Genomic DNA, 246,060 nt, shown 5'->3' on the forward strand with positions numbered 1-246,060 from the left:
TCGTTAATGGTGTATCAAAAGAGGAGCAGTCACATCATCAGAACGTTGATATTAAGGACAAAATATAAAAAGTTACTTTTAACATCACATTATCACTGGTTCTTGTTAAATCATTAATAATACATTCAACGATCACGGAATTCCGTCAGCTAGATATTGGTATGACCTCCGTGACAATCCGTAACAAGTAACAAAGGTGTGGAATTCCAATATAGGGGTACTCGTTCACCTATTAATAACGATGAATAATCATTACAAATGCTTACCAGATATCTGAACTTTTGAAACATATAAATAGCATGAATTTCCCGTCCAGATGCTTTTAAAAAATCCACACCCATATCCAGATCATTAATATCGTCGGTGACCTTAACACTAAATCATTATCATAAAACACATATAATTAGCTTGGATAACTCTGAAACAACATCAATATGGGTAAAGTTTATTTTCTTACTGGTTCAAATCGTGGTATTGGTCTGGAAACTTTGAAGATTTTATCATCTGATTCTACAAACACAGTCATTGGTACAGCTCGTGATTTATCAAACGCTAAAGAACTGGCTCAATTAGCTCAAGAGCGTGATAATATCAAAATTGTCGAACTCGATGTATCTTCTCAAGAATCAATAAATCAATTAAATTCTCAATTAGAATCTGTGGCCCCAGAAGGTATTGATACTTTCATTTCAAATGCTGCTATTGCTCAAACTCATCAGCCAGCATTAAGTGTTGAAAGAGATGTTTACTTGAAGCATTATATCACTAATGTTGTTGGTCCAATAGAACTAACCAAAGTTTTGAAACCATACTTAGATAAAAGAGAGACAAAGCAAATCATATTCATCTCTTCAATCGTTGGATCATTATCGAATTTTGTTCAAATCTCAACGGCAGCTTATGGTCAATCTAAATCTGCTTTAAATCATGCTGTTTTAACATTAAGTTTTGAATTGAAAGATGATGGCTATACAATTGTTGCAGTCCATCCTGGTGTTGTTTCAAGTGATATGTTGAATCAAGCTAAAATTGATTTCAGTGAATTTCAACCAGAAGCTGCAAAATTCCTGAAAGACAACTCCATTACTACTGAGCAAAGTGCATCCTATCAAATCAACAATGTTTATCACAAATTGACTAAGGAAGACAATGGTAAGTTTTTCAGTTATGATGGTTCAGAAATTCCATATTAAGCACCTAGAATCGAGTATTATCAGCCATAAATAACATATGTATATCGAATATTCAATTATCATATATTTTATATATATATATATATTGATTGATGTAGCTTTTGAGGTAAATTGAATTATCCCAACTGACTTCTGCGCCAATCTTTCTTGAATCTCTTCAAATTAAGTATTTTAACCATAATTTATAATTTCCAGGATGCTTATAATTTTCGTTGATTTTTGGGCCTTGAATTTGGATAGCATGAGCGCAATCTATTGTGTTCCATATTCATTTAATTAGTTGTATAATTTGATGTACCCGAAACCAAGTAAATAAGGCGCACTTACAACGTCGTTATTAATTATAAATCCACGCATGTGCAGGTCAATATTGTATAATATATAGATACTCATATTAAATTACCTAGATGCTAATGATCATATTATAATATTAACATTAACATTAACTTATAATAATAATTATAATATATGATCTGATCTGGAATTGACAAATATTATTAATATTAATATATTAACAATAAGCAATATTGTTATATATAGTTGCGGCTAGTATTTGTCATATACGCACAAACTCTATGTAATTGCGGATAAAGAGATTAAAATGCATATTAGAAACAACATATGTGGCTTTTATATTTATTACTTTGTACTCTAATTTCTTCTGCTTATAAATTGAATTTTTACATCTCGGATTTAAACTTTATCCCCATAAAAACCGAGAACAAAACAAGGTTATAATAGATCTATAGTAGCATCTACGCTTATAAATTAAACCATTGATTTAAAATGTATATAGATCATCCATTTTCTTCAATCTCTCATTTATTTTTTTTAAGGTTGAATTGATCACTATCAATCAACCAACAATTAAATTACAATTATACTAGCAATGTCCGGAAAAGTTTATTTCATCTCAGGTGCCAATCGTGGTATTGGTTATGAATTCGCCAAACAATTATCATCAATTTCTTCAAATACTGTTATAGCAACAGCTCGTGATCCTTCGTCATCTTCTGAGTTACAACAACTATCTGGATCCAACTCTAACGTTCATGCCATCAAACTTGATGTTTCTGATGAAAAATCATTTGAACAATTAGATGATCAATTAAAAGATATTGCACAAAATGGTATCGATGTCTTGATTTCAAATGCTGGTATTGCACAATCTTATAAATCTTTGTTAGAAACACCAAAAGAAAAGTTCATCAATCACTTTAATGTCAATGCTGTTGGTCCAATTCTTTTGGTTAAAGCTCTTTACAAATATTTACAAAAATCTCAAACAAAACATATCGCTTTCGTTTCCAGTTTAGCAGGTTCTATTAATGAATTTATCCCATTTAGCACATCCGCTTATGGTCAGTCAAAAGCAGCTTTGAATTACGCTGTGAAAGAATTTAGTTTTGAGTTAGAATCTGAAGGTTTCACTGTCATTGCTTTGCATCCAGGTGTTGTTTCTACTGATATGTTCAATACGGCATTTTCTTACTATGAAGAGAATGTACCAGCTGTTGTTGAAGTTTTAAAAGACTACGAAACTTTAACTTCTGAAGAAAGTGCAAAGAGACAGTTAAAAACTATCACTAACTTGTCAAAAGAGCAAAACGGTAAATTTTATGATGAAAACGGTAAAGAGGTTTCCTACTAGATTATTATATAGTCTTACATAACAATATTGAAATTTGGCTGATTATTTTTATATATTGGTACTGAAACCCTAGAATATAATATACAATGAATGATTTTATAATCACATACTTTGAAGTCTTTTTCCATGTCTACCGTATTTGGCCGTATAAAAGGTTCTTGAAAACAAATCAAAAGTGATCTTATTCTCTCTAAATAGAATATCATTTATCAATTTATCCAGGTCAAAATCACCCAACTCTTCAATATGACGAGACCTATATCTGTTAATTGCATTCAAGACACTAAAGCTCTCCATTGTATTTTCCTAGTTATCAGGGTCAAATAATTTAACTTTTTCATAAAAACTGACCATATCCATTAAAAAGTTATGGTAAAACCTTGGTGTAGTTTCCAGGTGGTTTATTCGCTTGTAAAAAGTCATTATCGGATGTGGTGCCATAGGTGCTCTGCAGCTGAACAGTATTTTCATTAACTCTCTTGGTGTTCTTGGTGAAGGTAATGGCTTATTTTTCATACCTTTTTTTGATAATTCTACTGATTTTACCTCTAAGCATATTCTCCATAAATTCAAGCGGGAAGCCAAATAAAGTAACCATTGATATTGCATTTCTTGATAAATTCCATTAATTAACGTTTGTAAAGGCTCTAAGTTCTTACCAAGATAAGAAGCAAACTTTGGTACTGGCTCTCCCGTTACTGAAGAATTTAAAGGTATGATTCCCTCTGACAAAAATGCATAAATCATAGCTTTATCTGTAAAATGACAACCTTCATCATTCGCAATATAATTGTTAAGCTCAAATGCATAAACTTTCAGATCTGTTTTGAAAATTTCTTCATCTTTTAGTTTGAACCTTTCAAGTACCTGTCCATCTGAGAAGAATTGCTCAAGTGCATTTATGGTATCATTTAAGGCTCTATTTTTCAGCTTTGTTTCAAGTTCAAGTGCTAAATTATCTTGGTCCTTTCTCATACCCTTATTTAATGAAATATTTTGAATACCATTAATAAAGAGTTTTTAGTTAGTTAATTTAGAACTTTTATAAATTTTTTCTGTTTTATGTTCATATCAGAATTCAAGAATGAAATGATGTCTTACTTTCACACCACCTTGGGACAATTTCCTAAACTCGGACAACCAAATGCTTTGAGCAACTCTAATCTGTGATTTTCCTAAAGCTATAGAAGCTGAAACTTGGATATTGGTAGCTATAGTATTACTAGTAATTACTTGTAATATACTCATATATTATAATATACTCAGCGTTCGATATTAGAAAACTTGTAAAGCTTGCCAATAATTCATGATAACGCACATAATTTTTCTTATAACAGCGTAATTTATATCCGAGAATCACCGAAGGCCTCCAGACAATAATCTTCTATTAATTGGTTTACATTGAGATCATCCCGTCAAATATATAGCTGAAAACACATTTTAAAAAGGATTTGATCTCTCTCTCTCATATGACATTACTTTTAACCAAAAATAATGAAGTTTGAAAATTAGTGATTTTAGAAATTTGTATTTTTGAAATGAATATAAAATTTTTGAGATTGACACTATTCAAAAACTGAAAAAATTATAACAAAATATATATATTTTTTCCTTGAAATATAGATATTTTACATCATCATGAGTATAGCTAAATAGGTATATTAAATATTTTAGTAATATATTATTCGTTACTTGTGCATTTTTATGCTGATATTTCGCTTATAAAAACTTTTATAGATAGATTACATAATCAATATCCTGATAATATAATCAAATTTAGTATATTAATTGATCGCCTACAAGTATTCATAGGATAAGCATAACAATTTTTGCGGAAGACATTAACATTTAGTAATGATTGAACTAAATTCCTATATACTGTACATATTGTATATAATACATTTCTCATCAAGAGGTTTTCTAATAATACTCAAAATAAAATAATCTAGATATTCAAAGAAGCATATATTTTAAATAAATAAATCTTGCCCTTTTATAACCTTTCCTGATCTCGTAAATATATCAACTCTTATTTTATCTCCTCTTTTTAGTTTCCAAACAGAGCTATGCGCAACTCCTAAAAACTTAGCGTTCACGTAAATTAACCAATATAATACATTTTCATCATCTTTCCATTCAACTAATACTTTCTTTTCACCAAGATCAATTTTCTTAACGCTTATGATACTTTCTACCTTCACTTCATGCTTTATACCTTCTATAAGGATATCACCAATGAGTAATTCATGGAAAATATTAGGGTCTGAACTTTGAGGTATCATTACCCATGATCTACTGGACTCATCACCTTCAAAATCAATTTCAGAATTTGCGTCATCTGTACTGTCAACCCAACGAGCTTGGACAGACTCCAAAACAAAGTGTTCTCTAGCTTGTAATCTTGGTAATGCAAATCCTGTCTCAATATATTTCCAATTCTGGTTTGTGTACGTCAAAGGTAATCTGAAAAACCCTTCTCTTGATCTTGTGACACTTCTATATCTTCTTTCGATGTAGTACTTAATGTCTATTTGGAAACGTGAATTCTGTGGGACTTCTTTCAAATGTTTGAAGCTCACAGAAACATTTAAATTATTGGAGTCTATATCATTTCTGAAATGAAATAATGTAAATATGTCAGAGCTATAATCATTCAATATTGAGTTCCTATGTGTCAATTTTAAACTGGAGCCACCATTAAATGTATCTTTGTAATACAATTTAAAACGATTTGAATTTTCAATAACTGGAACAGCAGACTGTATGTTACCGTTAACCCAGTTGTTATTAAATACTGTTTGTGCAAACACTCTAAACTTTGACCCTTCTCCAGTACTAAAATTGGTATAAAAAATGGCATTTCCATTTTTAGTATAAACTGGGGCAGTATAATGCTTGACATAAGTAGATACCGATCCACCAGTAAAATCACTGGAATCATTACCAAGCCAAAATTTCTTATCATTATGATAAAAGTCTTCTTTATCAAAATTCTCATAGGTCCAAGCAGGTGCAAATAAAGCAACATTACTTTGAGACTTTTTCAATGCATTGATTGCAATTGAACTTTCAAAACCACCACCACCAACTTTTGAGCCTCTACCCCATATATCAATACCAACAAAAAGTTTCTTTTCAGCTCCCAATAAACCTATATTTTTGATATTTTCACTAAGCTTCTCTTGTGTCCACCAATAATTTGTGAAGAATAAATCAGAAGCATTGAAATGATCATAGTTCCATTCATTAACACTATTTTGGTAAAATACTCTATTCTTCTCTGTTACCAGAGAATCATACCATATAAGCTTTGAATCACTAACCAATTGATGCAATCTAGTCTTTAACGCTTCTTCGAATGCAGGAACTTCAAATGATTTACCAAAACTCGTGAGCCTAGATTCAATATTTAAAAACCATCCATCAAATTTATAATAACGAGCAATCTGAGCTAATATTTCAACAAATTTAAAATTACCATTCTCATCTTTACTCAATAATCTATCCGATTCAGCAAAATCCATTCCTTCAACAATTATTGTACCTAATACTTGAATTCCTTGCTTATGTAAAGAGTTTATCCATGATACAGGCGGTACAGAAACTCTATTATGTGAGAAATAAACAAAAATATCAACTAAAGATGGATATTGAATGTAATAATGTTGACCAGAAGAATGTGGGAAATATCCCAAAGGATTTTGATCTTCTTCATCTTGGTAATTACCTTTATAATCATGACAAACTAAGACTTTTGGATCATATTCATCACTATTGTTCTTTTCAGGCTCTTTGAAACGTTGGTAATCTTCAAGAGATTCTCTAGGTATTCTGAAGGCGTCAATTATATCTCTTTTGGATAAATACCAATATTCAAGATCATAAAAAGAGCCAAATTTTATACTTGATACAGTGTCATTCTCAATGGAAATATTTGCACTATCTTGTGACATGTATTTAGGTTTTTTCAACGTTTTAGATGTATTATGATGGATTAATTGTTTACTTGTTTTGCTTTGATAAGGGGTGGTTGAAGTGATGTTTTGGAAAGGAGACAACTGTAGTTGGGACAGTAATTTATATCAAGCAACACTTTCAACAGATGTATTCAAATTCTTTATAGATGTTTCTTTGCAAACAAACTAAAGTTTCATCAACAATCTTTGAATTAAAATGGTTTAAAAGTAATTTGTTAATTATATTGTTAATTTGACACCTACATAAAAATGTCACTTCAAATGTTGACAGATACATGTTGCCCTTACTACAAATGAAGAAACTACAGAATTGAAATCAATAATCAATAATAATAATAATGAATTGTGATGATATTATACACCATTTAATAAAATGGTTTCTTTTGATTTTTTTAAATTATTTTCTTTACCACTTCACGTGTTGAATCAATTTGATTGAGAATATATTAATATATGATAACCTTTATATCAAATTGATGACTATTATACAATTATTTTCAATTTTAATTAAAATTTAAATAATGCTGTTTTTTTGTTTATTTCTGTTTTTTTTATTATTTATGTTGTGTTGTCTGATTTTTCATTTTCAAAATATTTTACTTAGTTTTTAAATTGATAATTTTTCAACTTAGAAAGCTTCAGAGAAACCAGAAACAACATTTTGTTGGAAACCACCTTCTTTAGCGAAAATTTCGTAATAACTGTAGATAGTTGTAACAGCTAATAAGATGGAAGTACCAGAACCTAAAGTACCTAATAAATCACAAGCAACTGATAAGGCACCAATTGAAGCACCACCGAAAGCGGCAGCAGTTGGAATGATTCTTTTCAATTCTTTGTAGACTGAAGTTTCACGATGACCAGCGATAACTAAACCTTGATCTTTGAATTGTTTAGCAATATCTCTTGGAGCGGTACCAGAAATTTCGATCCAAGTTTTAGAGAACAGAGCACAAACACCTAGGACAAAAGCAACATAAATTGTAGTTTTAATTGGGTCTAAAAAAGCTTCAGTTAATGAAAATGGTGGTTGAATATAGTAAGCAATACCATTGGTAGCAAATAATTGAGCAGAACCTGGTCTAGCATCCCAAACACCGAATAAACGAATAATTGGGTTTAATGGGAATTTTTGATACAGCATTTGTGAAATGATGAAATAATTTGAAGTTAAAGCGGATTGTAACATAATTGGAGTGTTTGAAGTGTAGAATAATTTGATTGGGTATAAACCATATGGACCTCTTTGTCTAGTTGATCTAACTGGGATTTCATAACGGAAACCTTGTAAGAAAACAACAAGGAAAAAGACAATAAATGTAGCCAATAATTGGAACAAGTTTGGTAAGTTTTGTCTATAAAAAGCTTCAACAATAGCTCTTTTTTTATCTTTTCTGATGGCTAATAAATGGAATAAAGCAACAACAGCACCTTCAAATTCATCACCACGACCATTGTTAACAGTAGTTGGAGCAAAAGCTTTCCAGAAAATTTGTTCACAAATGTTGGTAGCCATGAATAATGAAATACCTGAACCTAAACCGTAACCTTTTTGTAATAATTCATCTAAAAGAATAACAATGATACCGGCAAAGACCAATTGTAAGATTAATAATAAACAAACACCAACACCTAAATCACTTGGTCTACCATAAATACCAGTTAAAACATAAACAGTAGCTTGACCAATTGATAATAAGATTGCGAATAATTTTTGAGCAGTTTGGAAAGTTTCACGATCAGATTTACTTTCTAAATTAACATCTAATAATTGAGTACCTTGTAATAATTGGAAAACCATACCAGATGAGACAATTGGAGAGACACCTAATTCCATTAAGGTACCTCTGTTGGAGGCCAACATCATTCTTAACCAGAATAAAGGATCTGAAGAATCTGATGAAACAATACCATATAATGGGATTTCACTCATAACTAAAAAGATTAATAAGGTAACCCCGGTCCACATTAATTTTTGATTGAAAGGGACCTTTCTTTCTGGTGCAACAACTTCTGGTAAGAAACCAGTGAAAGGTTTCACTAGATCTAAGACACGAACTATTGACATCAATGTTAGTATATTCTCTTTATAACTTTTGAATTTATGATAATAATCTTTTGACTTTAAGCGAAATTTCAATCACCAAAACTAACCACCCTGGTCAATTCAATAAAATTTCACAAACGCCTAAAGATCCTCTTCTCTATAGTATAATGCTTCCCAGTCAATACGTACAACTACTCATATTTTCCCACTGATTCGAGTCAACTATTCACACTTGATGAGAAAGATATAGAACTTGTTATCAATTGTTGATTTTTCGTGTTGATGATGTCGAAAGTTTGGAAAATCCAAATCGTACACCTAAACAAGTTTCGCTTTTTTGACAAAAGATGCCAACGCGACAGATCAGAAGAAAATTCAAGTGCGGTTCGCGCCACGAGTTGAAACTTGAAAATTGGTGCGCTGGGAATTCCGACTATTACAAAAGGGTAACGGGTCACCTGAGACAAGTGCACTTCCGAGGGGAGAATAAGTATAAGTATAGACATTTCTGAGACATTTGGGGCTTTTCACTCTACAATTTTGGCTTTAAAAACACAATGAAAACCTTTATTAAAACATGCAATGACTTATGACTTATGATAATGGGAGTCCTCTCTTCTCCCAGACTCCCTTCCATGCAATAATCAACAGTAAGGCACTGAAACCAAATGCTAAACTATTGATCCAGAAAACAAGACTGATACAGTTTGTGGATCCAACAAGCGACTCTGTACTGATTTGACAACTTTTGTCATAAAATAACCCATAGATCATACCAAATGATGTTGAACCAATAGCTGGTGCAATCATGAAGGAACCCCATGCTGAACCAAATATTTCTGAACCCCAAATAGAAAAAATAACTGTTGGGTATAATGTAAATAACCCACCATATGAAAACCCTGATAATGCACTAATAATATAATACTGATCTTTTATAAATATAGAGTTTGCAATGCAAAATTGAGTGAGTAAACCTAATAAAATAATAAATAATAATAACCAGCTTCTTGCAATATGATATTTACTAACTAAGAAATCTGATAATGCACCTAATGATAACCTTGACAAGGTTGAAAATACTGCATGAATTGAAACTTGATTAGGAATCAATGATTTTGGACTAATAGCATTAACTAATGAACCCATATTTGTAATATACATTTCTGATGGGCCAATACTTAACAGAACTGAAAATAATAAAATATAAGTTGAAATATCTTTTAAAAATTTCATAAATTTTGATTTATGATTTGCAACCAAATCATCACCATCTTCATATGAATCTAAATCTTCATTTGAACCTGATAGTAAAGGACGTTCTTCATTATCTTCTTGACTAGTTTCATGTTTACGCAGCAGAAGATCTCTTTCAATTGAGACAACACTAGCACTAACCCAATTAAAAATACCCAAGAATAGATATAATATACTGAAAAATTTAAAAGTTTTGTATAAATCTAATTCAAATTCTTCACCAACTTTAACTTGAAGAACTTTTAATTTTAAAATTTGTGATCCAATTAATGAACTAAGACCATAACATGTAACTGGTGCACTAATAGTCAAACCTTTACTTTTTGGATAAATTTTAGCACAAGTTAACAATGATGTGAAATATAGGGCACTTGTAGCACATCCAATAAACCCAAAAGTGATAGCTAACAACCAAAAATTCAAATCTTGTTCCACAATATATGAAGCATATTGATATGCAGGACCAAACATCACTAATGTGATAACTGATAGTATAACAGGACCATGACAATCAGCTAAATATCCTAAAACTGGTAAAGGTAGATACATCCCTATGGAAGTCAAACTCCCCACAATATTGATTTGAAACTGTGTATAACCAAAGCGATGTGATAGTACTGGTGTGAATAATGGGAATAATAGCACAGATCCAGCACATAAACATGATAATAATGATACCGTACAAGCAAATATTTTTAATGTATTTGTGGAGTAATTTTTAGTTAAAAAGGAGCGAATATGCTTTGTAAGTGATGTTTCTATGCTTGAGAGACCCATGATGGAAAAACTAGCCAGTTGTATTAGCGTTCTATAAAGAAGCAAATGTTAGTCCTATGTCCTATGGTATTGTGGTGATGAGTGGAAGTAGATGTTGATGGCCTGATGGTGTGAGTAATAATTCATAATTGTGTCTCTGAGATTTGACTTCTTTTTGATCCGTAAACTAACTATTTCCCAAAACAGATATTTTCCTGATCTGGGCATTTGTAATCTTTTTCTGGTTTCGAGGGCAAAAAAATTTAAATTTTGTATAGCGCTTAATTGATTTATAAACATGGACTTTATCATTGAAGGCAATATTGAATCATAGGAGAAGTTTCCAATAGTATGACCACTCCTGCTATCACAAAGAGAAAGCTCACGGACGGATTGACCGTGACTTCCAAGGTTTTCGTCAGATCAAGAAACGGTAATGCTTCTAAAGTCGTTAGAGAACACTATCTAAGAAATGATATACCATGTCTTTCTAAATCATGTTCAAAATGTTTTGAAATATTGACACCAGATGCTCAAGGTCAACTTCCAAAATTTGTGCTTAGTGAAGATCCATTGAATATTAAAAAACTTGGTGGTGCTCATTATGTCATTGTTGATACAAATATTATATTACAATCTATTGATTTATTGGAAAATAATCAAATCTTTTATGATGTTATTATACCACAAACTGTTTTAGATGAAGTTAGAAATAAGAGTTTCCCAATATATTCAAGACTAAGATCACTTTGTAAAAGTGATGAAAAAAGATTTATTGTATTCCATAATGACTTTAATGAAGAAACTTTTGTCAAAAGATTAGATAATGAAACTATTAATGATAGAAATGATAGAGCCATTAGAGAATTGGCAAAATGGTATCAAAAACATTTAGATGGTAAAATCAACATTGTTTTAGTTACAAATGACAGATTAAATAGAGAAGCTGCTTCAAAAGATGGTATAATATCGAAATCATTACTAGAATACGTTGGTCTTTATCCAAATGGTGAAGAATTGAAAGATTTAATACCAGAAGAAAATACATTCAAGACAAGAGATTCCAAAAATGGTACTACTGCTTATTTCAAAGATTACTATCCAACTTCAAGATTAATGGGTGGATTGAAAAATGGTACTTTATATCAAGGTAATATTAACATATCGTCATATAATTTCTTAGAAGGTGAAATTTCAGTTGCAACTTTACCAAAACCATTATTAATTCTCGGAAGTGAAAATTTGAATAGATCTTTCAATGGTGATTCAGTTGTTGTGGAAATTTTACCAAAATCTCAATGGAAAAAACCATCATCAATGATTGTTGATGAAGATCAATTGAATTCAAATGAAGATCCAGAAAATGATCAATCTCAATTAGAAATAAATGACAAAGAAAGAAGATTATTAACACAAGATGCCATCAATACACAATCAAGTACCACTGATGAATTACAACCAACTGGTAGAGTTGTTGGTATTGTTAAAAGATCATGGAGATCATATGTTGGTCAAATTGTGGAAAACTCTGTTTCTAAACAAACTACAAATTCTGCTAAATCATGTTTTGTTAAATTAATGGATAGATCATTACCAAGAATTAGAATTAAAACAAGAAGAGCTCAAGAATTATTAGGTCAAAAAATTGTTATTGCAATTGATTCATGGAATATTACATCAAAAAATCCAGAAGGTCATTTTGTTAAAAGTCTTGGTGCCGCTGATACTGTTGGTGCTGAAACTGAAGCATTATTATTAGAACATGATGTTGAGTATCGTCCATTCAGTAAAAATGTTTTGGATTGTTTACCAAAAGAAGGTCATGATTGGAAAGTTCCAGAAGATTTGACAGATGAAACTGTATTAAAAGCTGATCCTTTATTACCAAAGAGAAAAGATTTTAGAGATAAATTAATTTGTTCAATTGATCCACCTGGTTGTGTTGATATTGATGATGCCTTACATGCTAAAAAATTACCAAATGGTAATTGGGAAGTTGGTGTTCATATTGCAGATGTTACACATTTTGTTAAAGCAGGTTCTGCATTAGATGCTGAAGGTGCTTCAAGAGGTACTTCTGTGTATCTTGTTGATAAGAGAATTGATATGTTACCAATGTTATTAGGTACAGATTTATGTTCATTAAAACCTTATGTTGAAAGATTTGCATTCAGTGTTATCTGGGAATTAGATGATGATGCTAATATTATTAATGTTGATTATAATAAATCTATTATTAAATCAAGAGAAGCATTTTCTTATGAACAAGCACAATTAAGAATTGATGATAAATCAAATCAAGATGAATTAACAGTTGGTATGAGAGCATTATTACATTTATCTAAAAAATTAAAACAACAAAGATTAGATGCTGGTGCTTTAAATTTAGCAAGTCCTGAAGTTAAAGTTCATATGGATAGTGAAACTTCAGATCCTGGTGAAGTTGAAATTAAAAAATTATTAGAAACAAATTCTTTAGTTGAAGAATTTATGTTATTAGCAAATATTAGTGTTGCAAGAAAAATTTTTAATGAATTCCCACAAACTGCAATGTTAAGACGTCATGCTGCTCCACCTTCAACAAATTTTGAAAAATTAAATGATATGTTAAGAATTAAGAAAAATATGTCAGTTTCATTAGAATCTTCAAAAGCTTTAGCTGATTCTCTTGATAGATGTATTGATCCAAAAGATGAATATTTTAATACTTTAGTTAGAATCATGTCAACACGTTGTATGATGGCTGCTGAATATTTTAGTTCAGGTTCATATGGATATCCAGAATTTCGTCATTATGGGTTAGCTGTTGATATTTATACACATTTTACATCACCAATTCGTCGTTATTGTGATGTTGTTGCCCATCGTCAATTAGCCGCTGCTATAAGTTATGAACCTCTTGATCTAACACATAGAGATAAGACCAAGATGGAATTAATTTGTAAAAATATAAATAAAAGACATAGAAATGCACAATTTGCAGGAAGAGCATCAATTGAATATTATGTTGGTCAAGTTATGAAAAATAATGAATCAACTGAAACTGGTTATGTTATTAGAGTTTTCAGTAATGGTATTGTTGTTTTAGTTCCTAAATTTGGTGTTGAAAGTTTAATTAAATTAGAAGATATTACATCACATGTTAATGATGCTATTTTCAAAGAAGATGAATATTCATTAGATTTTAAATTAGATAATGGTGAAAGAAGACTTGTTTCTGTATTTGACAAGGTTAAAGTTGATGTTAAATCAGTTCTTGACTCTAGTATAGGTAAAAGAAAAGCTCAATTAGTTTTAGTTGATTAAGTTCAATAAAATGTTTATAGTTAATGATTCAACTTTTTTTGTATGTAATTGTAAATTCACAGCGATCTCTACAGATTATTATAATAAAAATCATCAAATAGTCATGACATAAATTCATAAATAATTAGTTTAAAAAATGCAATATAACTTTAAAATTCTATAATGTACACTAATTTTTGGATAAAATCACTTTAAAGATTTTTATTTAGCACCACCAGTTGCTTCTAAATATCTAGCAATTTCAGCTTTACTACCTAACCAAATACCAGATCTATCATGAATAGCTTTTGGAGTTAATTCTAAAATTCTTTTACCATCATCAGTAATAGCTCTACCACCAGCTTGTTCAAAAAGGAAAGCCATTGGGAAACATTCATATAAGATTCTTAATTTACCATTTTTAGATTTTGAATCAGATGGATAAGCAAATAATCCACCATATAATAAAGTTCTATGAACATCAGCAACCATTGAACCAATATATCTTGCACTATAAGGTTTACCATTAAATTTTGGTTCTTTTAAACTTGCAATGAAATCTTGAGTTTCTTTAGTCCAATAAGGAGTATTACCTTCATTAACAGAATAAATATGTTTTTCATCACTAATTTTTAAATTTGGATGAGTCAAGATAAATTCACCTAATGAAGTATCTAAAGTGAAACCATTAACACCTTGACCAGTAGTTAACATTAAATGTGAAGAAGCACCATACATGGTATAACCAGCGGCAACCATTTCAGTACCTGGTCTTAAGACATCTTTAATTGAACCTTTTGAACCTGGTAATAATTTATAAATACCGAAAATTGTACCAACTGAAACACCTGCATCAATATTTGAAGAACCATCAATTGGATCACAAACAACGGCATAATTACCTGGACCTTCAAAAACAATTAAATCTTCTTGTTCTTCAGATACTAAAACTTTAACATTACCAGAAGCTTTCATTGCATTAATGAAAATTTCATCACCAATAACATCCAATTTTTTTTGAGCATCACCAGTAGAATTTGAAGCACCAGCAAGACCAATTAAATTAACCAATTCAGCTTTTCTAATATTATGAGCAATGAATTTAAAAGCAAATTGTAAAGAATTTAATAATAAAGTTAATTCACCAGTTGCTTGAGTTGCAACTTTTTGTTGAGAAGTTAAGATAAATCTTGATAAAGTGATTAAATCAGTTTCCACTTCAAAATCATCTTGAGCGTGATGTGAATGTGACATTTTGTATATATGTGTAAAATATGAATATGAATGAGAATAAAAATATAAATCTATAATCAATTGTGATTGTAAAAAAGAAGGATAGAATCTAGGGAATCGGGATGTTTATATACTTGTTCTCGTTCAAAATCGGGATGGCCAATCCATCTCAGCCTGTATAAATTTCTGTGGGGTGGTAAAGTCCTCAGTAAATCCATTTTAAACCAGCGCAATTGTTGAACAGAATTTGATCCTACAAAGAACGAAAGGAACTCACAATTACACAATACACGCAATAATTTATCCGATATCAGCATAGTTAAAGTGATACTAATCATCGCAATCTACGCGTAAACATTGTTCATGTTGTTCCTTTGCGTCTTTTGCGACTTTCCAATTGCTAGTATTGTTGTTATTGTTGCGATTTATATATAGCCCCGGTAGTTTGAGGATCCTAATTTCCCTGCCTAATTTCTCATCCGGATATAAGTTTTCCCCAGATTTATCAGCAACTCATAGGCTAGACGGGAATTGAAATTTGACATAGGCTATTTAAAATTGATCTGTTTAGATATCTGGCAATTGCTTATTGTTACTATTGTTCCTGGATTCTTAGGAGTTCAAACTGGTGGAGTCCTGTTGTTAGTTCTCCCTAAGTTTAGTCTCAATTTGTTGGAATTACTATTATGGTCATACACAGTGTACCCCGGAGTTTACGTGAGCGTGGTTAAATAACCAGCTTAATTAGTTGATTAACTATAACAGTGTGGAATATCCCAATAGTAATTTATTTGGAATAAAATGACCATGAAATCAATTTCATTTAGTACATTCTTACCATCAAAGGTCTATCAAGATCACAATGTATTCATTACAACATATCTTCGATTGATGTTATTAGCAACTGAGAATAGAATCGCAATGCATTCAAATACTTTGATTTACTGAAGTGACGTTTTCCTCAGCAGGAGCCTGGAGCTAGAACAATTGTTGGTTCCAGGTGGGCCAGGTGCCAGGTGGGCATTGTTGGGAACTTTGTTGAAGAGATTTTTAAATTCACTGTCTAGACGGAAAGAATCTCTGCCTAACTCCTGCCTAACTCCTGCCTAAGGTCTGCCTAAATTTTAGTTTAAGGTTTAGTTTTTCTACCGCGAAATCATTTTTTTTAAAAGTTCATGAAATTTTAAAGCTCAAAATTTGATTCAACAACCAGTAAAGTCAAAATCTTTTAATCAAAACAATCAACTTATTTTTAAAACTTTTTTCAGACATAGAATAGAGCGCTTCAAGCAATTGATCCATTCCAAATCATTTTTCAATTCTACAATCTCATAAACCAAATATAGATAATATTTTTCATAATTTATACAATCATATTTTTTTTCAATCATCATGGCATCAAATTCAAAATCAAACAATACAAAGAAGGATCAAAATCAACAAAAACAACATAATAAACAACATCAACAAAACAAGAACCATCAAAATAACAACCAACAACAAACCCCTTCATCTCAAACATCTCAAACATCTACTCCAAGCTTAGTACCGGCTTCAAGTCTTCCTTCAAAACCTTCATTTACTAAAAAAACATCAGGTTGGGCTGCTATAGCCGCCTCTAAAAGTACAACACCTGAAACTTCAACTTCAACATCAACACCATCAACAAATACAAATCAATCATCATCTATCCCATCAAATCAACAACCAAAAAAACAACCATCAAATAATAATCAACAGCGCCCTTCAACAAATAAAAAATCAACTTCACCATCATCTGATTCCAAATCAACAAAACAACAACAACAATCTCAACAACAACAGCCGTCAAAACCTAAAACAACAACAACAACTAACAAAAGTCATAAATCAATCAATGATTTCAATTCAAATGATATTTTTGAATTCTTAACTAAAAGAACTGAAGAATTAAATTCAAATTCATTTTTAAAACATTATAAATCAAATGGTCAAGAATGGTCAAAACTGAGTTCAAAATCAAATAAAAAAAATGAAAAAAATAATGATTTAGTTGCTTTAGAATTATCAAAATATATAAATAATTAAATAAGCTTTGAACTAAATATATAGCTAATAAAATAAATATCTCAATAAATATTGAAGTATTTTACTTTACTATGCTTAGTAACACACCGCCTTCTGATTATGTAATATAAAATCATCCGCGAATATATTAAATTATCAACACTTTTATAGATCTGTAGGTTAAGGAAAGTTAGAGATATCAAAACATTTAAAATACAAAACCACAAAGATAAATTGATAATTGCATAATGAGCTGGTATAAAGATCTTACAAACCCTACAATAGTGTATGTTACAAAACCTTCAAAAAATGGAATAATAAAGATATACTAACTTTCACCAAAGACAACCATTATCCGGTTCAATTGAATCACCAAATGGATTCCAAGAATCTTCTAAAATCAAAAAGGCACCAGTGATCAAACAACCACATCAAATAGATGCACTAAGAATAAAAGTATGTATTCAATTTCCCTGTTATATATCTATACTATGAATCGTTTCAACGGCTAACAAAAACTTTTTTCTTATTAGAAAGCATGGGATATTGCATTAGGACCTGGTAAACAAATTCCAATGAATGCATTCATGTCATATATGTCTGGTAATTCATTACAATTGATCCCAATAACGATGACTTTGATGTTATTTACTGGTCCATTAACAGCTATAATTGGTGTTAATAATCAATTTAAAGGTTTAGAAAGTGAAGGTACAAAACATGATTTGTTTTTAGCAAAATTAACATTTATCTTCTTACAATTATGTGTCGTGGCAATTGGGGTTTATAAATTGAATAGTATGGGATTGATTCCTAATAAAACTGGTGATTGGTTATCATGGGAAGAACCAACAAGAGTAAGTTAACATGAAATTTTATTTATTATAAAGAAGAAATAAAAAAACTAACATTTATATAGTATTTGGAAAGTGTGTTATCATTAAATTAAATCATTTTTTTGAGTGGGAAATAATAACATTTGTATCATACGTCAACTTGGATAGATTGAGTTTTTGTAGGTTCAGTAGTTGATTCTTTTGGTGTTTCATCTTTTGATTCTTTTTGTTCATTTTTTTGCTCATCTTTTGATTCTTTTGATTCTTTTGATTCTTCTTTAACTTCATCATTCTTTATAATTTTTGGAGTAGCAGATCTTGATAAAGTATTATCTTCTTTTAATTGTTTTTCAAAAATTTGTTGTAAATTATATTTTTGATATTTTTCATAATTATTAACAACACTCATACCAATATTATTTTTAAAACATTCAACTAAAATTAATTTATCAAATTTTTTTAAATCAACTTTATGTCCATGATCTCTACCAACACATTCAGCAATTTTGGTAATTATATCCATTTTTTCAATTGTATTAAAATTTCTTGAACTTACTTTAACTGCAAATGATAAAGGTTTTTGAATTTCTTTATCTTGATGGAAATGAGGTGCTAAAACATGCTTAGCTAATTTAGTTAATTCTTCAATACTAGCTGATGATGACCATGTTATTGGTGTTAATTTTTGTGTATATCTTGTATTTTTAATTTTAGATTCAAAAGCTTCTTCACAAATTTTCTCCACCAAAAAAGTTGGATCAACTGGTTTTCTAGTCTTAACGAAAACAACACATTCACATCCTAAATCAATGAATTGGAAAGGTTCTTTCTTTGTTGGATCTTTTTCTTTTGGTTGTTGTAAACCTTCTAATTCTCTTTTAATAGATTCTTCTATAGAAAGTTCTTCTTCTTCACCTTTTGAATCTTCATCCTCTTCAACTCCAACATCTTTATAAAATTGTTCAAATTTATCATCAAATAATAATTTTAATTCTTTTTCACATTGTTTTTCATGATGTCTATTACAAGTTGCATAAATTCCTGAAGTTTGTGGATCAATTATACCCGTTGCAACTTTATACTATCATCATCATAATTAGTACTCAAGATCCAGATCATTGATTACCATGAAACACATACCTTCTTCTTACGGTCTTGACCTCTACCACCGTTGTTTCTTCTCTTTTCACCCATAGTTATTATATAGCAAAGTTAACTTAGCTAATAAAGCTTAGGATTTGTAGTCTTTTGACACTTTAGTTAATTTTTTGTTTTTCTTTAGTATTTTTTTTTCTTTTACTGTGCAGAAAAGCTCATCTCCAAATTTTTAAGAAATTACATCAAAATTGAATCTTCCGGAATCCACAAAGATATCGGTACTAAATTCTAATACATTTTAATTCTATTTTACAAAACGTTAATTCATATAAAAGGTAAACAATATAGTCTCTAAGCATTTGATCTAAATTTATAAAACTTTGCATATTTGGAACCACCAGATGGATCAGGACTATCAATTGGTGTATTTGGAGTTGATAATTCATTTGAAACTTTTTTAATTAATTGAACTGCATCATCAGGTTTAATTTGATCATATTTTCTCATTCTTGTAGTTTGATCTTTATATTCTTCTAAATGACCAACTTTTAAAAGATTAATACATTGTCTTAATTGTAAAAACATTGATTGTAATGATTCTCTACTAGTACCATTAATTGCTGCATCTCTTGATGGATTCAATTCTCTTGAAACTGTTTCAATATATTCAATATCAATATCAAAATTTTGAACAGATTGTTTTGAAATTTTTGATTGATCATTTAAATTTTCTAAAAATCTAATTGCTAATAAATCAAAAACTCTATAAAGTAACAGAGTTTTAACTGATAATGGTAAATTTGAAAATGTTGATGTAAACATATTTTTTAAGAAATCTCCAACATCTTTCATAAAATAATTTGGTTCTTTATTTAATTCAGTTGTTTGCCAATCCCAATCAATGAAATCCATTAAATCTTCCACTTTACCATCAACCATAACAAATAATTCCCTTTCTGTGATTTTTCTTGTATCAGAAATTGCATTAATTGCCTTTAAATTAACATCTGTATGGAATGTACGACTTAATAATTTATTAACTTCTTTTGACATTATTAAGAAATATTCTAAATTAATTAAATTTTGTGATAATTCTTCTCTAGTTATTAATTTTAATTTTTCTTTAAAATAACTATTTATAACTGAAATTAATAAATTATCAACATTTTCAATAACTAATTTATTTAATGATTCAACATCATATTTATAATAATCTTTAAGAAATCCAGTTTGATGTGTAATATAAGCTCTAACTTGTGCACAAGTCATTGGATAAATTGTACTAAATGGTAAAACTTGTGGGAATTTAATTTCATTTTCTGATCTTGAATCTTCATACCAACTAATATTTGAAATTTTTCTATATAATCCAATATCATAAATTGCCATTGGCATTGAATCATCTTCTTCAGTTAATTTTTGGAAATCAATTTTAAAATTATGTGTAGATATTTGTGAAAATTTCTTAAATGTCATAATTAATAAATTATAAAAATGATCACCACTAAGATTAAAATGTTCCAGTATTAAATAAAAATTTCCTATTATACTTTTAAAATCTAGGATTTTTTGAGTTTCTATTAATCCATTAGCAACTAATTCTTTTAGGAAAGGGTATATTTTAGCAGATAAATTTTCCCATATATCAGTTGTTTTTTGATTTATAATATTTGGTAATTTTGTTGACATTAGATCATGAAATATCAAAAATCCAATTAATTTAGATAGGAAATTTTTCAAATTATCATTTGAAATGATATATTTTTTAAATTGTTCATTATGTAAATCATTTGTTAAAAAAGGATGTAAAATTTTATCTCTTCTTAAATTTAATTCTTTATTAAATTCATTTTTAAGAAATGGTAATTGATCTAAAGATTTAAAAATTAAGAAAGAATCATAAATGAAACCAAAATCAATAAATTTATAAACTTGAGGTAAATGATCATCTTTATTTAAATAATCATCTCTTAAACTAATTTCCACTGATGAATTTAATTTATATTTATCAAAATCTCTATTTTTTTGTCTAAATTGATCCCATTTCAACAAAATTTGTGTAAATTTATCATAATATGCTAATGAAATTTTATCATATTTTGTATCTAAAGTATTTAAATTTCTCTTTACCAAACTTATAGATTCATCTCTAACAAGATTTTTCATAATTGGTATTGAATCATTAATATTTTGTAAGAATTGGAAATCTTTATCAAAATCTTTATTTAAAGCATCTAAATCATTTAAATTTTTCAATGCATTAAAGAATTTATCATTTTTAATTAATTCATGTGTACGATCTGTTAATTCTAAAATTTGTAAAATCTTATTGATTAAAATAATTGATTCATTAATTTTATTTATATTTTTCTTTAATGCAAGCATTTGAAATTTTTTTTGTATTGTCAGACTTGAAGTTTTACTTAAATGATCATTTATATCCAAAACCTGTTCATTTATAGTTGATGCATTTTTCGATATTGATGCAATTTCAGTTGTTGTAGTTCTAATATTGACTTCATTTGAATTGATATTATTTGTTAATTCATCATCTTTCTTCAATCCTTCATTATTCAATGTCTCTAGAAGTTCAGGTATTGTGTTTGATTTGATATTTGATTTGATTATAGGTACCAATTGATCCAAATAGTTATTTGAGTTCAACAATGTTACCGGATCACTTTCATTCAAGAAGCTCAATTGCTTGAACGACGAACCACCACCACCACCACCATTTTCATTGGGTTTAGACATCTTGGTTGATCTAATATAGTACAATGATACGCCTAAATGAGCGCTATTGGAACCCCCTTCTTTTAAATCTGTTGAATGATCTCTGATCTGAATCCACCACCTTGTCATAATGAACAGATTGTTGATGTTTAGGAATATGGTAATAAAGGGCTATGACGAAATCCGGTCAGATTATGCGAAATCAACACATGACATTCACGTGATTTGAATTTTGCCCTCGTATCTGATATTGATTACATAATTTTGCGTGCAATCATTACATAATCCAGCGGATTTAGGATTTTTTAACCAATTTGAAATGCTTTTTGGTGATGATTTGAAAGATTTGTTATTGAATTTAACACTCTGTGGTATGAGAAATGGGTATAGGAGCTGGTATTCAAAGAGATGGTTTGGTATTGAAGAAAACTATATAAGTGGTGATTTATCACTTGTTGAAGATGGCATTCTTTCTCATTGTGATCCTCATTAAACAATTAGGAACTAGATTTATATTATTAATATGACAAAAAACTACGTGATTACAGGTGCTAATAGAGGTATTGGTCTTGCTTTGGTCAAAGAATTGGCTAAAGATTCAAACAATAGAGTCTTTGCTACTGCTCGTGATCCTTCAAATGCTAAAGATTTATCTGATTTTGCTAAAGAACATTCTAATGTCGAAGTTATTCAATTGAAAGATACAACTTCTGTTGAAGCTACTGATGAAGCTGTTGCTGCTGTTGAAGCTAAATTAGGTAAAGATGAAGGTATTGATGTTTTAATTCCAAATGCTGGTGTCTCTTACTCGTTTGAAACTACATTAAATACATCACCAGAAGTTTATAAGGATACTTATAACATTAATGTTATTGGTAATTTGATTACATTCCAAAAATTTTATAAATTATTACTTAAATCAAATAATAGAGAAGTTTTTTTTACTTCAAGTGTTGGTGGATCTATCACAGGTTTCATTCCACATCCAATTTCTCCTTATGCTTCAACTAAATCAGTTATTAACTATTTGGTTAGAGCTTTCAATGTTGATTTGAAAAATGAAGGTTTTAAAGTTGTTGCATTCCATCCAGGTTTAGTTGGTACAGATTTAGGTAATGTTGCAATTGAAAAAGCTGTTAATGGTGATTTTGAATTAGCAAAAAAATTATATGGATTAATTACACCAGAAGAAAGTGCTCATGGAATTGTGGAAAATATCATTAAAGGTTTAAGTCAAGGTAAAATTGATGTTGATCATTTATGGTCTTATGATGGAACTCAATTACAATGGTAGTTATCTATGAGTCTTACAAATTTGAATTAGAGTAACTTTTGAAAAACATTTATAAACATCATTAAAAACAACACTTTATACAAAATTATTATACACATGACTTCTTCATTAAATAAATATATTATTAAAATCATTCATAAACTTTTTTTTTCTGTCTTTTATGACTTTTGTAGGGATATGTAAAAAACTTAAGGGTATGCAATTGTATTATAATAAAACTTCAAATTTATTTTTTAAAATCAGCAGCAATTAAAGTTCCATCAACTTCACTTTGTGCTTTAATTCTATTTTCTTCCATACTTATTTTTTGATCAACAATTTCTTCAACTTTTTCTTCAAGATCTGGTGAAGCATTTGAATCTGTAGTCTTCATAGCATTATGATTACCACTCATTTCTAAATATTCTTGTTTTAATTTAGCTTCTTTTTCAATTCTTTCATTATTCATAACAACATGTAAATTTCTATAAATCCATAAAAATGCAAAAGCACTAATAAATCCAGCAATTGCAGTAGCAACAAATGGCCAAACTAAATATGGATCAATTAAAGCACCTGTACAAGCTTCAGAAACAGCAGCTGCAAGAGATTGCATAAATAAGAAAATAGCCATAACTAAACCTTTCATACTATCTGGAGCTCTTGTATAAGCAATTTCATATGCGGCAGTATTAGCAAAACATTCTGATGAAGCAGCTAAAACATAAAGAGAAACTTCAGCCCAAACTGAAATTGGTGAAACACCAGTACCTATATCACATTCTGTAGCGTAATAACCACATGGTGAAGTTTCATAAACTTTCCATTGAATAATAGCACCTGCAACTGATGAAAATGAACAAATAATAAAACCTGTGAAAATTCTATAAACTGGTCTAAATTCAATTTTATATTTTCTTAAAATTGGATAAATAATATAATCCAAGATTGGAATTGTAATAATAATAGTTAAAGGATTAAAATTATTAATTAAATCATTTGGAACACCATTTGTTGTCATTGAATTAGCTTGAGAATTTTGAATACCACCAATACCAACATCATTAATATTATAAATAACAAAGAATAAGAAAATTTTACAAGCATCAATTGTAGTCCAAACATCTTGAACAAATTGATCATTCCATGAAATCTTCTTTTTACCCTTTTTGTTAACAGCTTCTAAAGCTTGAATATCACCTCTTGCTTCAATATTTGATGGTTTAGCATATTCCCAAAATTGATTTTTTCTAAATCTTTTAATCCAACCACCTGATAAACAATATTTCCAAACTCTTAAAGAATCTTCTAAAATTGAAATACCACTTGGAATTTCTTGTTTTAATCTTGGAACTAAAACCATTAAAACTGGAATCATAATAGCATATAAAATACCTGGAATTAAATAAGCTAACCAAAAACCAACTCTTTTAGCAGCATAAGAAGTAGCTAAAGATAAAAACCCACCAGCATTAACAGACCAATAAAAGAATAAAGTCATTCTTTCTAATGTGGCTTCTCTACTAATAATAACTCTTTTACCATGTTTATCAGTAACAACAACATCACGGTGATGTTCATATTGATCAAATAATAAAGGTAATAAATTTGGTTTAATTAAACCTGAACCAAAAGCTAATGTAATAATTGAGATAATAGTTGGAGCTAAAGCTTTACCACCAGTAATAACTGAAGGAATAGCTGCAATAATTAAGATAATATGAGAAATAGCACCAACCCAAACACCATACCAGATGGTTTTAACTCTACCTAATTTTTTATCAGAGATATAACCACCATATAAAGGAGTTAAATAAGCTAAAAAGGTTAACAACAAGGTAATTGCAGATGCAACTTGTAAACCAAGACCTAAAGCACCAGAATTTTGTTGATCACCTAAAGGAGGAGCACCAGCACCATTACCACCTTTTGGTAAAGGTAATTGAATAAAATTATTTAAACGATCTTTAACACCATAATAAGAAGCTCTTTCAGAAAATTCAATAAGACAAACTAAATAAGTAGCATATGGAGCACGACCTAATTTTTTTGGTAAAGTAGCATAATCTTCAGCAGTAGGTTCTGGATATTTAGCATTATATTCAGTTAATTCTTCATATCTATCAACTTGTTCCACAGTTGAATTTGAAGCTATTTCAACATCTTGAGATTCAACAGCCTGTGTTGGACGTATTTTTTCCACTAATTTTCCCTTAAGGTTGAAACCTGTCAATGGTTAATAATAAACTCTATAAAGTGACATATCATGAGATCTAAACTTACCCATTATGAGATATGTATTGAGTAATTTGTATTTCACAAACAAACAATGAAAACGTCCAATTACATTCTTGGGGAAATGAACATTTATATACAAAAATCGATTGAATTCTGATAACAGTGATCATCACCCAATTTTTGGTGCATCATCGTTTTAAAAGAAAGGGCTCTTTTTATGTTGAAATTGATGTCTTTGGTTCACGAGATAACGCTTTTCTTTTTATTTTTTCTCCTAGTGCTTCAAAGTTCTGCCTATTCCGGGCAGGAAGACACATCACGGGCAGACCGTTGGGATTGAAAGCTAGGCAGACTGGGCAGAGACTGGGCAAGCACTGGGCAAGCTAGGCAGAGGGATACAATAAACAATTACGAGAAAGCATCAGGTGAATATTCAAAGAAGAATTGACTAGTGTTTAACTTGAATTGCTTGTTGCTGAAGTCTTATTTTCTTTTTAAAATCCCTGTATTTCTGGTTCTCCATTGAATATTCAACGATTGTTCGTAGTACTGAGGGGTTACAAATTACAATCTTTAGTTCCTGTTCAATGTTCAATGTTCAAGGTCTATATAGTACGTTTATCCACTCTAAAAAAAGCGGTATTCGCTTGAATACTTCCGGAACAAGCCATGAACCAATCATATTGCAAGATCTTTAATCTCAGCTGTCCGAAATATAACGTTTTCATTAAAGTACAGCTGTTTTTAGGTACAAATTCATGCTTATTTTGTTCATTTTTACATCTTGTTCAGCTTATGATGGTTTTTTTTTTCTATAACTGCCGTGCGTGAAAAGCAAGTTGATGCAGAATTTTGTTAACAACTATTGAAATCTTGAATCAATAAACTATAGAAACTTGTCTTAAGAAGCCGGTATTGGACTTATAAAACAATAATTATATACGTATATGGTTCGATGTATAGTATTGTTCTCTATGAGTCATATAGTTGTCTCAATGCTGTTGAAGTAGTTAGGGGTTTGGTACTTTACGTTAAGTTTTGATATTCTTATACCATGTGTCAAAGGTTCAACAGTTATATATAATTTATAAGCACGATAGGTTAATTCGTTAAAGTTTGAACGTCATCAATCCAATTATACTCGATCATTCAATTACCGAGTCCTAAATATCCATTTACTTACATTATGTTCGACATTGATCGCCATTAAGTTCCCTTTCCATATTGAACCCTTTAATCAGTATACCCCATATCTCCATTCCATACATGAAGATAGGCCTAAAGGCTAGGAACTAGGAATACATTTACATTCTCTATGCTGGATTTAAGTTTAAACAGACTCAGTACGTATATATATAAGACGTTATAGTGTTCTTTAAACTACATTTTGGTGACAAAGCGTGTAATTCAAGAGTTTTTGTGACAGCCAAGAACACTCAAGAAAAGTGTCTCGAGACTTTTCAAAAAACTTAAATATGCTAAGTGCCAATCAGATCTTTAAATGGTATAACCTATAACTGATAATGATTAGAATGGATAGGTTGTTTCAGGACTTATCAACTGATCAACTTATCATCAAAGCAAATATTTGTAGATCTATTTTCAAAACAATAGCTGATGTATTTTTGATAAGAAATATTTTCACGGCATCAATCATGCAAAATTTAAAACGGTTAATTTTTTCAAGCGAATCGCGAAAGAACAACTGAGGCATTCGGCCGTAAATATTCCATTAGAATTTACATACATCTGGGGAATCACGTCAAGTCACGTGTATGAGTTAAAAGAATTATATAAACTTTACATTAGGGTATAACAAAATCAATTTTTTAAACTTAAATCTAAACAACAAAACAAGTACACTGTAATAATGTTCATTTCTTAGTACTTAATGAACTTTCAACTGCATCAACTTCAATTTTTTCATCTTTTAAAGAAATTTGATCTGTAACAACTCTTGAAATAACTTGATTATTCTTTTTTCCTTCATTATCAAAAGTTCCATCATGACTATTTGCAGATCCATCTTCAATAACAACATCACCTTTAGAATTAATATAATCTTCATATTCTAATCTTAATCTATTTTCTTTATCAATTCTTTCTTGATCCATGACTTTATGTAAATCTTTATATAACCATAAGAAATAAATTGCTGAAATAAATCCAACAATTGCACATGCAACAAATGGCCAAATTAAATAAGGATCTAATAAACCTGGTGTAGCTGCACTTGAAATAGCAGCTGAAAGTGATTGCATAAATAAAAATAATGCCATAACTAAACCTTTCATATTTTCTGGTGCTCTTGTATAAGCAATTTCATAAGCTGCTGTATTAGCAAAACATTCAGATGATGCACCCAAGATATATAATACAACTTCAACCCAAACAGTTATTGGTGAAACTCTTGTACCAATTTCACATTCTGTTGCATAATAACCACATGGTGAAGTTTCATAAACTCTCCATTGAATAATAGCACCAATAACTTGAGAAATTGCTGCAAGGATAAAACCAAAAAAAATTCTATGAACTGGTCTAAAATCAATTTTATATTTTCTTAAAGTTGGATATACTAAATGATCCAAAATTGGAATTAAAATAATAATTGTTAATGGATTAAAATTATCAATTAAATCATTTGGAACACCATTTGTTGTAAGAGAATTTGCTTGAGAATTTTGAATACCACCAATACCACCATTTGTAATATTATAAATAACGAAAAATAAAAAAATTTTACAAGCTTCAAAAGTTGTTTTAACATCTTGAACAAATTGATCATTCCATGAAATTTTTTTATGACCTTTCTTATTGACAGCTTCTAAAGCTTGAACATCACCTCTATTTAAAATATTTGATGGTTTAGCATATTCCCAATATTGATTAATTTTAATTCTTTTAATCCAACCACCTTTTAAAGTATATCTAATAACTTTGAAAGATTCTTCAATAATTGAGATTCCATTTGGTTTTTCTTTTCTTAATTTTGGTGCTAATGCTAATAAAACTGGAACCATAATGAAATAAACAACACCTGGAATCAAATAAGCTAACCAAAACCCAACTAATTTAGCACAATAAGCAGTAGCTAATGACATAAAAGCCCCAATATTAATAGACCAATAGAAAACTAAAGTCATTCTTTCCAAAGTTTGTTCTCTTGCAACGATAACACGTTCACCCTTTTCAGTAGTTTTCACAATATCTCTTTTATGAGGATATTGATCATATAATAAAGGTAATAAATTTGGTTTAATTAACCCAGTACCAATGGCTAATGTCAAGATTGAAATAATAGTTGGAGCTAAAGCAGCACCACCAGTAATAACTGATGGAATAGCAGCAATGATTAAAATAATATGAGATGCAGCACCAATCCAAAGACCATACCAAATAGTCTTCATTCTACCTAATTTTTTATCAGAAATATAACCACCATATAATGGAGTTAAATAAGCTAAGAATGTTAATAATAAAGTAACCGCTGAAGCGGTTTGTAAACCAAGACCTAAAGCACCAGCATTTTGTTGATCACCTTTTGGAGGAGCACCAGCACCATTACCACCAGCTGGTAATTTTAATTGAACAAAGTTATTCAATCTGTTTTTAACACCATAATAAGAAGCTCTTTCAGCAAATTCAACAAGACAAATTAAATAAGTAATAAAAGGAGCTGAACCAAGAGTTCTTTTCAAAGTTGAATAATCTTCAGTGGTAGGTTCTGGATATTGTTCATTATATTCAGTTAATTCATCAAATTTCTCAGCAATGTTTTCTTCTTCAGTTGAAGATGTATCTGAATCTTTTTTTGAAGAGATTCTCTCTTTAATAAATGTTGAAAATCCCATTATGAAACGTAAATACAATGTGAATCAAAGTGAATCAAATCAAAAGATCAACAACATATCCAGAACAATGAAATGATTTAGTAAAATGGGAAACACATTATATATATATATATATATTCTCTCGTTGGATCCATATGAGAATGGCATTTTTGATAAGACAATTTACTCATATCAATGAAATCAACTCATATAATTCTCAAAAATCTTGGTAAAACAACCAAACTAACTGATACGGTGATCAATCGTAAAACTTTAAGTGAAGCAACATTATTTGTCCATCCTAGAATCGATTCCAAACCCTATTAGGAGTTTAATCCCTTTGTAGCCTTTCTTTTTCCCACAGTAGTACATCATTTGTACATGATTGTTCAAGTTTTAGGCAGCTGGTTCTTTTTTTTTTTTGCTTGACCGATCTTGAGAAGACAAAGTCTTGGAAAATTTCAAACTGGAGAGAAGCCATACCAGACAATGAAAAGTGAACAATGAAGAGCTGGTACACTTGGTAAGGATTTGGGGTTATTCTGTCTCTTTCCTGATAGAGTATAATCCTAGCTTATAGTATTTTGTAGGGTGTTATTTGTAGTTAGAGATCTTTTATTGATTCGAGTGAACGTTTCATGTCACATTTGACATTTAAAGGACCCTTTAAAAAACCTACATAATCAAGTGACGAATGCTCTCAAAATTAGCACTGATACATGTACAAGGTGACTCGACATGTGATTCATAGCTCTTCATACGGCACGAGATAGTCATATCAACCACAGTTCTCAATGTTCAATGCAAATACTACACTGTGTGTGAAGGCTCGAGAGCTGTGAAGATAGCGGTTTTGTTCTTGGTATCTTGGTATCGTAATTGTGTAAAATTGAAGTTTGAACTTTCTTGAAACTTGATCGACATTCCACGAGATATGATAAGCAACCAAATAGTAATCTACAGCTTGGATAAGTATCTGATGATCCAATCAACGATCTGTGAGGCATCAATCTGAATACATAATCAATTTTGATCAATATTGTTGAATAACGTTAACACCAATGCAAGATATTTTACTGCATAGTATTGGAAAGCCGGAATATTATTAGGATGATTTTTGAATTGTTCCTGTTTATTATTTATCTATTGCAAAGTCGAGACTGTGGGGAACTTATCAATGTTATTGTTTCGGTATAAAGAAGTATCTTCTGTCTATTGTACCCCAAATTTCCAACTTACTCCTGGTCATTATCCTGACTCGTATTGGACATATTGGAGATGTATTTTCAACGCCTTAATTGACTTATAATGTAATATAATTCTACCTAAAAATAACTTCCTGTTATTTCCACTTACTAATAAATATACTTTAATTAAAATTTTGCTATATACTATTATAAATCACTAAATCATTATTTCTTGGTTTCTAGATTACTTTCAACTGCTTTTGTTTCAATTAAATGATCTTCAACTGAAAGATCTTTACTCACAACTTTTTCAATGGTTTTATCCTTATCCCCTTCAACTTCATCAAATTCTTTGGCATTCAAATATTCTTCATATTCTTTCTTTAATAAATTTTCCTTTTCAATTCTTTCACGTTCCATAATAATATGTAAATCTTTATATAACCATAAGAAATAAACTGCAGAGACAAATCCAACAATAGCACAAGCAACAAATGGCCAAATTAAATGAGGATCAATTAATGCTGATGTAGCAGCTTCAGAGATTGCAGCTGAAATAGATTGCATGAATAAGAATAAAGCCATAACTAAACCTTTCATATGTTCTGGTGCTCTTGTATAAGCAATTTCATAAGCTGCTGTATTGGCAAAACATTCAGAAGCAGCACCTAAAACGTATAAAACAACTTCAACCCAAACAGAAATTGGTGAAACACCAGTACCAACATCACAGTCTGTAGCGTAATAACCACATGGTGAACTTTCATAAACTTTCCATTGAATAATTGCACCTGCAACTTGTGAAATTGCAGCAAGTATAAATCCAAAAAACATTCTATGAACTGGTCTAAATTCAATATTATATTTTCTTAAAATTGGATAAAGAACATAATCTAAGAATGGAATGAAAACAATAATAGTTAAAGGATTAAAATTATCAATCAAATCATTTGGAACACCATTTGTAGTCATTGAATTGGCTTGAGAATTTTCAATACCACCAATACCACCATCTGTAATGTTATAAATAATGAAAAATAAAAAGATCTTACAAGCATCAATTGTAATCCAAACATCATTAACAAATTGATCATTCCATGAAACTTTCTTTTTACCCTTTTTATTAACAGCTTCAACAGCTTGAACATCACCTCTTGATACAATATTTGATGGTTTAGCATATTCCCAAAATTCACCAGATCTTAATCTTTTAATCCATCCACCTTTCAATGCATATTTAATAACTTTAAAAGTTTCTTCCACAATTGATAATCCATTTGGTGTTTCTTTCTTTAATTTTGGAGCTAAAATTAATAAAACAGGAACCATAATGAAATAAATAATACCTGGAATCAAATAAGCTAACCAAAATCCAATTAATTTGGCACAATAAGCTGTAGCAAGACTTAAAAATGCACCAACATTAATTGACCAGTAGAAGACTAATGTCATTCTTTCTAATGTTGGTTCTCTAAGTTCAATGACTCTTTCACCATTTTCTTTGGTCTTAACAATATCTCTTTTATGTTCATATTGGTCATATAATAAAGGTAATAAATTTGGTTTAATAAAACCAGTACCAAGAGCCAATGTTAGAATAGCAATAATTGTTGGAGCTAAAGCAGCACCACCTTTGATAACTGATGGAATAGCTGCAATAATCAAGATAATATGAGAAATAGCACCAACCCAAACACCAAGCCAAATGGTTTTAACTCTACCATATTTCTTATCAGAGATATAACCACCATATAAAGGAGTTAAATAAGCTAAAAAGGTTAATAACAAAGTGACAGCTGAAGCGGTTCTTAAACCAAGACCTAAAGCACCAGCATTCTTTTGTGTACCTTTTGGAGGAGCACCAGCACCATTACCATCTTTTGGTAAAGGTAATTGAATAAAATTATTTAAACGACCTTTAACACCATAATATGAAGCTCTTTCAGCAAATTCAATAAGACAAATCAAATAAGTCTTGTAAGGAGCATGACCTAATTTCTTTGGTAAAGTTGCATAGTCTTCAGTGGTAGGTTCTGGATATTGTTCATTATATTCAGTTAATTCATCAAATTTATGTACAATTTCACCATCTGATGAGCTATTATCCAAATGTTGATTAGCTGGCTTTATCCTATTTGTAATGTTAGAAACAAACCCCATTGTTGTATTGATTGTTTCTTGGTATTATTGACAAGACTTTCTTTCAAATGGTTGGCAAGAGAAAAGTATTGGCAAGATGTACTTATTGTTTTAATCAAACTGATAAGAATTGGAAATTGACTGATTTATATCTGCTGGAAACCATCGTAATTTAAGAGTTGGAGATTTACCATTCAACGTTCACAATAAAAAGAAACATACAGTGGAAGGTATAATAGGCTGCCTTTTACCTGTGGTCTGGTCCTGTGGTATCTTGTGATATCACTGATTAGTCAAAACGGATGATCCTCAACTAATGTGGTACAATATTGCAACGAAATGTGTGGTAACAATTAACCGATCAAAATAAAAAGTAAGCCCCATCAAGATTTGAATAAATGAACTGTAATCGTACTTGATTACTAGGTACTATTTTGCTTAGAAAATGTAGTTTAAAGAGAATTGTGATGTGATTTGCCTTATGGATTTGGAAAACTGTGCATAGATTGCAACAGGCGCCATACTTCAGGAATACCTATCACCTATCAGTTCAAAATTCAAATACTGGAAATAAGTTGAAAGGTAACAACGGAAATTGGGCCCAGGATGTCAATGATTTTCTATCTCGTCTTTCCACATATTAAACCAAAAACTGTCATCTAGTCAATTTAGCGATTAATGATCTATCAACTTGCAAGTGGCGCCCCAGTTTTTCTTTGACGTTATGATAATTTATCACAAAACCATCATGGGGATAATGGATTAAAGCATCAAAACGGGTACTACGTCTTGAAAGTTCATACAGTAGTACAGCAATTCTTGTAATTTCCACAAATATCAGCTGTTTAATTAAATACGTTACAGCCTATCGGATAAATGTGTGTCTATGGTTCTAGTTATATATATCATTCTCAATCTGACAGCTTATCATGAACTTATCTTTTTTTGAAAATCTTATCAAAACAAGTATCGGCCCCTTTAAAAGAGAAAAGCGATGCTATTCTGATAAGTTGTAACCAACGTTTAAATGAAATTAACTACTGAACAGTGAACAATAGGTTAAACTCTCAGATCTTTCAACCACCCTGTTAATGTATTTCTGTTTGAATTTGCCCAAGCCAAGTTCTTCGAGGGTCCTCTGGTGGTTAATAACGCCACAATGATAATTTTAGCACAAAATCTCCTAATCTGCAACCATAAAATAGATCATAGGCTCTGATCCCTGGAAACTTGAGCGTTGATTTGGGGAATCAATTATCATACTTGTAGTCACATATCTAGATATCTAGTGGCATGAATAATAAAACTATGAATTATGAAACCAGTGTAAAGATACCTAGTTAAGCTGGTGTTCTGAATCCTGATAAAAGCATAGTTATTTTTTTGTTTCTCGGGGTTTCAAATTAGGACACCGAATTGAAATCAAAACTCAAGGTTCAATTGTGTCAAGTTCAAGCTTCATACCTACACTATGTAGCTGGTGATTGGGGTCTAAACAGTTTAGCTTGGAGGTCTACGAATCTATAGAGTTCACCAGAGAACTTACCCACCACTGAAGCAGAATCTGAAGATTGAACATATTATACTTTACCACCATTAATTTTTTGGAACTTCATTCACTTTATACCTTAAAGAAATCTTGTACAAAATGTGGAAATTTTGATTCAAATTTCAAGATCTTTTTCTATCAACTATAAAGTAGCCTGGAGACTTTAGATTATGAATCCTAATTGACTCCTCAGTATCAGATTTATGTTTGAAGTTACTTCTATTTGGCTAAGAGGGTTTATGATTATTTCTGCAGCTGATGATGGAAGATGTACACTTTACTATCATGGTAGTTACAAATTAGAGCCCAAGACTTACAAGTAGCTGGGTCAGATTGTACTGAAACCCTTTAGCTATACACCGCTGAAATAACCACCATTGCAATTGGAATGTCGTAACTGCAATATAAACTAGATATATATTCTAGAGTAATGTAAGCTTTTTATTGTCAAAGGTATGAGTTCTTCCTCAAAAAGCAAGGGAGTTACCACTTAGGTACACTACTTCAACCGCTCAAAATATTTGAATCGACCTAGCTCTCTCTCTGGGCAATAATCCATCAGCTCAATATAGGCGCTAGATCCTTATTGATCTATAATATTGGTTCATAAAGTATACCTCTATTATAAACTATGTGTCAGGTTCAACTTAAGCGGGAAACTAGCTTTGAAAAGCAACAATAGGGAAAATAGGGAAATGAGCCTCCACCAATTTGAAATCCATGGTTTCAATAATAAAGTCTGATATCAATTTGATACAAGAAAGTTCAACTGGCGTCTGATCGTACATTAAATTAATCCTAAAGCTTTAATACCGATTACTGCCGAAAGTATGTATTTGAAGAACATTCTGATATAATGTATGCCTAATTGCATCAACATGATCGTATTGTAAACTTAATAATTGATATTGTATATATTTTCAAATTTATTTCTGAATTACTAACATACTTTAATTTTATCAAGATATTCTCGTAATAGTACAATTAATTAATATTTTTAACAGCTGCTGATGATTATGTAATCGTCATTTTCGAAATTCTGTCAGAGATTAAAGTTTTGAAAAGGAACATACGCTAACAAACAGTCAGGATATTCTTTTTGCATTTTGTTGTATATGATCATGGTGATTAATTATTGAAAACTAGAAAAAATTTTGGGCTTTTGAAAATTTCAATAATATTATACACCTCAATAATTTTAATTCAACTTTGAAAAAAAAATTAAATTTTTTTTAATTATTTTTTTTTTAAAACAAAACTGCCGAAATTAATATAACTTACACTCCAGCTGAAAGTATAAAGCTTAAAGCTTCGAATAAAGCTTCAAAATTAGTTTTCTATTTGGGTCATTTAAGCCGCTAAAATCAAAATTTTTGGAAGGCGCAAAAGTCCGGGAAAATCATGACGTGAGAGCCGGAAAAATTTTAAAACTCAACAAGTGGTTTCGTGGTCTAGTAGGTTATGGCATCTGCTTAACACGCAGAACGTCCCCAGTTCGATCCTGGGCGAAATCATCTTTTTGCCATTTTGGCACAAAAATCGCTTTTTTTTGCTTTTATGAGTGTTAATTTTGAATATAAGAATGTTACCTGATATATGAAGTAAATAGTTATAACTTAGGAAGTCTTGAATAAAATAAGCGGTTTTTGATGTTTCAGAAAGCATATAAATTTTTTACTGATTATACTTAAAGTTTGATCCAGGTAATTTTTGCTGAAATACCATAGCACTTTAATCTCATGAAACTGTATTAAATTCTATTCTTGATGAACAAAGGTTCTTTATTTCGTTATTTGGAAAATCTTTGCATCATCATAGATGCTGAAGGTTAATTTGTCTCTAGTAGTTGATGCTTTGATGACTCTAATATGTGAAGGTATTTTTAATTTTGACTTAGATAGTTCAAAATTTTTCATATAATTAGATTTCGATCTAGATTGAATCAGAAGATGATCTACAATAATTTAATTAAAACGGGTCATTAGACATTAGGCATTAAAAAATTATAAATAAATCAACACAAAGTACTGATCTTATATATAAGATCAAATTATAAAAATGTGATGGGACTTCAAATGAAACATAATTTAATAATTTACTTCATAAGCAAAAAAGAGGATTGATTCAAAAGGTTGATTAATTTATTAAATATCAATTGGATTATTGTGATTGAGATGTAAATGCTTTCTAGTCCAGCTAGACAAGTCAATTAAAAATTAAAAAGTTGATTCTCAATGTATGCAAAATTTTTGACAAGCTCATTTTTTGGAGATATTAAATTTGATGTAATGATATGATGAAATTTGAATTAAATAAATTAAAATTATGAAATCACGAGTTCAACCATCTAATGCAATTAAAAATTGTTGATATTCTCACATAGCATATGTGAAAGCTCTTGACAGCTTCTTTTTTTGAGCTGGGATTGGGGTGTCTTCATTCAATGAATTTGTAGTTGGAACTGCTGGTGTTGATGAATGTTGTAATGCTTCAAGTGGTTTTGAAATTGGAAATTTGAAACCAAAATTCATTCTTTCAGGAGGTTTAATATCATCAGATGATAAATCAATTTCATTTTCCTTTTCTGATTCATCTGTAACTAAATCTAATGAAGATCTTGAAAAATCTAAAGAAGTGGTTTTCAAACTTGGTCTTCTTTGAAAATTTATTGAAGTCATTGTTCTTCTATGTGGTAATCTTGTATGTGTTGGTGCACCTGTAGATGAAGATGATAATGAAGAAGATGATAATGATCCTGATGAACTGAAACTTAAACTTCCATGAGAACTTGCTCTTTTTAAATCTCTTCTAAATCTTGTTAAATTAACTTCACAAGCATTTTTATGATTATTATCATTCATCTCAACATATTTTTGTGGATAACATCTATGACTTTGTAAGTCAAAAAATGATTTATAACCACCTTCTAAGACTAAAATATCTGGATAATCTAAATGTGGATAGTTATCTTGATTTTTATTACGATCACATGTTCTTAAATGACTAGCCATTAATGGACCTCTATAGGAACTAAATTCACAATGGAAAACAATTAAAGTATTTTTATTGTTATCAGTTTCCAAAAAGTTATTTGATTTTCTTCTTTCGTTTAAAAATTTTTCTTCCAATTCTTGTTGAGATGAAACATTAACAGCACCATTGATATGACCACCTTGATATTCATATTGGAATCTACAATCCACAATCAGAACTTCATCAAATGAATCTTTGTAATGTCCATCTAAAATTTTACATAAAGTTTCAACTTTAATTCTTGGAATCAAATCATTTTTAACATTAAATGTTTCAATTTTTGATTTTTCTAAATTAGAATTGGATAAAACAGAACCATCAAATTGATCATTGCTTAGTTTATTGATTGGTGATTTTGTAGTCATCAGATTACCAAACATATTTGTTGTATCAGTGATTTCCTTCTTGGAGTAAAACATAGAATGTGTACGACGAACTTTTGATTTAATGGGTCTTTTTTGCAGAGGTGAACCAATTTCTCTTTTATTTAATCCAGCATTAAGAAAGTTTTCATGAGCTGTATTATTGGTATCATCTTCCAAGTCATCTAAATTCAATGATCTTTCTGCAATTGGTGATGGAACACATAAGAAATCCAGATTACTTGAGTTATTGTTCATCATCATTGTGTCATTTTCCAATTCATTTGTAATTGTTAAGTCTTGTTCATCATCATCAACATTGAAATTTGATTTTGGTAAGTTGATATTCGAAGCGCTGTATGAGTGTAATAATCTTGTTGTGTTTGATATACTTGTTTTAGCTCTTCTTAGTTGTTTTCTTGGTTTGGTCAATTGTTGTGAATTTGATGATATGGTATCTGAACTAGAGACAGAAGAAATAGAGTTGATGGAGGAAATTGAAAGGTTTGAGGTGGTTCTTGAAGAGTTATTTGAATCATTGTGTAGTTTTGGTCTGGCGCTTGGAGGTTTTGATAATTTGGTGACACTTGGTGAATAATCCATATCTGGGTCAACTTCGAAACTGAATTGGCCTATGCTGGAGTCATCGTCAAACAGAAGCGATCTCTTAGGGGTAGGTATTTGTCTCAATTGTGACCTGTTGGTTAACATTGTTAGTATATTTTCTCTCCATTGTTGGATACTGATTTAAATTTTTTTTTTGCCATCAAAAGTTTTATATGTCACAAAAAAAAACAAACTATCAGAATTCAAATTAAAACTTACTCTTGAATATGGAAGTTCTCACTTAAATCAGCAGCTAATGTTGATGTAGGAGAATCAAATTTAGATTCTTTTTGCAGATCGAACAATGTATTCAGGTTCTTTGTAGCCAATGGTTTTGGTTTGGATGATTTCTTTTTGAATAGATTCTTAGTTAATGATGGGGAATCTGGTGAATTGCCAAAGTAAGATTCAATATTCTTTAAAAGAGAGTTATTATTACTCTGCACTGGTGAATCAATATCCATAATGAAAGCGAATGTATTGTATAATTATTCGTGTAATGATCTTGATCTTGAAAATATTAATGAATGGATGTTCAGGGGTATAAATTTTCCTTTCGATATGTTCTCCTGATTTTGTGTTGAATTATTATAATGTAAAAGAATGAAAGTGAAAATTGAATTTTGTAAAAAGATTAAAATCTTTAAAATAATTAAATTTAGAACAAAACCTAAAATATTTGAATTGATTCAGAATATAATGTGAATACTAAAAACCCTAAGTTGATATAAAGTTGAGTTTTCTTTTCCTTTGCTGTATTTGCGGAACTGCCTTTTTCAATTTTTTTTGACCTGGAAAGATGTTCAAGGGCAATAGAAAAAATCAATCTGTTCCTAATAAAAATGTATGTGTTATGCGGTGTATAATTAATTGGAAATTGGAAATGGTTTATTTCTCCAGAGTAACACAAAACTGCTAGTATGAGTTCAATTTTTTTTTGAATAGGGTATGTAGATCAACAGCGAACGACGAGTAAATGCGTACTTGAAATGTATTGCAGTTAAGTGGGCCGAGAGTCGAGACTCAATAGGGTTTGGGTATCCTTAGATGTATATGAAATAATAGTCAAAGTATTAAAAGAGCTTCAGCTTTTGTGAAAGAATTGATGATAATTGAAATTAAAGGAAAGTCTTTATTTAAAAAGGACCATCGATTTCAAATTTGAAATGTTTACTACTCGATATTGCTTTTTGCATCTCTGTTTCATCTACTACATTGGAAAAGTACACACACACACCTCAATTAAAACATGAAAAACGCCAAATTTGTAAAAAATTAAATCAGCGCAAACACGGTACCCACAGCTCAGCTTCTTAACGGGTTTCATGTACTTGATGTTTTAATGTTGCCTCAAAGTTTTACTAATTTGTTTAACCAATTTTTTAAAATCCTATACCAAAATTTGGCAATTTGTAAATTGCAGATTTATACATTTAGTTTCCATGGTTTTATGCAGAATTTATGTGAGCAAGTTGTCCTAAAACAGTAATCAATCTTATTGATGTTTTACCGGATTAAGCAATGGGGAAGATGCGAGTGAACTTTTCAGGAAACAATTCTGATCCATTTTAAAAGATTTTAGCCAAATCTTGCATACAGTTTTAACTTTCGTAGTTGTTCGTGATGGTTTAGGAAACCTTATTTCCAATTCGATAATTCAAGAGATGATTTTTAGAGCTTGACAAGCTTAAATAGGATATACGGTTTTTTAAATCCTAGTAACGTATTAATAAACAATTATGGGTGCTTCTTCTAGAAGATATGATCAATGGTAACAAGGTTTAAATGCTTGATCTTATCAGGTTCTTTACTCATACCCTTACAGCCCAAGATCTATAAGAGTTCTATATTTTAGGGCGATATAAATTTACATGGCTTATCAAGCTTTGTGTAAGTTTAGTGCTACTGTTCCAAGCCCCTGGTGATCTTTCTGACATCTCCGGCAGTACTGTAATACTAAGCCCTAGGCAGAGTTTAGGCAGAGTTTAGGCAAAGTTTAGGCATAGCACTAGGCATAGCACTAGGCAGAGCGCTAAGCAGAACTGGCTTGGGGGATAAGGCTAGGTAGTAGGCAGAGAGTAGGAAGATCTGAGCTAGGGTAGTACTAGGCAGGGTTTTGGACTGGCACCCATAATAGAATAGGCTCAGATTTAAGCCTTCAGGCGTGTAGTTTCTGCCTAGAACTCTATAGGAAATTTGTAAACATCACCAAAATATTTAGAAACTTATCGAATATGTCAAATAAAGCTTGCGATTAGATCAACATCTAACCAAATGGTGTCACTCTTCAATTTAGAGTACTATGACTTAATTTTAGACTGAAGGTTTAGCAACTTATGATCATATAAGTCTATAAAACTTTATCAATGGAACGTTATTTTGTATATTTTAGGTAACGATACCTACCAAAAATAATCAAAACCACAACAAATTGTACGTAGTACTAGTACAGCTAGTCTAAACTTTAAAGTACGAACTATGAAATTAATTAGCAATGAATCTACTCAACTAGTTTACCACTGCACACAGGCCTATACTATGTTCTCCACCATTTAATTCACCAAATTTAGATTAAATTATTTTGAACGCGCTTAACAATAGACATACAACATCACCATATGAGCATATGCTAAAGATCAACCCCACGGAATCGGTTAAACCATTATGATTTATAACTTGATCTTGGTAAAGATCCTCAAGGTTGTTTGATCTTATAACATATCTATATTTAAACAATTGAACACTATATATGGAGCCTTAGGCACAAATTCTGATCATCGAGTAGAATTAACCTCTAGCTCAGGTTTGTTTTACATGATTTTGAGCGTAAATAGGTTGATCAGGTACAGTTTTAAACCTTTATCAAGCTTTGTAGAGAAATAATTTGGTTACAGATGATCAATAATTAAGGCTTAACAAATTGTACTCTGAGTTTGAATGTTAGTGTAAACTACAGATTGACGCTGGTACTTATATTGTACATAGTGTAAGGACCTTTTCTAGAATGTGGAGATAAACTTGATTTAGTAAATGCTCAGATTGATATTATTTAGAAAACTTATGGATCAATTTGTGACATTTAATTAGACCTGTAATTTTGATCTTTATCAGATATATGATGTCACAATATATGATTCAACTTTCCAGTTTCCAGTATACTTTATAGATCGGAAACATCATTCCAATAGTTTTTGACGATTAGTGCACTAGTTCATTAAAATTATGACTTACATTGCAAATGAGAACAAAGAGGAGATACATACACTAAAAATGATGATCTTATCTTTTGTTTGTCATGTCATGTTGTTGAATTGACATAAGATAGATACAGGTATAAGGTATATAAGTTAGAATGATAACGCCTGTCATGAAAGTGCGCACTGTGGGCTAGCTGCTGAAGTGAAGGAAGATAAAATTGTAGGTAGGTAGGTAGGTGGAGAATTTGAATACAGATCAACTATAATTTTTCATATACAGCTTACAAGTTTCAGAGCCTGTAAACAATTTCATGATTTAGATACTTTAGATCAGCACGTAAAGTTTGTTTCAAATTCTATTGCATATCTTTGAACTTGAAGAATTGATACAGAGGCGAAGAAGAGCATTTGATGAGAATTCCCTTCGTATCTTTACTTCGATAACTTCGGTTCTCCAAGTTCCTACTTCCAAACAGTGGCTGTTTACCTGTGTAGTGTGTACACTGTACAGCGTTGGGTGTCTTTGAGTAGCTCTATCCACGGCCCACGAGCTCTTTATACCTTGAAAGTTGAAACAAAAACAAACATATGAAAAACACCAACAATTATAAACAATAGATCAAACACTACAAGTCTTGAGACTTGAGACAATCAATTAGAGTAGACACAAGATGAAGATGGTTGAATCTTGATTGATGTCTATTAACTTAAAGCACCTGATCTAGCCGTTGATGTTTCATCTCATAAAAGTAAAGGTTTATGAATGCTCAAACAGGGTTCAGTAATTTATAAGACACCACGGTATTTGAAAAGCATCGATATGCAATCAACATCGAAGGTATGAGTTAACCAAGATGGCCATGTTGAACAGGTACTTATCAACTTTCAAACCATACACAACTTCCTAGTCTACTGTTATAGATCCTTGATTAGGTAGATGTTTCTTTCCTAATCCGGTGCATCTTTGTTTACCTTCTATTGCATCAACAGATCAACAAAATTTCAAACTGCATGAAAATTTCACGAAGGAACCTGGAAGAATAAACAAACCTGCTTGATAATTGATTTGAAAGTGAAGACATGAGCCAATGGGAGCATGGGTCTAATCGGCTTCACAGGATGATGATATGCTCCACAACTAAGTACGCATATTTTAAGTTAATGTGCAACTTACGAAGTAATTTAAACAGACCACTAGCTATGCGCGTGATGCTTTAAAAGTTGATGAGATCAAGGTTTAAAGTTGAAAGTTGAACAACAACAACAACGAGTAACCAGTAAAATGCAATCAAAGTAAGATTGATGGATTAGTTCAAGCTTACCTGTGCATACGATATTTAACACCAGATACAGATCTGTGAATTTTGTATGATATCGGTTTTACCTTAAATTTGAGGCTTGATATTGAAACGTTAGATCAGATCACGGGCATTATTATATAGTAGACCGTAGCGGTTAAACTACTGATATTGCGTGTTAAATTGAAATGTACCAGTTTGAAAGAACTAGAATTTATGAATCTTGATTGTAGTATAAGCTGTGGTAGAAATATATAGAAACTTTTAAATAATTTTCAGAAATTGTTATTGTTTTCGCGCAAATTAAATATTTAGCGACGTATAAATTCAGCGCTGGAAATTTCTTTAAGAAAGCCTATCTTGTATCTTTTATATACATAATACAACCACACACTAATCGTCAGATGGATAATAACATCGATTTTAATTTCAATCCATAGATTATTTGGGACATTTGGCCAAAAAGAGTTTGGCTTCAATTTGCATCATAAATCTTCACAACATCTAACATTGACGCTGGCAGAATCTCCATTTTTTTATTTTTGAGCATAAATTGATACCAGTATACAAAACAGAACGCTTGATCACTGTTTTCAATTATATTGACTCAAATGACTGATTATTCATTATAATTAGTCATTTTGTCATGTTTAATATAACTCATTATCTGTGTAAATTTGTTTTTACATTACTTTATCGATATTGATTTAATATTACATTCATTTTTCTTCCATCGGCTTAATGTATCGTAGACAAAGTTGAATATAGTGAATTCAAATTATACAAGATAAACAAATGTCATACTAGGTTATCAATCATGATCGGTTTAATTGTATATTCTATCATCATCTTAGATTCTTGTTTATTAGAACATAATTCCAATCATGAGCTTATACACGTATATAAAGAATTTTCAATATTAATTGATCAAAAAGTTGTATTTATAAACGTCAATATTATACCGCCAATATACAAATAGATCAACTATACAGATATAACATATCTAGCGCTTACAAATATAGAACAATTGCGGATGATACTCAAAAAGTTAGATTCATTAATACGTATATAAGTTTACTCCAGATTATCATAACAAAGATCTACAACGTCCAAAGTTTAAACCCACTTAAATCCATTCAATCAAATTGTTAAGACCTTCTTTAAAGCTTGAAACCAATCATATGGTCTTTCAATCAAATTACTAAATGGTTTTTAACATTCCATTGGAATTTTTAATCTTCAAAGCTTATTCTTTATTATCATTCCCAATGTAAGTATAGGTTTATGATTTGGAATGCCGATATGGAAACTTACTTAACATAACATTTTATTAAGTACAAGTATAAAACCATGACTACTATTTCTGATCGACTTCATATAGTATATACATCCTACTGTAATTATAATCAACTTATATCATGATCATATGTGAGCTTTACATTTTGGAATTGTAGCATGATTCAATTAATTGATGGTCATATTCGGGATTCATATACGCTACATATACCTTTTTAATCTAATATCTAGATATATTCTAAATTGTTAAGTATTCTCTATATATCCAAAAAAAAAAATTAAATCCAACTCCCTACCATAATATATAACAACTATATTATTATCCAAAAAAAAAAAACCAATGCAAAAAAAAGTATTAAAAAATTAAATAAGAAAAAACAAGAAACATAGCAAAAAAGGTAGGTAAGTATTTATCACAGACCTAAATATTCATTAACACTTTTAACTTGTAAAGAACTAGCTTGTCTTTTTGGACCAATTCTTATACTTAAAGTATCTTCAACATCATTATAAATTAATTTATCATCATCATCATCATTACTTTCAGAATCTTCACTTGAATAATCACTATCAACACTTTGAAAAAATGTAGAATCATCTAAATAATTCGGGACATCTTTTTTAGATTTTAATAAAGAATTTAAATTTAATGAATTTGTTGATGATGCAATTTGAGAATTTGAAGATTTTATTGGTGGTCTTGTTAATAAAAATGGGTTTGTTTTTGTTGGTTGATTTATTGATGGTGGGAATGGTGTTGAAGATTCTTTTGTTGATGTTGATGAATTAGGTACTGAATTTGATGATGTTTGTAAGTTTGAAGAAGTTGTAGGCTGTTGATGATGAGGTTGTAATTGAATTGGGACTTCTTTTTCTACTGTATTATCAACAGGTAATGAACTTGTTGATGATGTATTATTGTTATTTTTGGAAATTGAAGATTTTCTTGTAAATATTGATTTAAATTTATTTAAAGTTGTATTTGATGAAGAATTTTTTGATGAAGATTTTGCAAAATTTGAAACATTTGATTCTCTTTTAAATAGATAATATTCATTAAATTTCATAAATTGCAGTTTAGATTCATGATCTAAATTTGAATTTAAAAATTCATGAGATTTAACATCATGAATTGAATATCTCTTGCCAGGATTTTTGTTCAACATTTTTAATAATAAATCATTCAACACAAGAGATTCAGGATCACTATTTTCCGGAAATTTCAAATCATTATTAATAATTTCATTAAATAATTCATATTCATTATTCCCATTAAATGGTAATTTTTGATAATAAAGACAATAAATTGTAATCCCTAAGGACCAAATATCACATTTTGAATCAATTTTATTAAAATTTGAACCATTACATAATTCTGGTGGTGAAAAAGCTGGAGTACCAAAATTTTCATTTGATTTCAAGTCACTAGTGTCATTAATTTGAAATTTATTTAAACTTATACCAAAATCACTAATTTTAATAAAATTATCATGATTTATTAATAAATTTGAAGGTTTTATATCACGATGTATTATACCTATCCCATTTAAATATTCTAAACCAAGAACAATATCTCTCATTATATCTTTAATTGAATTAATTGAATATTTATGATTTATACCAAATTTTAATTCACCCTTGGAACAATATTCTAATATAAGGAAAATTTTATTAAATTTATCATCATTTAAAATTTCATATAATTTCATAATTTTGGGATGTTTAATAATTAATTTCATTATATTTATTTCATTATTAATTTTTTTAATTTGATTATTTGGATTTTTATTTAATATTGTAACTTTTGAAATTTTTGAAATTTCCTTTATAGCATAATATTTATCATTTTCAATATTTAAACCTAAGTAAACTTTACCATTATGACCATTACCTAATTTTGATAATAATTTATATTGATTAAGGAATTTTTCACCTGTATTTATATCTTTTGTTAAATTAACTTCATTTGTTGTTGGTATATTTGAATTATCAATAGTCATGGTGGGAATGACGTGTATATGTACCCTTAATATCTGTGTATTGTATGTTATATCTTTGTATTGTATGTTGTATCACAGGACAAATATGCCCCTTTTGTTATTGAAAACAATATTCAACCCTTATTTTCTATAAAAATTTATTATTATATGATAAAAACACCAATAATATAAAATCACCAAAATCTCAATTTTTTTATTTTTATTTTTTTAAAAGTGTCTTGTGAAAATTCAAAAATTCAAAAATTCAATTTTTTTATTGTTTGGTTGAATTTTTTTCTTTTTGATTATGTAAACATATAAACATTTGAAATTTATATTGAAATATATGATTTATATATTAATTTATGGTTATTTATTGAAATTATGAAGGTATTGATAGCTCTAATGAATTTTAGGTGGTTGGTTCACCTATTTTCCTAGTTTTCCATATAATCATAGCCTAAATTTCCAATTAAAACCACCGATCCTACCGAAATATCCATATATTGAACTACAATTTCATTTATTCAATAATATTTTGATTTATATTAACAATTTAAAACCAAAAAAAATATACATAGCAATTATTATTATTAATAGCCATTTGAAGAAGTGAAAATAAATAGTAACCAATTTGGTTTCCTAGCAAGTAATAATTCATAGCATCATATTGAATTGAATTGTGATATTCATTTATATTCAATTCCAATTCCAAGGAATTGTATTTTGTAATTTATCTTATGTCAATTTCATTTAATATTAATCCCTGGCGGGATTGAATTCAATTCAATTCCAATTCTATTCAGAATTGAGCTTTGTAATTCATCTCATAGCAATATTCAATTCAATCCCTGGCGGGATTGATCTACTCAATTCCAATTTAAATTCCTTTCAGAAATTCAAATTATAATTTGTCATTCATCTTATAGTTTATAGCAATTCAATTGTAATTTCAATCCCTATACGGGATTGTAATTTGTTATTTATTAACGAAATTTAAATTGTAATTTGTTATTTATCTTATAGTAATTTAGGGATTGATATAATTGTGAATTTAATTCCGCTAGGAATTAAATTCTTAATGTTTATGAGTCCTCAAATGTTGAGCTAAATTATCACTTCTACTAAATTTTTTTTCACAAAATTTACAAGGAAATGGTCTAATATTTGAATGAACTGATCTAAAATGTCTTTTTAAATGTTCAGATCTTCTAAAAGCTTTAGGACATTCTTCACATTTAAAAGGTTTTGCATCTTCATCTAATTCATTAAATTCTTGGTTTATTGATATGATTGATGAAGTTTCAGGAATTAATGAAGATGATGATGAAGGAGTTGATGATGATGATGATGATGAAGTTGTTGGGAATTGTGGTATGATTGAATCTGATTTTCTTCTTTTTGTTATTGAAGTTTTTTGATAATTTAGAGAAGGATATGATATTGAATTTGATTTTGATTTTTTAGTAGTGGTGGTATTTGATTTTTCATTTTGATTTATCCAAGTTGCAATTGCATTTTTAAATTCTTCATTCATTAACCAATTTGACTTGTTATTATCATTTTGATCTAATGGACCTTCATCATTTAAATTTAAATTAAAATTTATATCAATTGAATTTGTTCTTGAATTTAATTTTTTTGGATTAATTGTGGTGGTTGTATTGTTATTTGGAATGATTGATGAAACACTTGAATTTGGGAAAGAATATTTATAATTATCAAAATTCATTGAATTGATTGAAGATTGATCATCTTGATCATTGTTATTATTATTTTGTAATAATAATTCATACATATTATCAATTTGATTAATTGATTGATTTGATTGATTAATTAATGGATTAAAAGAATCAATTGATTCAGGTTCATAATCAAATTCATGTAGAGTGGACATTATGATCTTTTGTAGGTACTAGGTGATGGATGGATGCAATGGGTAGTAGCCAGTGTAATGTAATAAGTGATTGTAGTGATTGTATAGTTGATAATGGTGTAATGTAATGGTTGTGTTATTCAAAGTGGTTTGATTTTCGGGTTTTCCAATCGGATAATGGATAATGCACAATGGAGAAATGAAACTACGAAGGTGGGAAAACCTGCCAATAAGAAGAAATAAAGAAGTAATTGAGAGGAAAGAGATACTATATAGTGTAGAATAGAGTTCATAGTATTGTATTATATATTATATATTATATTGTATTGTATTATGTATTGTATTCTATTCTATTAAGTATTCCATGTATTGTATCACTATTTGTTATGAGTTATTTCTTATCACCCACACAGTGCACCCACAATGACAAGAAAGTACAACACAATTACACAACAACAATACAACAGAGTTCTAACACAAGTAGTATCTAATACAATATACACTACACTGCACTAACACTATACTACTACACCAATAACAATACAACCATGTCTACTATTCTATTAGTTCATCTGTTTATTCATGTGTATCCAATTGTCATTACTTTACCCAATTAGGAACACAACCACAATTACCGCATTGGGAACACCACTCCCACACTTAGTGACTAATCGCTTATGTAATAATATGAAATTAATATTCATTTTAAATTTAACCGCTGAAATTGAAATTGATGAGCTTTTTTAGCAATATATTCAAACCATTGACTATTGACTATAATTGAATATCAACTATTAGTTATTGGATAGACTAATCAACCATGTCTTTTGCTAATTCCCAACTATCATCCAAATCTAAAACATCCTCAGTATATCAAACTGATGGAAAACCCCTTTCTCCTGAAGCTTTATACAAGGCTAAATTAAAATATGGTATTTATAATAATCCAACCACAAATTCAATTGGTGTTCCATCATCAAATGGGGCAAGTGATACTGCTGCTTTATTAGCCACAAACTCAGATTTATCAATTCATCCTTATAAGAGAGAAATTCATACTGATGCTCAAACTGCTGCTTTATTTGCTAGAAAAGATACTGCTCCAAAAAGATGGACCAAGGATCAAGTTGATAATGAAGCTACAAGTGCTGCCCTGAATGCTAAATCTCTGAAACATGAATTACAGAAAACTGATTTTACAAATTCTAATGCTGCTGCTTCAAGTGTCCTTTCAAAAGGTTCAAAATCAATTGCTTCTTCAAATTTATCTTCATTATATGAATTTGATGCTATAAGAAATGGTACTTCCAACTCACATACTTCATTAAATATTGATAAATTATCAACAGTCTCCAAAACTAGAGCTCAATCTTTAATTAATTCAAGAATTAATCCAGAAAGAGATTCTTCAAGATTAGGTCTTGATTCTTCAAAAAATCATTCTTCAAATTTACAATCTTTTGCCGCTGTTGGTGCTTTAGCTTCTCAAAATAAACCTGTTCAAGTTGATCCAAATTTAGAAGCTACTGCAGTTTATCGTAATTCTTTAGTTGATCCAAAAGTTTTAGCTCAGGCAAGATTAAATGCTGATCATACATTATCTGGTATTGATAAAAACTTGGGTGAAAAAGATTTATTCCTTAACCCGGAATTCAATGCAAAAGCTATTGAATTAGCTAAACAAAAATATGAAAATAGATCAACCACCCTGGGTAAAGTTGATTTAGGTGGTGGTTTATTCATGTCTCAAGAAGAATTAGATGCAATTGCTTCCAAGATTGTTAATCCTGTTTTAGAAGATATTAATTCCAAAGCAAAATTACAAAGAGATCGTGATGCTGAATTAAATAAACAAAAACAAGAACAATTAAACAAGGAACGTCGTTTCAAAATTGAACAACAAACTAAAAAAATGGATGAAAAAAGATTAAAAAATGAGGCAAAATTACAAAGAAAACAAGAATTAGCTGAAGAAAAACAAAAATTAAAAGATGCTAAATTAGCATTAGAAAAAGCTAAAAAAGATGAATTAACTAAACATCAATCAATATTAGATTCTAAAAAATCTGAAGAAGATTCTAAAAAACAACAATTATTAGCTGAACAACAATTTGAACAAGATCGTATTGATAAAGAAACAAATGAAGCTAAAAAACAAAGAGATCAAGAATTGAAAGCTGCTCAAGAAGAAAGAGATTTAAAATTAGCTCCAATTTTAGAAAAATTAAAAATTGAGAAAGATAAATTAACTTTATTAAATGAAGAAAAGTTAGCAATTGAAACTATAACAAATTCTCAAATTTCAAATACAGAAAATGCTAAAAATCTTTTAAAAAATTCTCAATTAGAATTAGAATCTTCAATTAAAAAATTAGAATCCCTTAAGCTAGAAATTGAGGAATCATCAACAGAACAAGAAAAATTAATTAAAGAATCTGAATTAAAAAAAATTGAAGCTGATATTGCTTTGCAAAAAACAAATGAATTTGAAGCTCAAGCTCTTGTAAAACAAGCTGAATTAGAAAAAGAAAAAGCGATTTATGAAAATGAAAAATTAAAATTAGAATTGGAATTGGAAAATACTAAAATTGAAGTTTTGGAACAAGAAAGGGAAATTAATGAAATTTTACCAATTGAAGTTGAACAAACTGGTACAGTTGGTGAGAAATCAGTTGAGCCAGCTGGAACAGCTGGTGAAAAGTCAGTTACAACTGGTGAAACTAAATCAGAATTGCCAAAAACTAGTACAATCACTGAAACTAAGTCAGAATTACCAAAAGGTACCACCACAGGTTCAACTGAATTACCAAAAACTATAATCACCGGAACAGGTGAAGTTTCAATCCCAACAGAATTAAATCAATCATCAATCGATAAACCTGAATTAAAAAAGACATTTTCAGGGTTTTCTCAAGGTTCAAATGATAAAGAAGTTGAAGCTGATGAAGGTACTGCTACTGGAACTGCTACTGGAACTGCTACAGGAACTGCAACTGGTACAAATGTTAGTGATTCAACTCAAGATTTAAGTGTTGATGATAAACATAAAAGTTTTTTTAAAGAAGAGTTTTAATTAATCACAGAACCTCAAATAAAGACTTTTATTATAATTTGATTTCTTTGATTTTCTGATTTCTACTTTTTTTAAAGTTTGTTTTATTTTGTTTTATTATATCTGTTTTTTTATATGTGTTATTACATTCATTTAAAATCTTTAAAGATTAATCATGTGTGTTTTTTATAAGTTTATTGTATAATTATATGAATTAAATTAAATATTGAATATTTTGAGTAAGGCCATGTATGATTGATGTAGCTAATTATTATAATAGTTAATTAATTGTCGATATGAATTAGAAATTATATTATAGATTGATATGATGAGGAAGATGTCATGATCAATGATTAGCTAGACCATTAATATAATGAGTGAATGATCTCATCGATATAGTTGTACATATGACTACAACTTAACATTAAATTGCAAAAAATTAAATCAATATATATTAAAGATGATCAACACTAAGGTCTTTTCAAACCATATTGAATACATCTCCTATAATTTTGATTCTTCCTTGTATTAATTAATCATGACTTGATAATTATATCTGCAGTATACTTGGGTCGTTAATAATTCTGATCTTATATATTATAAGTTGTCATACTTACCCACATATAACCTCTGTAAAGAAGCAATATATAATATCAGTCCATGTTAATATATAACAGTCTGAATATATACAATATTCCATCTCTATTAACAAATCAAATCTGAAGTAGAATATCAATACCATGACATTAAATACTTAACACCAGTCCACTAAAAAAATTAAGATTAAGTACCAACAATAACATCTTTATATGAATGATCAAGTGTACGTGATATTATCTTAAAATTCATTAATTGTTTACCTTTTTATATAAATTTGGAGCTTTCGGTTTATACCACATTTGTTTTGATTTTGTTTGTTTATCTTTACACATTTGTATTTGTATAGATAAGCAAATGTGTGGAGATTAAGCGTGTTTTTTGAAGAAAATTACGTGTTTTATAACTCTTGACTCTTGAGCTGGCTTGAATATTATATAATAGTTTATGGATTGTATTGTTCTCATGGGTTGGATTGTACGTAATTAGACTCGAATAGTTATGAATTGAACTAACTACATTGTTCTTCAATTATCAAAATTATTTAACGCATAATTAATTCAACTAGATGATCAATAATAAGACCTTTTATAAAGATCATATTGAATACACCTAATTCAAAATTATGTTTTGTTCTTTGTATTTAAAATCAACTATATTCTTGATATTCATTAATCAAAACAGGTTGATTGATTTTAGTACTTTTCAATAATTGGTAATGAGAGTCCAGAGTAATTCATCATGAACGATAAAATTTTGTCCAATAATTAATCATGAAACATTCATCATCGATACAGGTGCTAATATGTGCATCTCCAACAATAAAGCAATACTGAAAAATTACCACAAGATTAAGACAAAAAACATGCTTAAGAGTGTAGGTTGTAGAAGTTATTATATTTTTTTTTATAATTCGAGATTCTGTCGTCGAAATCGCAAAAATATAATATTTGCAGGGTAAATAATGAAATAATCATGATGATGATGATGATGATGATGATGATGATGATGATGATGATGATGATGATGATGATGATGATGATGATGATGATGATGATGATGATGATCATGTAAGTGCATTTTGACACAATAAATATACCAACTTATAGCCATTGATAATATATATATATATATATACATTGCGCTTATTTTAACTAATTTAGCTGCAAGTCAATCATGTGCAATATTATATACAATCGTTTATAACTGATACGCCCATATATTACTTATATCAGATATAATTGCTTCTGTGATCACTATAGGTGATAAAATTACTATATATTATATAAGTATAAGGATTATATCACTTGAAATTATTAAAGTACATTAATCAACCACTATCAATCCTATAGTGTATTTATGATTTTAAAGTTTAAAATATAAAGCCCAAATTGAACAGGACATTAATTAATATGATAAATGATTTCATGAACTGCATTCAAATCATCATTGAAAACACTCAAGAAGTAGATTAGAACATTGTACTTGAAGTTAGAAGCTGTTATCACACCCAATTTAACATCATATTGAAGCAACCCCCAATATGAAGAAGAAACAATTGAAGGTAGTACAAGATACAATGACCAGTCAACCTTAAAGCTTAAAACTGAGTACACAGTCTGATTCTCCAGATTTCTTTATTCAAAGGTCACGAGATCTCTCATTACTCTTGAATTATACGTACCAAGTGCAATTAAGCTTGACGGTTCTTAACTTCAAGTCTGTTGGGTTTAACCATGAAGATCCAGAATAATCTGGAACAAATGCACTCAATTAACTCCAATTCTCATTTAATGAACACCGAATGACAGTGACCACTGACTTGCATGGTACCTTTTTTTGATTGAACTTCAGCACAAAAAAGATTGTTAGATAGATACCTCCAGTATTCTATTCGGAGTTTCACTGGTAGTATTTCAAATACCGGAGTCCCATTAATTCATAGCAATTTCCTTTGTCAACACTCAACAGCTAGTGGAATCCGATGAATTAAAATGCATGCACTGATAATAAAAAACCTGTTTGTTTATCTAAAAATATGTCAAAACTAGAACCATTAACCGACTATTATTCAGGAACGTTGAGGATCTAGATATGGAAAGGCTGAAATCTAGTCTTGTTAGATTGGAATTATGAGCTGTTGTGAATTCAATGGTAGAACATCAGATGGTATCTTGATTTAAAATTCACACCAGCTGTAATTGGATATAATGAGATCAAATTGATTTAGGGTTACCACCTCCATAACATAAATCATTCCTTGGTTTAAATGAGTGTTCTAACTGGGTGTTTACTGTTGAATATTATGGGGGTGTTGAAATGTTGAAATATACTAGCGCCTCAATGAATACCAATATCTAAAACTTTCAGCTCCGAATCTTCATTCATGTAGATCGAATATTCTAGCATTGATAAAACCTGATAATTCACCTGTATAAACTTAATCATTCCTATTGTCATCAACAGATCAAAGAACTCCCTATTCTTCTATAGGAAAATTAGCTGGGATTTTTCAAAAATCACCAGATTCTGCTGCGCATACCGAGAAATGATCCAACTTGACTGCAGACTTCACCAATGAACATCCCACAATTCATTGATCCTTCTGGTGGTACCATTGGCACTAGCCATGTAATTGATTGAATGTGTGTTGATAAAGTACTCTGCTAATCAGGCGAATGGCTTACGTGCTTGCATCAGTGTGGACTCCGAATACCATGTGTACTAAAAGCTATATACGTGTACTTGATTAATAGACACTGAACAAAAAGACCAATATGATCACTCAAAGTTTGTGGAGACAAGAAGGTCAAGTGGAAACCTATAATATAGTAAAGGCTTCTCGGAGTCTAACCTTAATTGAAATCTGGCAGTTTATTCTTCCATTGTACCTTTGGAAATTGATCTTTTAATTTGGAGTTTGTAGTGCAAAAGAAAGAAAAAACATCACCAGTTGTTGATGTCAGTTACTGCACTCCATTTTTTACGAAAGTGTCATTTACTGAATAACGTATTAAACTACCTCAAAATTGAGATTCCACGGATCTGGTATTCATATGAAAGACGGATCAATCTGTATGATCCTTTCCCAATTGGCTTTAATGGTATTCAACTTATACTCTCATTGAGCCTCTAGTGTATTGTTAAATTGTTAATCCGCGTTGATTCAAACTTCATCCTTCATCCTTCATCCCCTATAATATACCCTGCCAATGTCTAACAACAATTGAAAGTTCCAACAACAATAACTTTGTATGAATGAAATTAGCTGCAAGTTACAATCCATTTTGGTCTAATCATGTAGAAATTGATTTTGAACTCCGACGTGAATTGTTGTACCACCTGATTCGTATGTGTCTTAGTTTTCTCAACAATTTCTGTTTTCCATAATCAAACTTTATTCCTCCGAGATGGGTATAAAAGAAAGTTTAAACCCCCCTTGAATACAACAATTGATCATTAGCTTATAGTTTTTTCTTCATCAAGTTCTTTGAACAAGATTAATACAAATCAATTATAATTACAATGTCTATCCCAGAAACCCAAAAAGGTGTCGTTTTCTACGAAAATGGTGGTGAATTACAATACAAAGATATCCCAGTCCCAACCCCAAAACCAAATGAAATTTTAATCAATGTTAAATACTCTGGTGTTTGTCATACTGATTTACACGCTTGGAAAGGTGATTGGCCATTACCAACCAAATTACCATTAGTTGGTGGTCATGAAGGTGCCGGTGTTGTTGTTGCTAAAGGTGCTAACGTTACCAATTTTGAAATTGGTGATTATGCTGGTATTAAATGGTTAAATGGTTCATGTCAATCATTGTGAATACTGTGAAAAATCATTTGAATCAAACTGTCAAAAGGCTGATTTATCAGGTTATACTCATGATGGTTCATTCCAACAATATGCTACCGCTGATGCTGTTCAAGCTGCTAAAATTCCAGCTGGTACTGATTTATCAGAAGTTGCTCCAATCTTATGTGCTGGTGTTACTGTTTACAAAGCTTTAAAAACTGCTGATTTAGAAGCTGGTCAATTTGTTGCCATCTCAGGTGCTGGTGGTGGTTTAGGTACTTTGGCTATCCAATATGCTAGAGCTTTAGGTTTAAGAGTTTTAGCTATTGATGGTGGTGATGATAAAGGTGAATTAGTTAAATCTTTAGGTGCTGAAATTTACATTGATTTCACTAAAACTAAAGATATTGTTGCTGATATCATTAAAGCTACTGATGGTGGTCCACATGGTGTTATTAACGTTTCAGTTTCTGAAAAAGCTATTGAACAATCAACTGAATATGTTAGACCAACTGGTACTATTGTTTTAGTTGGTTTACCAGCTGGTGCCGTTGCTAAAGCTCAAGTCTTTGGTGCTGTTGTTAAATCAGTTTCTATTAAAGGTTCATATGTTGGTAACAGAGCTGATACTAGAGAAGCTATTGATTTCTTCACCAGAGGTTTAGTTAAAGCTCCAATTAAAGTTGTTGGTTTATCTGAATTACCAAAAATTTATGATTTGATGCAACAAGGCAAAATCTTGGGTCGTTATGTTGTTGATACCTCTAAATAGGTTCATTCACCGTTCATACTTCTCATTCCTGCTTTTATTAAAACGTGTTTACGATAATTTATGTCTTGGTTATTTATTTTGAAACTCCGAATTGTAGCTTGATGTACTAGCTGATATAATTAATAACATCTCAGATTGATATCGATCGTATTTAACCAAGGATGTAGATAAGATGAAAACGGTTTGTATTGCACAATGCATAGAATAAGAAGTTCAACTTGAATTCAGCCCTACAATCAAAAGTTAAATTAGCCAAAAGTATAGATCTTATAATCCGTTGTGCGCTGAGTCAGCTCCGACATAAGCGACTCTAACTCCGATGTTGGATTTAAACTCCGAATTGAAAATCTTCCACAGCTCCGAATTTCCAAAGAGTGCCAAAAATTAAAGTGCTGTGAAAAAACTGAACGTCACTGAAAAATTAAAATATTCAACCCGCAAAAATTCTGAAGCGAAGGACTCCTGTTAGTTCGTAGTCCGATAGATCCTGATTCCCATGAGATATGGTTATTTAAAACTACATAGTAATACTATTTAACGTATCAAGTTGAAGTCAATTGAACTGGTTCTGTTACAATCGATTTGGAAAAACAAAGCTGGAAAAACCAAGGCATTAGACTAGCTCTTAACTCCAGAAGTGGTTCATCCTATTTAAAGAGGGTTGGATGGCCTTTAAAATTGCCCCTCTGTGTAATTATCCAGGCTAGAAAGGAGATTTTCTGCCCCACAATTGCCCCTAATTTAGCGAAGGTGCAACAATTCAAGCTAACAATTTGTAAAGTTTAAGGAAAAACCACAAGGCTGAATCAAAAGAAGATGCTAAAATGCGCATACAACAAACAACTGGACAGCTTTAACTTCCAAGAACCGAGATCGAAGTTTGAGATGTGTCTTTAAAATTGTATGAGATGTCACGGTAAAACAGGATCGAACGGTATCAATTGATCCTGAGGAAGCTGATTACTAGCTGTCAAACATATATGGTTTATAATTAGTAATTACACAACTTCTATTATACACCTTCAATTGATATCATAGATCAATCTAACCTAGGTCCTACACCTTCCAATTCTGTAATACAATTGATTCTCTAGTGCCAATTTTCAAATGCTAATTATCAACCTGCATCTGCAAAAAGAATTACCAGCTTCCACTCGAACTCCGTCAACTGCAAACCAACAACTTCAACTGGCCTATAACAATCCTCACAAACTTGATCATTCATCTAATTAACAACATCTGCTCTCAACTCCGAACAATTTGTACCTAGTTCACCCACATCATATCCACTACGACGTATCTTGTTCAAGCTCTAAAGTACCATAGTTTTCAGCCCTACGTAATACCTCAATCATGTTTTCTGATCCTAAAACTCACTGCAAAAAGTAAAAAAAACTAACGAGAATGACAACGATCCATCACCTAAAATAATTGGTTTATTTTTTACCATCTAACCTTGAAAATAGTTCAAACTTCAAAGTATTTATCTGCAGATCATCATTGGCTTTTAAGGACTCCTACACATTTTCACTTATGGATATCATGCACTTTGTGTATAGACTCCGAGAATTTTGAAATTTCCCCCAGAATTTTAGATACATATGCTTGTATTCAATTGACCAACCAGATAAACTCCAGAATCCAGGAGTGTTGATGGAAATTATATATAAAGAGCCTTGATTCCCATGATTTGAGATTTATGTGAATTGTTTAATTTGACATCAAGTCTTGAAGACATTCAAATCATTCATTCATAATGCTTAGAACATTAAACAGATCAATTGCTCCAATCAACAGAAGATCTTTCATTAGAACTTTAGCCACTACAACCATTCCAGAAACTCAAAAGGGTGTTATTTTCTACGAAAATGGTGGTGAATTACAATATAAAGATATCCCAGTTCCAAAACCAAAACCAACTGAAATTTTAGTCAATGTTAAATATTCAGGTGTTTGTCATACTGATTTACACGCTTGGAAAGGTGATTGGCCATTACCAGTTAAATTACCATTAGTTGGTGGTCATGAAGGTGCTGGTATTGTTGTTGCCAAAGGTGAAGAAGTTAAAAACTTTGAAATTGGTGATTACGCTGGTATTAAATGGTTAAATGGTTCATGTCAATCATGTGAATTATGTGAAAACTCATTCGAATCAAATTGTGCTCACGCTGATTTATCAGGTTATACTCATGATGGTTCTTTCCAACAATATGCTACTGCTGACGCTGTTCAAGCTGCTCAAATTCCAAAAGGTACTGATTTAGCTCAAGTTGCACCAATCTTATGTGCCGGTGTTACCGTTTACAAAGCTTTAAAATCTGCAAACTTAAAAGCTGGTCAATGGGTTGCTATCTCAGGTGCTGGTGGTGGTTTAGGTTCATTAGCTGTTCAATATGCTAAAGCTATGGGTTTAAGAGTCTTAGGTATTGATGGTGGTGAAGCTAAAAAAGATTTATTCACTTCATTAGGTGGTGAAGTTTTCATTGATTTCACTAAAGAAAAAAATGTTGTTGAAGCTATCCAAAATGCTACTCAAGGTGGTCCACATGGTGTTATCAACGTTTCTGTTGCTGAAGCTGCTATTTCTCAATCAACTGAATACGTTAGACCAACTGGTAAAGTTGTCTTAGTTGGTTTACCAGCCGGTGCTGTTTGTAAATCAGAAGTTTTCTCACACGTTGTTAAATCTATCAACATTATTGGTTCATATGTCGGGAACAGAGCTGATACCAGAGAAGCTATTGATTTCTTCACCAGAGGTTTAGTCAAATCTCCAATCCAAGTTGTTGGTTTATCTAAATTACCAGAAGTTTTCGAATTAATGGAACAAGGTAAAATTGTTGGTCGTTACGTTGTTGACACTGCAAACTAGATTTGAAGTTATAGTAAATGGGGACAGGTTTCCTATGTATTTAAAAGAATTTTAAAAGAATTTTATATTATATTTTATATTCACGTATGACTCTGAATGAATGATTTAAACATTGAATAATCTGTTGATTGTAGAACCTATTCCCTGTGATTATTTTTTCTATTGTGTTATAATTTATGATGGTGTTATCCTTGAGTCTGTGTTCGATAATTTTATTCACAAAATGAAAACAAAGCTTGCAATTCTATCAGTCCAGCTTGCTATAACATTAACGGTGATCCTAACGTCGTTATAATAGTATTTATAATTGAAAATTGTCTCTTATAATAAATTGCATAAATCACTGTATATTTATGTATGTTCAAGAGTTCAGTATTTATTGTAATAGTAAAAAGCTCCTGAAATATTGATAGATCAAAGAAAATAAAACACAAAAGCGACAAAAAGCAGCACAAGACATAAATTAATGGTGTAATGTTAGTTAAGAGAGAAAGAGACAACTATCAACAGACCAGCAGCATAATTTAGACATAGCCAAGCAACTAAACAACAAATAAAACCACACAGAGCAATAAGATTGGTATAAATCTTTTCAAAAGATAAAGTCAAAGCTTCTATTAACACGAATAAAACTAGCTCTGTCAAACAAGATGTGCACTTTCAATATACCTTTCCTTTTCCTTTTTATAGTTGAAACTCAAGGCATGATGAAACTTTGTTGTGATTCTTGAAAGATAACTATTTTCATTATCAAAACTTAGATGGGAGCCATGCTCTAAATCATAATCAAAGCTATCAAGACCATCCGTTTGTACGTTTGATTCAGGATCAATTGTGATTGGTGATGGGCGACTTGGTGTATTTCCCATTTCTTAGTATGTATTTTTCTTATGATTTTGAAACGTGGTATACTTGATGATGAAGATGATGACACAAAGGAAAAAAGCAGCAGCAGCAGATGTTGATGATGGGTTTTGAGCTTTTAATTCTTCCTCATCTACCAGATAGCTTAACGTTAATTAACCTCTATTTTGAAGAAGCCCAGATCTGAAAAGTTTGAATGTTTCGCCTTGTGACACTAATATGTGTTTTTGTGTCAGATGTCTGACCACAATAGGAAAATTTACAGATTGCACCAAAGATCCCGAAAACAGAAAAACCAAACATATAATGCTTTACAATGAGCGGTTAGCGCCAAATATCTTTATTCTCAAGCTCAATATCTTGTTCAATGATTTCAGGCTGATTATCTGATATATAACATCTGTTTTTGATTCTTCATCAATTTCCTCCAATATTGTAAAACCTTGATTTTGAGTACCTGGTATAAAGCGAGCGTCTTAAAAAACTAAAGAGGTACAATAACTAGATCAGAACTAGTCTTACCCATACATGTAGATTTTGATTATACTTTGGTATTTTATTCAATTTGAGTTAAACATCTCTATGTCTCAGGCTATCTTTAGACTGCTCATCGGTGACTATATCAACACGTTTAACGGCCTGTTTACCTAAATCATTGAGCTTGACGGATTTACCATGTACATTATCCCATTCTTCTAATTCACCTACTGGTATTTTCACAACCCTGTTACCTAATTCTCCATTCTCCAGTTTATAGCGGTCAACCCTATGTCTATAACCTTTGAAATGAGGAATAATAAATTGCCAAACAATATAATAAAGAACACATAATGACAACAATGAAACAGATACAACACAATATGTAGCATAGAAGAAACTGACATCACCACCATTCAAATTGATTGATCCATCTTTGGCTTTTGGTGGAACCAGTGGCATAATGATGACAAATACTTGGAATAAAAGTTGTATAATTATAATGACTAAAGGAGCTCTGAACTTCACAGGTGGTAAACCTAGATCTTTTCTTTGCTTTCTAACTCTTAAAAGACCGATTGCTAATAAAATTTCAAAGACATGCCCAGTATAAGATCCTAAATCAATCACAAAATTATACGCATCACCAGCAGGTGGAGCTAACATTACAATAGTATTAACTATCCAGGTTACCAGGATTGGCCCCAATGGGGTACCAAATGGTTTAGTAGAGACCCAAAAACTTTTAAAAGGTAGAACACCTTGACGTCCACATTCTCTTAAAGATCTCGAATGAGAAATAACAGCTGGAATTAAATGACCAAATGCTGATAGGGCAACCAAAACACTCAATGCTTTTGTAGCAGCTTTAGTCTTGAAAACATTTTCGAAAAATAAGGAAGCAGTTAAAACACCAGAATTTTTAATCTCATCTAATGTACCACCACCAGAATAGAAAGCTGTGACTGTCATAATGTATAATAAGAAAATGAAAAAAAACGTAATTGGAACAACTCTTGTGTAGCCAGTATAACGTCTGTTGGCTTTAAGTTCAGAGACAACATTGAAAGCATAACCTGTACCACCATATGAAAAAGATATCTTGATGATTGAATTAGCAATTGAGTTTGGATCATGTGTAGCACCATCCATTGCATTATGGAAATTAGCCGTTGGATTTTTGACGCTTGTGCCACCAGCTAAAACAACAAAGCCAGTAATTGAGATGAATAATAGTGTTATAATCTTAGCATGACCAAGACCATTTGATAATTTTAAAGACCATTTAGTACTAACAGCTGATAAGACACAAGTGAAGGTCAGAATTCCAAGCCCGAGACCTCTTTGGCGCCATGTAGTTACTTCAACATCAGCTGCTTTCAAAATATACTGAGCAAAAGCAATTGCAGAACTATTTAAAAATGATAAAATAACGTTGACAGCTGCATAAACACTTGGGATCAAGAAAAGTGGTCTTGGATAGGCTTGTTCTAAGTAAGCAGTATCACCACCGGATCTATTTGGCATAGTAACTGAAAATTCAATATAAATCAGGATTCTTAATGTAGCTATGATAGCACCAACTACCCAGAGAATATATGCACCACCAATAGACCCAATTTGCTTCAAAATAGTGCCGGGTGTTGAGAAAATACCAGTACCAATAACACCAGATACCACAAGATAAATCAGCGAGGCATAACCAATGTTGTAACCTAACGGATTGACTTTTTCAACTGGTGCACCATTTTCATTCACTTGAATTTCGGATTCTGAGGTTTCATCTCCAGATTCAACAGTTTCTAAGTAATTATTTTTTATATCGTGAACTTCAATATCTGAATCTCCAGACCTGGAAGTAAGACTTGATATTTTCTTTGTTAAAGATACCATGATGTGTAGGTCTGGTTAAAAATCAACATTCTGGAAAGCCATAGATAGACATAATCAGGTTTATATAAAAATTCAGGGTCCAATTTTGAAATCTTATTACCAAGAACACACGTCTTATCATCTAGCCATAACGTCAGAATAAAGCAGCAGCTATAGTATCTCAGAATTTCTGAGGCTCACATATTAAGCCCTTGTGTATTGGATGAAAACCCATATTGGAGATCAGAAACACCAAGATAAAGAATAACTCCACAATACAACTAAACTGTGGCCAATTATGAACATTCTAATTTTTATCGAACCAATGTCAGCATCTTGAAAGATCGGTGGTCCACAGGAGGCAGCATATCAATCAATCAATCAATCTATCATCAGTAGCTCATGAACCTGAAAGTATCATGTTTGCTTGAAATATGTCCAGTGGGTCTCGGTTGTTGATGTTGTTGTTTGTAGATGTTTTGAACTTCAATTTTATATTTTGCAGCAAGAGCGCGACAACCATTTTAGTTCAGTTCAGTATCAAGCTCATATACTGAAATAGCACAATGCTTGAAGATCGTTACTTGTAAAACAGCTACAGTCTGTTCGTATTACCCAAAATCAAAATCATTATATGCATGATATTACAACAAAACATATTAAATTACACATCTCTATGTCTCAAATCATTACTTTTTCCATCTGGAATAACTTCAATAGTTTCCAAATTTGTATCTAATGGAGCATTAAGCTTTACATTATGACCATGGGCTCTATCCCATTCTTCCAATTCTTCTACTGGAACTTTAATAACACGATTACCCAATTCACCATTTTTCAATTCATAACGATCAACTCTATGTCTATAACCTTTCAAATTTGGAATAACGAAATGCCATACAACATAGTAGAGAACACAGAATGATAGTAAACCAACGGCAACCACACAATATGTTGCATAGAAGAAACTAACATCACCACCATTTAAATCGATTGATCCATCTTTTGCTTTTGGTGGGACTAATGGCATAATGATGACAAAGACTTGGAATAACATTTGAATAATAATAAACACCAATGGAACTCTGAATTTTGCAGGTGGTAAACCAAGTGCTTTTCTTTGTTTTCTAACTCTTAGTAAACCTAAAGCCATTAAAAAATCAAAGAAGTAACCAGCATATGAACCAATATCAACAATGAAATTATAAGCATCACCAGCTGGTGGAGCAATCATAACGACTGTATTGACTAACCATGTTACAAAAATTGGACCCAATGGGGTATTGAATGGTTTAGTTGAAACCCAGAAACTTCTAAAAGGTAGAACACCTTGACGACCACATTCTCTTAAAGATCTTGAATGAGAAACAACAGCTGGAATTAAATGACCAAATGCTGATAGGGCAACCAAAACACTTAATGCTTTTGTAGCAGCTTTAGTTTTGAAGACATTATCAAAGAATAAAGAAGCTGTTAAGACACCTGAACCTTTTATTTCATCTAATGTACCACCACCAGCATAGAAAGCTGTAACAGTTGTAATATACAACACAAAAATAACGAAAAATGTAATTGGAACAACTCTTGTGTAACCAGTATAACGTCTTTCAGGCTTCAATTCGGAAACAACACCAAAAGCATAACCTGTACCACCATAAGCGAAAGAAATTTTGATAATAGAATTTGCAATACTATTTGGACTTGATGTAGCACCTTGCATTGCATTTTTGAAGTTAGCAGTTGGATTTTCAACACTTGTACCACCACCTAAAACAACAAACCCTGTGATTGAGATGAATAATAAAGTTATGATTTTAGCATGACCTAACCAATTTGATAATCTAAGTGACCATTTAGTACTCAATGCAGATAAGACACATGTAAAAGTTAAAATACCAACACCGATACCTCTTTGACGCCATGTAGTAGGCTCAACTTCAGCCGCTTTTAAAATATATTGACCAAATGCAACAGCAGAACTATTCAAAAATGATAACACAATATTAACAGCAGCGTAAACACTTGGAATTAAGAAAATTGGTCTTGGATAAGCTTGTTCTAAATATGCAGTATCACCACCTGATCTATTTGGCATAGTAACTGAGAATTCAATATAAATCAACACTTTTTGAATCGCAATGATAGCACCAACAACCCAAAGAATATACGAACCACCAACTGACCCAATTTGTTTTAAAATAGTACCTGGTGTTGAGAAAATACCTGTACCAATGATACCAGAGACAACCAAATATACAAGTGAGCTATAACCAACGTTATAACCCAATGGATTATTTTTCTCTATTGGAGCACCATTTTCATTAACTTGAATTTCTGATTCTGAAGTTTCATCACCGGATTCAACAGTCTGTAGATGGTTTTCCTTCACGTCATATAATTCAGTATCTTGCTCCTGTGAGCTAACTGTCAATTTTGATAAGTGTTTAGACAAAAATGACATATTTGACTGTGGTATGTTTATACTTTATCCAACAATAATCAACGTATAACTTAAGGATTCAACCGCTTTTTTATATCAAAAACCATCATCGTAAAAATATTCAGCTCATCTAATTTGACATTTCTTTTCTTGATTCTATGGCTTCTTGAAAACAGTTACTGTTAGTCTGGTTCTACTGTTTTACTCTTTGAGTATCCACAATAAGAAAGTGTGGCCAATCTTCACCACAATTACCGCAACACAATACTACCCACAATCATCATAAGAGTCCGGATTAATAATCTATTTTGACAGAACTTGATAGGTATACAGTGGAGCTGATCAACTCTGGATATTCCCCTCTAGTGAAAATAAAAACCCTTTTGCTTTGAACCCTTAATATCTTATTGTTCTTTGTTGACGTGTTGATGTAATTTTTGACTGTTTTCATGGAAGCGCGCACATAAAATTGTGGTTAAATTGGGAGTTTTGGTTGTCAATTTAGAAATTCCGTCAAGGAAAGAGCAGAAGGCATTACGATTATATTTTAGAAACCGTTGTGCTAAGACTTTTGAATACGGCATTAAATCAGGGGCCGTTGAAGGTAAGTAACTATACAAGTATCACGTCTTTTGTGGAAGTACGAAAGTATGTAATCAGCTAAAGAAATGAAGAAGTGGTAATTCAAACTTCACAGAAGACGGCCAGTGGAAATTGTGTCAAAAGTATATAATTACTGATAGACGTATGTCACAATATATTCATGATACATTTACAATTCTGTACAACTCTACAGAGCAGTACGACGTAGTTAATAGACGTTATACGTCGCGGTACCTATATCACTCATATTCACTCATCTCCTACTAATATTGGGCATTACTTGTACTAGAAACCCAATACTGATAAATAATATCGAGCTGCATATATTTTGAGTTCACCACCATATATAACTAATAATATTAGCCTAGTAGTTAAATAGATACAGATATCTTCACTATTCAACTCTTATATATCTTCCTGATCCAAACTTCACCATAATTATATAATATGCGCGCGTGTATAAAATTAAATGGTTCGGCCGATAGAATAAATGATCTGCATAAATGATCTTCTGATTACATAACTACAAAATTAATTGATAATTTTATAACGTTATTGCATGATGATAAGTTTCCCTATAAATTGATAAAGATTTCCATGCAGAACTTGGCTTTGAGGTATAATTTGAACTTCGGCACCTTTAATTCCAAGTACGCGTGTTATCAGAATGTCAAACTACTCAATCAATACCTCAATTATAATCAATGCTTCACCTGAAAAAGTTCGTGAAGTCTTTTTGGATTTCTCTACATATAAAGAATGGTCAGCTTTTATTCAATCAATTGAACCTGTTAAAGATAATAGCATCAATCCTGGTGATAATTTAAATGTTGGTTTATCATTTGAGCAAGAAGGTACATCTATTACAAAACTTCAACCAGTTATATTGACAAATTCGGCCACTGAATTCTCATGGAAAGGTGTTCTTTTAAGCTCATATATCTTTGAAGGTTCTCACAAATTTGAATTCAATCCAGTACAAGGTGATTCCAACAAGACTGAATTGGTTCATTCTGAACAATTTGCCGGTGCTTTGAAATATCCATTGTTGTACTTTATTAAAGATAAGACTGAAAAGAATTTCCAAAGATTTAATGAAGCTATCAAATCAAGAGCTGAAACTTCATAAGATTAACAGCTGGGGATCGTTTTTGTTTCTGAATTGTATTTATGCAGGAATTATTTTTGTTATAAGTTGATTAGTTAATATTATGTGCTTTCGAATATATGCTAAATTTTGGTTTTCTATAATCTTCATGTTATTAATTGATACCGACATGCTGCATATTGTATTATACTTATGATGATATTATGAATTCAAACTCTCAACTTGAGGAAGTACGATATAGGTGTGAAATAGCACTTCGCAGCTGATTAAGACGGATCATATCGACTTTATATTAGTAAATCAATATGTGCAAACTTCAGGTACCTTCTCATCAAGAAAATTTGGCGTAAGTTGTATAGCGCGAAAATCTCATGAATTTTGTTAATCGAAATATATTTAATCAACTAATTTTTAGTTCCATATAACCCAAATGTCAAATGAGCCGTACCTATAATGGCAATAGTGATTCAGAAAGTTGCTGTAAGCTAAAGTCATTCAAATAAGCGAGTTGATGATGTTACAAACTACTGTTAATTTAAATATCAGCTGGTCTATATCGAGCTAATATTGTGATCATTTTTTCTCAAGTTGGTATAGCTGCCGAACTGTGTATTATTTTACACATTGTGGGTGAAAGTCACAGTCAAACTATAGGGCAAACGTTTATAGGTATGGATCTAGTATAAAATACTGAATAAATGCTACTGCTCGTTACTCTTTTTAAAACGAAAGATAACAATGGACTTGGCTTTGAGACTGGTATACCAAAACTCCAAAAATGGTGATGACATCCAATAAATTTGTTCAATGGTTACGCTCATTATTTGTATGGTATCCCAAAAACTATGAACTTTTTGAAAGAAAGTTGCTTTTCAAACTAGATATTTCAATTTTGGCCTATTGTTGTGTTGCAACATTTGCAGCAAATCTTGATAGTGCAAACATTAGTTCAGCATTTGTATCAGGAATGAAAGAAGATTTAAACCTTTATGGGAATGAGCTAAACTGGTTAAACATTGCTTATCAAATGGCAGTCGTTACAGCCCAGATACCTATGGTATTATTAAGTTCAAGGGCTAGATTTGCTCCTTATGTTGTTCCTTCCATGCAATTTGCATTTGGTTTATTGACCATCTTACAAAGTCAAGTAAAAAATATTCATCATCTTTATTTATTAAGATTTCTCGTTGGATTCTTTGATGGGCCTAACTACGTTTGCGTTCACTATGTTTTAGGAAAATGGTATGGAACTAAAGGGTTTAGAGGTAATAAGGCAGAGTTATGGAGTAGAACAAGTGTTTTCTTTGCTAGTACTTCTTTAGGTCGTATTGTTAATTCATATTTACAAGTTGCAGCTTATAAAAATTTAAGTGGGGTTTATGGTTATAAAGGATGGCAATGGTTATTTATTATTGATGGTATAATCACAATTCCAGTTGCAATTGCTGGGTTTATATTTTTTCCTGGTTTACCAGAGTCTCCTAAGCCTTGGTGGTTATCAACTGAAGAATATACTTTAGCAAATAAGAGAAGAATCAGATATAAAGTGGAGAAAGCTGACAATATCACATTTCAAAAGGTTAAAACGACATTCACAGATTGGAAGATTTATGTTTTTAGTTTATCTTATATTTCAATGTTGATTGCATGGTATCCAACTCTTTATTTCTCACTATGGTTGAAAGCACAAAATAAGTATTCAGTGGCCCAAATTAATATTTATCCAACAGTACAAAATATTATAAATGCAGTTACTTCATTTTTAGGCACTACAAGTGCTGCTGTTATATCACCTTGGAAACCTTACATATTACTAAATGTTGCTGGAAATGCCATATTTACATTGATTATGACTATTTATAATGTTCCAGTACCTGCTGTGTTTTTTGCTTTTTATATTGCAGGTCTTATAGGTGCAGGATCACCAGTTTTATTCTCTACAATAAACAGAGTATTAAGACACGACCAGGAACAGAAGGCTATTGTTATGGCTTTCACTATGAGCTCTGCAATGTTTGTTTATACATGGGCACCTTTGGGATTGTTTCCAACGGCTGAGAAAGAAGGTGATCGGGAAGCTCCAAGATGGAAGATTGGTTATCCTGCGGCTTTGGCTTTTTCGTTATTAATGGGTATTTTATTTATTCTCTCTGATTTCTTAGAAGCAAGGGATAAAGCCAAGCTAGGATCTACTGTTAAAGCTGAAGATGATGTTGTCACAGATGATGAATACTCAGAGGAGGAAGAATATAGAGAAAATTCATCATTAGATTTACCAGTTGAGGTAATTGAAATCGTTGAAGATCCAAAGGGTAAAACATCTTAATTAAGATCATATTGTATGATCTCATGTTGATTTATACTTCAAATTTAATCAAAAGCATAACTTTGATTGATCAGTAAATTCGTTTGATATTATCGTTGTAGTCAAAGATGAAGGTAGAAAGTAGTTAACGCCAACATATGTATACCTATATATTGTGTCGTAATTCTAACAATAATGTAGTTATATTTGTGTCTTTGAAAGTAGACATTATATGATTTTATGAGTAAAAATTCGTATCACGCCAATTTTGAATCATTTTCTCAAACCAAAAGTGATAAAATATGAAGGACAAAGTTGTAACTTTAAACAATAATGGTACCTATATATTATCGGTTTACGCACGCAAAACTGCGGGTAACATTCAAAATGTATGGTATATTAATGTTTCGGCGCCTCAAAATGGACAACTGGACGGGCGTGTGGCGTAGTTGGTAGCGCGCTCCCTTAGCATGGGAGAGGTCTCCGGTTCGACTCCGGACTCGTCCAAGTTTATTTTTTTGTTGAAATGTCAAATTTTTAACTACTTGAATGAAGACTTTGATAAATTTGGAGCAGTTCTGTATACTAATTTAGCGTTAAACTTAACTGGATGTTATTTTATTCATGTTTAAAGATTTGAAGATTGTTCATTTTTCGCGTTTGTTGCTTGATTTTTTTTGACACATGAATTTTTTCGTTGGATCGCGAAACGGAGTCAAGGTTTGAGATCTTCGACTCGGTCAACAGCAGCTTTTTTTTACAGGCCGAATGAATATTTTATATAAAGGGATTTCTCCAAAAAATTTATTAGATCCATAATTGATAACTAGTATAGCTGAAATTAATTATTTATATTATTTATCAATAAGATTCAAGTTACATCAGAAATATATATACAATTCATCAACAATGTTTTCCAGAAGTTTATTAAGATCCTCATCAGCAACTTCAAGATTAATGTTAAATAATACATTAAAATTATCATTTAGATATCAATCATCATTAATTGGTAAATTTAATAAAGAATCATTAATCAATACATATTCCAAAGGTCCAATTGATTTAAGATTTACAGAAGATCATGAATACGTTGCAGCACATCCAGATCAAACAGCTTTCATAGGTATTACAAAATATGCATCAGATGCAATTGGTGATGTTACATTTGTTGAATTACCAGAAATTGGTGATAAAATTGATCAAGGTGATGTTATTGGATCAATTGAAAGTGTTAAATCATCAAATGATATTTTTGCCCCAATTTCAGGTGAAGTCATTGCAATTAATGAACAATTAAATGATAATGCTCCATTAGTTAATAGTGATCCATTAGGTGATGGTTGGATTGTTCAAGTTAAAGTTGAAGATGCTGAACAATTAAAAGAATTACAAAATGAACAAGAATATGAAGAATCTTTAAAACAAGATGCTTAAGCAATATAATTATGTATCTGTAATTTCAATAAATATATGTATTTAACGTAAACTTATTTGTTCACTTCTTCAGGAGTTTTAGTTTTCATTTGTATAGCATGTACACCTTTATTATCAATTTCATCTTTTAATAAACTATAAATTAATCTATGTCTTGAAGGTTGATTTTTCCCTTGAAATTTCTCACTAACAATATCAATATGGAAATGAGATTCAGTTCTATTTGTAACATCATCCATAGCTCTATGATGAGCATGTTTATGTGAATCATTTCTAATTTTTAAAGAAATTGGATTAAATTCTTTTTGAAGTTTTGAAGTAATTACTTCTTCTATTGGTCCTGGTGTAGTCATTTTAGTTGCAAATGTTCTTATTCTAGTGGCTAATGGTCTAAGCATTGAATGATGGGATGAAGAAGGTTTTGGAATAGAACTGTTGACTTAATCAATAATGATGGAGGGAGATTTGAAATCGAATATTTCCGATATTTTTCAAGATGTCAAAATTTTCCTTACATTAAGCTGTGATGATAGGAGAATACTTAAAGTTCCAATTATTACTTGTATTGACTTGATATATATCATATAGTCGTATACCTATTCAAGTCTATTTATAAACCATTAGTATACTAAAAGTGAATATACATAATCTCAATGTTTATTACAGGGCCTCAGATTTCTGTACTTTGTCTAGATTTGCTTTGCCCCATAATTCAGTCAAATAGTCGCGAATGGTCCTATGAAGATATCGGTGGAAATGGAAGCAATATGGATGTGCATTCTAGTGTAAATTTGGTAAAAAAAAGCAGTAGAAGAGCATATAATCTCATAAGAAGAGTATTATTATCCCTTTCACTATAAATTAACTAGATTAATTACCCAAAATAAACCAAGTTTTAATAAAATCTTGAACCCTTGAACCCGGTAAGCACAGCATTTCTTCCCGCGAATTGTTTCTTTCCAGCGTGTGAAGAAACCACGAAACCAAAAAAAAACTGGTTTATTTATAACAAAAAGATGGAATTATCAAATATAATCATTGAACATTGATCAATTTAATACTAGTTTTCAATTGGAATCATTTAAAAGGATTTAATTATTGAGACTAAAAGTTATAAAATATCAACAATTTAATATTTCATTTGTTTTACGTGGTTTAATTTCTTATTGGACTCTTTCAAGTTTAACCGCCCCTAAATTCATACATAATAAAGATCAGATCAGATCAATTCAAATTTATTTATATATACAAAGTCATCAAAAGACAAAAAATTAACCAAATCAAACAACCCAATCAAATAAAATAACATATATTCAAAATGTCTTCTGCACAACCTTATGATCCTTATATTCCATCTGGAGAATCAAATACAAATTCAAATTCAAGAACAGCGGCATTACAATCGGTATGTGAATATGTCAATTTAATACTTTTGTTTATTATTACTAACTAAAGTTATAAGGAAATTGATGATACCGTGGGTATTATGAGAGAAAATATTGATAAAGTTGCACAACGGTAAGTATAATTCATAATTATGTAATGGATCAAATATATTAACAAATTTGTTTTATATAGTGGTAATAATTTAAGTTCAATTGAAAATAAAGCAGATGATTTATCAGTATCAGCACAAGGATTTAGAAGAGGTGCTAATAGAGTTAGAAAACAAATGTGGTTAAAAGATATGAAGATGAGATTTTGTCTTGTTGCAGTTGTTATTATATTATTAATTGTTATTATTGTACCAATTGTTGTTCATTTTACATGAATTATGATATAAAAGAAAAAGACCAAAGAATAGAATTTAATATGGAGTAATTTGGAATTACATAAATAACTCATTACCCCATCATTTATCATTTATCAATCCAATCATTTTGTTTCCTTATGAAATTTTAACTTTAAAGAATTACTTGTTTTTTTTAGCACAACAGCGGTATAATCTTCATTAAAAGCTGTAATAATTAAGTTTAGATGAAGATATTTTATGTAATTTAATTTATGTTTATGTTTTGAAATGGAGTAATATCGTATAATTTAGTGTAATTGCACTATTGCTTGCTTGGATAAATGGATAAGTTGTTATAGAACTAGGCAATCAAACGTCATATACTCTGTGATAATTCATCATGGTGTACAAATGTGATATATTCAAGGCATACAATAGGACAGTAACAATATAACAATATACAACAGACAAACAATAATTCATAAAATTATCATGAGTCAAACTTGATAATCTAATTGACACATTTGTTATCTCAAATGGCCAGACTCAGCGTACGCTACGCAGTTTCGTTTCTAATTTCTTTTTGCCCTTTGGAAGTTTGGCGGTTTGGCGGTTTGGCGGTTTTTCAACTTCCTGTACCAAAAAAACAGGCTTATCACAGCCAATTAAAATCGAGATTGAAGAGTCAAAGAATAGACACGGGATATATGAGCGAAAAACGCGTCAATTTATGCAGTTAATCATTAATCAAATGACCTGTTTATCTTGTCATTTTAAACTTTAGCCTTTAAAGGGCGTATATCTTTTGATTGTTGAACCATCTGTTGTATACTCGTACTACAAATAATGATATTCAAGATGTTCATGATTGGATCGATCGAGGGAATTTTAAGTAAAATTTTCATACCGGGTAAAATTGAGAATCAAAGTATCATACTTACGTAGCATGTGCTTTGTTAATTAATTGATGGCTATATAGTAATTGTAAATAAATAAATAGCTCAATTACTAGGTAAAAATAGACATCTTGATGGTAATTATAAGAACATAATCTTTTATGTTTCATGAATTTTAGGGACATTTTGGTGATTTAGGCAAAAAATAAATACCCAAAATGTCCTGTCCGAACCAAGATTTCATGGGTTTTGTGTCCCGTTTTAAAACTCGATAATTTTTTGCTTTTTCTGAGTCAGAAGTAATTTAACATAAAATTTTTGACAAAAGTGTATATATATATATTACAGGTATTCTATTTTTGAAACTAATTTGATAACAAACTTGTTTGACTTTCTTTACTTATTGCTTATTTATTAGCTTAAAGTCATTAGAACTTCAACAACACAACAACTTCATATACATATCAACCAACCATGGCTGAAATAACTGAAAACACCGCTACTTTACAAAAATATCTTTCTTTAGACCAAAGAGGTCGTATTTTAGCTGAATATATCTGGATTGATGGTTCAGGTTCAATTCGTTCAAAAGGTAGAACTTTGAAAAAAGCTATTACTTCTGTTGATGATTTACCAGAATGGAACTTTGATGGTTCTTCAACAATGCAAGCGCCAGGTCATGATTCTGATGTTTATTTAAGACCAGTTGCTTATTACCCAGATCCTTTTAGAAGAGGTGATAACGTTATTGTTTTAGCTGAATGTTGGAACAATGATGGTACCCCAAACAAATTTAACCACAGACATGAATGTGAAAAATTAATGAATGCTCATAAATCTGAAAAAGTTTGGTTTGGTCTTGAACAAGAATATACCTTATTTGATCAATATGATAACGTTTATGGATGGCCAAAAGGTGGGTTCCCAGCTCCTCAAGGTCCTTACTACTGTGGTGTTGGTACCGGTAAAGTTTATGCTCGTGATGTTATTGAAGCTCATTACAGAGCTTGTCTTTACGCTGGTATTGAAATTTCAGGTATTAACGCTGAAGTTATGCCATCTCAATGGGAATTCCAAGTTGGTCCATGTACCGGTATTGAAATGGGTGATCAATTATGGGTTGCTCGTTATTTATTACATAGAGTTGCTGAAGAATTTGGTGTTAAGATTTCTTTCCATCCAAAACCATTGAAAGGTGATTGGAATGGTGCTGGTTGTCATACCAATGTTTCTACTGAAAAGATGAGATCTGCTGGTGGTATTAAATATATTGATGAAGCTATTGAAAAATTAGCTAAACGTCATAAAGAACATATTTTATTATATGGTGCTGATAATGATTTAAGATTAACTGGTCGTCATGAAACCGCTTCAGCTACAAGTTTCAGTGCCGGTGTTGCTAACAGAGGTGCTTCTATTAGAATCCCAAGATCTGTTGCTAAAGAAGGTCAAGGTTATTTCGAAGATAGAAGACCAGCTTCAAACATTGATCCATATTTAGTTACTGGTATTATTGCTGAAACTATAATGGGTGAAATTGCTGATGCTGATATGTCTAAAGAATTCCAAAGAGAATCATTATAATCGTGATGAATAATAATATAAGGAAATTGTGATCTGTATGAATAATATTTAATGAAAAGTTTAGTTTTTAGTTAGAGTGAGAGAGAGAAAGATAGTGAAGTTTTGTTTTTTAGTTTTTCAAACTTTTTTTGAATTAGAAAAAAGTTATTATATACCTATGAAATTAAAGTCTATTGATTTAGAAATAACAAATGTAGTACAATTATCTTTTTTATGAATTGTCTTGAACTCGTAAATGTCTAAATGTCCCTTTTCTGTTATCTTATCTTTCCATATTATATATCGTGATATCAGTTGGCTGCTGCATGTATATTATGGATTTTTATTAAAGTTTTGTCTTTTGACTTTTGACTTTAAGATTAAAGATCTTCAAGGGATGAGATAAGATAAACACGGTAGAATTAACTTGTATAAACAATTAGAATACATATCTAAACAAACAACATATGATATCGTATGATTATTTGAGACCATTCAGTAAATCATCGTATATAGAGTTCTATAGACTTTTGAATAAAGAGCTATGGGGATAGATGAATAGCTATATATGGATACCCATATTATTAACTAGCATATCGGAGTGACAGAAGAGATAGTACAATTACATGGGAATTAATTGTTTAAACACTAATCCATCAAGGATCATCTTTTATTAGCCTATCTGATAATGTATGGGTTATATACTGTATTTCTCTATCTTTATACCCCTTTGTTGTTGAATAAGGGGTATCATGGGTATCATTTTTTTGATTTTTTCAAAAAATCAATATGAACCTTAATTTCTAAACAAATCTTATCAAAATCTAAACTTGGTAAACCTTTAATTTTAATATCTTTATGATCACAAAAATACCATTTCATATGTTCAAATAATTCTAATTCAAAATCTCTTGGTTCAATTTTAGAATCTTTTTGATCATTTGAAAATGGAGTTAATTGAGATATTAAATCTCCATATAATCTTATTTTTTGTCCCATTGATGTTAATGAACCTTTTAATAATTCCCATGTATATAATTTAGGTGAATTACAATGTAAAAACATAATTTTAGAATCTTTCCAAATTTTATATTCCCAATGAGATTTATCATTAATATATTTATAATCATTGATTGATTGTCTTGATGTTTTCCCATCTTGATTTAATTTTAATTCAAATTCATTCGAAGGATCATATTGACCAACTGCATGAATTGTTCTAGTTTTACCTTGTCTATTCTTACCATTATTTGATTGGAAATCACGAGGAAATTCTTCAACTTGATAATAAGGTTGACCCAAAGAGTGTGCAGCAGATATATAAGTTTCTTTATCACCTTCACCATGAGAATTTTGTGTTAATAATGGATAATAATAATTTGGACCATAAATATTATAATAAATTGATAAAAATAATGTCTTTGCATGAGTTTTTTTATTAATCATTAATTGACCACTTTCAGAGCTTGTTTCGGGTATTGTTCCTTGGAAATCATGATATGAATATAACCAATCATTTCCAAACCCTTGTTCACCATCTTGTGAAATTAAATCTTGTTTATGGAAGTTATGCCAATATGAATTTCTAATTTTTTTATTTTCATTAACATCAATATTTGCAATTGAATACCAAAAAGGTGATGTTGATCTTCTCCATAAATCAGGCCAAGTAATTAATCCATAACTTTTAAAAGGTTCATTGAAAAATAAATAATCTGGATTTTCCACAATCATATTATCTCCATCTAAGAATAAGATATTTTGGAATGAACTAATTAACATTGCTATTGATTTTAATTGATATTTATCAATTTTTTTCTTTGTTGATTTACCAATAAAATCTTCCATTATTAAACATTTTGCATTTAATTTGGGGAAAATGTAATTACATAATTCAATATCAAATTCTAAATGTTTTGGAATGATAATTTCAACAGGTAAAACACTTCCTGAAGCTCTAAGAGTTTTAATTGATAATAAAGTTAAGAAATTCAATTGTGCTCCTCCAACATAGACATATCCATTTGTTGGATTATTTTGTGAATCTGTAAATGTAGATTCAACAACTTCATTAGGGAATGAATTTGGTAATGATTTAACAATATTTGAATGTGATTTTTTCAATATTGATACTTCTTGATTTGTTAAAGTTAAATATTGTAATAAAAAATCTTTTGTATAAACAGGATCTTCACGATAATTTTCTTTAACAGGTCCCGCTGTATGTGGTTTCTTTTTACCTTCACTATAATGAGATTGTTCAAATAAAGATGAAACTTTTTTAATTGAAGAATCTTCATCCAAGATTGGTGTTAAGATTTCATCATTTAAGAATTTTTTAAATTTATATATTTGTTCAATTGATATATCTGCCTTTCCTGGTTCACTTTCATATTTTGTCTGTATAAATTCCACTGGGTTTGTATTTAATTTGAAAGTTTCTTTTTCATTATCAGTCACAATGGATTGACCAGCTAATAATGGTGTAGGATCATGAGTTTCATTATTACTTAAATTAACAAAGTTCTCCAATTTAAAAGTTCTTTGAATAGTGGAAGTATCTATATCATAATTGGTAACTGTGAATATCAATAATCCAATAATTGTGAATAATAAAACCAAAGATATGGCTAATTTTTGATTCTTTCGTAGTCTAAGTATTCTCATATTGGCTATGTAGCACTAAACTCCAAATTAATTCTTGTAATCTCAACCAACTTCAGCACAGTGTCCAGCACCAGTACTATTCTATATTCAGCAGTCCACTTGTGTTCTCAATGCCTATCAAAAAGCCACCAACTTCTCAGACAAACGTTGTCTCAGATGGAATGGAAACTGGTATTCTTTATTGATTTGATTTAAGACCATATAAAAATACACTGACACTCATTAAAATGACAGATTTTTTAGATCACGTTTTTGATCACCTGATTGTTTTTTATTCGCGAATTCTCAAATTCTAAGTGCTGCATTTCAGAAATTTGGTAATTTGAATACGAAATAGAAAAATGGGATTGAAATGCGTGGGTTGATAAAGTGTTGTTGTAATCAGCTATACTCTTAAATTAAATTGGAGTGGTAATAATGTCTTCTGGTACTTCAGTGAGTATCTTTTGTTATCAAACTACGAAAGTTTCTCGTGGATTGTGTCAATATTTATCAAAATGACTATTCAAAGGGGCCATAACTAACAAGATCTCTTATCAGTATAAACAATTACAATTGGATAGTCCTTATTTCGAAGACTATAGACAGGCTATCTTATCTAAAACTATTCCTTGGGATGGATATGCTCGTGGTTCATTGATCTCGGAACAAGAAGCTAAAGAATTGACTGAATTGGAAAAGATTAATACTGAAGAAAGTTTAACTAATTTTATTCGTTCAAATAATGTTGATAATTATGTGGAAACTTTATTAAATATCCTTGGGAAAGATTTAAGTGATAGAAAAGATGCTATTAAATATGTTAATGTCTTATTTTCAGGGTTTTTGAGATATGATCAAGTTTTAACAAAATTAGTTGAATTAAATTCAAATGATTCAATTTTAAAACCTTTTGTTAAATATTTAAATCATCAAGATGAAGTTATTAAATTATTTACATTGTTCAACATTTCATATCTGCTAATTCAAAATGATATCACACTAAGTGATGATTCAATTGTTTTACAAACTTTTCAAGTATTAGATACATTAATTGAATCTGAAAATTTTAAATTAAAACAATTTTCTATTGAATTAATTAGTGAATTATTATCTAAAAAGCAATATAGAGATATTTTTTGGACAAAAAATAATGAATTTGTACCAAAATTATTTTTAAATTTAAATACAGTTTTAAATAATAATTCAACAAATTCAATTCAATTTCAATATAAAATATTATTATCAATTTGGTTATTAACTTTTAACAAGGAAATTTTGAAAAATTTTAGTAAAATTTATCAAAATGATTTATTATCATTATTAAAATTATTAAAAATTTCCATCAAGGAAAAAATTATTAGATTAATTATTTCAATTTTAAATAATTTAACAAATATTCCAAATGATGATAAAAATTCAATTGAAAATTTAAAATTTTTAATATTAATTGGTAATATTCAATCAATTATTCCAAATTTAAAAAATCGTAAATGGGCAGATGAAGAATTAGTTCAAGATTTAGATTCATTATCTTCAAAAATTGAAGAAGTTTTTTCAACTTTAACAAGTTTTGATGAATATTTACAAGAATTAACAACAAAAAATTTTAAAAATTCACCAACTCATTCAAATAAAGAATTTTTTATTGATAATTTATCAAAATTTCAAGATTCAAATTATAAAATTTTTAAACAATTAATTGAATTATTAAATTATGAAGAAAATGATTCATCAAATTTTACATTTATCTTGAATGATATTTCTAAAATTTTAGAATTAGATTCAAATGCTATAACCATTTTAAATTCTCAAAATAAAAAAACTAAAATTATGGAATTATTAAATCATAAAAATTCTGAAGTTCGTTATGCTGCTTTGAAAGCAACTCAGTTGATTGTTTCACAAACTTTCAAATAATTGATAAGTCTATTTGAATAAAATTTTTTTGTTGTTTGATCCTTTAATTGAACAGGATTACATATATGTATACTAAAACTTTTTAATATAGAATGTCATATTAAATTTAATTATGTATATACCTCTTTTATTATACTATAAATACAAAATCACCTTTCAACCAGCTCTAGGTGATACCATATTGTCTATTTTACATACTATCAAGATAGTTTTATTTAACTGCAATTTGATAATCACTTGCATCTGCACAACCATAATCACTTACATCACTTTCATAATCTTCTTCATCACTTTCATTATGATTATTTTTATTTGAATTTGATGAAGTTGAACTATGATTTGAACTACTATTTGAATTACTAACTTGATTAATATCTTTTATAAAATCATTTGTTAAATTTGAAAAAGCATTAATTGATTTTGACCAATTTTCTTGGAAATCTTTTTGAATTGTTTTAAAATTTAAATTTGATTTATTATTTGTTAATTGTTGAATTGAAATTTTTTTCTTTAATGATGCAAAATTTTGACTTTGTTGATTTGCTGTAGCTTCAAAACTTGATTCAATACTTGCCTTGATTGCACTTAATGATTGTTTTGATCTTAAACCAGGTGATGGTTGTCTAAACTGTTGTTGTTGTTGTTGTGGTTGATGTGATAATGGTTCATGGGTATTAATTAAAGATCTTGTTGGTGATGATCTTCTTGATGGAGTTAAAGCAGGTGGTAAAGTTGAAACATTTGTTCTATTACATTTTTTTTCAATTTCCCAAAGTTCTTTTTCAGATTGTGATAATTGTTTTTTCAATAATTCCATATTTGATTTTAATTCTAAAACTTCTCTTTGTTTTGTTGCTAATTCAAGCATTATATTTTCATTAATCATACCTAAATTATTAGTTTTTGAAGGACTAATATTAGATCTTGCTGGTTTTGTTGGTGAAAAAGGTGGATCTAAAGAAGATCTTTTTGGTGATATCATAGAGCCAGTTAATTTCAACCCATTTTTATGATTATTTGTTGTTGGTGAAGATAAATTTTCATTATTAACAGCTTTTTGTTCTAATGATTGGAAATTTTTAATAGATTCTTCTCTTTGTTGAGCCTTTTGAGATAAATTAAACTTAACAAGACCAGTTGATTCACTAATGATTCTTTGTCTTCTTGGTGAAGCATCAATTTTACCATTGATTGGTGATCTAATTGGTTTTTGATTCTCTATATTATCCAAGACCATTGTATAATTATATTGTACTGTTTGTTTGAGTGAAGATATTTGAAAGTGTATTAGTAGATTCACAGTTTAATTTTCTAATTTTAAAAGCACTTTCTTCATTACTGCTTCAAACAATCGAAAAGACCTAGACTTCTCAAAGTTTTCTCCTATAAAAATAAATTTAACCGGTATAAATTCAATTACTATTCCTAAACAGGGAAAAGGTAAATACAATGAGATTAGATAAGCATATGGTGATTAAGTAATCACCGTCTTCGCGACTGTCGCGAATTAGTTCATTTTTAGTTGTTTTAATTAAAGGACGTATAAACAAAAAGATTAACATGAATTGATGTCAGATATCAAGATCTCAATATATATAAATCAAGTTTAATATGGAATCAATTCAATTCTTAATTGATAAGCTCAACAGAGAAGATGGTGAAGGATTAGCAGAGGGATTAAAAGACTATCCAAATTCTATAAATGTTGGAAATTTAAGTTTAGATATAATTGAAAAAGATTCAAGTTTAACAATTGAAATTGGAAATATCCTGAAAGATTATATTAGATTAAATAAAGCATTAAATTCACCTGATAAAACAGAAAAGTTCTATACATCAAATGATTTATTAAAAAATTTAAATAGATTTGCTGAACAAAAAACTGTTTGGATTGTTAAATCATTAATGGTTATAACTAAAAATCTTATAAATTATGCAATTGAAGCTGATGATTATATTGAAAAAAATCCAACTATAGTTTTAGAAAGTAATCATTTTTCAGGAAATCAACAAGATGAATCATGTTTAATCATTGCAGCAAGAACTATTCATAATTCTTATAAATTATGTTTAAATGATCGTAATGAAGATTTATTACAATCAAGAAGACAATGTATTTATTATTTTGTTGGACAAGAATTAAAAATTTATCATAAATTAAATAATAAAGATATGGCAAAAAATATGGAAAAAGTTTTCAAATCAAAAGAAGATGAATTACCAAGTTTATCATCAATTCCAAAATCTCATGCAATAACTTATTTATATTATAGTGGTGCATTATCATGTGGAGATGGGAATTTTAAAAATGCATATTTTAAATTTAAATATGCTTATCAATTATGTTCCAAGAAGGATATGAAACATAAAGAAAATATATTAGTTTATTTAATACCATTAAAATTTTTAATTACCAAGAAATATCCAAATTTAACAAAATTGAAAATGTTTCCTAAAAATTATGAAATTTATAATAAAATTTTTACAAGTTTAATTAATGGAGATTTGAAAACTTTTGAAAAATATTTTGAATTATATGAAAATTTCTTCTTAAAGAAAAATTTATATTTGGTTATTGAAAATTTAACAAATTTTATATTATTAAAATTATTTAAAACAATTTATAAATCAAATAATTTATCATCACATTTATCTATAATTACAATAACAAGAGGTTTAGAATTTTCAAAATATCATACAAATAATTCAGAATTAGAAAGATCTTCAAATATGATTGGAATATTAAATCAAGATGAAACTGAATGTATAATTGCAAATTTAATTTATCAAGGTTATATAAAAGGTTATTTATCTCATACAAATGGAGTTTTAGTATTGAGTAAAAAAGATCCATTCCCAAAACAAGTTAAATTACATGATGATATGGAATAGAAGAAGGTGACTATCTGGAGATCAAGGAGAATAAGAAGTAATGAAAGAAAAGAATATATATATAGCTTATATAGAAAATTGCATGTGTTATAATTTATAGTTTCCTAATTGGGAAGTCAAGCGTCAAACGGTGTAATTTGTCAATCTATATAGAATTGATCTATAAACTAAACGAATTAGACGATATCTAGATATGAATTAGTTGACTCATGACTCTTCTAGAATGATCTAACATAAATCATATAATAGTGTTATAGCCTATAGTACAAAAGTAAATTGATGAACAGGTGCTTAACGATGAGCAGGTGTCAAACATTTGATGCAATTAATCCAAATGATCAACACGTCAAAGGGACCATGATGTATAGTCCATCAGTCAAGTCACAACTTACAAGTGATGATGATTTAGTTAACTACTTAGTACTTGAATTAAGCATAGTTAATGGTTAGTTATTGGCTATATTCAATAATTGTTAATCACGATGTACAATACGTACAACGTACAACTACCAGTGTTTCAATTGTGAAAGTATAAACGAATTGAGGTCTTTGCTAATGGGATTAAGAACAATAGGTTGAAAGGGAATGGCATTGGTGAACTAGTGAACCCGTTACTTAACGATGGTATCCTAATTACGCCATTGTTGTTTAGTATTAGTGTAACCCGGGATGGCTTGATGGAATAGTCAATAGCCGGTACTGTCTACTGTCTATATCCCCCACGTATGTCCCACCAAAGTCTTCAACCGATAACCGTTAAATCTCATACAAAGCCCCTATTAAACACATGGTCTTATCTTTGCCTAAGTCTCTGCCTAAGTGTCTCTGCCTATCCTGCCTAGCTCCCTGACTAGTCTGCCTGGCTCTCTGCTGACATCATGGTCACTCAATCTGGGGTGCGTCAAAATGACTATGAAAATGACCATTTTGATCACAAAAATTAATGACTATTAAAAATTTTTAATTTTAAACCCGAATTACAAAAATGACCAATTCTTTGATTTGAAATCATATACATCAGATACTCAACTATATAAAGAGTCTTAATATCCCTGTTTAAAGTAATTGTAGTCTATCTTTACTAAATCATCTTATAACAAGAACGAAAACTACAACAACTACTACAACAACAACACATATACTACAATGGCTGCTCAACAATTCTTAGTCTTATCATCAGATATCTCAAAACCATTTGTTATTCCAAATGTTTCACCAACTAGTGCTACTACAACTCCAAACTCTTCAAGAGCTTCAAGTGTTGTTAGTGTTGATAGTAAACGTCCATCAGTATTGTTATAATCATATAAACATATAACATACATACAACATTATTTCATTTCATTAGGTTATTGCATTTTTGATTTTCTTTATTAGTTATAGGTACTAAATGTACACAGAAGTTACACAGAAGTTACAAATCTTGGTTTATACTAGAGTTATGATGGTCATTAAAGCTTATATATTACTCTAGCTGGTTATAGATCAAGTGGATATTAGGTTTAAAGGGGTTTAAGTCTTTAGAAATATATTGAAGTTTACAGGTTTTTAATATTATTGTAGAATTATCTTTGTATATACATGTATTTAATCATCCATTAGATCCATCGGGATTAAAAAAATGGATAAAATTCATTATATTTTTTTGTATAATAACTTGTACCTAATAAACCTAAAACTGTTAAAACAATTGGAACAGGTTTACTAAATTTAACTGGAATACCTCTTGCAATACCAGCAGCTAATAATAATGATGAAGAACCTAAAGCTAATTCTAAACCATAATCAGCATTATTTTTCAATAAATATCCTGCTGTACCGAATGCAGTGGCAAATGTTAAACCTGCAACTAATGAAGGAATTGATCTTTTTTTACTAAACATTTAATTAGTATTTTGGATCTTGGTGTTTAGTGTTTAGTGTTTTATACTTACGCAAAACCAGCTGCTCCACCGATAAAGACTAAACCTGCTAATGTAAAACTTGGATGTTCCTATGATATTGTTAGTATGAATGTCATTGGTATATAATGATTACTATATACTAACCATTATATATATTAATTGATGAATAAAGTAACTTATATAAACTACCTCAATATTAACGGAACGGTGATAAAATCATACAATTTCTTTAACGATCTATGAAAAACTGTGGTAAAGTTGATGGTGTTTGGATGTGAAGATTGACACCCATTCGAATCCTGATACTCTTCTTTTTTAATTTTGTTCCAATTCTCTTGCATTCTAGATTTTGAGGCTACAAGTAAAAGTATGAAAATTGTATCAGATAAATAGAATGCATTACAAGTACAATTTATTAAGGAGAAGTTCGTAGTACATCAATAGACTCTTACTCATAACTAGATCCTTCATATCTCATATACTAATAATAATAACACTATACAATACAATAAAACACAACATAATAATATGATAATATAATGTTTGAACCAACAACACCCTTAATAAATAATGATTCATTTAATCAACAACAACAAAATTTTCAAAATTCTCCAAATAAATCCAAGATTCAAAATAAATTATTAAATTTAAAATTAAAAAGAATAAATGAATTAAATAATAGATTAAAAGATACTTTAACAAAAGATCGTATTTATGCTTCAAATGCTTCTTATTCAATTATTGATTATACTCAATCAACAAAAGATTTTACATTACCAGAAATTTGGGGTAATTTACAACCAGGTGAAAATCCTTTTAGAAATAATAAATTTCAACAATTAAAAAATCCAAATAGTAATGGTGGTAATCAAGATGGTTGTTGTACTATAATGTAATGACATATCAAAAGAATTTAATGACAATTAAAATAAAGGCCCTTGTATATTAATGAATAATAGAATAAAAATAATGAAAATACATAATTGTAGTCGAGCTCACCCTCCTGATTGTTTACCTTCTTTTTCTATTTCAAATGCTTCTTTTTTAGCATTTTCTTCATCTTCACCACATCCACAATCATAATCTTCAATAATATGTGCACAATCATATAAAGGTTTATTTAACCTTTTATTAACTTTATTATGAATATCACAACCCCAAACAGATGCAATAGATCTTGAAGAAGTTTGTGGAGGGAATTCATCTAATAATTTATTAAAATGTTGTGCACAATCACCACATGGATAAATTTTGGCAAATAATTGAATAAATTGATCAAGAGTTTCTCGTTCATTTTCTGTTGGTGTTACGGGGTAACGTGCTAATATTGTATGAAATAATTTCCATGATGATCTTCCTAATTCTGCTTTGATTGTTTCATTTGCCATTTTGGGCATGAATGGTGTATTTACTATTTCTTTATCATCTTTAATTAATTCATTTGATTTTGTTGATGGTGCTATTGGTTTTGGTTCTGATAAGGAAGAAGTTGAAGATAAAGAATAGTATAAAGTGAAGAGTATTATCACACTTATGATGACACTGACCACTGGATTTCTGACAATCTTCATGGTTTTTTAGTTCTTGATCGTTTATTTGGTTTCGTTGATGTTGATGAATTTGTTTCCATCTGTCAAAAATATCGTTTGATAAAATTAAAAGGTGCAAAAAACGAAAAATAAATCAATACGAAAACTCATCAAATCAACCATCAACAACATCAACAATCACATCAACAAAAGCACAATGAGCCAGGACAAGTTCACTGTTCCTCAGAATAAACCATCCTCAAAGAAACCAACAGACAGGGCTCCAACACAATCACCAACAGTAGCATTGGCATCAAATGGTACAATCAGTTCAAGAACTCCAGGTGGAATCAATACTGTTCATATAAATGCTGCAAGAGAAATGTTTGCCAGTACTGCAAGAGCTAGACAACCTCCTTCCTCAGTGGCAACAAATCCAAATTATATACCCAATGCTTCAAATATTATCAAAAGACAACCATTTGATTTTAATGCAATTGAACCTCCTGTGGAAACTACAGGTACTCAATTACCATCAACATCATCAACATTTACAAAACCTGAGATTCAAGTTCCTGCTAAAAATCATGATAAATCACAATGTACCAATCCACAATGTGCTCATTGCGGTAGAGTTATTATACCTTCACCAGTTGCTTCATTCCCACTTGTAGAAACTCCATCAATTTCAATTAATGATTGGGAAATTTATACAACTAAAAAACCAATTTTAAATGCTGAAGAAATTGATATGGAAGAATCAAGATTAGGTATACCTGTCCCGGAAATGATTTTTGGTCATAATAAAATTGAAATTAAGAATCAATTGAAAAATTTTAATATAAGTTTTAATACTCCAGATGCTTTATCATTAGTTGATACTACGGGTGAAAATTTAATTCAAGTTTCTTATTCAAAAGAATGGTTTAGTACAAGAGAAACTGGGACTAATGATATCAAAGGAATTGTTAAACCATTTGATTGGACTTATACAACAAATTATAAAGGTTCTTTTACAAATGATTCAATTAAATTAATTGAAAATTCTGAATTTCAAATTCCATTAGATAAATTGAAAAAACCTGATCCAATTTTATTTTTCGATGATATGGTTTTATATGAAGATGAATTAGGTGATAATGGTATAAGTATCCTAAGTTGTAAAATTAGAGTTATGCCAGAAAGATTATTATTATTAACAAGATTTTTCTTAAGAGTTGATAATGTTATATTTAGAATTAGAGATACAAGAATTTATATTGATTTTAATGAAAATTTAATTATAAGAGAATATAAAGAACAAGAAGCTTCATATCAAGATATAATAAGGAAAGTTAGTCCATTAGCTGGTGATCCAAGGTCTTTCCTTAGAGATCAAAATTGGATTGCTTCAAAATTACCAGTTGTTAAAGTTGTTGTTGATAGTGCTAAATTGTGATGAATTATAGTATATATAAATATATATTAAGTAATGTACACCTGGATTAATTAAATTTCATGTAAATGTTGAAATAATTCTTTCACCTGCAAATAAATCTTCTTTATTTGTTCCCTTCGTTGATATAATTTTTTGTAATCTTGAATTACTCAACTTGAATAAAGATTCATAATCAATTTTAACATTTTTTAATGGTTTTTGATTATTCAATTTCTTAAATTCCCCAGTGGTGATTAAAATTCCTGACCAACCTCTAATAAAATTTGATGATAATTCAATACTTCTTAAAAAATGTTTTAAACTTGATTCTAATTTTTCTAAATCTCCATTTTTTTTATATATAATATTTTCTAATTCTCCGATACGTGCAAATATATTATAAGCAAATGGGAAAACTAATAAAATTTCTTGTAATGCAAAAACAGCTTTTTCATAATGTCCAATATCAACATAAGTTTCACTTAGTTCAAACCATACTTCGGTATCAAGTGGTGATACATTTAAATATCCAATTAAAGATTTAATATAATCTTGCTTTGTAGCTTTAGATTTCCCCAATGCGATTCTCTTCTTAAGACAAACTAATTCATCTGATTTTCTTTTACTTAAATATTCAATTGCAACTTTTTCACCCGCAGTAGCTTCAAGATATGTAGCTTTTAATATAGCAGTTCTTTGACTATCACCATCACCAAATTTATCCATAATTCTATCTAGACAAGTTTTAGCTTCATGATCTTTATTTGATAATAATGATAAATAGAATTGTAATTCTAATAAATCATAATATTTTATAGAATCTATTGAATTTATATTTGATCTAAGATAATTTATTAATAATAAATATGTTGATGATATTTGTTCTGGTGTAAATGTTGTATATAATCCATATTTATGAATTGATAATAATTTTTCCTCAGCTGACATCTTGTGATTGTGGTAATTTCAATATTAATCTGGATATGATTGAATAAACAGTTGAAGTTCAATTAAAGTGATTCTAAATAGATCAAGTTGATATTTGATATTTTGATTTCCCGTATAAGTAAGTATAAATTAAATCTTGAAATCTAAGTCGGAATTCAAAATTTACGTGAAAATCACGCTTCATGAAATTTCAAAGTCGGAACTCGTTTTTCACAAAAAAAGATCGAAAACTTTTCAAAAGATGATGCTTATAACTAAAAAAAGATTACGATACTTTTTGAATCATCAATATTTGGAGATTTTAATTAGGAAATTGGTTACAATTGAATCTTAATCTATATTTATCAAAGTCAGATATATCAACTTTATTCAAAATCTTTGATTTAGGCTATAAATAATATCATTTGTATTTCAATTCTATTAAATTCGGAGTACAAGTTGTCATTTCCATTGCCTCATTTAATATAATATTTAAAAATCAAAAGAATTAGTTCAATAAGCTTTACCATTTGAGAAAGCATCTTTATGAATTATTTTTTTGTCAAAATTTTTGAAACAAACTCATTTCAAGCATTACCCAATAATTTAATATCATTATTGTGTCATAATATAAGGAATCGATCCTAATTAAATTAAGAAAGAAAGAAATAAAGAAAAAAATAAATCAATATGTCATTCATCAATATTTGTCGTGAAAATACCGATCCATTTTATCGTTATAAAATGCCTCCTATCCAAGCTAAAGTTGAAGGTCGTGGTAATGGTATTAAAACTGCAATTCCTAATTTAAGTGAAGTTGCTCGTGCTTTAGGTAGACCACCATCATATTTAATTAAATATTTTGGTTTTGAATTAGGTGCTCAAACTTCTATTAATGAATCAACTGATCGTTATTTAGTTAATGGTGTTCATGATCAACCAAAATTGCAAGATTCTTTAGATGGATTCATTAATAAATTTGTCTTGTGTGGTTCTTGTAAAAATCCAGAAACTGTTATTATTATTACAAAAGATGGTAATTTAATTAGAGATTGTAAAGCTTGTGGTCAAAGAACTTCAATTGATCCACGTTCTAAATTAGCAACATATATTGAAAAAAATCCACCTGAATCTGCTAAAGGTTCTGGTAAAAAGAAAAAATCTGCTACTGCTTCTGCTAATGTTGTTGGTGGTGGTATGTCAATTTCTGATATTGCTTCTGGTAATAAAAAAACCACTGAACCAAAAGAAGATGAAGGTGAAAATTCAGATGATGATGCTTTAACTAGAAAAATTAATGCTGAAGCTTCAGCTTTACCAACTGCTCAACCAATTGATGATGATGATTGGGCAGTTGATGTTTCAGAAGAAGCTGTTCGTAAAAGAGCTTTAGAATTAGAAGCTTTAAATTTGGAAAATGGTGGTGATTCCGCTTTTGATCAATTTGGTGAATGGTTATTAGAATTTGGTGAAGATAAAGATGAATTACCAAATGATGTTGAAATTTATAAAAAAGCTCTTGAATTAGAAATTCATGAAGATGTTAATACTGTTCAAGTTTTAGCTCAAACTTTATTTGATGAAGAAATTGTTCAACAAATTGCTCAACATAAAGGTTTATTAACCAAAATCATCACTACACCAAAACATGAAAAAGCTTTCTTAGGTGGATTAGAAAGATTTTTAGGTAAAGATAAACCAGAATTATTATCACAAATTTCTAAAATTTTATTACAAGTTTATGAAAATGATATTGTTGATGAAGAAACTATTAAAGATTGGGGTTCAAAAGTTTCAAAAAAATATGTTTCAAAAGAAATTTCTAAAAAAGTTAAAAAAGCTGCTAAACCTTTCATTGAATGGTTAAATCAAGCTGATGAAGAATCAAGTGATGAAGAAAGTGATTAGATTTAGTTCAACAATAAAATCTCATATAAATAATTAGCTATATATATTTAATACAATTTTTGATTTCTAGAATAAAACTTAATCTACGATGTAATAAATGACTTATATATAACATACATTAAATTTATGAAACCCCTTTAAGTGTAAAACCAAACAAAAAAACCATGGCCAATGTAAAATATAATGAGAAAGAAAACCAAACAAATGTATTATATAACAGTATATATGATCATGAAGAGAGAAAAGCATGCAGAATGATGATTTATTTAAAAAAAAAACAGAATATAAAGATGTGGTCAATTAATAACCATTAACAGCTTTCTTCTGTTGTTTTTTTTTATCTTTTTTATTACCTTTATTATGTTTTTTATTTGAACCACCATTTGCAAGTTTATGGAAAGGTGTTGACATATTACCTTTAACACTATTCATATTGAAAAATTCACGATCTAAATCATCAGTTGCATTGAAAATTGCAGCTTGTTTACCACCATAATTTGCAGTTCTTGATTCTTTATTATCATCACCTCCAATATGAGAAGAAAATGATAATTTTGATAAATCTTCAGCTAAATTGAAATTTTTTAAACCTTTTGAATTAACAGCATTTAAAATTTGTTCTCTTCTATTTTCTGTTAAAGAATCTAATGTATATAATTCTTTATTAAATTCCAATTTTTCTTCATGAGTTAATGGTGTATTATCAGAATTTGGAGGTGGATGAACATAAGGTAATTTACCATTAACATAATCTTTTAAAATATATCTAGCAGCTCTTGGTTCATCTGCACTACCAAAACCTTGAGTCATATAACCTCTAGCTCTAGCATAAGCAGTTAATAATTCTTGAGAAGTTGGAGTACCATCACCACCATCATTTTCAGATTTTGTAGGTATAGCAATACCATAAACAGCTTCTAAGAAATATTTTGGAATTCTTTGAGCAACTAATTGAGATGGACCAGTATATTCTCTTAATTGATCAATTGGTAAAACACCACAACAAACTAATTCACCATTTGTATATGCAAAATTTGGGAAAACTAAACCAGGACAATCACAAAGTAAAACTTGATCAGATAAATGAATAGTTTGAAAATGTTTAGTTTTACCTGGAGTTGATGAAACTGAAACTTTTTTAGATCCAATAAGTGCATTAATTGTAGAAGATTTACCAACATTTGGATAACCAACTAAACCAATTTGTAATATTGGTTCTTTACCATTTGGTGGGATGGTTAAAGGTTCTGGAGCTTCTCTCATGAATAATTCTTCTAATTCTTCTATACCAATGATTCTTGTAGCATCATCTAAATCTGGTACACTTTGTGTTATTTCAGGTTTATAATCAGGTTGTTCTTGTTGTTCTAATAATTGATTAGCTTCATAAGCACTGAAAAATGTAAAATTGATATTATTTCTTTTAAAATGAGAAGCCCATGCACGTCTTTGCTTTGGAGTTAATAAATCAGCTTTATTAACTAATAATAAATTTTTCTTTCTTGAATCAACTTCTGTAACATAATTTGCTAAATCTGGTGATCTAAAAATTAATGGATTTCTTGCATCAACAATTTGTACAACTAAATCTGATCTTTCTACAACTCTCCATAATTGTCTCCAAACTTCTAAATTTCTTTCAAAAGGAGTTAAAAGTAAATCGTTATTTTCTTGTAATCTAGCAAGATCTCTTCTCCATTCTAAAAATGCTTCTTTTTCTTGTCTATCTAATTGAAATCTTGTCATAGATTCATCCCATTTTGGTCTTCTTGGAACTTTTAAACTATTTTCATTAGCATCATGTAATGCACTTTTTTTCTTTTCTTCATCATTTGTTAATAAATATGGATTTTTTGAAGGATCAACTTTAATAATTGTAACTTGATTATTTTTATCAGCAGTGAAATCAGTATCAGCTAATTCAGCAGTATTTAAAAATTCATCTAATGCATTTTCTTGTGTAACAGATCTTAATTTAACCCAACTATCTTCATGTTTATCAGTAGTAAATCTCATTTCACCATCAGGTAAATATTCCACTCTATTTTCTTTAGCTCTAACATTAGCAATTGATCTACCTAACCCAATAGTGTTTTTATTCTTATGAGGGATTGGTTTTGGCCCTTTTGGGACCTTGAATTTCTTTGGTGCTTCATGGAAACCCATCTTAATAGTAATATATCTTTAATTAATTAACTAAAAGAATTCAAATTATTTGCCATTATAAATACAAAGAGAGTTTTGTTTATACACAATAATTTTTTTTCACTTATCAAAATATAATTCGCGGGTGGTTATGTAATCAGATGCGATGAGGTGACCCGGTCGTTGAAATATTAAGTATGAGCGCGGTTAATTTAAGACGTATATGGATAATTGAATATGACACCAAATTTGAATTTCAATTGAATAATCAACAAGTTTGGTGGAGTATTTGGTGAAGTTTAGTGAGATGGTTGTGCTTGTACAGATGATTGATCTTGATTCAAGTGAGTATGGATGGTCATTATTAGTACTTATTTTTGGATATTAACAATGTTGAAGAATCAAGAGAAGAAGATGATCCTGAAAATATATTTATACATATTGAAGCTAAAGAAGATTCAATTGATGAAATTTTGAACAAAGAAAATGGTGTTGAATTAGATGTCAAAATAACAGATGGTATTGAAAGTTTCAGGGCTACATTGAACAAAAAGAAGATTAATGAAGGTAATGGTGATGGTAAGAATCAAAATGATTCTGAATGGTATAATTTATTCTTACAAGCTTTATTTGAATCAATCCCCATTAAATTAAATGATTCAATTGAATTTATTGGTAAAAAAATTCAAAATGATGATGGGAATAGTGCGATTGAACTTGAATTGAAAACAAAGATTTCGGGATCAATAAATAAGACATTAGGTACTGTTAAAATTGATCATTTTAATCCTGGTGATGATTTTTCATATGCTGATTGTCTTTTCCAATGGTGTAAAATTATGAGTGATACTAGTAAAAGTAGACAACAGGCTAGATTGAAAGAACAAGAAAAAAATCAAGATTTAATAAAACAAAATGAACAAATAATCAAATTCAAAAAGCAATTAGTTGATGATTCCAAAAGGAAAGATACATATACTTTGAAAGTTATGACAAGATTGTTGAATGAAAAGAAAGATCATTATCAAAAACTTTTAGAAGGTAAAATTCAAGATGAAGCTGATGATTTTAATGTAATTGCTATAAAAACAATTAAAGATGATTTAGCTAAAGAAGAAGAAATAATTAATAAACCAAAGACGAAAAGATATAAAAAGAATCCACAAACTTCAAAACCTGTCAAAAAATTAAATTTAAGAAATAGGAATACTAAAAAGGAAGAAGAAAAAGATGAAGATGGTGATGAATTTATACCAGATTCAAATGATGAGGATCAAAAGGAGGAGCATCAAGTTAAAGAAGAGAATAATATTAAAGGTAGTGGACCAGACGTTAAAGCTGAAGATCAATCAGATGATTATACAAAGATTAAAAAGGAAGAATCTTCAGAAGTAGCGGAAATACCCAAAGCTAGTAAAGCAAAATCTGAAAAATCTATTCATTTCAAGTTTAAGAATGATAAAGAAGAGGATGATAATAAAGATGATGATGATGATGATGATGATCAAGATAATGAAAAACCAAAAGAAGATAATGATGATACGGAGACTGAAGAAGATGCAACAGAAGATGATGAAGTCAATGATGATGATAAAGATGTTGAAATGAATAATGATACAGAAGAAGATAATGGAACAGTAACTGATACAGAATCAGATGATGATGAGTGATTATGATGTATCATACTGGCTTACTACAAAGTACAACTAGATTGATGCGACAGAAGATGTTATTGTCAATATGTCTGACAATGAAACAGATTTTATGAATCAAGAACAAGATCCAATGATTCAAGATTTAAAGCACATTCAGACTTTAGACATGATATATCATACAAGATGACAAGTTATAGCTAACTTTTAGATGGTAGTGTGCCTGTGACTAATATTTCCAAGTCTAGATAATGCCTTTTTAATGTGCTCAATTAACGATAAGTTTATAACCCCAATTTGTCATATGTAGTCAATAATCGAATTTGGGAACCGATTTACCATTTACCCCTGGCTAATTTAGACCGTTCTGCCTAAGTAGGCTGTCCTGTAGGCAGAGATAGTGAACACCTTGTTCCCTGTTCCCTATCCCTTGTCCAGCTAATCCTCCAGCCCACCCTCCATGCTCCAGGCTCCAGCTAATTCTGTTCTGTCTAGATCAAACTCCCCCTTGCAGAGGCCACCAGAAGTTAAAAAAATCAAGGGCAGTGTGAAAATTAGATCGACACATTCTCGAAGACACAATTTGTGGATTCCCGATGGAACTTGGAACAGACCTTTAGGAACACATAACTGGATCTATCATAACACACCGTGGTAAGCTAGTACACAACCCTTCTCAATTGACATAGCCCTAGTATTCCTTCTCCTTCTGCCTGTCTGCCTAGGTCTATTCATTCTCTCAAAGGACTGTTTTAAATTTAGTGAGATCTGCGTGCACCAACCACCTTCTGAAAAGCGAAAATTTGTTCAGTTCAAAAAAAAAATTACAACGTTTTAAAATTCAAAATAAATTTGAGATTTAGCGCTGATTGTTTGATTCAATCTTTTACTTAAAAACAACTTCAACAGCTAAACACTTTCTTTCGCTTTAATCAAAACTCCCTACAAACACACACACAGGCACTCTTTCACACCAAAGCGCTCTGCAGCCCATCCTCCTCAACAACAATCCACATTCTCACAAATCACACACTTCGCTTCGTTAATTCGCTTCATTTTTTTTTGTCTTTTGTTAACAGCCTCTTTCAATTAAAGAAAAAATAACAGTTGAATCTTAAAAGCAAAGGGAAAACAACTCAAAAAAAACACAGAGAATATTCACAGAATTCAAAGAAATCACATTCAATTTCTCATTCAGTTCATTTCAATTTCCAATCACTTTTCAGTTCATTTCAAAAAGCTTACAATTAATTTTCATTTTCTTTCATTCTCCAACTTAAATTTTTTAGATCTAAAAAAATCTTTACGTCCCGCGCGATACAGCTATAATATTAAATTATTACATCAAAAAGAAAAAATATAGATTATCAATTATTTTCAGTCATATTCAATCATGCAATCTGTTCAATATACTCCTTATGACTTACCATATACCCCTCTAGTCGCTCAACATTTAGTTGTCAATTCACCTCATGTTAATAATCAATTTGCAAGATTTCAACCTCAAGATTATCATCAATATGCAGATTCTGAAAATTTAGAATATTTAAATGCTAATGGTGGTGCTCCAGGTTATCAAATCATTTCTAATGGTATCAATGGTGCTCCAGTTGGTGTTCCAGGTGGTCAATCTTACCAAGATTATGATTCATATAATCAAATTCCAAATCATATTGCATTTAATGATAATACCGGTGGAATTTCTTCAGGTCAATTAGGTCCAAATGGAATCAATGGTTACAATGGATATCCAAATAATATTAACGGTGGCTCAGCACAATCTAGTGGTCCTAATGGTGCACCAATTGGTGTCAATGGTATGGGTCTTTCAAGTAGTGGAAATATAGATCAAGGTGAATTTTATATGGATGGTCAATTTAATGATTCAAATGGTAATTTACAATCACAATTTAGTGGTGAGTCAAATAATGGTGCTGGTGCAAATGGTGATTATCAAAATCCTTTAGGTTCAAACCCTGCAACTGCTGCTTTACAAGGTCATCCTTTAGCTCAAAATGTTGATGTAGCACCAAGTAGAACTGTTTATTTAGGTAATGTTCCAAGTGATATTACACCAAAAGAATTATTAGATCATGTTAGAAGTGGTATTATTGAAAATGTTCGTTTACTTTCAGATAAAATGTGTGCATTCATTTCATTTTTAGATAAATCGAGTGCTTTATTATTCCATTCAGATGCTATTTTGAAAAGACTTACAATTAAAGATAATGATATTAAAATTGGTTGGGGTAAAAATGTTCCTTTAAGTTCTGTTGTTTTAAATTCAATTCAAAGAGATGGTGCAACAAGAAATGTTTATATTGGTAATTTACCAAAAACTATAACTGAAGAACAATTAATCAATGATTTAAATGAATATGGTCAAATTGATACAATTAAAATTCTTGCTGATAAAGGTGTTGCATTCATTCATTTTTGTTCAATTTTAAGTGCTATTAAAGTTGTTACAAACTTAAGTTTAAAAAATGAATTTTATGCTGATAAAAAAATCTTTTATGGTAAAGATAGATGTGCATTTATTACTAAAACTCAACAACATAATGCTGCTCAATATTTAGGCTTAGCACCAGGTATGGAACATTTAGTCACAAATGCTGATAGAGAATTCATTTCATCAACTTTATTACAACAATCTGCCGCTGCAGCTGCCATTGCAACTACTGCAGGTGGTGCAAATAATTTAGGTAATAGAACCGTTTATTTAGGTAATTTACCAAAAGATATTAAAATTGAAGAAATTTGTAATGTTGTTAGAGGTGGTCTTTTACAAAATGTTAAATATTTACAAGATCGTCATGTTTGTTTTATTACATTTATTGATCCAATTGCTGCTGCTCAATTTTTTGCAATGTCACAATTACATGGTTTAACTATACATAATAAAAGAATTAAAATTGGCTGGGGTAAACATTCTGGTCCATTATCAAATGCTTTAACCCTTGCAGTTAGTTCTGGTGCTTCAAGAAATATTTATATTGGTAATATTGATGTTAATAATCCAAAATTTTCAAAAGAACAATTAAGAGAAAGATTTTTAGAATTTGGTGAAATTGAACAAATTAATTATCTTCTAGAAAAAAATTGTGTCTTTGTTAATTTTACAAATATTTCTCATGCAATTTTAGCAATTGATAAAATTAAAATTGATGAAGATTTTAAAAATTTAAAAATTAATTTTGGTAAAGATAGATGTGGTAATATCCCACGTCAATTTGTTAATCAAAAATAAAATAAATAAATCAAATAATATCAATCCACATATTACAATATCCCCCAATTTAGCATCAAACTTTTTCAAAAAAAATTTGTACATTAGAATCAGATACCACCATATATTAATTTCAAATTGTTTTCAAACTTGTACATTAGAATCATTAAATATCACCATACATTTACATTTGTTTATAATTTTTTTTCTTTGGTTTTCATTCTAAGATAATAGTTTTTTAAATCCATATAATTTATTAACAAAAAACACACATTCTTTTCTTTACTTTTATACAATCATTTGTTTCTTCTGAATCATCTGAAACGTTTTTTTTTTTACCAATGAAAAAAGAAGAAGAAGATGATCATATTATCATGAGTTAATTGTTCAAGTTTTTTATTTTGAGTTTCCATTTCATTTAAATAATTAGTTTTGTTTATATATCCCAGTTTATATTGATGTGTCATACTTGTCAACATTCATTATCATGGGTCTGAATGAATATATACGACGTTTATATCTATATCATATCAATATTGTAATCATGATTGGTTTATTAGTAGTATCCTTGAAAATATAAGTTTATTCAATTAGGCTAACAATGACTACGTATGAATTCTTGATTTAACTTTATAAATACAAAACAGTTGACAAACTGTATTAATACATCATATATTATCGATTAGCAACTTATAGAATCAGTAATCTCTAATAGGCCATAATCGATCATCATTTCATAAATTAAAATTCAATATACTCATACCCTTAAATGTAAAACCTTGATTTAATCAACTCTTCAGACTCTTAAAAAAGGCATCTTCATCAATTAATTCAATACCATCAGAATCACTATCAGAATCATCATCTGAATTACTCTCTACTTCCGCATAAACTGGTGAAGATTTATCTTGCCTTTGTTGTTCATTTTTAACTTTAATATTGGATTCTTGATTCATCGATGTCTTTTGATTCTTATTGGAAATCGTTGAATTTTTTGGCGTACTTCCATTGCTTGGTTTAGGTTTTGATATTGGAACATTATTTTTCTTCAGGCTTTTATTGTCTTTAGGTTTTGAAATCTTTGGAGTTGAACATGATTGGGTAGAATCTTGTGTTTTCTTTGTAGCTGGATGTTTCTTAGCAGCTTCTTTAGTAGATATTATAGGAGCTGAAGATGTAGTGTTTGACTTTGAAGTGGCTGGAGCAGGAGATTTTTCAATGGAAGATTTTTTGATATCTTTTTGAATGGCTTGTTTTGGATCTGATTTAGGACGTTGTTGAACTAGTGGTCTTTTCAAATGTCCTTGAGCAGATTTAATCATCGATTGATCATTAGAAGTGCTTGATGTGTTTGGTTTGGTTTTGCTCTGAGACAGTACTGAATCCTTATTTTTATAAATCATGGAAGAAGCTTGAGTAGCTTTAGAGTCCGTTTTATCAAAGGACGAAACTTTTGAATCTGGTTTGGCTTTAGGATTTGATGAAGAAGTGGATTTCTCTTTTGGGTTTTTGGAAGATGGCGAGGACGTTTGAGGGGTGGTGGAAAGTATTGAAGAATTAGATGGATTCTCCTTTTTCGAAATATCTGAACTTGACAAAGAAACTGATTTGTCCTTTGCTATTGGCAGGTCAATTGCTTTAACATGAGAGAAACGATTTTCATGAAGTTTAGGTGCAGCTTCAGGTGTGGTTTGTTTAGCTGGGTCTGTTGTTCCTTGACTTGATGTAGCATTATTTTTAGGTGACAACGATTGATTTGGCTTATTTGTATCTGATATACTTTTTGTAGTTGGTGGCGGTGATGTTGTTGATGATCTATGAGTAATTGAAAATGGCTTTTTGGCATTTTTAAGAATGGAGGATAAAGCCCCTTTCTCTGAGGAGCTTGGTAAAGGTTTATGAATAGTTACTGCTTTGGACATTTCTAACTTTGGATCTTGATCTAGGAAAGACACAATTTTCCTTTTGGAATTGGTTTTATCGGCACTGGTTGTATATCTCTCTTTGGGTATATCATTTGGTACAGCTGACCCAAGTTGTGGAATAGTTTGAGGTTTTGAAAACAAAAATGTCCTGTTTGAAAAAGTTGATGTCTTCGGTAACGTCCCAGAATGGTTTGATGATAAAGTTCTAGGAGCCGAAGATGTATTTTTTCTGGTAAATAAAGGATTTGAAGTTGAAGATGAAGTTGGATTTGAGCCATTAGAGTTTCTGATTGGCAGTGATGAGTTGTTAAAGACTCCTTTAGATAGACCAGTTGTTGGTAAGTTTCTAGGTTTACCTGACGTTTGATTGTTTGTTGCAACTCCCATTCCTGTAGTGATATGATCTTTATGGCCAGTTATAGAAGAATGAATATTTGTGCTTGAGGCTCCTGGTGGAAGTGAATCAATTGCTTTGGCGTCAGATGGAGAATTCTTCTTTTGAGCAACATTATCATTATTATTACTTGATGAAGATGATGAGCTTGGTCTATGTTTGAGCTTTGGTCTTTGTGGTTTTATGAAAACATTTGGTATGGTATGATGAGACAGTTTATTGGGATCATTGGAATTTGATGATTGACCACTGCCTTTGCCCTTTGAATTAGATCCATTGGAAACATTCTTAGCAGCAGAACTTGGTTTCTTTTTGGTTTTAGGTTCATCAAACAGATCATTGATATCAGAAGAGTACAAATCATCAAATTGCTCGTTGGCTGAGGTATAATTTTCCTCTGGCTTTTGAACCTCAGAAGGACCACCATTTTTCGGATTTTGAGCAGATATATCGGTGCCATCATTCATTTCATTCTCTGGTTGGACTTCACTAGAATCTTTTGTAAATTGTTGGTTTTCATTGGTAGATTCAGAGTTTGTATCAAACGTTGTTTTCTCTTTAGGTGTAGTGCCTTCATTAAGACTATGATTAGACTCACTGTCACTATCGGATATGACATGTTTGGACCTTTTTGATGGTGAAAAAAACATAGGTTCAGTATCCGGGGTAGGTATTTCGTTCAAGTGATTTTGCTTCTGGGCCATTAGCTTTTTAAACTCCTCTGATGGCTTCTGATCATCATCCTCGTCTTCATCAGATAAATCCACTTCTTCAGTTTGCTTGGTCTCTGGCCTGTTTTGATATTTAAGACTTCTAGAAGGACCATTTGATGATGAAGCAGGTGCTGTCCCTTTTTCATTAAAATTAGGTCCAGGTTCTGATGATTGGCCAACGACAATTCTTTGAGGTACATTTTTTATGACTTTTATACCAGCTTTGTTAGACACTTTCTGCTTGGGTGTTGATTTTCTCTTTGTATTTTGATTGGGTTTCTCAATATCATCGGTATCATCTTCTTTGTCGTCTCCTTCATCATCTTCAATTCTTCTGTTTCTCCTCTTTTTAGTAGTACTACTTTTCTTATGTGAAGTATCTTCAGACCTTGACATTTTTCTTTTTCTTGAGCGAACTAATTTAGCATTCCGTTCATCAGCATCCAATATTTTTTCTGTATCTTCATTACCTGAACTATATATTACCTCATCTTCGTCATCAACGACAAAGTCATCTTCACTGACTTCCGTATAAATGTATTTCCATCTTTGGGACGATTGTTCTTTTCTTTTGAACTTGGCCCGGCCTCTATTAGAGTTTTTATCAGAATAATCTGAGTCACTGGATTCAAGATCATCAGAAGAAAAGTCAGAAGAGTTAAAACTATCAGATCCCTTGGTTGGCGATCGACTTAATCTTTCCCTCCTTAATCTTTCTCTTATCATCTCCTTCTTGCTTTTCTTTTTAATTTTTCTTTGGTTATTGTCTCGCATATTCCAGCCCAGATCATTGTCATCACTGTCATCTTGAGACAAATACCCATTTTTGCGTAATCTACGCGACCTCACTGGTTCTTCACCTTCAATATTACCTCCAGAATAGCTCACATCGGACTCTATATCTTGTTCTTCTTCTTCTTCTTCTTCTTCTCGATCCTCATCATCTTCCTCAGAATTTTCATCGTCTGAGTTCCTAACATCATCTTCCTCATTTTTTGAATTAACTTCAGGCTTTATGGTCTCATCTTTGTTCAAATATTCATCTTTAGAGTTGGATGGTTTTTGTGGTGATGGCTTAGATTTTGAAACTTTTGGCTGAGATGGTGTTATGATTCTGTATTTCTTCTTCAAAATTTCTGCATTTTGTGAGCTTTCTCTTCCTAAACTCTTGTTTGATTTTGGTGAAGTAGAAATATTAGTCTCTATTGGTGACCAATCGAATGAGCTTTTCAAAGACCCAGATCTTTGACTAGAGCTTATATCACTCTTTTGTGATCCTGATGTCTTGAGTGGTGAAGTTATATCAACTTGAGAAAACCTCTTTCTATTGATTGGTTCTATCTCTTGTTCATCTTCAGAATCCAGTGATATTATTGCTGGAACTCCATTATTTGAAATGTTTGTTTCCTTTTTGATTGGAGCATTTTCTTTATACTCATCTGAAGAGTAATCTGAATCATCAGAGTTAACAAATAGTCTTGAACTTTTTCTGGCAGGTTCTCTTTGATCTTGTCGTATTTCTCCATTGACCAAATTAGGTTTGATTAAAAATGAATTTTGGATACCAGGAACCGAAACAGACGGCTGTAGCTCTGATCCTATGTTGGGTACTGTATGTGACTGTATTGAGCTAGATGTATACTGTGGGATACTTAGATGTGGTGGTAAAGAGGGTGTAGCAGACCTTGAGGACATGTTTTTCATTCTCTTGATCATAATTTTCAGATCATTGAAACGAACTTGTGGATTTCTGGTATAGTCTGGTAGTTCATCCAAAATCTCCAGCTGTTGAATATATTTTGGCTTTCTCTTGCCTGATTCATCCACGTCATACCTTATTTTGTTATTGTAAAGGGACATTATATTGAATTATGAGAAATCTTTTCTGATGGCATATAAAAGTTGATATACCAAACAAACAGCAACAGCGAGCTAGTCTTCGCAAACCAATATAAAACAACGGTGAATTATCAACGAGAATATGAATCTCTAGCCAGCTCTGGCAATAGTGCAAACACTTGATGTAGTGGAACCTTTGGCGGTTGTTATTCAAAAATTAACGGTATCCCAGTTATTGAAACTTTTGTAAACAAACAATTTATTATCTTCGCTGACGCGGAAATTATGTAATCCGCGCTTGATTCGCCTGCAGCTTATAACAAAGAAGCCAATTTATTTTAAGGAACGAATATTTCAAGGACGACTTTTCACGTCGAATCCATTGTGATTGTTTTGCAAAGCTTCAAATTGTCCTTCACTGAGACCAGTTAAGTATCACGGATTTCTACAAGTGCACTACAAGGTCATTCATAGAGTAAGAATATCCTGATTATATCACACAATGGCGACCTTCACAGTTATTACTTTCCCTTCTGCTTCTAGCAATCAAGATGTCAAAATAGCGGGAAACTTCACCAACTGGCAACAAGAAAGTTTGAAATTCAATCAGATAAATCATAGATTTGAATACAAAGTTGATGAATTAATTGATGGCTCTACCAATGGGAAATACAGCTTCAAATTCATTGTTGATGGTAACTGGCAAGTTGATCAGGATTACCCTTCAGGTAAGTATATATTGTTTTGATCCTTAAAAGAAAAGAAAACATTTGTGAAATTCATACACTAACGTTTTCAAAATAGAATTTGATCCATCAGGTAATGAGAATAATGTCATTCTTTATGATTATACTTCAAATAAATCAGTATCATCTGATCAAATCACTAAAATCAAGGACCAAGTTTCGCACGAGAACGAATTGGAACCTGAAACCCCTGATCCAACCCCTTATAACCTTTCAAAACAAAGCACTAACGCACAACAAGTTTCAAACGCAGCTTTAAATGATAAGAAGAATGAAACTGATTCCAGTGCCACTATCACTGATGCCACTGTTGCTGCTGCTGCTTCTGCTGTTGCAGGTATTAGTGCTGCCGCAAATTTAGATTCTAAATCAAATAATGCAACTTCAATCACTGGAGACAAAAATATTGAAAAACCTTCAGGTGCTACCCCATTCAATAAGGAAATTAAGACAGTTGCAGCTAAAGAAACTATAGAAAATAAGACTGAATCCAAAGATTCTGGTAAGCCATCCAATGATTCCAAAGATTTTATCACATTAACTGAGCCAACTAAAGCTGAAAAACCAATTTCCTCCAAAAGGTCATCAATCCCTGGTCCAGAACCTGCCCAAGCACCTGAAGTTCCAAGTAAAACTCAAGAACCACTTAAAACTTCTTCTAAAAGTGGTAATTTTTCTAATAAATATGAGCCTTCATTACCTCAACCTGTTTCCAGACCTGAGATCCCTACTCCCACTGCAGCTTTAAAGGTTCCAGATCAATTGTCTGAAAGTTCCAAAGAAGCACCATCTGCAAAAGCTTCACAAATTCCTTTAAATCCAAAATCATTTGAAGAATCACAATCACCATTGAAAGATCCAAAAGTTTCATCAGCCAAAGAGATTAGTAGAGGTGCAAAATCACAACATTCAAAAGTGACTGAAACTGTTCCAAATTCTCAACCACAATCATCATCTCAAAATACAAGAAACATAAATGGTGACCCAAATGGTGGGGAAAGCAACTATACTTCCAATCCATCCACAACTTTTCATTCAAATGAAAACACTAGACCATCAACTCAGCTTACTCAACATACGGATTCTCAACCACCTTCTCAAGGTAAAGAATTTCCGGAATATAGTATTGGGTTTTTTGCAACTATATTACACGTCATAACTCAATTTTTTAGACGTTGGTTTGGTGAATAAGATCTTTTTTCGTTGTTGATTATGTGAAGATTAAACATCCCTTCCTTAAATTGCAATTATTTTTCAGTTCTTTTATTCAATTCTCTGATTTTCTTTTTTTCTTGATTATTTGTTGTTCAATGCTCGAGCTCAATTTACTTTTTTTGTTCAATTCTTATGGTATAACAGCTAATTTAGATGATATCCCAATTCCTGCTCATTGCTATCCCAATATTGCTAATCTTAATTTTTATATAAACTTTGTTTTGAAGCTATATAGCTCTTTTCTCTGTTTAATAGTTGTAGTTTGTATAATTGATTCGGTATAAATCTAAATTTCTTGATCAGACGGTTTCGTTTAGCGCAACATTTGGTAATCTAATGCGCGTTAATTATAATATAATTAACCTTTGAGAATTAACCACTCTCTTTTAAATAAGATATCATTGTCATAATTCAACCAAACTATCCAACCATATAGTTGATAAACCTCATAGGTGATTTGTTCAGCACCAGTCGTCATACCACCCTCAAAATATGCCTCGAAAGAGAAAACTACCAGTGGGGCGCCCTAGAAAATATCCTGTCGTCAAAAAGCCAGTACCCAATAAAGAAGTTCAATCCAAAAGACAAACATGGGCAAGAGTATTCAATTTACCTTTTGAAATCGTGAGTCTAATATTCAAATATGCTGGACCACTTGACTACTGGGCTTACAGAGTTCTCAGAGAATTTGAGAGATTTAGAATATGCTTAGACCCTGTTTACTTTGTCCAGACAAATGTACCTTCAAGTTGCCAATTGTTTAGGATACCGTTAGATCAAGAAGAGGAAAACCACACATTTAAAAAATTCAATGATTTTGTCAGGAATATCAAAAAGCACGGAAAGGCCTTCAAATATTGTGATTATAGACATGTGTTCATTGAAATGGAGGTAAATGACTATAATACTGCAGAAACACTTCACAGAATACTTGATTATTTGAAATCTGAACATATTGAATGTTCATTATTTATTAAATCTACTGGACTGCCAGAGCTTTCATATTCCAGAAACTTCTTTCCTTGGAGATTTGCAGAAGAGCTAAAAATGGAAGTGCTACTATATGGACAATCACAACTTATTTTGGATCCAGGATTAGCTAAAATCATAGGTAATTGGGTATTTGAAAGTTATCCATTAACCAAAAGGTACAAGTTTTTAGAGTATCCAGCTGGGCTTGAAATTGATGATGCTTCAATTGGATCATTATCCGAACTTTTAATGAATCAAAAAAATGTTGTTTATAAAAAAAGTGTTCAGAATTTGAAAACACTCAAAGTGGTTGAGGGTTATGACTTTTTCAGGAGATGCGATGGCTGTATTTTCAAAAATCTAGAAATTTTGAATCTATATGCGTGTTATAGCAGAAGAGGAAACTTCAATTTGAATAAAGTTTCTTTCCCTAAGTTGAAGCGTCTTATATTGAAACAATGTGACTTGGGGAAAATCACAGATAGCTCATTTCCTGAATTAAAAGCGCTCATTATAAACGAAGACTTGGACTTTCAAAGGGGAAAGGAAAAGATAAATCATCCGTTTCGACTGATTATTCTCAATAATGACTTTTCAAGTTTGGAAACGCTAGAAATTAGATCGTTAAGAATTGGTCAAATCTTTGGAAATACTTATAAGGAAAGCATGAGGTTGCTAAACATTGATTCTATGCTTTCTGATGAAGGTACATTTGGTGATATACCCGATTTGGTTTCTAGATGTGAATCATTTGTCCTTGATGCATCCAATATGACACAGGATGTAATTACTGATTTATTCAATGACTTTTACAACGTGAAAAAACTCAAAAAAATGAAAATCATTGATACACTTTCTGATAATCTGGACTACCTATCAAAAAAGACATTTCCCAGTTTGGAATTTCTAGACCTATCGTTGAACAAACCAGAAATTACAGAGCTACCCAAGCTAAAAATGCCGTCTTTGAAGGTCTTGGTTTTGCTTGATTCGTTTGTGGAGATTGTAAACACACAAGAGCTAATATCCCTAGAGGTCATCATGTTCAGTAGTTCTAAAAGGGAAACTGAAAGAACTAGATACCGTGACAATTTTGGAGACTCGTGGTTTAATAGAGAAAACTATATGTACCTGATAGACTTGAGAAAAGTTCCTGATTTCTCTAGAACTTTCAACATTGATTTAAGATTTCACAAAGCTAAAGAATATTCAGATTCAGAGCATCCACCATCTTATGAAAATATGTTGATCAAAACCTTTTTATAATTATATTAGCTCTAGCCTCTGGTGTCTTATTTTCTATGCTCACATAATCCATAATTTAATTAATAATGATGATACGTGCTTCTTCATTTCCATAAATCAAATATCACTTTTCATGTAGATGATATACTGTTTTTAACCTGCGTGTATGTGCGAATTACGGAGTCACATGGATCTGGTTATTGAATTAAATTATAGATCTCACTAGACGTGATTAAGAGTACCCAAAAAAACAATTAATCAATCAGTTATTAATGATTGCACTAATTTATATATGATGTATATAAAAAAATTTATGCCCGAAATAGGGCCTATATGCCTCCTGCCAGAATTGAACTAGCGACCTTTGCATTACAAGTGCAACGCTCTACCACTAAGCTAAGGGGGCGAAGCAACATTTTATGAACACCTCTGAATTGCTGTGTCTAGAGCGAAATCTTAGTAATTTATTACGTAATTTTTTTTTGCTTGGTCGACCATAAGTAGCTATTATGGTTAAAACTTATCAATCATCATATACATGGTTCTAAATTTTATGTATTCTTGCTTACCTGGCACCTGGGTGTCGAATAGATGAACTGAAGGATGCTGACTATTGGTCATATATTATTGATCAATCACTGTTTACACCATACACCCAGCGTCGAGTCACATGTTTACTGATCGAATTCGTTCCACTCTTTATCTTCAAAAAAAAAATGGGCTACTTTGGGACGCTGCGATGCAGCTTATCAGTTATACTGCACTGAAGTCTGACCGTGAGCGGCCTCAATATCATTCAGCACATTGATCGGTGTCAGAAAAAATCAATTGATCAGCTGATTGAAAGCCGTTACATTGATACTGCTGGGATAGTATGGTATTGGTCATCAACGATTTTTAAGGGGATTACTGAAACTAGTGATCTATGATATATTGATCTATCAATATTTTCCTATTAGTTGATAGCTTTAACCAAAAAGGGGTTAACCGTTATCGTTAGAAATTCATATCATGCAGGGGAGATCATCTATAATTTAGATTAACATACTACCAACCAATCAATCACCAATTAATTTTGAGATACTATACCGAACCTACAATTTCCATCTACAATCTACATCAATCAGTGCATTCAAAGTCTATATCGGGATTGCCCAAAAAGATCAAACCCTGGCCAAATTTTAAAGAAGCGCTTAGAGCTTCTTTTGTTTAGATAGCGCCAAAATGACCAGTAATCAACAAGCTCTGCACTATCAACCAGTTGTTTTTTGAACTAGTATGATTCCAGATCATATAAAATGGGCTGTTGCTCTTCATTGAAATCATCGGTAAAATTATTATGAATCCTTTATTGATCATCGTCTCGATAAAAAGAACGTTACATTGTTCAAGATGAAGTTTCTTGGTGTTTTAACTTTGACGCTTTCTGCAATTACTTTGACGGATGCTATTTCTCCAAGACAAGCCAAGGCTAAATCACAAGATCAGCTCTACACTAAAAGAAGTGAATCATATATTAAACGTGACACATTATGTTCACCATCATTTCCAAAAGAAGCTGTTCCTCCAAAAGCTAACATATGGGCTGATCTTGATACAGTTGAAACCAAAGATGTCTTTGATTTATTGAAAAATACATATCCATTGACTCCATTTGAAAATGCAACCCTTTTTGATAATTATTTAATGTGGATTGAACTTTTACGTCCAAATAAGACCTCTGCTACTGATTATCTAGACAATAATGGTGCTGTTCCAGATAGATATGCTCGTGCCTCAATCTTCTTCGGATCTGAAGAATATACAAGTGAAGAATACCCAAATGGTTATTGGCAAGAATTACAAATTGGTCCATTAGGTAAAAATGGTACCAATCCTGAGGTCTCTGAATTAGATTGGCTATACACCAAATCTAAAGTCGCATATGAAGTGGGTTATAAAGATCCAATTAGATTTGATGCTGTAACAGACTTTTATGAAAGGGAATTTTTATCAGAAGATTTGTTACCAGTTTTAATTGACTTGGTTGGTGAAGAAATTAAATGGTTTGGTCAAGATAACTCAACGGTTGACTGCTGGGGAACTGACCCATTACAATTTAATAAAACTACTGGGAGAGTAACCAATTGGGCCACTATCTTCATCAATTATCAAGACGCAGAAGACATTACACCAACAGGATTATTTTTAAATACAGATATTACAGGTAGAAATTCATCAGAATTTTTCATTGCTAAATGGGTTTATAATAATATTGCTTATAACTCGACTGAAGATTTTATCAAAGCTTACGAATCACCAGATTTTGTCAAATTACCAACTATTGATACTTCAAAATTGAACTCTACAGATGGATTTGTCTATATTGGTCAAAAAGGAGAAACAAGAGAATTAGATGAGAAATTAGCACCAATTGTTGTTGAACCACAAGGTAGAAGATGGAAAGTAAATGAAGAACAAAGATATTTCACTTGGATGGACTGGGAATTCTATGTTGCTTGGTCAAGAGATGTTGGTCTTACTTTATATGATTTGAAATTCAAAGGTGAAAGAATTGCTTTTGAAATCGGGTTACAAGAAGCTATTGCAGAATATGCAGGTGATGATCCATTTCAAGCTCACACCGCTTATTTTGATAGATCATATGGTTTTGGTAATGAAGCTTTTGGTTTGATTCCAGGTTTTGATTGTCCTTACAACGCTGAAATGTTTAATACTACATGGCATTCTCAAGGTTCAAATAATTATCAAAATAATTCATATTGTGCTTTTGAATTTGTTGAAGATTATGGTCTTGCGAGACATGCTGCTTCAGAATATACTGGTGTTACCAAAAATCCAACATTCAATTTAAGAAGTATTACTACTATTGGTAATTATGATTATAACTTCTTATACAAGTTTTATTTGGATGGTACTTTTGAAGTTTCAGTTAGAGCTGCTGGTTTTATCCAAGGTGCGTATTATAACCCAGATACTGGCTCACCATTTGGTTATAGAGTTAATGAAGTTTTATCAGGTTCCTTCCATGATCATGTCTTGAACTTCAAAGCCGATTTTGACATTGCAGGTACTTCAAATAAGGTTTCTACTACCGCTTTGAAACCAGCAAATTTCACTTACCCATGGGATCCAGAAAGAGTCTATTCAACCAAAATTAAAGAAAGATCAGTTGTACAAAATGAAACATATTTGAATTGGGCTGACGCTGGTGGTGTTTTATTAATTGAATCAGCAGATCAAAATAACACTTGGGGTAATCCAAAAGCTTATAGAGCTATCTACGGAGGTGGTGATGCTAGAAGAATTGCACAAAATTCAGTGACTATTGGTAAAAATGCTGAATGGGCTAGTCATGATCTAATCTTTACTAAACAAAAAGATTCTGAACTTCAATCTTCCCATGTTTTGAATGCTAATGATCTTGAAGATCCAATTGTTGATATTAGTAAATATGTTGATGGTGAAAATCTTGATGGTGAAGATTTGGTTTGCTGGTTTAATTTAGCTTTACATCATTTACCAAACACTAATGATATTCCAAACACAATTTTCAGTACTGCAGAATCTGGTATTGTCTTTACGCCATTTAACTATTTTGATAGTGAACAATCTAGAGACACTTTACAACAAATGTACTATGAGTATGAAACTTCAGAATGGGATTTCAACGGAGTTGATGTTAATCCACAATGTGATATTGAAATTGAACCATTAGCATTCCATGATGTGAACTATTATGGTGTTACAGTTGGTAAAGATACCACCAATATTCCATCACCATAAAGACTTAAAAAGTGCCAGATACTATAAATATTTCATTCTTCGTTTCTTCAATTATACAGAACTATATAAATTTCTATAGATCTGAAAACGTTTATAAACATTATGTACTATTGTACTATTCTTCCTAGAGTATTGATGTAGATTTCTGTTGTCAAGCGAGTGCAACTACCGGGGAATCGAAATGGAGTCAACCAAAAGAAGGTGCAAAGAAGCATTGACCATCAGCATATGGCACCTTGGGAGCTGGGGTGTCTAGCACAGAACAACGACATTCTGAGCATAGTTTGAAGACAATCACACCTGATTAAATCATAAACAGTACGGCTGGATCTCTTCAAAGGCTGTTGTGATAAACTTGCGCAGTCCTCTGGTACTCCCACACAATTTTGTGAATCATCTAGTATTTTTCCGGAACACTTGACTCTTCATAATCCATTGTACCATAAAAACACAAATCATCCAACTGTCCATTTCCCACCACCAATTATCAAAATTCCTTTAAAAGCTCGAAAGATCCTCAAGTATAATTTCTACAACTATAGAAGGTGCTGAGCAGATGCAATGAGATCCACAATGACCTCTTTAGTACATAGATCCATCACTGGACAATGTCGTTCATTATTTCCCAAATATTTCACAACTTCAAGAAACACAAATATAAGGTTCTTTTCAACAACAAAGATCTCCAGAATAACAGAACCTATAATACATCCAAATAAGAATGTTGAAATTAGGCCAGTCTCCACGCTTCGACCAAGAACTCATCCAGAATATATCAAAGCTCATAATTCAAAGCTTGAGAATCTTGTATGGCGGAATCCGTTACAAAATATCCTTATCACAAAGAAGCCTTGGTCTCAACATGTTAGAGCTAGTATGGTTGAGTTTATTACATTCCTTCATGATCATTATCCAGAAATAAATGTTATGGTTGCAAATGATGTCGCTGAAGAAATATCACAAGAATTTAAAGAAATGCCAAAGCAAACTAGTAGATCTCCACATGTTTTATATACTGGTGAAATGAGTGAAATTGTTCCAAAGACAGATTTATTAGTTACATTAGGAGGTGATGGTACTATTTTAAGAGGTGTCTCGCTGTTTTCAAATGGACGAGTGCCACCTGTTTTATCATTTTCCCTTGGTACATTAGGGTTTTTATTACCTTTTGATTTCAATAATTTCAAACAAGCATTCAAAGAAGTCTACACATCAACAGCAAAAGTTATACATAGAACAAGATTAGAATGTCATGTTATAAGAAAAACATCAAAACCAGAAAATAAAGATATGATTCATGCTATGAATGATATTGTCTTACATCGTGGTGATACTCCAAATTTAACAACTTTAGATATTTATATTGATGGTGAATTTTTAACAAGAACAACCGCTGATGGTGTTTGTCTGAGTACACCAACAGGATCAACTGCTTATTCATTGAGTTCTGGTGGTAGTATTGTTAGCCCTCTGGTTCCAGCTATCATGATTACACCAATTTGTCCAAGATCATTATCATTTAGACCTTTAATTGTTCCATTATCCTCACATATAAAAATTAAGATTGCAGAAAGACAAAATGGTGAAAATGATGTTAGATTCTCTATAGACGGTGTTCCTCAAGATTTTTTGAAAGTTGAAGATGAAATTCATGTTGTTAATGAAATTGGTACTATTTTTGTTGATAATGTTAAGATTCCAACTGCCTCTGGAGAACAAAGATCTATTTTGAAGAAAAAACAAGTTGAAACCGGTGTTTACTGTGTTGCTAAGAGTGAGAATGACTGGGTCAGAGGTATTAATGAACTATTAGGATTCAATTCAAGTTTTAAGAACCAAGCAAAGATCAAAAATTCAACAAAAGCTGATGTCTAATATTTAATATATTTTAATATAAACAATTTACGATGGGAAAATATTTCAATGTAATGAAAACATGTATCAACTAAAACACACAAAACTATATACAAAAAACAAAAGGATGTCTTGCCGATCATTGCACTACTCCCCATTCGGGTTCACGAAGGAGGTCCCTTAGAATTAAACAAAGTTAATTCGAATGGAATACTGCACCCAAGATCAACAAATTTTCGTCTCCAGTCCAAGCAAAAAATAAAATGCAACAAATACCTAACTCGTCATGGGTCAGCGTCGATTCAAAAGAATTGAGCTCGACCTCAAGGAGATGCTGTAGTAGTTACGAATGGCTGTGAAATTTGCGTTAAAGAAAGGAATAAAGTGTAAAGAAGTAAAGAAAACTTTTGTTGGGAAAATTTTTATAGGTGACAGAAAAAAACATCGCGAACAACTTCGAGATCAAGCCGGGTGACTCTGTCACTTATGACACGGTTCATTAGTTTTTAGGTATTTTGACATTTGGCTTTTATATGACAAAAAACAACAAAATAGAAGCAAAAGTTTAGTCAAGTTCAATTGTGAAAGCTTGTTGGATAGTCACTGGAGATGAATGGGGATAGTGATATTGATGCTCAATTAGAGTCACTCAATGAAAAAATTCATCAACTTGTGGATCCTGAAGTTTTGAATTCACAACTCAATGGATCGAAAACATTAGATTTCAATACTATATCAAAGTTACAACAAAGGGATTATGAAATTACTCAAGAACTACAGCAGCTAAGAGAATTTTGGATTGTATCTACATTATTGAAAGAAACTGAAGTTAATTTGGATTTATTCGAATTTGAAAATGTATTATACTCTTTAAAAAATTTCGAAAAAAAGATCAAATCAGATTCATTTGATACAAAATTGATCATTTTGGAAAAACTTCAAGCTGAACATGATAGGTTATATAACTTAACAATAGAAAATATTGGGACTTCATGGTCTAAACTGATCGAAGTTCAAGAAAGCTCTGTGACTTTTAATGCTGAAGTGGATATCAATGGTAATACTGTGCTTTATGAGAGCGTATCTGATGTTATCAAATCTAATGATTTACAATTAAAAGTTCCAAACTCAAATATAATACATCTAGTTGATCAAAAGCTGCTGACACCCTTAACCAAAGGCTCTTCATTGGAGCTCACTGATAATAAAATCATTATTAATCCCATCGCTGAAAATATAGAAGATCAAATCAAGTCTATTAGCAATCTTGCAAATTTCATAAGTTTCATTCCGGAAGACCAACAAATAACAAATTATATATCACCTAGATTATTTGAATGGTTGAAAGAAGTCATCACAAATAACATTGACTTGATATATTCTAATAAGCAACTTCAACAAGAATTTTTAAAATTGGGTCAATTTTTATCAGAAAGATCATTTAAAAGAAATGATTTACAAAATTGGATAAACAATGAATTAAATGAAATTGCAGTTGAAAAATATGTTGATCAACATATTGAGAAAATTAGAGAGCTGGTACGAAATCTAGATAAATCCGTTTTGCAAAATCTTGTTGTTAGAGAGTTGACAGCGTCACCGCATGAACTTGAACAGAAACCAAATATTACGCATCAAGATCCTGTCAAGAAATCAGCACCTGAACCAAAAATAACCGAAGATATAAATGATGATGAAGAAGATGGATGGGGCTGGGATGATGAAGAAATTGAATTTGATGAACCATTAAAAGAATCAACTGACCTTAAAGCTGAAACTGAAACTGAAACCAAAGATGATGATTTCAATGATGATTGGGATTGGAATGATGATGAAGAAACTGAAGAAGTTCAAGAAAAACTTAAACCAAAACCAAAACCAAAAAGTAAATTGGTCTCAAAATTATCCAAAAAGAATCAAATACATAGTAATGAATCATCCAGACAATCAACACCTGGTCCTTCAACCCCCGGTCCTGTTTCAACCTATAAGACCACTACGTTACCAGATAAATTACACGCTATCATTGAATCTTATTTATCAACTAAATCCAAACTACCATCACAATATCATGACTTGCATTTCTCAAAATTAAATTATTTAATAACTGCATATTACATTTTAGTTCCTCAAGAATTTCAAAATAATTCATCATTGAAATTATTATTATACAATGATTTAGAATATTTATCACAATTGAATAAAATCCCAAGATTATTTGAATTGAAAGAACAATATTTATACAACTTCATCAAAACATTGAAAAATGATATTGATGAACATTTTGCACATCTAAACGGATTAGATCCTGGAATTTCAGCATCCAAGACATATAAAATCATTGATGATATTCAACTTGTAATCACTATGGGCCTAAGATCATTAGACATATTACCAATAATCAAGTCAACAGAAATTATAATTAAATTAGCCAATGATTTATACCAGAAAGTTATTTCATCTGTTTATGATAAAGGTGATATTGGCGAAGATGAAAGTGAATATTTGAATGTGATTATTCAAAAGTTTTTGACGTTGAAGTTTAATGTTGATTATTCCAAGATTCCAAATCATTCCAAGTTAGGCCATGTTGGATTCATTGTCAATTCACATTTGAAAGATATTTTGGATTCTTTCTACGATGCAGAATTCTTTGATTTATCAACTCTTGAACTGATTGCTTTGATTGATAAATTATTTGCCGACAGTGATTTGAAGAGAAAAACTATCGATGAAATTAGAGCAGTAAGAGAAGCTGAATAAATATATGAAAACTACAGTTCATAGATATCATGAATATCACATATATATCGTAGTTCTCGTAATCAATATTAATCGACAGCGCAGTGCCTATTATTTCTCTAACGTATATCTATACAACAATCGATCCATTACTTCTATCACGGGCTTTGCTAGTATGCAGTTCTATCTCTCCATTGACTTTTCTATGTTCAACACAGTCAATAATCTCCACTGTTTGATTCCGTTGGTTATATCTATCGATGGTATTGACAACTGGGGTGAAGACTTTTTCCACAACATCCTTAGCCCATAATACATCCATATGTTCATAAGTATCAATTCCGATAGCTTCTATTTCTTTACAGCTTGTCAATGCCTTCCTAGTTGGTTCAATATCAATCAACATATCACTCTTACCATATATCAAGTAAATTGGGGTAGAGATTGTTTGAACTGGGAAAGGTGCAACTCTATGAACTTTTAAATTGGTTGATGATATAGTTGTTAATGGGGATACAAGGCCTTCGTCATACATTTGAAACCTCTTGCTGTTAATAATTTGAAACCAATGAACGACAGACTTGACACTTGAAGGTGAAAACATATGGGGATAACCAATGACTTTTTGATTAAATGGAATATTTGAAGTTGTCCATCCGAAAAGAAGTTTTAATGATTTATCAACTGCTTGTCTATAATACCAACTTCCTAACATCTTTTGCCAAAATACCACTGACGGTAATATAGCTCTTCTACCAAATATAGAAAACACCAATGAAGGTGCAGCATCAACAAATAATCTTGCAATAGGATGGTTTAAACCTTTTGGAATCATAGCTGGACTCAAACCAATGAATACTTTGATCTTTTTGTTCAACTTTGGGTTTAAAGATAGAGCACCAAACGCCTGAGCAGAACCTTGACTGAAACCGACATATGTTAATTGAATATTACCAGTTAATGCTAAAATGTAATCTATTGTATCTGGAATATCATGTAATGCAAATTCATCTAATGAATAATCCCAAAATTTGTTTGATGATGATGAAAGATTCAAATGTTTTCTTGAATATTTATTACCTCTATTATTACCTAAAAATACATCATAACCTTTTTCTAATAGGATATAAGGCAAACATTTTGCAGGTGTTTCACCAAGAACGAATAGTTCACTATTTGTTAATAACCCATGATGGAAATAAACAACAGGTCTACCAGTCTTATGAATATCACTGTTTTTACCCAATATTCTATGAATTGCAAGCAAGTAGCCATCTTTTGTCTGTACGACATGTTCATGGACTTTATAGCCATGGGCATGACAAATATCCACGATATCAACAGCATTTAGTATACCATCTGTCACAGGTTCTTCTTGGCCTAATCTATTTACTGATTCATCATCTGAAGATTCGTCACCAACATTATCTGGTTCCTTTCTGTCTGAACTTGAAAACAATAACACATAAGAATCAACTAAAAAATGATACAATTGAAATGGAAAATATAATGACTTTAATATCAATAAGAATACGATACGCAGTATCGATTGGTATAATTGAGCCATTTTTTTAGGCGCTTAATGTGAATATGGGCGGATCAAGTGGGTTTCCTCTGATATGGGGTCTGTGTAAAGGTTTAGAGTCCCAATGAAGCCTCTAATTACTCCTTCTGACCCAGTTGATATGGTAGTTGATACCAAATTTCAAATTTCAATTTGATTAAATATGGTCTTTGTGTGTGTCTTTTATGACTTTCGATAACATGCAAATTCGCGGGATTTTCATGCTTATAGTGGCAGGGCAGTCAAAATTCAGATATAAGCAAGATAGCAAAAAAAGCATTTATATTGTTGAAATTTCAGGCAATGTTTCACTTTTTCTAAACTTTATATTGAAAGTGTGTGAACTATTAAAATATTTATGGCAACACGTCATGAGAAATTAAGATATGCTGTCGGTTTCATATAGATCGCTTATCGATCAAAATTATATATATTGCTTGAATTATAGCTAGAGTGAATTTCTCTTCTACAGCTATAATCGATGAGGTTGAGTATAAATGATTCAACAATATATATGTATAGTTTATATTATTTTATGAGTTTGAAGAAATCTTCCAATAAATAGGTCAAAGCTGGAATAAATAATAAATAAATAAGATCACGTTGATCGCATTGTGTGAATAAATGATGTCAATCAATATAGTCAATAATTATGGTTGAAACCAGCTGTCAAAAGATTCCAAACAATTTCTTCTTAGGTGCAGTTGACTCAATATTTCCTTTAGATATCTGTTCATGTGCTATATCAAGTGCTCTCATCAAACGTTCTTCCCGGTCTTGAACAATCATTTGTGCCTCCATTAAATGTCTATCACTTGGTCTTTCTTTCAAATATTCACTTTCCTTTGGTAGTTCCTTAGGTTTGATTGGGTCTTCACCTTCAGCGACAACAGCTTTTGGTCTATCGACGAATCCTCTCTGTTTAGGTTTCAAGTCTTCTAATTCTTGTTCACTTAAACCACCGTTGACTATGTATTTTATACGTAATCTCATCCTATAAAAATCACTGAAAACATTATCATAACCATCATTCCACCTGTAAAAGAAAACTGAGTATAATCCGATACCAATAGTCAAAAATTTACCAGTACTTAAAGCACCTTTTTGAAATCTTGAATAATTGTTTACTCGTCTCAACACTTTATACTGACCAGGGTATAGCTGACTTTTGGGCCTAGGTGTATACTGTAACCTTTGTATTGTTTCCTTCATATGCTGGTACTGAGTAGCATCTTTTGGTATAGAGCCAAACGTTGGTTTCTTACCTGGTGTTTTAAACTCACTAGGATATCCCTGTGGAGGTCTTTGTTCTAGAGGGTCATAGGGATTGTAATTGGATCCTTCACGTGGTGGGACCCATCCTGGAGCATTGGGTTTCCTGTCAAGCGGTTCGCTGTCTGACATCTTGGTTGATATTGTTATCGATCACCAATATATCAAGCAGATTTTGATCTGATCTTCTTCAATACTTGAATTATCGTCAAACTTCCCCAGTAAAACTTTGAACAATAAGCGAAACTCCACAGAACAAATTCGCGGGTATCATCAACATATCACCGCGAATATAACAAATTATCTTTTGGCCTCTTTGGCGATGTATCTTTACCAAAAGCCAACTACAGTCAACTTCCATCAAAAAATAATTGGGGGTGATCAATTGAAGATAGTTAGGAAAAGGAGCTAATATCATGGGACTTCTGTCACTTCTTTCCTTCTTTTCGTTACCGGTATTGGATACAAGACTTAATGCACCAGCCGATCCAAAAAAGAAGCAAAGTGTCATCAACAAAGCTACAACTTCAAGATGGCACACTTTAGAATTCAAATTTTATTTGGTTTGTTTTGCCATTGTGGTTCCATTGTTATATAAGACTGCTATGGATGCATCAAATGAAACAAATCCAAATTATCCAAAATTTGAAAGATTGTTAAGTCAAGGTTGGATGTTTGGTAGAAAAGTTGATAATTCAGATGCTCAATATAGATTTTTTAGAGATAACTTCTTTTTATTGAGTGCTTTAGTCGCTGCCCATACATCATTAAGAAAAGGTTTAAACTTTATCCTTCCTTCAATTCAAAGAACTCAATTTGATTTTGTGTTTGGTATCATCTTTTTAGTTGCAATCCATGGTGTCAATGCAGTTAAAGTGTTGTTACACGTGTCAATCATCTTCATTATCGCAAGATTAGCAAAAGGTAATGGTAAAATTGCCACAGGACTATTATGGGCTTATGGTGTTGGTTCTTTGTTCATCAATGACAAATATAGAACATATCCATTTGGTAACATCTTACCATTCTTAAGTTTCGTTGATACTGGATTCAAAGGTATCGTTTCAAGATGGGACGTTTTCTATAATTTTACACTTTTGAAAGCTTTAAGTTTTAATTTTGAATATGTTAAACGTTCAAATGATATTAAGTTAAGATTAGATAAAATTAAAGCAAGAGATGAAGAAAGAAAACCAGATTCTGTTCCAACAACACCAGATGTCATTCAAAACTTCATTTTGGAAGAAAAAGATAGAATGAATGCACCATTAGAAATTTCTGAATATAGTTTCTTTAATTATTTTGCATATATCACATATGCACCATTATTTATTGCAGGTCCAATCGTTACTTATAACGATTTTAGATGCCAAGTTCATAGTCCATTACCTTCAATTAATGCTAAAAGAACTTTTATTTATGGTTTAAGATTTTTATTCTGCGTTCTAGTTATGGAATTTTTATTACATTACATGTATGTTGTTGCTGTTTCTAAAAGAGGTGCATGGGAAGGTGATACACCATTTCAAATTTCAATGATTGGATTGTTTAATTTGAACATCATTTGGTTGAAATTATTGATTCCATGGAGATTATTTAGATTATGGAGTTTGATTGACGGTATTGACCCACCTGAAAATATGATCCGTTGTATGGATAATAATTATAGTGCATTATCATTTTGGAAAGCATGGCATAGAAGTTATAACAAATGGGTTGTTAAATATATTTATATCCCATTAGGTGGTGCTTCAAATAGAATTTTAGCCTCATTGGCCGTTTTTTCATTTGTTGCTATATGGCATGATATTGAATTGAAATTGTTATTATGGGGTTGGACAATTGTCTTATTCTTATTACCTGAATATTTTGCCTCTACTTATTTCAGAAAATTCAGCGACCAATGGTGGTATAGACATTTATGTGCTGTTGGTGGTGTCATAAACATTTGGCTAATGATGATTGCTAACCTTTATGGATTCTGTTTAGGTCAAAAGGGTACACAAGCTTTGTTAAATGAAATGTTTGGTACTTTTTCAGGTATAAGATTCTTCATGGTGGCTAATGCTAGTTTATTCATCGCTGTCCAAGTTATGTTTGAATTACGTGAGGCAGAAAAGAGAAGAGGTATTGATGTCAAATGTTGAATGTATATTAGAATTATGCAATAAATATTATTGGGAATTAATCCGTATTATAATGATAAATTAAAAGGTATGGCATGCAATATCATGATTATATGAGTGGTGCTCCATAAATTAGGAGTCCCTATGCTGCTTTTTGAACTCACCAGGAGTTTGTAATTTCCGTTTAGATGCCCATAGACCCTTTCTAGCTTTTTTAGCTCTTCTTTCGTTTTCTCTAAAGATCATTTCATCACCATCAAATTCTGCGCTTGATTTACCTTCATAAACAATACCAACACCATTCTTGATCATTTCAAGACTGACATTTTTACGACCAAATAATGTCCAAACAGTAGCCTTCCCCACCACACGTCCATATTGATCTAATGCTAATGGTTTTACTCTAACTCTTTTACCTAATATGAAGCTTCTTAACCAGCCTAATGCTTCATCTGAATATGGTTGTGCAGGTTTACCAAAATGTGATCTCTCTGGGGCATCAACTCCACAAAGTCTAACGTGTAAAGTTTCAGATCGTAGTCCTTTTTGATTTGTTTGTGGTGTTTTCCTTAACCAATGCCATCCACCAAGTATCCCACCTGGTGTATGATAAAAATGGAAATTATCCCCATCTCCAACACTTGTGACTTTTCCCAGCATCTTCTTCTTGTGGAAATATGAGCTTGGTATATTTTGTACAGTCTTTATAGGTTTCAAGAATCTTCTATAAAATTTATAACCACCGAATACCGACGATGTTAACATTGTGGATAGTATTATCACACGACTATCTATGAATGAAGCCTCATTTTTGGACATGATACACTACTGATAGCAATTATGTATGTTTCTGATACTCAAAAAAACCTATAGAATCTGAATGCTAATCAATAGCTCTCTTATAGTCAGTTGGATCATGAAGTTCAGCTACTAAACATTTATGAAATCGGTTTGTTTACTTTTCGCAAAAAAAAAAAATAATACAGCTCGGGGATTTGTAGGGATTTGTAAGTAAGCATTTCGGAATAGTTGTGAAGCAAGTTTCAATTAATATTACAACAGTTATTAACCCATAGCGCCATTAATTCGTTATATTAGGTTTCAAAAATGTACTATATATATCTATTGATCAGTTGATTGGTTTTTTTCAAACAATTCAAGTGTCAAAGCGGCCAAAAAGCATGGAATATCATTCTTTTCTTTGATCCAAAAATCAATCAAGTTATCACAAATTTGGAAAAACACATCATCTTCATCATTATGTTTACTTGTTTTGAAAGTTTGCTTTACTGGATCTATCAAAAGACAGTTTTTATCATTCTTGGTGTATTTGGATATCAGTTTGATCTTGTTGGAAGGTAAAAATTCTAATTTAAATCCTAGCAATGAATAAACAGCATCAATGAACTCTAACGATTTTGCACTGAAAATTTCACGTAATCTTTGTATACGTTTGTTTAATTCATTAATTTTACGATCAAGACCTTGATTTTCTAGCTGTGAACGTTCATAAAGTGATTTGGGTATTGTTTCACCTAATGGTGTTTTTTGTAAAAGGTCGTTATTTTCTTTTGTTAAAGCTTCAAGTAACTCCTTTTTAACAAATTGATCATTCAAGAAAGGATTATTTCTAAGCTGTAATATTCTAACCTTTTTCTCTTTGATTTCTTCTAATGATTGTAACTTTTTTATCAAGACAGAGTTTTCATTCAACAGTTTAGATATTTTATTATTTAGATTAAAGTTTTCATCTTCTAATCTACTAACAGATTTTTGGAAATTTCTTGTAGTATCTTCATCTTTAGCTTCATCCTCTTCAGTTCTTTGTCTTTTATTTGAAACTTCTTTTGGAATCTTTTTCGTCAAATCATCAATTTTTGTTTTATATTCATCAACTAAACCTTCCAAATTTTGGATATATTTATTTTTGTCATCTTCATTTAATGAAAGTTCTTGATCTAGGTTTTTCAATTGTTCTCTTAAAAAGTTTGATTCTTCAAAAGCTAATGATTTTTGTTGTTCAAGTTCATTATTTAGTTTTCCAATATTTTCATAGTTTTTAGATAAAGTATTGAAGTTTTTAGATAATGATTCATGAGTTATAAATAGTTCATTGTATAAATTCTTGCTATTTTTCAGTTCATTCTCAGTTTGATTGAAATTATTTTGTAATAAAATGTTCTCTTCTTTAAGTAAGGCGTAATTTTTCACGAATTCTTCAATTTTAACGTCATCTTCTTCATTTAAATATACTTTCCATTTTGCATTTTCTTGTTGTAAATTCAATAACTGCAGATTAAGGTCATTTATAGTATCATTCAACTCGTCAATCTTTGTCAATTTTTTAGTCAATGCAGCTTTTTCTTCTTTTAAAATTTCTGTATTTTGCTTGTTTAATGTAAGTTTTTTAATTTGTTCAGCTTGGGTTAAATTCTTCAGTTCTAGTTCTTGTATATATGTGACTTGTTCTGAAAGTTGCTTGTTAATCGTCTGCACTGAGGCAATCTCATCTTTTGACGGTATTGACATCAAATCTGAGTTCAATTTCTCAATTGTAGACATCTGCTCATTCATCTTGAGCTTTAGTTTTCTGATCATTTCATCTTTTGCTGTGAGTTCATCAGAAATATTAGAATTCAATGTATTAAGATTTTGAATTTGAAGCTCATTGTTGTGTTGCTCTTGTTCCATCTGAGAAAATTTGTATTTGGATTCTGTTTGTACTTCATCGTATTGTTTCTTAAATTGAAATAATTCATTTTTCAAATCTTTGATTTCATTTTCATATTTAGATCTTTCACCTGTGAAATTTTCTTGTATATGAGCCAATTTAGAATTCAATTCTTTGTTTTGATTGTATATAAAGACTTGATCAGAAGATAAATTATCATTTTTCAAATGTTGTTGGGAAAGCTCTTTCATTAAATCATTAACTTTTTGCTCAGACTCTATCTTATTCAACTCAATCTGATTCCTTAGATCACTAACAACAAAATTTAGTGAATTTACTTCTGATTTGAGCTCATCGACCTTATTTTGATCATTTCCTGAACCACCAACGACAGCAGTACCAGCGTCAGAACCAAGACCATTAACAGAATTGAAACTGATTCTTCTGAAAGGTGACCCATATCTTGAGCCCCCACCACTCTTATTGGCTGGGTTATCTATGAAAGGAGACGAGTCCATGATTTCGATACCTCTTTCCACTAGTGTCACTATCTAACTATTATTCCAGCTGTTATTTTAAGATTTGTTTTGATTCTAATAAATTTTGGTATTGTTTATGTTTTTCAGAGATATTCGCGGCTGATAATTCGCGGTTTTTTTTGGCTGTCATGAGAATTCGTGTCTCCCGGTTTTTGCTGTATCAAATTCGATTTCAATTTGTATGGCAAAAGCTTCAACAGACACACAGACGACAAGCTCAAAGTGGCCAAAGGTATAATTTGATAGACAAAGAAGATGTCCAAGGTGTAAGTAGCGGGTCTAGAAGGAGTTTTGAGAAGAGAATGGCCAAAAATACTGACATTTTCTTGATAAAATAGTCCAAGAAGTTTTAGATTACTAGAAGAATTAGAGAAAGGTGAAAAGGGTTCAGGTCCAGATTACTGTTCATATGGGTTGGTTGATTCAGGTGATAGCACTTTAACAGACTGGAATGGTACCATTTTAGGTCCTCCACATAGTAGTCATGAAAATAGAATCTATACTTTAAGCATTAAATGTGGTGAAAACTATCCAGAAGTAGCACCAAAAGTCAAATTCATTTCTAAAATTAATTTACCATCTGTTAATCAAACCACAGGTGATGTTGATCCATCACAATTCCAAGTCTTGGGTAATTGGAAGAGAAGTTTTACTATCGAACATGTCTTAGTTGAATTAAGAAAAGAAATGGCCAGTCCTTCAAATAAAAAGTTACAACAACCTCCTGAAGGCGCTTCATATTGATTAATGGTTTTCTAAAGTTGTTATTTGTGTTTCTTATGTTAACTTGTTGAATCAAATGTGTATACGATTAAATGGCATGACGGTAATATAATTCTTGATAGATCCTTTTTTTATATTGTCAAATTAGGTATATACATTGTTGTAGGTACTAGTAATGGCGCTTAATTGTTTACTCACGAATACAAACAATTATAATACATTTTTATTAATTCTATACTCTTTTGTTTTCAAACAGTTGTGCGATTTCAGATAATCTTATTTGATCTGGTGATGTAATTGTATTGTTAAATCTAGTTAAACTTAATAAATCATCTGGATTAACAATGAATCCAGAGACAGTTTTCAAAATTAAAAAATCTCTAATAAGTGATTTCACTTGATCATCATTTTCATCTAATTTATTAAAATAATGTGGGTATTTTGTAATGAATAATTTTTCTTCGTTTGATTTAACACCTAATAATATATTATAAAGTATTAATTCAATCTTTGGAGAATGTTGTATGTTGTATATTTCAAACATTGTTACAGTGTTGAATATTTGATTAAATTGAGGTTCTGATAGGATACCCTCAAGGTATAATTGTCTCATTATATCTCTTTCTCTTGATGTTTTGATAAACAGTTTCTTGACGATAATTTTGGTTATTAATTCAATAGAAATTGGCAATGAATCTGGTTGATAATTTGCTATAAGTTCATTTAATAATAATATTGAATTTAAAGGTGAGACATCAGTCAAGGCGTTTAAATAAATGAACAATATATCCAAATCAAGTAGTAAAATTGATGTGCTGAAGTTGGATATCACAGACATCACTGAGTATGAAGTCCCATGAGTTGATTTGATATTGATATAAGTTCTAATATCATTCAAGCTTGTAATTTTTTTTATATCAATATATGGTTCATAAGGTAGAATATTGGAGAATCTAATTAAATGTTCAATAAACTGTGGATTTTGAATAGCCCTGCTACCGTTTTCTAAATGTCTAAAAGCTTCAATTGAATTGAATCTATCAAAAAAATATAATGAATTGATGAAATCATACTGAGTAGCCCCAATCTTGCAAGTTAAAGACAAATTACCCATATCTGATAACGGTTTGTCCGATCCAATTTTTATGAAGTTTTCTGCAGCATCAAATGAAAAATCTTTTAAAATATAGTAGACAACAGAATTGTAATGTATATCTGATATACCTGCTTCTTTCAATTTATTCAAAAAAAGCGTCAATTTTTCAATATCTTCAGGTGGATAATATTGATCAATATTGATGTCCGTTACACCAGCTATGTCAGAAATATATCTATCTAGCCATAGTTTGGCTTTATCCTTCAGCTTCTTGTATATCAGGTCATTTCTTATGTCTTTCAAAACACCATAAAAACTTTTGTTAACATTTCCTAGTTGGAGATTAGGTCTAGCCTTACTTTTCAAGTCCTTGACCTCCTTGGTATACGGGAACTCCAATCTCTCGAACAATTTTATCTCACTACCACACATGATTAGTTCTAGTCCCGCTGTGTACCAGATCCTTTGCAAGCTAATTAATTCTTTTAGATCTCACCGTTCACGTACTAAATTTTTTTTACTCAAAGACGTTATTCGGCTTTTCCAAAACGTAAACAAAAAAAATAAAAATTAACTACAATGTGCTTATGTAATGAGTTTGACATTTTGGGTATAATTGTTTACAGATTATGTTACTTATTTGATATTCAGGTACAAGTTCATGGCATCATTCTTAGTCCTTATTTTGTCATGGATATTCAGTCTTGTGTCTTGTGGCTTTATGATTAATGAATTGTTGATTATGGTCTCTGTGTGGTTCCCATTTAGTTGATCTAAGCGATTAACTCTGGCATATAAAAACGAAGCAAGATCCGGCCACAATTATTGAATTATACTTCTATACCTTCAATCAAAATTTAACAAGTTCAATCACTTTATATTACTTCACGCACAATGTCAGTTCCATCCACTTACACTCTGAAATCAGGTTATAAGATTCCATCAATTGCAATTGGTGTCTTTAAAACACCAGTTGATGAAGCTACAGCAATTGTTCACAAGGCTCTTCAAGTTGGTTATAGACATATTGATTCTGCTCAAATTTATAAAAATGAAAAACAAAGTATTGATGGTATTGCTAAATGGATCAAAGAAAATCCAGAAAACAATAAAAGAGAAGATGTTTTCTTTACAACCAAAATTTTCAATGATGATCAAGGTTATGAACTTGCAAAAGCTGCTATTGAAAGAAGTTTAGAAAATATTAAAGATATTTCTTCATACATTGATTTAGTTTTAATCCATTCACCAAGAACTGATAAAGATAGAAGATTAGGAACTTGGAAAGCATTACAAGAATATGCTAAAGCTGGTAAAATCCATACAATTGGTGTTTCAAACTTTGGTGCTAGACATTTAGATGAATTGTACGCTTGGGAAGGTTTTGAAATCCCACCTTCAATCAATCAAGTTGAGTTACATCCATGGTTATTAAGAGAAAACTTAGTCAAATATTCCAATGAAAAGGGTATTGTTTTAGAAGCTTATGCACCATTAGTTAGAGGTCAAAAATTTGATGATCCAAAACTTAATGAATTAAGTAAAAAATATGGTAAAACACCAGCTCAAATCTTAATCAGATGGTCTTTACAAAAAGGTTTTGTTACTTTACCAAAAACTGCTAATTTGGATAGATTAGCTTCAAATTTGGATGTTTTCAATTTTGAATTGAGTCAAGAAGATGTTGATTATTTGAGTGATCCTGAAAGTCACTACATTTCTAGTTTACTCTCCAAAGACGACCCAACAGAATTTGAAGGTTAAGTTTATTGCCATATAATTTAATATATTCTGTTAATCAGAGTATCTGATTCTGAATTATTTTGTCGTAGTTGAATAATAATCAAGTATATAATGTGTCAAAAAACGAAGTAATAATAGTGACGAAAAGCAATCTCCAAAACCAAACAAGCAGCATATAAAGACAAAGTATATTCTTCATTTTTTGAAATTTGATACTAACTTCTTCTTAAATAACTCTCTATAATCTAAGTGTTGAAGATGTCAACTTATCGAACACTGAAATCTGGCTACAAAATGCCCTCATTGGCACTTGGGATGTATCACATTGAACCGCAACAATGTACATCCATAGTTAAAGATGCTTTGAAAATCGGGTATAGAGGTTTTGATTCTGCACAATTCTACAAGAATGAAAAACGAACATTTGAAGCAATATCACAATGGATAGAAGAAGATCCTCAAAAGAACAAAAGAGATGATTTATTTTTCACTACTAAGTTATTTGATGGTGTTCAAGGTTATGATATGGCTAAAAAATCAATTTCACGTACTTTAGATAAAGCAAAGCAAGTTGGTTCATATATAGATCAAGCATTGATCTTATCACCTCAAACCAATAAAGAGAAACGTCTTGAAACGTATAGAGCATTACAAGATCTTGTTAAAGATGGCGTGGTACATTCTATAGGTGTTGCAAATTATGGAATCCCTCATATTCAAGAACTTTATGATTGGGATGGGTTAGAAATCGAACCTGATGTTAATCAAGTTGAACTTCATCCATGGTTAATGAGGAAAGAATTGGTAGATTATTGTAATAACAAAGAGATTCAATTGGTTGCGTATTCACCATTAGCAAAAGGTAAGAAATTTAATATGGATGAAAAATTAACAAAACTTGCTAAAAAATATGATAAGACTCAAGGACAAATTTTGATAAGATGGTCAATTCAACAAGGTTTTATTCCATTACCCAAAACTTCAAATCAGGAGAGACTTCTTTCAAACTTTGATGTTTTTGATTGGGAAATTAATGAAGCAGATGCAGAGATCTTAGATCATCCAGAGTTATATTATGTCACTGGATGGGATCCAACAACTTATGAGGATCAATAAGATTTAGTATTCCAATACACGTTTTACCATAACTGACATATCCATCTATGTATATTTAATTAAATTTGTTTTGGATATAACACAAAAAAAAAATGAACAAAAAAAATCTAAAAAAGTTTTGAACATATTGTATTGCAGTCCCAAAATATTTGATTTGTATTTACATGAAGTTTTGAGATTGCACTATTAATTTATGAAAATTTGTTTAATGATTTTAACATCTATTTAAATGTACCATCTTTCGGTATATTATTATCTAATGTTCTTAATGCAACTTGATAAAGTAATAACATAATACTACTTTGAACACTTGTCCATACCAATCTTGGACCAACACCACTAAATAATCCTACTATACCTTCAGTTTTATAAACTATTGATAACCCTCTAATAATTGAAGATGTGTTTAAAATAGCAGGTTGAGCAGTTGATGGAATTGTATAATTCTTGGATGGGATCTTTGTTGGTGATTTGATTTTATTATTACTTGAATGTTGTGATTGATTATTTTGTTGTTGTGGTTGTTGTATATGAATTGATGAAGAAGTTGAATGAGGTGATGGTATAGTGGATGGGTTTTGTGTTTGTATTCTTGTTTTAATAACATCTAATGGTGTGGTTAAAGTACCTGCAAGACCACCTGCAGCAGCACCTGTTAATAATTCTAAATCTATAGTTAAATCATCAACTTTTGAATTTAAACCTTTTGTAAAGAAGGCATATTCTCTAAATTTTTCATAAAATGCAAATTGTAATGCTGAAAATGGTAAATCCCTACATAATGTAGCTTTATAACCATAAAATAAAGTTCCAGGTCCTTCCGTTTTAATCACAGTTTTGAAACCATCAAATAAACCTCTATAATTATAACCTGATTGGAAAAATGGATTATTAAAACGACCTTGTAATTGCATTCTTGTCTTGAGAACCTCACTTGGAACATAAACAAAACTTGAAGCAAAATCACCTAAAAACCCACCAGTAAGATGAGCTAATGTATCATTAAGTTGCCAATCGTGAATCATTAATCTTTTTGTAGTTTCATAAGTTGCAAAAAAAATAGCTGTACTTGGTAAAGATCCCAACATAGCAGCTCCATAACCTCCATAAAGTCCTCGTCTTATACCTTCTTCCACAAATATACTTCTATATGCATTAAACATACTTTTGTATTTTGTTGTAGTTGGTGAACCTTGTTGACGAGTTTTAACGGTATCTAATGAATGCATTACGGAATCACCAACAGCACCACCAAACCCACCTGCAAGCATACAGTTAAGTATTGGACTTTCTTTCTCTTTATTATCTTGAGACTCTAGTAATGGAGTGGTAATCTGTGATTCTTGATCATGATGATGCTCAAACGGCACTTGTGACCCAATCATTTGTTATATATTTTGAAAAAAAAAATTATGATGAATAAATGCAAATTGGTTAATTAACTTCTTTTTTGAAGCTCTGATGAATAATTAATTGATGAAAGATGAATATGAAGTATGTTGTATGTAATTTCCAGTCTGTATTATGAGATTCCAATAGTTATTAATATTTTCCTCTATTTGACTTAAAACCCGGGAACAATTGAAATATATTAAAAATTTATTATAGGTATACTAATGAATGGCAGCCAAAATCGTGCGGAGCGTGAGTCAATTCTTTGTGTGTGTTTCTCTTCTTGTATGTGTTTTTCAGCACTTTATCATCTCCTTCTCTTCAAAAAGCACGATTTGTGTGGTGTTTTGGCGAGTAAACAGTGAATCTTCAAAAGCCATTTCTGAATCTGATCAATAATAAACGCTCAATTCTTTTAGAAAATTTTTGAAACTGGTTTTTTTTCGTTGCGCGCAGCACAAAAATGTTTATTTTTGGTCACGTGAGAGTAAATTTTGAAAAGTTTATATACGATTTGATCTGAATAATCACAACGAGAAGATTGGCTGGTTTTATGTTCTGGTATTGAGCTGTTGTTGGTTGAGGAGTTGGTCATGATGCTTATGAAGAATTGTATTGTGCGAAGAACGATACCCAGAGTATTCCATAGAGGATATAAGGTCTTATCAATAGAGACCAGTTGTGATGATACATGTATCGCACTCATGGAAAGATCTAGTGATAAAGTAGAGTTGATTCAACATATTAAATCAACTTTAGATTCTACTGAGTTTGGTGGGATAGTTCCTACTAAAGCTTTCAATCATCATCAAACAAATTTGGCAAGAATCACAAAAGAACTACTGGAGAACAACAACCTAACAATATCAAATCCACCAGATGTTATATGTGTCACAAGAGGTCCAGGAATGGCTGGATCTTTAGGAGTCGGTATAGAATTTGCAAAAGGTTTATCAGTTGTATATGGGAAACCATTTGTTGGTGTTCATCATATGCTTGGTCATTTATTAGTACCAAGATTTGAAAGCTCTGGTAAACTTCCCCAATTCCCATTCTTAAATCTATTAGTTAGCGGAGGTCATACAATGTTAGTTTTATCCAAAGATTTGTTAAATCATGAAATTCTGTGTAATACTGTGGACATTGCAGCTGGTGATGCTTTAGATAAATGTGCAAGAGAAATAGGTATCAAAGGAAATAATTTGGGTAAAGAATTAGAAATTTTTGTTAATGCCAAACCTGAAGATTGGAACTATAGAAATTTTGATATGCCAAAACCATTATACAACAAGAGAGGAAGAATGTTTATGCCAGCTTATTCATTTGCACCATTCCATGGTGCAGTACAAAGACTTGTGGAGAAAGAAAACTTAAACCTTGAAGATGAAGTAATTAAAAGATGTGTTGGTCATCATATTCAAAAGGCAATATTTGGTCATATGATTGATAAATTAACTCTTGTCTTAGAAAACAATAAGGAAAAATTGAAAGATGTTAGAGATTTTGTTGCTTCAGGTGGTGTTGCATCAAATATTACACTACGGAACATGCTAGATAAAGGTTTGGAATCAACAAGTATTGAAAGAACAACATATCCAAATCCAAGCTTATGCACAGATAATGCTGTTATGATTGGATGGGCTGGTATTGAGTTATATGAAAGTGGACTCACTACTGAATTATCTATCTTTCCAACTCCTAAATGGCCATTATCAGATTTACTAAATGTCCCATATTGGATAAAGAAAGAATAAAGTAACCATACAAACTATCTATATAAAAACTTTCGAGTCTAGAAGCAGAAGTATTAATCTTGTATATATAAAATTTAAAGATGAATGTGGAACATTTCTACATCATAATCGACCATGCAAAAAAAAGTATAATATTGTACATTAAAGATCTCGTGATAGTTTCAGAAAAGCAAACAAGACCTTTTCAATCCCTTTCGGGTATATAAGATTCTCTAATATCTAGTTTCTCAATAAGATTTTTCCAGCTGTCATATTCCAATTGGAAAATTATATGATTTGAAGGCATTTCACGTCTTCTTAAAGTTTCGTTTTCGGCTTCTCTAGCATTTTCAGGCATTGGAGGTAATAAATCTATTGTTGGATAACCTTCTTCATCTTCACCTAACATTAATCTCCCATCTTTTAAAAGGAAACTTGTAAAGAACATATTCTCTATAGATTGTGAAAAAGAGTTTGGATTAATGAAAAATTTGAAAATATTAATTGGTGAACCTTGATATTTTTCATAAAAGACTTCATAACATGATTGAACTTGGTTTGGTGTTTGATTTTGAGATTGACCATTTATATCTTCACCTGTAACCTTTTCAGCTGTTACTTGATCACCAACTGGTTTATCAACAGTTCTTGACTTCACCTTCCTTATTTTCTTTTCAATCTCTAATGGACCTAATAAATGATTTGTTGTAACAGCTTTATTACCTCTTGAGTATAAGAAAGTACCTAATTGAAACCAATTGAATTTTTTAAATTCATGCTGTTTTGAGAAATATTCTTCTGGATCGTCTTCAGCATCTGCATCTGTTTGTAAACTTTGTCTTAATAAGAAAGTCTTTAGCCTCTTTGTGAAATCTTCAGGAGCTAGAACACCACCACTTGCACCTAATTTAATATTTCTAATAGCAATATCTAATAGATCACCACCACTAACTAAATTTCTAGTATCATAAACTTCAATAGTTTTATTTGATGTTTTACCTTTACTTTTTTTGAATAAATCATTAATTTCTAATAAATGTTCTCTGGCGTTTTCTAAACCACCTTCACGGGCAGCTTTAGCACGATCATTTTTCATTCTAGAGTTTATTCTTCTTGCATTGGCTAATATATCTTGTTCCAATGTAGCGTTTGTTGGAGCTGGACCATCATTTTCATTTTCATTTTCTTCTTCATCATCATCTTCTTCTTCTTCTTCTTCATCATCATCTTCTTCTTCTTCTTCTTCTTCTTCTTCTTCACCTTTATCTTCACCTTCAACCTCATCGAAGTCATCGCTTTCCTCTGATGATTCCTCGTATCTCACCTTTTTGGCACTTCTCTCACTGTAATAATCAGACACGCCATTACGCTTGATATTAGCACTCATTTCTCTTGACTGATTCAATACTTTCGTTGACTCTATGGCTGTCTTTCCTATCACTGAAAGTCAAATGGACCGTTATTATTTCGCGTCTCAATTTTTCTTTCATCACCGCGTTATACACGAAAAGTGTTGATATTTCTGATCTGTTTACACTGTGTATGAAGAAAAGTTTTGAATGTAGGAATACATTATACAACAATAAATCTTGCTTGTGTGAAGATTTTGCTTTCGTTTTGCCTCTAATTCCAATATGTCAACTCCAGCAAGAATCAAGGTATGTTCTGCTCTGTTTATCTCTGGACAATTATACTGGCCAGCTACTAACATGTTATTAGCCACTCGATGTGTCAGTCGTTAACAAAATCGCCGCTGGTGAAATCATCATAGCTCCCGCCAATGCTCTCAAAGAAATGATGGAAAACTCTATCGATGCAAAGTCAAGTTCCATTGAAGTTCTTGTGAAAGAAGGGGGTATGAAGCTTCTACAGATTACTGATAATGGTTCTGGTATAGATAAAGAAGATCTTCCCATACTTTGTGAACGGTTTACAACATCTAAATTGTCAACTTTTGAAGATTTAAGCTCCATTGCGACATATGGGTTCAGGGGTGAAGCTTTGGCTAGTATATCTCATATTGCACATTTATCAGTTACCACAAAAACAGAATCAAGTGCGTGTGCTTGGAAAGCTGTATATTCAAATGGTGAATTAACACCATCAAAACCAAATGACACTAAAGATCCAAAGCCAGTTGCTGGTAGAAAGGGGACACAGATTACAGTCGAAGACCTTTTTTATAATGTTCCTTCAAGATTAAGAGCTCTCAAATCTTCAAGTGATGAATTTGGTAAGATCCTAGATGTTATTGGTAGATACGCAGTTCATACAGATGGTGTTGGGTTTGCATGTAAAAGATTTGGGGATGCACATTATTCATTAACCACAAGACCAAACGTGTCAATTAAGGAAAGAATAAGAACTGTTTTTGGATCTCCAATCGCAAATGAATTGATTCCTATTGAGATGGATCCGATCGAAGAATATGGGGTCTTGAAAGTTGCAGGTCAATTTACAAACCCTAATTTCAATAATAAAAAATCAATACAACCAGTTTTCTTTATTAACAATCGTCTTGTGTCCAATGATCCCTTAAAAAGAGCTTTGACCTCTACAGTCAATCATTTCTTACCAAAAGGGCACAAATCTTTCATTTATTTAAGTCTTATAATATCACCAGAAAATGTCGATGTGAATGTCCATCCAACTAAAAGAGAGGTTAGATTTTTGTATGAAGATGAAATTATTGATAGAATTTGTATTTCAGTTCAAGAACAATTTTCCAAAATTGATTCTTCAAGAAGTTTCCCTGCACAATCATTCTTACCGACAAAAAGACAAAGAACAGAAGTTGAAGATGATGAAGAATTCACACCACCAAAAAATGCCACCCCTCAACAAAAAGTCAAAAGATTAGATTATAAATTAGTTAGAACTGATGCTAATCAATCAAAAATCACAAATTATCTTTCTCAATCACAACAACAATCTCAATCACAGTTATCTTTAAATGACTCCCACAATACAGAATTAGATGAAAAGGATGATAGCACTGTCAATGAGTCAACTGACCTAACAACTTTCCAACCACAAGTTACCTCAACTCAGATAAGGACTTCTCAACAAACTCTCAAACCTGCTTCAAATTTAAAGTTTATACCCAAGGATCGAGTTGATGTCAATCTTCAAAGTATTTTAGAGCTACGAGAATCAGTTGAAAAATCAGTTAATAAGGTCTTGACTGAAGTTTTTGCAAATCTATTGTATATCGGTATTGTTGATTCAAAACGTCGTTTATGTGCTATTCAATTTGATGTGAAATTGATGCTTTTAGATTATGCTTCAGTTTTAAACGAATTATTTTATCAGATTGGTCTTTCTGATTTCAGCAATTTTGGTACAATTGTTTTTGAACAAGAATTATCAATTAGAGATTTACTTTCCATGATAACATTTCATGAAAATTTTAAAGAAGGATCGAGAAATATTGATGAAATTATAGACCTTTTAATTAATATGTCTGATATGCTTTTAGAATACTTTTCAATAGAAATAACAGATTGTGACACATCAGATCCAAAAATTAAATCAATCCCATATTTACTGAAAAACTATACGCCTTCAATAGATAAGTTACCTTTATTTCTATATAAATTGGGTGCCAAAGTTGATTGGGAAGATGAAAAGGCATGTCTTGATGGTATTTTAAGACAATTGGCTTTATTTTATATACCTGAGGCCTTTGAAACTAATGAAACTTTATCAGATGATGATCCTGAAAAACCTGAACTCATACAAAAACACCAAGAGCTCAATGATGCTTTAGAAAATGTTTTGATGCCTGTGATTAAAAAGAAGCTTTTAGCTACCAAGAAATTAACTAAGGATGTTGTTGAAATAGCTAATCTTCCAGGTCTTTACAGAGTTTTCGAGCGTTGTTAATAATCGATACAATATAATAGATTATAGTCTATGATTCTTTTATTAATAATACATTTTTTTGTCATACCCCGTTAATTGTCGTATCTATATAATCTATTTAAATTACTTTTGAGCTATGCCCAATTGAAATTATGTCCAAAAATAATTTATTTTGCTTCTTCTGACGACTCTTTTGATTCAAAAAATCTATCTATCAATTTCTTGTCGATTTCAGTCAACCCTTCATCAATAGCGTGTTTCAATAATTGTTCTCTCTTGGCTTGGGCTTTTTCAAAATTGTCAAAACCATGACCACTAGAAACTGAAGGGATCATAATGGAATTTGATTCTTTATTGTAAAATGTTGAAGTAGTATCAATTTTTGGGAATGCATCTTCAGAAATCTCTCCTTCGAATGAGGTCAATTGTTTCTCACTAATCAATTTTCTCAGTATTTGTTTATTTGATTCATCCAATAAGATTTTTGCAGGTAAATTGGATATATCACTCAAGTACTGTGAAAGAGATAATGTTCTCTTCTTAAAATACTCAATCATTTTAATAGGATATTTCATTGAAACTTTTTTGTCTTCTGAAACATCAGTATCATTGTAATAATCAATAACTGGATTAGCAGTTCTAGTACCATCTCTCCCATTGAATGAATACATATAATAAAATCTTGTTTCTGGAAAAATCGCCAGTAAAGCTGAAATTGCAGCATGGAAATAAGAATAAAGGATGTAAACTTCATGAGTATAAGTGCGATTCACATATAGTTGTTCAGGTAAAATTGAGTACCACTTCTTCATAGTGTAAAATAAAACGTGCAAATGGTTGGTTGGTTTCTTAGCTTTAACGTCATCAAAATATTCATTCAATTTTGTAGTAAATCCAACCAAATTATCATAATGACTTTTGTGTTCATCATCCAAGTTTTCATAAATCTCTGATTTAATCAACTTGATTTTGTCTGATAACTCTTTGAAGAAATCTGTGTTATATTCAGCAGTGTGATATGCTTTGATACATTGGACATAATAAATAATAAAAACACCCATGTAATCATTCAATATAGTGGCTTTCTGAAAGAGTTCATCATCCTTAAATTTGGCTATGTTTTCTTCATCTTTTGTTGCTAAAAATTCATTTTTGATATATTGGATGATAAAATTAAAAAAACGACTGGTAGATTCAACATTATCATTCATATTGTGTGAGCCGAAGTAGGTTGTTGGAATAGCAGTTTGAAAAATTTGAAATTTGGAAAATGCAATGTTAACGTTGTCATAAAATACACTAGTATTTGTAATTTCTTTACTCATATGAATTTTAAATTTGTCTAAAAATCTCAAAACTATCTCAAAATCTTTGTTCAGTTGTTTTGTAGCCAAATTTCTGACTTCTTCACTTTTAGTATACTCAGCTAATAAAACAGAGCCTGTTGATAATAGAGATTTGAATAAAACAACGTTGTTACAACTTTCTTCCATAACTTTTTTATGATAACGGTCATACTCTTTATATAACCATTCAGGCTCAAATCCTGATCTAAAACTCTTTATCAATGACCAATCTATCTTTTCCCATGACATATTCAAGAATTTGGTGCATTCTGGATCCAATATAATTTCTGTGAATTGATCTGGAAATTGAACATTTTTATCTGATACTTTAGGATCAATATCTTCATGGTTTTTGATTAAAGTGACCAAACTGTTAAAACTGTCGGATTGTATAGAAAATCTTGAGGCTGGAATTGTCAAACTTGGAGATTTTAGTGAATCTGTTGAACTTGCATTACTTGAAACATCTGAGCTTTCAGATTTTGGTCTTTTTATACCTTCATTTGGACTATTATTCTGTGTAACGCGGGCTGACTCGACGCTAGTTGTAGGTGGTGTTGATTGAATAGGTACTTCTAATGGAGGAAGTACTGGATGTTGTAAGTTGACTTGGATAGGAATTTCTGCACCAGCTGGTCTTGTATTCCATTGTGGTTGATTGACGAAAATCCTTGAAGGCAACCCAGGAGCAGCATAAGGTTGATTTGGATATGGATAATGTGTATTGTCTTGGAATTGAGTATCTTGTGGAGTTCTATTAGCATTTTGGCCTTCGTTTGCATTTTGAACATTCAAACTTTGCAATCTTGCCTGATGAGCATTTTGGGCAGTCTTCAAAGCATCTCTAGCTGCATCATCTAAGGCCAAGTAAGCACAGGATAATCTAGCTCTCGTACAATTTCTGCACTGTGGTAACTGTTCGTCACACTTAATACGACGACTCTTACAAGTTGCACAACCTAAATGTGAATTTCTATGTCTTCTTCTTGAATTTCTAAACCCTTTTTTGGCAGCATTTGGGTTGGCTTCATTTTGAGGTGACAAACTTTGATTGGTTTCTGTGATTGTTGTTGGTGTTTTAGATCTCTTACCATTTGTACTATTTGTAGTTGCAATAGCGTATGGGGGGATTGGGTTCTTTAGTGCTGAATTCAAAGCATCAGTGTATTTTGTGCCAGTAATTTGATTTGAGCCAGTTTCGCCTTGGAAAGCGGTTGCATAAGATCTTGTAGAGGGAGTTGCTAATCCATTTGGGTCAAGATGAGTTGATGGTGGTGGAATTGGTTGCTGTTGTTGTGGAAGTGGAGGCGATACATGCTGTTGATAATATTGAGGAGAGTGGTTATTTGGATCATAACCTGGTGGATAGACATACTGAACCTGGCCATACGCAGGATATTGACCTGGTAGAACATTTGCTGTTGGTGATCCTTGTGGCAAAATTGTTATTTGACCATTCCATATTTGAGCAGGGACTGTTTGATATTGTGGAGGCAATTGTGGGTTCTGTGGATTCACTACCGGTACTGAGACGAGTTGCGTTTGAGGAATGTTTTGTGTGGGTATTTGAGGAAGTTGTTGGATTGGTGGTGGTTGGCTCCAATGATCTCTTTGCAATTGTGATGGTACTTGGGGTTGATTATGTTGTCCTTGTTGATTCTGTTGTTGTTGTTGTTGTTGTTGTTGTTGTTGTTGGTTCGGGGTAGGAAGCCCACTTGAATTTCTGGACCAATTATCCATTTGAATAGTATATATTTATGATAAAGTGATAATGAGTGTTGAAATGTTGTGAAACTTATCTGAATTAAATCTGATCTTTTATTTGATTGATAGTTTACTTCACTAAAGGACCTCAATGAGCTTTCTGTGATTCACAACTTCTTTCCTTCCGGATGATTGCTTTAAAAAAAATACTAATAACCACAAAGATGTATTCTTTTATCAAAAGATATTATTTACCTAAAGATGGAATAAACAAGATTTTGTATTGATGTATAGTTAGATCTGCTTTTGAAGAGCTTTCGACGTTTTGAACAATCAGATTTGAGGTTCTTTTTTCAATTGTATTGCAAACCTTGAACTACTATGGATCAAATTAGCACGAGACTTCCTTTAAGACTTGATCTTTCAGTAATAGGGGTAGTATCAATGAATATAACGTATAGGAACGGGCTTGAAAAGTTTGATTCTCAAATTAATTTTTGTATCGACCATCAAAATTTCAATTATTTTGTGGATAATTGATTCCTTAAAAGGTTTAGTACTCGAAAATTTTACGATGATAAATAGGTTGCAATTATATGGGTCTGAGACCTTCTTTTGAGAGCTAGCTGTTATGCAATTCCAAACATTCTTTGGCATGATGCAATAAACTCTAAAAGTATATTATTAATAGTAATTGTTGGTAAATGCTTTAGAGGTCAGTTTACCAAAATATTTCTTTCTTTTTACGTTGATTGTACATATTCATAGTTGTCAATTTGTTCATGTAAAGCTCTTCTTTTCTTCTTTACGGCCATTTTTTGCTTTTGTGTAGAGGTTCCTGAAAATCGTAAAGTAATTCCGCAGATATATGCAGAATCGCTCTAAAATCAGGTCCTAGGAAGAGTCTAACGTTTAACGCATGTGCTTTTTTCGCAAATTTGCAGAGTTTGAGACTCTAGTGTTGACTAGAAGATTTCAGTATACGCTAGCTCTCAGCTGGTGAGCACTAGCTAAGCAGGATCTCTTAAAGAAGTACACTCAAGCTATAATGAACAAGTTGAAATGCCACCGAAGGGCCCTCAAAATACCGTAATGTAAAAAATAGTTATTTATATGTTTTCAGCTTTCGAAAAAAAATTGCAATGGGTAATCAATGATCATTAATACTCCCAGGCTTTAATCCCAGACCAAGCTGACCATATATATTTTTCACAAGTACTACTAACTTTCGGCTAAAACAATAAATAGGTTTGTTTCAGCCTCACCTTATAAATTCAACTGGAATAATCAGGTACTTAAAATTTCACTTTTACAACCAATATTCCAATATTCCTTAAAGTAGCTAACTCCACCATTTTCAGTTACTTGATATACACTTTCCAGTTTCAACTTTCCAGTACTATAAATCATGATTCATCACACAAAGTACTGTGATTTGACTATAATATTACTATATTAGAATTTGGGTACTAGTGGTTGCAATAGGCTTATTCCCTTAAATGAACAGTATATACATCTCTACATATGACTTTAAAGTTTAATTAATGGACCTTATTTAAAAGAGTAGCTGAATGAGTATGTGAGCCAGGTGCCAGGGTGCCAGGGTCCACTTTAATCCGAATTAATCACATTATTATATTATTTGATAGTTCGTCTCCTCCTTATATATATATCATGTGCGCTTTAAATAGCTAACATTGGTTTTAAACTGGCCAATATATTACATGTGGGAAATCAATAATTTGAACATAGGAAAGCTAGCTAAAGCATTTGAAAGTTAAGTAGGAAGCGAATTGAGAGCTTTTAAGAGATTCGAATCTTGATTAAATATATATTTAGCTGGTGCAGTATTATCTCTCATAGATATATATATATATATATATATAAAGGTACTGGTGGTAATAATTCCGCCCCATTATTCACAAGTTCACTGAGCACTCGTGGATATGATTAACTAAGAGTCTTGACTCTTGACTCTTGAGGCCTACAGGCTACCATGTAAACTTCAAAACCTAACACCTAAAGTACTGAACAGTGAACTCTCAACAGTGAACTTTCAACACTCAACACAGCTGATTATAAATATAATTAATGAAAATTCAAGACTCAAAAATCTATACAAATAGTGACTGCAACAGGATTCGTCATGAATCATGATTCAACATTAATGCTGATCTTAAATTCACATACGGTTCTCGAAAATTGGAATATAACGTAGGTATAAATAGTGCAAGAAGTGTAAAGCCACTTGCGTCTTTTACGCAAATACTGGTCGCGACTCACATATAATTAATAATAAGCTTTACGTGCACTGCTTAGTACTTACCCCTTTTAATTTACGATTTTTTGGTACGCGCTGTTCACAGCTTACTGCTTCTAAGTTCTGACTTCATGAATCTTGATTTCAATTTCTGTTGAAGTACCCTCCAGCTGAGTCTACGGTATACATAGATTGATAAGTATAACATACAAGCTGTATATCAATACTCACGTAGCTCAATAGAGGATGTGCCATATATAAAATATAGACATCTTTTTATTAGCAGCACAAATGTATTGTTGTACCCAGTCTTCAGTGTACTTCACTGTCTAGACTCCTAGAGTCCAAATTAGTCCAAAGCACTCCTAAAATTTACCCAGGGGCCAGCACCCAGCGCCGGCTACTGCCTAAATCAGCCTATACAAGCTAATTCAAAAAAAGAATTTTACGCAGACAGGTGAGATACGAAACTATTATGGCCACTCTTATAGCCAATTTCCAATTAGTAATTACCGTATAACCAGTTACCAAATTAATTTCGAGCTTCATATAATGATATTCAATGCTAATTCCATTCAATCTCTGTTCTTTATAAAAAGTTCAAAGCTTATATCATAGAAAGGGTCGAGCCTAAAGATCTGAATTTTACCATCATTAATACAATTACTGTCAAAAAAGTGAAAGAAAAAATCGACTGCGGGTGCGACCCTATACAAATTGGCGATGGCTCGTGGCTCATTATATTGATCTATATTAGCTTAATAATATATAATTAAGATTAATTTATAATTCATGACGTCCCTGATATATATTACAGCAGCTTCAGTAATCAAAATCTCCGGTCTATGTGCTGGGCTAGTCATATTGCATGCTGTTAATTATATAGAGCTGTTACAATTTAGATTATTTTCATTCGAACTTTAGTGTAACGATATCAAGTAATTTTAAGAGTTCAGATCTCGATTTTTGTACGTTATGTAAATGCTCTAGTTAATAGAAATATACATGTAGGCGTACGACGAATAATTTGAGCGACTCCTTATATATATATATAATTTCCAGCTCTAGCTGTTGGTTCGAAAATTGAAACAGCGCCTTATAATATTTTTAAAATAATCATGATCAATAATTATATACATTCGGCCCTCTACGTCTAGTAATTACTGCCAAGGTACGATTATAGCTTGAGATGAAACCAATCGATCTAAAGTCTTCATCAATATTATTATATTGTATAGTAATTCTCCAATTTCTCATACGTTCAATCTACAGAGCTGTCCAAACTTATACAGTCTGCTTTACAAATTGGATCAACGTATATTACAGTTACAGCGTTGCTGTCGATGTTCAGCGAGGTTTTCTGGTTCATTAAATCCGAGACCTGCAGGTTCTAAAATAATGATCTGCAAAAAATATTTACTATTTTAACGAAGATCTACGACGTAGTACGTGCTACGGACCTACAGGCTACACTTCAACATCGGTACGTCGTACTAGCTGTTTGATATTTATTGGAACCCAGCGTTAACTTGTAAGTTAAAACCAGCTTCTGTATATTTTGAATAAAGAGTATGCTAATAAATAGTGAGGCCAGCCGGTACATTCTTGAAACTAACTTAGATTCATAGAGGAATACATATTATATGATATGGTTCCTAAAGGTTCGAAAAGCCTATATAGGCTATAATTATAACCCTCAGCTACCAAAAATCCCGAGCCGAAAACTTGATCAACGGTGTATCAAACTTCTGGAATCAACCTTGTAAGTTGTCATATGTATAATGTAAGTCTTGAGAAGTAGAACTAGAATCTAGATTGCTCATGACTTATTAGTCCATTTCAAAAAAATCCTAGTAATATATAATCAATATATTAATAATTGCTCATAATTATATGCTATTTATGATTCAAATTAGATCTTGATTCTGTAGTTGGTACTCAGCTTTATGATACCAGTTTAAATTATAATATATAGTAATAAACGATATGACAAATTTAAGGTACAGGCAGCTCTAGCCTTTAACTGTAAACGTCTATTATAAACGCCGTGTAGTATGTACTATGTAACATATTGTATTAACTCTATTGGATGAATTTCTACTTTATTACTTCGATGGTCCATTCTGCTTAACGCTGAGTCCTGAATCCTGGCTGGTGATTCTCCTGTTCTACTTCTAAGCTCCAGCTTGCTACTTGACTGATCTAGTTTAGTCTTGACACTTGAAGTCATGAAATTATATTGGAAGTTGATATATAATTGAGAGTTTGGGGATTAGACACTTTAAAATTATAATTAATTATGATTTCAAACTTTCCTCTTGCAAAATATGTTGATGAATTGTACTATATACTATAGCTCAACAAATTGACCAGTGCTAGATTCATTAATTGCACAACGTCTAGCATTAGGAATACGCATGTAGGAGCATAGTTTTCATCTTGAAATTTGATCTATAACTTGCTTGAAATTGTTAATATTTAGTCGATCCTTTCTATCATATATGAGCCGATTACTTGGTTCATCAACAAATTGGGTGGTGATTAAATATTCATACGCGTTAAATTACACTGGTATACTTGAAATCCATGAGTACTATATTCAATTGAGAGAAGTCGAGGTTGTAAAATCAAATTATAATACATGCTAATTAAATTGCAAACCTCAGCTTGGACGTATTTATTCTCGCGGAACTAGTTAATATGTCTGTTTTATATAATTTTGAGTTGCTTTAAGGGTAATTAAGCTTTAACTCTATATCAATATAAAATATGTTAATGATCTAAATTAAGCAGATAAGTATAATTATATTGTTGGAGATCCTTTGGGCTCGAGATGTTCCAGCCAAGCTTTAATAGAACTTTTCAATGGTACAAGGGCAAATGATGAAGTATTAAGCTTTCCTATCGAGTCACCTATGCTTAAACACTGATAATTTCAATTTCTTAGGGTAATATAATGATTGTAATATGATAATTCGTGTCGATGTTTATATAATCTTTTAAATCTAAGATCTTCGTTTTAGGGACGTAAAATCTAGATAGACCTCAAATCGCATGAAGTCCCCCGAGCAAAACAGATGAGTGAATTCTATTGCGCACTACGCAGATCTTTATTTCTGTTCCTTTTGATCAGCTTATAATTTCTTAAATCTTTACCCACTTAGCGCGTGAAACTTTGACAGCTGAAAATATATCAAAGCCACAAGTGTTATTACAATATATGTGCCAAATCACAGAAGGCGGAGATAAAACACCTCATATAACACATAAGTCTTTCAGTATTATCAATTAAATCATCTTGTTTCCGAACTCTTATAATCTGATCCAACTCAAAGCGCCAACCCGTAAAAAAGCAGGTATTTTTGTTCACCAAGTTTCGAATCTCGATCCCGTAATTTCCAATTTTTGGGCGCAATATGTGTGTTCCGCATTCTGGTACATAGCAGAGCTTCCAATAGTCCACGGAAAACAGACGGTGAAAATTTTGCATATCTTTTTGCGAAAATTTTTGGTCCTGGACTCAAGTTCGAACTTCGGATAGAGACTCAAACTTTCGGCGTAATTATCCTCCCCTTTGTATTTTGGCGGTGAACAAGCTGGCCCCGGCCCCCTTGGTGATACTTGGTGAGCCCAGGGGACAGAGGCCAGAGCCCAGCTCATGAGTGCATTTAATGTAGGGGCCGGCCCCCTAAACAGGCTGCTCCCTTCTAGAGAGAACTACCCATTCAAAAGTTCTGCCTAACTTAAAATTGAGTACTAATTTTACCAATCTTATGGAGTAGTATAATTAAATTACCTGACGCTATTAAAGAGCCATCGATTAGCCTTTTAATTTACTATTGCACATTTATAGAATTGCTAAAGCATATGTGTAAAGCACACCTTCATTGTTTCATGATGTCGACGTTAAAAGTTGAACAGTACATGGCATCATTTGGGCTTTAAATTTCAAGCTTCACAAGATATGTCAGAGTAATTAGTTGTGATTCAATATTATATCCAGTACTGTGGATATGTATAATAACCAGTATCAATATTCATTACTACACGTTATTCATTAAACCATAATAATGTCACATCATGTGCTCGAAAAATTAGTTCTAAAATATATTATACATTATTAATATTTGGACAAGATATGGACATGATATAATAATCATTCAATATATAGTTGAGCTCACAATACCCATGGTTACACATTCATCCCATAAGTGCATGATCAACTTACTATATCTCTATACTATATCTATATAATTAAATCATTAACTCAAGGCTCCTCATGTGTGATATTTTACCCAGTTCGACCACTTTGCTAATAAATAAAAAACGGAATATAGTTTGTACTGGAACTCTCATGGTGAGTCGTTACTTCAACACCAGCGTCGTGTTCTAATATCTCTGCCATGAATTCTGAATCCTGAACCCTGATCTAGTATAAACAAGTTACAAATTACAACAATGTAGCTTTAAAATTGATGCCTATTGTGCTGCATCATCCGGACACCATCGGGTGTTAAAAAAATTGATCGAATTGATAAATAAAAAAAGCTTAAAGCATCAAAATGATTTCCAATCTTTGACATATTCGAACATCAACCATATCAAACGGTTACAAAGTACAAAATATCATAATGGCATCTAGATCTGCTGACTTACAAAACTCCAGTAGTAACATCTCTCCAGAAGAACAGTTATTCGGTCGTCCATATGCCTATTATAAACCAGAAAAATCAAGTGTTTCATCAAAGCTTGTGGTTGCAGCACTAATTGTCGTTGTCGTTGCTGCTCTTGATTTCTTATTAGCTACAAACATTTTAATTTATATTAGAACCATTGAACCAGGTTCCACTAAAGATGCTGTTAGACATACTGCTGTCATTTTAATGTCATTGGCATTAATTTGGGTTTCATATAGATTTATGGTCTGGTACATTAAGAAATTCAAAATTAAAGACAGTATGAAACAAAACAAATTTTACCAAAGAATTGCTAATGAAGTGATAGAGTTAGAGAATTTATTACAAAATCCAGAAGATAACGATAAGAGAACTGATTAGTTTTACGAATGAAAAATTGGTAACTAGTAACTACATATCGTTTTAAAAATAAGGATAAGGAAATTTGATTTTGAACTGTACATAAATTATTTAACAAAGCACATATCCAATATAAATTATTTAATAAATCACATATATCAAATTTATTTATTTTAAAGTATATTTTTTGTCTCATAGTATTACATATTAGCTCTTGAACTTTGAGAATTCTGAGTTATAAATTTTCATGATTATGAACTTTATTAATTTTGGTTCAATTTAGCCTGTCTTTCTTGCCCAATATACAAAATTTAATCTCAAGGTACTGGTACGTCGATGAATTAAACCTTTGTAGATTGTATCAAAGTGCCATATTATCTTATATATATATTCAAATACTAGATACTTTCATATGGAATATTCTTGACGGTTTTCGGAGATTCTTCAGAGTTTAGTATTAGGCTCGTCTGGTTGTCGGTCTTGGGACTACAATCCTAATTAATGTGGAAGCAGCACAGCTAGGCTCGAGATAGTTTATAATAATGTTAAGCTTAAATTAAACTAATTTCCACAGAGTTAACCTAAAGTAGTTATCATCGTATATTGCAAATCAGAAACATGGATCGACAGGTAAACTGGCGTTTAACGGCCACTAAAAACAAGACATCGTAGAGGCTAGAGTATGTGACGTATATAACTCATAACTTATAACTTATAAGTTATTAAAGCTCAAGAGTCAAAGATATTGTCACTACGCTAATTAAATTTAAATCAGTGTACAAATCTCTAGAGTATGGAGGATTGAAATTTGAAACTAGTATAGCTTCTTATTGCGTGGCGCCAAAATATCAAAGTTGTTGAAGTTTCATGTTAGTTGATATCTGAAATCTGGATCCTGTGCGTAGTTGTAAATATATGATGTGGCAAGTTTCATTTTACATATAGTATATATATCTAGATTCTACTTGATATACAAGAAGAAGAAATATATAAAGGTTGGTGGTACTCATAATTCGAACCTCCAGGTGGAACTTTCGCAAATTAATAGGGTTTATGTAACGATTATAAGTAACTGGTTATAACATTACGAGAATATACATAGGTGTGTACCTACATCCCTACATCGATCATATTGAAGCCCACAGCTAGTGCATGTAGTACCTTATTGTTGAAGTGTTGCAAATCATAATTTCAGATGGATAAAACTTGTATAATTCAGTGATAATTATTGGCAGAAGCGCATATTATCCAGGTCTCCAGTTGAAACTTGTGACTTGGGTAATTGCTTGTTAGAGTAAGATGTCTTATTTTGTGATCTGTGAAGTAGCCAATGTTATAGCGTTATAGCATATGTGAGCATTCGTAAACCCACAACTCGTAAAATTAACGTAGTGATCACTACTCGATTTTTGAACAATTCTTTAATTCAAATATGAGATTTAGAGGACTCGACTTTCACATCCACCAAGTATTTTAATTTGGTGTGGAATGTAGCCTTTAAATCATTTTTAACGAGTAATTTTATGTTGTTAAATCACGTATATAGAATTTCAAGAACTTCCTTAATACATGATACATGATATGGTATTTTCAAAATGAGCCCCAGCCAAGAATTTGACCCTTATCTATGATTACCTATGGTTATGGTATGGTTAATATGAAATTAATTGATGAAAATTTTGGTAAAAGCATTAATTAGGTCATGATATTCATGTCTACTATTATATCGATTCACGATTCAATTAGAGCTTAGAAGATACTACTACTAGCCTGTCTTTTAGCATTTTGTTCACCGTCTCGGTATTTCAACATGCTTAATTCAGCAGCATATACATTCTAGGTTAAATCGGGTTCTTAACGTAGAATTTACTCTTTCTTAACGTAGAATTTACTCTTTTAAAATGACAAATCACTCGAGTCTTTAAGCAGCATTGGGTTTTTCACATAAAGCATAAAGATACTTCAAAAACCTTCAAATCAAAACCTTATAAACTTGAAAATCTTGAGTCCTGACTCCTGAGGATTTGAAATTTCATGGCCTCCTTTTTGGTACGATCCAAGTACGTACTCGATATACGCTAAGGCAGAAAACCACAACCTCTGGTATACGTAAAATGAAATTACACTAGTTGAATAAATTATCTACCAAATTTCAGTTAATTCACTAGTATCAATTAGATTCTCATAACCATACACAGGCAGCAAGTGTATGGTAACAGATTCTGATACTTTATAAAAATACTTTAACGTAAACTTTCTTCAGTTTAACAGGCCTGAGTTCCAATATTCAGGTAATAAGTGAATGTGATCACGAATAGCATAACATTCCCAAAATCATATACTTGGACTAGAAATATCAAATACATAACGACGTCATTGATTATCTTTGACGTCTTTTTACTTTAATTTTAAAATTTAGTATAACTTGAGGCCAGATTGATGCTAAGCTCATGATTGATATATCACACCAGAAAATCGAAAAAAGACAATATCCTCGAAGCTTAAATTAATGACTATTGAATGCATTATAGAGAGATATAAGTTATTTATAATGAGTATATATCCTTGGCTAGCTAGCTATCTAATTTATGATAATTTAACATGAAATGTATTCTACCAAATTTAACGACGTAACATCTAGGCATCATCGTCTTTTATTATATCTTTAAAGGCTGTTTAGTAATCCTAGTGTATACTCACAATGCTTCGATCAAAGTTAATTAGCTGTAGTATACATGAACTTATCTAAAAGTAGGTTTCACAATATATAATTATGAGATCGTTATCCCCGATAAATTTGAATAGCGCCGCCTGTCGCCGAGATTCGATTTCGAAGTATCAAAAAGCTGAATATTTACATCATTTATACTAGTTTTCTTCTCAAATATAGATGAAATACTCTTTCCATTATAAATAATTATTTTATTATTATTTAAAGCTTAGATCATGGAAAAAAAATTTGATGTTTTTCTCAATCTCATAAATTTTAATTTAACTTCACAGGTGTATAATTACAAAAATTACAAATTTCTTTTTTGTCGAATTAGCTAAAACTATCTACATGATTCAATAAATATAGCCAAAATACCCTTTAATATATAATAAAACTAATTACTCACCTTTCAATTACTTGTTTTATTTGAGTTTAAACATTTTAATAAATGTAATTACATAACAAATTACATAACGATATTTCATGTTAAGGCCACCAGATCTATGGCATGTGTGATATTTAAATTTTTTTAATGAACAATTTTTTTCAACAACTTTAAATTTATGTTAAAAAGGTAGCCAGGTTTGGTCTTTCAACTCGTCATAACATGGAATATGTTCTGATTGGTTGGTAGTTCCTTGTTATGCTGTGGGTTTTAAGTTCCTTATCTGGTTAGTTGTTAATCTTGGGGTTTTGAATTGGAAGGGTGTGAAGTTTTTCGTTGGGCTTCATTTGTTGAATATTAGAGGATAAATTTCAATTTTAACAATGCTTTTTATTCAAATGTTTTGATATGTTATTTATGTTAATTATCTGATGCTGAATGCTTGGGGTATTTCGTTGGGCCCTAGACATTCGATGGTTTTGTTTTTCAGGTTTAATGCTAAAGTTTCAAATGATTATTTATTAGTGTGAAGTAATTAAAGAGGAGAGGGTTTTTGATACTTTCCCCCATGTTCTGTGACTCTTTAATCTCACATTTAATCATGATCATTTTGTTTTTTAAAATAATTGTTTAAAGTCTCATCAAGTTTTGGATTTTATGATATTACACTGAAATTTTTAATGTGGGTTTTAGTGTTTATCAGATCCAAACATTGTTGAATTAAAGATGTGATTTTTTTCAATTATTTACCTGAAATGATACCATTATACATTAGAATCATGGTATTTTTATTGTTATAGAGCTATCAATACTAGAATATTTATCATCTTTAGTGATTTTTTTATTTTAGGGTTCTTTTATCATTTGAGTTTTTTCCCAATATTAGAATTTTATTTTTTTAATGCTGAAGAATGGTTTACTTTTTTTTTTAATTTAATATCAGTCATCATGTGGTATTATTATTATCACATTTTTTGTTTCTCAAATCATTGTTTTGCTGGTATTTTCCTGTGCTTCATTTTTTTTTCAATTTGCTTAAATATCATCATTATGTTTTCGTCGGTTTGTCTTTTAAAATTTATATCATTATTTTTTATGGTTTATTGATGGTTTCTGAATTATTCATTAATTACTTTATCAGATAGTATATTAAAAATTCATTTCCAGATCAATTTTTTTTTGTGAAGAATTATTTCAAGATTGAAATAAAGTCAATGAAGGATTTGAGCTATACTTAAACATATTTGAATGTCATATGAAGGTTTTTGGTTCCTTTCTTCATTATGCATTTGTTGTTTTTACTCTTGGATTTTTTTAGGGTGGTCCATTATAAAGAGTACGTCAGGTTTTGGTGTCTACTGTCGTTGTATTCAACAAAAAATATTGTTTCCTTTGTTTCCAAATCCAATCATTTCTCTTTATTTTCAATTTTTTTTAAAACTTTTATTCTAAAGGTTGAAATGGGTTATTTTTTTTTATTCAATACTTTTCTTGATTTAACTTGTTTCATTCACCAAAATCACGCATTATAAATTACAAAGTCCCCAGAAGTTCTCCAAATTTTACCTTTATCAATCATTTCAATTACATTGAACTTATTAATTATTATATCCAATTGCTTAAGTGATTTGTCTGTTGATAATCAAGTTATCACCTTTTGTACTATACTAGTGTGTTTTTTCGTGGCAACTTTTGAACCTAGTGATTTATCCCAAAGAAATAATCAATTTTATTATAATGATTTTTGAATTTAATTTATGCTTATGCTTTACAACTATATATATCGGATTCCACCAAAAGATTTTTATTTAACCGAACCAAGAACTCTTAATTGAGCTTTACAAGAACAAAAAAGACAATATGCACTCCACACATATGTGCAATATCTTCAATTTTAACTAATAATGCTGGTCAATCACAAGGAAACCATGCATCCATATAACTAATAATGCTGGTCAATCACAATGGAAACCATGCATCCATATAACTAATAATGCTGGTCAATCACAAAGGAAACCATGCGATCATTTCACCGCCAATACAATGCTGCTCATTAAAGCACAATTATTTCAAAGAGCGATCAATTCAATGCTCATATTTTCAATGCTGTACCAAGGTTTACAGAATTCCAATTATAATCTATTTCCATATATCCATATATTTCATTTTCAAAAAGCTAATTAATCATTCAAAATCATATATATTAAAATGTTATCAAACATTACAGAATTTTCCAAATCATTATCTAAGCACTTTTCATATATAAATTAATGATAATTGAATGTCATACAAATAATTGAACCAAGTTTAGGTCCTTGATATTTGGGTGCTGACTTTATTAATCTTTATCATTGCAGGTTTTGAATTTAACTACCTTTAAACGAAAGTTCATCAAGGAAATCAATTATTAGACTACAGATTTTAGTGGTTTATTTTTTTTTTAACAAATTAGACTAATTTTATTTTGGTTGATATTTAAGTCAATTTTTATAAATTTGTTCATTATTATCACTAGTTGATCAATTTTTTGTGGAATGAATTATAATGATAATTTGATACATACTCATGACTGATTTAGCTTCTTGTAAGATGTATCATACTATACCTAGAATTTTCACGTATTCAATATCCATCATTTTAGTGGTATTTGGACTTGATAAGGGTGACAGCTGCTCGCATGTAACACTATAAGACATAGTTAAGCGCACCGATTACCGAATTTGTACAACATGCGCTCTAAAATCAACTATCAAAATAACCACAGTGCACCGGTCGCTCTGGGCTCCTTCTAGACACTGGACATCGGACGGTCTATTAAAAGGTAATTCTGCCTAGAGTACTTCCTACTGTCTGCCTACGTTCTGTGCCTGGCTTATTGATTTTTCAAGAGAGGAGTCTACAAAAGCTTAATTAATTTGATTTATGAGTTCCAACTTCTGAGTAATTTAACAACAGTCATACTGAATGATCTCAGTAGTACTCACAGTCTACCCAGTCCATTCAGTCCCACTTTAACACACTGAGCATAAATTTACAAAATGCTTACAATCAGATCTTTTTTAGTTCTGATATTCTGATAACGGGATTTGGTGGGCGCGGGATCGAAACGAATTCAAACATTTTAATATGGAGTTATCAGCCGGTCATCTCAAGATAAAGTCTTGATTCCACTTCAATCATTGCTATATAAAAGAGTTAAATGGAACTCAATTGATCTTGAAATACTTAGTTATCAACTCAATTCAACTTTCTAACAATTCATACAACACATCAACTATTTATCAAACACACATAATGTCTGACTTATCAATTAAAATTAATTTACCAGATGGGAAATCTTATGACCAACCAACTGGTCTTTTCATCAATAACAAATTTGTTCCAGCTAAATCTGGTGAATTCATTGAATCAATAAATCCTCATACCGATGAAGTCATTGCTAAAGTTCATGCTGCTGGTAAAGAAGATATCGATGATGCAGTCGCTGCTGCTAAAGCTGCTTTCAAATCATGGAAAAAATTAGATGGTACTGAAAAAAGAGATTTATTATGGAAATTAGCTGATTTAGTTGATGAAAGACGTGAAATATTAGCATCTTTAGAAGCTCATGATTCTGGTAAACCAAGAGATACTAATGCTATTTATGATATTGATGAAGTTATTGATTTATTAAGATATGTTGCAGGTTGGGCTGATAAAATGACTGGTAAAACTATTCCAGCTGGTCCTGGAAAATTTGCTTATACAGTACATGAACCAATTGGTGTTGTTGGTTGTATTATTCCTTTCAATTATCCATTAGGTATGTTTGCTTGGAAATTAACTGCAATTGCAGCTGGTAATACTGCTATTTTCAAATCTGCTGAACAAACTCCATTATCAATTTTATATTTTGCCAACTTATTCGTTGAAGCTGGATTCCCACCAGGTGTTGCCAATGTTGTTTCAGGTACTGGTAAAGTTGCTGGTAATGCATTAGTTGAACATTTAGATGTCTCCAAAATTGCATTCACTGGTTCAACTGCAACTGGTCAATTAATTCAAAAAACTGCAGCTATTAATTTAAAAGCTTTAACTTTAGAATGTGGTGGTAAAACTCCGTTATTAGTTTTTGAAGATGCTGATTTTGATCAAGCTGTTAAATGGACTGCATGGGGTATTTTCAATAATATGGGTCAAATTTGTACAGGTTCTTCAAGAGTTTATGTTCAAGAACCAATTTATGAAAAATTCTTGGAAGCTTTGAAAAAACATGTTGAAGAAGAGTATCCACAAGGTGATCCATTTGATTCAAAAGCTGTTGTTGGTCCTCAAGTTTCCAAAGCACAATATGAAAAAATCTTGGGTTATTTAAAATCTGGTAAAGAATCAGGTGCTCGTGTTATTTTGGGTGGTGATAAATCAAATATTAAAGGTCTTGAAAAAGGTTATTATGTTCAACCAACAATTTTTGCAGATGTTAAACAAGATTACAAAATTGTTAAAGAAGAAATTTTTGGTCCTGTTGTTTCAGTTGGTAAATTTTCTACAACTGAAGAAGCTATTGAATTAGCAAATGATTCAGTCTATGGTCTTGGTGCTTCATTATTTACTCAAGATATTACAAAAGCTCACACTATTGCACAAGAATTAGAAGCTGGTATGGTTTGGATCAATTCAAATAATGATTCTGATGTTAAAATCCCATTCGGCGGTGTTAAATTGAGTGGTTATGGTCGTGAATTAGGTGAATATGGTATGAGTACTTTCACTCAAGCAAAAGCTGTTCATGTTAATTTAGCAAATAAATTATAATATTCTATATTCACGTTTAAGTTTACACATGCAAAAAGTCGTGGTTTAACTCTCTTGATGAAGTTAACTTTTATATAATTTTCAATTCAAATAAATGATTTAAATCGATCTTTCTTTACTAGTAAGAACTACATTGATATAATTTTAATAATACACAAATAATACATACATTAAAAAATTCAAATATTATATAGTCTAAAATCCATTCATAAATCCAGCATTTGGGAATCCTACACCCAAATCAACATTTAAATCATCAATACCCAAATTTGCCTGTGAATCAGTTCTACCTTGACTTCCACTACCTCCACCTTGTGCTCCATTGAAATTTTGTCCTAAAGAATTTGGATTAAAAAGATCCATAAATTGTTGATTAGTGAAAGGATCCGGTTGTAAAGGATCTATACCTATACTTTCACCTCTTGATCTTGGACCAGATGAATTAGATACAGGTGGTTGTGGTTGTGGTTGTTGTCCATTGGTTGGAGCTCCTGGTGCATTTGCTGGAGCTCCATTAGGTGCAGTTTTTGTTTGATTCTCAAGCATCATCAGTTGCATTTGATAATCATGTAAAGCAGTAGAGTTATCACCCCTTAATGCATTTTCTTGAGGTGTTACACCTGGTACACCAACAGGGTTTGGACCAGCTGGAACATTTCCTGGCATTCTACCATTGATATTAGTAACTGGGGTTTGTTTTATATTTGGATTTCCTGCTTGATTCGGTCTTTGCATACCTAATTGAGGTGGATGCTGAGAAGTTGGAGTACCAACTTTTGAACCAGGTTGCTGCTGTTGTTGTTGAGATGGTATAGGACTCGGTTGTGGAAATTGAGATGGAAATTGTCCTTGTTGAGGAAAATTAGGCATTGGACCACCAACATTTCTTGCATGAGCTTGGGCATGAGCTTGGGCTTGGGCTTGAGCATGTGCCTGTGCCTGTGCCTGAGCTTGGGCTTGAGCTTGAGCCTGAGCTTGCGCCTGTGCCTGCGCTTGAGCTTGAGCCTGAGCTTGAGCTTGTTGTTGAGCATGAACTTGAGCTTGTTGTTGAGCTTGTACTTGAGATTGGACTTGAGCTTGAGCCTGAGCCTGAGCTTCTTGCATTGCTTGCATTCTAAATTGTTGTTGCATTAGTTGCTGTTGATGAGGATTAGCATTTTGATAATTAAATTGATTAGACAGCTGCATTTTTTGCATTTGTACTCTTTGTTGCAATTCTTGAGCTTGTAGTTGTGATTGCATTTTATGGAATTGCCAATGTTGTCTTGGTTGTGCTGTTGGTGGAACAAATTGTTGTGGATTTTGAGGTTGACCTTGTTGAGGCGGTATAATTGGTGTACGTTGATGTGATTGAGGTGTCAAGTGATCATTTTGAGGACCCGCACTACCAGGTGCTTGTTGAGGACCACTGACTGAATTTGGAGGTTGATTAGTTTGTTGTTGTTGTTGTTGCTGCTGCTGAGCATGCATTTGATGTTGCATCGGTATCATACCAGAATTTGGAGCTGGAGAAGGTACAGTGGTTTGATTTGGATGTGGAGTTCCATGAGCTGACTGTGGTAGTGGTGATTGTAATACTGGCTGAGGAGTTGGAACATACTGCTGTCTTGGATTTGTTGCAGGTGAAGAAACATTATTATTATTATTAGTATTATTGTTAGCACTATTTTGTGGATTAATATTAGCATTATTTGGACCTGCAACATTTGTGTTTGGTGCAATTCCTGAAGGAATTCCATCTCCATTACTTCCTACTTTGTTTAAAGCTTGTTGATTTGCTATATGTGGTGGAGGTATTGTTGGAACAAATTGATTTAAACCACCACCTAATTGAGCTTGCGAATAAGGATTCAAAATTCCAGAAGCGACACTAGCAGCACCAGCAGCACCAACAGCAGCTCCAGTTAGATTAGGTGTTGATAATTTTTGTTGATGTTGATGTTGTTGTTGAATTGCCGGTGTTTCTTTGACATAACTATGTAAAGCCCAGAGTGACTGCCACCACTCTAACAAAAACGTATCTGGAGAAGTCATCAGCATCTTAACACCTGGTAAAGCTTCGTCATCACCTATATTCATCGAGCTTGATTCTTCGTTTCTTGAATTCCCATCTTTATCGACAGGATTTGATAATGGAACATCAGCTTCTTTCAACAATATTTTAGCGGTATCGTGTAAGTTGTTTTCAACCAAATAATTATATAAATGAGCATATAGTAATTGTCTTGAATTTTTTGCCAAAGCATCTGAGACGACTTTTTGCTTTCCTTGAGATGGATCATCATCCGACCTTGATGAATTGTTTGTGCTCATTATATTGGATTCTGAATAAAAGATCGAAAATTGAAGATGAGCAAACGGTAACGATATGACGAATTTAATTAATTTTTCACCAATTTCTTTAAGTTTTTGTTATTTTTCTACTTTGGATGAGAAATCTTTGGAAATAAACGTTGGAATCTATATGTATTCCACTGTAGTGCAAAAACTTGACGGGTGACAAGCCTCGTACGTAATTTGTGAATGTTGTGGAGGAAACTGTACTAGTTTTGGAGTTGAAACCAGTTTTTGATGTGTTGTATGAAACTTGAAATTGATCTGTTGCTTGGTTTTCAAGAATTTTAATAAGTTTTGCGCTTCGATCCGGAATTTCGTTGATAAATGTTATGGTATTTTTATACAAGGGGATTGTTCAAATTCAATTTCGATTCTGATGATTTTTTGACTTTTTCGGTTTTTTTCAAACAAATTTTCAAAAATTTAAATAAAGATTTAAAAAAAGCTGGAAATGCGACTGAAGGAGTTCGAAGAGGATACCCGCGAATTTCGCCTTCCTTTTTCCACTTTCATTTTTGTGAAAATGGCTTTAGAAGACGATCATATGAGAACAGCTCAGTTGGATCAGATTAGCCATATTATTACTGGAAATCTTCAACAAACCTTTGGCTAAACAACAGCTACTATATTACCCTTTCAACAAACACATACAAATACAGACACTACTGGCTAGCTTCAACTCATATAAACCTCTGGCACCCACATAATTACATTCCCAACAAGTTGCAACCGAAAAAAAGCCTCCACATTAGACCAACGCATCACCAAGGTTTTTTTTTTTGGACAACTATTTATCAACATTTAATTGAGAAATCAATAAGTTCATAAGTCACAAGTATCATGTCTCGTGAATATACAAAGGATCAAGAGATCATTGTGGAAAAAATTCTTAAACATAAAGGTCATGAATATTATAAAATTTTAGAAATTGAAAAAACAGCCACTGATAATGAAATCAAGAAAGCTTATAGAAAAATATCATTAAAAGTGCACCCAGACAAAAACTCACATCCTAAGGCTGCTGATTGCTTCAAAATTGTAAATAAAGCTTTTGAAGTACTAGGTGATTCACAGAAGAGAACTATATACGACCAGACGGGATCGGACCCTGATCAAAGAGGAGGGTTTCCTTCAGGTGCTTCAACTAGTGGATTTAGTTCAGCTGGTGGATCTCCATTCGGTCCTGGTGGTCCATTTGGAGGAGGTGTTTTCAATGGAGGAAGTCCATTCGGTGGAGCCGGCGCTCAAGGATTTCAATTTGATAATGATTTATTCGATATACTTTTTGGTAATGCTCAAGGAACAACTTTTTCATTTGGTGGTGGTCCAGCTCAAACTTTTACATTTTCATCAAATGGTTCTCCATTCATGAATGGTGGTGGATTCCCAAGACAACGTCGTAGAGCAGGTGGTCCAGGCTTTAATCAACAACAAACAGCTAATACACAAGCTGGTCCTCAAGCACCTGAAGATTTATTTGGTACTTTAAAACAATTACTTCCATTATTTGCTGTTCTTATAATACCGTTGATTTCAAATTTTTTTTCAGATAGTTCCACAAATATTCAATTTCAATTAGAGAAATCCGGTTTATTCTCCCAACAGAGAATATCTGATAGATTTAATGTTCCATATTATGTCACCCCTAAACAATCCAAGATGTTGAAAGATAACGAAAAAGTTTCAAAGAAGTTAGATAAAGAAGCTGAATCCTATTATGTTGGAATATTAAAGACAAAATGTAATAGAGAACAATCATTTAAAGAAGATAGAATTAATGATGCTTATGGTTGGTTTTTCCATGATGAAGAGAAATTGGCACAAGCAGAAGCTTTAAGACTACCGGCTTGTGAAAAGCTTTCGACTTTTGGATTACTATAATGGAGACAATAATTCGATTTAGACCCTGCATTCATTGACTTTTAATCATTTCATAACGGAGATTCCCAGCTCTGTATCATTTAATATAGTTTTTCATTTCCCCCATAGTGATATCCACGAGATCATCTAATTAATGTTGCTTTTGAAATTTCCATGTACTTGTGTTTTTATATCTGCTTTTCAAATTTCAAATCTTGTATAAAATTTAAATTAATATCAGTATTAATTATATCGAATATTAAGAATTCGCGCGTGTCGTCGCCTTACCGAAACGTAAACAAAGATCCGTAAAATTAAAAAAAAAAAGAGCCGTTAAGCCAAAATCAAAATCAAAAATCAAAACAATAGAAAAACAACCGAGTTGTACTGAAATTTAAAGCGTATTTTGTGAAAGTCTCATAAAACTGTTGGTTTTGATGAACCAGTGAAGACATGGATGGATACATACGGGATGGTATAGCGCCCTTGAAACGGTACTTATCCACAGGCTCCACTTCAACTCATACAATAAACACATCAAAACAGTATAATTCAATATCAACCTTTTGGGATTCAAATGATGCTGATGCAAATTCCAAAATAAGGAGAAATTCAGATACTTATGGAGATGCAATGGACTGGGGGATCGAGAATTTGGATGAAATTGATGGTTCAAATACAGAAATATCTCATAATGATCATGATATAAGTTCACCAACTTTAATTAATGAGTTCCCCAACTATTCAAATCATGGAGATGATCAGATGAGTCGTGATAATGATTTTGATGGAATGACACCTCATATAGATGATAAGTTCTATGACTGGGGTATTAGTCCCAAGAAGAATGCAAATAACAATTTAGGGAAATCAACATTAAGAAATATATTTGATGAGCTGATGAAGCTAAATCACGAACAACATTTGAAAAATCTTGAATTTTTGGATGAGTTTAGATATACTGTAATTACATCACAGTTATTGGACCAGACTATACTAGTATCAAAGTTTCAACAGATGAAGAAACAAAGTTCATCTAAACTATTGAAACATAATAAAACTTTCTACAAGAATGGACTACTCATATCGTTGAATCAAAATTTCCACATACAATCATTTTTATGTCCTTTCAATATCGTTAATATTCTTGGTGTATTGTCTCATCTTCAAAAACATAAAGGTAATTACCAGAATTCACAGATACGGCTTGTTATTATCATATCATTGATTATTTTAAATGCACATACAATATCACATACACAGTCATTAGACCTTATACAACACAAGACTTTGAATCAACTAAAGAGATTCATTAAAATACAGCAAAAATTCGACTTACAAGAACAAAAGTTAATAACAAAGTATAAAGAATTAAAGCTTTATAATAATATTTTACCAATTCAACAACAACATTCAAGTGAAGACCCTTCCCAATTATTTGACCTGGTGTCAAGTACTATAATAGTGGCATCAACTTCAGTAATAAATTCAATTCACAAGATTTTACCATATGTTAATGGGTATGAATTAGAGAATTATTGTGAGCTATACAACATCGAGTTAACACAACTTGGATTTGAGACAGAGAATCTCAAGCCTTTCAATATTTCAGAGAGTGAGTCATCAATTGATCAACTTGTCAATAAATTTAGAAGATTTCAGTACCTTAGAAGATTTTTGATCGTTTTGTTTCTTGCAATGAATCATCAATTCTCTACTCATTCACCGTTTTTAATGAAAGTATTTGGAATTTTTCAAATAAAATCAAGACTCACTTGTTCAATTTTGAAGAGCTCTGTTTTAGTCTCCCAAAGCTTGGAGTCATTACAAGAACTAATATCTGGTTTGGTAGAATCACTATCTCAATTTCGTACAATTTCAGACAATAAAGTTGAATTCATTGAACCTAGCTCACCATCCGTTGATCAATTGATGAATAAGATTAAAGAATTTGAACTACAATTAATTGTTCTACGCAGAGATCATTCCCCACAACAGTTAGAAGAAGCTGGTCAGACATTGAGTTCATTACAACAGTTATATCAAAGAGAGATTAGACAATTTCAAGCTCCAAAACAAAGATCTGTTTCAACACCTTCATCTTTATCAATAGAAAAAAGAAAACGATTTTCATTACCAAATGCTTCAAATTATTCAAATTTACAAATTCAACAATCTCCACAAAGATCACAACGTCCAAAGACTACTCCACATAAACATTATAAGAGATTAAGCACAGGATTTGCATTACCTTTACTTACAGTTACAGAAGAAGATGAAGGTTCTAAAAGGGCTGTTTCATATGATGATAATTATTTAAATATAATGCCTACCTATAATACGTTCAATTCAGATGAAGACTCAAACCAGATCCAACCTCAAATTTCTCAAATTAATCAACATTACATTCAAGACAACAATTTGTTATCAAACGATGATAGTGTTATTTTTACATCAAATGGTAACAATGAAGAAGATGATAAAGATGATGAAGAAGTTGACAGTGAAGAATTCAAAAGAAAATTAGAATTGAACTTTGCAAAAATGATTAATGGTAATTCTAATCAAGGTTCAGATGATACAAATGATGATGACAAGAACGATGATGACAATGATGAAGTAAACTTGAATAATGAAAAAATTGATACACAACAAGGTGTTAATTTAATGGATGAGTTGAAAATGTCATTCAATAAGAAATAATGAAATTAATAACAAAAAACAAATTATGGTAATTAGAAGGTACATGCAGGTCATGAGCGCAATATTTATATATTTACATAGAAACAAGACATTTTAATAACATATGGATATTAATATAATCAAAAAATATAGCTATCTTTAATAAATCTAGAATTATGAGTTTAAACAATTTGTAAGTTTTCTAATTTTTTACCCTTAACGGATTCTAAACCTTCACCAGCATATGAAGTCAAACTACTAACTTCAACTTTACCATCAACTTCAGCACCTTGAGCCTTCACCCATTTAGTACTTAAATCTAAGTAGTTAGCAACACTTGTTTCTGGAGTATCATTAGCAGCACCTGAACCATTCTTTAATGGTGAGAATTCTTCAGATCTTTCAACTTCTAAGGAACCAAATCTTTCATTTTCGATATCTTTAAAGACATCAAAGATAAATTGTTCTAATTTGATACCATTTGGTTCAGTTGGTTTTTCAAAAACTCCTTCACTGTTTAATGATGGAATTTTTTTGTATGCAATATGGAATGGTAAAAATTCTTGATTATCAACCCATTTAGGAATTCTTTCTTTTAATAATTCAACAGAATAATAATGGTTAACTATATTAGCAGCTCTGAAATGTAAAAGACCATCTTCATCTTTTTGTTCAGCTAATTTTGGATCAATTTCACTATATTCAATGACAGATGGTCTATTATTAGAAGCATCCAATACAATCAAACCAACGGATTCTGAAGCATCTCTCTTTCTAACAACTTTAGTACTTAATAAGAATTTTTTATCGATGGAGAACCCAATAAAGACAGGATCAGCAACACGAACCAAGACATTATCAACACAGTACATATGAATATGTTTGATACCTTTATTTGTGAAATCTTCTAATAAACCATTAGTGTGAATAGCTTTATAAAGACCACCGTTACCATCTGGTGATTGAGCAATTGCATCTGTAGATTCTAAAAGAATTTGTTCACCATTTTTATCAAAACATGGTAATGTACCTTGATTGAAGAATGTAACTTGTGATGATTCTAAACCAAAGTATTTATTATCAACAAAGAATTGTTCAGTATCAGCTCTAGTTGGTTTAGAAGTCATAATATACCAATAAATTTTAGCATTTGTGTTGTGTTTTTCATTGGCTAATGTTTGAACTTTAATGATTTTTTCAGCTTGGATTTGGAATAATGATTTATTTGATGGTAAACCAATGTTGTAACAACCTTTTGGTTTAGAAGAACCTAATCTGGTACCTTGACCACCAGCCATTAAGATGACACCAACTTCACCTTTAGAGATGGCTTCAAGACCAATATCAGACCATTTTTGTTTGGTTTCAGCAGTTGAATCAATCAAAGAGAAGGCTGAATGTGGTGATAATGGACTGAATTTTCTTCCCTTTGTGGATGTCTTTGAAAATTCAATGGCTTGTTTGACAACTGGGGATAATTTTTCTTCAAGAACTTTTTTGGTTTCTAGGGCGGACATAATTAAATGTATTTGAACTTATGGTAGTGATACTTTAGAAGTTAATTGAGGGGGTAAAAGATCCTTTTTTCACTGGTTCTGTCGATGACACGTTGGATGGAATTGGTGATTTTGGAACTTCGAGATTTTTATTTTTGGTGTTTACATTTTGTGCCTCGAACCGAGTTTACATCCTGCATATAATGTACCTAAATTAGATCCAGATTCAGGCATTTCGCTACTTACTGATTGATAAATTAAAGAGTTAAAGTACCGTAAATGTTTATAGTTTTCAATATCCAGATCTATATTTGTATTCGTCACCCTGTGAAGATTCAGGACGAGCTTTAGAGATCTCTAAAGCCTCCACAAAAACCTTTTTTAAAGCATCAACACTTTCCCGATCATTTTGATAATGAAATGCAATTCTACCACTAGGACGAATAGTCAAATTATATTTCAAAGAAGTCTCTAATAGTACCTGTTCATCAATCTCGGATTTTTCAACATCAACAAATACAAAATTCGTATCAACAGGTGATTCGAGCACAATTCCATGAGATGACACAAAATCACCAAATTCTTTGGCATACCCATGAGCTTCTTTTACCTTGCTCCAATTTTCATCAATTGCCACAATAGCCATTCTGGATAACATACCACTTTGTCTAATACCACCACCATTTTGTTTTCTGAAATGATTAGCTTTTCGAATGAATTCTTTAGGGCCAACAAGTACAGAACCAATTGGAGCTCCAAGTGATTTTGATAAGCATAAACTAATTGTATCAAAAAGTTCACCGTATTCCTTAATACTAACACCAGTTGAAATACTAGCGTTCCATAATCTTGCCCCATCACAATGTAATGGAATATTCACTTCTTTACAAAACTTGGAAATTCTTTTCAACTCTTCCAGAGGATAAACAACACCATGTAAAGTGTTTTCTAAAGAGATAAGCTTTGTAGGAGCACCAAGAACACTTCCATCATCAGGTATAAATCTCTTTTTGATATCTTCCAAAGTTAAATAATCACCATTTGAAGGGATGACTGGGGAGACCATTGCATTTGACAACATTGCAATCCCAGCTGCTTCACTACAATAAATATGTGCTCTATAATCACATATTATTGAATATGGTGGTTGGTATAAATGCGTTCTCAAGGCAATTTGGTTTGATAAAGTACCTGAAACACAAAACAAGCCTGCTTCTTTACCAGCAATATTTGCGACTTTTTCTTCTAAATCAATTGTATCATCGTCTTCATTGTAAACTGCATCTCCAATTGAAGCCGTTGCCACTGCTTCAATCATGGATTTTGTAGGGGTTGTCAATGTGTCACTTCGGAAATCATTACGAGCTGTTTGGTAATTGTTTCTTAAAGACATGGCTAAAATGGGTATAGCTAGCTCTTGATACTTTTGGAAGATTTAATTGAGTACACGTATATCACAAAAGATTCAATTCTATTGTCGAGTATTTATATCAGAAACTAGTATATTAGATAAACGGGGTATCATTCGGAAGCACACCCCAATCTGGTAATATACCGATAAACAATATTATTTACTGGTGATAACAAATTAGCACTTGAAAGTTTTGACTTCGGCAAGGGTATGATCTGGGATCTGGTACTTTAATACATAATCAAGAGATGTCAGGAGTCAAAATTTGATATTAACAGCGTGTTTTATACAAGATTCTTCATTTTTCATAACAATTATATAGTTCTATGCTCTATATATTATCATGGAAACTCTGCTTTTTATATCCTTCAATTAGTTATCATCAGGATTGTATTTATAAAATTTGTGATTGGCTTCACCTGATGAAACTTTTTTACTCAATTGAAAAGCTTCGAGAATTGCCTTCTTGACATTTTTTAAACTTTCATCATCAATTTGATAATGGAATGTAATTCTACCATTCCATAATTTCAATCCATATTTTTCAGCCATTTGTTCAAGAATTTCGTCGTCTATTGGTGACGTCTCCAAATCAATAAAAACGAAGTTTGTATCAACCGGAGATTCTAATTCGATACCATTTTCAATCAAGAAATCAGCTAAATCTCTAGCTTTATTATGTGACTCTTGTAATTTTGGTAAGTTTTCATCTATAGCAGCACTAGCAATCCTTGTTAATAACCCACTTTGTCTAATACCACCTCCATTTTGCTTCTTGAAGTGGTTAGCTTTTTTGATGAATTTCTTTGGCCCAACAAGTACAGATCCTATTGGTGCACCAAGTGATTTTGAAAGGCATAAACTAATAGTATCAAAGATTTCACCATATTCTTTTAGACTAACACCACTTGCAACTGATGCATTCCAAATTCTAGCACCATCACAATGTAAAGGATAATCATTTTCTTTGCAAAATTTAGAAATTCTTTTTAATTCTTCAATTGGATAAACAATACCATGTAATGTATTTTCTAAAGAGATCAATTGAGTCGGAGCACCATGAATATCACCATCTTCAGGGATAATATGTTTTTTAATATCTTCTAAAGTCATGTAATCACCATTTGAAGGTCTAACAGGTGTAACCATAGCATTTGATAATGTAGCTAATCCAGCAGCTTCATGAACATAGATATGTGATCTATAATCACATAAGATCGAGTAAGGAGGTTGATGTAAATGGGTTCTAACAGCAATTTGATTAGACAAAGTCCCACTAACACAGTACAAACCAGCTTCTTTACCAGTCAAAGATGCAATTCGTTCTTCCAAATCAACCGTATCACTATCTTCACCGAAAACAGAATCCCCTATTGAAGCTGATAATGCTTTTTCTAACAATTGTGGAGATGGTGTTGTGAATGTATCACTTCTGAAATCGTTTCTAGCTGATTGATATTTCTTAGCTAATGGCATTATATTTGGTTTTCAAATGGTTTTATTCTCGAAATTAGTTGATATTTTGATACAAGTTCAAGTAGCTGATCATTATATATCGTGAACATTTACTATTTCTCCATATTTTTCCCTAGTGATTTTATGATTTGAAGACGTCCCGAGTCCCGACTTGACTCGCCATGTTTTGAGATTTGACACGGACTAAAGTAGTGAATCTCTCTAGTCTTTGAAAACTATTTTGTGTTGCGGTATAACCATACATATCTCTAAGATCAGTCACTTCACATTCGTTACTGGTAAAATCCTATCAGACTCATCTCATCAGTACCCGTCAACTCGTAAATTGTAATTTGTTTCGTTCCTGACTTAATGCCAGGGCATATTTTTTTAAGGGTCTTGGATTTTTTTAAGGCCCGAATCTGCCAAAAATTAAGGACCTAAATCTACAAAAGTCCCAGGAAATGCGAATTTGAGACCTCAAATGTAATGTATTTTGGCCATAAAATTTGTGGATTTCGATGAAGTTGAAAAAAAGCTTGAAAGTGCCATTCAAAACAAAACAATTGAAATCCATCAAAACAACTCGTTTGCAAAAGATTACAACTGTTTACATCAACTTTGGATTCTGCCTCCTTCTACTGTCTCATCTGCCCGGCTGCTTACTATTGGTGCATATGTACTGGACTCTGACGATACTTTCTCTGGCAGTCCTTTGGCTTGCCTATAGACTATACGTCTTAGCAAAGGTACCAGTTGAAGATTTGGTTAAAACATTAAAGATAGAGATTCCAAAATCATCCAAGATATCAGTTGATAATATTACCAATGAGAAAGTTCATATACATTGGGATCAACCCGTATCTGAACCAAAAGTGACAAGTTTTGTGATTTATATAAATGGGAAACAGGTTTCAATAATTAATGGAAATGAATCATATTGTTGTCTGTCAAACTTATTATCTGATACACGTTACAAAATTGATTTGATATCCATCAACAGTAAAGGCTATAAGGCTAAGAGTGAATCCATATATGTTAAAACAAAATCAGATAAACTACAAAATTATGGTACAAATATCCTGTTGGAAAATCCAGAGAATTTGTTTAGACTCTTGACTGATAGTACCGATGTCACCACTGTTCAAAAACTTGCCACTTCATCAGCTTTATACCCAAATGGAGAGGCAAAAGTTCCAGGAAGATCACGTTCTGCTACGGTGTCTTCTGTTAATGGAACTAACAATAATAACAACGGCGGCACAAATGGTACTGTCAACAACTCATATGCTGCATCAACTACTAGTCTGTTACCAGATCCAAGATCTTTGGATGATATTGAAGAACTTAGATATTACTTGGAATCAGGACAGGAAGAACTACATACAATTTTGAATCAACAAGCTCAAGCGCTTGATGATTTCCATGAACAAGAGGCAATATTAATTGAAGAACGAGATAAATTGAGAGAACGTAAAAAATTAGAAGATGGGAATAGACAATCCATGAAGAGTGAAATCAAAATGTTGGATGATTCAAGACGTTTAACAGAGTTGAAGAAATCTAAACAAGAAAATGCATTTGCTGCTAAAGAAAAATCAATTGAAAAAATGGATCAAGATCTCATAAATTGGAATATCAAAATCGAAGGGTTTGAAAAACAAAAAAGTGAACTACTTGAATCTGAAGAATCTATACATAGTGAATTAGACAGTGATATCTTAAAGAAGAAAGAAAAAATCAAATCTTTACAAGAACAAATTGCTAAAATTGATGAAGATATCAAAATTTTCAACTCAAGAAAGAAGCAAAAAGATCAACTCAAACCACAATTTATCAAAATTTTCAAATCTTTGGCTGATCATACAGATTCTGTTGGTTGTATGGATGCTGAAGGTGTTAAGAGTTTGGAGATTTTGAGTAACTTGGATCCTGAAGTCCATAGTAAACTTCAAAAGGAAATTGAACTTGATGCAAAACTTGAAGCTGAATGGAGAGCTCAACAACAACGTGAAGTTAATAATTGTGTTAAAGTCTCAAAAGCTTATGAACAAGTTAAATCTGAAAATGCTGCTTTGAAAAATCCACTTAATCCAACAAGTTCTCATAGCTCAACACCACCAAGTGTTCACTCTCAACCATCAAGTATTGTTCAACAACAAATTCAACAAATTCAATTACAACAACAACAGCAACAACAACAGCTACAACAACAACAGCATAATATTTCTTCCGCACAACATACGTTTCCATTTACTATTCCAGGCTCTAATATCAATAACTCAGGAAACTATAACTACAATGGTATTCAAACAGGTAGTTCACCATCTCTTAACTCATTCATCAATCAACATAATCAACAACAACAGCAACAACAACAACAAAATCCTAATTTTCCTTCATCATCATTCTGGAACTATAATGCATCTGATGGATTTGCTTTCAACACAACAATGCCAAATGCATCACTCAATCCAAAAGGTGAAGAAGAAGAAGATGACGATCTTGAAAGCCCAGTTGCCAAATCCAATGCCAATCATCTACTGCCAAAATACCTAATTGATGAAGATGCTGATTTTATGAAGTTTGTGAACAATGTTCAAAATCAAACACCATTTGAAAACAACTCAACTGCCAATAGTGCTAATCATATACCACCACCATCTAATTCATTTGGGCTAGGAAATGCATTCAATGCTCCACTGAATGACTCGTCAGCAAATGTGAGTACAAGAGGTATATTTCAAGGTGATTTTGGCGGACTTCAAACACAACCTAGATTTTCATTAGAAAATCCTTCATCACCACCTCATTCCTTCAATGCTGAGTTATTATCAACTCAAACATCACCATCAAACAATAATGATATTCGTTCCGTTTTATCAGGGAATACTAATGAGTTCTTACCAAATACTTTCCAACCTATTCAACCTTTGAATCAAGATCCACAAACACCAAAAGATCATAATATACTGAGTCCGTTTTCACCAAGAAGACTGTCAAATGCTCTGGGTTTTGGTAAGAAAAATAATGATGAACATGAAATGACTTCTGGATTCTTAGGATCTAAATCATCATCACAACATAGTAAATTTTTTGGTAAGGCTAATAATAAAAGTGAAGATCATTCAAATGATACTACAACACCATTATTTTCATTTTCAAATGAGATTCCAGGAACATTAGACTCTGTTTGGAAAAGTCCTGGATTAGGTGGTAATGCTCATAATAGAAATATTTCAGTTAATTCAACTCATTCAAATAATACAAGTTTTGAAAGAGAACATGGAATTTCTAAATTTTTCCCATCAGGAGTTGCTAATACAAACAATAATGATACCCAAAATGTTTCTACTGATTTCTTAGCTGCACCAGCTCCAAATGATTTCAATCATGAATATAATGCATCAATTTCATCTGGTGCAATTTCTGATGGTACACATTTTAATGGCGATGAAGCTATGCAATTAACCAATACAAACAAAACGTCAAATACTGCATCCATTAAATCAATCAAATCAACTGCAGATAATTCATCAAATATTAGTTCATCTCCATCATTTTTCAGAAAGAGTAAATTTCTGAATTTTGGTGGTGATAAAAATCAATCACATGAGAATAGTTCATCAAAAACACCATCACAAAAAAGCTCAACATTATTTAAGACCATATCACCAACTAAGAGTGATAATCCAGTTATTGAAGATTCAGATGTTGAAGACTATGTTCCAAGTAATTCAAATAATACTACACCAAAGAAACTGTTTTCAAGAAATAGAAAAAGTTCATCATCAAATATGCGTAAACAATCAAATTCAGGATCAAATAGTATTCATGAATCTGATGTTTCAAATTTGACTGATAATTCATCACATTCTAATAATTCTAATTCAAATGGAGGTGGTAAATTTCTGGTTAAGAAGTTTTTCGGTGGTAATAAAAACTCAAATAAAGAAAGTTTAAATAAAGAAATTGATGACATCGATGAACAAGTTGAAGCTGAAGAATTTGAGAAATGATTTAAAACGTCTTGTTAAAGTTGTGTACATACTTTTGAGGCATCATCATTATATATATATAGAGAATTGCATACAATATTCATTAATACTACGATAATATAATAAAATCGTTATTCTAATGCGTTGTAGCATTACACATAAACTTAGGTAGTAGTTTAAATATATCAATAAATAAATTTACTACAATATAGATATTAAAAACTAAAACAAGAGTCTAAGAATTATAACTTATAAAATCAAACTAGTAACTAAATGCAGATACATGGGGATAAAAATACAATGGATTTTCTATAAAGGATTGAAATTCACATCAATTGTGAAATCATGGTCTTAACGTTCTAGTGTATTGTCTTTTATCAGTACGGAAATAATAATAATAATGATGATAATGATAATTGCAATATAAAATTAAAAGATTGATTATGATTCAATTTATTTACCTTCTTGAGGATCAAAAGCAGCTAATACTTTATCTTTATCTTTACCTAAAGGTGGTTTATATTGGAAATTATCAGAATCTGACCAATCAACTTTAACATTTTTCAATTTATTAGTATCTGTATTTTTGAAGATATTAATACGATCATTTTCCCAATCATCTCTAACATCTTCAAAACCTTCAGACCAAACTTTATCATAAAATTGTTTTAATTTACTTTCTTCTATCTGTCTAGCTTCTTCTTTAGCCATCCATTCCATATGTTTTAAATCATCAGAAGATGGTTCATAAATATGCCATATAACATAATGAGGTAAACCAACAACTGAATAACCCATTCTTTTACATAATTTACCAAAAGCTTCAGTTTCTGCATGTTTTTCAAATGAAAAAGCTGGAAAATTTGCACCACTTCTGAAAACTTTTGCTCTTGATAAAATTGAAACACCACCAATACCATCTAAATCCATTTCAACTTCTTCATCACCATATGGGTCTCTTAAATAAGCTAAATGAGGTCTCCAAGTTGCATATTCAACATAACCTTCTACAATAACTGCATCTTCACCAAGAGTTTTAGCTAATTGTAAACCTCCTTCACTTTCTTGCCATGAATTTAAATCATATGGTTGTTGATTACCTAACCAATCAGGTAAAGGTCTCCAAACATTTGGAACAATAACATCTTTACCATGATGCATTAAATCTTCAATAATAGTTTTAGGAACGGTTTCAACATCAGCATCTCTCCAATAAACCCAAGAATGATAAGGTTTTATACTAACTGTCCATAACCAATTTCTTGCTCTTGCCATTAATTTTCTTCTTGGACCTTGAGCTTCAAATCCATGACGATCACTAAAACCTTGACCAATAGCTTGGCCAAAATCCTTTTCAAAAATTTCAATTTCACCAAATCTATTTGATTTAATTGGATCATTTTGAATTTCTTTTAAATGAGTTTTCAATACACCCATAGTATCATCAGTACTATCACTAACTAAAAATGATAAATCAATTAAATTATGAGGATAAGATAAATTTTTCATATGGCCGAAAAACATTGGTAAATGAGCAGCAGCATCTCTTAAAGGAACACAAAATAAGACGCGTTCTTCATGTTGCCAACCATCTGGTAAACCTTCAAAACTTCTCAAGTCGAAAAAATCAGTATTTGGAACACTTGAAAAATTTGGAATATAAAGTTGACCAAGTACAATTTGTATTATAAAGTTTGTTAAAAGAACTATAGTTATGACAATACCAATTATTGAAATGGAATATTTGTTTTGAGCTATAGACCTTAGTTTATTCAAAAATTCATTTTGAGGTGATGGTTTATAATAAGGACCCATTTTCAATAATATTATATATTATGATTCAGCAAGAAAAAAACTTGATTAAATATGCAATTAACTTGATTAGCTTCTTTTTTCTATTTGTTTCTAAACGTTTTATTCTAAGAACTAAACGTCTTCTTTTTTTTTTTTTTCAAATGCCTTTGAATATATGGACAAAAAAAAAAATACCAAGCCCTAGCTAATATCAACGAAATGAAATTGAAATAAATAAACAGCAACAGTAATGAGGATAATAGGAGCTTACTCTAAAATGATTAATAAAATTGATCCAGCAACTTTCTTCAAACCTTCAATTCTTTTCAAGTTAATATTAAAAAAAAAATGATTGATCTGGAATGAGCAAAAAACTTAATTTGAACACGCAGGGGTAATAAAAAAACCAGCACAATGTGATCTGGGTACGTAAGCTATTTTGAGCAGGTGATCACTGATTCCCAATAAAGCAGCAGTTTAAAACCTGGGTTTAAAATTAAATATTAAAGCAATTTAAATCACCACTTCAAATTCAAATTCAAATGAGAATTGAACAGCGTTTTTTCCAATGTTTTTGTTTTGATTCAATGTGAATTATTTTTAATTTTTGATTTCGAGAATTCGCGAAAAAAAGAATGGGAAAAGTACCAAATTGGGAAATTGCCTATTTGGTAAAAAAGTATAAACTCATTAATTCTACAATAAATTTGAAAAGAATCTTTACGTATATTGATTCATAGCCCAAAAAAAGTCAAAAAAGGGAAAAAAAATACCACCGGGGAGTGAACAATATATGTTCATAATCATTAAAGTCATAAATCTATGGTGGATAATCATATTGATTTCAATATGATAAGCTCTATATGTATTATATCAAGTTTTATTTGATATAATTAACTTTCCATATAATCACAATCTATAATATATGATCACCAATATCAAAATCACGATGCAATGCAATTAAACACCAAAAAATAATTAATATATGCAATTTGTAATAAATATCATAACACAATCTCTTTTAATATATGTATGCAAAAATCAAAAACAAATAAACAAGAACAATATTATTGAACACCCCATAATCTTTAATAAATAATTATAACCCAGTTGTAATGAAATAATTCTATAAAAATTCCCAAAAAATGATGAAAAAAAACTGCTTTTTTCATAAAAAATAACTCATTATAGTACCTCTAATGCCATTTTAATATTATTATTATATTCCCATACCAAATCTAATATTTGACTGGAGTTGGTGAACGATACATCTTATAAGGACCATCATGGAAATGAGGATTCTTTTTAGCATTTTGATGAGCATCATGAACAGCTTTTTTGACATTTTCTAAAGCTTCATCATCAATTTGATAATGGAATGCAATTCTACCACCCATTAATTGAACATTATGAATTTTACCATATTTAATTAAATCATCATCTTTAATATGATTTTCTTTTAAATCAATGAAAACAAAATTAGTATCAACAGGACTTTCCAAAATTATACCTTGTTCAATACAGAAATCACCTAATTTTTTAGCTTTATCATGACTTGATTTTAATAATGGTAAAGTTTCATCAATAGCAACAGAAGCCATTTTAGCCATCATACCACTTTGTCTAACACCACCACCACATTGTTTCTTGAAATGGTTTGCCTTTTTAATGAAAGGTTTTTCACCAACCAAGACTGAACCCATTGGAGCACCAATTGATTTTGATAAACAAATTGAAATTGAATCAAAAATTTCACCGTATTGATCTAAAGGAACTTGAGCTTCAACACTTGCATTCCAAATTCTTGCACCATCACAATGTAATTTATAATTATTTTCAATACAAAATTGTTTAATTCTTAATAATTCTTGATATGGAGTAATAATACCATGTAAAGTATTTTCTAAAGAAATTAATTTTGTTGGAGCACCATGAATATCACCATCTTCTGGAACAATATTTTGTTTAATATCTTCCAAAGTTAAATAATCACCATTTGCAGGTCTAACAGGGGTGACCATAGCATTTGATAACATTGCTAAACCAGCAGCTTCATGAGTATAAACATGAGCTCTATAATCACACAAGATTGAATAAGGTGGTTGGAAAAGATGAGTTCTAATAGCAATTTGATTTGATAAAGTACCAGAAACACAATAAAGACCAGCAGGTTTACCAGCTAATTTAGCAACTTTATTTTCCAAGGCAATTGTATCAACATCTTCATTATAAACAGAATCACCAATTGAAGCAGTTAAAGCAGCTTGAATCATTGATTGAGTTGGAGTAGTGAAAGTATCTGATCTAAAATCATTTCTAGCAGATTGATAAGGTTGAATTTGAGGATCTGAAGCAGTCATCTTGTTGAAAAGTAGAGACAAATAAATAGCAGTTGTTGTTAAAACTTGACAAATCTATATATAAAGTATAAAAGAAGTTTAAAATTGTTTAGTTTACAAATGACACAATAAATTTCAACGTTTAATAAGTTTTTTTTTTCGCTTTAATTCGCTGTTGTTTGTGATTTGGAAAAACTGAGACTTTTTTTTTCCAATGAAAAATTTGTTTCTTTTTTATTGTGCCGCAAAAAAGCACGGCTCTGGGAGGGCTTTGAAATGGCGGAAATGAAGGGAGTGAAGGGGACTAGAATGGAGATTGATAGACTAGTTTGTTTTAGTTTAAAAGCTTTGGATTTGTTCTGTATGTTTGTTTTAAAAGGGGAAAAGGTTTCATTATTGTACTCGAAAAGCTTAAACGTATACTTTATTCAACGGTCTATTGTTTGCGAAAAACTTGGGACTGATGATAATCTGCTATGGACTAATTATATAACGTTGCCAGGATTTCAGGACTAATCACTGCTTATGGAAAGACTTAGCGCTCATCACTCGGACATTGGAATTACACTTGGGACTGTCGGGTCTAGAAAGTTCTTCCGAGAGACTAGTAGTTAATTCTTTAGTTTTTCCACTGCCTTTTAACTTTCCGATTGGATCAAGTGTGTTGTTTTTTATGAGTCAAATATGGTATGGAATATTAAGGGTTATGGGCTTTGATGATATGGGGTACAATTGGTAAAAGTATGTGATTATTAATAATAAGATATTATCAGCCATGAATTCTTCCATTATCAAACAATGTTTACTTACAGCAGCTTTATTAAAATATCTTGAATCTTGAATCAATGATATTGTAAGTAGCGCCCCACATAATCTAATTGATCTTGTATTTCTTTGTTCTTGTTGTTCTTATTGTATTAAATGTGATGATCTGATCATTGTTATATCAGAATGGTTGAAGATATGATATATTTATACTCAGATATGAAGATTTTATTAATCACTTCAGAGACTTTTTGGGACCTCCAACATCAAGTTGTTGCCAGTTCAGATTCAGCAGGAAAATAGATAGTTGAACTATACTAAAGGCTTCAACTGACATAAAAACGAGTCGTCGTTTTATTGAGTCTTAAAATATCCACAAGCTCGAATGCCCAAGATCAATATATATTTGAAAACTATTACATCTGAAGATAAAACCCAGATTTCAAAAGTTAATGGAGGTAAGTTTAGGATTGGGTTTAGAGATACTTCTGAGTAAGATTTTAGAGGAATTAGAATTAAGGCCAATATCATCAACACCTGCAGGACAGGAAGAAGATCAAATTCATTTGAATATACAGCTGGATGGCGTTTGTACATGACACTATTTTCATTTCTGATATCTTAATCAAATGGCCTATATTAATTGCCATTGAATCAGCCTTATTTACAATTATTTTCAATGAGCTTATTTTAGACAGCTAGCTATGATATGATTCTTATTGATTTGCATGCACACCTGTGTAGTACTTTCACATTATATAACAGTTACTAATTCCTAATTTCCCATGATGTTAATTGCAAAACTGATTGAATGTTTGATTTCACGTATGAGTCGCGAATATTTTAATTTTTTAATATAAGCGCGCCTTCAAAGATATTAATTTGATCGTTTCTTTAACTAAAGACAACTAAAGACTAATTTCAACACGTTTAAATACAAAACTTATATAAAAATGACAGAAGTTGATATTTATGAAGTTGCACAATCAAATAGTGGACCTTTCTCTTTTAAAAATCCAAATCATAAACATCCAACAAGAAGAGTTAAAGCAACAAAACAATTAATTATTGATGAACAAAAATATTTAAAATTAAATGAAGATAAATTAAAATCAAATTCAATAAATTATTTCACAATTGAAAGTCCACCTTCTCTGAAACCATCCAAGAAATATTGTGATATTACAGGTTTGAAAGGGAATTATAAAAGTCCTTCAAGTGGGATTAGATATTATAATGGTGAAATTTATTCAATTGTTAAAAATATGGCATCTGGTGTTGATCAACAATATTTAGAGTTAAGAAATGCAAATGTTGTTTTGAAATAGAAGTCATGCTACTGTTATTGCTACGAATGTTACGAAAAAGGAAAATTCTACACATGTATATTATATTATTGATAAAGTTTATCCCAATTTTTTATAATTTGATTAATTGTAATTGTAATTGAATTTGAATTTATTTTAATTTTGGATAAATCATTATTTTGAAATGGATTTATAATTATTTGTAAATATAATTTATGTAAATTTTTGAATAAATATTCAAATGATTGATTTATTTTAATTGATGTACCAACAAGAATTTTTAAACCAGTATTTGTTTCATATCCATAAATATTTATACCATCTTGAATGAATAATAATGAAGGTATACCTTGTTCATTTTCATAAAATGGTGAAAGGAAAATATCTAAAGCCATATTTGAAAGGAAATGATATTTTAATAATTCATCATTATTTATTGGTTCATTGGGTGTTGTTGTTGTATTGGTTTGTTCTTCGTTTGATTCTTCGTTTGGTTCTTCTTGTGTTTGTTCATCAACTCTTTCACTCAGTATTGTTTCTGGTGTCTTGAATGAACCAATTGGTTGTATATGTAATGGACGATTCTATTCAATCAATATTAGTCTTCAAATCTACATAAACATTTAATTTATACATACATCTCTTGAAATTAACGATATGAAGAGTAAATTTTTGGACATTGTGTAATTCTATAACTCTGTAACCCAGTAACCTTATGACCTAATATATATACCAAATCAATAATCAAATATATCAATCAATAATTCAATATTCCATTAAATTCTTGATAGTTTATTACCGTGCAAAATAAGTCAAAATACCAATTCGCGCAATATTGATTTAATCATCTGTTTATTACCCAAATAGGAAATTACCCTTTTCAGCACAATCTCCCCATTAAATTTATAATTTTGTTATTTTAAATTGCCATCAAAATTGAGTTCTTTAGAAAAGATTTATTTAAGAGTAAAATTTAAGAGAATAATTAAGAAATATTAGTATCATTTAAATATTGATTAATTAGGATTTACTTCATTTTGTTAATTCAATTGAACTAATAAGAGTACTATCAATTGATTAAAATTATTCGGTTTAGTCATACTTGTTTTTCATAGCAATTATTGGTCATCCACAAAGTAAGGCTAGTATATAAAGAAATCATATTCCTATTGTTTAACATTTATACTATTGCATTACAAAACAAAAAGTACACTCAAAGCTAGCAATTACAATGTTTAAACAAAATCAAAGTCATTATAAAATCACGTCAAAACAACCTTCAAGATCTGCTTCAAGAGGTCCAAATGCTGATGATGATTTAGATGGGTTATTAAGTGATGTTAATTTTGGTAATTTGGATGAATTGATTAGTTTAAGATTAAGTACATTGCTGAATGATGATGATGATGCAAAATCATCAAGTGGTGGTACTACTAATAATACCTCAGACCAAGCTAAAGGTTCTACAATTAAATTTAAATTAAATTCGATACCTGAAATTATTAAAACTTTACAAAAATCAAGAAATGAAGTTTCTTCACAAGATCGTGAATTATTATTAAATCAATTGTATTATTTAATTATTAAAAAACCAAATTTAGATCAAGAATATGATGATGTTGATTATGAAACTGATTTAATTAATCTTTATAAAATTTTACAATCTTCAAAATCAAACGAATTAATCCTTGCTATAAGAGCTATAACTGCTTTTATTATAACAAATATTGATAATGCAGGAATCTTATATAGTGAAGATAAATCTCTTAGTATTTTGGATTATTTAGAAAAAAAAATTATTGATTTAAATTTATCAATTTCAACAAGACAATATTTAATTTATTCTTATACTGCATTAACTTTAGTTATATTTGATGGTTCTGGTGGTTATGGAGTGGAAAGTTCATTAGATTTTCTATTAGAAACTTTATTAGGTATTACAAATAATACTGCATCAAATGATTTACAATCAAATATTCCAATTATTTCAAGTATTATTTATGGATTAGGTTCATTATTAACTTTATTATCAGAAAATGCAAATTTAAATGAAATTATTGAAAATTTATTACAATCAAGTTCAAATTTATTAACTGATTATGATATTTTAGAAATTAATAAACCAATGTCTATGTTATTTGGTCTTTGTTATGAGATTTTTGATTATAATGATTCAATTGGTGATAAAATTGATGATGATGATGATGATGAAAGTGAACAATATAATTCACCATATGATAATACATATGAAATTAAGACAAGATTAGAAGAATTAATTAAATCTAATACCAAAAAATTATCTAAAAAGGATAAAAAAGAAGGTCGTTCAGTATTTAGAGATGTTCAAACAACAATAAATTTTTATTCAAATAAAGAATCAAGATTATTAAAATTATCATCTAAAAAGTCAGATCAAGATGATTATCAAATTCAAGATGAATTAGTTTTAAGTCATTTAAAATTAAGTAAATCAAGATCATTAGCAATTAAATCATGGTTTGCATTTTTTAGATTAATTCAATTAAAATGGGTATTTGGTTCAGGTTTACATAATCAATTGGCAAATAATTCAAGAATTGGTTCAATTATTAGAGATAAACCAAATAATGATTATGCAAATAAATTTAATGATGAATTATCTGGAGGTGATGATGATGGAGAATATTGGAATGATTCAAGAACAAATAAATTAACTCATAAAAAATTAGATCAAGCTATTGATCATAGAAGAAAAGTTAAAATGAATGTTGGTTTAGAACAACAAGGTATGTTGGATTGAAGTGATATTGTGTTTCATTAAAGGAAACAAATTATAAGTTATGTGATGTAATATATGGATATTTATTTTTAAGATTATGTAATTCAAAGATTTATTTCGCGACAATTTCAAAATCTTAATTCAAAATAAGGCTGGATTGCGTAAATTGAACAACACTTTACACCTTTTATAGTGATAAATTGTGATGATCAATCAAAATTCCTTCCCTACGGCATACACATGAGCATTTGGTGGTTTGCGACTGACGTCGTTCGACACGACCGTTGAAAAAAGAAAATAAATTGATATCTTGCTCATAATATAATTGAATAATATTTGGTAATGTTAACCCAAGGCTAACTTCCAAATTTGAGTGCTTTAAAAAGTCAATATTTTCATTCAAAAATATTTTAATATTGTAACTACTTACAAAATTTGTCGTGCAAGATGTTTATATTTGAATCCATCTAATGATTGGATATATATATTGATATATCTATACAATATATTGACTATACAAGTTGATCATTAAATCATTATATTAGATATATGGACTATTTCAAGTTAGTATTCTTTATAGTGTGAATTTACTGAGTTTTTCCTTTTTGATATTTGCTTATATGATATTGTTCAAACTGTAGTGTGATATCAGTGTAAATAATTATTAACTATATAATTTACAATGTGCTTGTCTAGCTGGTCAATATGTTGATATAATGATATAATTGAATTTATATATTGATTATGTATAGATATAATATGTGATCTGAAACACTAATTATTTAAAGTTTTAATATCGACTGCAACTGGCAAATTATATTAAACTTCATGACTAGCTGTGGAATATCAAGTGCTTGGATGTCAACGTTAATATTGATCATATATTACTTTGACTTGCAGTATGTTTTTAATAGTTTGTCCTTATATTTTTTATATTGGTCGATCGTTAATCAAAATGACCTATATATATATCATCGTGGTGGAATCATATATATTGTTAAAGGTATAGCGTACTTGTAAAACGTGAATCCTTTGGAACCTTTTTCAAATTTACGGCTGCACAATATGCTTCACACATTAATAATAAGATCAATCTCTCGAGTATATATTATCATATTGTTCAAGTTATATTATACACACGTACATGAATATACATTAAAATCAGATATTATATGGACATAAAATTGTTAATGGGTATCAATTGGTTATTTCTTTTACGAAGATCATGAGATATTGTTATTTGTAGGTATATTGATAAATAATTTGTATATTGCACGCTATTAGGCACGTATAGTGGTTATGTAGATTATATAATCAAAGAATTCGCGACGATTCTAAAAGCTTTTTTAAAAAAAATCAAATTAATATTTGTCCATCAAATTCTTATTATTAATGAAGTGTAATTGAAATTGGTTGTTGATCTAGTGTTCGCTTTTGCGATGTCCGATTCCACATAATTTACAGTATGGATTGGCCAGGATTGTTATAAGTTGATAGACTGGACGTAATTAGAGGAAATGTGGACAAGGAAGTTTAGTATTCCATTATTTTATAAATGGCTTTTTCATTGGTGTTAAATCAATATAATCATTTATAAGATGTTTATATGTTAAATCCATATCTAATGATTGGATATATAACTTATCTATACAATATGATTATAAATCAACGGTCATCATTATATCATTATACTAGATATATGGACTATCCCAAGTTACTATTCTATATAGTGTGAATTTAATGAGTTTATTCTTTTTCAATTGATTCATTATTGATGGATAGATGTAGTTATATATTATATGGATATATAGTTAATCTGAAGTACTAATATTTATTTAATACGTCTAGTTATGATGTGATTATAATATTGAAGTAACAATTAATACGTTAAATTCTCGTCGATGCTGCAATTTCAATTTTATTAAACTGCAAATTATTATATAATTTATTAGAACATGTCGTTCAATATTTATTAATATATAACTACACAGCTCCAGTGATTGAATTTAACTAAGTGGATACACGGTCTTTCTCTTTTGAAATTAACAATCTTATTGCACAACTCTTATAACACAAATGATCATCAAGCATTCAATTGTACATACTTTTCGTCAGTGGACTCATAATGTTATACTAGTATGGATGGTGTTTCACCAGCTAGCATTGTTGACTAAAACTAATTAACAAATTATAGAATACTCTGCTGAAGACAGTATATATATATGAGATAACCACAATACAATTTACCATTTGAAGCACTTGATTAGATATATGGACGATATTACAAGTATTGTTAGTATTCTTTCTCGTGGATTTCAATGGATTTACATTTTTGAAAAAAGAATAATAATGTAGACCAGTAACATATACACAATATCACTACAACTACAATACTCTTCATATCCTTTATCTTTTAGTATCTTCTTTGTCTCTTTAGTATCAGCTTTGTCTCCTGTCTTTGTTGTCTCAGGGTAAATAAATCCCATTCGCGATCACAGTTTCAAAATTCAAAAAAGGCCAACACTTCAATTTGACATCAGTAAACAAAGGTACGAACAGATCAATCAGAGATCAATCACAGCTCAAACAGATCACAATGGACTTCGAGGCAAATGAAGACGTCAACGGGGTACGTTTGTCATGGAACGTACTCCCAGGATCAAGAACTGAAGCAAACAGAACAGTCGTCCCAATCGGTGCTTTATATACTCCATTAAAACAAACTACAAATTTAAGTCTTGCTAATTATGATCCAATTGTTTGTGCTAATAATCAATGTAAAGCCATCTTGAATCCTTATTGTTCATTGGATACAAGATCAAGATTATGGATTTGTCCTATTTGTACTGGTAGAAATGCTCTACCAAATCATTATCAAACAATTACACCAGAAAATTTACCATTAGAATTAAGTCCTGATGCAACTACAATTGAATATATCTTATCAAGACCAGTACAACATCCTCCTGTTTTCGTGTTTGTTATTGATTTATGTCAAGATGAAGATAATTTAGAAGCCTTAAAGGAAACTTTAATAATTTCTTTAAGTTTATTACCTCCAAATGCTCTTGTTACTTTAATAACATTTGGTACTACAGTTAATTTACATGATTTAAATTCTCCATTCCCAAAAACTACTGTGTTTAGAGGTAATAGAGATTATACATTTGAACAAGTTTCTGATTTATTAAATAAAGATTTTAAAAGATTTTTTGCAGTTTTACAAAATGTTGAATTTCAATTAACTTCAATCTTGGAAAATTTGAAAAAAGATCCATGGCCAGTTGGATCTGGTAAAAGAGCTTTAAGATCAACTGGTGCTGCATTATCAATTGGTATTAATTTATTAGAATCTACTTTTAAAGGTTTTGGTTCAAGATTATTATTATTCTCTGCAGGTCCAACTACTTTAAACCCAGGTTTAATTGTTGGTAATGAATTAAAAGAACCAATTAGATCTCATAATGATGTTGATAAAGATGCTGCAAAACATTATAAAAAAGCTATTAAATTTTATGATTCCCTTGCTGAAAAAGCTTCAATTAATGGTCATGCTATTGATATTTTTGCAGGTTGTTATGATCAAATTGGTATTAGTGAAATGCAATCATTATCAAATAAGACTGGTGGTGTCTTATTATTATCAGATGCTTTCACAACTTCTATTTTCAAACAATCATTCTTAAGATTATTTGCTAAAGATGAAGAAGGTTATTTATTAATGGGATTTAGAGGTCAATTAGATGTTAAAACTTCATTAGAATTAAAAGTTTCTGGATTAATTGGTCATGCATCATCTTTAAAAGCTTCAGGTCCAAATGTTGCAGATACAGAAATTGGTATTGGTGGTACAAATAGTTGGTCAATGAGTTCATTAACACCAAATCATTCATATGCAGTTTTTTTCGAATTAGCAAATCAAATTAATTCAAAACAAGCTTATATACAATTTGTTACACATTATCAACATGCTTCAGGTACTTATAGAACCAGAGTTACTACTTTATTAAATCCATTAGCAACACCTGGTGTATCTGATATTTCAACAACATTTGATCAAGAAGCAGCAGCAGTATTAATGTCAAGAATTGCAGTTTTCAAAGCTGAACAAGATGATAGTGCAGATGTTTTAAGATGGATTGATAGAATGTTGATTAAAGTTTGTTCTAAATTTGGTGATTATTTAAAAGATGATCCAAATTCATTTAGATTATCACCAGTTTTTTCATTATATCCACAATTTATGTTTTATTTAAGAAGATCACAATTTTTACAAGTGTTCAATAATTCACCTGATGAAACTGCATTTTATAGACATGTCTTGACTAGAGAAGATACAATGAATTCTTTAATTATGATTCAACCAACTTTAACTTCATTCTCTATGGAAGGTGAACCAGAACCTGTCTTATTAGATTCTATTTCAATTAGACCAGATCGTGTCTTATTATTAGATACTTTTTTCCATTTATTAATTTATCATGGTGAAACAATTGCAGCATGGAGAAATGCTGGATATCAAGATGATCCAGAATATGCTTCATTTAAAGAATTATTAGATGAACCTAAAAAAGAAGCTGCAGAATTATTAGTTGATAGATTCCCATTACCAAGATTTATTGATACTGAAGAAGGTGGATCTCAAGCAAGATTCTTATATTCAAGATTAAATCCATCTTCAAGTTATAATGATGGTGCAAGTGCTGGAGGTGGTGTTGTTTTAACTGATGATGTTAATTTACAAACTTTTATGGATCATTTACAAAAATTAGCAGTTGCAAATAATAACTAGGCACCCAAATTGGTCCTAATGTATAATAGTTACTTCCATTTACTTGGATTTTTAAAAGATTTATGGTTTTTTTCAAAATATAAAAAACTTGTTTAAATATATATATAATGATTTAAAAGTTTGTAGTCTACATTGATCTCAAATTGCAAAAACATATATTAACCACATACACCATAGCTTCTTATCACAACTCATAAATTGGCATTGTAAAATTATCACCATCCAATATTAATAAATTGTTAATTGGAATTTCCTTTTTACTTATATAATTAATAACATCTTGTGAAAGTGTACCACCAAGTATAGCAGCAACTGGAGAAATTTCAAAATTTAATTGTTTCAAAATTTTTTCAAAAATTTCTAGATTTGTTATTTCATTTAATCCCAAGTTTAATTGAATTTCATTTGATTTGGTTTTAAGTGAGTCTAAATTAATCTCTATAGAATTTAATTCTAATTCATATAATGCAAGAAAAATTGATAATAATGGAGATACATTTTTCTTTGCTCTCTTGGTTAATTTTGTTAAATTTTTAGAATGGAAACAATCTTCAAATTTTATAAATTTTGATTTTAATGTAAATTTTTCAAAAAATTCATTTGTTTCTTTATTATGAGTTGTTTCAATTTGAATAATTTCTTGATTTGATGAAATTTTTTCTAATTTCCTAGAAATTGGCATTTTTTTCTTTGTGAATTGTGATATATCCAAAATTAAATCACTGAAAAAATAACCATAAAGACCATGAGTTGTTGTTGTATATAAAGAGATGTTTAAATCTCTAGTTATATTATTCAATTTTTGTAAAAGTTTAGCATCAAGATTATTTGCAATGATTAATTTAAATTTCTTGAAATATTCTAAATCATCAATTGGTAATTCTTTAGAATTTATTGTTAATTGAACTCTTGGATTCATATCTTGAATCTTTGGTAAAACAGCTTCAACTTTAGATTTCCCCAAATCTGATTCTTCAAGGAAAAACTGTGTAGTTAAATCATCTTCAGTAACAACAGAAGGATCCAAGATTTCAATTGAACCAATACCACTCAATGTTAAATTCTTGATAATTTCTGTACCAACACCGTTTAAATTTATAACTAATATTGACGCGTTTTTAATCTTGTTTTGACCATCAGCACCCCAGACACGAAGTTGTCTATCGTACAAAGCTAATTCATCAGCACTGAGTTCACTCATTATGTACCTGTAATCTAATTATCTTTCAAAAACAACCAAAGAATTCAAGTATGAGTTTATGGATTTTGTATGGATTTTGTATCAATTTCCAATTATTTCAAATATCATCAATTAAAAAATTCGCGAACCCTTTTGATATTTTTCAATTTTGGCACTTTAATGGAAATCGAAAACCAAAACAAAACATTTGAAGAACAGGAAGAATCAGAACCAAAAGAAAGGATAAGAAATCAATCATGGACCTCTTCAAGATCTTGGACACCACGCCAGAACCACCAATCGTCAATTTGAATACCTCGCTGGACACTTCGGGGGACTACTGGCTAGCTGTGCCTATGAATGAATACCAAAAAGAACTGACTGACCAAGTTGTTTCATTACATTATTCTGATATTTTGAAATATTTTGAAACTGATGATAAAGATAGAGTACTGTTGGACTCATTAGAACTACTATATTTGAATTCCCAATTGGTGGCTACACATCCATATCTATTAATCAATCATTATTTACCCAAAAATTTAACTTCAAAGGATATACCTTTCAATCTTTGTGAAACTAGTGGGAAATTCCAAGTATTAAGAGATGTTATAACCCTTGTGGAGGAAACAAAGCTAAATATTGCCATTGTGGCAAGATCTGGAAAATTATTGGATTTAATTGAAGCTTTATTATTAGGTTGTAAAACAAATATCAAAAGACATTATGGTAATTATATTAAAGATCCTGCTAAAGCCAAACAAAGAGATTTAACATGTCATATAATACCATCAGATGTTGACATAGATATTAAAGATAAATTTGATTTAGTTTTTTCTCTTGATATCACCTCACAAAATGATTTCCTAAATTCATTGAAAGCAGATCCTAAATCACCAATCTTAAGATTTGTTAGTGCAAATTCAATTGATCACGTTGCCCTATATTTCCGTCAATTCCCTAAAGAAAGGTATGATTATTTAGTTGATGTTACAGCTGCCATTGTGGTATTAAGAGATCGTGTAGGGATTTTACCACCAGATTTAAGACCAATTTATACCAAAAAATTAACTTATTTGAAAGATTGGTTTAAAGATTTTAAAAATAATCCATGGCCATTACCTGAATTATCACCAATTAAAAAATATGATTCAGAAGATGTGGAAAAATCTTTATTATCAGAAGTTTATCATGAAAAACAATTTGATCAATTAACCCCCAAATTTAAATCTTATTATGAAACCAAAAGATTAAATCGTGATTATACTTCAAATCCCTTGAAAGATGTTACATTTGGTATCCTTAGTGTTAATTCTAACTATACTGAAACTTTAACACATAAATTAATTCAAGAATTTAATGTTTTACATAATAAATTAGCAATTCAATGTAAAGAATTTGAACATTTTGAACAATTTCAATCAAATGAAAAAAATTATTTACTTAATGATGAAAGTAAATTAATAACTGAATTGGATCATGTTAAAACAAGAATAAATACAGCAAATAATAAATCTTCAAAATTAATAAACAAGATTGAAGAATCTAAAAACAATGTTTTGGATTTAGAAAATAAAGTTGAAAATTTACAAACTAAACATGAAAAATTAACCAGAATTGAAAATTTAAAAAATGAAATACTTAGAGAGGAACAAAAAAAGAAAAGCACAATAGTGGAAAATGATTATATGTTAAAAGAAATAAACACAGCTAAAAATTCCATAATAGAATCAAATAAAAATATTGAAGATTTTAAGAAATCAATCTTATCAAATGAAACTAAATTAGATGAATTATTTAAAGATGTTCAAAATACACCAATTGAATCTGAAGATCTAACAAAATTACAAGAACAAACAAAAAACATAAAATTAAAAATTGAAGAAAATTTAAAAAAATTAAATACAGGAAGAGGTAGAAATTCTGATCATAGAAGAAATAGCCCGAGTGTTAAATAAAACATCACACTACAATTTCAATTTTGTTCAATTCTGTTTATACTAGTATATAATATTTTTTAATATCTATCCGTATATATTGTGGTTTATTTACACAAGTATCCCTAAAACAGTAATTCAAACTACTCTTGTAACCAAATTTTAACAGATCTATCCCAACCACTTGATATAATAAAATCATCAGCCAAATCAACACTCATAACTTTATCAGAATGACCTTCTAATCTATGTAATTCAATCCAATTATCACAATTATATAACTTAACAGTCCCATCATAAGAACTTGATGATAATATATTACCATTAAATTTTAAATCAGATATAATTTTATTATGTGCAGGAATTGTGAAAATATCTTTAGACATTCTTAAATCCCATATCTTTATTGAGCCTTCTGCCCCACCAGTGGCAATTTGATATCCATTATCTCTCCAATCTAATCCATAAATTGGTTTAATATGTCCATCAAGAATCATTATTGATTTTCCTAATCTTAAATCCCAAACATGTCCTATAGCATCTAATCCTGCACTTGCTAATAAAGAACCATCTTTTTGGAACCCAAGAGTATATACTTCTTTGGAATGGCCCTCTTGTAATAATAATTGTTGTTGAGTTTCTATATCCCATAATCTCCATGTTTGATCAAATGATGCACTTGCAATAAATTTTCCTGATGGATGGAACTTTGATCTTACAATTCTACCTTCATGACCTTTAAATGCTGAAATTGGTGTTGATTCTAAGGATTCTATATCCCATAATGAAAGTTGATCTCCAGAACTTAGGAATAAATTATCTGTTGTTGGTGACCAATCTAATCCACTAATTTTACCTTCATCATATTCAAATTCTTTTAAGACTTCTAAATTTTTATTCAAAAGTTTAACATTACCAGACCATGAGCCTGATAATATCTGATCATGGTTTCTCTTGTTTATAGCCACTTGTGATACAGGTCTTGTTGAAACTAATTGTGACCCACCAAGTTCAAATTTTTTAATTTGTTCATTTAATGCTCGCCTTATTGTCAATTGTTTAGCCATGGATATAGTGGAATCTTGTTGTTGTTTGTGAATTCTTTCTTTGGCTTGGATACTTGAATATTCTGTAATGAATTTTCTAGCATTCATTAACTCCTCTGAACCTGGTGTATAAAATTCTTCATCTTCAGCTAAATCATCATCACCATCTTCATCATCTTCACCCATTTCAACATCTTGGTTGGTCAAATCAATATTTCGACTTACCACAAGCTCAGTGAGTCTTTCTCTTCTATCAGCTTTATCCTCACCAAAATATATGATTGGTTCTCCCAATGATCTCAACATGGCTTTAACTTCATCATCATCTGTTGGAATCAATCGTAGATTTGCAGTTCTCTTATTCTCTAGTTGTTGCAGGAACTCACCAACTTGGACACCACCAGACTCATAGTCCCTGTCTTCTCTTAGTTCATCGTAACCAACTGTCTCCTGTGCCATTTTCTAGTCTCTTTGATACCTTTGTTTTGATGCTTTTTGTTGTTTTGGTTTCTCATCGCACTTGATTTTTTTCAAACTTGCAACAAAATTTTGTTCTTTATATGGCATAAAACTAAACCAGTATTCCACCAAAATCACCAACAAAACCAAAGAGAACAAAGAGAACAAAATGCCATTGCACAAGCAGAAACACATCGAGTACATCGTCTCATTGGACAAACAGCAGAAGGATTACCACTACTGGGCTACAGAACACTTGCGACTCAACGGGACGTATTGGGGGCTCACTGCTCTATGTTTATTAGACTCGAAAGATTCATTCCAAAAACAAGATATCGTGGATTTTGTACTAAGTTGTCATAATGAAGATGGTGGATTTGGTGCTTTCAAGGATCATGATAGTCATTTGCTCTCTACGTTATCAGCTCTTCAAATATTACTCATATATGACTCGTTAGATGTATTATCTACTGAGGATGTTGATAAATTGGTGAAATTTATAACAAGTTTACAATTAGAAAACGGTGCTTTCCAAGGTGATAGATTTGGTGAAGTTGATACAAGATTCGTATATACTGCTATTCAATCCCTTGCCATTTTGGGTAAATTAAATTCTCAAATTGTTGATGGTGCAGTGGATTTCATTATGAAATGTGTTAATTTTGATGGTGGTTTCGGTTTAGTTCCAGGTGCTGAAAGTCATTCTGCTCAAGTATTTACATGCTTGGGGACATTGGCTATTGCCAATAAATTAGATCTTGTAGATCAAGAATTAACTGGATGGTGGTTAAGTGAAAGACAAGTTGAAAATGGTGGATTAAATGGTAGACCTGGTAAAATTCCTGATGTTTGTTATAGTTGGTGGGTTCTTTCTTCATTAGCATTAATAAATAAATTAGATTGGATAGATTATGAAAAATTGAAAAAATTTATATTAGATTGTCAAGATGATGTTAGTGGTGGGATTAGTGATAGACCTGGTAATCAAGTTGATGTTTTCCATACAATTTTTGGTATTGCAGGTTTAAGTTTAATGGGATTTGAAGATCTTGTACCTGTTGATCCAATGTATTGTTTACCAGTTGAAGTTAGTAAAAAAATTAAAAAATGGCCTTACAATGATAATGAATAATATAAATATAATATAATATATATTACTATGCTTAAAAATGCAATTCTTTAATTTCTGATCTTTTAGAGTTTAAATTATACTCAATATAATTTAATTTTCTTTTCTGTATTAATATCCCTGGATTTAAACATTTACAACCATTATATGTAACATCAAATGCAGGTGAAGTTGGATCTGTAAGTATTAATACTGTGGGTAATGGTGATAAATGTAATGTATGATCTAAATGCCATATAACAGGTTTTAAATTCTTAGTAAAAGGTGATAAATGACCTTGATCAAGTACAGTTTTAACAACTTTTCTAGCTTCTGAAACTTTTGGTGGTAATGATTCTAATTTTTCAATTTCTGTTCTTCTTTCATCATATTCATCTTCATCTTCTTCATCACTATCTTTAGATAATTGTGGGAATAATACTGTATTTCTTCTAAATCTACCACCTATATCATCTCTTGCAATGACAATTTCTTGTGATAAATAAACCATACGTGTTGGATTTGATGACCAATTAACACTTCTTGCAACTCTTGTTATTCTATTACCAAATAGTTTAGGAATTGGATGTTTTGGCCATAATGGAGCTTGCCATAAATCATTTTCTCCAGGTATAAATACTAAATTTATTCTACCTGATATGACGGGGAATTTTTCCAATATAGAAGCTAATGAATCAAATAAATTTTTATATTCTGATGTATGTTTTGGTGATGAAGTGAAAGAACCATTGAAAATTATTGAAATTGGTAAATCATTCTCATCTTCAGATAATCTGGTAAATAATTTTGTTAATGCATCAAGAGTTTTCAAATCATCAAGATAACAATTTGCTCCCAAGATAATAATTTTATGATCTAATTCTCTTTCGAGTAATTTTAATCTTGTATGTAATTCTCTATCAATTCTCATATTTGCATGAATCCCCAAGAAATCTAAATTACCAATAGCTTCTAAAGTATCAGTTCTTCTTTCACCAGGTGGATGACCAATTGATGAACAATAAAATTTACCATTTGAATGAATACCATCACATAAAACCATATTACCTGGGACATAATAAGAGCCTAAATTTGGATCAGCTTGATTTATATCTAATTGAATCTTATCAGAATTATCTTGTAAATACCATTCACCATTCATTAAAGTTAACATACCGAAAAGCATAAATCTTTGATTATTTCTACCTAAAAGATTTTTAACTTGTGTTATGGAGTTTGTACCATCTTGATCGTTTGCCACTGATGAAAATGCATTAAATGAATTTGATTGGAAATTTTCATTTCTTAATAATCGATCTTTAACAATATGGAACCTTTTTTGAAATAATCCAATATTTGCATCTATTGAAGTTGATTGGAAACTTGAATCTTTAGTTTTAGAAGGTTCATATTGTTTCCTATGATGATTATAATCAAATAATGGTTGTTGAAAGGCATCAATGATTCTAAAATATTCTCTCCAATCAATTGTATTTCTAATTGGTTGGGGTGATATACTTGTTGGTGGTGAAGTTCTATTATTTATTGCTTCTTCATCTTCACTAACCATGACTTCATCAACAACGGTATCTCTTCTACCAGCAATCATGGAGTCTACTGAAACTTGTCCTTGCCCTTGTCCTTGTCCTTGACCTCCTTGGTTGTTGTTATTCTGTACTGATTCTAATGTATTTCTAGTTTTAGGTAATGAAGAATTTAATGAATCAATTTCTTTAATAACATCATTTAAACCATCACCATCAATAAATAAACCTCTATCTTGTTCTTTCCATATTTTAGCAATTTCTTCAATGAAATATTGTGATTTGGCAGACTTCCATTCATTACCAAATTTGGGTCCAATATAATCTGATAATATTTTTAATGCTTCTGATTTGATATTTAACCCATGTTTTTTAGATAAGATTCTATATGCTATGGGTCTAAGATTTGATGGTTGTAGTCTTATGGGTAGTATCACTGGTTGGTTGTCCATTGTTTATTGGTGCTATTGGTGCTTTATACCAGATCCAATATGTACTCAATATATTTATGTCTTTTGAAACTTTTGTATATATATGAAAGACGCGACGCGTAAATTAAGCCTCGGAACTTATTTGAACCTGGTCGGAATTCTCTCTCTTTTAAGAAAAGTAAACAAACAGTAAACAAAAAATCAAAAAATCAAATCATTTCAAAGACAATTACTATACTTGAATCATTAATTTATTTCCATTTATCATGTTCCCATCCATTTCCAAAGCGTGGAACGAAGTCTCTGACGAGTCAAACAACGTCAAGCTCAACGATCACAAACCTTCAAAAAGAAATACCACACATTATATTCATCATGATAAACCTTCAAGTCTGTTACAAAGAGTCAAAAGGCATGAAAGAGTCCCAACAGGCTCACCAAGAATACTTAAAGAATCTGCTAATGATAATAAACAAAACTCGTTATGGGGTAGTGCTATGAAGAATATTTCAAAAGTGTTTAAAAAAGAAGATGAAATACAATCAATGCAAAACTATATGAATGATATGATTGGTAAACCAAGAGTTACAACATCAGTGTCCTCTAGTGGGAAAGAGGTGGATGCTCATGGTGATATAGAGACTAGTTTATCAAGAAGAAGAAGATCAAATAATGTTGTTGATAACATTGATGATTCTATAAGTTCCAATGGTTCTAGAAGACCAAGAAGAACAGATGTTATCGCTGATAGAATAGAAGAGTTGACAAGCTCTTCTCTAAATCGCAAAAGAAGAAGATTAGAGAGATCAATGGATACTAGTGGTATGGATAGTACACAAAGAAACTCATCAATACGGTCATTTGAATTACCTACAAATTTTAATAGAGATCTTGATATTGGCTCAGATACAAAAAATCAATATCAAAATCGTCATCCAACAACAAACTTTGTTGATCCATCATGGAAATCAATTTCCCAAGTCCCAGCTCAAGCTACACCTTCTTCATCAAATAAAATTATAATGACTAAAATTACAGCTCGAGAATTACCATCTTCACCATTTGTTCCATTTAAAGAATCAACACCTAAACCTACACATCCATTAAATAATGAATCCAAAATTGATAATACAATAATAAACAAGGGCTCCACAGATAAAATATTAATTGATAGCTCAAGAATAGATGAACTTTATGCTAAAGTACAACAACTAGAAACCACAGTACAAGGGTTGAGTGAAGAATTGAAAGCTGTAAAATCACAATCTACAGAACCAAAGGAATCAAAAGAATCAAAAGAACCAGTTGAACCAATAGATCACACCCAACCTTCCAATGATAGTTCATTTGATGATACAATATCACCAGTTAAACCCAATATTGGCCCTAAGGAATTAATATTTGATAATAATATTTCAAGACCGTTATCCCCAGTGAAACTTGATTTGGACAAGTTCAAGATAATCAAATGAAATGAAACATTCTTTACAATGCTAATACAAAGAGACTCCAATCTTATTTATGACCATTATTTATATATAGATCTTTGTAGAAATAATTTATTGGTTATCTGTTTACATAATCAGTCCGCACTTGCTTAGTCAGAATGTTTTGACAGATTCTAAGTTTTTTTTTTCTTTAACAACAAATTTGCAAACTTTAAGGGAAAATCCTAGGGCATTAAATTTAAAATTGATTGAATATTAGCTGAATTTTGATTGTATTATTTCATATTTGTTAAGTTCATACAGAATATTAGAATACAAATTATATCACCAAGAATAAACAAAACTTCAGTCTCAACAACAAATCCTTGCCACTTTTTGTCCATCAAATATTTACTCCTTAATTTCCTAGTATATCAAAATATAAGATAAATATGTCCACTGGAGATTTTTTAAACAAAGGTATTGAACTTGTTCAAAAAGCCATTGAAGCAGATAATGCAACGCGATACGAAGAAGCATATCAATTATATTATAATGGATTAGATTATTTAATGCTTGCAATTAAATATGAAAAAAATCCAAGATCAAAAGAACTTATAAGAACTAAATTTACAGAATATTTATCAAGAGCTGAAAATTTAAAAGAACATCTTGATAAGAAGGAAAAAGCTGCTGAATCAAATACAAATGGTAGTACAAAGAGTAAGAAGAATGGTACGGGAGGAGGAAGTGGAGATGATGATGATGATTCTGATACAAAAAAATTAAGAGGTGCATTATCAAGTGCAATTTTATCAGAAAAACCAAATGTTAAATGGGAAGATATTGCAGGATTAGAATTAGCTAAAGAAGCATTAAAAGAAGCTGTGATATTACCAGTTAGATTCCCACATTTATTCACGGGGAATAGAAAACCTTTATCAGGAATATTACTTTATGGACCACCAGGTACAGGTAAATCATATTTAGCAAAAGCAGTGGCAACAGAAGCAAATTCAACATTTTTCAGTGTTAGTTCATCAGATCTTGTTAGTAAATGGATGGGAGAAAGTGAAAGATTAGTTAAACAATTATTTAATATGGCTAGAGAAAATAAACCTTCAATTATTTTCATTGATGAAGTTGATGCATTATGTGGACCAAGAGGTGAGGGAGAAAGTGAAGCTTCAAGACGTATCAAGACTGAATTATTAGTTCAAATGAATGGTGTTGGTAATGATGCAAGTGGTGTTTTAGTATTGGGTGCAACAAATATTCCATGGCAATTAGATGCAGCTATAAGACGTCGTTTTGAAAAAAGAATATATATCGCTTTACCAGAAGTTGAAGCAAGAGCCAAAATGTTTGAATTAAATGTTGGTGATACACCATGTGAATTAAATTCCAAAGATTATAGATTATTAGGTGAAATGACTGAGGGTTATTCAGGTGCAGATGTTGCAGTTGTTGTTAAAGATGCATTAATGCAACCTATAAGAAAAATTCAAAGTGCAACACATTTTAAAAGAACTGAAGAAAATAAATTAAAACCTTGTTCACCTGGTGATTCAGATGCAATTGAAATGAATTGGATGCAAATTGAAGCTGATGAATTACAAGAACCTGAATTAACTATAAAAGATTTTATAAAAGCAATCAAAACTACAAGACCTACAGTTAATGAAACTGATTTACAAAAACAAATTGATTTTACAAATGATTTTGGTCAAGAAGGTAATTAGATAATAAAAAACAAAGATATTCATTAGATATTGGCATATTTGTAGATGTACTATAAACATTTCATACTCATTTATATGTTGATAAATGAGCTTCAGAATCTGAAACTTTAGCACTTAGGATTTGAACTAAAATGATTGAATTTTCATCACCATCAATATATATTTTTGCATCAGGATTTTCTTGTAATAATTTTGATTTATAAAAATTTAATTCATCTTTATTTTTTAAAATTGTTGCTTGACCTGATAATGTAGCACTAACTTGACTTAATTCAGATTGATTTAAATCATGTAAAATTTTAAAAAGATTTGATTGATCATCAACTAAATCATTTCTCTTGAATAAATTTTTTGCTGTAGTCCAATCATGTAATAATAAAGAAACATTTGGATTTTGTTCAATGTTTATATATTTAACTGAACATTTCTTTGTTGATAAAATGATATAAGTATGTTCTTTGGAATTTGTTGGATCTAATGGTCCAGTTTCTTCACCATCAATTGGTTTTTTGTTATATAATTCATGAGAAGGTAAATAATAATAATTCATTAATGCAACATCTGGTAAACCTTTTAAATCAGCTGTACCTAAATGTACGAATTTGCCACTTTCTAGTAGAGAGATGACACTTGAAGGCAATTCATCATGTTTATAAGTTCTTGAGCTCATTATGGATTGTATGATTGGTATTATCAATCCTATAAGTCTTATCAATTGATTGTGTTTTTGATTTAGTTTTAGTTTAGTTTTATTGCGCTCCGCAAGGATTTAATAATCATTATATTTTAATTTCAAAACATCCAGACACACCAAAAACATCCACCGCGCTTAATTTTTGTTTTTCCGGTTTGTTTACGTTTGAAAAGAAAACAAATTTAAACAGAATTGAAATCAAAGGAAAAGTTAGGCAGAAGTTAGGCAGAAGATAGACTGAGGATGAGCAAGAGACAGACAGAGACAGAGGAGGAACACAGGGAACGTTTGCAAAGAGAATCTGATTTTGCTGGGGAGTTTGGTGAAGTTAGAAAGACAAATTTAACAGTGGATGCTGATAAGTTGATATCTGGGTCCAAGCCAAAGAATAAGCTAAAGGGAATCAAATTGTTTAGAAGTCTTGGTGAGAGGAAGAGTGGTGGTGGTGTTGGTAATGGTAAGGGTAATGGTGTTGGTGAAGTGGAAAAGAGAAAATCTGTCAAAGAAGAACCTCAAGCTAAGAAACAAAAATTAGAATCAAATGTTAACCAATCTATAAAGACTACTGAATATCATTTAAATTTGGATGATGATGAAACTGAAAATAATGATCCAATAGTCACTAATAAACTAAAATTAACCAAAATACGAGATGATGATGAAGATTTAGATGATGAAGATAGTCAACCTCGTTTCATAAATATTAATGCTTTGAAAGCTCTTGGGAAATCAAATATAAGTAATGATACACCTATTTATCATCTTGATCCAAATGATGATGAACCTGAAACTATTGAAAAAGAAACTCATATAATTGATACACCAGAAACCACTCAAAAGAATAATGTACAAGAAAATAATGATAATAATGATAATGATGATGATGATAATGATGATGAATTTTTCGATGCTCAAGATCAAACACTTGAAGTGAATCTCCCTGATAGGTCCACTGATCAAATTAATGAAATGCAAATTGTAAATTTAAAAGTTAAATTATATTCAAAATTAACTGGGAAATCAAATAGAATACCTTATGGATTAGAATCAAAATTTCAAGATATTTATAAATTATTAGAATCTACAATTAAAGATCATGAAAGTCAATCAGCTTTAGTGGTTGGTCCTAAGAATTCAGGTAAAACTGCAGTTTTAAATTCAGTTTTAGATCAATTAAGATCAAATATCTCACAAACAAATGAAGATTTTTTATTAATTAAAATATCTGGTATTACTCAAGAAGATGATAAATCTGCAGTTAAATCAATTGCAAGACAATTAGATTTAGAAATTTCTAGAGCATATCATATAAATATTAGAACTTTAGATGATAATGAATTATTAGCACAAAAATCAGTTACTGAAGCATTTGCCAATATACTAAGTATATTGGATAAACATATATTAACTGAAAAATCAGATCAAAAATTTATTAAATTACCAATAATTTTCATAATTGATGAAGTTGATGTTTATGCAAGTCCAAATAGACAAACATTATTATATAATCTATTTGATTTAGTGGAAAATAGTTCAACACCAATTACAACTTTATGTTTTTCATCAAAATTTACTGTTAAAGATATGTTTGAAAAAAGAGTTCGAAGTAGATTTTCACAAAGAATGATTCAATTTCCTAAATTTCCCATGGGTCAATTTGTTTCTGTTGCAGAAAAAATTTTAAGTATTGATGAACCAACAAATGATTATGAAATTAAATGGAATGAATATGTTACAAATTTAATAAATAATGATTCATCATTAAGGAAAATTGTCATTTATAATCATTTAACTGTTAATAATTTTAAAGATTTTTATAATCATTGTACATATCCAATTTCCAAAATTTCATCTCAACAACCATTTTTAAATGATTTAGATTTTAATAAATATTTAGATAATCATTCCAAGAATTCAATAATTAAAATTATAAATTCATTATCAGAAATTGAAATTTCTTTACTTATATGTGCAGCTAGATTAGTTGTTAAAAATGATATAAATTGGATAAATTTAAATACAACATATGAAGAATACTTACAATTATCCAAATCAACAAATCAAAATAGATCAAGTACCATATTTAATATAAATTCAATAAATACAGGTTTTAAAATTTGGTCAAAAGAAAAATGTGAAGAACCTTGGATTTTTTTACAAAAAATAAATTTATTAACATCATCAATATCATCATCAACATCAAATAATAATAAGACAAATAAAAGTATTGATTTTTCAAATAATACTGTTGAAACTAAGATGTGGCAATTAGAAATAACATTAGATGAATTAAGATTAATTGTTGATTCTGATAAGAATGTTAAATCTTGGACAAGATTATAGTCATATAGAATTAATATACACATAGAGTAATGTCTATTTTGTTATGATATTTGGTATAATGGTATAATAATAATTATCGTACCATTTTTCTCATGCAAGATCTATAGTGATCCACAAAGTCTTGGATTAATATATCTTGGGATCTTGAACTTTATCTATAGTATTTACGCGTGACAGACGATGGAAAATGCATGATGGTATTAAATATTTAGATGTGGACATCAACAAAGAGAATAAACACAAATAACACAAGTATACACAAGAAACAGTAATCATATCATCAATAGATGACAACTTCAAATCTGTATGAATTCCTATCTTTGAATGTCTCAGATACTATGCTTTATCGACTATAATCATAGCCATTTTTAACCCTTTCAACTCGGAATTTTCACTACAACATACGCTGCTTTCCCACGTCTCAATAAATACCATATACAGACCGCAATCAAACCCTTGACACTACATAACACATCCTGTTCTTCAGCCTTCGTCTGATTTAGTTGAAATGGGGCTACGAAATATTGAAATTTTATTCGCGACTTTTCCGCGAATTCCACGCAAGTTGGTTTGGAAAAAACTTGATTGATGTCCCAATTAAGACAAAACAATGACAGTTTTAACTTGAAACATTGAGAAAACATTTGAAATTGTCACTAAAATTAATGGCATATTTTGGTTTTACGATGAGATTAATTATTGTGCATTATATTTAAACTATGTTGTTACGTTCTTGAGGTTTGTTATGTTGTTTCTTTACTCAACAAAGAAGTTGTTATAAGCTGTGTGTCAAGTTATGAAACCAAGTTGAAATCAATAAATATATTTCATAAATTAAAGGTTATTTCTTGATATTTTAACATATTCATATTTTTAATATATTTGATACTTAATACTCATCATCACAAGACTACCATTATGACCACCGTTATGTCAACTCATTATCATGTTAGCTTTCAAACACCACAGGTGCAAGATCATACCAAATTAACTCTTCATGAAGCTGTTTCTAAGAAAATTGATAGAACTCCAAATGGTTCAATATTTACAAAAGATTTGAAAAATATATTTGCCCTAACAATGATTTGTTTAAATTTACAAGAAAAACCAAATTCTAAATCAAAAGTTAATTTCCTAAGTAAATCAGCTCCTTTCACTTTTACATTACAAGAAATTATTGACAAAATGGCTGATTTATCTCTAAGTGTGGAATCTTCAACAACTAGCAAAGTACTTAGTCATAGTATTAAAGGTGATTTAGCCCTATCATTGGTTAAAAAATTCATGAATGCTAAACTTATACATACTCCAGCTGATAGAACAAGATCTGAACCAAAGGCAAAAGTTTTACTTCAACCAACTCCAAAAGGTGTTGCAATTATTCAATCGTATTGTAAATACCTAGGTTTTAAAAATTCAAATTATCCAAATGTTATTAAATCAACTCTTAATTCAATGGATCTTTTCATTTTCGAAAGAAGTGCTATTACAGATACTATAGTTTTCTCAGAATATTTTATTCATTTATTATTTTTAAAATTTTTAGGGAATTATCCAAATGTTTGGAAATCAACAAATCCTCATGATACTATTCCATCATCAGATGAAAAATTAGATAATGATGATGATTTTGATTTTTCAAATTTTAACGTTAATGATGTTTTAAATTTTAATTTAAAAGATAGTAATTCCACTATTGAACAACCATCAAAACAATCATCATCATCATCAAAAGTTCCAAATTTATTAAATTCTGTCAACAACAAGAAACCAAAAATTAGAGAATCTCCATTAGCACATAATTTTTTCACAAATCCTGAATCAGATTCTCATATTCAATATTATGTTTCAAATAAAGGTGTTAGATTATATAAAGATTATAAATTTGGTGAAAAACAAAATATAAATATTGAATATTGTTTTAATGCAAAAGCTGCATGGCAATGGCTTATGGACTGTACAGATATTATGTATCCACATGAAGCAACAAATATCCTCAATCTTTTCTATAAATATGGATTAATTGAACCAATTAGTTTATCACCATCAACTTCAATTTCAATTTCCAAAAATCCCAAAAAGAAATTCTTACCTTTGAAAACTTCATTTTTTACATTAAGTAAATTAGGTTGGGAAATTTCAAATTGGAATAAAACTAAAAGATCATTAATTGTTTCAAATGATGAAGAAATTATGAAACCTGCTTCATCAAGTTTAATTTTAAGTAATCAAGCATTAAATATTGATGGAGGTAATAATAGTAGTGATGAATCATTAGAAGAAGAACCTAAGAAACCAATGATTAAACCAACTACAGAACCATTAACATTGAAAAAAGTATTAGCAGATCCTGGTATCAGATATTTATTTAGAAATCATCTTGAAAAGGAATTTTGTTCAGAAAATTTAGAAGTTTATTTATCAATTAAACATTTTAATAAAAAAATGACAATTTTAAAAAATGTTATTGAAATGCAAAAACAAGAACAATCAAAACAAAAAATTGAAAATTCTACTCATGATGATTCAATAAAATTTAAACATGCTGCTAAGAGTGCAGTTGTTAAATTAATTAATGAATGTTTATCAACAGCTTATGATATTTATTCATCATATATTTCTATTGGAGCACCATATCAATTAAATTTAAATCATGATATAAGAGAAAAAATTGCAAGTATGATGATTCATCCAAATTCTCCATTAGCTTCATCATTCAACCAATCAATTGATTCACCAATAGATGATTCAATGAATTTACCATCACAACCACAACCAGTTTATATCCCAGGAAAATCACCAATAATTGAACAAACATCAAACATCTTGACAAATTCATCAGCTGCAATGTTAAATTCAAGTTTAAACCCAATGAAGAAGACCAGATTATTAAATAATAAAAATTTATCAATTGATGTTAAAAATACAACTACTTCAAGTGTTAATAAAGGCCCAAAAACTCCAACACAATCAGAATTATCAAGATCTTTGGTATTATTACATAAACTATTTCCATTGTTTGAAGCTGTTGGTGTACATATTTTAAAATTATTAGAATTTGATTCATTCCCAAAATTTTTAGCTTCTGAAACTTTTGCTCAAGCAAATATTTAATTTAATAGTGACTATATAACATAGTTATGTATAATGTATGAAATTTATGAAATATAAGATTGTCAATTAAAATGTTTTTATTAATTTCTGTAGTATACAATAAATATCTATAAGCTCAAAATTTACAAAAGAAAAATCTCTTCAAAAATGTTGTTTATTTATATTTGGTCATTATGCATTTTTTTTTCTCTTTTTTCTTTGTTTGGGGTTTATCTAATTAACAGGTTCTAAAGTTGTACCTTTTTTAATAGTAGCCCAACCAATTAAACGCCAATGTTTTTCAATACGTCTTGAAAGAGCAATTTTTTCATTAACTTCAGTACAAGCAGGGGAAGTTAATTGTAATCTTGCCATATCAGCTTTAACTGCAATAACACGAGCACCAGTAGCAGTAGAACCAATATTAACCATTAAAACTTCATTAGCTTCTAATTTACGAACTTTTGCTTGTTTTTGACCTTCAGTTTTAACACCTAATAAACGACGTAATAAGAAATAATTAATTTCAATATCTGTATAAATACTTGGTAAATGACCTTTAGCACCAACAACTTGACCAACAAGACGATCAGCTCTACATAAAGTTGGATCAACTTTTGTACCAACACCAATTAACCCACCTGGTACAGCAAATTTTAAATCATTATGTTCAGCAAATAATGAAACAATATTTGAAAAAATTGGTTTACATTGAATTTTACCATTATCATCCTTGGTGACGATACCTGGTCTAATTTCAATTTCATCACCTAATTTGAAAACACCATTTAAGATAGAACCACCTGCAACACCACCTTTTAAATCATCAATTTCTGCACCTGGTTTATTAACATCAAATGAACGAATAACAATTAATCTTGGTGAAGCAGTGAAATCTCTTGGAGGGATTGGAATAGTTTTAACAATAAATTCATTAACTGCATCAATATTATATTTTAATTGAGCAGAAATTGGAACAATTGGAGCACCATCAGCAATAGTACCTCTAATAAATTTTAAAATTGATTTTTGATGATCTAAAGCAGATTCTTCTCTCATTAAATCAACTTTATTTTGTAAAATAATAACATGTTTTAATTTCATAATTTCAATAGCTGCTAAATGTTCTGAAGTTTGAGGTTGTGGACATGATTCATTACCTGCAATTAATAATAAAGCAGCATCCATAACTGCTGCACCTGACAACATGGTACTCATTAAAATATCATGACCTGGACAATCAACGAATGAAACGTGACGTACTAAATTATAACGAGATTCAACACCTGGTAAGTCACATTTTGGATGAATTTCACGATCTGAACTAAATGATTTATATGATGTTGTTTCATCAACATTTGGATCATCTAATTTATAAATTTTTGCATTTGCATAACCTAATTTAATAGTAATATTACGTTCTAATTCATCTTTGAAACGAACAGTTTGAATTCCAGAAATAGCTTTAACCACAGTTGATTTACCATGAGCGACATGACCAATAGTACCAATATTAATAGTTGCTTGTCTATTTATAATTTCTGGAGATAATGGTGTTAATTTAGTAAAATCTGGATTTTCAGGTTGTTCAGGTAAACCACCACCTTCTTCGAATTCTTTTTGTCTTAATTCAGCTTCTTCTTTATCATCCAAGACATCAAAACTAACAGTTTTTTTACCTGATTGATCTTGTGCTTCATCTTGAACTAATTCTTCATTTTCAGATTCTTCATGATCGTATTGATTATCATCTATATCATCAAGGTTCCCGTTGATGATGATTGTTGGTTGATGTTCTTCCAATTCTTCAGACATATTGAAAGCTAATAGTTATACTATGGAATAAATATAAATATCAATTATTTGCCATTCAATTTTATTAGTGTTTCATCAATTTCTGTGTATGACTTTTTCAATTGAACGGAAAAAAAAAATATTTTCGCGCTTTTTCGCGAATTTAAAAAAAATCAAGATTATATAATCGATTATGTCATCAATGATTTTTAAATTTTACCCGGATTTCAAATTTTTGATTACATCATCACTTACATAATCAATATTATTATCATATTATTTTGTACCCAATATAAACATCATCAAAATTATATTGTTAGGTGCTATCAACAATTGATCAATTTACTCAACCATCAATCAATCAATCAACCATGTCTGACACAGAGACTAATAGCTCCACCACAGAGGTAGAACATTTAGATCAACCGCCATCAGTCACCACAATCATTGAGTATTTCGAATCTGCTTTAATTGAATTGGAATCAACAAAAGATTATATTTCATATGCTACTTTATTAGATTTTTACTTGTCTGATCCTTCAATTTATAATGATGATGATAAAATTTTAATCTTGAAGAAATTATATGATATTTTTTCAAATGATATCATCTTATTACAAGAAATTGGTTGGGATTTACCTGAATTATTCCTAAATTTTTATAATTCAAATGAATTTGATTACCAGGGTTCACTATTAGATGATACTGAATTAATTAAAATTATAATGAAAAATTTTGAATTATTGGCAAAATTTGGTAATCCAAAGGAAATTTTCCTTAAAACTACTGAATTGATTTCCAGCTTTGCCTTAAATGATGATCCAACAGCTGATGAGAAAACTTCAAGAATTCTTGATGTTAAACTACATACTTTAGTTGAATTAATGTCAACTTCTCTCAAAAGAATTAATACTATTTATCCTTCAAGATTCCTTTCAATGGCTATAACTTCATTATTAAATATGGCAATAACTTATTTTGATAAATTTCTGAACTATAGATTTGTTATTAGAAGATTATATTCATTTGCAAGAGATTATATTCCACCATTAAAACCAACAAATTTCATGGAATTACATAAAATTAATGAGCAAGAAGCTTTTAAAATTGAATCTGATGAAAATTATTTACAAAGACAATTATTAAAAAGTTATTTAACTCAAATTTCTGAATTATCTTTTAAAAATGTTGCTTTAGATTTATCATGTGAATTATTTAAATCTTTACAATTGAAAAATTCTGGTATATTACCACCAACAAATGAAACTGATGAAGAATTATTTACAAGTTCAAGAGGTTTATTTTCAAGAGTTACACAATTAGCATTAAGTTTTGATATTGATTTAGAATTAGAATTTGACCAGTTGAAAAAATCATCAATTGAAATGTTTTCCAAAATTGATTCAAAATTATCAAATGATGATAAAATTCAAGAATTATTAAAAATTTCACTTAATGATAAAATTTCATACTTGTTTAACCCCAAAATGGAAAAAATTCCAATGAATCAAGGTGGGTTATTACTCTTCATAACTCAATATACTAAGGAAATTTCAAAATTATTACCAATTAAAATTTATGAATCAATACCAATTACAATTAGATTAATTTCTCCAGGTTTAATATCATCAAATTTTCAAAGATTAGGTAATTTAGATTCAATAATTTTTTGGAATTGGGTTTCAATTGTAAAATCAACACCTGAAGATTTCATAAAAATTCCAAATTATCAATTAATTTTATTTTTACAAATTTTAATTTATTTTGCTTCAACTTTAGATTCAAAACCTACATTAAGAATTGTTATTTTCACATTATTAACAAGAGTATTAACTATGATTGATGAATGTATAAGATATGATTTTTTAATTGATACTTTAACAATGTCACCTTATCCAAATTCTAAGATTGCAATGATTCCAATTTTAAAAGATTTGATTTTGAGGGTTAAACCTTTAGACTTGGAAAACAAGGTTCAAAAAGATGAATTGGATTCATTATCATCAGATCTAAGTAAAACAAATTTAAATGAAGGGAAACAACCTCCTCCATTGCCAAAAAGACAATTACATTATATTGAATTGAACCAATCAAGAATTGATGATATTTATACATTAATTAGAGAATCAATTGATGAAAATTTTATTTCATCAGAATCTTCTAAAACTATTGAATTAAATGAATCAAATTTTAAAATTTTATTAAGTTATTTAAATTTATTAATTGGTATTAATTCAAAATTCCCAAAAGATAAGATTAAAGAAATTATTGAGATTGTCGAAAAGAAATTAAGTTTATTAGATGATGATTTAAAAATTCAAGATCCAAGTGTTAATATTGATTTTTTAAAATTAGCTATTGATTCATTAAAGAAATAGTCAATAATCAACAACAACAAGAATAAAACTAATAGATAGCTTACAATGGCTCACAAAATTAAATAGAAAATTTACTTAAATATAATCCCCTAATTAAATACAAATGATTAATGAATTTATTACTGTCTCTTTTAACTTAAACTTTTGGTGCTATATCAATATTACCTTGAGCTGCAGGTGCAATGGGAACTAATTTTGGTGTAGTACTTTTCCCATTTCCTTGAGTATTACCACTTCCACTCCCACTTGTATTATTATTATTATTATTACTATTCCCACCAACATTTCTTTTCTTAACTTGACCTTGATTTTGATTTTGTAAATTTGTAGTACCAGCAACTCTTTTCCTACTTCTTTTAATTGTACCATCAGCTTTTTCAATTTTTGCATTTTTACCATCTTCAATTAATGGACCATAAAAAACAAAAAATCCATCTTTTGTTGAAGCTCTTTGTTCTTCCCAAATCATTTCACTATCATCAATAAAAGGATCTTCTTTATCATATTGTCCAATCTTAGGTTTACCTTTTTGTAATTTACGTCCATCTACAGGGACTTGTGGAGCTTGTGGGGCTTGAGGTGCCTGTTGTTGGGGTACTAATTCTTCTTCATCTTCATCATCATCCATATCATCATCTATATCATCATCTTGTAATAAATCTAATTGAAATTTTGTTAATTCTGGATGTAAATTTCTATATCCATATTTATCTTCAGCCATTTTTAAAATATTGAAAACAACTTGAGTTGCACCTGTTTCTTGAGTTTCTGATGGTTTTGTTGGTTTTAAAGGAACATGAAGTGCAATTATTGGTGGTTCATTTTTGGAGGAATCTGGTTGGATTGGAGATCTTGATGATAATTTTTCATCTTTATCTTTATTTGTTGATGGACTTGATGGATTTGATTTTGTTGAATTTTTAGAAATTTCAATGATTTTTGGTGATGCTAATGATTCATTTAATTTTGGATTTGGTTTAATTAAATTTTGATTTAATATTTGATCTTGAGTTAATGGTATTGGTGTAACTTCAGTTTTTTTAGAATCATTCTTCTTTTTATTATTATTAGTAGTAGTAGTATTTGTGTTATTATTTGTTCCATTTTTAACTGGTTTAGTTTTTGTAGTATCAGATTTCTTAGTTTGTTTAGGTTTAGATTTTGTTTCTTTTGGTTGTTGTTGTTGTCCTGTTTTAATATCAAACGTTATTTGTCCTTCATTTTGATTTAACATTGATGGTAATAATTGTGGTTTTGGTTCTAGAATTGGTGGTGGTGGTGGGAAAGTTTGATGATGAAATTGCAAAGGTGTATTTGATGGATTTGTATCATCATTATTCATTAAATTTTTAATATCATTTGGTTTTATTGGTTTAGAACTTGAATTTGGATTTGGATTTGAACTTGGTGTGAATGAAGATTGTGATTGAAGTACAGGGATATTTAAGCTTGGTGTTGATGGATTACTGATTTGAGGATTCTGAGGATTTGTTGTTGATGATATTATACTGCTTGTTGAAATTTTAGTCCCATTCGGAGTTGTAGTAGGTTGTTCAATAGGTTTATCTTGTTTAATAGGTGTTGAAGCTGGTAAAGGATCTTCTTTTTTATCAGGTTTATCATCTTTATTGGTATTTTGAGATACTTGTTGTTTTGGATCATTATTCTTTTGATTATCACCTTTATCCTTATTTTGATCAGCATTTTGTTCGATCTTTTTATCCTCCTCTTTCTTTGGTTCCACTTTCTTTCTTGCCACTCTAGTTCTTTTAGGTTTAACCTCTTTTTCTTTATCCTTATCGGATTCTTCATCTTTCTTTTGAACTTGTCTAGGTTTTCTACCTCTTTTAGCTGGTGCGGTATACAGACTATCAAGTCTTTTACCATCTTGAACTTCATCTTTTTTGTCATCTTTCTTTCCATCCTTCTTTTCATCTTTCTTCTCTTCTTTTTTCTCTTCTTTGACTTCCTCTTTCTTCTTATCATCCTTTTCTTTTTCCTTTTCCTTCTCTTTAACATCATTACTAGATAGAATAGACTTTATATCAATCTTACCAGCTGGTGAACCTTGTTCAAAACTATCCTTTGTCAACTGCAACGGAGCTTCCTCTTCATCTTCAGTATCATCATCAACTTCAATGACTTCATGAATTTCTTCATTGATTTTACTTCTTGTTCTTCTTTCTGGCGGGCTCATTTCTTCACTTGTTATTGGTATAATGTCATCCGATTGTTTCCCCAGAAGCGAAGAAATGGATATTCCTGGATCAAAAAAGACTGTTAGTAAACGATCCACTATGAAGATGATCTTGGTATGGGATATCTGATAATATACTCACCTTTCTTTGGCATTGTGCTGGGTTTATTCGTATTTTGACTGTGTTTTTATTGTTTAATTTTTGTTGATTTGTTGGTAATTTGAACTTCAATTTAAAACTACAATTTAAATCGCGAATATTTGAACCAATAAATTTGATTTATTTTATACTGGAAATTGAAAATTATATAAACTACAAAAATTCTTGAATTCTTGATCTTTGTTTGAATATAAAATGTCATAAAATTGTCATAAGTTAAAATGTTTTTTTATATAGTATTTAATTTAGGATCATGCTCTATGTAATTGTGATTTATCACTGGCATGAGATAATTTACCCAGTTTCAAATAAGTATCTGTTCCAAACCCATTTAAAGAATGCATAACTAAATCCCCATTCCAATAATCTGCATAAGTCTTACACATTGCCAGTCCTAGGCCTAATTTATATGACGCTGGTCTTTGAATCAAATCAATCAATGTAGTTTCTTTGATAATGTTATTATCAATCCCTCCAATCGAAGTTTGCATTAATGATTGACGTCGTTTGTTAACATTTAATGGTTTACTATAATGTGTTTCTAATTCCAAGTTTGGTAATTTATGGAAATTTGCTAATGATTCTCTTGCTGCATTTGAAGATTTACCAAATGACCAAATTTTATTGATTGGTTTAATATCAATCCCACCACCTTGATCACTAAATCTGAAGGCAACATGATCTTTATTTTCAATGATTGTAACCTTGATAGGTGGTGGTGTTTCTAATTCTGGATGAGAACTTGTTTTTAAAAATTGTTTAACTGTTGCTTCATATGAATTTCTTAAAATTTCTCCAAAAAGATAATGTAAATGAGATGTTAAAAATTGGAAACTTAATTGTTTTTCACCTTCAATTATTAATTTTGGTGATTTAACATTTGGATAAATTGATGAAATAAATTGTGCTGCATTTGTTGCACTAATTTGTAAATGTTCTTTTGCTGAACATTTGAAAAAAATATCACCAATATGAGATCTTGGAGAATTTGGATTTGAATTGAAATTTTTAGTTAATGATAAATGTTCTTCCAAAATTAATCTTCTTGAAATTCTTGCTCTTAATAATGAAGAAACTAATTCATCTAATTGATTTGGTGGCATTGCATCTAAAATTCTACATTCTAATGCACCCATCATTAAATTTGGTAAATTTAATAAATTTATATCTGTCAAGACATTTTCCAATGTTTTACAAAATTCATTATTATCCTGGATAGTTTTAATCTGGGGGATTTTCCTAAAACGATCAAAAATGTCATAATAAGATTCATAAACTTTTGCTAAATGGAAATTATTAACAACATTAAATGGTAAATCTTGTAAATCTCTTAAAATCAATGCGATTCTAATTGGTAATTCTAATCTAACAAAATTTGCACTTGATATAATTTTTTCCTCGTTTAATGCCTTACCAAAAGCTGCTAATTGTCTTAAAGTAACTGGATGTGGAGTTCTTTGGGCCCAATTCATCAAGACAGTATTTTGATAATAATGTTGTGGGTTCAAATATTGAGAATGTTGAGGGTATGGACCCAAGTCAGATAAATGACTAGCTATTGAATGAATATTTTCATGATATTGATTAAAATTTGGTGGTGTTGTAATATTAATTTCTTCAGTTTTCAAATCTTGAGCAGAAGAAATTGGATTTTTTGTACTAAAACATTGTTTTGTTGATTGTAAATTGTTCAATTTTATGGGTATCCTTGCCCTTATCATGATATATATGAATATTTAATCTTCTTTGTGAATATTTATGAATATTTATGAATATTTATGAATATTTATGAATATTTATGGAGTAATGGAGTATAGTGATTTCCAACCTTTTCAACCTGCGGAAAAAAGGCAGTATATGAGCAGAATATGAGCAGAACAGCTATAAGCACCAGTAGTATCACCAACAGCAGTATCACCTTCAAAAGCACCTGAATTCAACTTCCAAAGCAAACCAAAATCTCCAAACTTTTGACTCATTTAAATCAAAATTCAAATCACCGAATCTCAAAAGGATCGCGAATTTCGGGTTTTTCAGTGGCAAGTGGATTTTTTCAAATAAACATCAACAAAAAATCAAAATTCAAATCGATTTTAGTGGGTTTACAAAAGGTTTTACAAGGTATTATAAGGTATTACACAGTATTACGCTGCTCAAAGGATCAATAACTATCGGGTAATTTCACCAAAGGAAAGACTACACACTACAACAAAAAAACAACGGAGTTCATAGCGTATCTGGCCACCATTTGACCAATATTATCTGATTAGAAAGCACACACAAAAAGTACAAAACCCATCGAAATGTCCACACCAGCTAGAAGAAGACTCATGAGAGATCTTAAAGTAGGTATACTATTTTTATCGTGAAATTTAGTTTTCCATGGACTAACACAGTGCTAGCGTATCCAACAAGATCCTCCTGATGGGGTTTCTGCATCACCATTAACCGATAACGTTATGATATGGAATGCAATCATTATAGGACCAGCCGATACACCTTTTGAAGATGGAACTTTTAGATTAAGTATAAACTTTGATGAACAATATCCAAATAAACCTCCACAAGTTAAATTCTTGAGTACAATGTTTCATCCAAATGTTTATGCAAGTGGTGAATTATGTCTTGATATTTTACAAAATAGATGGTCTCCAACTTTTGATGTTGCATCTATTTTAACAAGTGTACAATCTTTATTAAATGATCCAAACATTTCATCTCCTGCTAATGTTGAAGCTGCTAATTTATATAAAGATCATACTTCTCAATATGCTAAAAGAGTTAGAGAAACTGTGGAAAAAAGTTGGGCTGATGATTTAATGGATAATGAAGATGATGATGAAATGGAAGAATAAAAGAGAGAGAGAGAGAAGGGAGAGAAGAGTTTAGCTACGAAGGAAGAGGTACAAGAAAATATAATATCACGAACAAACGACCCCCATATCATGTCATTTTATAGAGAAGAAATTTTAACGTCATTTTTGAAACTTAATTATGTACTAAATACAAAAAGCTTTAAAGGAAATCATGCATAATATTATATATATTCATTAAATCGTAGTTTTATTTACAATGTATATTTTTTATTAATTTTATCATTTCAACCATAAATAATACCATTTTTTATTTTGATTTTTAACTTCACTTTGTTCTTGTTTTGTTTTTAAATCTGCTAATTCTTGTTCCCTTTTCAAATCAATTAAAACTAATGAACTTTCAGGTATATTTTCTAATTCTTCATAATCTGGAATTTTACCTTCTTTTTCCATCATTTTATCATTATATAATGCATAAAGACTAACTAATGCAGCAATATAAACAATACTTTTAGTAAATGGATCTAATCTTCTTGTCATTTTATTCCAATTTTCAATTCTTTTAGGTGAAACTTGTTCTAAATCAACTTCATCTAATTTATGAATTTTTTCACTTGGTAATTTAGCAATTTTAGAAATTGATGGAATTTTAAATGGTAAATCTTCTGGTGCTATTAATTTATTCCAATTATTACTTAAATCTTCTCTTGGTCCATAATTACCATATGAATGAAAATATGACATTTTTTTCATATCTGAAGTTAATTTATTCCAATTTTGTCTTGATCTTTTATCTAATTCTTCACGAACTTGTTGTCTTTGAAATTCACTTAAATTAATATATAATGGAGGATTTGCCATGATTGGTTTAGTATCAATCGGATCATATGATTCTTCACTTGTTAAGAACCCTTCGAATATATCTTTAATCCCATTTTGAGCTAATTCTATTCTTTGTCTATTTGTAATTTGTTCTCTTTGACTTAATGGTTTTGTTGATGTTGGTGTTGATGTTGGATTTGCTTCTTGTTGAGTCTTTGGAATTTCTGGTTTGGGTATAGTGGAGTATAACCTTGTCCCCTGAAGAGTTAAATTTCTTAATCTAAGCATCTTAATGAATCTTGATAAGAAACACTTTGATTTCACCTAAGTTTAATACTCAAATTGAAATCTATACCAGGTAATTAAAGTTTCGAGATATTGCGAATTCCGGTCATTTCCTTCGATTTACGGGGTCCATGAATTAAATATAATTAATTTAACATTTTATTATACAAAAAAAGATCTTGTTCTGATCCTTATCTTTCTCTAAGTATGTGATATGTTTTCCACTTTAATCTGATGTTTCATCATTCTTTTCTTCAGCTTTTTCCGATACTGAATCATTGGTTTTTGGTTCTGATTCTTTAGATTCTGTTTCACCTTCTACTTCACCTTCTCCATGTTTCTTATGTTTTCTTCTTCTCTTCTTTTTTTGTCCTTCATTATCATTATTATTCTTATTATTGTTATTATTATTTTCTGGTTTCTTCTTTTTAATACTTAATGGATTTGGTTCTTGTGGACCTCTTTTCTTTTTCAATAATTTATTTGAATCATTTAATTCATTTTTATTTTCATCACCACCAACAGAATTTAATCCTTTTGTTAATTTAGCTGATTCCATATTATTACTAACTTGAGCACTTGCTTTACTTAAAGGTTCCATAACCATAACTGATCTATTCATATAAATTAATGGAATACCTGGGATTTTTCTTAAACTCCAACGTAATTGTTCATTTTCTGATGCAACTATATATCTATGTTTATTTTGATTATTTATTATCACAATTGATTTGATACATTCATGTGGTGGTAATGGATCTTTAGGATCATGATTACAACGACGACGTTCGAATGTTCTTGCTAATTCAATAGCTGGTTGATTATTTTCTTTATATAATGCTTGAACACAACATTGAGTAATCACTATGTGTTTTGTTAATAATTTGTTTTTCCCCCTCAAAACCTATTAACATCATTTTACTTACTTGGTTTAACTTCAGCTTGAACAGTTCTAGTTAAACCTTTTGCTAAATCAAATGATTGTTTCTCTGCAGTTAATACTAATTGTTCATCAACAATGATTTGATATGGTTCCCTGAATTTAAATGTATGGTTGTAAACAAGCATTTGTTTACGGTAGGCTTTAGCTCTTTTTTGACGCATATTGGAATTAATCTAGTTATTTATATCACGTTGGATCAATAACCTTCGGAGTGTATTTCTCTACTAGATAATAGATAATCTATATACTACATGCTTAAATTTTTTGTCAAAATTCGCGGAACCCTCATCGCTTATGTCACTGATTACAAATCACAAATTATTTTCGCGATTTTTTCATTCGCAAATTCGCGAATTCGCGAATTTCTTTATTTTTTCATTCACGTGATTTTAAAATTATTTGTTGGTGTTCAGATGTTGAATTCTTTTCAACTGTGACTGTCACAAATAATCAAATTCGAGGGTACGCAAACAATCTCTTAACTATGTAAGGATCACATGATCAGCATACCCCGGAACTCAAGTTTTTTTTTTCACGAATTCTCTCCAGCAGAGCATCGAATGTATTCTGGTAAATTTCAATTAATCAAACATAGTATAGTAAACTAAAATAAGCTGTTTTTGAAATAAATCAAAGAATAGTCTGCATATTATAGCTTAAAAGTGATTATTCTAATTCATCATACGTCAAAATGAAATACTTAGCTGCTTACTTATTATTAATCCAAGGTGGTAACACTACTCCATCAGCTGCTGATATTAAAGAAGTTTTAGAAACTGTTGGTTCAGAAGTTGAAGAATCAAGAATTTCAACTTTATTAACTTCATTAGAAGGTAAAACCATTGATGAAGTTATTGCTGAAGGTTCAAGCAAATTAGCTTCAGTTCCAACTGGTGGTGCTGGTGCTGCTCCAGCTGCTTCCGCTGCTGCTGGTGGTGCTGAAGAAGCTGCTGAAGAAGAAAAAGCTGAAGAAGCTAAAGAAGAATCCGATGATGATATGGGTTTCGGTTTGTTTGATTAAGGTATTTATTAATTAAAAATTGTGTTTATAAATTATTTGGGCATTAAATATTAATATAAAAATCTATTTCAAACAAAATTGGATTGTATTATAATCTTTTTTTCTAAATTATATCAAATTATATCGTAGTTGATCATTAAGGATATTCATTTTTTAATATTTTTTGAAATTTTTCTTTCTTGTTTTTATCAAATGTTTGAAATCTTTGTAAATTAATTTTTAATTTTGTTATTTCATTTGATAATTCAGTATTATTCTTGTGTAATGTATTTTGCCTTATATTACTATTAATTCCATCACCACCATTTAATTTTATATTCAATAATTCATTATAATTTTTCAATAATTGAGTTTCTTCTTTCAATTGTTGAAGTTTTTGTATTTTAGTAATAAGTTGAATTCTCTTGTTATTATATTCATCATATTTTAATTTATTTAAATTTGATATCTTCTTTGATGATGATGTATCAATTTCTGGTAATGTTAAAATTTGTTCAATTAAATCACCTAATGAATATAATTTATAATCAGATTGTAAATTTATTGGTAATTCTAAATCTTTAAAAAATTGAAGAAATTCTTCATTATCAAGTATTTCTTCATTCCTTATATTTATAATTTGTTCAGTAATTTGAGTTATTGATTCAGTTGAATAATATCTATGATACGCTTTATCAAGTATTAAATTGACTAGAGGGTGGAAGTACAGTTAGTCCCAATGCTCCTAGATGATATCAAAAGTTTTCCAATACATACCCTCTTTCAGTATTCTTGATAATTCACGTGGATTTAAATGTTTTGAATCATTATCATAAGTATCTTGACATATATCTAATAAATCATCATCTAATTTAAAAGGTGTTCTAATCTGTTTAACACCATCTTTTATGAATCTATTTAGTGATTGATAATCTTTGGACATGGTAACAAACTAAAAATACACTATAGTACAACGTTAAATAACAGTCTTATCCTTTGATAAGATCTATACAAAACGTTTGTTTACATTTGGTATAATCAATCTCTATACCATTCGCGAAACCACGCTTTTAAGATTATGTCAGCAGCGCCAAAATAATAAAGATCTGCCGAGAAACTAGATTTGTAAGCACCCAGGGGCCAGTACTTTAAAGTTTTGTGCAGTTTTTGCGCAATTTCTTGGAATAAAAAAAGGAAGTTGATTTCTTTGTTTACGTAAAAATGCGAAAAGATTGTTAGAGTGCAAAGGATCTTAAAGTTAAGATCACAAATCATGTATCATTCATTAAATAAACGAAGAATATTAATTATAGAATTCAATTAGTCAGTTGGTAGAATTGTTTTAGTTGATTATGTTCTATATCCCAGGTTCTCCCACTTGACTATAAGTTTGACAGCTGTTGTTTCTAAAAGTCATGTACATAAACACGATAAAGATGTGCTATGTGCTATACTTGTGATCTGGGTTAACCAATCTGTATAGATGTAGACGTGTTAATTATAAGCCTTTTTGATGACTCTTGAGTCAACAAAGTGGCAGTATATAATGCTCGATATAACAGCATTAACAGCATTAACGTTTAAAAGATCAGCTTGAAATTGGTACGGGGTCATTGTTTGTAACACTATAGATTAACTTGAATCATGATCTCTACACTTAAAATTGGAGCATTGGAGCTACCTATATGTATGATGAGTTTCTGTATATAACAAGATTAGACTAATCTAGACACATTTATCTATAGTGCACTTGAAATTTAAAGCTGATTGTACCTTTTGTACTATAGTATTGGTTATCCCGTAAAAAAGCAGAACGTTGTCGTGAATCAAGAATTTAAACCAATTTGAATAAACCAAGTACTTTAATATACATTGATTATCAAGAGTTTAAATAACCTTGAATTTATAATTTATCGGTTTTATCTTTATTTATATCCTTTATTAGCGGATACTCAAAACTGCTTGATTACTCTTTTTGGAACCAAAGCCATAAATCCCGTTTTAAATAGTCGTCTGAAAATTGAAACCCACATATTCAGGTTAATTCTACCGAAAATCTTACAAGTATTGTTTAGTCCTTATAGCCGACATCCGCGATTTATCTCCGTCTTATTCACTCAATTTTTAAAGGGTTCACCGATCAAACTTGAACTCTTTAACACTTTATGGTGATACGTACTCTAAGTGTCAAGTATCAATTGAACGGTACTACGGTGGTATAATTGATACTGTACTTGATGGATCTAGTGCACCATCAACAGTTTAGAATATACGATGTAGATATATAACGGTTGGCCTCATATTGAACAAATATATGGTATACACCACGCTTAAATAGGTTAAAACTACAGCTTAATTTCAAGGTACATAATGAACAATTCTAGATATATGATAGATATAATAAAGGTACTACAAAGTACTCCAATTAACAGCCTTAAATATTTAATCAACCCCATGGTTTTAATTTACCGAGGCCACAATTATAGTAACACCATATAATTGCCTAGATTTAAGTCGAGATATCATGATTATTATGAGGACTATATTCAATCAGCTAACTGATGAGCATTGAGAATGTTAAGCTAATCTTTTACTTTTGTGCCTTGCAAGTTGCCAATTAGATGACCCACTCTTTCCTTCTTTTAGTAGACCCTTAATAGATATCTGAATTGTATAATTGAAATTTGGAAAGCAGCATATAGGTTGTACTACTCGAATGATAGTCACACAGTTTTACAATAGATTAACATGGAGATACATATACTGATTGACTAAAGCTAAATGAATTTGAAACATTAACTCCTTCTCCTTTGGTTATCTTGATGCCTTCAAAGTTCAAAGCTGTTCGGCGTTCTATAGATAGGTAACTAGTAACTCCTTTAAATCCACTAAAAAGTATTTAGTTATAGATCTTGTTTATTACTGAATATTTTGGTCCATAGTAAAATAATTTTCCATAGAATTCTGTTTACAATTAAAATCTGTGTTTAAACTTTAATATGCCGGCTTCTCCAAATGTCGGCTCGTTGAATTATAAAGTAGGTTCCCTTGTGCATATAGGATACATATAACTGCATAGTAAATAAAAGAGTGTAAATGCAATATTATGCTACAGTAGCAGAATAAGATTAGTACTTTAAAAAAGAAGGTTTGTTAATACACAGTTTAAAAAATTGCCAAAATTTCCTAATTTGTTAAAAATAATGTAAAAAAAAAATCGACATTTCGCAAAAATTAAAACAATTGATTATCTGAATTTCACTGTTATAATAAAATCAAGGAAAAAAAAACTTTTAGATTATAATTGAACGATGATTTAAATTGTGTTATTATATTATAATATAGTCATGGATCCAGTTTTAAATTGTTGACAAAGAAGTTAATTGAAAGTCATAAAAGTCATAAAAATCATATCATTTTACATCCCACAAATATCCAGATCTCAATTATATCCAGATAATGAAATTACATTATGTCTGGTAAAAAAACAAATCAAGATAGTACAAAAGGTTTAGAATATAAAAATTTAATTAAAGAAAAAATATTAAAACCATCAAAATCAAATGAATTCCAATTCTTAAGAAAACATCATTCTCATCTTGTTATTAGAGACTCAAATTATTTTAATAAAAATCCAACTTGTTTTATAGCTTGTGCTTCATGTCATAGAGGTCGTGTTTTGAAAATATCATATATTCAAGAAAAAGTTAATATTGATATCCTGAATGAAATATATACAATTATAGGTGCTAATCCATGTTCAAAGAAGAGAGCTAAATCAAATGTTAATGCCAATAATGCCAATGTCAATGCTAATGTCAATACCATAAATCCACCAGCTCCAGTGATTACCAATACATTGACAAATCCTTCATTATCAGTACCTACAAGTACAAATAAATTGAATCATATAAACAATGTTCTTTCATTAAATAATGATGAAAATGAAGTACAAAAGAAATTAAAATTATCAAATCCTATCAGTATACCAAAATTTGAAGAATTTTTCCAAGATATAGATCTTATAGATCTAAGTTCAAATCCTTTAAATTTTAAATTACCAATCAATTCAATTAATTCATTTGCAAATATAACAAATTCATCATTAATTTCTATTCAAAAGGGGGATATAAATTTCCCATCTTCATTAGATTTACTTTTATCATTATCATTAAATCAAAAATATCCAAATTTTCAAACAAAAGATACTTTAATAATACCATTACCCGTGCTATCAAATACAAAATTTCATACTACATTTGATGAATCGTTATATTTACAAGATTTAAATTTACAAGATTCAATAAATTTAAGAATTTCAAATTTTATAAATAGTGAGAATTTTACAAATTTAAATAATTTAAAAATTTTTGTATTAATTGTTACATTTCAAGAAGGTCAACCAACATCACCACAAGAAGATCAAACTCATAAATATGTTGGTAAAATTATATTATATTCAGATTTTATAAATAATGAATTAATGAATAATCAATTAATTTATCAAACTAAAAAATTTTTCTTAAATCATGATTATACATTTATTGATTCAAAATTTGAATGGTATCAAACAAATTTTTTACAAAAAATTTTAATTCAACCTTTACAAAAACAATTATTTAACAAATATAAATATCCAATAATGGGAGAAACAATATCAACAGATGTTTTCATTAATACATCAATGTCAATAAATGTTCCATATATTATAAATGCATCATTTTATCAAATTAATTATTCAAATTCTTTATTTATTGTTGTTTTTTTAATTAATAAAATTTTAAAAAAATTTATTCATGATTTAAAATTAGAAAATTTAAATGAAATTAATATTATGAATAGTTTACAAGGTATTGAATATAATAATCAATTTAATATTTATACATTAAAATTAGTTTTAGATAATTTGAATGAACTTTATAATAAAATATAAATCATGATTTTATGAGAAATGGTATTCATGATATATGCATCTAAAGAAATAGTTAGTTAAAGAGGTTGTACGTTTTAATAATGAATTCTTTTGTATTATAATATAATTTGGTTTTTGTTATATTAAAATGTGTGTTTTTTCAGTTCCAAAATGATATTTAGATTAAATATCATTATATATATAGTAATTTTAAAATAATATAACTTAATTTAAGCTTAATTTAATTGTAAAGATAACTTTTATTACGTCTTGTAAAAATATAGTCTATTTTGACACAACATTCAGATCTGTTTATATAATATATAATGTACAGTATTTAAATTGCATTAGATCTAAAACTGTTTAAAATTACAATTAAATACAAGTTTAAAACCACAGTAAACAAAAGTTTTTCCGTACTACTGGTATATTATTTTGACGTATATGATTTAATATTATACTGATCTAATATCTAATATCTTTCATTAAACAGATTACAACGGTTGAACCTCAATTCGTATTTATGTATATATTATGGAGACGGACATAATAAGTAAAAACAGGATTTAAATCCGTGTTGAATTCAATGGTTCTTCGTTATGTAATCTTTGACTTAATATTTCAAATATTTTAAAATTAAATTATCTCAAATTTTTAGTATTGAAAGATACGGTTTTTAAAGTGGTAGTAGATTACTTGCGCTGTTTAATTTGTAATGATATTAATTTTAAGGCATTTGGAGCATTTTTAATTTTAAAGAGTTTTGTAGTTTTTCATTTCTAGATCAAAATTAAAATTTATGAGGTTAGCAATTTATTTGAAAATTAAAAATTCAAGAAAAAAATCTTTGAATTTCAAGCTGAAAAGTAGATTTATAGTGAATTCAGATAGTTAAACATTATTTACTTTCTTTAAATCAACTATAATACATTCAAAAGCTTCATATAATTACATTACAATTATTTATATATATAATATTACTAATTCCTTATATAATCATAATAAACGGAATTCCAGTACGTATATGAAATGAACAATTTAATTTCCTTCTTTTAATTCGTCGAAATAAATGATTGGTTGCATTCCATTCTAATTAGTAATCTTATTAATTTTTTTTATGACTCCTATAATATTCCTTCATGAATTTGTCAATAACTCAATATACTTTAATGAACATATCTAATTACTGTCAAGTTTCAAATTGTATCCAGAATTCAGATCCAGGTACATAATACATATCTTCGTATACCAAACTGATCCAAACTAATCCAGTTAACGGAATATCATACGGCTGAGCCTCAGAAATGGTACTAGCCCCTGTCTAAAGTAAACAGTTGAAAAGCTGAAACCCTGCCAAAAGGGCTCAAAGGGCTCAATTAGGGCCCAAAAGGATCCGATCTTTTGATATCTTTTATAATTCTACGGCGATTCTGTTGGATTTCTAAAATTGATATCAACAACTGGAATACTTATAAGTTGATTGAATCTAGGTTAAAACATGTCCATTTATTCCCGAATTAAAGCTATTCAAAGAAGTGGTTTTAATTTTATACCTAATTCGTAAAAGTCAGATATTATGAGACAACATGGTAATCAAGTAATCAATCAATAACTTATAATTATATTATATAAATTGACTTATAAATGGTCATTGAATTCGATAAGAATTTCGCAAAATTGTTGCATAATAAAAATTAAGGTTGTTTTTATTGTTAGTTTACAAATTACCATAATCGTGTTTCTGTGAAAATCTGCGCAAAATGCTTATAAGCTTTGACCAGTTTTACTTTAAACATGTATACATGTATACAGTTGCAAAATTTTAAACTTTTGCGCTTTTCCTTTTCCTTTTGTTTTTTGCATGATCTACTATTGTTATGTAAAATTTAACTTTTGATGCACTCGACTAAAATTGACTTATTCATTTTTTTAGATTTCTAATAGATTTAACCAAAACTACATAATTTTTTAAATAGTGTCTGCATTTTATTACATCGTAAAAATTAAAATAACGAATAAAAAGTTGAAACATGATACAAATTTATACACGCGTACGGAAAAAACGAATAAACCCTTAAGTATCAACTCTAAAATTGGCATGTGACATGAGACTGACAACTGGTATAAAGTTGAATTACTTACTTTATGATAGTGGTCTGAAATTGTCTTAAATTCATCAGGAATATAAGCGATAACACAGAATATTAGTATCGTTTACTTCCATTACTCTATGAATATCTTTTCATGGGAAATTTATCACATTTCTCGGTTCAATGATATAATCAAACTTGAACATTTTATAAATATACCGAGTCGACTCCAAAGTATAAACCTCACTTGACTTTACTGTATATATCTGATACATATAACATATAACCACACGGATCTTTAAGATTAACATTGATGTAAAATCTTAATTTAATACATAGGTACCTATACGCGGTACAGCTTTAATAGATTTCTTTCATAAACAATTCAAATATTGATCCGTAAAATTATATATGATAAGTTATACATTTGCGCAATTGATCCTTGAAAGATCTATACTTTGAACTACATATAACTGTTAATTGATGCCTTTTATAATTATCATAACCAATCAAAAGGGTATGTTGATATACAACTGTTAATTGTAGGCTATCACTACTACTTTTGGATTGACAGCTTACGAACGGTACACATTTCAGATCGTTAATTTCGATACTGTCAAGTTGTCAACTTTCAGGACTCCTATAATTTTTATATCAGTAAATCTCAACGTCAATAATGTATGAAGATATCAAAAATCATCAAAGTAACTACAAATTATAAACCATGACTTGATCTCTTGTTCTAATTAAAGATTTGATCATCATTTTGAATATACTTAAAGTTTGGTTGCAGTATATTTGCAGTATTTCAGTGGCTTTCAAAAAGCAATTATATAGAAGATTCAAGAAGGGCAAACGAATTGAAAAATAACTACGATATGATACCGTTTATATATGATTGTTACAGTATGCGCTTATAAAGTACTGATTTGGTCTTTTGGACCTTTTAATATATTAACTTGGGGAACAGCTCTCAATATTTCGGGGAAGACCATTCATTATACTATCCGTGAAATATTCATTCCAATCATGAATTTATCACGAAGAATTAATCCTTGTCATGTATCAATAGTTTGATATAATTACTATAGCCTCATTTAGAAAATTCAATTATACATTGTAGAATTGAATCTTGATACATCATAATGATACCATGGTTTTTCATAATATCATGTAGATCGCGGAACAACTATTGAAAAATATCAAGTATCTCAAAAAATAAAGCTTAGCCTAGACTTTTGACAAGAAGCTGTATAAATTAACAAGTTATATGTTCAATGATGAATAACTACAATCTTTTTTTAATTATATCACGTAAATTTTAAAATACTATAAGAGGAAAATAAAAAATAATGAAAACTCAAGGTTTTTTTTAAATAAAATGATTGAAAAATTATAACAAGTACTTAATAAATTAAGCACCTTATAATTTATCATAATATTCTTCCCAACCTGGAACTTCTTCTTTCAAACCATGACGTTTACGAGCAGCAGTAACAATTTCACCAGCTTTTGAAGTTGGATCAAGAGGATCAGTGTTCAAAGTAGCCCAATGATCGAAAACCATTTGTGGGAAAGCTTGACCACCAGTAGCTTGACGTAATTCACCAGTGAAACCGAAAGATTCATTAACTGGTAAGTAAGCTTTAACAGTGAATAATGGAGTACCTGGTCTTTGTTCTTCAGAAACAACTTGACCTCTCTTTTTGTTTAAAACAGAGTAAATACCACCAATAGCAGATTCTGGACATTGAATTTCACATAAGAAAACTGGTTCTTGAATTCTTGGTTCAGCTAATAACATAGCAGCATAAGTAGCTCTTCTCATAGTTGGTAAGATTTGACCAGCACCTCTATGAATAGAATCAGCATGTAAAGTAACATCTAATAAGTTAAATCTAATAGAACGTAAACTTTCTTCCAAGATTGGACCAGCACCAGTAGCCCAAGCGAAACCTGAAACAACAGAATCTTTAATTTCAGTTAAGTATTGAACAGCTTTAGTTTGATCAACAACAACATTAGCACCAGTACCTTCTGGACCGAAACACCAAATTTTTCTAGCATCAGTAACATCCCAACCGAATTCATCAGCTAAGATTCTAGCACGAGCTTTGAAATCATCTTTTGGTGAAACTTTACCAGTTTCAATGGCAATAGCAGTTTCTTCACCTAATGGTTCAGCTTTAATATACAAACGGTTATGTTTGTTTGGAGATTTTGATAAAGCGGTAATTCTTGATTCAGCTTCAACAGTTTCTCTGTATGCAACAACTGGTGGAGAAATTTTTAATGGAATACCAGCATGATCATTTTCTAAATCTTGTAAACAAATTTCTAAATGTAATTCACCAGTACCAGCAACTAAATGTTCACCAGATTCTGAAATAGAAGTTAAAACACATGGATCAGATTTTGATAAACGTTTTAAACCTTCAACTAATTTTGGTAAATCTGAAGCATTTTTAACTTCAACAGCAACTTGAACAACTGGAGAAACAGAGAATTTCATAACTTTCAAGTTATGAGCTTGATCATTAGTAGTTAAAGTACCAGATTTTAATAAAAATTGATCGATACCAACTAAACCAACAATGTTACCAGCTGGAACATCTTCAATTGGTTCAACAAATCTACCCATCATTAAAACAACTCTTTGAACAGCTTTAATGAATAAATCATCTTTTTTACCTGGAACATAGTTTGGACCTTGAATTCTAACTTTTTGACCAGATTTAACGGTACCAGCGAAAACACGACCGAAAGCGTAGAAACGACCTTTATCAGAAGTTGGAACCATCTTGGAAACATACAACATTAAATCAGCTTTTGGATCACAATCTCTGATTGATAAACAAGCTTTATCATCTGATGGACCTTCATATAAAGTATCAGCTCTATAGTATTGAGCAGTAACTGGAGATGGTAAATGAATAACAATCATTTCTAATAAAGCATCAGCAGCTGGTAAGAATTTTTTCATAACAATTTTTAATAATGGTTTACCTTCTAATTCTTTTTCATCAGCTTTTAAGTTAATTTCTAATTTTTCTAATAAAGTTGGAATTTCTTCTTTTTTGAAGTTCATGATAGCAGAGAATAATCTGAAAATTGGATCCAAGACAAACATGTTGAAAGCACGTTCTAATGGTTTACCATCAGCATCTCTATCTTTGTTGGTCCATTTTTTAGTTTTTGGGTTGAAGTAAGAATCACCCCATAAACGTTCCATCATTTTAACTCTATCAACACCGAATTTTTTAGAATATCTGGTGGCGAATTGACGAACAGTGAAAGCCCAACCATGTAAACCTGAACCGAAAGCAACAGTACCACGTTCTGGGTAAACTTGAACATCACCTAAAACTTTATCAGAGTAAGTAGCAATGATAACGTTAGCAGATTCAACAGTTCTTGAGAAAGATTGATATAAATCTTCTTTGGTAACTTGTAATTCTAATAAAGCACGATCAACCTTGTTAATAACTAAAACTGGTTTAATACGCTCAGCTAAAGATTGACGTAAAACGGTTTCAGTTTGGACACAGACACCTTCAACACAATCAACAACAACTAAAGCACCATCAGTAACACGTAAAGCAGCAGTAACTTCTGAAGAGAAATCAACGTGACCTGGGGAATCAATCAAGTTAATTAAGAAAGAAGTACCTTCAGTTTTTTGTTTAATTTCTTTAACATCTTCATCTTCCATTTCAGAGTATAAAGAAATAGCAGTGGATTTAATGGTGATACCACGTTCTTGTTCATCCTTTCTTGTATCAGTGAAACGAGCTTCACCAGCTTTAGCAGCTGAAATAATACCAGCACGTTGAACCAAAGAATCGGTTAAAGTTGATTTACCATGATCGACATGAGCAATAACAGACATGTTACGGACATTGGTAACCTTGTCCATTAAGGCACGCATTTGCTAGAAACATTGTTAGTATATTGTCCTTTGGAATTCTTATTGATATATCCTTAATGGTTCTTCATCATCAACTCTTAATCATGAAAATTTTTCTGATTACATAATTCTGGGTAAAAAAAAAATTTTCAGAATCAATAGATTTGAATGACAGCAAACCAAAAAAATCAATTGCAATTGGGTAAAAAGACCTACATCAACTGTGAAGTTCACTATTCATATCATGTTAGTAATGAGATCTCTGTTATTTGATTGTATAGGTTGTGAAGTTTTCAATTGGAATTTTAAACAAAAAATTTTATAATCTTCTTTTTTAAAAAATCTATAATACGATATGATATATATCAATCAATTTAAAAGTGAATAATCACCAAACACTTGTCTAAAAAAACCAATCCAAAACAAGACAACCTATCTCCCAATCCCAATGTCACTAAAGTACATACCCATCTTGACTTATTTGTTGTTTTAAAGGTGTAGTTGAATATTAGCTACACTTCAAGTGTTACAGTATTTGAAAAAAGAAGGGAGAAATTAAATTTATAAGTAAAAAAAAAATTTCTTTCAATGAAAATTTTAGAAACAAAACACACAGGAAGAAAAAAAAAAAAATTTTCATCTGAAGGGTAGACTGAGGGTTACGCTGGGAGCTGATTTTTATTAGGCTCAAGACTGTACTGGAATTACTGGGAAAAGTATGATCTCTGTTCTCAGAATTACACAGAAGGCATCATCACTCAGAAGGTAAATCTTTTTTTTTTCTTTATCAGCAAAAAATCAGATCGCGAATTTGATTATGTCAGTGCTGAGTAAACACAGTACCCACGTTTGAGATTAGAGCATATGGAGATATAGAGATTTAAATGGTTATATTGAAGTCAATTGAAGTCAATTGAGTTCCTAATGACACCAATGAGGTTATTGGCCTACATACAAGCATAACAATCATGATATATTAACCAGAACACACCACCATTTCAAAAAGTTGAACCACCTAATATAGATGCAGCATTTTTTGCATCAATTTCAATATCTTCATCAGATTCTAAATTATCTTCATTATTAGGTTCAATTGAATCTTCTAAATCTTCTTCTTCATCATTTCCTAACAATCCATCATGGAAATGTGTTGATTTTCTATCTCCATTCCAATGATCACCTTCAGGACCTTGACTTGATTTATTTATTGATTTTTTTATTGGATAAGATTCTCTACCTAATCTTGATAATCCACCATTTTCATCAACTAATCTAACATCAATTCTAACTTTTTCCAATGTAGATAATTTTTTACGTTCATATTCAATTTTTTTCAATACAAATTCTTTAAAAATTTGTTTAATTAATAAATCAAGATATTCCAAGAATTGTGATTTTTCAATCAACATATTTTCAGTTATTCTTTTAATTTTTAAAGTTAATAATTCTTCATAATTTGTTGCATCTTTTAAAGATTTTATAGCTTCATCAACTTTAATTGGATTTATATCTCTTTTATTTTTTAATTTTTTTGCATTTTCATGTTTTAATTGAGTATTTGATTGGGCATTAATTAAATCTCTCATTAATAAATGTCTATTTGTTAATGCTTCTTTTATTGTATAACTATCATTAATAATTTGTTCTAAACCATCACCTAATGTTGCTAATTCTAATGAACTTATAATTGAATTTAAATCACCTAAATTTATTATTGTTTTACCAAATTTTTTCCATAAATTTGACATACCTGGGTGAGAATTTTCTAAATTATTTAATTCAATAATTTTTTTACCTAATTCATTTTCATTTATTGACTGAGTTTTTTTCAATTTATTTAATTTTTCTAGTTTTTCTAAAATTAAATTGGTTTTTTGATAAATTGATTTAATTAAAGGTCTAAATTCTGCTAATTCTAAGACTTCATCATATGGAGGTTGTAATTGTTTTAAAGTTTTCCTTTTCAAACCTGAAGCTGGTAATTTTGATTTATTTATTGGTGAATAAGTATTTAAATCACTTTCAATAAAGAATTGAAATTCTTCATTCCGGATTAATATTGGATTTGAATTAATTCTATTAAACCATTTTTGGAAATTTGATAAAGTTTTCTTATAATCTTCTTCATTTGCTATACCATAATTTGTAAAAGCTTTTGGTAATGAAGGTATAAAACATTCAGGATTTGCACCATTTAAAAATTTAAAAAATGATTCAAATTCTTGATATGTCTTTTTGACATGTTTATATGATTTTTTCCTAAAATGTATTAAATTTGTTGATAAATCAAATATAATTGTTGGATTTTCCTTTTTATTATTTAATGAACCAATTCTTTCAATTCCATGAACTTTAACATTAATTTTATAATTATGTTTTGTATCAAATCTTTCAGGGATTAATTTGGCCAATAGTTCTCTCTTGGCTTCATTTTGGGATTGTCCTTGATCTTGTTGTTGTTCCTTTTGTTCCTCTTCACCTTGTTCTTCACCTTGTTCTTCACCTTGTTCTCCCTGTTCTCCCTGTCCTATATCAGATCTTGAATTACCATCATCTGCATAGGGATTATGTTCCAGAACATCCTGACTTTGAGGAGCAGGTTCAGCGAAAGGATTGTTATCAAACTCATCTGGATCATATGGAATAGAAGAAGACATCTTGAGCACCACTAACCTTTAATTCTTTTCAATTCAATCGATTCTTGTTGTTGTTCTTGTTGTTGTCTAGTTGTGACATTCAAATCTCCAAATTAACTAAGTGCGCGATCGCGATATCACCGTTTTTACCCTACTCAATTTAACTTATCTATACAAAGACATCAACTAACCAATATTTAATAATCAATACATAATTAGAAGAGATCTTAGGTAATAATAATGACACAAAGATTGATCTTAAACCCACAATCACCAAATGATATCCAATTGAAAGGTCTAATCTTTGATTTGGACGGGACATTGTGTCTCCCACAAACTTGGATGTTTGGTGAGTATTAATTAATTACTTATACTACAGATCAATATAAGGATCTATAACTAATAAGTTTAATAGCTGCAATGAGAGATTCAATTGGATTATTGGATAAAAGTATAGATATCTTAACTTTTATAGATGCAATGAGTCCTGAAAATCAAACCATTGCTAAAAAAAACATTGCTGATGTGGAGGAGAAAGCTATGAAGGAAATGGAACCACAACCTGGTTTAGTTGAATTGATGAAGGTGAGTATACAATACAAAATCTAGAGATCTATATATTAACATTGTTATAGTTTATATCAGATCAAAAGTTACCAAAAGCTATATGTACAAGAAATTTAATAGTAAGTTGAAATCATATATATTACAATTTATCATGCATTTATATATTAACATATTATAGAAACCTGTTAATCATTTAGTTAATAATTTTTTGCCAAATGAAAAATTTGATCCAATAATTACAAGAGAATTCTTACCAACAAAACCAAATCCTGATCCAATTTTATTTATTGCTAAAGAATGGAAAATAAATCCAAAAAATTTAATAATGATTGGTGATTCAATTGATGATATGAAATCTGGTAAACTTGCAGGTACAACTACTATATTAATTAAATCTAATGCTAATCAATCAATTAGAAATATTCAATATACAGATTATGTTATTGATAATTTAGATGATTTAATCTTAATGATCAATCAAGGTATATTAATTAAATAATTGTTAATTTTTTATAATCCCATAATGATAATTTTTGATGTAAAAATGCAGTTGTAATTGAAATTAATGGATCAATTCGTTCATCATTAATATAAATCCAATAATCATCTCCTCTTTTATTATTAAATCTAATCATACCAATCCTTTCTGATGATGAATCTAATAAATTTTTACTTTGTTTTTCTAAATATCCATTTGATTTCCATGAATAAATCATTGAATTTTTAGAAATTTTAAAATTTGATGATTTAAATCTTTTAGTAATTCTTAAGAAAATTTTTGATAATTTTTGAACTTCATATTTATGTAAATCATCATTATTTGTTATAATTTCTAACGAACCTAATTCATTTTGTGTAATTGATCTATTTTGTACAAGACTTGAATCAATATATGGTGTAACATTAATTGTATCTAATCTTGTAGTACCTGATGATGAAATTGCAGTTGGAATATGTTGGAAGTTTTGTATATTTGATACTATTGGACTAGTTGCAGCTTGAAGTTCAGCTTGTTCATGTGAAGTTGAACTTGATAGTTCCAGTGATTGATGATCTCTATATTTATTAATCATTGGGAATTGAACAAAATGTTTATGAAATGGTGAACCAATACAAATAATTGCCAATTCAGATTGATCTCTAACATCTGTAATTATCCATTCTTCTTTCATCGATTTCCTTGTTTTTGGACTAATTTTTTTAGAAATTTTATATTTTAATAAATTATTTGAATTGAAAACATTATAAGTATGAAGTTTAATTAAATCTTGTGTATCTTTCATTATATGATATGCATCTGCTTTATTAAAATCTAATGGATAAAATCTTTTATTTAATTCTAATTTCCTTTCTTTCCTATATTGAACATCTTGATAAACTGCATCAACTGATAAGGCAACACCACCTAAAAATATCAGAGTCCAAGCAAATTCCATTTTGTACTTTATATGTTTGTGATATTATAATCAACTGTGAGCCACAGCGGTAAAGATTTAAAGCTTTGAGTAGACTTATGATAGACCAGCAGACTGACCAGCTATATGTAATCCTCGAGCACTCAAACAGTATAGATATCAGTTCAAAGCTATGATATAGAGATTAATTTAAAAGATGTTTAGTTTAAATATGATATGATTTACTTTTTTTTTAAATTGTAGTCTTTTTTTTATCTACATTATTTTTTTTTTGTGTCAAATGACATCTCTTTTTTTTTTAGTTTTTGTTTTTTTCATATCACATAAAGTTAATTATATCTCTTAAAAATTAAAATAGCTAATAAATCAAAGCAAATTTAAAGCAAATCCAAAGCAAGTTCCAAACATACAAAATCATGACATTTCAACGTCATTTGTAGAGGAGTTTGCACCAGCAGCACCAGCGCCAGCAGCAGCAGCAGAACCATCATCAGAATTTGAAGGTGGTGGTGTAATTGTTGGTCTAACACTTTCATCCCATTCTTTTTCTAATTTACCAATATTTTCAACATCAAAATTATCACTTAAAAATCTTTCAGCATGAAATCTATCATTAAATGTAATATTTAAACCTGAATCTTTTGTTGAAATATTTGAAACGTTTTCTTCACCAAATGTTTTTAAATATTTATTTAAAGCTTCATTTTTTGGATCAGAAATATTTTTAATGGTAACTGTTCTTGTTCTAAAATCTAATTTTCTATTATAAGTAGAATCTCTTGGTCTTTGATATGGATTAAATCCACCTCTACCACCTCTAATACCACCTCTAGCAGCACCTCTACCTCTTGAACCTCTTGCTCTTGTGGAAACTGGTGGGATAATACCATTCAATTTATTTTTCAAAAGGGCAATACCTTCAGCTGAAACATCAAATTTAACAATATTAGTTTGAATTTCTTCAACTTTAGATCTAATTGATTCTTCTTTTTCAGGTGAAGCTTGTAATTCAAGTTCTAATTCTTTTAATTCTTGTTCATATTTACCCAACATTCTTTCTTTTATAGCAATTAATTCTTTAATTTTAGCGTCATGTTCCTTTTTCTTAGCTAATCTTTCTTCAAATTGTTTTTGTCTTTCCAATTGTTTTTGTTTAAATTCATCCAGATCAAATTCTTCTTCAGCAGGTGGTTCTGGAACTTGAGCAGTTTCAGCATCTTTCTTTCTATAGAAAACTTTAATAAATCTATTATCAAAAATTGGAGCTGGTGAAGTCCAAGCTTTTTTAGTGAAATTAGGATTTGCAAATTCAATTTCAGCAATACGATCAGTCAAATCAATTAAAACATTATCAATAGCACCAAATCTTGAGAAATAAGATCTTAATAATTGTTCATCTAATTTATCAGCTGGTAAATTTGCCACAATTAAATGTTTAGCATTTGGAACTTCACGTTGAGAAATTAAACTCTTCAGGTTTTCCTTTCTATTGTTACCATTAGCTCCATTAGCACCATCTGGTTTGTGTTGATGATTAGCAGGTAAAGCGAAAGTTCTTTTTTTCTTATCATTCAATCTATAATTACTTCTATCAGGTTTATATATTGGACCTTGTGTATCAATAGTGGTGGAAGTTGAAGTTGTTCCTGATGAAGCTGATGAAGGTTTAACAGCACCAGTTAATTTAGCACTTTCTTGTTCATAGGCTTTTGTATTCAAGACATTGACAATTTCAAAAGCAAATGATTTACTATCATCAAGGAAATCTTCCAATTGACCATCTAATAATTTAACTAATTCATCACCTTCAACTTTATTATTTAAAAGTGCCACAACATAATCCGCCAAAACAGATGGATCAGCATCTGATAATTCACCGGCTCTTTTGACCAACCAAGGCTTGAACTTAGGAACTTCTTCTTCTGTAATTGGCATTGTAATTATATTGAAAATTGATCACAGCGGTTAATTTTAATTGAGTTGAAACAAAAGTGTAAAATTAAAAAATTAAGGAGAAATATTTCAATTTTTATAGAAATCAATTGAAAATGAGAAGAATTCGCGAATAATTTATTACATTATGATCAAATGAGAGAATATAGTGGAAATACATTAGTCTTTGAAGGAAAGGAGATGATGAATTAATTGATATTACTATAAGATATTTGCTGTTTATTTCAATATATCTTTATTAATATTTTTACCAATTTTTCATGGGTTTATACCATCTTTTGTTCCTGAATTACTACATTAGGAAGTAAATTATGCCATTTGGCACAATGTTTTTGCGCCAAATGGCATAAAGATACTTAAATAATTTACGCAAATTTGCAAGAGTTTCCAAATTTTAGTGAATATTTGACAATTTACTATGGGAAAAAGCTTGATATAGTTCAAATTTAATACTTTATATTAGAATTCAAGTTATTTATCAAATATTCCCTTGTAAATAACTACTTTTTGAGCACTTTCCCTACGTTATTGTATGCGATGGTTTTTGATTAGACAAATTGAAATTTTCCGAAATTTGCAATATGGTGATGAGCTGAGCACATGAAAAGAATTTGAAAACATGTTTATACTTAATTTTAAATTACCAAAGCACCTGAACAACACCAGAACCTACAACTACACATATCACTAAACATGAGTCAATACGTTATAACGGCAATAGCCCATGCTGATAAGATCGAACCAGCTGCTTTTATGGAACTAACAAGGTTCATTGAATCTTTACCAATTAAAATTAACAATATTAAAACATTAAGTGAAGATCGTGTTTTCGATATAAGTTGTTCTTTAGTATTTAGTGATAATGAATCAACTCAAGAACATGAATATGATATCTTTGCTAAAATTAAAGAAGCCATCTTGGAATGGGAAAATGGTGATAAAATTGATTTAATTTTCCAAAAACAAGATGAATATCGTCAAGATAAAAGATTAGTTATTTTCGATATGGATTCAACTTTAATTTATCAAGAAGTTATTGAACTAATCGCTGCTTATGCTGGTGTTGAAGATGAAGTGGAAAAAATAACAACTGCTGCAATGAATGGTGAAATAGATTTCAAAGAATCATTAGCAAGAAGAGTTAAATTATTAAAAGGTATTGATGGTACAATTTGGGAAGATTTAAAGAAAAAATTACAATTTACAAAAGGTGATTTTGAATTAACAAAAGCTCTTAAAGCAAAAGGTTGTAAATTAGCTGTTTTAAGTGGTGGATTCATTGAACTAGCTAATTTTGTTAAAGAAACTCTTGGACTTGATTATGCTTATGCAAATAATTTAAATACTGAAATTAATTCAGAAGGTAAAAAAGTTTTCAATGGTGAAACTATTGGTGATATTGTTGATGGTAATAAAAAAGCTGAATTAGTTCAATTTATTGCTGATAAGGAATCTATTGAATTAAGAGCTGCAATGGCTGTTGGTGATGGTTCAAATGATTTACCAATGATGGGAGTTTCAGGTTTTGGTGTTGCATGGAATGCTAAACCAAGAGTTCAAAGATTAGCTCCATCTAAATTAAATACTGATAAAATTTCAGATATTTTATATATATTAGGTCATACTGATGAAGAAATTAAAGAATTATTGAAATAATATTGATTAATTGAACTACATTAACATCAAATAGAGAAAAAATAATGCATTTGTGAAATTTTATTAGTTAATTGTAGCCCCTGATAAAGTCCACATTTTATCTCTTGATTATACGACCTTTAACAACACCTTGAATTCCATTAAATAATAAAACTTCTTCACCATCTCTAACATTTTTCAAATTAATTTGTCTTTCATTAATTATCCCCTTTGTCAATAATAAATGTCTAACAACACCACATAAACATCCAGATGCTAATGGTGGAGTTATCCATTCTTCTTCACCTGTATTGGTATCAAAAGTCTTAAATGCAACATTTGTTATAGAACCTTCAGTTATTTGATTTGCACTATTATAAAGTAATACTTCTTGAGGTTCTTCAGATTCTAGATTTAATGTACGATTTCTTGCCATGTTATATTGATCTCTTTTTGTAGTTTTAAACGAAGTGAATGGTGATATTTGAATTGGTTCAGAATCTATATAAACATTCCAAATATTTGAAGTATAATTTTCCCATGAATTAAAACCATCAAATAAATTATATCTTTGTGGTGTTAAATGTGTTGATATATTAACTTGTCCTTCTTTATTTATGGTTAATCGTATCCTATATGAATTTGATTTATCTAAAGGTTGAATAGATTCATTTAATTTAATTAATAATTCATCTCTTGATATTTCATAACCTAATTTAAAAAATTTTAATGTAAAATTTAAACGATGTAAATGTTCATCAAATAAGAAAAATAATTTCGAATTATCAGTTGTTGTCTCGAAAAGATTTGGATCAACTGAACTTGTTAATAATGGATCATATCTCATTGTACTTAATATTTCAAAATCAGTATTTTCATGATTGAATTCATCATTAATATATTGATCTTCTATATCTTTGACCACTTTATTATAACCTTCAAGTTTTGTATCATCTTTGGAACTTGACATCTTTAGATATGGATTGACTTGATCAAATAATAATTAGTTGTACAATAATGGAATAAAATTAAAACTACTCGAGATACTATATGTTTCATGTTTTATGCACAACTGCTCCGAGACTAATAAACAGACACATCCAAACACCACATATTTTTGGGATTAAGCGTATATTAAAACAACATACTACAATTTTTTTAAAAACAAATACAAATAATATGATTCAAATATAACAAATAAAATAGTATACATAAGATAGAAGAAAGTCAAAGTACCAATAAAATCAAATAATAACACAAATAAAAATTATAGAAAAGGACAAAAAAAGAACGACGTAAAAAACACCAATATCAACCATTCAACCAAATTCAAATGAATATATTTAAACATAATCTTCATTAATGAATTGTTTTCTTAATTCAATTCTTCTATTACCATGTAATCTTCTAATATATTCGATCCTTTCAGGAATTTCTGATTTTAAATAAGCATCATCTCTTGAAGTCCAAATACCATGAATATCTCTTGGTGGATTTTCACCAGTTTTTAATAACATTTCAATATATTTTGGAATTAAAATTAAATCACCACAAACACATGTAATGATATAAGCACCAAATTTTTTTTGAATACCAGCTTCTTCATAAAATGCAGTAATTAATTGTTCTGCATCATTAATTTCATAAGCACGATTAACAATTTCTTCAATTTTTTCAACTGCACTAATTAATGGTTGAAATTCAAAAAATTTAGCAGTAACTAAATCACTTGTTAAGAAATCTTCAGGATTTGGTGGATTATTTAATCTATTAGCTGCAGCAACAGCAGCTGCAGTATGAGAATTAGCAAAATCTCCATTTTCAGGATCATAATTATTTAAATCATCTTGACCACCATTTGCAAATAAATTATTTGAATCTTGAGTAGTTTGAATTTCATTTGTTTTTCTCTTTTTAGTTGGTCTTCTTCTATTTTGTTGATCATTATGTTCTGATAATCTTTCACCAACTTCATTATCATCTAACTCACCATTTTTATATTTTTTAGAAGATTTAAATAAATGTTTACCTGTAAAATTTCTAATATTATCAGGTACACGACCTTGTTGAATTTCATTATCATAATATTCAATATAATTATCAATACCATAAGGAATTGCAAATTTTCTATATCTATCTCTCCAAGCAGATTTTGTATGATTTGTATGATTTTCAGCTAAAGCTTCTAAAAATTTACCAGGTAATATAACATTTTTTGGATTTGGTTCATATTCATCACCTAATTTATCTTGTAAATTTTGTCTAACTAAAGTACAAAGTAAATAATCATCATCTGCAGTAAATTTTGTTTTCAAAGTAATTGGTAATTTATCTGCAATTATTGGTTGACCTTGATCATCCAAGATTAAATTACCCTTTTCATCAGTTTGATAAACATAATCTAATTGATTAACAAGATAAGTTCTGTAACGATAACGAACAGAATTACCAGTATGTCTACCGATTTTTTCTGCAATTTCTTTAAATAGCACATGAGTTGAACGACGATTTGGATTTCTTCTAACTTCATCTAAAATTATTTCATCTTCTTCCTTGGTGAAACCATTTTTATTTGATGATGTATTATGAACACGAACTGATTCATTATTTGCCCCAACTAAGGCATTGCTACTGGTTGGTTCTTTTTCATGAATCAAATCACCAACTGTTGTAGGTTGATGATCTTCACCTGTGACTTGATGATCTTGATCTTGTTGTTGATGCTGTTCAGGATCTTGTTGTTGTTGTTGACCATTATGGTCATTATGTAAATAAGTAACCAATTGTTGAACATGATCGTCATTACCAGCGTTTGCATGGTTATATAATTTATAATTATCAACTTTTAATAAACTTTTCTGTTCTGTTGATTCATAAATAAATTTTGGATCAACAGCATCTCTTAATGGATCATGATGTTTTGATATATAATAACCAGCACCTGGATCGTTAATAACTTCACCACCATGATCAATGATTAATTTTTCCAAATTATCTCTATCGTCTTCATTTATTGGGATAAAGAATTGAATAGGTTCATTTTGACTATTAACAAATAGTTTTGAATCAGATTGACTATTGAGATTGTTAGTATCATCCCTTATATATTTCTTTTACAAAATACTCACTTCAGCAATGCTTGATCAATGTTATCATTCTCGTCTTGTGGAACACTTTCAAACTCTTCTTGACTCATTGTTGGACCTTTACCGCTGTGTTTTCCTGTGCTAACCGCTGTGATTTCAAAAGGTAAACAAAAGGTAAACAAAACAAGTGGTGTAAGGATGCCCTCTTAGTGGTGTTTGTAAAAACAATTTTAATTTTTTAAAGTGTTGAAGATTTTTTTTTATTTTGCTTTTCGAGGGTGGTCGGATTTGGATTCTGGTTCTTTTCTACACTGGGAATCTAGAACAGGTACTACAAGAGCAATGCGATGAGTTGGATTCTACAAAGTATTTAGTCAATTAAAAAGACTCGTTTATTGTACAGGAAATATATCAGCAGAGTATCATATAATCGTATCTATCATGTAACTTTTTTTTTTATTTTTGATGTCAAAAGATTATTTCTTTACTTAAGCAGAAAGTGAAACAAGTTTTTGTTTGATAGCATTTGGATTAGCACCAATAATTTTATCAACAACTGAACCATTCTTGTAAAAAATAATAGTTGGCATAGCACTAACTTCTTGTTCTTGAGCAACTGAACCTAATTCATCAACATCTAATTTAAAGAAATCAACATTAGTATATTCTTTATCAAATTTTTCTAAAATTGGAGCAATCATTTTACAAGGACCACACCATGTGGCAAAGAAATCAACAACAACTAATTTATCTTGAGCAATAGATTGTTTGAATTGATCGACTGAAGTAATGACGTTAACCATTGTGTGTATATGTGTATGTGATGTATAAGTGTTTTTAATCAATTGAATTGATAATTATCTGATAAAAATTGAAATTGTGATTAAATATCAAGGATTGTCGACCTTTTTATATCATTTTCAAATATTCGTGATATGCTTACAAATTGTGGTTCGCGTTTATAAATCTTTAACATTCTGGAACTGAATTTCGCTTAAAATTCATTACAAATTGATCTAAACATGACAAAAAATTGATTAATAAGTATATTTTATGACACATTTTAAATGTATTCTATGAATATTCTGGAAACTTTTGACACATTATTAATCTTTGTATTAGTAAAGATATTTATAGTGGAAAGTGTGGATTTATAATAGTTTTGGTTATCGGTTCGGCTTAAGAGGCCTAGAGAGGATCTAGACAGAGTGAGTGGGCGCGTGGGTTAAAACTTAGGCAGGAATAGGTAGAGAATTACCATGGCGTAAATATCAGCACTGAAAATACATAGTAAAATTAGATCCTCACAGTAAGTACCAGAACAGGAGTCCTTTCAAATCTCCACAAGAAATTGAGCTTTATTCATATGATTTTATCACCATTAGATCATAGAGAAGGTACTCAAGATAGTTTCAAACCATAGGGAATATTAACAATGCCAGTCACTGATAAATACGAGGTGAGTAATCTTTCCATCAGATACACTCGAAATTTATATTAACAACCCTCACTAGATTATTGATACAGATCCACATTTTAGTCGTGTTGTAAAATATCTACGTCCTTCAGATTATGGAACTTGGGCAATTGCAACAGCAGCATTTCCTGGATTATTTACAGCATTAGAATATTTTGATCCTAATAATGGGAAACATTTCACTAGACCAAATGGTGGTATTTTAAGAGTAACTACAATTATGGGATTTATTGGTGGTTTTATAATTGTTTATAATCATTCAACCAAAAGATTTTGGGGTGTTAGTGAAAATTCAAGAGAAGTTAAATTAGATAGATATGAAATTAAATCAAAATTAAGTAAAGGAGAATTCCCATATGGTACATCAACTTTAACACCAAATTTACAAGATGTTGCAGCAAGAAATTCTAAAAATTCACAATTATTTTTAGGTATTATTCCATGGTTTAATTTAGTTAGTCATCCTCATCATGATGTTGATTTAAAGAAATATTATGAAGTCAGACCTGGTGAAGAAGAATGGGGGTTTAAATTACCTGAACATGAAGAATTGAAGAGATTATCATCAACTGCCAATTGGAGTGGTGTTTGAACTTATTTATATTATTTATTTATTTATTCCATTATTTATTTATTTATTCAATATACATTTAAATTTTCACATAGTTAACAATTTTCGTTCTCAATTAACATTTTTAAAATTCTTGTAAATTAAAACTTATTTTGGTTTAAATAACCAGATGTTCTTACGTAATCTTTGTACCACGGATTACATCAGCCAATTTGATTTTTTTCCAATATTTCGATGGGAAGAAAAGTCCATTTAAAACCCATAAATTATATAAATTTGAACAAAAGATCTTGAATATTATATAGATTTGTTTCTTTAAGCTATCCCTGGTGGACTTTGCAATTGAATTAAATAATCATATAGACAAAATGTCATCAAAATTAAACATCCTAGTGCCTGTTAAAAGAGTCATTGATTTCGCAATCAAACCAAGAATCAATAAGACTAATACTGGTATTGAAAAAACAGGTGTGAAATTTAGTATCAATCCATTTTGTGATATTGCTGTAAGTAAATGGTCTAATAATGTTTGATGATAATAACTAACTTTAAGTCATAGGTTGAAGAAGCAGTTCGTATTAGAGAAGCTAATAAAAGTCTTGTAAACAAAGTTCATGTTGTTTCAATTGGTCCAACTAAATCTCAAGATATTTTACGTCAATCTTTAGCAAAAGGTGCTGATTCTTCAACTTTAGTTGATGTTGGTGAAGAAGAAATTGAACCTTTATCAGTTGCCAAAATCTTAAAACAAGTTGTTGAAAAAAATCAATCAAATTTAGTTATCTTGGGTAAACAAGCTATTGATGATGATTCAAATCATACTGGTCAAATGCTTGCAGGTCTTTTAAATTGGCCACAAGCTACTAATGCTGCTAAAGTCGAGATCAAAAATGATGAAGTTTTCGTTACAAGAGAAATTGATGGAGGTGAAGAAACTGTTAAATCAAAATTACCATTAATTATAACTACAGATTTAAGATTAAATGAACCTCGTTATGCAACTTTACCAAATATGATGAAAGCTAAAAAGAAACCATTAGAAAAATTAAAATTATCTGATTTTGATGTTGATGTTACAAAACGTATTGAAGTTTTAAAAGTTGAAGAACCACCTGTTCGTAATGCTGGTATTAAAGTTGGTAATGTTGATGAATTAGTCTCTAAATTAAAAGATTTAAAAGCTATTTAAATTGAAAACAAATTAAACCAGTTCATTTGAAATTAAAGAATACAACATATACTTAAATATCTGTTCAATATTTGTAGTCTGAGTTCCTTCAACCGGATTGTTCCTGTATTCATGTACCTTTTGATTTATTTTCATCCCACGAAAAATTCGGATATTTCTTCCACACAATCTCGAGAAAGTTTAAAGATATCCCCATATTTTCTCCAGACTATAAAAACAACCGACATTCCAAAATGTCAACATTGTTTCTTCAACAAATCTTTTAAATACTAAGCATAAAGTATAAAGCAAATAAGACTACCAAGAATGTCCACACTCACAAAATCAATTGAATTCCTAGAACCAATAATCACAAAATGGAAATTTAATGAAAAACCTTTAGTTATAAGTATATCAGGACCTCAAGGATCTGGTAAATCATACTTATCATCAAAATTAGCCATTCATCTTACAAGATCTTATCCAACCCTGAATTCAATAACTATATCAACTGATGACTTATACTTGAGAAATAAAGATCAAAGACAATTAACTAAAGATCATCCAGGTACAAAATTATTAAATGGTAGAGGATTACCTGGTACTCATGATGTTGAATTAGGTTATAATTTAATATCCAAGATTGTTAATAAAGAATCTGGTTTTAAGATACCAACTTATAATAAAGCTGCTTTTAATGGAGAAGGTGATAGAAATGATGAAGATCAATGGCAAAATATTAAAACTCCAATTGATATTTTAATAGTGGAAGGTTGGTTTAATGGTTTTTTACCATTTGAAAATTCTGATGATGTTGAAGAAATTATTAACAGTTCAAAATTATTATCAAATTTTCCTAAAGATGATATTTTTGAAATAAATTCATTCTTGGATGAATACGTTAAGATTTGGAATTTTTTTGATGTTGATATTTTTTTTGATACAGAAGATATTAATAATGTTTTTGAATGGAGAATACAACAAGAACATGAATTGATTGAACAAAAAGGTTCAGGTATGACTGATCAACAAGTTAGGGATTTCATAAGTAGATATATGGCTGTTTATAAATTATATTATAGAGATTTTACATTAAAAGGTACACCGTCTACACCAAAAGGATATAATTTAAAAATTAAATTAGATTCTAAACGTGTTATTGAAAACGTTGAAATTTTTTGATTATATTATGCAATTGATATATATTTTTGAGTATGCAGTTTTAAATAATAAAGTTGGTTATAGCTCTGAGTTTAAACTTGATTGCATATCATCTGAAAGTAAACTTATACAATTATTACTTGAATCATGTTTATCAAATGATGAAGATGAGAAAATTGGTTGTGATTGTTGACGGTTGAATTGATGATAATGAGAATCTTCTCGTTGTTGTTGAGGAAGATGATCACGTTGTAATTGTGGACGTGGTGATTTGGTTTGATTGATTCTATCTTGCAATATTTTTCTTTTCTTTGATTGATAAGGTTTAGGTAACTTATCGCTCATAAATCCTGGTTCAGCTAATGTAAGATTTCTTCTTGTTCTATGAGTTTTCAAAGGTATGTCTGTAGAACTATTTGGATCTTGTAATTTCCCTCTAACTAATTTTGTACCTGGCTTACGACCTCTTTTTCTAGGTTCTATATTTTTTGGTGATTCTGGTAATTGAACTCTTGGTTGATGAATTATATTACTAGATTCATTAAATGAACTATTTGGTGGTGTTGGTCTATATTGATTGTTGTTGGTATTATTTAGTTCCTTGTTAATTTGATTATTTGTTGATTTTGCATTATTTATAACTGATGCAGATTTGATCTTATTAAATTCACCCAAGAGATTATTTTGTGATCTATTCAAAACTTTTAATTCATGACCAAAATCAACTTGTAAATACTGAATATCTTCTATTCTTCTTAAACATTTCCCAAGCGTTTCATTCAATTGTAAAATATTTGAATTCGATTCTTTTCTTAACTCTTCTTCTCTCATGTTCTGATCTTGAAACCTTTGAACACTATTTATTATAGTTTGAAGTTTCTTATTCAATGTACTTAATGGAACTTCATTATCAATTTGTGTACCACCAACTCTAGTTTTTGATCTTTCATTTTTGTTTACAGCTATAAGTTTTTTTTCAAAACTTTTGATTGATGATTGTGTAGACTCTAAAATTTCAAATATACTCGATATAACCCTTTTATCAGTTTGGTTAGCAGAATTTGATTTGGTGTTAGACATTGATTTTGTAGCAGATAAAAAATTAGAAGTTGCCTTAGAGAATGACTTTATTGAACCATCCAATAGCTTCGTAGAAGACTCTTTCCACTCTATAAATTCTGATTTCAATTCATCTGATGTATTTTTGATTGATAATGAATTTTTTGTCATTTGACTAGTCAATTCTTTTGCCTTTTGTCTTAAATCTATTGATTCCAACTCAAGTCTTCCAGCCCAGGTAACTAACTCTTTATTTATGACATCTTCATCCACAGGGTCACTGCTCTTACTAACATCCACCTCCTCCTCCTCATCGTCAGACCCATTATCAGTATCACCTTCAAAATTTGTAAAATCTTTCAACAAATTAGACACCTCATCACCAGCAACATCTTGAACACCAGCAGACTTAGCCATGTTGAAAACAAATCAGCACCTTCTTTGATATGAGTCCTCTATATATTCTTTTATTTGTTATGGGAATGGTTTAGTTTTCAAAATTCCTGGGGCAACTCGATCTCTTTATATATAAATCAAAATAATTAGCCGCCGAACTAAAAAGTAAACAATACAAGAAAAATTAAATTGGAATTCCTCATAAAATCATAAATCATCTATTTTTCTAAATTTTATACTCTTGAATTACTCAACTCATAATAATCTTATCATTGTGCTTCTTCAACGCTTTGCATCTTTGATAGTTCCGTGTATGTCCTTGGAACAGATCCTTTAATTGGTGATCTAGCGACTATTGGTTGGTACGATTCACCAGCAGAAGCTTCAAACCATGGATGTTCCATTGTTTGTCTGATATTCAATCTATGATTTGGATCAACAACCAACAATTTGGATATAAGATCTAGAACAAGATCATCAATTTCATCAAAATATGGACTATAAAATGCATATTTACCCGCTATGATTTGTTCTCTCATATTTGGAGGTCCAAGTTCATCACTAAATGGAGGGAAACCAACAACACATACGTAAAGTAAAACACCTGCACTCCAAAGATCAATATTCTTTGAATATTTCCTTGTAGATCCTAAAACTTCAGGTGCAACATAAGCCGGTGTACCACATAGAGTATTTGTAAATTTTAATTCACCAATGAATTTTGCTAAGCCAAAATCTGCAATCTTGACTTCAACATTTAATTCATCTTCATCCCAAGGCCCTGTAGATATTTGATTCGATGATGTTCTTGGTGTAATATTCAACAAAATGTTTTCCGGTTTTATATCTCTATGAATGATATCTCTATTATGTAAATATTCCAGCCCACTTAGTAACTGCTGGAATATAGCTCTGGTTTCATTTTGTCTTAAGCTTTGCTTTTTAACAATTCTAGTAAATAATTCACCACTATTAACTTTTTCTAAAACAAGATATGTAGTAAATGAAAATTTATTTATTGGTTCAGTATATGTTCCAACCAATTCCACAATATTTGGATGTTTAATACTCATCAAAACTTCAAGTTCTTGATTGAATTGTTTAGTACTTTTGACATCATCAACCCTTTGAGGTTTAAAAATTTTGACAGCATATGATTTACCAGTATGTTTATTAATTGCTTCTTTCACAACAGCATAATGTCCAGCACCCAATTGTCTCCCTGCGACATATTCATCAAAGAATGAAACTTTTTGGTTATTTTTAGTTACATTCTTGTTTTCTTTATTTTCTCCATTGGATTCTTCATCTTTTTTATACCTGAAAACGTAGGCACCAGTTTTAGCAAAATTTACCTTATCACCATTCTTCAACAATATACTTTTCCCAGATATTCTAGATCCATTAACAAATGTACCATTAGTACTATGATCAATTATATTCAAATAATAAGATTGAATAGCTTCATTCCAAACCAATAATAATTCACAATGAACACCTGAGATATCATCACCTATAATTCTAATATCGTTACCTCTACTTCTACCAATCTTGATTGCTTTCTGTCTTGGAACCGAGAGATGATCAGAATCATTTAAACTATAAAGTTTCCCGATATTGTTATTTGCCACTGTAGTATGTGATCTTTTTAGATTATTTGATTCTTCTGTAGAATCATTTCTTGTCTGGAAAAAAATTGTTAGTAACAAATATTCATGAATCAGACTTTGACATATAACCCACCCTTTTGTTATTCAAAGGATCCAACGACATAATATGGTATCAATATAAGTATATTGAAGGTCAAAGGATATGAAAAGAGTGTGATTATCTCTTTTTATCGCCTCAGACATAAATCTTGATCCAAAAGTGAACTGAGGTCTTCGAAGATCGACTATGTCAGTTTTTTTGTAAACAAACGCGAAACTCTATGGTAACGCGTTAAAAAAATTATATAAGCGTGTAACACAATTTGAACGAAAATTACACCTCAAGTAAACTTCAGTCATAGGTCATAGGCTACAATTTATCTTTACAGTTATGTCAATTCGAATTATGTTCTTCATTATTGTAACTTTCATCTATTCATAAAAGGTAAGGAGTGAAATTAATTCAAAAGTGCACCGCAGTAATCTTCAATTTTCAAAACTTCCAACATGTACTTGAGTTCCTTAAGGCTTTTGGATTGAGGATCCCAATCTTTATATGAAGTTATGAAATTTGATACCCATTTATGAGACTCGATGTTTTTAATCTTTTTAAAATCATCCACAAACGCATGTAATGTCCATATCAAATTATATTCGTTATCAAGTATAGAATCATTAACCAAATCCAGTGTGATTTTTTTACTTTGGAATAAACTTGTTGTATTTAAAGAATTTTTTATGGCGTTATGAAAATCATTCTTATCTAAATGATCTGCTATACTTGCTGTTGTAGTGTTGAAAAATTTATTCAATTGAATCAGTAACCTGGTAGTTGGATGTCCTAGATTATGAGCAATCAATAACAATTGGAAAAGGTAAACTTCAAATGTATTTTCATAACTTGATTCCAGTATATGCATTGATCTAAATATATTTGGATGTTTCAAATGAAGTGCAAGTGATCCTGGAATGCTATTCAGTGTCCCAATTATAGTGAATTTGACATTATATAATTCAATTAGGTTAACAATAATATGGTTGAAATCTGGACAGTACGAAATTTGAGATTTATTTGGTTCATCAAGATATGGACCCGGAATTATACCATCAACACTTAATAATCCAAATTTTTTGGAATTTGTGAATAAATTTCTCTCAATCATAATTTCTAAAAGTTTAGCAGACAATGGAACCGAATTATCATAACCTGCGAAAAATACAAAATCGATTGTTTTGAACTGTTCTCTCCAATTAATTAAAAGTTTAAACAAATCTTCTGAAGAATCTTCATTGATTTTTGCAGCTTCTAATGATACGCTTTCGATTTGATAATCAAAACTTGTTTCTTTATCTGAATACCAGTCTTTAATAGATTCAACAGCTAATGAGCTTAATGACTTTGCAGATAACGTCTTATTGGTCTTACCCGTGACTGAAACAACCAATATATTTGTGATTAATGGTTTATGTGTGTTTTTCTTTATGTACAAATGTTTTTCTGTAGGATAATTATAATATAATTCTGTTGCAATTCTAATCGTAGTCTTTGTTGTGATTTCTCTATAACATTCATCAAATTTGGGTACCACATCACCAAATTCTGTATTTGTTTTATTGTATTGCATTGGGAATTTATTCATTTCTACTGGAGAAGTTTCTGTTTTTGTTTCCAAGACCGAAATTTCACCATCATGTCTATCATTATAATGATTTTGATACCAAGCCCAAATTGAATCTGGATTTTGAATAGCCTTCTTTGCTTCTTTTAAGTTCCTCTTGAGTTCAATTGAGCTGAGCATTTCTTGATTTAAATTTTCTTCACTTTGCTGTTTTTTAGGCCATATCCAACCAAACCACCCATTTTCAGTTGGTGTTGCAGAAGATAAAGTAGAGGAATGTTCAGATTGATTATCATTAGAACGATGTTGACTTTGAAGACTTGGGAGTTGATTACCTGGGAAGCTAAAAGATTCTTGAGGTAAATATGAAAATGGATTCAGCCATGACTGCCATTGTTGATGTTGGGCCTGTGGAGCATTTGGATGTATAATTTGGTTGTTATCTTGTGGCGGATTGTTTATTTTGGAATCTTCATTGTTTTGAATTTCAGCAGGCCGTATCTGAGAATCATTATTGGTAGTTTGTTGGTCAGTTTCTGATGAGTGAGAAGCATCGTATGCTTCTAAAGGGTCAATTGATGATATCTTCCTGGTTGTGTTTTCAGCAGACCCTTGCTTCTTTTTCCAATATTTCCACGCTGTTGAGAGATTTGAGGAACTTAAGTCCCCATTGCTGGAATCTTGAGCGCTTCTAACTGTACCATCACCATGGGTCTCCCCAGTCACTGGGGGTATCTCAGATGCCATTGTACTTCTAGCGCCAGGAATAATGTGGGTCTCTTTTGAGGTAAAGTGGTTCTTTTTTGCTTTAAAGTGGTTGTTTTGAGATGTTATCGATAGTGCAGGAAGTTGAGTACTAATTTACGTTTAGAAAAATTCGCGATCCTCTTTCTTGACTATTTACGACTTCACAGCATCAAGGATGAAAGAGACATTAACTGAGAAGTTACAAAGCACCAGATTGTAAGAGCCGCAATGTCTTGGAGAGACCAAATATTAGAGTCATTAGATAAAAGAGACCAAATTGAGAAGCCCAGAAGTGGCGTCTTTGCAAGCTGTGAGTATTATAAAGTCTGTATGATCAGTAAAGCATTTGTTAACAAGAAACAGTGGAGAGTTTGTATGAAAGGTTAACAGAGGCTGAAAAGCAGTTATCCAAAGCTAGAGCTACAGGATCTCAAAGGTGAGTGTGCTTTATTACTAGAAAATCGATATATTTTGTTACGTTTGACTAACTCATGTTAAAGTGAACTACAAGGATTGTTACAAGAAAACGAAGAATTGAAAGTTCAATTGAAAAGCAACAAAGAAGAAAACAAACTGACGAAAGAACAGTCAAAATTAAATAAAACAGAAGTATTGAAGCTAAGGAAGGAAAATTCCAGTCTAAACAAAGCTGTGACGAGACTTACTGATAAATTGAACAACCAAACAGAAGAATATTATCACAAGAACAAATCTATTGAGCTAATAAACGATGAAATTGTTTCATTATCTATACAAAATAATCTCTTAACGGACAAACTGGAGAAATTGGAAAAGGAAAATGGTGATTTAGTGCAAAGATGGATTGAGAAAGTGAAATCAGATGCTGATAAAATGAATGAGACAAATGCATTTCTGGAGTCACATCAAACCAGATGAGGACCATGAATCAGACACAATAAGCATAGTGTAAATCTCTCAAGAAACCAACTCATTTAAATCCCACCATTCACTTTAACAATAATATTTTGTGTCAAGTCTATGTCAATTAAAATATCAAATGGTTATCAATTTACGGTAGGAGCACTTGAGAAGCACATTTTTTTTTGGGAAATAAATTCGCGACGATCTGGAAAAAAAAAATTGAGATGAGTCTTTGGTGGAAATTATACATAAAGTACAGATATCCATTTGATAAATAACTAATATTTTTATTGTTTTCCTTTAACAGATAGAAGAAAAAATCAAAATAGTACAAAAATGTCAACATTTGGTTCATTCTTCCGTGTCACTACTTATGGTGAATCCCATTGTAAATCAGTTGGTTGTATTGTTGATGGTGTTCCACCAGGTTTAGATATAACAGAAGCTGATATTCAACCACAATTAACTAGAAGAAGACCTGGTCAATCTAAGTTATCCACCCCAAGAAATGAGAAAGATCGTGTTTTCATCCAATCCGGTACAGAATATGGTAAAACTTTAGGTACTTCTATTGGTATGTTGGTTGCAAATGAAGATCAAAGACCAAAAGATTATTCAGAAACTGATTTATACCCAAGACCTTCTCATGCTGATTTCACTTATTTGAAGAAATATGGTACTAAAGCTTCCTCAGGTGGTGGTCGTTCAAGTGCAAGAGAAACCATTGGTAGAGTTGCTGCTGGTGCCATTGCTGATAAATTCTTAGAAAAAGCCAACGGTGTCGAAATTGTTGCATTTACTTCACAAATTGGTCAAGTTAAAATGAATAGAGATGTTCAAGATCCAAAATTCATTGAAATTTTAAACACTATTACAAGAGATGAAGTTGATGCTGCTGGTCCAGTACGTTGTCCAGATTCAGAAGCTGCACCAAAAATGGTTGAAGAAATTGAAAAATATAGAGATTCAAAAGATTCAATTGGTGGTGTTGTTACTTGTGTTATTCGTAACTGTCCAATAGGGTTAGGTGAACCAGTCTTTGATAAATTAGAAGCTCTTTTAGCTCATGCTATGTTATCAATCCCAGCTTCAAAAGGTTTCGAAATTGGTTCCGGTTTTGAAGGTGTTCAAATTCCAGGTTCAAAACATAATGATCCTTTCTACTTGGAAGAAGAAACTGGTAGATTCAGAACTAAAACCAATAACTCTGGTGGTATCCAAGGTGGTATCTCAAATGGTGAAAATATTTACTTTTCAGTTGCGTTCAAATCAGCAGCTACAATTTCTCAAGAACAACCAACTGCTCAATACAATGGTTCTAAAGGTGTTTTAGCTGCTAAAGGTAGACATGATCCAGCTGTTACCCCAAGAGCTATTCCAATTGTTGAAGCCATGGCTTCAATTGTCATTGCTGATACCTTATTGATGCAAAAATCAAGAGAATACACTCAAACACTCTTCAACAAAGAATAGATCAAGATGATATCATATAGAAAAATTAATAAAAAAGTTTAAATTCTGGCAAAAGTAATTATATATGTAAGCTACATTCTCCGATATCTGGGAAATGACTTAATTTGTAATTTATTCTTTAAGGTTGGAAAAGGTCGTTTAAATTGACTTGTTTTGTGCCTTAATAGTTTATTATGGCATTTTGAATTTTCATATTTTCCCCGAGCAGCCGATTTGCTCCGGACTCGGAAAGACGCCATTGGAGCGTTTGTTGCGCTAGGCTGAACGGTACTTTTTTCTTGTATAAATACTTTTGTAACCCCAGTTTTTGCACTAAAGTTCACTTTTATAATCAGAACAACGTTCGTTCTTGAAGTTAATTAAGAGAACTAATACACATTGAATAGAAAATGGTGGTGGATACTATAGTTTATCATCCAACTTTGAAGAAGTTGATCAAATACCTTGACACAACAGCTGGTAGAGAAAAATCATTCCGTTTAGTTCAATATTTGGTTAGGTTTCTTGCCTTCCATGCAGCTACAAGAGGTTCTTCAGAATTAGCTAAACTATTTAAAGCACTACAGGGTCATGCTGCTTTCATCAGAAAAGGTTTAAGATTCTTAAAGCCTTTAAATCACGTCCAAGATGCTGCTAAAGCTTTTGATAATAAACTTTCAGATTCTATCATTAGATCAACTGTTGTTTTGAAAAACTTGGCTTACGTTGGTTATTTATCATTAGATTCAATTGCTTGGTTCAAATTAGCCGGATTAGTTTCAAATAAAACTTTCCCAAAAGCTCCAAAATATGCTAACTGGTTCTGGTTCGTTGGTTTAGTTGCAGGTTTAGTTAATGATTTACGTAAAATTTCTGTTACAAGTTCAAAACTTCAATCATTAGATGAAAAAGATTCAGAAAAATCTAAGGCTATCGAATTAGAAAACTACAAGGCTACCAAGAGATTAGTTTGGGATTCATTTGATTTCTTCATTGTCTTGAACAACTTGAAATTCCTCAACTATGATGAAGGTGCTGTTGGATTGGCTGGTACAATCACCTCTATTTTCGGTGTTCAAGACACCTGGAACAACACTAAGATCTAAGAAGATGAACGCATATATTCTAAATAGAACTTTTAATTATTAACTTACTCGTCCTTTTGAATATAAAACTTGTAGTTGTTCTGACGTATATAAGAAAGAGATAAAGTCGCGTTTGGGTTTGGAACTATACTAATAG

General features: G+C 30.4%; 112 protein-coding genes across 112 annotated transcripts; 55 read left to right on the forward strand and 57 right to left on the reverse strand.

The window, feature by feature from the left end:
- Positions 1–434: 434 nt before the first annotated feature.
- BN7_2108 (SDR family oxidoreductase) lies at positions 435–1,193 on the forward strand (the record flags this gene model as incomplete). Its single annotated transcript, XM_011277166.1, has 1 exon — positions 435–1,193. One exon carries the CDS (start codon positions 435–437, stop codon positions 1,191–1,193), a length of 759 nt encoding a protein of 252 aa, XP_011275468.1.
- Positions 1,194–2,082: 889 nt separating this feature from the next.
- On the forward strand, positions 2,083–2,844 carry BN7_2109 (SDR family oxidoreductase; the record flags this gene model as incomplete). The annotated part of the gene is made up of 1 exon (XM_011277167.1): positions 2,083–2,844. One exon carries the CDS (start codon positions 2,083–2,085, stop codon positions 2,842–2,844), a length of 762 nt encoding a protein of 253 aa, XP_011275469.1.
- Positions 2,845–3,150: 306 nt separating this feature from the next.
- BN7_2110 (uncharacterized protein) lies at positions 3,151–4,092 on the reverse strand (the record flags this gene model as incomplete). The annotated part of the gene is made up of 2 exons (XM_011277168.1): positions 3,151–3,822; positions 3,946–4,092. 2 exons carry the CDS (start codon positions 4,090–4,092, stop codon positions 3,151–3,153), a joined length of 819 nt encoding a protein of 272 aa, XP_011275470.1.
- A 722-nt stretch (positions 4,093–4,814) lies between these two features.
- On the reverse strand, positions 4,815–6,797 carry BN7_2111 (Cytosolic endo-beta-N-acetylglucosaminidase; the record flags this gene model as incomplete). The annotated part of the gene is made up of 1 exon (XM_011277169.1): positions 4,815–6,797. The coding sequence occupies one exon, from the start codon at positions 6,795–6,797 to the stop codon at positions 4,815–4,817; it is 1,983 nt and encodes a 660-aa protein (XP_011275471.1).
- Positions 6,798–7,449: 652 nt separating this feature from the next.
- Positions 7,450–8,889, reverse strand: SEC61 (translocon subunit SEC61; the record flags this gene model as incomplete). The annotated part of the gene is made up of 1 exon (XM_011277170.1): positions 7,450–8,889. One exon carries the CDS (start codon positions 8,887–8,889, stop codon positions 7,450–7,452), a length of 1,440 nt encoding a protein of 479 aa, XP_011275472.1.
- Positions 8,890–9,462: 573 nt separating this feature from the next.
- Positions 9,463–10,902, reverse strand: MCH1 (Mch1p; the record flags this gene model as incomplete). The annotated part of the gene is made up of 1 exon (XM_011277171.1): positions 9,463–10,902. One exon carries the CDS (start codon positions 10,900–10,902, stop codon positions 9,463–9,465), a length of 1,440 nt encoding a protein of 479 aa, XP_011275473.1.
- Positions 10,903–11,232: 330 nt separating this feature from the next.
- DIS3 (exosome catalytic subunit DIS3) lies at positions 11,233–14,187 on the forward strand (the record flags this gene model as incomplete). Its single annotated transcript, XM_011277172.1, has 1 exon — positions 11,233–14,187. The coding sequence occupies one exon, from the start codon at positions 11,233–11,235 to the stop codon at positions 14,185–14,187; it is 2,955 nt and encodes a 984-aa protein (XP_011275474.1).
- A 201-nt stretch (positions 14,188–14,388) lies between these two features.
- FBP1 (fructose 1,6-bisphosphate 1-phosphatase) lies at positions 14,389–15,420 on the reverse strand (the record flags this gene model as incomplete). Its single annotated transcript, XM_011277173.1, has 1 exon — positions 14,389–15,420. One exon carries the CDS (start codon positions 15,418–15,420, stop codon positions 14,389–14,391), a length of 1,032 nt encoding a protein of 343 aa, XP_011275475.1.
- A 1,371-nt stretch (positions 15,421–16,791) lies between these two features.
- Positions 16,792–17,466, forward strand: BN7_2116 (Immunoglobulin A1 protease; the record flags this gene model as incomplete). The annotated part of the gene is made up of 1 exon (XM_011277174.1): positions 16,792–17,466. One exon carries the CDS (start codon positions 16,792–16,794, stop codon positions 17,464–17,466), a length of 675 nt encoding a protein of 224 aa, XP_011275476.1.
- A 963-nt stretch (positions 17,467–18,429) lies between these two features.
- TAN1 (putative tRNA acetyltransferase) lies at positions 18,430–19,475 on the reverse strand (the record flags this gene model as incomplete). The annotated part of the gene is made up of 2 exons (XM_011277175.1): positions 18,430–19,362; positions 19,422–19,475. 2 exons carry the CDS (start codon positions 19,473–19,475, stop codon positions 18,430–18,432), a joined length of 987 nt encoding a protein of 328 aa, XP_011275477.1.
- Positions 19,476–19,730: 255 nt separating this feature from the next.
- SEC15 (Rab GTPase-binding exocyst subunit SEC15) lies at positions 19,731–22,241 on the reverse strand (the record flags this gene model as incomplete). The annotated part of the gene is made up of 1 exon (XM_011277176.1): positions 19,731–22,241. The coding sequence occupies one exon, from the start codon at positions 22,239–22,241 to the stop codon at positions 19,731–19,733; it is 2,511 nt and encodes an 836-aa protein (XP_011275478.1).
- Positions 22,242–22,635: 394 nt separating this feature from the next.
- On the forward strand, positions 22,636–23,406 carry BN7_2119 (SDR family oxidoreductase; the record flags this gene model as incomplete). Its single annotated transcript, XM_011277177.1, has 1 exon — positions 22,636–23,406. The coding sequence occupies one exon, from the start codon at positions 22,636–22,638 to the stop codon at positions 23,404–23,406; it is 771 nt and encodes a 256-aa protein (XP_011275479.1).
- Positions 23,407–23,632: 226 nt separating this feature from the next.
- On the reverse strand, positions 23,633–25,672 carry PTR1 (Peptide transporter; the record flags this gene model as incomplete). Its single annotated transcript, XM_011277178.1, has 2 exons — positions 23,633–25,505; positions 25,647–25,672. 2 exons carry the CDS (start codon positions 25,670–25,672, stop codon positions 23,633–23,635), a joined length of 1,899 nt encoding a protein of 632 aa, XP_011275480.1.
- A 1,825-nt stretch (positions 25,673–27,497) lies between these two features.
- On the reverse strand, positions 27,498–29,477 carry BN7_2121 (uncharacterized protein; the record flags this gene model as incomplete). The annotated part of the gene is made up of 1 exon (XM_011277179.1): positions 27,498–29,477. The coding sequence occupies one exon, from the start codon at positions 29,475–29,477 to the stop codon at positions 27,498–27,500; it is 1,980 nt and encodes a 659-aa protein (XP_011275481.1).
- Positions 29,478–30,868: 1,391 nt separating this feature from the next.
- PTR2 (Peptide transporter) lies at positions 30,869–32,803 on the reverse strand (the record flags this gene model as incomplete). The annotated part of the gene is made up of 1 exon (XM_011277180.1): positions 30,869–32,803. The coding sequence occupies one exon, from the start codon at positions 32,801–32,803 to the stop codon at positions 30,869–30,871; it is 1,935 nt and encodes a 644-aa protein (XP_011275482.1).
- A 3,903-nt stretch (positions 32,804–36,706) lies between these two features.
- MIH1 (putative tyrosine protein phosphatase MIH1) lies at positions 36,707–38,796 on the reverse strand (the record flags this gene model as incomplete). Its single annotated transcript, XM_011277181.1, has 2 exons — positions 36,707–38,411; positions 38,552–38,796. The coding sequence occupies 2 exons, from the start codon at positions 38,794–38,796 to the stop codon at positions 36,707–36,709; spliced, it is 1,950 nt and encodes a 649-aa protein (XP_011275483.1).
- Positions 38,797–44,536: 5,740 nt separating this feature from the next.
- Positions 44,537–46,123, reverse strand: BN7_2124 (serine/threonine-protein kinase; the record flags this gene model as incomplete). Its single annotated transcript, XM_011277182.1, has 1 exon — positions 44,537–46,123. One exon carries the CDS (start codon positions 46,121–46,123, stop codon positions 44,537–44,539), a length of 1,587 nt encoding a protein of 528 aa, XP_011275484.1.
- Positions 46,124–47,180: 1,057 nt separating this feature from the next.
- Positions 47,181–47,999, reverse strand: BN7_2125 (stress-responsive transcriptional activator MSN2; the record flags this gene model as incomplete). Its single annotated transcript, XM_011277183.1, has 1 exon — positions 47,181–47,999. One exon carries the CDS (start codon positions 47,997–47,999, stop codon positions 47,181–47,183), a length of 819 nt encoding a protein of 272 aa, XP_011275485.1.
- Positions 48,000–48,798: 799 nt separating this feature from the next.
- On the forward strand, positions 48,799–51,051 carry EIS1 (Eis1p; the record flags this gene model as incomplete). The annotated part of the gene is made up of 1 exon (XM_011277184.1): positions 48,799–51,051. One exon carries the CDS (start codon positions 48,799–48,801, stop codon positions 51,049–51,051), a length of 2,253 nt encoding a protein of 750 aa, XP_011275486.1.
- A 4,101-nt stretch (positions 51,052–55,152) lies between these two features.
- Positions 55,153–56,200, forward strand: ADH1 (zinc-dependent alcohol dehydrogenase; the record flags this gene model as incomplete). Its single annotated transcript, XM_011277185.1, has 2 exons — positions 55,153–55,420; positions 55,509–56,200. The coding sequence occupies 2 exons, from the start codon at positions 55,153–55,155 to the stop codon at positions 56,198–56,200; spliced, it is 960 nt and encodes a 319-aa protein (XP_011275487.1).
- Positions 56,201–57,956: 1,756 nt separating this feature from the next.
- ADH2 (zinc-dependent alcohol dehydrogenase) lies at positions 57,957–59,072 on the forward strand (the record flags this gene model as incomplete). Its single annotated transcript, XM_011277186.1, has 1 exon — positions 57,957–59,072. One exon carries the CDS (start codon positions 57,957–57,959, stop codon positions 59,070–59,072), a length of 1,116 nt encoding a protein of 371 aa, XP_011275488.1.
- A 641-nt stretch (positions 59,073–59,713) lies between these two features.
- BN7_2129 (uncharacterized protein) lies at positions 59,714–59,941 on the reverse strand (the record flags this gene model as incomplete). The annotated part of the gene is made up of 1 exon (XM_011277187.1): positions 59,714–59,941. The coding sequence occupies one exon, from the start codon at positions 59,939–59,941 to the stop codon at positions 59,714–59,716; it is 228 nt and encodes a 75-aa protein (XP_011275489.1).
- Positions 59,942–60,506: 565 nt separating this feature from the next.
- Positions 60,507–62,306, reverse strand: BN7_2130 (Y+L amino acid transporter; the record flags this gene model as incomplete). Its single annotated transcript, XM_011277188.1, has 1 exon — positions 60,507–62,306. The coding sequence occupies one exon, from the start codon at positions 62,304–62,306 to the stop codon at positions 60,507–60,509; it is 1,800 nt and encodes a 599-aa protein (XP_011275490.1).
- Positions 62,307–62,949: 643 nt separating this feature from the next.
- On the reverse strand, positions 62,950–64,746 carry BN7_2131 (Y+L amino acid transporter; the record flags this gene model as incomplete). Its single annotated transcript, XM_011277189.1, has 1 exon — positions 62,950–64,746. The coding sequence occupies one exon, from the start codon at positions 64,744–64,746 to the stop codon at positions 62,950–62,952; it is 1,797 nt and encodes a 598-aa protein (XP_011275491.1).
- Positions 64,747–65,995: 1,249 nt separating this feature from the next.
- BN7_2132 (SRPBCC domain-containing protein) lies at positions 65,996–66,457 on the forward strand (the record flags this gene model as incomplete). The annotated part of the gene is made up of 1 exon (XM_011277190.1): positions 65,996–66,457. One exon carries the CDS (start codon positions 65,996–65,998, stop codon positions 66,455–66,457), a length of 462 nt encoding a protein of 153 aa, XP_011275492.1.
- A 757-nt stretch (positions 66,458–67,214) lies between these two features.
- BN7_2133 (Pantothenate transporter) lies at positions 67,215–68,762 on the forward strand (the record flags this gene model as incomplete). Its single annotated transcript, XM_011277191.1, has 1 exon — positions 67,215–68,762. One exon carries the CDS (start codon positions 67,215–67,217, stop codon positions 68,760–68,762), a length of 1,548 nt encoding a protein of 515 aa, XP_011275493.1.
- An 888-nt stretch (positions 68,763–69,650) lies between these two features.
- GCV3 (glycine decarboxylase subunit H) lies at positions 69,651–70,175 on the forward strand (the record flags this gene model as incomplete). The annotated part of the gene is made up of 1 exon (XM_011277192.1): positions 69,651–70,175. One exon carries the CDS (start codon positions 69,651–69,653, stop codon positions 70,173–70,175), a length of 525 nt encoding a protein of 174 aa, XP_011275494.1.
- Positions 70,176–70,228: 53 nt separating this feature from the next.
- Positions 70,229–70,884, reverse strand: BOL1 (Bol1p; the record flags this gene model as incomplete). The annotated part of the gene is made up of 3 exons (XM_011277193.1): positions 70,229–70,607; positions 70,772–70,781; positions 70,860–70,884. 3 exons carry the CDS (start codon positions 70,882–70,884, stop codon positions 70,229–70,231), a joined length of 414 nt encoding a protein of 137 aa, XP_011275495.1.
- Positions 70,885–73,277: 2,393 nt separating this feature from the next.
- GLN1 (glutamate--ammonia ligase) lies at positions 73,278–74,387 on the forward strand (the record flags this gene model as incomplete). Its single annotated transcript, XM_011277194.1, has 1 exon — positions 73,278–74,387. The coding sequence occupies one exon, from the start codon at positions 73,278–73,280 to the stop codon at positions 74,385–74,387; it is 1,110 nt and encodes a 369-aa protein (XP_011275496.1).
- Positions 74,388–75,125: 738 nt separating this feature from the next.
- BN7_2137 (alpha-mannosyltransferase) lies at positions 75,126–77,033 on the reverse strand (the record flags this gene model as incomplete). The annotated part of the gene is made up of 1 exon (XM_011277195.1): positions 75,126–77,033. One exon carries the CDS (start codon positions 77,031–77,033, stop codon positions 75,126–75,128), a length of 1,908 nt encoding a protein of 635 aa, XP_011275497.1.
- A 156-nt stretch (positions 77,034–77,189) lies between these two features.
- VMA13 (H(+)-transporting V1 sector ATPase subunit H) lies at positions 77,190–78,932 on the forward strand (the record flags this gene model as incomplete). Its single annotated transcript, XM_011277196.1, has 2 exons — positions 77,190–77,204; positions 77,574–78,932. The coding sequence occupies 2 exons, from the start codon at positions 77,190–77,192 to the stop codon at positions 78,930–78,932; spliced, it is 1,374 nt and encodes a 457-aa protein (XP_011275498.1).
- Positions 78,933–79,143: 211 nt separating this feature from the next.
- On the reverse strand, positions 79,144–80,169 carry ACF4 (Acf4p; the record flags this gene model as incomplete). The annotated part of the gene is made up of 1 exon (XM_011277197.1): positions 79,144–80,169. One exon carries the CDS (start codon positions 80,167–80,169, stop codon positions 79,144–79,146), a length of 1,026 nt encoding a protein of 341 aa, XP_011275499.1.
- A 374-nt stretch (positions 80,170–80,543) lies between these two features.
- Positions 80,544–81,824, forward strand: BN7_2140 (uncharacterized protein; the record flags this gene model as incomplete). The annotated part of the gene is made up of 1 exon (XM_011277198.1): positions 80,544–81,824. One exon carries the CDS (start codon positions 80,544–80,546, stop codon positions 81,822–81,824), a length of 1,281 nt encoding a protein of 426 aa, XP_011275500.1.
- Positions 81,825–82,978: 1,154 nt separating this feature from the next.
- Positions 82,979–83,707, reverse strand: TMH11 (Tmh11p; the record flags this gene model as incomplete). The annotated part of the gene is made up of 2 exons (XM_011277199.1): positions 82,979–83,076; positions 83,488–83,707. 2 exons carry the CDS (start codon positions 83,705–83,707, stop codon positions 82,979–82,981), a joined length of 318 nt encoding a protein of 105 aa, XP_011275501.1.
- Positions 83,708–84,267: 560 nt separating this feature from the next.
- On the forward strand, positions 84,268–84,624 carry STE18 (Ste18p; the record flags this gene model as incomplete). The annotated part of the gene is made up of 1 exon (XM_011277200.1): positions 84,268–84,624. The coding sequence occupies one exon, from the start codon at positions 84,268–84,270 to the stop codon at positions 84,622–84,624; it is 357 nt and encodes a 118-aa protein (XP_011275502.1).
- Positions 84,625–84,723: 99 nt separating this feature from the next.
- ERV2 (flavin-linked sulfhydryl oxidase) lies at positions 84,724–85,299 on the reverse strand (the record flags this gene model as incomplete). Its single annotated transcript, XM_011277201.1, has 1 exon — positions 84,724–85,299. One exon carries the CDS (start codon positions 85,297–85,299, stop codon positions 84,724–84,726), a length of 576 nt encoding a protein of 191 aa, XP_011275503.1.
- A 175-nt stretch (positions 85,300–85,474) lies between these two features.
- On the forward strand, positions 85,475–86,695 carry TIP41 (Tip41p; the record flags this gene model as incomplete). The annotated part of the gene is made up of 1 exon (XM_011277202.1): positions 85,475–86,695. The coding sequence occupies one exon, from the start codon at positions 85,475–85,477 to the stop codon at positions 86,693–86,695; it is 1,221 nt and encodes a 406-aa protein (XP_011275504.1).
- A 57-nt stretch (positions 86,696–86,752) lies between these two features.
- Positions 86,753–87,622, reverse strand: EMC2 (Emc2p; the record flags this gene model as incomplete). The annotated part of the gene is made up of 1 exon (XM_011277203.1): positions 86,753–87,622. One exon carries the CDS (start codon positions 87,620–87,622, stop codon positions 86,753–86,755), a length of 870 nt encoding a protein of 289 aa, XP_011275505.1.
- A 723-nt stretch (positions 87,623–88,345) lies between these two features.
- Positions 88,346–89,509, forward strand: TIF5 (translation initiation factor eIF5; the record flags this gene model as incomplete). The annotated part of the gene is made up of 1 exon (XM_011277204.1): positions 88,346–89,509. One exon carries the CDS (start codon positions 88,346–88,348, stop codon positions 89,507–89,509), a length of 1,164 nt encoding a protein of 387 aa, XP_011275506.1.
- Positions 89,510–89,809: 300 nt separating this feature from the next.
- LSG1 (ribosome biogenesis GTPase LSG1) lies at positions 89,810–91,675 on the reverse strand (the record flags this gene model as incomplete). The annotated part of the gene is made up of 1 exon (XM_011277205.1): positions 89,810–91,675. The coding sequence occupies one exon, from the start codon at positions 91,673–91,675 to the stop codon at positions 89,810–89,812; it is 1,866 nt and encodes a 621-aa protein (XP_011275507.1).
- A 176-nt stretch (positions 91,676–91,851) lies between these two features.
- BN7_2148 (Halomucin) lies at positions 91,852–93,324 on the forward strand (the record flags this gene model as incomplete). Its single annotated transcript, XM_011277206.1, has 2 exons — positions 91,852–91,939; positions 92,054–93,324. The coding sequence occupies 2 exons, from the start codon at positions 91,852–91,854 to the stop codon at positions 93,322–93,324; spliced, it is 1,359 nt and encodes a 452-aa protein (XP_011275508.1).
- A 1,375-nt stretch (positions 93,325–94,699) lies between these two features.
- Positions 94,700–96,556, forward strand: MRN1 (Mrn1p; the record flags this gene model as incomplete). The annotated part of the gene is made up of 1 exon (XM_011277207.1): positions 94,700–96,556. One exon carries the CDS (start codon positions 94,700–94,702, stop codon positions 96,554–96,556), a length of 1,857 nt encoding a protein of 618 aa, XP_011275509.1.
- A 767-nt stretch (positions 96,557–97,323) lies between these two features.
- On the reverse strand, positions 97,324–101,427 carry BN7_2150 (uncharacterized protein; the record flags this gene model as incomplete). The annotated part of the gene is made up of 1 exon (XM_011277208.1): positions 97,324–101,427. One exon carries the CDS (start codon positions 101,425–101,427, stop codon positions 97,324–97,326), a length of 4,104 nt encoding a protein of 1,367 aa, XP_011275510.1.
- Positions 101,428–101,908: 481 nt separating this feature from the next.
- Positions 101,909–103,343, forward strand: UIP4 (Uip4p; the record flags this gene model as incomplete). Its single annotated transcript, XM_011277209.1, has 2 exons — positions 101,909–102,134; positions 102,211–103,343. 2 exons carry the CDS (start codon positions 101,909–101,911, stop codon positions 103,341–103,343), a joined length of 1,359 nt encoding a protein of 452 aa, XP_011275511.1.
- Positions 103,344–103,859: 516 nt separating this feature from the next.
- BN7_2152 (Internalin-I) lies at positions 103,860–105,605 on the forward strand (the record flags this gene model as incomplete). Its single annotated transcript, XM_011277210.1, has 1 exon — positions 103,860–105,605. One exon carries the CDS (start codon positions 103,860–103,862, stop codon positions 105,603–105,605), a length of 1,746 nt encoding a protein of 581 aa, XP_011275512.1.
- Positions 105,606–106,976: 1,371 nt separating this feature from the next.
- Positions 106,977–109,370, forward strand: AMO3 (primary-amine oxidase; the record flags this gene model as incomplete). The annotated part of the gene is made up of 1 exon (XM_011277211.1): positions 106,977–109,370. One exon carries the CDS (start codon positions 106,977–106,979, stop codon positions 109,368–109,370), a length of 2,394 nt encoding a protein of 797 aa, XP_011275513.1.
- A 561-nt stretch (positions 109,371–109,931) lies between these two features.
- POS5 (NADH kinase) lies at positions 109,932–111,245 on the forward strand (the record flags this gene model as incomplete). The annotated part of the gene is made up of 1 exon (XM_011277212.1): positions 109,932–111,245. The coding sequence occupies one exon, from the start codon at positions 109,932–109,934 to the stop codon at positions 111,243–111,245; it is 1,314 nt and encodes a 437-aa protein (XP_011275514.1).
- A 588-nt stretch (positions 111,246–111,833) lies between these two features.
- Positions 111,834–113,987, forward strand: DSL1 (Dsl1p; the record flags this gene model as incomplete). The annotated part of the gene is made up of 1 exon (XM_011277213.1): positions 111,834–113,987. One exon carries the CDS (start codon positions 111,834–111,836, stop codon positions 113,985–113,987), a length of 2,154 nt encoding a protein of 717 aa, XP_011275515.1.
- A 109-nt stretch (positions 113,988–114,096) lies between these two features.
- Positions 114,097–115,533, reverse strand: BN7_2156 (Gastric triacylglycerol lipase; the record flags this gene model as incomplete). The annotated part of the gene is made up of 1 exon (XM_011277214.1): positions 114,097–115,533. The coding sequence occupies one exon, from the start codon at positions 115,531–115,533 to the stop codon at positions 114,097–114,099; it is 1,437 nt and encodes a 478-aa protein (XP_011275516.1).
- A 666-nt stretch (positions 115,534–116,199) lies between these two features.
- On the reverse strand, positions 116,200–116,934 carry BN7_2157 (uncharacterized protein; the record flags this gene model as incomplete). Its single annotated transcript, XM_011277215.1, has 1 exon — positions 116,200–116,934. The coding sequence occupies one exon, from the start codon at positions 116,932–116,934 to the stop codon at positions 116,200–116,202; it is 735 nt and encodes a 244-aa protein (XP_011275517.1).
- A 284-nt stretch (positions 116,935–117,218) lies between these two features.
- Positions 117,219–118,949, forward strand: GUP1 (O-acyltransferase; the record flags this gene model as incomplete). Its single annotated transcript, XM_011277216.1, has 1 exon — positions 117,219–118,949. One exon carries the CDS (start codon positions 117,219–117,221, stop codon positions 118,947–118,949), a length of 1,731 nt encoding a protein of 576 aa, XP_011275518.1.
- Positions 118,950–119,060: 111 nt separating this feature from the next.
- On the reverse strand, positions 119,061–119,693 carry LCL3 (Lcl3p; the record flags this gene model as incomplete). Its single annotated transcript, XM_011277217.1, has 1 exon — positions 119,061–119,693. The coding sequence occupies one exon, from the start codon at positions 119,691–119,693 to the stop codon at positions 119,061–119,063; it is 633 nt and encodes a 210-aa protein (XP_011275519.1).
- Positions 119,694–120,050: 357 nt separating this feature from the next.
- Positions 120,051–122,117, reverse strand: MAD1 (coiled-coil domain-containing protein MAD1; the record flags this gene model as incomplete). Its single annotated transcript, XM_011277218.1, has 1 exon — positions 120,051–122,117. One exon carries the CDS (start codon positions 122,115–122,117, stop codon positions 120,051–120,053), a length of 2,067 nt encoding a protein of 688 aa, XP_011275520.1.
- Positions 122,118–122,393: 276 nt separating this feature from the next.
- Positions 122,394–122,882, forward strand: MMS2 (E2 ubiquitin-conjugating protein MMS2; the record flags this gene model as incomplete). The annotated part of the gene is made up of 2 exons (XM_011277219.1): positions 122,394–122,404; positions 122,492–122,882. 2 exons carry the CDS (start codon positions 122,394–122,396, stop codon positions 122,880–122,882), a joined length of 402 nt encoding a protein of 133 aa, XP_011275521.1.
- Positions 122,883–123,093: 211 nt separating this feature from the next.
- Positions 123,094–124,389, reverse strand: BN7_2162 (uncharacterized protein; the record flags this gene model as incomplete). Its single annotated transcript, XM_011277220.1, has 1 exon — positions 123,094–124,389. The coding sequence occupies one exon, from the start codon at positions 124,387–124,389 to the stop codon at positions 123,094–123,096; it is 1,296 nt and encodes a 431-aa protein (XP_011275522.1).
- Positions 124,390–124,851: 462 nt separating this feature from the next.
- On the forward strand, positions 124,852–125,721 carry BN7_2163 (aldo/keto reductase family protein; the record flags this gene model as incomplete). Its single annotated transcript, XM_011277221.1, has 1 exon — positions 124,852–125,721. One exon carries the CDS (start codon positions 124,852–124,854, stop codon positions 125,719–125,721), a length of 870 nt encoding a protein of 289 aa, XP_011275523.1.
- Positions 125,722–125,958: 237 nt separating this feature from the next.
- On the forward strand, positions 125,959–126,816 carry BN7_2164 (aldo/keto reductase family protein; the record flags this gene model as incomplete). The annotated part of the gene is made up of 1 exon (XM_011277222.1): positions 125,959–126,816. The coding sequence occupies one exon, from the start codon at positions 125,959–125,961 to the stop codon at positions 126,814–126,816; it is 858 nt and encodes a 285-aa protein (XP_011275524.1).
- Positions 126,817–127,037: 221 nt separating this feature from the next.
- On the reverse strand, positions 127,038–128,201 carry MME1 (Mme1p; the record flags this gene model as incomplete). The annotated part of the gene is made up of 1 exon (XM_011277223.1): positions 127,038–128,201. One exon carries the CDS (start codon positions 128,199–128,201, stop codon positions 127,038–127,040), a length of 1,164 nt encoding a protein of 387 aa, XP_011275525.1.
- A 600-nt stretch (positions 128,202–128,801) lies between these two features.
- On the forward strand, positions 128,802–129,962 carry QRI7 (putative N(6)-L-threonylcarbamoyladenine synthase; the record flags this gene model as incomplete). Its single annotated transcript, XM_011277224.1, has 1 exon — positions 128,802–129,962. The coding sequence occupies one exon, from the start codon at positions 128,802–128,804 to the stop codon at positions 129,960–129,962; it is 1,161 nt and encodes a 386-aa protein (XP_011275526.1).
- Positions 129,963–130,146: 184 nt separating this feature from the next.
- On the reverse strand, positions 130,147–131,328 carry NSE4 (Smc5-Smc6 complex subunit NSE4; the record flags this gene model as incomplete). The annotated part of the gene is made up of 1 exon (XM_011277225.1): positions 130,147–131,328. One exon carries the CDS (start codon positions 131,326–131,328, stop codon positions 130,147–130,149), a length of 1,182 nt encoding a protein of 393 aa, XP_011275527.1.
- Positions 131,329–131,575: 247 nt separating this feature from the next.
- MLH1 (mismatch repair ATPase MLH1) lies at positions 131,576–133,826 on the forward strand (the record flags this gene model as incomplete). The annotated part of the gene is made up of 2 exons (XM_011277226.1): positions 131,576–131,599; positions 131,661–133,826. 2 exons carry the CDS (start codon positions 131,576–131,578, stop codon positions 133,824–133,826), a joined length of 2,190 nt encoding a protein of 729 aa, XP_011275528.1.
- Positions 133,827–133,972: 146 nt separating this feature from the next.
- BN7_2169 (SSWI/SNF chromatin-remodeling complex subunit) lies at positions 133,973–136,891 on the reverse strand (the record flags this gene model as incomplete). The annotated part of the gene is made up of 1 exon (XM_011277227.1): positions 133,973–136,891. One exon carries the CDS (start codon positions 136,889–136,891, stop codon positions 133,973–133,975), a length of 2,919 nt encoding a protein of 972 aa, XP_011275529.1.
- A 6,855-nt stretch (positions 136,892–143,746) lies between these two features.
- On the forward strand, positions 143,747–144,172 carry BN7_2170 (uncharacterized protein; the record flags this gene model as incomplete). The annotated part of the gene is made up of 1 exon (XM_011277228.1): positions 143,747–144,172. The coding sequence occupies one exon, from the start codon at positions 143,747–143,749 to the stop codon at positions 144,170–144,172; it is 426 nt and encodes a 141-aa protein (XP_011275530.1).
- A 6,371-nt stretch (positions 144,173–150,543) lies between these two features.
- On the forward strand, positions 150,544–152,043 carry BN7_2171 (Retinal dehydrogenase; the record flags this gene model as incomplete). The annotated part of the gene is made up of 1 exon (XM_011277229.1): positions 150,544–152,043. The coding sequence occupies one exon, from the start codon at positions 150,544–150,546 to the stop codon at positions 152,041–152,043; it is 1,500 nt and encodes a 499-aa protein (XP_011275531.1).
- Positions 152,044–152,238: 195 nt separating this feature from the next.
- On the reverse strand, positions 152,239–154,356 carry BN7_2172 (LisH domain-containing protein; the record flags this gene model as incomplete). The annotated part of the gene is made up of 1 exon (XM_011277230.1): positions 152,239–154,356. One exon carries the CDS (start codon positions 154,354–154,356, stop codon positions 152,239–152,241), a length of 2,118 nt encoding a protein of 705 aa, XP_011275532.1.
- An 864-nt stretch (positions 154,357–155,220) lies between these two features.
- Positions 155,221–156,261, forward strand: HLJ1 (type I HSP40 co-chaperone HLJ1; the record flags this gene model as incomplete). Its single annotated transcript, XM_011277231.1, has 1 exon — positions 155,221–156,261. One exon carries the CDS (start codon positions 155,221–155,223, stop codon positions 156,259–156,261), a length of 1,041 nt encoding a protein of 346 aa, XP_011275533.1.
- A 432-nt stretch (positions 156,262–156,693) lies between these two features.
- On the forward strand, positions 156,694–158,943 carry INP2 (Inp2p; the record flags this gene model as incomplete). The annotated part of the gene is made up of 1 exon (XM_011277232.1): positions 156,694–158,943. The coding sequence occupies one exon, from the start codon at positions 156,694–156,696 to the stop codon at positions 158,941–158,943; it is 2,250 nt and encodes a 749-aa protein (XP_011275534.1).
- Positions 158,944–159,104: 161 nt separating this feature from the next.
- On the reverse strand, positions 159,105–160,439 carry QRI1 (UDP-N-acetylglucosamine diphosphorylase; the record flags this gene model as incomplete). Its single annotated transcript, XM_011277233.1, has 1 exon — positions 159,105–160,439. The coding sequence occupies one exon, from the start codon at positions 160,437–160,439 to the stop codon at positions 159,105–159,107; it is 1,335 nt and encodes a 444-aa protein (XP_011275535.1).
- Positions 160,440–160,710: 271 nt separating this feature from the next.
- BN7_2176 (low specificity L-threonine aldolase) lies at positions 160,711–161,811 on the reverse strand (the record flags this gene model as incomplete). Its single annotated transcript, XM_011277234.1, has 1 exon — positions 160,711–161,811. The coding sequence occupies one exon, from the start codon at positions 161,809–161,811 to the stop codon at positions 160,711–160,713; it is 1,101 nt and encodes a 366-aa protein (XP_011275536.1).
- Positions 161,812–162,201: 390 nt separating this feature from the next.
- BN7_2177 (low specificity L-threonine aldolase) lies at positions 162,202–163,305 on the reverse strand (the record flags this gene model as incomplete). Its single annotated transcript, XM_011277235.1, has 1 exon — positions 162,202–163,305. One exon carries the CDS (start codon positions 163,303–163,305, stop codon positions 162,202–162,204), a length of 1,104 nt encoding a protein of 367 aa, XP_011275537.1.
- A 500-nt stretch (positions 163,306–163,805) lies between these two features.
- Positions 163,806–167,303, forward strand: GTA1 (Gta1p; the record flags this gene model as incomplete). Its single annotated transcript, XM_011277236.1, has 1 exon — positions 163,806–167,303. One exon carries the CDS (start codon positions 163,806–163,808, stop codon positions 167,301–167,303), a length of 3,498 nt encoding a protein of 1,165 aa, XP_011275538.1.
- Positions 167,304–167,735: 432 nt separating this feature from the next.
- On the reverse strand, positions 167,736–169,097 carry ANP1 (Anp1p; the record flags this gene model as incomplete). Its single annotated transcript, XM_011277237.1, has 1 exon — positions 167,736–169,097. The coding sequence occupies one exon, from the start codon at positions 169,095–169,097 to the stop codon at positions 167,736–167,738; it is 1,362 nt and encodes a 453-aa protein (XP_011275539.1).
- Positions 169,098–170,314: 1,217 nt separating this feature from the next.
- On the reverse strand, positions 170,315–171,436 carry BN7_2180 (low specificity L-threonine aldolase; the record flags this gene model as incomplete). Its single annotated transcript, XM_011277238.1, has 1 exon — positions 170,315–171,436. The coding sequence occupies one exon, from the start codon at positions 171,434–171,436 to the stop codon at positions 170,315–170,317; it is 1,122 nt and encodes a 373-aa protein (XP_011275540.1).
- A 1,697-nt stretch (positions 171,437–173,133) lies between these two features.
- On the forward strand, positions 173,134–173,508 carry IES6 (Ies6p; the record flags this gene model as incomplete). Its single annotated transcript, XM_011277239.1, has 1 exon — positions 173,134–173,508. The coding sequence occupies one exon, from the start codon at positions 173,134–173,136 to the stop codon at positions 173,506–173,508; it is 375 nt and encodes a 124-aa protein (XP_011275541.1).
- A 1,210-nt stretch (positions 173,509–174,718) lies between these two features.
- Positions 174,719–176,266, forward strand: BN7_2182 (IFRD domain-containing protein; the record flags this gene model as incomplete). The annotated part of the gene is made up of 1 exon (XM_011277240.1): positions 174,719–176,266. One exon carries the CDS (start codon positions 174,719–174,721, stop codon positions 176,264–176,266), a length of 1,548 nt encoding a protein of 515 aa, XP_011275542.1.
- A 2,575-nt stretch (positions 176,267–178,841) lies between these two features.
- On the forward strand, positions 178,842–181,037 carry SEC23 (GTPase-activating protein SEC23; the record flags this gene model as incomplete). Its single annotated transcript, XM_011277241.1, has 1 exon — positions 178,842–181,037. The coding sequence occupies one exon, from the start codon at positions 178,842–178,844 to the stop codon at positions 181,035–181,037; it is 2,196 nt and encodes a 731-aa protein (XP_011275543.1).
- A 184-nt stretch (positions 181,038–181,221) lies between these two features.
- Positions 181,222–182,238, reverse strand: AOS1 (E1 ubiquitin-activating protein AOS1; the record flags this gene model as incomplete). The annotated part of the gene is made up of 1 exon (XM_011277242.1): positions 181,222–182,238. The coding sequence occupies one exon, from the start codon at positions 182,236–182,238 to the stop codon at positions 181,222–181,224; it is 1,017 nt and encodes a 338-aa protein (XP_011275544.1).
- A 236-nt stretch (positions 182,239–182,474) lies between these two features.
- Positions 182,475–184,175, forward strand: HDA3 (Hda3p; the record flags this gene model as incomplete). The annotated part of the gene is made up of 1 exon (XM_011277243.1): positions 182,475–184,175. The coding sequence occupies one exon, from the start codon at positions 182,475–182,477 to the stop codon at positions 184,173–184,175; it is 1,701 nt and encodes a 566-aa protein (XP_011275545.1).
- A 122-nt stretch (positions 184,176–184,297) lies between these two features.
- Positions 184,298–185,659, reverse strand: PRP4 (U4/U6-U5 snRNP complex subunit PRP4; the record flags this gene model as incomplete). The annotated part of the gene is made up of 1 exon (XM_011277244.1): positions 184,298–185,659. One exon carries the CDS (start codon positions 185,657–185,659, stop codon positions 184,298–184,300), a length of 1,362 nt encoding a protein of 453 aa, XP_011275546.1.
- Positions 185,660–185,828: 169 nt separating this feature from the next.
- Positions 185,829–186,791, forward strand: BET2 (Rab geranylgeranyltransferase BET2; the record flags this gene model as incomplete). The annotated part of the gene is made up of 1 exon (XM_011277245.1): positions 185,829–186,791. The coding sequence occupies one exon, from the start codon at positions 185,829–185,831 to the stop codon at positions 186,789–186,791; it is 963 nt and encodes a 320-aa protein (XP_011275547.1).
- A 31-nt stretch (positions 186,792–186,822) lies between these two features.
- On the reverse strand, positions 186,823–188,763 carry DPB2 (DNA polymerase epsilon noncatalytic subunit; the record flags this gene model as incomplete). Its single annotated transcript, XM_011277246.1, has 1 exon — positions 186,823–188,763. The coding sequence occupies one exon, from the start codon at positions 188,761–188,763 to the stop codon at positions 186,823–186,825; it is 1,941 nt and encodes a 646-aa protein (XP_011275548.1).
- A 245-nt stretch (positions 188,764–189,008) lies between these two features.
- Positions 189,009–190,214, forward strand: BN7_2189 (SSWI/SNF chromatin-remodeling complex subunit; the record flags this gene model as incomplete). Its single annotated transcript, XM_011277247.1, has 1 exon — positions 189,009–190,214. The coding sequence occupies one exon, from the start codon at positions 189,009–189,011 to the stop codon at positions 190,212–190,214; it is 1,206 nt and encodes a 401-aa protein (XP_011275549.1).
- Positions 190,215–190,621: 407 nt separating this feature from the next.
- Positions 190,622–191,911, forward strand: VPS4 (AAA family ATPase VPS4; the record flags this gene model as incomplete). Its single annotated transcript, XM_011277248.1, has 1 exon — positions 190,622–191,911. One exon carries the CDS (start codon positions 190,622–190,624, stop codon positions 191,909–191,911), a length of 1,290 nt encoding a protein of 429 aa, XP_011275550.1.
- A 67-nt stretch (positions 191,912–191,978) lies between these two features.
- On the reverse strand, positions 191,979–192,581 carry BN7_2191 (pyridoxal 5'-phosphate synthase; the record flags this gene model as incomplete). The annotated part of the gene is made up of 1 exon (XM_011277249.1): positions 191,979–192,581. One exon carries the CDS (start codon positions 192,579–192,581, stop codon positions 191,979–191,981), a length of 603 nt encoding a protein of 200 aa, XP_011275551.1.
- Positions 192,582–192,848: 267 nt separating this feature from the next.
- ORC4 (origin recognition complex subunit 4) lies at positions 192,849–194,948 on the forward strand (the record flags this gene model as incomplete). Its single annotated transcript, XM_011277250.1, has 1 exon — positions 192,849–194,948. One exon carries the CDS (start codon positions 192,849–192,851, stop codon positions 194,946–194,948), a length of 2,100 nt encoding a protein of 699 aa, XP_011275552.1.
- A 918-nt stretch (positions 194,949–195,866) lies between these two features.
- SST2 (GTPase-activating protein SST2) lies at positions 195,867–198,062 on the forward strand (the record flags this gene model as incomplete). Its single annotated transcript, XM_011277251.1, has 1 exon — positions 195,867–198,062. The coding sequence occupies one exon, from the start codon at positions 195,867–195,869 to the stop codon at positions 198,060–198,062; it is 2,196 nt and encodes a 731-aa protein (XP_011275553.1).
- A 213-nt stretch (positions 198,063–198,275) lies between these two features.
- GCD11 (translation initiation factor eIF2 subunit gamma) lies at positions 198,276–199,856 on the reverse strand (the record flags this gene model as incomplete). Its single annotated transcript, XM_011277252.1, has 1 exon — positions 198,276–199,856. The coding sequence occupies one exon, from the start codon at positions 199,854–199,856 to the stop codon at positions 198,276–198,278; it is 1,581 nt and encodes a 526-aa protein (XP_011275554.1).
- A 350-nt stretch (positions 199,857–200,206) lies between these two features.
- BN7_2195 (YAP1-binding protein 1) lies at positions 200,207–202,213 on the forward strand (the record flags this gene model as incomplete). Its single annotated transcript, XM_011277253.1, has 1 exon — positions 200,207–202,213. One exon carries the CDS (start codon positions 200,207–200,209, stop codon positions 202,211–202,213), a length of 2,007 nt encoding a protein of 668 aa, XP_011275555.1.
- A 136-nt stretch (positions 202,214–202,349) lies between these two features.
- Positions 202,350–204,410, reverse strand: HPC2 (Hpc2p; the record flags this gene model as incomplete). Its single annotated transcript, XM_011277254.1, has 1 exon — positions 202,350–204,410. The coding sequence occupies one exon, from the start codon at positions 204,408–204,410 to the stop codon at positions 202,350–202,352; it is 2,061 nt and encodes a 686-aa protein (XP_011275556.1).
- Positions 204,411–204,821: 411 nt separating this feature from the next.
- PKP2 (protein kinase PKP2) lies at positions 204,822–206,291 on the reverse strand (the record flags this gene model as incomplete). Its single annotated transcript, XM_011277255.1, has 1 exon — positions 204,822–206,291. The coding sequence occupies one exon, from the start codon at positions 206,289–206,291 to the stop codon at positions 204,822–204,824; it is 1,470 nt and encodes a 489-aa protein (XP_011275557.1).
- A 582-nt stretch (positions 206,292–206,873) lies between these two features.
- On the forward strand, positions 206,874–207,425 carry RAD6 (E2 ubiquitin-conjugating protein RAD6; the record flags this gene model as incomplete). The annotated part of the gene is made up of 2 exons (XM_011277256.1): positions 206,874–206,919; positions 206,986–207,425. 2 exons carry the CDS (start codon positions 206,874–206,876, stop codon positions 207,423–207,425), a joined length of 486 nt encoding a protein of 161 aa, XP_011275558.1.
- Positions 207,426–207,665: 240 nt separating this feature from the next.
- On the reverse strand, positions 207,666–208,496 carry BN7_2199 (uncharacterized protein; the record flags this gene model as incomplete). Its single annotated transcript, XM_011277257.1, has 1 exon — positions 207,666–208,496. One exon carries the CDS (start codon positions 208,494–208,496, stop codon positions 207,666–207,668), a length of 831 nt encoding a protein of 276 aa, XP_011275559.1.
- A 223-nt stretch (positions 208,497–208,719) lies between these two features.
- Positions 208,720–209,597, reverse strand: UTP23 (rRNA-binding ribosome biosynthesis protein UTP23; the record flags this gene model as incomplete). Its single annotated transcript, XM_011277258.1, has 2 exons — positions 208,720–209,321; positions 209,420–209,597. 2 exons carry the CDS (start codon positions 209,595–209,597, stop codon positions 208,720–208,722), a joined length of 780 nt encoding a protein of 259 aa, XP_011275560.1.
- Positions 209,598–210,127: 530 nt separating this feature from the next.
- RPP2B (ribosomal protein P2) lies at positions 210,128–210,457 on the forward strand (the record flags this gene model as incomplete). The annotated part of the gene is made up of 1 exon (XM_011277259.1): positions 210,128–210,457. One exon carries the CDS (start codon positions 210,128–210,130, stop codon positions 210,455–210,457), a length of 330 nt encoding a protein of 109 aa, XP_011275561.1.
- A 136-nt stretch (positions 210,458–210,593) lies between these two features.
- On the reverse strand, positions 210,594–211,379 carry NKP1 (Nkp1p; the record flags this gene model as incomplete). Its single annotated transcript, XM_011277260.1, has 2 exons — positions 210,594–211,054; positions 211,214–211,379. 2 exons carry the CDS (start codon positions 211,377–211,379, stop codon positions 210,594–210,596), a joined length of 627 nt encoding a protein of 208 aa, XP_011275562.1.
- A 2,529-nt stretch (positions 211,380–213,908) lies between these two features.
- Positions 213,909–215,369, forward strand: BN7_2203 (uncharacterized protein; the record flags this gene model as incomplete). Its single annotated transcript, XM_011277261.1, has 1 exon — positions 213,909–215,369. The coding sequence occupies one exon, from the start codon at positions 213,909–213,911 to the stop codon at positions 215,367–215,369; it is 1,461 nt and encodes a 486-aa protein (XP_011275563.1).
- A 3,492-nt stretch (positions 215,370–218,861) lies between these two features.
- Positions 218,862–221,366, reverse strand: EFT2 (elongation factor 2; the record flags this gene model as incomplete). The annotated part of the gene is made up of 1 exon (XM_011277262.1): positions 218,862–221,366. The coding sequence occupies one exon, from the start codon at positions 221,364–221,366 to the stop codon at positions 218,862–218,864; it is 2,505 nt and encodes an 834-aa protein (XP_011275564.1).
- Positions 221,367–222,343: 977 nt separating this feature from the next.
- Positions 222,344–224,002, reverse strand: VPS17 (retromer subunit VPS17; the record flags this gene model as incomplete). Its single annotated transcript, XM_011277263.1, has 1 exon — positions 222,344–224,002. One exon carries the CDS (start codon positions 224,000–224,002, stop codon positions 222,344–222,346), a length of 1,659 nt encoding a protein of 552 aa, XP_011275565.1.
- Positions 224,003–225,039: 1,037 nt separating this feature from the next.
- Positions 225,040–225,984, reverse strand: BN7_2206 (uncharacterized protein; the record flags this gene model as incomplete). Its single annotated transcript, XM_011277264.1, has 1 exon — positions 225,040–225,984. The coding sequence occupies one exon, from the start codon at positions 225,982–225,984 to the stop codon at positions 225,040–225,042; it is 945 nt and encodes a 314-aa protein (XP_011275566.1).
- A 393-nt stretch (positions 225,985–226,377) lies between these two features.
- Positions 226,378–227,898, reverse strand: BN7_2207 (putative RNA-binding protein; the record flags this gene model as incomplete). Its single annotated transcript, XM_011277265.1, has 1 exon — positions 226,378–227,898. The coding sequence occupies one exon, from the start codon at positions 227,896–227,898 to the stop codon at positions 226,378–226,380; it is 1,521 nt and encodes a 506-aa protein (XP_011275567.1).
- A 711-nt stretch (positions 227,899–228,609) lies between these two features.
- Positions 228,610–229,572, forward strand: SER2 (phosphoserine phosphatase; the record flags this gene model as incomplete). Its single annotated transcript, XM_011277266.1, has 1 exon — positions 228,610–229,572. One exon carries the CDS (start codon positions 228,610–228,612, stop codon positions 229,570–229,572), a length of 963 nt encoding a protein of 320 aa, XP_011275568.1.
- Positions 229,573–229,669: 97 nt separating this feature from the next.
- Positions 229,670–232,747, reverse strand: BN7_2209 (DNA-binding protein RAP1; the record flags this gene model as incomplete). Its single annotated transcript, XM_011277267.1, has 3 exons — positions 229,670–230,538; positions 230,948–232,596; positions 232,680–232,747. 3 exons carry the CDS (start codon positions 232,745–232,747, stop codon positions 229,670–229,672), a joined length of 2,586 nt encoding a protein of 861 aa, XP_011275569.1.
- A 378-nt stretch (positions 232,748–233,125) lies between these two features.
- On the reverse strand, positions 233,126–233,440 carry TRX2 (thioredoxin TRX2; the record flags this gene model as incomplete). Its single annotated transcript, XM_011277268.1, has 1 exon — positions 233,126–233,440. One exon carries the CDS (start codon positions 233,438–233,440, stop codon positions 233,126–233,128), a length of 315 nt encoding a protein of 104 aa, XP_011275570.1.
- Positions 233,441–234,072: 632 nt separating this feature from the next.
- On the forward strand, positions 234,073–234,706 carry BN7_2211 (NADH-ubiquinone oxidoreductase 21 kDa subunit; the record flags this gene model as incomplete). The annotated part of the gene is made up of 2 exons (XM_011277269.1): positions 234,073–234,100; positions 234,207–234,706. 2 exons carry the CDS (start codon positions 234,073–234,075, stop codon positions 234,704–234,706), a joined length of 528 nt encoding a protein of 175 aa, XP_011275571.1.
- Positions 234,707–235,053: 347 nt separating this feature from the next.
- On the forward strand, positions 235,054–235,874 carry CIR1 (Cir1p; the record flags this gene model as incomplete). Its single annotated transcript, XM_011277270.1, has 2 exons — positions 235,054–235,195; positions 235,354–235,874. The coding sequence occupies 2 exons, from the start codon at positions 235,054–235,056 to the stop codon at positions 235,872–235,874; spliced, it is 663 nt and encodes a 220-aa protein (XP_011275572.1).
- A 306-nt stretch (positions 235,875–236,180) lies between these two features.
- Positions 236,181–237,035, forward strand: TDA10 (putative ATP-dependent kinase; the record flags this gene model as incomplete). Its single annotated transcript, XM_011277271.1, has 1 exon — positions 236,181–237,035. The coding sequence occupies one exon, from the start codon at positions 236,181–236,183 to the stop codon at positions 237,033–237,035; it is 855 nt and encodes a 284-aa protein (XP_011275573.1).
- A 57-nt stretch (positions 237,036–237,092) lies between these two features.
- BN7_2214 (uncharacterized protein) lies at positions 237,093–238,490 on the reverse strand (the record flags this gene model as incomplete). The annotated part of the gene is made up of 1 exon (XM_011277272.1): positions 237,093–238,490. The coding sequence occupies one exon, from the start codon at positions 238,488–238,490 to the stop codon at positions 237,093–237,095; it is 1,398 nt and encodes a 465-aa protein (XP_011275574.1).
- A 248-nt stretch (positions 238,491–238,738) lies between these two features.
- DUN1 (serine/threonine protein kinase DUN1) lies at positions 238,739–240,242 on the reverse strand (the record flags this gene model as incomplete). The annotated part of the gene is made up of 2 exons (XM_011277273.1): positions 238,739–240,135; positions 240,209–240,242. The coding sequence occupies 2 exons, from the start codon at positions 240,240–240,242 to the stop codon at positions 238,739–238,741; spliced, it is 1,431 nt and encodes a 476-aa protein (XP_011275575.1).
- A 334-nt stretch (positions 240,243–240,576) lies between these two features.
- BN7_2216 (uncharacterized protein) lies at positions 240,577–242,484 on the reverse strand (the record flags this gene model as incomplete). Its single annotated transcript, XM_011277274.1, has 1 exon — positions 240,577–242,484. One exon carries the CDS (start codon positions 242,482–242,484, stop codon positions 240,577–240,579), a length of 1,908 nt encoding a protein of 635 aa, XP_011275576.1.
- Positions 242,485–242,712: 228 nt separating this feature from the next.
- Positions 242,713–243,381, forward strand: ATG16 (Atg16p; the record flags this gene model as incomplete). The annotated part of the gene is made up of 2 exons (XM_011277275.1): positions 242,713–242,798; positions 242,985–243,381. The coding sequence occupies 2 exons, from the start codon at positions 242,713–242,715 to the stop codon at positions 243,379–243,381; spliced, it is 483 nt and encodes a 160-aa protein (XP_011275577.1).
- Positions 243,382–243,702: 321 nt separating this feature from the next.
- ARO2 (bifunctional chorismate synthase/riboflavin reductase [NAD(P)H] ARO2) lies at positions 243,703–244,839 on the forward strand (the record flags this gene model as incomplete). The annotated part of the gene is made up of 1 exon (XM_011277276.1): positions 243,703–244,839. One exon carries the CDS (start codon positions 243,703–243,705, stop codon positions 244,837–244,839), a length of 1,137 nt encoding a protein of 378 aa, XP_011275578.1.
- A 389-nt stretch (positions 244,840–245,228) lies between these two features.
- On the forward strand, positions 245,229–245,924 carry PEX11 (Pex11p; the record flags this gene model as incomplete). Its single annotated transcript, XM_011277277.1, has 1 exon — positions 245,229–245,924. The coding sequence occupies one exon, from the start codon at positions 245,229–245,231 to the stop codon at positions 245,922–245,924; it is 696 nt and encodes a 231-aa protein (XP_011275579.1).
- Positions 245,925–246,060: the final 136 nt, after the last annotated feature.

The sequence above is a fragment of the Wickerhamomyces ciferrii genome, contig 00049, assembly GCF_000313485.1.
Source record: "Wickerhamomyces ciferrii WGS project CAIF00000000 data, strain NRRL Y-1031 F-60-10, contig 00049, whole genome shotgun sequence".
Lineage (NCBI taxonomy): Eukaryota > Fungi > Ascomycota > Saccharomycetes > Phaffomycetales > Wickerhamomycetaceae > Hansenula > Hansenula ciferrii.